Source organism: Lemur catta, chromosome 4 (assembly GCF_020740605.2).
Source record: "Lemur catta isolate mLemCat1 chromosome 4, mLemCat1.pri, whole genome shotgun sequence".
Classification (NCBI taxonomy): domain Eukaryota; kingdom Metazoa; phylum Chordata; class Mammalia; order Primates; family Lemuridae; genus Lemur; species Lemur catta.
The window spans coordinates 87,619,793-87,908,150 of record NC_059131.1 but is presented as its reverse complement, the minus strand read 5'-3'; positions in this window follow the sequence as shown (position 1 = coordinate 87,908,150).

The window sequence follows — 288,358 nt, the reverse complement described above, 5'->3', positions numbered from 1 at the left end:
GACAATGGGCCACCTCTAAGAAGCTGGGATGAGAAACAGTAGGAAAACAATGAAAACTCATCTGAAATGGAGACATACACAAGCAGATGGAGCATTCTATTCCCCAGAAATTCTCCATTAGAATTTCTTTTGCAAAAAGCAAGGTTTCACAAGCTCCTTTCTGTGAGGAGTGAGAGTGAGCTGGGCAGTGCGGAGGCACTGGATCTCCTGGCTGGAGGAAGCAGCCCTTCAGCAACGGCTTCTGCTTGCTGGGAACGTGGCAGGTGGGAGCAGGTGACAGCAGAAGGGCAGTGTGATGGAAGGGAAGGGCAAGAAAGGTCTCTGGGCCCCTGTGATGACTGGGAAACTCTGGGAAAAGCGAAGAAGAGCCCCTAAAGCTCAATATTAGTGGGGAGACTTTGGGAAATGTTTATAGCTGGAGAAGAAAATTTTTAGCAGTCACTGTCAGAGAATTTTTTTGGGTCTACTGCTGGATGAGGGAGAGAAATATAATAGTGTGGGGAGAGAGAATGACCCTAGGAAAACTGTCCTCAAAAGACATTTAAAATATTTTATGGTGCATTTAGAATGCAGTGTCATTCTTTGCCATTTTTCAAGAGTTTGAGTGACGATTTGAATTGGTTTAGAACATTTTTTTTTTTTTGGTTGCTGGACTCTGATTCTTTGAAACATAGAAATTACAACATGTACAGCCTTTAATTGTGGTCTAAATACTTATGCATAGTGATCTGAAGGTGATGGGAAGGTACCTAGGCCAGGGGCCTTGGCTATAACTCCACTGAAGGAATTAGCTCCTCTAACAAAGCAATGTGTTAATTGGAAGCAGCAGTGGTAGAAACCTATAAAAACAGAGTGTCAGAGAGGCCTGTGTCTCATTCATCTCACTATTCTCTGTCCCTTCTCACAGTCGGTGGCTGGATGAGTGAGGGAAGTCTCTTTGGAGGCTTCTCAATGTCAGTCTACTGGGGTTCTCTCAATCCCCAATCCTAAGCTCACTTTGGAATCTGAAGTCCTAGCTTTTCACCCACTCTGCCCTGAAGCTTATGTTCGAATGTGCAGTTGTTGATCACCAGCCTCTGTCCTGATCACTCAGTGCCCGTGAAGGTCCGGTTGATAAATATTTAGAATATCACCTCCAGCTTACCCTACTTTCCCCAAGCCTGCTAGCTAGGAGCCAAAAATCTATACCAAACATATGAGGCGATGAACATTCTCTTGCAAAAGCTATTTAAATCTGCATAGCTTTTGGAATGCTGGGTGCATATGTGAGGTGCAGTTGGGAGTTTGGGCTTGTTAAACTGGTGGACCAGATTCATATTTTGTATAAGAGATGAGACATATCATTAACTAGTAGTTGAGGAAAACCATTCATACAATATGCAGGGCACATTTCTATATCTAGGCCCTGTATTCTTGCCTAGCAGGTTTTCGTTGCAAGATCTAGGTTCCAAATGGAAATACGAGTATGTTAGAAGGCCCCTAAGTCTACAGTCCCCAATTCCCAGGCTGCACAGCAGTACCAGCCCATGGCCTGTTAGGAGCCGGGCCGCATAGCAGGAGGTGAGCAGCGGCAAGTAAGCAAAGCTCCATCTGCATTTACAGCCACTCCCCATCACTCGCATCACTGCCTGAGCTCCGCCTCCTGTCAGATCAGCAGCAGCATTAGATTCTCATAGGAGCGTGAACTCTACTATGAACTGTGCATGTGAGGGATCTAGGTTGTGGCTCCTTATGACAATCTAATGCCTGATGATCTGAGGTGGGGCTGAGGTGGTGATGCTAGCGCTGGGGAGTGGCTGCAAATACAGATTATCATGAGCAGAGAGGTTTGACTGCACAGAGACCATAATAAATCAATTGCTTGCAGACTCATATCAAAACCCAGTAAGTGGCAGGTGAGAATGTAATAATGATAGAAATAAAGTGCGCAATAAATGTCATGCGCTTAAATCATGCCAAAACCATCCCGTCCCCCCAATCCCGGTCCATGGAAAAATTGTCTCCCATGAAACTGGTCCCTGGTGCTCAAAAGGTTGGGGACCACTTTCCTAGGTGATAAATACTATGACCAAATTTTGCATTCATCACATTTTCCCCTTCATCTATTCTATTTTTGACATTATGCTATTGATAACAAAGATGTAACTGCACATAGTGAGTGCTCAGAAAAATTTGCCAGATTTGTGAATTGAGTTGTCCTCAAGGGGCTTAGTCAGGCTTCTTGATTGCAAGTGATGAAATTCTACTGGAACTAGTTAGGTGAAAGAGGGACTTTATTTTTATGGGTGGATGGGAAGGGAGGAGCATAACTTGGGAAGACCGAAGCCAGGGACCTTCTTTGGGCTTGACTTCATTCCAGATATCAGCTTCAGTGTCACTACAACATCCAGCCTTCTCAGGAGAGAGGGTGATGATTAGTAGCGTCCAGACTCACATCGTCCCAGTATAGCTTAAGAAGAAAGGACTCTTATCCCAACTCCAATTTGAGAAAATCTGTGTAAGAATTCTGATTGGCTAGGCCTAGGTCAAGCAACTAGTTCTTGGACCAATCACTATGCTCAACCAGGTTAAGGTACCAAGATCTGCTCAGGATAGATCCAACACCCACCTCTGTGGCCAGGGGATCAGGCTGTGATAACCCACTGATCCAAGGGGTTGCAACTGGGGGAGAGAACTGTTCACTAAAAGAAAAGTAGATTTCCCAAATGATAGCAGAATGTTGACAGGCAAAACTGTTGCTCACTATACATGAAAAAAGTTTAAAAATCCAACTGATCGAATCGATGGTATTGACTCTTAGTACATACATTAGTTATTTAAGTTGGCAAGATCAGATTGGATTGAGTAGTGAAATTCTGAGAAAATAAATTGAGCTGACTGCTGAAGGGGGCGGAATTTGGATGCAGAGAGGACAAGAAACAGGGTGAGGGAAGATAAATAGATCAAATTAAAAGCATAAGTAAAGAATGGTGTTTGGAGGAATAATAAAACACTAACAAAAACAAGAACAAAAACTCAGCAACTAACATTTACTAAGTACCGAGTATGTATCAATACTGCACTTTACATGCATCATCCCACAGAATCCTCACAACTCTGAGACAGTCATTATTCCAGCAAAGGAGGAGGGAAGGTGGGAGTCGGAGAGCAGAGGGACACATATCTTGTATAAGAGATGAGGCATATTACTAATTAGTAGTGGGGAAAAACCATTCATGCAATATTCAACAAGTATTTATTGAGCCCTGATTAGATTCCAGCCAGTGTGCAACTTTGCTTTATAAAATTTTAAAAATTTTCTTGTAATTTGGCTCTGGCAAGCTTTGCCTTTAATTTCCTATGTTAGTCAGGTTAAGATAAGTGATGCTGCATTAATAAAACATTCCTTTCCCCAAAATCTCAGTGGCTTTAAGAAAGCAAAGTTTATTTTTTGTTCACTGAAGTACAGGAACTGAGCTTTTGGGCACATTTCCAGGAGAAAACATCAAAATTGTGGCATCTCCATCTCATCGCAAGTCCTCTGATTCCTGTGTGATCACCTCAGCAGGGAAAGGGAACATGGAGGGTTCAAATCAAACTTGTCACATGACCCCACCTAACAACAAAGAAGGTAAGGAAGTGGAATCCTTTTGCATGCCTGGATGTCAGTGCACAGTACACACCTCCTTATTTCTGGAGCAAGATATTTGAGATACTTGGTTATTTCCTCCCTCCCTCCCTCCCTCCCTTCCTTCTCTCTCTCACTGTCATTTGTCTTCAAGATTGCCTCTAGAGTTAGGCTCTAAGTCTTGAACATGACTTCCAGAGACCTCTGGGTAGCTGACCTTTGTTTTAGTTCCATAGCTTTAAATTCAGAAAGTGTTAACAACTGGGCCAGGCTGCATTAGCCTGGGGAGACTGAGGGTGATTAATGATGATGCTTGTGTTTAGCTATACACGAACTATTGTACTGTATTTTCAATCATATTGTGCATTGTATAACTTTAAGATTGATCACATGCCATTCTCAGTGCAGTGATGTCCAGGAAACATCAAGAACTGCTCCAGGCTGGGGCAGGGGCAGCTTGCATGACCAGAAGTCAGACTTCCTTAGCAACAGATCGCTTAGCAACAGTGAGCTGGCTGGAAAGGCCTGGTTTCCAGGAAGTGAGCATCTTCCGCAGAAGTGCTGGTGATCCTCCTTCAGTGAGTCCTGATGGAGCTGCCTTTCTTCTGTATCTTTTAGATAAGAACTTTTGTTTGTTTTACCCAAGTGGTGTCTGTGTGCATTTGTTCTGTCACTCTAAGCTTACTCTACATCTGTTAATATAGTGCATTTCCGTGCCCTTTCTCTCTTTTTTCTCTCCCTTTCTTCCTCTCCCTTTTTTTTTTTTTTTTTGAGCCAGAGTCTCATTCTGTTGCCCTGGTTAGAGTGCCATGGCGTCAGCCTAGCTCACAGCAACCTCAAACTCCTGGGTCTAAGCAATCCTACTGCCTCGGCCTCCCGAGCAGCTGGGACTACAGGCAGGCGCCACCATGCCTGGCTAGTTTTTTCTATATATATTTTTAGTTGTCCAGATAATTTCTTTCTATGTTTAGTAGAGATGGGGTCTCTCTGTTGCTCAGGCTGGTCTCAAACTCCTGAGCTCAAAGGATCAACCGGCCTCGGCCTCCCAGAGTGCTAGGATTACAGACGTGAGCTACCACGCCCAGTCTCCTTTCTTCCTCTTTCTTGTCTTTTTTAAGAACTAAATTATAGCCATTGTGCTAGGTGCTGGGATCTTACAGATAAATGGGATATATTTACTTCCTTAGACAAGTTATGTGAGGTCAGGAGAACTCATATGGCTGCCTTTCTTCTGCAGACAGGTTTCTGATACCTTGGGATGCCACCCAGTGTTCAAAGGAAATATGTTATCTCATGGAATAATAGAGGCACAACAAGGGCTATAAAAAATGTCCCAGTGGCCAGAGGCCAAGACCACTTGCCTGGAGACAAAGCTAAGCTGGAATAATAGTCTACAGCGGGAAGATTGTCTGATGGAGGGCAAGCAGACTGATCCTAAGAAACACCAGTAGCAGGATCCCACACTGCATGAAGCCCAACAAAGGAGGCACCCAGGAATTATTGCATAGCATAGTATTTCAGTTGTACAGTTCTGGAATTCAAACAGTGTGCAAAGTTTCCCAGGAAATATAATTCCTTTTTAAGGCTTTTCTGCATGGTTGGCGTCTCCTGTATATGAACCTTAATCAATTACGCATTTTTTGTTGCTTTGAAGTGATAATTCCCCAGATCACCTTGGTGACTTCTTCATCTGATGGAAGAGGATCTGTGCATCACCCTGCTATTGCCTGAATTGTTTCAAACCCCGCTCCTGCGTGGTCCTTGGGGTCATCAAAGGAAGCGACGGAGACATGAAGCCACGTTATTCTGAACACCTTAAGGGAATTCATAGCCATGTTCGCCCACCACTAGGTGGCACAGATGCAAGAAACCATGAAATTTATTTTCCTTTGTTAGGAATACGTTGGCAGAATAAAATAATGGTTAAAAATTTGGCTTTTGAAATCAAAAGGTTAGAATCTTGGTTTGGCCACTCACCATCGGTGTGACTTTGGGGACACAGCTCTTTGAGCCTGGATTTTCTCATCTATAAATTGGGGGAAATAATGGTCCCAATCTCATAGAATTGTTGTGAGGATTGAATGAGTTAATGCATAGAAAGCACTTAGCGTAGAGTCTGCCATTTAATAAGTGCTCAATTCACACTGACTTTTGTTATCATTATTTTAATTGAAATATATTAGTTGTACATATTTTGGCTTTTATTATTAATAAGCTCTATCTTATGCTATTCATGGAGAGGACAGATGTTAATCTATGTCTTTGTTTAATAAAACTTTGGGAAGGGAATAATTACTTAATAAAAAGCATTTATTTATCAGTTTGAATCCATAGAAACCTGGGGTCTAAGTAGGAGAAATCATAATGGGGATTTTGGTGGCGAAAAAAAGGAATGACTATTCAGTACCATAATGTGGAGACTGCAGGCTTTGAACATAGCCTCCAGAGGAGTTTTATTTGACCTGGACAGTGTTTGTTTTGTTTTCAACTTGATTTAGCTGCTAACATTTAAGAGCCAGGAGATTTCACATAAAAATTAGCATCTCATTCTGGGCTTGCGTCTAGCCTGTTTTATTCTTTTATGTTACCTGCCTGTGGTAGGTCCCCTGAAGATGTCCCATATCCTAATTCCTGGAAGCTGGGAATATGTTGGGTTATATGGCAGAGGGAAAGTAAGTTTATAGATTGAATTAAGGTTGCTGACCTTGAAATAGAGAGATTATCCTGGATTTTCTGGATGAGCCCAATATAATCACAAAGGTCTTTATAATTGGAAGTAGGAGGCTGAAGAGTAGAGTCAGGGGGAAACTAGTTGGGGAAGAACGGTGGGAGAAATGCAGCATTGCTGGCCTCAAAGATGGAGGACGAGGCTGTGAGCCAAGGAGTGTATGTGGTCTCTAGAATCTAGGAAAGGCAAGGAAATAGATTCACCCCTAGAGCCCCTAGGGAGGAATGCGGCCCTGCCAACACCTTGATTTTAGCTCAGGGGGGACCTGTGTTGGACTTCTAACCTACAGAACTATAACATATTTAATAATAAATTCATGAAGTCATTACATTTGTGGTAATTTGTTATCAATAAAAACTAATACACTGCCTTATTCCTGCAGGGTAATACTATTTTTACTTCTTTTTAATCTTCATGTTTTGTATGTAATTCTTTTGAGGTTTTTAGTAATCCTGACAAAGTCAATAAGCCCAAAAGAGTTACAGAAGCTCCCTGGCTGCCCTACTAGAAAATGCAGAGGCAGAATGCTTGCTGCCTCCCACGGTAGGCTTGTGTGCTGGCATCTGTAAGGGACTTTCAGCTGCACAAGGGAATGGCCCTTTTGATATTTAAAAAAAGGATTAAGTGATAGTAATTACTGTGGAATGCTTGTGTTCCTGCTGTTGGATTTTAGCAACATATTTTCATACAGTTGGAGTAGTTCAGCATTTTCCTTAAAGAAAAATTGCCTGGTCTAGATGGATAATTTCACATAGGCGGGAAGGAACTTGTCTGAGAAAATATATTTTTGTTTGTGCACAAATGACCACAGGAACCCTCTGAAGGAACTAAGATCGAGAGTGGCAGGAAGAAATGGAATTCTTCCGGCCATGCGCTGTGGCTCATGCCTGTAATCCTAGCCCTCTGGGAGGCCGAGGTGGGTGGATCGCTCGAGGTCAAGAGTTCGAGACCAGCCTGAGGGAGACCCCGTCTCTACTAAAAAAATAGAAATAAAAATTATCTGGACAACTAAAAATATATATAGAAAAAATTAGCCGGGCATGGTGGCGCATGCCTGTAGTCCCAGCTACTCGGGAGGCTGAGGCAGGAGGATCGCTTAAGCCCAGGAGTTTGAGGTTGCTGTGAGCGAGGCTGACGCCACGGCACTCACTCTAGCCCGGGCAACAAAGTGAGACTCTGTCTCAAAAAAAAAAAAAAAGAAATAGAATTCTTCCAAAGGGACCCTGGAGTGAGGGGCAAAGGTCATTGGGAACAGACATGATGGGGCCCAGATGTGCATTAGAGACATGGGAGGACGTGAGTTCTACAGGCAGGGCTACAGCCAGGGCACTTTTGGGCCAGGTGCATGTTTTAGAGGAGGGAGCACGCGTAGTTTCAGTCCATCCACCTTCCACTGCAGGAGGCCTTTGGGCAGAGCCCACCTTGCAGAATTAGACATGGCAGCCCTGTCTGTTGGGGGTTTGTAGAGACATAAGTAACACTCTTCCCCAGTCCTGAGATTAGGACCGTTTGAAAGATGGATGTGGGACTCAGCAAGATGGAGTTAGCAATTCCACTTCAAGGTATACACCCCAAAGAATTGAAAATAGGGAGTCCAATAGACATTTGTACATAGCAGCATTATCTATAGCAGCCAAAAGGTGGAAGCTACCCAAGTGTCCACTGACGGATGAATGGATAAACATACAATAGAATATTATTCAGCCTTACAAAGGAAAGGAAGGAAATTCTGACGCATGGATGAACCTTGGAGACATTATGCTAAACGAAATAAGCCAGTCAGAAGAAAACAAATACCGTGTGATTCCACTTATATGAGGTACCCAGAGTAGTCAGAATCATAGAGACAGAAAGTAGGGTGGCGGTTGCCAGAGGGTGGGGAGAGGAAGGATGTAGAGTTATTGATAATGGGCACAGAGTTTCAGTTTGGGACGATGAAAAGAGTTCTGGAGATGGGTGGTGGGGATGGTTGTACAACGTGCAAAGCTACTTAGTGCCACTGAACTCTACAGTTAGAAATGGTTAAAATGGCAAATTTTATTTTATGTGTATTTTATCACAATTAAATAGAATAAAGAATAAAAAAAAAAGATGGCAAACCTTTCTGCTTTACTTCTAGTAAAAGTTGGATTAGATGATCAGACCTAGATGTGTGGCCACAGAGGACCAGCACTCAGTTTTGAACTCAGTGACCCTCCTATGGCCTCCTGCTTGCAGGAGAAGAGTGAATCTCGGAAGCTCAGCCTCAGGGATGAGCAGAGAAGGTGAGAGGCCCAAGGCTGGCTCTCAGGCATGGCCCTTCACAGAGGCCTGGTTAGACTGCTGAGTCCTGCCTCCGTCTCCACACTCTCCAATCAGATAGGTGCTTCTCCTCTTCTCTGGCAGCAGACAGGGAAGGAGGGGAGGAAGATCAAAACACCCCTCCTGCAATTTCCACATTGGGGGGGGGGACAGTGGAAATTCTCTCCCGTCTACAGAAACATAGGAGTGGAGAATAAATGTGCCCCTTCCCTCAGTATCTTAAGCTTGGGGTTGTGCTTGGCAAAGACATCTTTCAAAATAAATGCCTTGGGGCCCCTGGAGTAACAGCCCCTCTGATGGAGATGGAGCTCTTTATGGGATGGTGCTCTTGCTTCGTGTTTCTTTCTGGTCTTAATCTTGAACAAATTGTGATATTGACACCACCTCAGAATGAATGGAATTGTGACATGTACCACAATTTACTTAACTTGATTCACTCATTCTAGTCCATGTTCTCTCAAGCTTCTGAGTGTTTTCCTACTCCTGTGGGATGTTGGTGAGTTGCACGGGGTCTTTGAGAGGGGAAGACACTAAGATGGGGAGAGATGGGCCTGTCCCCCCAGGCCTCTTTTCCATCTGTCCCCCCATCCTTTCCCCGCACCCTCAGCCCCTGTCTGCTTACTGGCTCTCAACTTGGAAGATCAGATGTTGGTAATGTTCAGAGTGTTCCTTTGAGCACAGAAGGTCTCCCTTAACACTTTTTTTTCTTTTACTGTTAAGACTTGGGAACACTGAGACTCTTCAAATACAGAATCTTATATTCTAATTCTTTGATTGATACCAGCTCCAGAAGTTCAAAATGTACTCCAAAGTGTAAAATTTACCACTAAAAGGGATGTTTATAATTTGCCTTTGTATTTCAAACGCCGAGTGTGACTTTAAAATTCCTTCCTGCCTCTCCAGCAGTTGCACCATAAAACTGAGCTTTTTCCTGACACATCCAATCCTCTCCTTCAGCGTGACAAATTCTGAACGCATTTTTCTAGACACACGTATATACCAGCATGATCTCCTAGTGAAGCCTTAAAGCCAGCTTGACCGAGGACAGCAGCTTAGGAACTTCGAAACTGCTTGAGCAGGGGTTTTCAGAGGTTTATAACATAAGCCCAGGTTCAAGTCCAACTGGTCTGGGAGGTGGCTGGGAGAAGTCCCCCACACAGTGGCCCCTTGAAGCAGAGAGACTCTGACCCAAACACTCATCTGCCCTCCTCTTCCTGTGACAAGTAATTCACGAGGTAGAAATGAAAAGATTATGGGACTTTGTACTGCCTAAGCAAAAAACAAGTAAAGAAAGAGAAAGTCTAATAATAATTACTCTTTGCAGAGGCAGAATTTACCTGAGGTCTCTAGGCAGAAAGCGGGGATTTCAGTTCCCAGAAAGGATGCTGCCAAAATAAGATTTGGAAAGCAAATCCACGGGCAGGGCTTAATGCACCAGATTTATGCATGCTGTCAGCTTCTGAGCAATGTAATTATTGTCATTTTTCTGCCTTGAGCTACTGCCCCTGGTTTCTGGGAAGAGGGCTAGAATATTTCCCACCTGGTGACATTTATTACCACCACCCCCTCACAGCAAAGCTCACCCTAACTCTCCAATCCCCCAACCCCCACTAAATCTCACGTTTAAAAAGAGCTTCCAGCCCTGTTTCCAATTGTTAACACAAAAATGAATCAGGTGACAAAGATTCATTTTTACAATATTATATTGAGGTAGATTTCCATGTTTCAGGTATTAAGTGGTGAGAAATCGCTGACGGTTTCAGATCCCAATAAGCATCTGGGCTAAAACAAGGTGGGAGGCTGAGTACGCAGTGCCGATCTCTGTGGTGCAGGCAGGTCTGTGGAGTGGCCCCAGGACAGATGCTTGGACTGATGGATGCATCGTGCTGGGGAGCCATTGCCCCGAGAAGATGGATTTACTGGAGGTGAAGTTCTCATCTCTCTCTGTGTGTGTGTGTGTGTGTGTGTGTGTGTGTGTGTATGTGCATCAAATCCCTGCCTTTGGCCCTCTGTCCTAGTCTGTCTCTAGCCCAGAATTGGTGACTGTTAGACACTCAGGTATTGTTTTCTAACTCTACGAGTTGAGGGTGGTCAGTGGAGCGGGAGTCTGCAGATGAGTGCTATCTGGTCAGTGCTCAACTCTCAGAGATGGAAAGTAGCAGCTTATGGATATACAATGTTGGCCTTGGTCCCCTTCCATCAGCATCACCATCCTCATCTTCATCCTCATCATTATTGTCAGTGTCTTTGTTGTCATTAGCATGATGACCGTTATTCCTAATGTTGATCAAGAGTCTCCCCTGTCTAGTGCTGTGCCAGGCACTCCAGGAGTATGATTGTATTTAACTCTTACAACACTGCAGAGTAGATACCGTTATTCCCATTTGGCAGCAAGGCAACTGTGGCTCAGCATGACTGAGACTCTCACACCAGATTGCAAGGCCACAAGACTTCAATACAGAGCTGTTTGATTTCAAAGTCTATATCCTCAAAATCATACCATGTGGTCTCTCTTAAAGATTTAACTAACCATTGCCCTAAATGGAGATTTTGTTGTGCCCCAAATCAGTGGGATTGGTAAAGCTGGACTAAATAAAAAACTTTCTTAAAGCTGAATGCTAAAATGAAACAACGGGCTCCTTTCCCTAAGCTCATTACAGTTATCAAGTGTTTGGCAATTTAATTAGAGCACACTTTACCCTTCATTGCAGTCAGTGGAATACAAATATTTTAGAACTTGACCTTATTGTTTGGTTTTGTGTTGCTTTGACCCCTTGCAGATCCACCTGCAAGCCCCTTCAAATGACGTGTTTGCACTGAGTTTTCCTTCTTCATGATGGAGTATTCCCACACGTGACTGTTTTATTAATATTCATTTTCTTGACTTCGAAGAGGGGAGGAATTAGGGAGATTTTTAGCTCCTAAGACTTCATTAGAATCAATGACCAGGAAAGTAAAACAAAACAAAGCAAAACAACACAAAATGAAACACAGGAAAACTTCGAAAAAGGCCAGTGCTCACAGTTTCTGGATTTCAACTCTTCTGCTGGGAGAACGTGCATCGGAGGGTCTGCAGGGAAATAGAAGCACCTGGGAGTGGGCTGGAACCCTAGGGGGTTGAGGGAAGGCAGACCATATTATGGGGTAAAATATAACATTTGTGGCTCATAAAATTTTTCCGTGAGCTATTTTCCACTGAACTCTATCACTGCTGCTCGACATGCTCAGGAGCTTGGTCTGTTCCCATTCACTTGCTTTCTAACACGAACATTGGATTAAAGAATAAGGAAAAAAGTCCTTCTGGTGATAGGCTGAAAAGAGAAGGAGAGATTTGATTAGAAAAATGTTTGGGGGAAACATATGAATTGGTGTTTGCTCTGGTTTTAGTTCTTATTAAAAACATGGAAAATGTATATAACCTAAACTTATGTACCCCCATGATGAGCTGAAATAAAAAGGAAAAAAAAAAAAAAGAAAAAAACAAAAAAACAAAACATTGCTGCTGGGTGTGGTGGCTCATTCCTATAGTTCCAGCACTTTGGGAAGCCAAGGTTGGAGGATTATTTGAGGCCAGGAGTTCCAGACCAGCCTGGACAAGAGCAAGACCCTGTCTCTACAAAAAATAGAAAAATTAGCTGGGCATGGTGGTGCATGCCTGTAGTTGGGAGGCTGAGGCAGGAGGGTTGCTTGAGCCCAGGAGTTTGAGGTTGCAGTGAGCTATGATGATGCCACGACACTCTAGCCTGGGCAATAAAGTGAAACCCTGTCTCAAAACAAACAAAATGACAAAACATTGTATGGGAATACTACACCCCCTAGCACTCTGGGAGGCTGAGGTGGGAGGATTGCTTGAGGTCATGAGTTTGAGACCAGCCTGAGCAAGAATGAGACCCCATCTCTACTAAAAATAGAAAAAATTAGCTGGGATTGGTGGCATGTGCCTGTAGTCCCAGCTACTTGGGAGGCTGAGGCAGGAGGATTGTTTGAGCCCAGGAGTTTGAGGTTGCTGTGAGCTAGGCTGGTGCCATGGCACTCTAGTCTGGGCAACAGCGTGAGACTCTGTCTTAAAAAAAAAAGAAAAAAAAGGAATACTATGCCCTTAAAGGGTTGAGTCTTAAAGACAAGAATCATTTTAACAGAGAAGAGAAAATTATTTAAAATTGTAACTGAAACGTTAGCTAGTGAGTGTCTCTTGATTCTAATAAAGTCTGGGAAATATGTTTTCTAAGTTAAGAGAATGCTTACGTTCTCCTTACATATACCTGAAGTCCCTTTGGTGGTCTCAACTGTTCTGGGTGGGTGCAAGGAGGTAGGCATTTAATCAGCACAGAAAACTAGTAGCTCAAGCCAGTGTTTGAACACTCCAAGGGGGCAGGAAATCTCCTGTCCCTGGCTCCTGAGATTTCTTTCTTGTGGCGACAACAGTGGGGTGGAATGGAGGAGGCATGCAGGGTTGGCAGACATTTGCATTATTTACACTGACTGCTGCAACTTAGTGGATGAGGCGCTGCAGAACTTCAGAAATTCTCAAGCTTTTGGGTTTAGATACAATTCCTATTCTTTATGATCCAAGATGATCTCATGATCCCATCATGCCCTACACATCCCCTCCCAAACCTTTTCCAAGACCCTTTCCTTAAGTGAAGCTAAGTAAGCCGAATGTTGCCTTTATGTCCAGTTTCCTTCATTTTTCTGTTTTTTTTTTTTTTTTTATAATGATAGCATCATACACTGGGGAGGCGGCCTGGTTACCCAGGCAACTGGACTTGTGGCTTGTGTTCTTTCAGTGTCCACTGGACCCTCTGCTCAGTTTGCTCGATCCTTTGTGGCGGGTTGTTTCTATGCTGCACGACGCCTTTTAAGTTTTAAATCATCCAGAACATGATTAGTCACTGGGAGCCCAAGGACAAAGAAGCTGAAAAACACAGATCTGAGCTAGTTCTATTTGCCCCTGTGGTGCGGGGAAAATACAGCTTGAGACCATGTGTGCCTGTATCAAGCATCATGCCTCTGCCCCAGCAGCACAGGTTCCTGAGGTTCCCTGTATGACCAAATCTTCCCTCAGCTGGCGTCTCCCTCTTGCCCTGGGTCCCAGAAGTTTCACATTTCCTATTCACTCCATTTGGATAATTGCTGTCATCAGTTCATTGAGGTCATAGGGCTGCATCTTACTCATGTTTGTCACCCAGCACTTAGCCCAGGGCTTGGCGTAGGGCGGCAGTTGGTAAATATTTGTCAAATTGTGTATGAATAATCAATTCTTCTTTTTACCATCCTGTAGACCTAAGTAACCAATCCATCAATCAATAAGTATTTATTAAACACCTATTATATGTTGGGATCTATGCTAATCCCTGAGAGTATAAGCAGGAGTGATTTTTGAAATTTTTGACAACTAGTATGGGGTGGATAGTGACCATTCAGGACTGACCTGGACCAACTAGAAAGGATGCCTGTTGTAAATAAGGGCATACATGTATGTGCACGTACTGGTTTAGTCTTGGCCCCAGACACTGTATTGCACGGTCCCAGGCCTCATGAAATTTGTAGTTCAGTGGGAGAACTTACAATGTCTGAGTAATTCTAAGCGTGATGGGTGTTAGAAGGATTGAGTCAGATTGCTCTGGAGCTATAACGGGAAACTTAACCTAGTGAGTATTTGTGAGGGACAAGGTAGGGAACCATTCCTCAAGAAATTGCTTCTACTCTTGGCTAAAGTTTTCATCTCCAGGGGACTTTTACATGGACACAGATATCTCCCTCCAGTAGTGCCCTAAAGACTCTTAATTCTTGTATTGGTTTGCTAGGGCTGTCATAACAAAATACCATAGACTGGGAGGCTTCAACAACAGAAATTTATTTCACACAGTTCTGGAGGCTGGAAGTCCAAGATCAAGGTGTTGCCAGGTTTGATTTTGTCTGAGCCTCTCTCTGGGCTTGCAGATGGCTGTCTACTTGTAGCATTCTCACAAGGCTTCGTCTGCATGTGCACATCCTTGGTGTTTCTCCCTATCCCCTAAACTCCTTTTCTTATAAGAAAAACAGTAAGGTTAGATTAGAGTCCACCCTGAGGAACTTATTTTAACTTAATTACCTCTTTGAAGGCTCTATCTCCTAATACAGTCACATTCTGAGCTATCAGGGGTTAATGGGCTTCAAGATACAAATTTTTGGAGGGATACAATTCAGCCCATAGTATCGTTTTTATCTTTCAGCTGAAGAATGACCCATATTACCTGAGAAGTTAACATTATGGGCTTCTCTTATGTTTTGTAGAATGGCATGGGATTTTAGTAATTAAAGAAACAAATGGTGAGATAGCAAGGTAGAATAAGATAAGGCAATAGGAATGACAGGACCAAAGCAATGAGGGTTCCCAGACACCTTCCATTTGGAAGTATCAGGAAAGGCTTATTCATGATCATAGTAGCTAATGTTTATTAAGCATGTTCTCTTCATTTAACCAATATTTATTAAGCACATACTTTATGCTGGAAACTGTTCTAGACATTGGGACTAGGCACCAAATAGCAGGGAGGATGGTCACTTTTGTAGTTTTTACAATCTAACAAACTACTATTGCATATCATAGTGGATGCTGCCTTGCATCATCCAGACCCCCTTCTGGGACTAAGGCCCTGATTTGTCCAGCTGTTGGCCAGTGTTGGCAACTGGTGGCTCACATGAGTTGCTATTGGCTAAAGAGCTCTGCCTCGCCTAAGGTTGTTTTACCTTCCAGGGGCAGCCTGCATCCGAGGACTAGTAGATGGGGCTACAAAGGACCAACCCTTTGCCTCAATTCCAGACAATTATGAAGGGTCATCCTGGCTCCAGAGCCTCCTGTGGGATCTGTGACTGCATTGTGATGCAGCGTACCCTCCTACCCAATCCTGCACGCCTTACTACCCCAAAGGGGGTGTTTTGGGCAGCAATCTCCAAGGAACTTCTTGTGTACAATCTTCATCTCTGAGTCTATTTCCTGGGAAACTAGCCTGTGTTAGTCTGTTTTGTGCTGCTAGAACAGAATACCCAAACCTGGTAATTTATAATGAATACAAATTTATTGGCTCATGGTTCTGGCGGCTGAGAAGTCCTAGATCAAGGGATCAACAACTGGCGAGGTCCTTCCTGCTGTATCATCCCATAGCAGAAGGTGAGAAGGCAGGAGAGAGAGGGACAAGGAGCTGAACTTGTCCTTTTGTAAGAAACCCACTCCAGCAACAATGAACTCACTCCCATGATAATAACATCAGTTCATTTATAAAGATGGAGGCTTCATGGCCTGATCACCTTGCCTTAGGCCTCACCCCTCAACATTGTTGCATTTGAGATTAACTTTCTAATTTGTGCTTTTTGGGGGACACAGTCAAACCATAGCACTGACCTAAGACACATGAGGCTGAGTAACTTGCTCCAGATCACAGAGCCAATAAACAACGAAACTGGGATATAAACTCATCTCTAACTGACTCTAAGTAACATTCTCTTAAATATGACCCTACCTTACTCTGAGGTGGCAAGTAAGCTGGGGCTTGAGGAATGACCAAGTCTTGGGCAAGCCTGGATTTTGATGATGACTTCTCTCAGCTCTCAAGAGTTAATGCAGATGTGCTCATTGCCTGGGTAAGATTCAAGACATTCACTATTGATCTGAAACAGCCACTGTTCTTTTTTCACAAAGTGTCTCTGTAAGTGCAGCACATTGATTCCAGAAAGACAGTCTAAGCCAATTTTTTAAAACCATGAAATTATAGATTTTGTTAAAAACTCAAATCTATTTGAGTCATTTTGATTTCTCATGATTGTGCTCTAACTGCTCACTCTCATCAACAGGAAGATCAAATGTTAACAAAGTACAGGAAGGTTGATATTATTGAAATATTTTATCTACATGAGGCTGAATTCTTTTACCAAAGCACTGAGTTTTTCCCTCAAATTCTGTCTTATATATGTATTTAATAGCCAACAATGCATTTTTCTGTTCATTGTCTCACTTGAGAGTCACAGAAAACTGGCAGCTAGGTTTTGGCATCCCTGTTTTATAGATAAGGAAACTGGGCATCAAAAGGCTTAAAGTGCCCCAGGTTACACAGCCAGAGAGAGAGGAGCCCACCCGCAAAAACATGCATCTGTCTCCCACCTCCTCACTGCCGGGCAGTGGCATAGTCAGTCAGCTGAGTGTTCTTCATGAGTTACCCTCCACCATACTCCTGCAAGCCATTGTCATGACTTGACAAAGGCGTCTTCATCTAGAACTCATCAGCATGTCCAAAACCAAATCTGATGTTCCTTTCACATTTCTCATCTGAACAAATGATACAAATTTCCACTCAATCATCTAAGCTGGAAACCCCTGATGTTCTTGAATCTTTCACCATTCTATTCATGTCCTTGCTTCTGCCTCCTTCTGTCTAAAACTCCGTCTTTTCTTGTACCAAAATATTTATCAAACCTCATTGTTCCTATGTCCAGATCATCATCATCTATCATGTAGGCTGACATTAATTCAGTTGTCCCTATCCTATGTAGAGTTAGGTATCCTTGGTTTCTATTCTCTTTTAATTCAAAGGATGTAATGTCAAACTGTGGTGTCTAAGTCAGACTGCTTGAATTCAAATCATGTTTTCACCAGTAACTGACTCAGACTCCCTGAGCAAACTATTTTCCCCTAATAGGGGAAAATAACAGTAAAAACCTTATTGAATTGTTGAGAACATTAAATGAGTTTATAATGTGTAATGCCCTTAGAACAATGTCTAGGATACAGTAAACACTCATAATGTTAGCTATTATTATTACTCATCTTCCTCTTGGACATTGGATCAATCTTTCTAAAACATAAATCCAATCAAATTACTTTCCTGTTTAAAAACATTCAGCGACTCCTTGAACCTATAGAGTGTCATTGCAGACATTTTTTTTCAAGTTCAAAATAGCTAGCCACTATTTATTGCATTCTACTTTATGTTCCAGGTACTTCAGTTATGATATTCAATCCTTTAAAAGATAAATGGAATTATACTACAAATATTCTTCTACAACTTATTATTATTTTTTTACTTTAACAATTTGACTGGGAAAACTTTATATGTCAATATGTAAATTGACCTCATCCTGTTTAAGAACTGCATAATAGTCTATGGTATAGGTGCCAAAATTTAACTATTTTCCTAAATTTATTATTTCCCTATTGATGGATATGTAAGTAGTGCTGTAGACTGAAAAAATGGCCACAATTCTTTACCCTTCCCCATATGCATGTCCCTTTGCAATGTGATATTGGAGTTCCTTGCACGAAGAGGTGAAGTCTGTTTCTTTAAACCCTGATTCAGGGGTAGCCTTGTGACTTGCTTGGGCCAATGGACTGGCAGAAGCCATGTCTTCTAGATTAACCCTTGGCCTCTTGAGGCCTGTCTTTCACTCTCCTTCTTGGAAGGCTGCTGTCAACTGTACGAACAAACCCCGGATGTCCTGCTAGAGGAAGAATGACCATGTGGGCAGGAGCAAGCCTTGAGGCCAGCTAGCAGAGCAGCTGACCACAGAGCTAGGAGCCAGCACAGCCAAGACCAAGGAGGACTATCCAGTTGAGCATAGACAAAATTGCCAATCTCTAGAATGATGAATTAAAATAGCTACTGTTTCCAGTCATTAAGTTTTGGGCTTGCTAGGCATGCAGTGAAAGCTAACAGGTACAGGTAGTTTCCAAATTTTTTCCATTAAAATTGCACTTCAGGGGTCATCAATGTCCCTTTGTCTTTGTGCAAATATGTGAGCATTTCTTTATGCTATTTTATTTTATTTTATTTTATTTGAGACAGAATCTCACTCTGTTGCCCTGGCTAGAGTGCCGTGGTGTCAGACTAGCTCACAGCAACCCAAACTCCTGGGCTTAAGCAATCCTCCTGCCTCAGCCTCCCGAGTAGCTGGGACTACAGGCATGCACCACCATGCCCGCCTATTTTTTTTTTGTATATATGTTTTTAGTTGTCCAGCTAATTTCTTTCTATTTTTTTTAGTGGAGACGGGGTCTCGCTCTTGTTCAGGCTGGTCTCGAACTCTTGAGCTCAAACGATCCTCCTGCCTCGGCCTCCCAGAGAGCTAGGATTACAGGCGTGAGCCACCGCGCCTGGCCTGTGTTATTTTTTAATTGACAAAAATTGTATATACTTATCACATATAACATGTTGTTTGGAATATGTATATATTATGGAATGGCTAAATAAAGCTAATTAACATAAGCATTACCTCACATACTTATCATTTTTTGTGGTTATAACACTTAAAATCTTTCTTAGAAATCTACAACAATGCAATACATTATCATTAACTACAGTCACCATGTTATGCACTAGAGCTCTTGAACTTATTCCTCCTACCTAACTGAAATTGTGTATCCTTTTGTAAGCATTTCTATAGGATGGATACTGTGGCAAAATTTTGGCCCTAGGCTATAAACCTTAAAAATTTTATTTGGATACTGTCTTAGTCTGTTTAATGTTGCTATAGCAGAATACCTGAGGATGGGTAATTTATAAAGAAAAGAAGTTTATTTGACTCATGATTCTAGAGGCTGGAAGGTTCAAGATTGGGCAGTTGCATCTGGGGAGAGCTTCCACTCATGGCAGAAAGTAGAAGGGGAGCCGGCTTGTGCAAAGAGTTTGAGTGGCGAGAGAGGAAGCAGGAGAAAGAAACTGAGGAAGCCAGACTCTTTTTAACAACCTGCTTTCTTGGGAACTAATTCATTCCTACAAGAGCAGGAACTCACCCATGCAGGAGGGCACAAATCTATTCATGAGAGATCCACCCTCATGACCCAAACACCTCTCACTAGGCCCCACCTCCCAACACTGCCACACTGGGGATCAGATTTCAACATGAGTTTTCCTGGAGACAAACCACATCCAAACTGTAGCAGATACTGCCAAAATTCCATCAAAAAGGTTGTAGCGTTTATACTTTTACTGACAGTATATGTGTATCCACTTTGTCACATTGTTACAAATACTGGATCTTATAAACTTAAAAAATTTTCCATTCTAATGGTTATAAAATCAGCTGTTTTTTGTTTTTTATTTTCCTAATGGTTTATAAAGTAAAATATATTCAATATACTTATTTATTTTTTCTATGAATTGCCCATTTGTAGACATTGCCTTTTTTTCTGTTGGTACATATTGAAAGGGCAGCCTTGCTGAAATGAAAAGGCAGCCTTGCAAAAATAACAGGAAAATATCTAATCCTGCAATTTCCTAGTAACAGTTAAAGATCAATCCTATGAGTTCTCTTGCTAACAGGCATTCCACAGGAGTTCTGTTTTGCACAACTTCTGAAAAGAGCTGAACAGACGGAAAAGAGATATAAATTTTCTCTTTTAAAATTGCTTTTGAGAATCTGCTTTTACAGAGATCCTGAGTGAACAGCAGGGGTCCTTGCCCAAAACTATATCTTGAGGGCAGAGTCACATCTCCAGCGATAATCCTATCTCCAAGGAAAGGCAGGGGAGCCAACTCTTAGACTTTGACATTCTGCTGCCACTTCTGGCTTCTGTTATCAGCCTGCCGCCAAGAAGAAAGAAAGGAACGATGCAGCAATTTCTCAACTGCACCATGTTAATTTGCAACTCCCTTTTAAAAGGTCTGAATGGCTGGTTTTCAAGGCCAGCATATTCTTCCTTTTCCACCTTCATGCTGGTCATTTTTCCACTCAGGAAAAAGTAAATTAACTTCTTCTCTCTATCTTAATCTTTGGAGAAATCTTTCTCAAAACCTGTGTGCACTAGCTCACATTCTAACACATATTAATATCATTTAACAATTTATTTATTTGATTATTGTCTCTTAGTTCTTATGTTGCAAATATTTTCTTTCAGTTTACACATTGTCTTTGAACTTTCCAGGCGATGTCTTGGTGATATAAAAGATTACCAATTTTATGTGATAAAATGTGTCACTCTTTCATTATGGCTTCTGGATTTTGTTTTTACTTAGGAAAGCCTTCCCTACCTCAATATAAGTTTTTACAAAATCTTTCATATTTTCTTCTAATACTTTTTTTTTTTTTAGAGATGGGGTCTTGCTTTGTTACCAAGGCTGTAGTGCAGTAACTCCTCACAGATGCGATCACAGAACACTGTAACCTTAAACTCCTGGGCTCAAGCGATCCTCCTGCCTCAGCCACCTGAGCAGCTGGGACTACAGGTTCACGCCACTGTGCCCAGTTACTCGTCTAATATTTTAATTATTTTTCTAAATATTAACATCTTTCACCCATCTGGAACAGATTTTTGTTTACAACGTGAAGTGGGGACTTCATCCAATTGTCCCAAATAATATTTACTGTGTTCGTCTTCTCTGCATTGATTTAAATTGCCATTTCTATTACATTCCAAATGTCCCAGTGTCCCAAATGCAGTATTTCCTGTGCTCGCTATACTTTCCATTAACCTATGTATTTATTTATCCTCCAATTTTATAATTTCTACAACTTTATATGTAGGATAAGTCTCCCTTATTTATTTTTTCTTTTTTGAAAATTTCTTGTCTGACTAAAACTACTCTGTATGATACCATAATGGTGGATACATGTCATCATAAATTTGTCCAAACCCATAGAATGTACTACACTAAGATTGAACCCTAATGTAAACTACGGACTTTGGGTGATAATGATTTGTCAATGTAGGTTACAATCAACTGTAACAAATGCACCACTGTGGTGGTTGATAGGGGGGAAGGCTGTACATGTGGGAGGAAGGGGGTCTATGGAAATCTCTATGTCTTTTGCTCAATTTTGTTGTGAACCTAAAACTGCTCTAAAAAATAAAGTCTATTAAAATTTTCTGGCCAGGTGCGGTGGCTCATGCCTGTAGTCCTAGTACTCTGGTAGGCTGAGGTGGGAGGATTGCTTGAGCTCAGAAATTCAAGACCAGCCTGAGCAAGCATGAGACCCTGTCTCTACTAAAAATAGAAAGATTAGCCGGGGGTCATGGTACATGCCTATAGTCCCACCTACTCAGGAGGCTGAGGCAGGAGGATTGCTTGAGCCCAGGAATCTGAGGTTGCTGTGAGCTATGACAATGCCACTGCACTCTACCCAGGGTGACAAAGTGAGACTCTTTCTCAAAAAATAAAATAAAATAAAACAAAAAGGAAAACTTTCTCGTATATTTCTTTTCTCTTCAGATAACATTTAGGATTATTTTATCTAGTCTATAAGAAATCCTTTTATAATTTTGACTGGAATTTAATATATTGAATTTATAGGTAATTAGGGAGAACTGACATTCCTTTAATGTTGAAACTTCCCAACAAGGAACGTATGACTTTTTTCTTCTCAATTGCGGGCTTTTTTATGCCCTGTTCTCTTCACATAGATCTTGCACATTTCTTGTTAGGTTTCTTCAGTATTTAATAGTTTCTGTTGCTATTATGCATGGTATTTGTGCTGGATCAGAACATTAAAGACTAGGTTCCCCTGACTCCTTTGCTATTGTGTTACAGCAGTGATGTAGCTTCTGTCAATTAGATATGCTGGTGTTAGAAGGGAATTTGGAATGAGGTAGGCAGGAGGAAGGCAAAGCCTGAGGCTCTCATTTTGCTGGTGTGGATTGTGGCTGAAGTTGCTCCGTTTCTGGGGTCAGTGATTTCCTGCTTCTGAAAATTCCCTTTCTGATTGTGGCAGAGGCCACACGGTCCTGTGGTCAGCAGTTTCCCAAAGGGTGGTTGCCTAGAGTGGTGGCAGCGGCCCAGCGTTCTCCATCCTGTTAGAGAAATTATGACTCTGGAGAATATTCGTTCCTGGGAGTGCAGCCTGGGCGAGGCCTATTTCTCCAGCCATTCCAATAATTTTGTAATACATGGAAAGAGATTCCTTGCTGTGAAAATCATCTAAAGAGATTTCTGTTGTCTGCAATCGAGCCCTAAACTTGACAGAATCCTTTTTGACCATTTGTTGGTTATTGTGGGTATTTAGAAAGCTATTGTGTTTTACAGGTTGATCTTGTGCCTGGCCATGTTACCAAATCCTCTTGTTAGTTCCAGTAGTTTGGAAAATTGACTTTCTTGGAATTTATAAGTAGGGTATAGCATTATTTATAAATGTGGAATGTTTTGTCCCTTACTTTCCAAAAATACTTTATTTATGTTTTTGTCTCTTGTTATTGAGATTATTAGGACCTTTAGCATAACATTGAGTAACAGGAAGATAGCAGACTTTCCTGTTTTGTTCCTGATGAATCCCCATTATTAACCATTAAGTGTGATATTTTCTGTTGGTAGATATCCACTATTAGCTTAAGATTTTTGTTTGTTTGTTTGTTTTTTAATTAAGCTGAGTGTTGAATTTTAAAAAATACTTTTCAGCATCAATATGATAAATATATATTTATATTTCTTTTTTCTTAACTTCTTATGGTACTGAATTTAATTAATGCATTTTTTCTAATGTTAACCTACTTTTGAGAACTTTCCTAATACTTAAAAGAAAATATTGCCAGATTTGATTTGCTAACATTTTACTTAGGATTTTTCTGCTTATGTTCAGAAGTAAGTTTGGCCAAAGGGTGTGTGTTTGTGTGCATACGTATGCTATATTGTTTCATCTCGTTTTAGTACCAGGATTATGCTAGCCCAATAGAACAAACTGAAAATTTTCTCATGTTTTTCCATGCTCAGAAACATGTAGTTGATGTAAGGTTTAGTACTCTTCTTATAAAAAAACTTTATAAAATAGGCTTGATGCCTGTTTTAGTTCTAAATCTTTGACTATCTTTACAATTTCTTCCTTAAGTACTAACCTATTCAGTTTTTAAGTTCTCTTTGAGTCGGTTTTTTCATTTATATATTAATATTTTTAGGAAATTGTACATTTTATCTAGATGCAACTTGAGATTGTACTCTTACAATAATAGCCAACATGTAATACATTGCTTACTATGGTGCCAGGCATAGTGTTAAGTACTTTTCATTTATAAGGCAGTTAGTCCTCCGTGAGGTGGGTACTATTAATACACCCATTTAACAGAGACGGAAATAGAGGCACAGAGAGTGGGTTAGTCACTTTCCCAGCAAGTGGTGGGGCTGGGATTCAAACCCATGTAATTGGCTGTAGATGCTACTAAAATTATTTTAATCCCTCTCTATCTGTAGTTATGCCTGTCTTCCTTTTCTTAAGAGTCTGTTTCTTTCTTCTCTCTTTTCCTCATGATCAAACTTGCTAAAGAATTTTCAGCTTTAGTATAGCTGCTATTTCTCCATCCAAAGGACCAGTTTTCATTTGTCGATCAAGACTATTTGAAACATTTATTTTACATTTGCAGTTTATTCTGCATTCCATTAGTTTATATTTTTAAATATTAATGCCTTTCTTTATGCTTTCTTTATATTTGTTTTATTTTGTATTTTTTTGAAGTGAATACGTAGATAATTTAACCTAATAAACACATCAAAGACTTCTGAATACCACTGAAGCTGCATCTTAAAGATTTTATTGTATAATACTGTCATTGGTGTTAATTTTGAAAGAATCTAAATTTCAGTTTTAATTTCTGCTTTTACTCAGAAGTTATTTAAAAGAGCTCTTTAAAGTTTCCAAGTAGTTATTTTGAGGTGGAATGTTTCTGGTTATCTTTTGTTTTAAATTTCTAATGCTGTTGGATTGTGTAATAATTTCTACTTTTGTAGCTTCCTGAGATTTTCTGTGTAACCTCTATTTTTAAAGCTTTGATGAGTTTTTAAAAGTGTATATTCTCAGTTGTGTACAACTTCTTTACATAGCTATCTGATTCAGCTTGTTAATAGTGAAATTCAAGTCCCTACTTCCATATAGAAATATAATCATTTTCTTAAGAGATGCCTATTAATCCATTCCATTAACTTCTATGGATTAGTCAGTTTCTGCATGCTTTCTAACAATTTCACTTTATATATTTTGAAACTATGTTGTTAAGTGCTGGTGTAGGTTTTTAGCGGATTTTACATTTATTAACATAAAAATTTATTGTGTCTCATTTAATGTTTTACCCCTTTGAATTTCATTTCATCTAAAATTAATATTGAGACACTTTCTTTTGAGGAGGACAGATTGGGGAATGGAAGGCAGCATTTGCTTGACTTATCTTCCTCTGACACCTATGTTTAAATTTTCCAGGTCTTGATCTGAACGTGATTCCTACAAACATCATATAGATATTTTTTGTTTGGTTTGGTTTGGTTTTCATGACAAATCTGGGAGTTTCTGCATGGTAAATATAACCCAGATATATTTGTTGTGATTAATGATACATTTGGACATATTCTTGCTATCTTATTTCATGGTTTTTTTTCTTTTTTGTCTTTTTTTAAATTTATAATGCTTCTTGTTATGTTATTTCCCCCTCCAGTTGTTTGGAAAACATGCATACTATGTATATTCTTCTAGTGTTTTCCTTATAATTATTGGTATACATTTAAACATATTTAAAAATCAACATCTATAATTATGCTCATTGTGGGCTTATTCTGGTCCCTTGCTCAATTATGTAAACTTCTTCCCCTAAGGCTGTGGTTCCCAGTGTCTTTTACGTTATGGAGCAGTAATATTTTCTGAACAATAAATCATGGACCTATGTAAGAGTGTCAAATTTTATTTTGTGACTAAAGGACATAAAAATATTCTTCTGTTACCTGTCATCTATGATTGCCACCATTTCACAACAAATAGGATGTTTTAATAGCAACAAATTATGGAGGACATGGTCTTATAATAAATGATAATTTGAAAAAATTATATAAATACGTTATGTACTTTGCAGAAAATGCTGTCTTTGCTTTTCTCATTTCACTGTAGATCTATGAAAACTCCATCATGGCCTGATTCTGAGTTGAGGACTGGCTTTTCAGTGTCTTGCACCCAATATTTTCAGACTCATTTTCCTTCCCCTACATTCCACTGTTCTTGAACATGTTAAAGGCTCTTCCTTCCTTTCTATTTTGCTTTTCTTTCTCTTGCCCTCCCTTTAATTCTTTCTTGCCTCTATGTATTTGTAAATAGTGTTTACCTCTTCCTGAAATGCCTTTCCCTGCTCTTATGGATAGAAATTACAATTTATGTGAAGGATAGATTTTTTGAAGAATTTACATAATTCAAGACTAACATGATTGAAGATTAATTTTCTCACAGATCTGGCAAAAGTATTTCTGATGGTGGGCATTTCTGTTTACCAACTCAAGTGGTAGCAGTGTAAACACTACAATTCGCTTTGGATAACAGCACTGAAAATAAGCAGTTCCTGATGAATAAAATGATGTTTTGGAAACTGCATAATTTTGAATTTTGTGCATAAATGGGAACTTTATTAATATTTTATACTGATATGCTTTCAAATTAATTCAATGTTGCATAATATGTAATTGCCCTTCATTATACTACCTTCTCTGATTTCTCATTAGTGCTTGATTACATTTGTGACAATAATTGCTACAGTTGTAGCAGAACCCTTCACTCATTTTTTCTAAGAAAGGAGTGGCTGTTCTGATTGAGTGGAGCCTGAGCCATCGATTGGGCAAAGCGAATGTTTAACTAGTAAGTGTATATAGTGCCTTAAAAGAAGAGGTACCCTATGTCCACTTTTCATGGGACAGCCCTGGTTGATTACATTAACACCATGTGGTCACCCTTGGTCAGGACTCATTAGCAGCAGGGTCCCTTGCTGGTCTTGTCTCTTGGTGCATCCGGTCTCCAGGTGGCAAACTTACCTAGACAGGGCTTGCCTCCTCTTTTGGTTCTGCCTTCATTCTTGCACCTGAGAAGGTAAATTAGGAATATTCTGTCCCATAGATCCTGCCACCCTAGATTCAGGGCAAGGGATCAACTGGCTGCTTTAGACCCTGAGCTTTTCCATACATTCAACTTGGCATTGTCCTGAGCATGTGGCATTGGGTGTTTCTGGATGCTTTTCCTTCTCTTGATAATCTGGTGCTTCGCTTCCTCTTTGTGGCTTGTGTGGATGGCTTCCTCTGTAGGCAGGGGAGGGAGGAGTGAGTACAGAATTGCCAAAACCCCTGTTCCTAACAAGCATATCCCATGTTTGGTGGCTGGTTGGGAAGCAGTGGAGTTGTCCTTTTCCCACCTCCCTAGGTGAAGCTTCGGAAGCCCAGGGTCTGTGCCTTGTCTCTCTCTTTAGATTCAGTCCTGATAGTCAACATTTCTGCTTGATTAAATGAACCTCCTTCCCTCTTAAATCATTACCTCTGAATAGACGAGTCTTCCTTCGGGCTGAACGAAATATTTTCCTTACTGTATATTGAGTGTAATTTTCTTCTCTGTGTGTTTGGGGACTCTGTGGGAAATGTCACTCATTGTGTCTCTTCTGGTACCTGAAGGCAGATATTGTTACCCTCGAATATTATTTTTCTGGATTAAAAAACCACAACACATTTCAATATTTCCCCATTGTGATTCTGTGATTCCACAATTCGAATTGTTTTGTTCTTTCTTGGACCTTCCCCAACTCTTTCTCATCCCTCTTTAGATGTGGAGGCCAGAAACACAAGCCAAGTCTGGAGAAACGATTACTCAATGGCCATTTTTATATCCTTATCTCTCAGCTCAGCCGCTCTTGTCTTAATTCTAGACGAGCTTTTGACTCATTCTATGTATTGTCTGTTGTGGTCCCCATGGACTTTTATTCTTTTTCTATTTCTTAGCAGGTCATCAACATTCATGTATCTGTGGGTTCTGTTTGTTTGGGTTACAGCCTAATATTTTATACTTAAAGCCTATTAAACAGCATCCTTTGATTTTGTGGTTTGTTGAATTCAAAGTCAACTTGACAAATGATAGTGTGGATTTTTAGCAAGTCTGCCCAAATATTCATAAACTATATTGATTACTACTAGTAACTTATTGTTATATATTTGTTTGACGTTTTGTGCTAGAACTGCACTATCCAATATGGTGTCCACTAGCCAGGTGGAGTCATTTAAAATTAAATTAATTAAAATTAAATAAAATTTAAAATTCAGCTCCTCATTCACAGTAGCCACATTTCAAGTGCTCAATAGTCTCACAGGGCTAGGGGCTACCATATTCGATAGCACAGCTATGGAATATTTCCATCATTGCAGGAAGTTCTATTGGGCCATGTTGGTCTAGAAGCCTTTCCAGTTTGAAGAGTAGTTTTGGAGGAGGAGAAGGCAACATTGGTGACCTCAGATCACAGAATCAGAGATACTCTCATTTAGTAATTGCTAATATTTTCATTTCTGAGAACTTCTGTTTGTATTTTTCCCATTAAAAAAAGTTCTGTCTTACAAGGTTCTTATTAAATAATAGTGTGTTCTTCCACTTGTTCATTCAAGGCATAAACAAATGTAATGCCATCTATTAGGGGGTAGATATGACAACATTGATATAATTCTAACCAAAATTTTTAAAAATTGTTATTATTTTTTAGTTTTGATGGCCTTATCACACGTAAAGGTATATTTTCCATTATAAGTCTTGAATTTCTATAAAAGCTTTCTGATTCTCACTGCCTTTCATCTTTCTAATTCTTTAAACCAGCCTGATCATGTAGCCACAAACAAAAACTGAGCTCTCACTCTTGCTTGCACACATCTCCTTGGCCGGCTCCCTTCTCGAGGTGTCTCGTCTTTTCTTGCTCTGATCTGATCTCTGTATCGGTGGTCTCCAAGGTGGACTGCTTTTCACTGTAGGACTTATGCAGTATTAGCAGCTTTATATTTATTAATTTTTCTCATTGGTTAAAATTTTCTGTTTTTTTGCATGGATTTTATAATGTATATTATTTATCATTACTGTTCTAAGAATGTAAAATTTGTATAAAGTGCAGGTATATGCTGTACTCAAAAAATTTTAATGATGGGGTGCACAATCAAACAGTATTGGGAACCTGCTGCCTGTGGCTTTGTCTTGGTGCTGGAACCTTAGTTTCTATTCTGTCTTTGCTCTTCTGGTCTTAGAATTTGCATTTTTGCCTTTCCCTAAGCAATGCTAACTCCTTGCCCCAGCTGTAGCGTCATGGACTGCAACCCTAGGCAACAGCCTCTTGATCTCCATCCTGAGAAAGCAGCTGCAACAGTCCCACCTCTTTCAACAGGGGGTGATTGGACACTCTGTATGACTTGTGCAAGCCTTAGCAGCCCAGGGATTCTAGGCTGGAAAACTTTATTCTTATTCAACCATTTCATTTTAAATTTTTATTTATTGCATTGTAAGACAAATTTCATTCAAAATTTATTAAAAGCTCCAAAAAGCCAACTGAATATTGCAGAAAAGGTGACCCATAATTTTAATTTTTGTCCAATCTATCATGGCTTTTCTGTGTCCAGGCTACTCTTGCTCCCAGAATGTTGTGCGTCATGTACAAAGGGTGTCATTTTGCTAAGTCTCTGTTCTTGGTTGCATTCTTGAACCACTCACCTTGGGCTATTCCTTAGACCTCATTTCATCCTACATATGACTAGCTCTCCTTCTGCCCTCCTGGCTCAGTTTTTGTTTCTGTTTTATTCTTGTCTATTTGCTTTTGCAAGGTCTTGTCTTCCTGGGTCCAAACTGGATTTCTCTTGACAAGGATGCGGACTTGCTGCTGGGCCCACTGATTCAGGCCACTTGGGAATGTCTTTCTCGGGAATGAATTGCCCAGATTTTCATACCCTTTTACCTAGTGGCCATTACTCTCACCTCCTTTATCCAAGTCCTTCAGGTGGTGTCCAATATTTTCTTCAGCCTCCTACCTTCATTTTCATTAGATTTTCTCAGGATCATTTAGTTTATGAGCTGGAAGAGACCTCAGAACTCACCTAGCTCAAGCCTTTCATTTTCTAAAAGCAAAAACTAAAGAGAAATGACTTGCTCTGAGTTAATTAAAACAGAGCTAACTTTGGGTTTTAGGTCTCCTAATTTGTCTTCTGGTTGTCTTTTCATTTAACAACATTCTCAAAATCTTGTTGTTCAAAAAAGAGTTCCCTGGTCAAATAAATTTAGGCAACAATGAGTTAACCACATTTAAATAAGTTTCTGTGCTGCAAGAGTTCTTTGAACCTTTAAGGTAAGAGATCTATAATGCGAAACTGTAAGGTGGGTGGGGGTATACTATTAATATATCCAATAATTTCCAACTTATTTGAAAATAAAATTCTATATTCACCCAGAATTATGTAAATGTGACACTATCATTTCTTCAAGGCCAGAGGTCCTTGAATATTTTCATGGCTAATTAAATACTTCTTAAATATATATGTTTTTCCTTTACCCACCAATAATTCTTTTTAATAATTGACTACTTGATTCTTAGGTCATCTTTACTCAATGAGGTCAAAGTGAAAGTTGTTAAAAAAAGTGCTGTCATGCAGCTTCAAATTTTTCCCACTTAGGACTAGGTGTGTAGGATTTTTGGTGTTTCGATTATGTTTAAGTTGGGTCCCTATTTGTGAAACCTTTAGATTTGGTTTATACATGTTAAGGTTAAATGAAGGGGAAACCAAGTAGTTCTAGGAAAGCCAAGAGGCAAACGCTCATAGTTAATCCACGTCTGTTCTGGGGCATTTAGCTTTTCCTAGCCATTAGCATTCAGACACTGTTATTAGCACATAGACACCCTATCACCCCGCGTGCATTAGCCGGATTAGATGTGTTGATTAAAGATACAAATTATGTGATATGTGTTTATATATCAAAATAAGATGATTTTAGCTCGATATAAAAGTATTGCTTTCCTGTGTGTATGTGTGTGTGTGTGAATAAGTGAGAGAGAGAGAGAGAGAGAGACAAAAAGAGAGAGAGGTCGGCAAAAGTGGTGTGATAAATTACCAGAAAAATCTCTATTTTGCAGTTTTTAAAAAAGCAGTCTCTGGCAAAAATCTATTTTCTCCTATTTGTCATGGTATTACAAGGAGATAATTTAAAAAATTAGTGTGACTATAATTTGAGATTCCTAGTGAGTAGGAAATCAGTTAAGAAATCAAATAAATTAAACATTACAATAGCCAAGTGGGGCATTGTAGTGTACTGATGAGTATTATCACTCTTCCACTTCTATGTCACTCATCACAAAAAGTGTGTTCTAGCTGGAGCCATGTCACTTTAAGGAACAGTCTCATTTAGTAAGAAGTTGTCTTTAATGGAACTGATAAACTATCACCTTTCAAAACACAACCACACACAAGTGGTCTTCGGGCAGAGGAAGGAGTTAGTTAGAAAGGGCTTTGTAAGATAGCCAAATTATTTTTTTGTCTTTTATAAAATTCATAAAGCAGGGTGGAAGATTATCTGCTTTTAGAAGAACGTAAAAATGATAGTGAAGAATTATACTGAATGTTTCGGTGTCATTACTGCAGCCTGCACCCTTAATCTCTTAAACTATATCCTCTAGGCTGCCAAGATAAGGCTCCCTACACTCAGACTTCATCAGATATTCACCTTGGGCATTGAGAGGCAGGAGTTACCTTCTAGGATCCTTGCAGTCCTTTCTTTTTAATTACATGCCACAGAAAAGATTAGGAAAGTCTTCAGACATCTAGCCCTTAAATTCTCTGACATACCCTCTAAGGAAGAAATGCATACATAATAATTAATTTTCTTTGACCCTTCTACCTTATTTCATCAAACTTAGAACACCATGGATTATAAAATACAACATGGTTTTATGTACCAGTAAGAAAGAAAAAGGCTTCGGCTTAAACTATGACATGTCATTTATTTATATGATGCCTCATAAGATTGAGATGTTAAAATTTGAAAAAATGTACATCTTATCAGTAAAGTATGGATATATAATTTCTGGACGCATGTAAAGATTTAGCTTTCAGTAGTGTTCCCACTGCTATTTATTAGTTAGCTTGCCACCCAGACATCATAGTTGGTGACATGTGCAAGAAGGTTTAATTTTTTGGCAACTATCTATGTGTTTGAATCTTTTATAATTATTTGACTTTTCATCCACTTAGCATTTTTCTTCCTAATGGATTTGTAAGATACTTCTTTATTAGGTCTTCCAACCCAGCCCATAATAGTGACCCTTGCAAATAGCAGGTTTCAACAGCCTTTCATTTATTCATTTACTCATTTGTTCGTTCATTCAACAAATGAATGTGCATATTGAAAACCTACTATGTTCCAGGTAAAGGGAGGCCAGGGTACCTGGCACAGGCTGTCCTTTCAAGGATGTCACCCCACAATGGGAGAGGCAAACAAGCCATTGCTGCACAGAACGTGCAGCGATGGGATGCAGTGATTCTGGGACGCATGGGCACACGTGCAAGGCTGCCTGATTGAGAGTTGGGTCGGGGAAGGCTCCGTGGAGGCAGTGAGGTGAGCAATTTGAGAAGGGGAAGCAAGTCGGAGATGTAAGAAGGGACTAGATCATGGAGACGTTAGCTTTTTAGTTTAATAATTTACTCAGGCATGTATCTTGTCAGTCGGTCAGCAAGCATTTAGCCTCTTACACAGAGAAAAAAATAAAGAATCATGGTAGTACGTGATCACATAGGGCCAAACACTGTTCCAACTGCTTTGGATAAATTGAGCCATTTAATATATTCACGATAACCCATCAGGTGAGTATTACTGTCATCCCATCTTTCAGAAAGGACAGCTGAGTCACAGAGTGTCAGGAAGTTGTCCCAAATCCTACAGGTGCTAAGTGGGACTGAAACCTACACATCTGTCTCTACAGTCAGCTCACTTGGCACCGCTCTGCAGCTCCTTCCCTGGGTAAGCGATAGCGCCTGCACTTGTCACAGCTGTGCCCCTGTCACCCTATCGGTGTGCTGATGAATGAGACAGCCAGAGGTCTCTCTCTCACTCTGGTGGGGAGGCTAACCGGAGATGGAGGCTCACTGAGGCCGCTTCCAAATAGAAGCCGTGGGGAAACCAGCCTGCTTTTCAGTAAGACACCTGCCCAGGACGCCCCTCAACACTGGCCTTCGTATTAATACTGAAGAACCTGTAAAGTTTATAATGTGTGTATCTTGGTGTTGTCTGCTGCATCTTGATTTTTTTTTTTTTTTTTTGAGATGGGGTCTCTGGTCTCGAACTCCTGGTCTCTAGGGATCCTTCTGCCTCAGCCTCTCAAGCCGCTGGGATTACAGGCGTGCACCCCCACGTCCTGCATCTAGATCTTGATGTTGACAAAATGAACTTCCTTTCCTTCACCACAGCCTGTTTCATGAGGTCTGAATAGGAAATGCACCCGGGAGGCGAGGATCTTCTACTTAATTTACAAACAAAGGCACGTGGTTTTCTCTGGTGACATTTTTCTCTGTGGGGTTTTATTTGATCTTTTCTTTTTACTGAACAAGGGGGCATCTGTCCGCTCTTCTCTTCATTCCTGTTTTTTATATGTTCCAACAGAAAACATACCTTCGGAAGAATACTAATCTCTTTTATTTTAGCTGAGATATTCATGACTTTCAGTACCCTGGCAGCACTATTAAGCGAGAATAAACATGAAAAATAACTAAATAGGGAAATTCCTAGCATGGCAAGTGTGAGAAATAGATTTCCTTTTTCTATCACTTGACTATTGATCATGTGCCTAAGTTTATAATACCCCTAAGCATGTGGAACAAATGGTGCCTGGAAATTGCACTCCGAAGTGAAGTCCTCAACGAGAGTCCTCCGCTCAGCCTGCGCTGACGCTGTGTCCTCTGACATGCCACATAATCTTGCTAAGCACCAGTTGTCTCATCTGTAGCAAGGGGTCCACAACTGTGGCTGACACACCTTAACGTGACGCCCAAGGAGTGACAAGCTTGCGTAGAGCCTGAATTGCTTCTAACCAATTGAATAGAACAAAGGCGATGGATGGCATTCCCTTGGGGAGGTTACAGTCTGTAAGTCTTTCTCAGCAGCCCGTAGCCATGCTAGCCTTGCTGGCTTTGAGGAAGTGAACCGCATTGTAGAGTCCTATGGAGAGGGCTAGGTAGCAAGGAACTGCGCAGCCTCGAGGGACTGAAAGCAACTTCCAGCTGACAGCTGTTAATTAAGAAAACAGGGACCTCAGTTATAGAGCCTCAAGAAAACGAAGTCTGCTAACATCTGAATGAATGTGGAACTGGATTCTTCCCCAGTTGAGCCTCCAGGTGCAAAGGCAGCCTAACTGACACCTCAACTTCAGTCTTCTGAGACTCTGAACAGAAGACCTGGCTAAGCCAGGCCTGGAATCCTGACCCATGGAAACGGTGAGATAATAAATGTGTGAGGGGTTTTGTAATTACATTAAAAATTTAATTATGATAAAACATATAAAATTTTCCATCTTAACCATTTTTAAGTGTTCAGTAGAGTATTTCACATTATTGGGGAACCAATCTCCAAACATTTTCATCTTCCCAAACTGAAACTCTATGTTCATTAAACAACTCCCCATTTCTCCCTCACCCCAGCCCTTGACAACTACATCCTACTTTCTGCTTCTATGAATTTGTCTACTCTAAGTCCCTTATAAAAGTGGAGTCATACAATATTTGTCTTTTTGTGACTGGATTATTTAACTTAGTATAATGTCTTCAAGTTTCATTCAAGCTGTAGCATGTGTCAGAATTTCCTTCCTTTTGAAGGCTGAATAATATTCCATTGTGTGTATATACCATATTTGGTTTACCCATTCCTCTGTCTATGGACACTTGGGTTGCTTCCACCTCTTGGCTATTTTGAACAAATGTGTTTTTTAAACCTCTAAGTTTGTGTTAATTTGTTGTTCTGCAAAAGAAAACGAATACAACAATAATCTCACATGGGGTATAGTAAAGATTAAGAAATAAACCTCATAAAAAGTATAATTTTACAGTGAAGTCACATCATCTGAGTGTTTAACTTAAGAAAATTTAACCCTAAGGGCTTAAGAAAAAAAAATAATCAAAACAACATTTATAAAAGCATGAGCAACTGCGCCCATCATTCCGTGTGATGAGCTTCCCCACCCTGGAGAGAGCTGAAAAGGGAGGGTGAATCTGTGTCCTCGGATTCTTGAGCACCCCTGGCTGAGTGAAGTTCTAGTGTCTCTGGATACACTGTTTTTTTATGCTGCATAACAAATTACCACACACTTAGCAGCTTAAAAACAACACATAATTTTTATCCCACAGTGTCTACAGGTCAGGAGCTCAGGCTTGTTGAGCTGGGGTCTCAACTTCAAGGTCTCAGGAAGCTGCAATCAAGGAGTCAGCTGGGCTGTGTGCTCTTCCAGTGGCTCTGCCAGAGAGGAGTCTGCTTCCCAATGCACTCACCTTGTTGGTTGTGTTAATTTCTTTGTGGTTGCAGGATTGAGAACTCCAGCTTGGTGCTGGCTGTTGGCTGGAGGCTGCTCTCAGCCCCTAAGGCCTGCCACAGTCCGCTGCGCTGCTGTGTGGCCCTCCAGGGCTGTTTCCAGCATGGCAGCTGCTTCTCCATGGCCAGTGGGAGAGCGAGTCTCTAGAGCTAGTCTGCCTGCAAGATGGGGTCTTATGTAAAGTGCCAGAATCATGTCACCTCTGCCATAGTCTACCAGTGAGAAGTCACACTTCCTGCCCACCTCCAAGGAGAGATAACAGAAGGACCATTGTCACCTAAAGTCTGTCTGCTGCACTAGATTAAGCTTAGGTGGGACCTTAAAGCAGTTCAGCACTTCCTCTGCCTTATCTATACATAAGAATCACATATGGAATTAAAAGAAAGAAAAAAAGGAAGATCACTAGAGTTTCCTTCAAACCCAGAGTAATTCCCTCCGGGAGGTGGGGTCCAGATAGCTATAGTTAAAAAAAAAAAAAAAGCATGGTGATTGGGATGTGTAGCCATGATTGGAAACTAATCTAGTTCAAATCCTTCCCTTTAGACATGAGACACTTGGAGTGGGGAAAATGACTGACCCAAGATCACATCAGAAGCACAGCTAAGCCTAGAACTCAGGGATCTCTAAATTTCATTTTATTCTTTTTCTTTTACACTTTGTCTCCTTAATTTGGGGTGTGTGAACTAAGTTTTACCTCTTCACAAGCTGGGGGGGGGAACGAACTTCACTAGTAAATGACTTGTTTTCGGTGGTGTGCTGGAGCTGGTCATGGTGGCTCATGGGATCTGGGTGTGAGCACCTCATTTCAGCGGCTTCACACTGGGAACTCCAAACCGGCCGCGGTGGAAATATTTACACCATGGAAATTGGCAAGTGCTATACATCAGGCTTTCCAATCCCCACTCCTTCCTGGGAAGCTGGGAAACCTTCACCAGCACACTACTGCTTATTTTAATTTGAAAAGAGCCAGAATGTATTTTTACAATAAATATTATAAAATTGTGCTTACTTTTGGCCAAGTTGAAAACAGAATAAGTAAATTAACAGTGTCAACAATAATGCTGGGTGTGACGTCTTCCTTCTTATCCTGACACAATACTAACACTTAGTGAATGTTTGGTGAGTGACTGAATGAACCACTTGGGAGTTCATCCCTCAGCTTTTCTTGTCTCCAAAGTTACCACGGACTGCTTGTGTTCCTTACGCAGGTCGTTAATTTATTCTCATAACAGAGCTTGCTACTCTTTTTTCTTCCATTTTCAGTCAGAGTTTCTTGCCCCGGGGTCTCTGTTGCTGCTGGCTGTATAAGATATGCTATTGATTGAATTCCAGATGCATCTCCACATGCCAGATTCCAGAAATAGAGGCTTGTGGGGCCCTTTACCTGCTTATCTGGGCAGAGTCTGTGGGATGACAGGCAGGGAAACCAGAATGGTGTTTACACAAAATAAAATCTTCCGTTGGTTTCACAGAGTGAATTTTTCTACCTACTTTTACCCTGAGGGGACCTTGAGGAAGTGTTTCTGTTAGTTCTGTTTCACAGCTATGAATTGTCGCTTTGAGCTTTGATTTCATGGGAATCTCAGAGACTGGAAGCCCCAGGATGGAGCGGAAAGCAACATGGTCCCTGAAAACAGTTCTGAAGCATTTCCCCTTGATGTGAAGTGCTCGCTCATTCTGTGGCTTGCCAGTGCTTTTGACTCCAAATTGTGAACCATGAACTTCGTATGGATCTGTTCCTTCCCTCCTCCTGCTTATTGATCTTCAACTGCTGAGCTCTTCTCTCTTTGTCTTTGAGGGAAGTCAGTATGAAGAAAGTGGTAGCATGGTTCAACAGAAAAACACAGATTTGATGCCAGAGAGAGCTACATGGCTCCATCATTCACAAGCTGTGTGACCCCGGGCCCAGTTGTCATCTGAGCCTCAGTCTTGTAAAATGGAGCCAATGATACCTGTTCTCCAAGGTTGTTTTTGTTGGGAGGATTAAATGAAAATTTCAAGTGCCAAGTGCCTGACACAAGCAAGTACTCAATGAATAGTAGTTCCCTCTAGTGGACATTCCTTGCAATGGCAATAGTAAGTATTTATAGAGTATTTCCAATATTTATGAATATTCACTCTATTCAGCATTTTACACACATTTATTTTATTTTATCTTCACAACAACCTTCTGTAGTTTAGGAGATCAAATTTCATCCCCTCAATGATATTTTTCTTGATACTTATTTTCTAAGATTATCCCACCCAACGCCCTAGAGTATTTTCTTTGCAGCACTTAACCATTGTCTGGAATTATATTATTTATCTGTTACATATTTAGTGTCTGTCTTTATATGTTAAAATATAAGCTCAAATGAGGGAATAAAATGTTTTGATCTCAATTGGACCTTCTGTGCTCAAAACAATGCCTGGTATGTGCTAACTAATAATTTTTTTTTTTTTTGAGAGATAGGGTCTTGCTCTTTGACCCAGGCTGGAGTGCAGTGGCACAATCCTATTAATAGCTCACTGCAGCCCCAAACTCCTGGGCTCAAGTGATTCTCTTGTCTCAGCCTCCTGAATAGCTGGGACTATAGGCACATGCCACTGCACTCAGCTAATTTCTTTTGTAAAGGAGGGGTCTTGCTATGTTGCCCAGACTTGTCTCAAACTCCTGGCCTCAAGCAATCCTCCCCCATTGGCTTCCCAAAGTGTGGGGTTATAGGTGTAAGCCACCGTGCCTGGCTAATAAATTTTTTTTGAATCAAGCAAGTGCTATTACTTCCTTCATTTTACCTCATGAAGAAACACCAACAGATACAGTAAAAGCCAATAAAAAGTGGAAAGAACCTGGATTGGAGTCTAGAATTGGAATTTACATAAGTTTAATTACCATCCTACCCAGCTTTATGTTCTATGAGGGAAGTTTTCATAGAGAGTCAATGGGTTTTTCAGAGTCCATGTTAGGCTACATATGGGTTCAGCATTGTATTAAACGATACGAGATTTAGGAAAGAAACTTAAAACAAAGATTTTTGTTTTAAGAGATTTTACATCCTAACTGGGAAAATAAAGTACACACTATGAAACAGAGAGTAACAGAACAATGTTCTTGGTTAAGTGCTCGAAGTGGAGAGGAGAGCATGTGGCTGTATTTCATCAGAGATGGGGCAATGGTAGACACCAAAGCCAGAGTTGTTTTTGTTTCCAAGTCCTCTTCAATTCGTCTGTTCATTTATCCAACAAACATTAAATGCCTACTAATTGCCAGGAACTACACTTGTAATGCACTTTGAATATACAGAGGAATACGGATGGTCCTCCACACTCAAGGGGCTTAGGCTTCACAGGAAAAGCAGATACATGCAGAACTGATTATGATGCAGTATATTAGGTGCAATCATAAATATTTTTATAAGGCATCAGGCACGCCATAGGAGGGGGAAGAAAAGGGGTTGGCTAGTAGCCAGGGACCAGCAGATGAAGTACTATTTTTGCTACGTTAGCGAATTTTGTCTTTGTTCTCTGGGTCAGTGGTTCTAAAAAGGGGGTGATTTTGTGTCCTCCAGGGCTGTGGTCCCCAACCCCCTGGGCCACAGATACCAGTCTGTGGCCTGTTAGGAACCGGGCTGCACGGCAGGGGGTGAGCGGTGGTGGGGAGCGAGAGCAAGCAGAAGCTTCACCTGTATTTACAGCTGCTCCTCATCCATGGCACCACTGCATAGCTCCGCCTCCTGTCAGATCAGCTGTGGCATTAGATTCTCACAGGAGCATGAACCCTACTGTAAACTGTGCATTCGGGATCTAGGTTGTGCACCCTTATGAGAATCTCATACCTGATGATCTGAGGTGGAGCTGAAGGGGTGATGCTAGCACTGGGGAGTGGCTGCAAATACAGATTATCATTAGCAGAGAGATTCGACTGCACAATAAATGTAGTGTGCTTGAATCATCCTGAAACCATTGCCCCCTCTCCCTGGTCCATGGAAAAATTGTCTTCCATGAAACCAGTCCCTGGTGCCAAAAAGGTTGGGGACCACTGCTCTACTGGATACCTGGAAATGTCTGGAGACATTTGTGATTGTCACAATTCAGAGAGTGCTATTGGAATCTAGTGGGTGGAGGCCAGGGATGTGGCTAAACATCTTACAATGCAAGGACAGCCACACACAAAAAAGAATTTTCTGGCTCCAAATGTCAATAACGCTGAGATTGAGAGATCCTGCTCTCGGAAAGGGAGGTGGGTGCAAGGCTTTTGGTGGGTGAGCGGCATGGCCACATTCTCGTGTTAGGTATGGTGGTGATACGGAGGGCAGATTTGAGAGGGCAAAGACCTGAGGCAGGAGGAGAGACTCCTGCAGCAGCACCGAGTGAGAACTGAGTGCCTGAGCTAGAGCCTTTCTAGTGGGATGGAAGAAAAGAGTTGAACGTGAGGACTTATGGATTGTTTGCATGTGAGTGGGAAATGACAGGGAGTGGTTAAGTTTCTGCCTTGTGTGATGGGGCATCTGGTCCACCTGTCACCTGAGGTCAGCCCAAGAGGACGTATAGGCAGAAAGAAATGAGATCAATTTAAGCAAGTTGGTTTGAGCTACCCACAGGTCACTTGGGCAGAGACATCCAGCAGGCATTGGTCATGCAAATCTGAAGCTTAGAGAAACATGATTTTGGAGTCATCAGCTTAGAACAGTGGATGAAAACAAGAAGAGAAAATTAGCTCACGCAGGGAGAATGCGTAGAATGGAAGCAGCAGCGGGTTTAGGGTATTGCCCTCAGAAATATGCACAGGAAAGGGGCAGATAGAAAGAGAACCGTTGAAAGAGAATAAGGAGCGATATTCTGAGAGGTGGAAGATTAGGGGATAGGAGGGTCAGGGCAGCCAAGAAAAGAGGTGGTCGCATGAAGAAATGAATCTCAGCTGATTCCAATGTTGCTGCAGCTCCTAAGAAAAGGACTGAAGAACATCCATTAAGTTTGGCAATTTGAAAATCTGTGTGACCTTGAAAAGGGCATTTCATTTGTTTAATGGTGACTGAAACCAAATTTCAGTGGGTTGAGGAGTGATAGGATACAGCATAAGTGGAGAAAAGAGACTGTAGATTATTCTTTCTAGAAGTTTTGCTGAGAAGAGGAGAGGGAAGTGAGGGCAAAGGGTGTTGCAGACAACTCATGTCAATCTGGTCACGCTCAACTCCTTGGTATGTGTTTAGGTTAATAACAGTAGCCACCAAAAAGGGTGGGGTGTTTGGGGTGACAACTATTGTCTCACAATCTCATTGCCAGGCTATACTGAAAGCCAATCTTAGACCAAGTTCTGACACAAATACGCACACATATTCACACGTATATCATCCAGCAGGGAAATAACACATTCGAATGTTCTGAAAGCATTGTGAACTCCCAACTTTCTGACCTTTTTGGTGATCTGATCTTCACTTTGGTGACAGGTTCCTGTGAGGGTGACTCAACACTATTCCAGAGGTACAACTCTGTTACCATCTAGCCATTACTGGGCAACCAGAAATCCTCTGACCCAATGGCTGGACACTGTTAGGAAACAGATCTCATGCACTGTTTCTAAAATTAGGGGTTTTTTTTTTTTTTTTGAGTCTTATACCTTCTTCAGGTACAGCCAGTATACTGAATAGCATCCTCCCCCGCCCCCAAATTCATATCTGTTCAGAACCTCAGAACGTGATCTTATTTGGAAATAGGGTCTTTGCAGATATAATTAGGTAAGATGAGATCAGACTGCATTAGGGTGAGCCATAAACCTAATGATTGATGTACCTTCAAAAAGGCCACACGAATAGAGTGAGAAGCAAGAGAGAACACAGAGGCAGAGATTGCAATAATGCAGCCACATGCCAAAGAACACCAAGGATTGCCAGGAACTGCCAGACACTAGGAAGAAGTAAGGAAGTAGTATCATCCAGAGCCTTCAGAGGCAGCATGGCTCTGCCGACACCTGGATTTCAGACTTCTAGCCTCCAGACCTGTGAGAGAGTAAGTTTCTGCTGTTTTAAGCCACCCAAAGTACCAGTTTGTGGTGCTTTGTTATGACAGCCCTAGGAAACCAATATAGCAGAAGAACGTAAGCCAACTCACATATCTTCTTGAATACCATAAATTTCACCAATGAGAGTCTATTTCTAACATTCATGATGCTAATTAACAAACCATTTTATCACATGAAGCTCATTTCTGACCCTCATTGTGTTAATTATCAAAGCTTTTGGTGTTAACCTAGCTCTATGGCTGGAATGTATTAGCCATACATTGAGTCCTTTGTATGTCCAAGACACTGAATGTCCTTTAAAATTCATGTGTTGGCACTTACACCTCAAGGTGATGGTATTCAGAGGTAGAGGCTTTAGAAGGTGATTAGATCATGATGGCTCCACCCTCATGAATGGGATTGGTGTCCTTAAAAAAGAGATTGAATGGAGCCAGCTAGTCCCTTTTTCCCCTTCTACCATGCGTGAGGATGCAACAACAAGGCACTATCTTGGAAGCAGAGGGCAGCCCTTACCAGACACCAAATCTGCTGGTGCCTTGACCTTAATCTTCCAGAACTGTGAGAAATAATTTTCTACTGTTCATAAATTACCTAGTCTAAGGTATTTTGCTATGGTCACACAAATGGACTAAGATATTGAGATGGATATAACAGAAGTGCTGTAGGAGCCTCCTCGGGAATGTGGGCTTCCTGTTAGCAAGGCCCTAGCGTGCAGCTTAGCTGAACACGTGCATATAGCACACTTTTCGTGCTGAAGTATTTAAATTACAGACACCACTGGCAAGGGAGAATTGTATTTTAGCATGGGAAAGATGTGGGCTTTGGAAGAAAATTCTGGGGAGAAGAAGGCTTGAAAAATACAGGAGAAACAGGCAAAAGTATCTGATATTCATTGATAAAATTTTTCAGTCATTGGACCTACCAAGGAGCCTCTTTTTTTTTTTTTTTTGAGACAGAGTCTCACTTTGTTGCCCAGGCTAGAGTGCCATGGCGTCGTCAGCTTAGCTCACAGCAACCTCAAACTCCTGGGCTTAAGCGATCCCACTGCCTCAGCCTCCCGAGTAGCTGGGACTACAGGCATGTGCCACCATGCCCGGCTAATTTTTTGTCTCTATATATATTTTTTAGTTGTCCAGATAATTTTTATTTCTATTTTTAGTAGAGACGGGGTCTTGCTCAGGCTGGTCTCGAACTCCTGACCTCGAGTGATCCACCCACCTCGGCCTCCCAGAGGGCTAGGATTACAGGCATGAGCCACCGCGCCCGGCCAAGGAGCCTCTTAAGGTGCCTTTTTCTTTTTGCTTTTTCCAAAAATTATCTTCCTTTTCTTTTTCAACAGAGCTATGGAATTTTATAAAATTGTAGCCAAAATTAATATAATTTGTAGGGTTGCCAACTTATCCCAGTTTGCCTGGATCTCTCCTTGCATTAAAGTCTTGCATTTTGGGAACAACCCCACCCCAGTCCTGAGCAAACCAGGGAAGTTGGTCACTATTTCTTTATTTGCTTGAACAGAATTTCCTGTCCCTTTTTCTTTCCTACTTCCCATATTTTTTTAACTAATTAGTAAGATCTTGTTAGTTCCTGTCTCCTAAGTCAGGGCAATTCAGCTGTACTGGGCTGAGGGGAAGAGGGAGACAGAAGGGGGAGGTTTACCATCTGAGGACATTCTGGCACCTGGAGAGCCCTGATTTCTGGCCTGTGGGTTTCTTCTGCATATAACTGTGGAGCTTCTGGAAAAGTCACAGAGCTCTCGCAGGATGGAGTCATCGATTGGTTTCATCAATTTGCTGAATTCCTTGAACTTAGGTCTAAGTTACAGAACACTGATTAGAAATTCTTGTAATATGTAAGGTAAATACACTGATTTGCAAACATATATGTACAGAGTGAATATGCATAATTTGCATGCTAGAGTCTCATTTTTTCTTGGCGTGCATGCTCTATTGATCCTGAATATTTTGAGAGCAGAGTGGTAACTTGTAATTTATGTCAAACTCAGCTACCTGGAATGCAATTGACAACCAAGCAGTAGGACAAATAGCTTCCGAACAGTCGAAGGAGAATGCACCAATTGAGTACCCTACATTCATGTAATTAAGTATGATTTGTAGTAACCAAACCAGAGGGAAGTCCCCTGTCCAGCTCCCCCCCCAAAAACAAACAAACAACAACAACAACAAAAAAACCCAAACCAGCAGTACAATATGAATGCTTTCCAATCTAGAAAGTAATCATCTGTGGATTTTATGGCATTTGGAAGTGGGACGCAGTAGCGTCATCAAACTCATTTAGACATGAGCAGTACATGTGACATGATGTGGCCAAAAATCCTAGGCACACCGCAGGAACAGTTTAGAAATGTGGATTAAATTGTGCAATAATTTCCCCAAAACTTGATGTTCTGATCTGATGCCGTTCAACTGGGGCTTCAGAAACCCGTGGAGTTGTTGAATGATGGGCAGGATTCCAGCCTTTTGGGAGTTTCTACCCCTTTCTGATCACTGAAACCTGTCATATCTCCATGATCTCTCCACTTTCTGTCCCTCTCTTGTGAAATCCTCCCTCCTCTTTCCATCTGGAAAACTCTTCCTCAACATTAGGACCTAGCTCCCATGCCCATTCTGAGCTTTTTCCAGGCTGGCTTATAATTTATCTGTTTATATGTCTGCCCCTTCTACTAGAACAGAGGCCAGCACATTTTTTTTTTCCTGAAAAGGGCTAGATAGTAAATATCTTGGGCTTTGTGGTCCATGTGGTCTCTGTTACACCTACTAAACTGCATAGTTTTAGCACAGAAGCAGCCATACATAACACATAAATGAATGAATGTAGCTGCTTTTTTTTTTTTTTTTGAGACAGGGTCTTGCTCCGTCGCCTGGGCTAGAGTGTAGTGGCATCATCAGAGCTCACTACAACCTCAAACTCCTGGGCTCAAGTGATGCTGCTGTCTCAGTCTTCCAATAGCTGGGACTACAGGTACATACCACTATACCTGGATAATTTTTTTACTTTTTGTAGAGATGGGGTCTTCCTGTGTTGCTCAGGCTGGTTTTGAACTCCTGGGCTGAAGCGATCCTCCCACCTCGGTCTGCCAAAATGTTAGGATTACAGGCAGGGCCTATAGCTGCTTTTAAAATAAAACTTTATGGACACTGAAATTTGAATTTCATATAATTTTCATGCGTCACAAAATATTATTATTTTAATTTTGTTTACCCACTTAAAAATGTAAAAATCACTCTTTGCTTGTAGGCCATACAAGAACAGGCAGCAGGCCAAATTTGGGCTGTAGTTTGCTGACTATGTTAGTTTTCTATTGCTGCATACCAAAATTTACCATAAACTTAGCAGCTGTAAACAGTGCACATTTATTTTCTCACAGTTTCTGTGGGTCAGGAGTCCAGGTACGGCTTAGCTGGGTCCTCTGCTCAACGTCTTACAAGGCCGTAATGAGGAAGTTGGCCAGGCTTTGTTTTCATCTGGGGACCTGACTAGGGAAGAACCTGCATCCAGGCTCATTTGGGTTGTTGGCAGAAGGTCCTGATATTTTGGTGACTATCAGCTGGAGGTTGTCGGCAGCTCTTTGCCATGTGGGCTTCCTCAGCGTGGTGTCTGACTTCATCAAGCCAACAAGGAGGGGTCTTATACAGTGTAACCTAATCACAGAGAGTGACATCCTACCGCCTTTGCCATATTGTATTGATTAGGAACAAGTCACATATCCTGCTTGAACTCAAGGGGAGGAGATTCGCAAAAGGGCGTGAATACAAGAAGGTGGATTTACGGGGGGTCACTGAAGGGTCTATCTGTTACACTAACCCCTGAACCGGATGGTGAGTTCTAGAGACAGGAACTGTGGAAGGAGCTATGGGTCATTTTGGTATCTTCAGCATTTAGCAAAGGATCTGGCAGAGAATGGCTGCTCAGTAAATGCTGTTTGAAAGAATGTGTGGATGGTTGCTTATACCCAGTTAAACCAGTAGGCTGGAGTTCTTATAATTCTCTAGTTAAATAGTCACCATATTGCTGTTATTAATATTCCTGATTCAAGGCTATTGATAACACTGATATATATTTGTGGGAATAGGATGTTAAGCAGAAACCTAAATTTGGCTTACATCCTTGGATCTGAGTTCGTAGCTAGATTGAATTCATCAGGCACCAGGAGTGCTTTCCGTGTGGGGGATAATGAAGTTTTGAAATGCATTTCAGTCAATCAGCATAAAAACAAAATTGAAATAGGGGAATCTGTTTTAAAGCTCTAACCAGGTTGTTGGTTTGGTGAAAAATTTCCGGAAGCAATTTTTAAAGACATACCAAATGCAGCATTTCTGTTGTTTATTTGCCTGAATGAATGTAGCTGAAAACAAGGTGAATTTTTACTTATATAAAGGCTATGAACCTTTAAGCAGTAATTGGAAAGAACAGAGAATTAGAATGTCAATTCAGAAAGGCCAAAATTAATGATACTGAAGTAGGTGTCTATGGACTAAACATGACCGTGGGCAAAGCATCCGAAGTGCCAGACCCTCCCCAAAGCCTCAGTGACTGAGCATTTTCTGATTGAAACACACGGAACCACAGTCGTAACACCTGCTCCATCTGCCAGTCCCCATCAGACACCTCCATCTATTGCAATTTCTGTTGTGTGATCCATCTAACTACCTATCTATCTCTTCAACTTCTATTTTATGTTTCACCTGATTATTTCCTTTCCCATTCAGAGATGGGTTTGGGGTGAGAGTTCTCTTTTATGTGGTTTGTTTTGCATCCTGATTGGGACAGATGGTTTCTCTAAATGCACATCTGGTTGTGGACTATAAAAGAACTCAAACTGGGCTCTGTCAATGTAAAGCGAGACTCAGCTTTCCTTTTCTGTTTGGGAAATATCCTCTTTTATTGGGATTAAGAAAAATCTTCTTTTAATAAACAGATCATAAAAGTCAGAGCCTGGATTTTTAGATTTAAATAGATCAATGGCCTTTTGTCAGTTCTGAGGTGAGTTGCTTTGGGCCGCCATCTTGCCAACTTCTGCCTCAGCTCTTCCCACTCCAAGGAGGCAGAATGGACAGTGCCCAGGCTGGAAGCTTGGGTTATTGCTTGGGTTCTGATCTTGAATACTCAATTTCTCTAGGCCTGTTTCCACGTCTGTTCTTTGAGATGGTTGAACTAGACCCCCTTCAAACTCAAACTCTGTAACTCAAGGAATATCATTGGAATTTATTTAAAAAAATTTGGTGAGTTCTGGTGATGGTTAGATTTGTTTTTGTTCATTTTTTATAAATCAATTTATTATTTTTACCTTAATACCATGCGTACACAACTAAAATTCCACGTTTATTAATGAAATTCATACAGGAAAAGGAACCTTTGCTATTATACATCTCTAACTTTCCATTGTCCATTTTTTCCTCTCCTGAAATAATGCAAGCCTAAATGTCCATTTTCTAACCAAACACACCAAAATAATTGTTTTTTTAATGTGATTTTTGGTAAAATGGTGTTGCTTGGGAATCTCATCATGACACAATAGTAGAGCAGAATGTCCTATTTTAGACATGTTGAGGTTACAAAGGTGAATAAAACATGAACTTTGCCTCCTCACTTAAATTGGTCCTCCACACTGTTGTCATGGATGCAGATGAAACACGCAAGATGTTTTATGTCACTCTCCTGTTTAAATCTCTTCAGTGTTGTCCTCGATTTCCTCCACTTACTCAACAGATGTTTATTGAGCATTTACTATATCCCAGATATTGGGCTTGGCTGGGGCTATAGAGTCAACAAGACAAATGAGGTACGTGCCTCCTTGGTTGGTGCTTACTTTTCTAGAGGGAGAATTCAGGTAATAGCAGGTCACAGAGACAAGATCTTTTCAGATTGTAATAAATACTTGAAAGAAATCAAGTGATATGTGACGTAGTGAATCTCAGATGTTCCCAATTTACAGATGTGATCAGGACATTCTCTCTGAGAGGTGACATTTGAGCTGACACGTGAATGATGAGAAAGTGGAGAAAGAATGACAAGAATATAGGTGTAAAGGGCCTGAGGAGGGAAATATATAAATATGTTCAAAGAAAAAAAAAGTAAAGCAGTAGAAAACCATTTCCAAGACTTGGTAAGCAAAGATAAGAAGTAACATGAGAAAAGTCAGACAAGTAGGCAGGGGCTAGATCATGTGAGGATTTGTAGACTAAGGTCATTTCTTCCTACATGTAATGGGAAGCCATTGTAAGGTGGGTCAGTGGGTCCATGACATGACATGACTTATGTTCTAAGAGAACTATTCTTGCAGCTCTGAGTATAATCATTGTAGGCATCTGCTACATGGGGTGGGGGTCAGGAAGAATGGCAGTGAGGAGAGTTGTTGGGAGATGACAGAGGTGGAACAGGTCATGGATTTGGGTGGTAGAGGTGGGCAGGCATGGATAGAATTAAGATACATTAATATTTTGTAAATAGAGATGTTAGAATGTGTTGATGGACTGGATGAGAGAACTGAGGGAATGAAAAAACAATCAGGGATAATTCTAAGTTGTTGGCTTGGGGAATGGGTAGATACTGGTGTCAACTGAGATGTGGAAGATTGGGGGAGAAGAATGTTTGGGAGAGGAGGTGGAATCGCAGAATTCTGGCTGATATGGTACTTTTGAGATGTGTTTAGCTAATTTAAACAAAGGTGTGAAGTAGGATGTTGGATATATGAGGGAAGAAGACAAATTTGGGGCTAGAGAACCTAAGTGGCATTTTTAAACATGGGCGAGGTGATGGTCATTTAAGAAAGAGAAGATGAACAGAGAATGGAACCTTAGACAGAGCCTGGGGACACCTCAGCAGTGTCAGCTGTGGCAGCAAGTGGCAGCAAGTGACAGAAACCAAGTCAAGCCAATTTAAGCAAATAGGAAAAAAAGGGGATTTTTTTCAGAAAGATTCTGGGGTATTTCAGGCAACTGGATGCAAGAACTGGAAAGGAATTCCCGTGAGCTATAGATATCCCTGTCCTCTTTCTGGTTGTTTTTTTGCTGGACTCATTTGCTTTGTTCTTCTCATCCTGAGAGCAGCTTTTTCTGCTTCTCTCTGTGCATGGCCACCACATAGCTTTTCCATTTTCGTGTCTACTTATGAGAACAGCCTAGACTTATTGGTATGCTATCACTCCAATTCTGGATTCACCAGAGAGAATCTGATTGGTCCAGCTTGGGTCACATGGGCACCATGGTCTGATAGACTATGCCCAGAGGGTCATGTGGTAGCATCATGGCTGCTGGGAGCATGATCCTGTGGGTGAAGGCTGCCTCTCAGAGAAAGTGGGGTCCTGTGAGCTTAGCATTTACTGCCTTCATCACCTGGGCCACACCTTCTTGCCTGTCCCACCTTTGCACACTTGTCACGTGCAGTTCTGATGGATCCTCCATACTGTGTGCTGATTTGTGCTTCCATGCCTTCCCTTAAGCTGTTGCCTCTGCCCAAAATGCTGGGTCCACCTGTCTTTGCCCATCTGCCATATCAAGATACCATTGACTGGGTGGCTTAAACAACAGATATTCATTTCTAACATTTCTAGAGGCTGAAAGGCCGACATCAGGGTGCTAGCGTGGTTAGGTTCTGGTGAGGGCCCTCTTCCTGGCTTGCAGATAGCTACCTTTTTGTTGTGATTTCACATGGCAGGAGGACAGAGAGAGAAAACAAGCTCTCTCAAGTCTCTTTTTATAATGTCACTAATCCCATCATGATGGCCCCACCCTTATGACCTTATCTAACTCTAATTACTTCCCAAAGGCCCCGTTTCCAAATACCATCACATGGTGGGGTAGGGCTTCAACATGTGAGTTTGGTGGGGGACAGGGTTCAGTCCATGACACCATCCAACTGTTTCCAATTCTTCAGGGCTCAGACTCCCTGCTGCTTCCTCCAGGAAGCCTTTCCAGATTCTCTAAGAGCCTAAGGGCTCAGCTGCTGCCCTCTCAGGTTGAGAGCCCTTGGGATATGCACTGACTGCAGCATTTACAATACATTCACACTTCTTGTTTACATCCTGCCTCTTCTCTAGGCAGGGGCTGTGTCCAGTTCATTGCTGTGTTCCCGCCTTCACGTAGTATAATTTCAACATATGCTCGATAAACTCAAGTAACAACTGGTCGAGGTGACACCACCAGTGAATAGAATATAATGCAATCTGATTAGTGCAATGCTAGAAACAAGTTCAAGGAGCAGAGAAAAGAGATTATTAATGCCATCACCTAGAGATGGAAAAGATACTTCCTCAGGGCGCTGTGACTTCTGAGCTGGGATTTGTAGGGTGTTTAGGAACTGGTCCATCAGACTGTGTGCATGTGTGCGTGTGCATGCCTGTGTGCATGTGTGTGCACATTCGTGTGTGTGTGTGTGTGTGTGAGCGCCCATGCACACATGGGTGCATGTGTGTAGGGAAGGCAGAGGTGGTGGGATAACCATTCTAGCACCGTGTGTAGTATTGGGAATATAAAGAACAACGTGTCACAATCTCTGCCTGTAGGAGCTGCATTTTAATTAGGCAGAACTGAGTGAGCTGAATCAGAAAGCAGGGCTGCCAGAGCTAAGTACAGAATTATTTGCTATTGTCTGATAAGAGAGCCAGTCAGTAATGCCACAATAGTTTGCAACAGAGAAATAAATGTATTTGCAAAATGATTAGTAAGAGGGATTACCCAATTTCTTCCCCCTGCCTGCATAAAGAGGCCTAGGAAGGCCCAGCCAGAGAAAGGCATGGACCAGCCAGAGCAGGGAGGATTAAAAGGAACAGAATCTACAGACAGGAGATGCCCATTGTTAGAACAGCTACTACTTTTTACCATTGGATGTCATTCAGTACCAGCTCTTTATTCATAAAATACTGGTGGTGGTAACATCCTCACCATCCCTCATTGTAACCAGGCCTCTGATTTGCACCACACGTCACGTAAAGCACATCTCACGTCCTTGCTCACTTAGTCCTGGAGACAACTGCACGAGAGAGGCCCTACCTAGAGAAAATGCTCATTTTCCTTCTGAGGACTATGAGGCTCAGCTAAGGTTCAAAGGCTTGGAATCCTCTTCCCCCCACATTCCTGGCTGGTGCCATCTTCGCTCTCAGGTCTCTGCTTAAATGTGATTCCTCAGGGAAGCCTATTCTCACCACGTAGTCTCAAGTGGTCTCCCTCTGAGCTCTCTCACAGCAGCCTGTTCTTGTGCTTTGTACTAGTTATCTATTGCTGTGTAACTTACGGCCACAAACTTGCTTAAAGCAACACTCATCTATTATCTTGTAGTTTCTGTGGGTCAGGAATTTGAGTGTGGCTTTTCTGGGTCTACTCCTTGGTTTCTCACAAGGCTATATAATTGAGGTGTCGGCCAGGGCTGAGGTCTCATCTGAAGGCTTGACAGGGGAAGGATCTGCTTCCAAGCTCACGTGGGTATTAGTGGGCTTTAGTTAATTGTGAGTGGTTGGACGGAGAATCTCATTTCCTTGCTGGATGTTGGCTGGAGGCAGCCCTCGGTTTCTTGCCACATGGGCCCAACAGAGCAGCTTACTTTGTCAAGGATAGCAAGGGAGAGATCCTCCCAGCAAGATCAAGTCACAATTTTATATAGCCTAATCGTGGAAATAGTATCCCATCACCTTTGCCACATTCTGTTGGTTAGAAGCAAGTGGCTGGGTTCAGCTCACACATAGAGGAGGGGATTATACAGGATGTGAATACCAGGGGGCAGTGGTGATTTGGGGTCATCTTAGAGCCTGCTTGCCACATGCTTGTAGCATTTAACCTGAACTGCAGTTAGGTTTGCTTGAGTCTGGCTCCTTATATACACTGCCCTGAGGGCAGGGTTTGAGTACAGTTCTATGCACAGGTTGTATCACAGAGCCTGGTAATTAGTAGGTGCTCAGCAAGCTCGTCTTCAATGAGTGAATGGCTTGCTCGGGATCACACAGCTAGGAAACAGCAGAATTGGGATGACAAGTTAGGCCCCCCTGTCAGCAAAGCTCCTATATTTTTTTTTTTTTTTTTGAGACAGAGTCTCACTCTGTTGCCTGGGCTAGAGTGCCGTGGCGTCAGCCTAGCTCACAGCAACCTCAAACTCCTGGGCTCGAGCAATCCTCCTGCCTCAGCCTCCCGAGTAGCTGGCATGTGCCACCATGCCCGGCTAGTTTTTTCCCTCTCTATATATTTTTAGCTGTCCATATAATTTCTTTCTATTTTTAGTAGAGACGGGGTCTCGCTCTTGCTCAGGCTGGTCTCGAACTCCTGAGCTCAAACAATCTGCCTGCCTCGGCCTCCCAGAGAAAGCTGCTGTATTTTAACTCCAGCCACTCTCTCCCATGAGCGTAAGAGGAAAAGGTAAAGTGCTATTTTAGGAGGAGCCATTGTGTTGCCTGGTGAAAGCCACTGGAGACGCTGTTCTTACCAAGATTGTTAAGTTAAAATGTGAATTGTGTGGTAATACTTCCCCTTCCTGGAGCATGAAAAATTGACTTTGATGTCCACTAATTGATGTAATGAATTTTCAGCTTTATTTACTATATCTATCATGATAATAATTGAAAGAGCTCAAACATCCCCTTCTAGAATTTGGAAAAAAAAATATGGGGAAAAGTCTTTTGTTTTCATCCCCTCATAAACTTTTTAGCCTTGGAAGATATAAAGGCCGGTTAAAATTTAATGAAGAACATACCTATCACGGTGGAGTGGGAAATGTCAGATGGAGCAGCTCTGAACCCTAGCTCCAACTGTAGCCCTGTGACCCTAAGGACATTTCTTAACCTCTCTGGACCACTGTCCCCATTTTAAAATGCTTCCTACACTTCAGTGTCTTGGACACTTTTAAGAGAGATTATGTGCGTGAAGCTGCTGATGTTTACGAAGCTCTTAGAAAATGGTAGTTACTGTCATTTCTCATCAAAAACTATAGAAGATCAGATAACATTGAAATAATGAGAAAATGAAGTGGGTAGAGAAGAAGGCAGGATTTTAAACTACCTCTTCCTAGTCTAAGGTTAAGGAGAAATATACCCTAGAGCTCTGACTTGAGAAGAAAGACATGTTTCCATAAGGATGGAAGAATCTGGAAAATATCCTCCGAATGTCGGGGAGTAGGGGTTTCTGGTCGTGTCTGTGCTGAGACGGGAGAAGTTCTCAGCTTCGCCGAGTTTTTGTTCTGCTGTTTCTTGAGGCATCCCAGAAACAGGCGGCGACAGTGTTCTTTCTCAGAACCCATCAGATCACCGAGACTGAAAGAGGATGGACATTTTAACTATGCCTACTCTATACCAGCTGGGAGCACAGTGCCTGTGTGGCAGGATGAAGTTTGAAACATGACTTGGGCTTTATTCTCCTTGTTTTCCCTGATTCAGGAAGGTAAATAAGACCCCAGCTTCTGTTGCTTCCAGGGGAATGTGCTTCCCAGTGATGGAAGGCAGCCTGTTATTTTGGCTTTTGTCGTGGGTGGTCTGAGTGCCTCGGGACAGGGAACTGGAGATGCAAGTGAGCACCCTTGGGAGCAGGGGGTGTTCAAAGCTCTGAGTGGGGAGGGGACACAGATCCAAGAATAGAAAGCGACAGGGGCTGGTGGTTTTGTCAGTAGTGGGACCCATCTCCTCTGCCTTCCCATGCCTGGGACAGGAGGTGGCAGGACCCCAGAAGGGAGAACCTGTGCAGGGCTGAAAGATCAAGATTTGGGCTTCAGAGCTTCTAGGCCCAGCAGAGGTTTTCACATCTAAACCTGGTGTGAAGCGGATACTCTTGGGGCTCTGCCTACGTCTCTAGACCCCACCCCTTCCGTGTGTTTCTGCACATTTCCGGCTGCCAGTGGGTGCATCTCTTTGCCACAGGTATCTCTCTAAAGCTTTGGAGTGCATCACAGCCGGCCAAAAGTGCCAGAGAATTGTTGCCCTTGGGAGCAACTCTCTACAAATGACTCCAGGGACCTGGAGTATAAGTACCCCGGCTCCTTTGCCCTTTAGTTGGGATAACTTTATGGAGGGCTTTGCAATGTTTTCCATAATTTCTCTATGACAGTAATCCTTTCATTGCTGTCTTTCTGTCTTTCTGTCTCTGTCTCACTTTCTGCCCTACCTGTGATGCCTCTACCTCCTAAGTAAACTCCCTGCTCTCGAGTCCTTATCACAGTGCCTGCTTCTGGGGACCCTAAAATAAAGCATCAGGAAAGCAACAAAGGGCCCCTCCCTTCAGAGAACCATGACAAGGACATGGAACACCCCCAAAGACTGGAGGAGCCTTCCTGAATTTTTGTTGTGAGACAGATCTCGGGGCCTTCACATATCTCAGGGGTGGGTGGAGTGCAGTAGAGAGCTTAAGGATTCCATCTGAATGACTGTCGGGAACAACTGAGAAAGACCAGAATGGGCAAAGAAAAGATAATGGAGTATTCTGTCTAAACACATTTTTCCTGCTTATCTCTCTGCCTTTCATTATCTTTGAACTATTTTATAATTCTGTAAGTTGTAGAAAACTGATGCTAGTGAAGAGGATTATTGTCTATAGAAATGCAAATTAGTTATGTGAAGTGGGATGCAATTGATTATTGTCCTGTGGGCAGGCTTATATTGCATTTATTTGCAAATTCACTTTGGCGTCCTTACCTGCATAAATAGGTGTGGTTCTTTGAACTCTCCTTTAAACCAGTTCTAATACCTTACTGGTTCTCTCCTTATTTAATATGAGTTAAACAAAATTTGTGACATATATTCATTTTATATTTGTATGAAAGTCATGATTATACCTTTTAAAAACTTATCCTTTACCATAGTTAAGATTAAATTTTCCATAGCCTGGTGCAATGGGGACAGAGTCAGATTGGAGGGATACATAGGAGTTTGGTAACACTGGTTGTTGCTTTTAGGAAGGAAAACTGATGGCTGGAGACCGAGGTGGAAAGGGAAATTTTTATGTGTATTCTTTTCTTCTTAAATTTTGAATCATTACCTATTCAAACCAATTAAAATGACTACGGAAAAGCTGAATAAAAGTTCAATTTAAAAAAATTAGTAAAAATAAATAAAGAAAAATATGACTTTTAAAAATTTAGTAAAAAAAAATTTAGCATTTTCAGTGGCCCCTCTAGGCCATGACTTTTGAGTGCAAAAAGGGTAGACAAATTTTTATTGACTTTGGCTATTAGGATTCCTTTTGTGGAAAACTTTTAGAAGTATTACAAGTGTTTAGAGAGAGAAAGAAATGAACACACATGTTTCGGACAAGGAAAATCTTTGCAGCTGTATACACATATAGCAGATATGAATTCTCCACAAAGTCAGGTGTGCAAAAAATAATTTATTTTCTCCAAATCATTTTTCCCATCTTATAACTTTTAAAAAGCTTATTTTTCTAAGAGGTCATACATTAAAATGGTGCAAAATTCATAAGGCATAAAATTATAGAGTAGAAAGGAAGGTATTTAAGTAGACGACAGGTTCTTATTTCAAAAATTTATGCAATTTTATTTTAGTTCATAGCATAACTAAGCTTGTTTTAGAATAAATATAATTCTTATTTTCCCACATTGTGAGAAAAATTGATGCTCTAGGGAAGTCAATTGTGTCTATCTCGTCTGCTCACAGCACCTGGCACAGAGCACTGCAGTTCAGGAGTTTCCGCACTCCTGTAGGCCAAGGCATGGCCCCCTCTTCCTTGAGTGTTTATTATTTTACACCTTTGTTAGAAACTAAGTGAATTAGTAAAAGTCATGCAGGCCGTGTTAGCTGATTGGAAAGGGGGAAAAAAAGTTGTTTAAATTTTATTGCAGTTTAAACAATTAACAATAAATTTTTTTGGTCAAGGTTTAATAGTTGAATAACTTATTCAGCAGTAGGTTTACTTCCTCATTCTGACAATAAAAACAGATCTAATTCTAGGTTCAACTAATTACTTGTTGACTGCTTTAAAAATGTAATGTGTTTATATAAATGCTTAACAACTATAATGTGCTGTTGTTTTTGGTTTTGCTTTCTTATAGGCAGGAATTCCAATTTCCCTTTTGACTAACTGGGTAAAATAAAGTAATAACTTTGATTTTTATTATAGGATACTAACTACCTGACGAAATGGTGTGATACTTAAACTATTATAAAACAGTGTCTATATGTTGGATTTTCCCCAATTCTTATTGAAGTGTAAAGGCAATTAAAGTGTTTACCAGATTCTGGGACTGAGTTTTAATCTAGAATACTCATAATTCACCTTCATTTCTAAATTTTTATTCAAGTACCTTCACCTTAAATTGCATAGCTCTCTTCAGTTGTGTCTTATATAGTAGATCTTTCCTCTAGCTAACGACATCAGTTTTAAATGTTTTTGAAAAAGAATTTATTCATCAAAACAGATAGCTAAAGTTGTACTTTCAGTTAGAGCTTCACACATGCATATATATTTATTTAGTTTAAAATTTTGTAAAAGTACTCACAGATTCATAAATCCTAAGAAACTTCAAAGCATCTAAATCACAGTTTATCAGTAAAATTGGGGTATCAGTAGCTACCTCATAGAATTGTTGAAAAGATAAAATGACATATCTATGTAACATGCTTTGAACATTTTCTGGCATAAAGGAAGCACTAAATGTATGAGTTTAGTATTATTATTGTTAGCAGCAGTAGTAGTAGTAATGGTAGTAACGTAATTTGAGTTGTATTGGTGAAGAATCAGGGTTTTGGAAGACTTCTAGAAAAAGGTGATATTTAAGCTGAATTTTGAAGCTGGAGAAGGAAGAGAAAGGACCAGTGAAGTGGAGAAAAGGCATAGAAGGGCAAACGCAGCAGAAGGAACCAATGGTGTACACGGGGGAGTAAGGGAGGGAGGAGGATAAGACTAAGAGTGGCCTAAGCTAATTCATTTGGAATGTATCCTAAAAACCAAGGGAGAGCTGTTAAAGGACTCTCTGCGATGAATGAAATAATCAGATACTTGTTAGCATTTACCCTAAAGAGATAATTAAGCAAGTACCCAAAGATGTATGTCCAAAAATGCTCATAAAGTGCTACCAATATTGTCAGAAATTTGGAAACAACTTGTATTATGTATTCAGCAATAGAAAATTTCTGTTTTTTTCTTTTTTCTTTTGAGAATTTCTTAGTTTATGCTGAAGTCACAGTGATATTTATGTGCTTTTCTGTATTAACATGAAAAGTTGTGTGTGATATCTCGTTGAGTGAAAAAAACACAACAGCCAGGTTTTAAAATAATTATATTATAGTATCGTTTTACAAAAATATACATGTATAAAGGTGTTAGTATGCTAGGAAAAGTCTGAATGGATATAGACAAGCATGTTAACAGGAGTTATCTCTTGGTAGCAGAATTCTGGATGATTTTAATTCAATAAATTTTATTTTGCTTATCTATATTTATCAGTCATTTTATAATGAATATGAATTAGTGATTTGATTAAAATAACAAAACAAAAGGAAAGTGGTTATGCTCTCTTGTACTAACACTTCATAAATGAAAAAAACAAAAACATCTTTTGTACGAGACAGAACAATCTCAGTAGGGTGGTGCTGGGGAAGGCAGAGTGGAGTGCAGTGGAGCCGGCACTGGGTGGAGGGAAGATTTTCGGAAGATGGGAAGGAGGAGGCCTTGCAAGCCTAAATCCTACTGCATGTATTCCTCCTAGAACCCCTTTTGCCTTCTCCCTTTCTTGACACATCTCTGTACTGAGACAGAGGCTTTCAGTTGGCCTGCTGCTAGCATATTGTCATCCTTCTCAGGTATACTGCCAAATTTTGGTCCAAGTGTAAAAATTTATTTTTGCTGGAGCTACATGCCATGGCAAGGTCTATAACACTGGGAGGGTAACAATCTAGTCTAAATAAATCCCAGCTGCATGTTACTTCCAAACTTTTTATACTTACGTAACAGCATTATGCATACTAGCCTTCAGTGGAGAGATGGAGATATGGGTTCCATTTATTAACCTTGCTATCGTTTTGGGCAAATCCTTGAATCAATAAAAATATCAGTTTCACTAACTGTAAAATGAGTGAGTATGAGCAAAAATGACTGTTGTGGCATTCTGAGGTTTAAAAGCCATATAATGTATGTGAAGGTGCTTAGGAAACCCCAGCTCTAACAAATGTTTATGGAGCACCTAGTATGAGTTGGCTAACATTAGGTAATGTGCTAGGTGCTAACATTGAAGTGACCTACTGATGTGGTGATCACATGCAGTCCACTGAGTGCCTGGAAATGGTCCCAACTGGTATTTTCCGATATTGCATTAGACAATAAGATTGTTTGCATATGGCTTGAGTCTATTTGTGTTTTGAAGTTGAAGTCATTGACTTGTTGAGGTGGGTCACAATTTATAGATTGATTAGACATGAGTCCAGGGACTTAGTTCGGTGAGGGTTTGGGGGTGAATTCCACAGTGATTTTTCAGAAATCGTGATAATTTTTATCATGTACATGTGGCTTCTTATGACCTAGACTTTTGTATGTCTGCCTCCAAAGGAGGCAATAAAAGAAAATCTGTGAATTGGTTGTGAGGGTTGAAGGGTTAATGCTCACAAAGTGCTTCATACGCTGGAAAATGCTATTCAATTATAGCACGTGGTTCCAGTTGTCATGACCATCCCCAGGAAATGGCTTTCCTCTCTAGCTGAATTAATGCAGATCCTTTGGGGTGGCAGAAAGCAGAGTGGGGGCCTACAGGACTTCAGCAGTCCTTTAGGGTTCAGGAACTGTTGATGCCGCAGTTCTGACTTGGTGATTAGGCAGCGGATATTTTGAAGTGCTCTAAAAGTAAATGTCTAAGCACCTCATTGTTTGAAAAGTCACAGAAAGCTTGTGGATAAGGCTCTTTCCACCAGTATCTTTGGGTAACAGTTTTGGCTTTTAAAGTGCTTTCCCATAATGATAGCTACTACTTATGTAAGCATTAACTATATGGCAAACATTACTCTAAATCCTTTGCATATATTAGCCAATTTAATCCTCACAACAACCTTAAGAGGTAGGATCTTCACTTTTCCCTGTTTTACAGATAAGGGATCTGAGGCACAGGCAAATTAAAAGGATGCATGAATAGCTTGCCCAAGGGCATGCAGTTAGTGGGTACCAGAGATGGGATTTGAACCCAGGCAGTGTAGCTCTTGAATGTGACTTCTTAACCATGAGACTGAGCTGACTCCCAAATTCAATCTTCACACTGCCCCTTGAAAGAGTTAGGATAGATGTTATTACTGTCATGGTTTTGGATGATGTATTCAAGTTTTGGTGAACCTAAATGATTCAACTCAGTTAAGGTCAGTGGTCCAGGGCCTGGCAAACCTAGTGCAAATCTTTCTTGTCTGCGTTTTTTTTTTTTTGAGACAGAGTCTCGCTTTGTTGCCCGGGCTAGAGTGAGTGCCATGGCATCAGCCTAGCTCACAGCAACCTCAAACGATCCTACTGCCTCAGCCTCCCGAGTAGCTGGGACTACAGGCATGCACCACCATGCCCGGCTAATTTTTTCCATATATATATTTTAGTTGGCCAGATAATTTCTTTTTATTTTTAGTAGAGATGGGGTCTCGCTCTTGCTCAGGCTGGTCTCGAACTCCTGAGCTCAAGCAATCCGCCCACCTCGGCCTCCCAGAATGCTAGGATTACAGGCATGAACCACCGCGCCTGGCCTGCGTTAGGTCTTAATTAATCCTTTTCATTGCCATGGGACAGGGGAAGGTCAAAGGGTTTATGCATACAATGCCAGACAATATCCAGTTATTACCTCCTGCCTGGGGCAGGATATTATCTTCCTATATGAAATGGTCTTGAGCTCCAGTGTTGCTCTGTGGGGTCAGGCTGGGCAGGAATCTGGCCTAGAGCCTACAGCCAGGACCTTGAAGGGACTATTCGGTGACTTTTCCTACATGGGGCGGGGGTGGGGGGCGGTGGGGGAGAGTGGGGGATATATGGCTGCCTTTCAAAAATTTCCCCAGGATCATAAATTGTGAGTCCATGGTGACAACAGATTGGAACTTAAAATTTGGCTTTCTGAGGATATATGTAAGCAAGCTGGATTTCTAAACAAAGGGACTTTTTAGGCAGGAAATTGGCTGATGTTATTTACTTTTCTCTCTCACTGCAGATGTGTAGCCTGTCTTTCAGGAAGGGACACAGGGACCTTGGCATTCCCTACTTTCACGATCAATAGTCACCACCTAGCAGGCCCATCCGTTCCAAGGAGGAGGAAAAACACAGTCTTATATGCCGTTGTGGTCTGTGGAGGGTGTCCCACAACAGCCAGAAAACTGGTAATTGATGGAGCCAGGACAGGAGTCCAGGGCTTAGACTTCTCATCTATCGCTTTGTCACTTTCAACACCCGCCCCGCTCAGGTTTCATCTGTAAGTTAAAACCTATTTCTTGGGGTTGCTGTGAAGATTGAGGAGTTACTACATATAAATCACATAGTAAGTGCTCAGTATATACCAGCTCTTGCTTTTGTTAGAATGGGGAAGGAAATTCACATTGTGATGGTTAATTCTATGTGTCAACTTGACTGGACCAGGAGATGCCCAGATAGCTGTTTAAATATCATTCTGGGTGTGTCAGTGAGGGTGTTTCTGGAAGAGATCAGCAATTGAATTCATCGACTCAGTAAAGTAAATGGCTCTCTCAAATGTCAGTGGGCATAATCCAATCCTTGGAGGGCCTAAATAGAGCAAAGGGATGGAGGAAAGTTAACTTCTGTCTCTGATTTACTCACTATGCTGGGACATCGATTTCCTCCTGCCCTCAGTGCTCCTGGTTCTCAGGCCTTTAACCCAGACTAGAATCTGCACCATTGGCACTCCAGCTTTGAAGCCTTTGAACTACACCATCAGCTTTCCTGAGCTTCCAGCTTGCAGGTGGCGGATTATGGGACTCCTCAGCCTCTATAATCATGTGAAATAATACCTTATAATAAATCTCTTTCTTTTTCCCTCTCTCTATATCCTATTTCTCTCTCTGTTTCTCTGGAGAGCCCTGAAGAATACAGACATCTTTTGAGTATCTACTGTTACATACATGCATTGGGCTGGGTATTCTGCATTTATTACATCATTTACTACTTAGGACAGTATTTGGAGGTTGGCATAACTGCTGGCATTTAATTTGAGTTGAGGAACCTAAAGTTTAGAGAGATGACGGGTATTTGTAAAGGTAACATGCTCTTTGTTTTTTCTGCAGGGGCTAGTGGTTTCCATTTCTTCGTGCCATCCCTGAAGGTACTGGTTGGAAGGTGGCCACGAGAAGAGTTTAGTAGGAATCTAGATTATGCTCCAGTTCCCAAAACCTTACATTTGAAAGAAATAGTTTGAATGTGGAGGCAGACAATAGTTCTGTAGCAATGGAAGTTGATATACACATCAATATGTTTTACAAGAAGAAAGATATTATGGAATTTAGAAATGCTTTTTAAAGGTCAATTTAAGATCGAAAAGTGTTTTGAATTACACTTTTGTGTAATGTGTCAAGGTTCAACAACTGAGAAAAGATGTTATTACAGGGCACGGTAGGTGTGACAGGTGCAAAGATGGCGTGAAACAAAGCAGGTGAGCAAAGGGTCTGAGGTGAGATGGCTATAAAATCCCCCCCGGGGGACCCCAGCACCTTCTAGCGTTTCAGAGCTGCGAACATTCTTGGCCATGAATGCCCTGTTCTTTGTCACGGGTCTGTAGTAACATGTGGCCGGAACTTTGCTTGAGCACCTGCAAATCTGGTGGATCCACAGAGAAGAGAAGATGAGAATCCATCTCGTTGAGGGATGCACAGTGAATTGCCTGGGGTGCTTTAGGCAGAGGCCAGCACATCTGGACAAGTATGACAGAGAACAGCCCCATGACCTGTGCCCCCAGGCGATTTTCCTCAGCTAGTGGCATCAGCACACCCTGCACCAACAAAAGGCTCATTCCCCCGCTCTTTTTTTGCTGGGCTACTTCTCTGGACAAACTCAGTCTCTACAGCCCATTTCTCTAGCCTGCAATTTCCTGAATTCTCTATGTGAGCTCTTGTGGGCCCAGTTTCAGTTCACACTATCCCATTTTTTTCAGGTGTCTTAGTGGGTTAAAGAATATAGTTCTGTACAAAATAGACAGTATATTTTCACCCATTTCCTCGTTTCTTCGCTGATTCCCTCCAGGACAACATATTTGAACCCCGTTGTGTGCCTGGCTCTATCCTAGGCACCAGCAGCTCTCAGATTGCTTGAGGGAAGCTGACTGCACTCCAAGATGCAGTATTATAACTGCAGGAATGAAGAGTGTTATTACGAAGGAGGGAGAGATCAGATCGACCTGGGGGGAGCAAGTGTCAGATCAAGAAGATATTTGCAAGGGGGCCTCTGAGGCTGAGTGCGGGATTCCGGCAGAGGGAGCGTGCGTGCTATAGACACAAATGTGCCGTCGGGTGCAGAGCTTCTTCCAAAGCTAGCTCATTTAGGATCGATTTGCCCAGTGACAAGTTTACTTAAAATTCAACCCACTTTCCCCACTGTCCTCAACTTTTCATTTTGAAAAATTTCCACAGTGTTTCACTCTCTCATCCTCCCATTTTTTCTTTTAGCTGATCATTTGGGAATAAATCGCAGACACGGTGACAACCTCAGCCCTCTAGTCCATAAGGGTCTCTCGTATGCACAAAGACGTTCTGCTCCACAACCACGATACCATTAGTACACCTTTTGTTTTTTAAAGTGTTTTTGCATACTTTTGAGGAGTGTATTATTGTTTAGTCTTTTTAGGATTTTAGAAACAATAAAAATAAAACAAATTAAAGTAAGCAAATAGGTTAAATTATAGCAAAGCTTGAAGGGAAGGTGACTGCAGTGTTCAAAAGTAAATGAAATGGAGAGCTATAGGCATAAGGGACAACAAGAAAACCCCTTCATTTATGAAATGCTGTAAATTGGCTATGAGAGAAATGAACTGGAAATTTGAATTACTTTGCTGTGGTTTGAGCTCAGGTGCATCTTGCTGCCAGAGAGCGCATGAGGCAGAAATGACTTAGCATGACTGAGTCTGGGGGTTCAGATCTTATCCCCAAGGCAAGGGTGAGTGGAAAGTTTTCAACAGGGGAGTGACGTGAGTGACTCTGAGAAAGAGAGCTCTGCACCTCCAGGGGGATGGCCGGAGAGGCTTGGGCAGTCGTGGGAGGAGAGATAACAGGCCCTGAACCGGGACTCAGGGCCTGGCCAGGAAGGACGTTACCGTGGTGAATCGAAGGAAGCCCACCATCTGCTTCAAGCCCTCTGACCTTCTGGAAAATTCCTGAATTGTGTCAAAATGACAAAAATAAACCCTAGAGTTCTCAGCAGTGCCAGCTGCTAACGTTGCGTCTTGCCATGCACGTTGCTTTTACACAGGCATATTCCTGTAGTAATAAAAAGCTCCTGCAGTGGCCCAAGAATGTGGAATCTCTTCATTTGGTTTGCCTTCACTGCAGTCCAGAAATCTAATATTTTTTGGGGGGTGTGGCTGAGTTAAAAGAGTAGGAATGTTACCTACTTCAGCACAATTAGCAAACAAATTATGGTGAGAGAAGATATTGACACTTGCCTTAACCAGGCATCCAAAAGCATACCATCTGTGGAGGCTGGCATACCTTAATTTTTACTCAGATAACTCTCAAGTTTCTGATGGAGAAGCAAGTAAGAGAATGCCTTGAGGAACAGTGGCTTTGTTAAAGATAACATGCGTGATTTTGAACCTGAAAATATGTCGTAGGTAGACAAGAAAAGATCATCCTTCTTTAATTAATGCTACTCTAAAGTAGCAATCATCATCATTATCAGTGTATTGATTATGCATGGAAAATGTGAAAAATGTGTGTTCTCATTACACACTCACATATTCTGTGTGCTGGGAGACAGGCCCTGTGGAGGATCTACCTGGGAGGGCAGTCAGGCCAGGATGGGAGTCGGGGGGACCTCGAACTTGCAAGAGCTGCCCTTTGGGGGTTATGTGGCAGAGAGGAGGGGCCTGCAGGGAGGGAGGGAGGGAAGAGGCGTCACAGGAACAGAGGCTGTAGGAGATCACAGAATCCATCCGGACTCCACCCTGGGGAGTGGGATGTAACAGATTGGGGGACAGTGAAGTCAAGAGCACGAGCCTGCCTAATTCTAGCAGGATGTTTGCTGGCCCGCGCTGGGGATTTGCTCACCTGGGGGTGGGAGTGCAGAGAGAGGGCTCAAGTAGCGGGGTGAGGCAGCTTAGACATTTATGGGAATTTCTAAATGCAAACCATATCATGTATAGGAAATATATTTGCTCAGACATACAGGCATCATATGTGTGTTCATATCCCATTTCACGGTGATCTCCTTGTATCTGTTCCCTAGAGCTGCTGTAATTAATTACCACAAACGTGATGGCTTAAAAGAACAGAAATTGATTGTCTCACAGTTCTGGGGACGAGATGTCTGAAATCAAGGTGTCAGTGGGGTTGGCTCCTTCTGGAGGCTCTGGGAAGAATCTATTCCTTGCTACTCTCTTAGCTTCTGGCAGCTCTGATAATCCTTGGTGCTCTTTGCCTTATGGAAGCATCTGTGAACTAAAATAAAATCTTAAACCCCCAGCCGGCTGAACAGACTCCCTCTTGGCCGAGAGGACCTCAGAAAAACCTTAAAGCTGAGATGCCAGCCACGAGGAGGAGGGAGGTCAGGCACACCTTGTTATGTCCCCTTCCTTTTGGAGTTATGCTTTGTAACAATAAGATACTGAATCATTAACAGGCACAAGGCCATGCAAGACAAAGCTTAAACCACACTTACAGACCATCAATCTCTTAATACTTCAGAGATCGCTTGAGGATCAATAAATGTCCAGTGGCTTGTTTCTGATTAACAGACATCCTTATCTAACTTAAAACATTCCAAGCCTTTAGACAAATCTTCATTTCTTTAATCAATTACAAATCAAAGAATCTTTAAACCCACCTATAATCTGTAAGGCCCTCCCTTTCCAGATGTCCTGCCTTTTCAGGCCAAAGCAACGTACACCCTCCATGTATTGATTTTTGATCTTATATGTAATTCCTGTGTCCATGAATGTATGAAACCAAACTGTAAACCAGCTACCGCAAGAACATTTTCTTAGAACCTCTTGAAAACATGCGCTCCAGGCCATAGGTCACACACACTGGGCTCAGAATAAACCTCTTTAAATTATTTTAAAGAGTTTGGTGTTTTTTTTTTCCCATTAACATATTACTCTAATCTCTGCCTCTGTCGTCACATGGATTTGTCCCCTGTGTGTCTCAAAGCTTCCTCTCCTTTCTCTTATAAGGACACCAGTCATTGAATTTAGGGGCCACCCTAAATCCAGAATGATCTCGCCCTGAGATCCTTAACTTAATTTTTAATATATCTGCAAAGACCCTATTTCCAAATAAGGTCCATTCACAAATACTGGGGGCCAGGACTTGGACATAGCTTTTTAAGGCCTCTATTCACCCAGCTACCAAGAGTAAGAATGAGATACTATACTGTATGTCTATCTTGTGTGCTAGACTTTGCACAAAGTGAAAAAAAAAAAAAAGGATGAAAATGACACAGGATGTGCCCTCAAGTTTCTTGCAGTCTAGTGGCAGGGAGGCAGGTGGGCCCTGCAGTTCCATGTGGCCAGGCCTAGGAGAAGGGGTGTACAAGTGGCTGTGGGAACCCAAGGCAGGGGAGCACCAATCTAAGCCTTGGGTGGGGCTGGGCTGGGCTTGAAAGTGTTCCTGGGGAAGTGTGGGAGGAAAAGAAAAGAACAAGGTATGAAAGGTAGGAGGGGGCTTTCCAGGTGGCAGGTATAGCCCATGCAGAGGCACAGACAGAGGAGAGAGGGAGGGAGGAAGAGAGCGTGGTGTGGGCTGGAGCTGTGGGCCTCACTGCACAGCAGAGTCTGAGATCTTTAGAACAATGAGAAACCACGGAACTGCCCTGGAAGCTACAAGTGCTCTAGAAATGTGAAGAACGTTACTAATATTTTTTGCTATACGTTGGACATTGTACTTAGAAGAAATTACATTTGTTGGAAATATGATTTTGGCACTAGAAGGAAAATATGAGTGCTTTGGTAGTGTTAAAATTATTTTTTTGAGACAGTCTGACACTGAATTTGAGAAAAAAATATTTAAGAAGAATAGGTGGAAATGAGCCCCATTTCCTGGTAGGAGAGAGAATGTAGGATGGCAGGTGGGCAGCGTGGCAGTGCGGCTCTGCCCATGTAGGACAGGGGCACCAGGACAGGGGCTGCAAGGTGGGTTAAGCCCCAGGAGATCTCCAAGTCAAGGCAAGGGGTCAGGGTGAATCCCCATCCGGAGGCGCACAGAGCCCTAGACAGGGCAGTTGGCTGGTTATGGAGAGAGATTCAAGCTCAAGCCTCATCCTTGGGATCCACGTGACAGGGTTTGCTGTCCCCCGTGATTTCTCAGTCTCCTCTATGAGATAACATGGCTTCTCATTGTTTATGGTCACAGCTGTCCACACGCTTAGCCAAACTAGGACACCAGGAATGAACTGTTACTAAGACGTTCTCTCTTCTCCCTCACACCCACCTCTGGTCACTTACTATGTTTTGCTGATTTTACCTCTGTTCACTCATCCCCAGCCCCTCCACCCCTGTGTGGTCCAGGTGCCTCCGCTTTCAGGTGGGCATGGTTCTCTTTTCCTAACTGGTCCGCACACCACCAGTTGCTCTATGGCTCCAACACACCTTCCATGTAGCAGCCAAAGTGGTCTTTCTAAAACACCATGGTCCTCTTTCTTCAGTTTGTTCTCTGCCCATGGCCTCCGCCCCTCCTCCTGTGACCCGACAGCCCTACCTGCCTCTGCTCTCTGAGAAGCCTGCTCCCTTATGCACCTGTTCCTGTTGCCCCTCCTACTGCTTCTGCCACCATCTCAGCTTACCTTTGGGACCAGCTTGATTGTCCCCTCCTGCGGGAAGTCTGTGCTCCGTCAATGCTAGACCCTATTGGAATCATCTATTTATGGCGCACCTCTCCCACTGGACACTGGGCTACAAGGTGATGCAGCTCACTTTCCTTCACTGCATCATCTGCAGCTGCCAGCCAAGTGGCTGACCTATGATGACGATGGCTCAGTGAGCAGCAGGTGAATGAGCGGTGTATATTTACTCTCTAACAGGGGCCCGTACAGTCTCAGCTTTCAAAGATGACTATGTTAGAATGTCAAGGTCTAAAGCACACTAGGAGAGACCTTCACGCTCCTGGCATCATGCATTCCATGCCGATTCTTCTGACGCTAGCGTATAGAGTTGTGCTTTCCATTCCAGGAGCCACTAACCACGTGTGGCTATAGAACCCTTGAAGTGTAGCCAGTCTGAAATGCAGCTAGTTCTCTAAGTGTAAGATGCACCCCCCATTTTTAAGAGTTAGTACAAAACAGAAAATGGAAATATCTGGTTAATGATTTTTATATTGAGCTCACATGCAAATGATAATATTTTAGCATATTGGATTAAATAAAATACATTATTAAAATTAATTTTACCTGTTTCCTTGTACTTTAAAAAGTATGGCTACTAGAAAATTAAAAATTACATATGTGGCTTGCACCCTATCCCTGTGGAACATCACTCGTATAGAGCCTGCCCTGACAAGAACAAATACTTAAAGGGTTACAGTAACATTTTTCACTGGTTATGAATGTTTTTGTTCATTGTAAAGCATTTTAAAAGTATAATGATCAAAAATAGAAATCTTTAGCGGTGCCATCTCTCTGAGATAGGCAGACAGGCATTTCAGGGATATTTTCTTCCATTATTCTTTCATATATGAAACAAAATTGAAACCACACTACATCCTCTCTTGAGCTCGAAGCTTTTTTCCCTTGCAATTGTATTGTAAATATGTTGCCATGTTATTAAATACTGTTAGAAAAATGATTTTGATGGGTAGAGTATTCCAGTAGAGCTTCCTCTTCTCTGAGTTTCTGACCAGTGGAGTGTACACCTAGAGTTCAATAGCCAGTGACAAATGAAGAACAGTTTTATTAAGTGATGCTCGGGCAAGCTCCCAACAACCCATCTTTCATCACCTGGTGAAAGATGAATTGGAGAACATGGCTTAGACCTGAACCTGAATCTTGAGATGTGTGTGTGTGTGTGTCAGAGAGAGAGAGAGAAAGAGAAAGAGAAAGAGAAAGAAAAAGAAAGAGAGTACACTAGCTGATTGAGGCAGCTGGGTAGACTCTGAATCCTTTCCCAACTGATCACACAAATGGGCCCCATAGTTAAGGCCCAAACAGAGAAAACCAACGTGGGAGGAGAGTCTGCTTCAGCAGACAAATCCTAGGTCCCTCCCAGATGTGTCTACCACAGGGAAGCTGCAAAGCTCAAGAGGGCCTGTTGTACCCAAAGGAAGTAAAGAGGAAGTGGAAAGAGAGTAAGAGAGCATGTCAAGAATGACCGTTAGCTGTTATCACAGTGCGATGTGGCCCAGTGAATGGCCAAGCTCTGGCCAAGTGGTTCAGCCTCTCCCATATTAGGGCAGAGTCAGAAGGAAGATGAAGACAGAGAAAGGGCAGAAATATCTTCCCTAGAACTTCCCTGTACAAGGAGAGAAGGTGAGGTACCTTTCTCTGTGGGCTGCAATGCAGGTAGAAAAGCACAAACATTATTATCCCAACAAACTCCAGGTAGTATAAATTCTGAGGCTGAGCTGTTGCAAACTGTCCTAAACCAATCTGGTGGTTCAGAGTTGTCATGTTGTTTTGGTAGCTATTGGTTGTCTCCAAGGATTATAGGTAGGTGAGAGCCCTGGTTCCCTCTCTCCCCTATGATGTGCTATATGTACGATGAATTACAATGAAGTTAAAATGAATTCTGCTGTCAGTGCCAACATTTACTAGCAAGCAGGACCCACAGAAGTCCTAGGTCTGGTCTTGCAATCTTGGTGAAGCCCTAGCTCTCTGCCCATTGGCACTCTTAAAACTAATTTGAAAGAAAGGTTTACTGCAGGCAGATGTGGCAATATTCTGTCTAGATATAGGATTAGCCAGCTTTCCAGTTGGATCAGGGAATAGCATTCTCTGTTGAGTGGTGCCATATAGAATCAAAATGAGACCTAGGTTAGGGTGTCCCACTGAAGCAGACTGATTCTTATACTCCATTTATGTCATAGTAGGGATAGATGCATGTGTGATATATCTAGCCAACCCACATGTTTGAACACTACTTTCAACAGTGAGACATTATTTCAAATATCCTTTATGCTAAATTAATGAACTCTTTAGTATAGATTAAGAATCTGATATTTGAAGTGCTTGTCATGGGGTTTCTCAAGTTGGAAGTCCTGATCAGGATCTTTCAAATGCTGACTAACATTCCTAGGGTGTTTACTTATGATGAGGGTTCTTCGAATGTTAACTAACTTACCATATGTGGAAGATTAAAATTAATTTAGACAAACACACACACGCACACACAAACAGCACTTCCTACTGATGTACATTATAATAACACTCAAAAATCTGGAGGAATGTATAATCCCAAACTCGCTGTTCAAAGCCTTTAAAATTGAAAAATTGGTCTAGAAACATTGTAAAAACAGATTTATTCTTGAGTTTCTTGGTTCAAACTGTGGGTTTGTTGTCAAAATAAAAGAATTTGAGCTGGAATAGGTTAATACATGAAATATTTCTAGTTTTTCTTTCCCTAACCCATTTTAGTATTTTTTGTTTTTTAGTGTCAGATATTTGGGGGACAGGGGGCTCTGCTGTTAAAAGTTATGTTAGAACACAAAATAAAACCAGACAGCCCTACAAACTAAAACTGAGCTAACAATGGTAGAAATATGAAAAATGAGGTCTGTAGTTTCTCTTCCCGGATGAATTCACTATGCTCTTTATAGCCGCTGCTGTTCACACTCTATATGTCTTTTTTGAGGATGTGCAAGGCGAGCTTACTGCTGTTCGTTTCTGCTAACACAGCTCGATCTGGGATTCCTGGGGTTAGAGTGGGTATATTCTTTTATGAACTGAGTAATTAGTCCATCTGGTTATACTCTCAGAAAGGTGCTGGGACGGAAGAATTAACCTCAATCCTTATTTCACATGGCTGTTATGGGAGTTGAGATAAAGTTTATGAAAATGCTTTGTAAACTGTAAAGAGCTACTTATTTACTGTTATTGTGATTACCAATAGCTTCATAAACCCTTTCTCTACACAGCCTGGCTGCTCGAGCATTTTATTCACTGGTAATATGTATATACAGACCTTCGCATTGTGAAGGTTTATGTTTCAGTCATCCAATAGCTGTGTATTGACCACCTACAAGCTCAGTGCAGACACAAGCTCTGGCCTCTGCCCTCTCGAGACCCATTATATGGTTGAAGGAACAAAATATACACTGATACATTTAGAGAACAAGGTACCATATGCCTAAGTGCCAAATTTTCTATTTGCTTTCAAAAATTAGGGAAGGAAAATTCTGGAGTCCAGATTAGTGGGGAATATATCCCAAGGGGTTCATTTTCATTTGAGATTTTTTTTTTCTATTTTTGCCTTCCCATTTCTTGGGAGTCAGAAGTGGACATCTGGGATATATTTGGGGCTAGTTCCATTTTCATTTTCTTGAGTTCTCTCTAAAAATTTTCCATGGGCATGAGAGCAACTGGGTGTTTGCTGTTTCCTTGATTTATGTGTGTTCCTTCCCTTCCCCCCAACAACCACCTTAGGTCATTTGATTTCCTGTTCAAACAGCAATTCCTCGGGACAGAACCTTTTGCCTTAATCTTTTACAATCAGCTTCAAACCATTTTCCGCTCTATTGTTTGATGCTTGATGAATCTTTTGGTGATTTAGCGTCAGCTTTCAGCCCAATTGAAATCCCTAGTTATGTCCAGAAAGAAGTAAGTTACAGAAAGGTTGGAAAATTTTTGGAATGGGTGCTGAGGCAACACCATAAATTATCTGGGATGAGAGGATGGGTGTCAGAGCGTGCATGTGGGTGGAGGGCAGTGTGCTGTTGGGAAAACAGACTGAGTTTGAGGTTCTCTCTTCTCTTTGCATCCCTGTTACTCTCTGTCTTAGGTTGTACATTCCATTTCTGCTCCCAGGACTTTTAGATCCCAAGTTATTTACTGAGAAAGCTTAATAAAGATAAAGCCATTATGGCTTTTAAAGATTTTATTATTTTTTTGAAAAAACAAAAGACAAAAACCAACGGCAATCTACATGAGAGGTAAGCGACAGGCCCCCTAGAGCCCATTTTGAAGAGTTGTTTGAGTCTCAAAAATCCCATCGTGATCCTCTTCCAGTCTCTCCTAACCCACATCACTTGGCAGGGGATGGAGGGAATATTATGGAAAGAATGGATCACTGCCCATGTGAGCTTGTGAGCTTGTCTGTCGTTACAAGTCTCCTGCAACTCTCTTCTTGAGAGGTCTTGGGATCTTCTAGCCTGCACCAGCAATGCAGGAGCCCTGAAGAAGCTGGGCTTTCCTAAACATCTTGGCATCAAGGCACCTCCTGCGTATTCCCTCATGGCTTGGCTGTCACAGGTCTGGAGAATAACCATCTCAGGCAGTCACCAAGTCCCTCTGAGCACGACACTCATCACAGCTGAGATTCTTCTCACTTGTGTGATTATTTGTTCTTTATTGCCCCCACCAGAATGCCAGTTCCCTGAGGGTAGGGTACCTTGTCTTTCGTATTCTGTCCGAAGAGGGCCTGGCACATGGTGGACACTCAGTAAATATTATTTGAATGAATTCTAAATCCACATAGACCCTACCTTTCACCCAGGGGTGGGGAGGAGAAAAACATTCTAAGACAATTGGGTAATGTGGATTTTCACTGGATTACTCTATTTAGAGGTAAGGAATTCAGATGAGGCACTAGCATCCTGACAAATGTGACGTTGAGGGGTCCCTTGAAAGATCCACATCATGAATGTGGATGTCTGGGGTTGACAAGCAGAAAGCAGAAGCAGATGGAGGTGGGTGGAGCAGAAGTCACCAAGAAGGAGCATGGTGGGGCCAGAGCAAAGTAGGGAGGATGCAGACTGAGTAAATGTACCAGCCTCTTGGGCTACAGGGTAAATATTAAAAAAAAAAAAACACACAATTTATTTTATTTCCAGATTATAAATTAATGCAAGCTCATTGTAAAACCAAAGCTAATGCAAGTAGCAAAGAAAGTCAGCATTAATCTCACCACTCAGCCCTAACGACTGTGAACATTTTGATGGGTTTCTTCTCATTATTTTTTCTCTACACACTCACACTTCTCTTATCTTGGTTTAAAATACTTGACCACATAATGTGTACCAGTTTTGCACGCTGCTTTTTTTTCCACTTAATGTCATTAAAAATTCTTTTGTTTTCACTTAGTGTCGTTAAAAAATGCTTTGAAAACATCATTTTTAATGGCCACATAAACTTCCATTGTATGGCTACATTATAAACCCTGTTGTACAATTTGTTTTCATTTTTTTTTTGTAATTATAAATAAGTTAGTTATAAACATCTTTGGGTATGAATTACTGTCCCCACTCCACTGTTTGATTATTTCAGTCAGGTGTGTTGGTAGAAGTGGAATTAAGGGACTAAAGCGTAGAAATCTTTTATAGACGTTGAGGTATGGTGCTGGATTGTTTTTCAGAAAGGTTGTAACAATCTACATGGAGGGTTTCTATCTTGAGACCCCTGCTGCAACAGGGCAGTGTTTGCTGGTTCTAGAAAGAAGGACTTTTAGTAAGATTTGGTTCAGAATTTCATGCTTTGTACATCACACTGATTTTAGGTTTCTCCGGCTCTTTGTGTTTATTTACCTTCTATTCTCCAGCAGTAATTTTAGGAACAGCACTGGGAAAATTCCAGACCGTCTCCATGGTGCTCAGAGCAGACAGCAAAGGGAGTCCCGTCCGTGCCTGGGACAGAGCTGCCAAGAGTGGGGCAGTGTCCTGCCTCGGGTGGGGGGTGGGTGGGCAGGACGAGACCAGGCGGCACACGGGGTGGTGGTGGAGGAGGAGGGCGGGGGGAGTGGAGATCTGAGCTGGAGCTAAACCTAGGAGGTTCACGTTTTTGTTTTGAGAAGAGTGGAATTTCCTGATAGGCTAGAAATCAGTGATTTTCAAATTTTTTTTCCTCTTTCTGAAATTTTTGGATTTTATTATGGCGCTTAAGTTAAACAAATGATTGTAGGGTCATCTACACTTAATTTAAAGCTATGTTACTAGTAGTAATAAATAACAACAGACAAACGTGCGTGTGTATAGAATGTCATATTTTAACACTGTGGGGACCTTAGGGGAGACACTAACTCGTTTCTGAGCAGACTGTCAATGAGGCATCTCTTACCACCTTTCTTGAATCGAGGAGGGCCCTGAGGTTGGAAGGGCAGAGTGATTTAAACAGTAGCTGCAACACTGTCCATCAAACCAAAATAGACTTTCATCTTGGGTAAAGTGAATCAGAATCTTCATGTTACAGAGTAAACAAGACAGAATATAGAAATAACCTGGATACTCAAGCCAACCCAAAACCACAAATGCCCCGTATAACTCTCAGCTTCAAATCTGCTGTTGGTCACAACAACACATGTGTTCTCTTTGCTAGACTTTATCATATATACACAAATAGACACTAATTGTTTTTGTCTGTTTTATATATCGGGGGTCCAACTGGTTTGAAAGAGGGCTCCTCTGAGAACTCTTTCTAACACTAACAGTTTCGGATTCTACAGGCAAACTTTATTATCCCATTTGATGGATGGATAAATTGAGGCATTCATAACTAAAGTTTTACAAAGAGTTGGCTTTGCAAATTAGTCTCTGCCTAACCTTGGGCAAGTGAGTTCATTTCCCTGAGCTTCAATTTTCTCATTTCTAAAATGAGAATAATAATGCCCACTCTGCAGTGCTGCTATGAGAGTGGAAACCAAACCCAAACTTTTCCTTTACACAGCGCCAGGCTTTGGGAATAAGCATCTAATCCACATTTGCCAAATGCTGACTCCTCCCTCTCACCCATGCTGGCCTCACTCTTGCCATGACTCAATTTAATGTACCCTGGCAAGTTTTAGGCACAGAGGAGGAAAAAAAATGTGTGCATTGTTTCTGTACCTAGTGGAACTTTGGATCTTTCAAAACATGCAGTCTTTTATTACAGCAATTCTTCTGTAATAGCAATATTTCTTTTCTGTCTGGGGAAGAAAAAGCCTCTCCCCGCCCCCTTTCTTCGTTTAGGGAACTAAAATCTGGTAGCACAGAATCTCTTGGAAACATTCCTTGCATTGCTTCCTAACTGTGCACAAACATGCTGTGTGACCTTTGGAACCCCTCTTTACCTCTCTGAACCTCCGCTTCCTGCAAAATCAATAAGGTGATTGGGCCAGGTGACATTAGCGGTCCTTCCAGCTCTGCAGTTTTTAAATTCTACAAGGACTTGGGAGTAAAACCTTTAAGTGTATGCTTTTCAGCAACACACAAAAAACCCTTCAGAAACCAAAACCGTTATTTTAAGTTGGCCACTTGGGGTCGCTAGCGATCTAAGAGACTGGCTAGAGAAGGGCTGTACTGGAAACGTGAAGCAGGCACTTCAGCAAACAGATTCTGGGGGTGGTTTATGAAATTTTCTTTTTGTCTTCCCCTTTAGCTCCAAAATTCACCTGAAGACTTGATTGCATCATTAATGTTGAGAGGACCGTAGGCCGGTGCCTGAGACCGTGCTCAGAGCCAGGCCATGGCATGTCATGCCCACCCCAAAAGAAAAGTAAAAGAAAAAGAGAAGGAAAAAAATCTTGGGGCTCACTTGGCTTTCCGTTTTGACTTTAGCTCAAGTTGCCACATAATGTGGCCTTGCGATTTCTTGACTTGAAACGTAGGTTTTGCAAAGTTAAACTGGGTGGCACAAAACATGCCTTAGTGATGGAATAGAGCTTTGTTTCAAAGAATCTGGAGTTATCAAAGGCAGAAGCATGGAAAAATCCCCACTAAAGAGCGGATGAGTGTCTCTCCTGGCAATTTTCCTGGTGGGCTTTGCTGATGTTGAGCCTTGGAAGTCTCGGTAGAAACCCGGGAGGGATCACTGAACAAAAATAAAATAAAACAAAAGTCTAAAAAGCTCAATATCTTCCCACACCAGGGGCAGGGCCCCCAAGCACGCTCAGCACAGGCCGGAACCTGAACCTTGCCCTCGGGGCGCAGGGAAAAGCGTCTTTTCTGCCAGAAGCGTTGTATAAACATCCTTTTCCTACGATCCCGATCCCGTGGCTGGGAGACCCAGAGGAGCGTGGGGAAAGTATCTTAATGGAGACAGATTTCGAACTCCTGCTGTCCCTTTTCAGATCATAAATTACTGTTAATGCTGTTTATACACTCCCCCTTCCTCTCTTAATAGTTTTAGAAACCGTAATTGACAACAAAATAGAGCCGCAGAGGGTATAAGGGAACCCTGCTTGGCTGGCTGAGAAGCAGCCAAGTGAGTGTTTGTTCATCCTGCACTTTCCTGCAACAAAAGTTAAATATTTATGTAGCACAGGTGCCCTTCCTTGTCTCCTGTAATACCCTTTCCTAGTTTTGCTGTTTAAGGAGCAGCGCATGTGCTTCAGTTTCTATTTAACTGGAAAGGGAAAAGTTTTGAGTGTGTGGTTGCTTTTCCTCCACCCTGGTCCCTTCCTGGAAGCTGCAGGTTTTGGGGAGGAAGCTCAGGAGTAGACCCCGGGATCTCCGTGGCTGCTTCCTGCTCAGGCATCGAGCGCTTTGTAGCACACAGTCTCAGCAGCATATGCCTAAGACGATTCCACTGTGAGCAACATGCACAAGCTTGAAGTTGGTCAGGGCTGGGTCAACCCACTTACTTACCGTGAGTGTAAACTCTAGAGTCTCAGTGCTCTCCTCTGTAAAATGGGGATAACACAGGATGACTATCCCTAATCCCCAAATTCAAACTCCGAAATGCTCCAAAATCTAAAACTTTTTGAGCGCTCACATGATACTAAAAGGAAATGCTCATTGGACCATTTCGGATTTCAGAGTTTGGGATTAAGGGTGCTGAACCAGTAAGTATAATGCAAACATTCCCAAATCTGAAAAAATAAGAAATCCAAAACACTTATGGTCCCAAGCATTTCAGTTGAGGGATATTCAACTTGTAATAGTATTTCCCTAAGGGAGTGGTTGGGAAGATTAAATAAAGTAGCGTTTACATAAAAAGTGACTGAGGCCTGGTGAGACATCTACAAATGTCAGTTCTCTTTTCCCTCCTGACCTTCCCTGTCCACCTTGGTAGCCACACGGGGCTATTGAGTACTTAAGTCTGGCTACTTGGAACTGGTAAGTGCTGTGAGTGAAAAAGACATATCAGGTATCAAAGACTTAGTACAGGAAAAAGAATGTAAAATGTCTCATTAATAATTTTTATGCAGATTACATATTGGAATGATAATATATTACAAATATTGGGTGAAATAAAATACATTTAGAAATGAATTTTAGCTCTTTTTATTTAAAAAATATGGTTACTAGAAAATTCAAAATTATATATGTGGCTTATATTTGTGGCTCACAATTATATTTCTGCTGGGCTGTGCTTCTGTGGTTCCTCTTTTATCCTCTTTTACCCATCCATTTATTCAAATTCTTTCCTTCCTTTAAGGCCTAGTTCAAGTTTTACTGTCTTCCTGAGGACTTTTGGTGGATATCTCCCTTCTGTGAAGTTTCCTGGAGGTTTTGTTTTTGGAGGCCGTCATGGAATGTGCACTTGTAGGCTGAATTCAAGCAGGAAAAGCATGGAGGTGTTTAGCCCAGTGTCTGGTACATCATAAAAACAGATACTATGGTTTGTATTTTTCTTGTTATTGTCTTTGGAGTCTGGCTACCCAGCTCAGCACTGGGTATTTACTGTCTTGGATCCTTCTTACATGTTTAGTCTTTTTTGTGTGTTTAGTCTTGTTGAACATATCTTAGAGAATAGAGACCAAATCATCTATTTCTCCTGGGTCTGTGCTTAACCTATAGGGTGCCTCTGGGCACAATGAATCGTTCTCTCCCATGATCGTTCATGGACAAAGGCAGAGCCTGTTGGCTAACTTGGCATCTTGGAGTCATTTAACCTTCTTTCCTTCATTCCACAGGTATTTACTCTTCCTGGATGCTTTGTCCACCTCCCTTGTTCATTGAGCTAACTCTTGCATTCTGGAAAACAATAGTAGTGGTCAATATGTATAGCACTCATTATGTGCTCACCTTGTTCTATGTAGCTTATGTATATTGATGGATTTAATCTTCGCAACTACCCTGTATGGTTAGTGTTATCATAACCCTCATTTTACAGATGAGGAAACCGAGACACAGAAAGATTAAGTAACTCATCCGAGGTCATACAGCTAGTGAGTGGTGGGCGTAGGATTTAAACCCACATTGTTTGGTCCCAGAACCCTTGGTGCTGGAGTTACCAGGCTCAAAGTCACCTCCCCCAGAAGCCCTTCAGGATCACTTCTTGCAATTTTTTGACAGACTTACCATTTTGTCCCCTCCATCACACCCTAGTCCTATGTGAGTATCTGTCATAGTCCTTATCACCCATGACTGGAATCCCTGGTGCCCTCGTCAGTTCCCCTCACTGACCTCAGTGCCTGATGCCTAGTGAGCCCAAGGCATCACAGTGGTGAATGCCAAAGAAAGAAGGAGCATGGCTTTAGGCTACAGGTGACAGATTCTTCTGGGACCTAAGGAAGTGGGACTAGAGAAGATTTTCCTCTTCCATGTTATCATCCTGTTCATTTTGTTTTCATACCACTTTTAGCAATCAGCCATCTTGTTTGTTTTTGTTTGCTTGATTAATAAAAAAAAAAAATCTTTCCTGCCCCCCAGAATAAAGGCAGGGAATTTATCGGTCTTGTTTGCTGCTTTGCTTCAGTGCCTGGTGCAGAATATATATTCAGTAAATATGTGTCAGATGAATAAGTGAAGGAATGAATTTATTGAGTGTCTACTATGTGCCAGGCATTGTGTAGATGCATGGTTCTTGCCTTCACAAGGTTTATAAGTTTATGGAGGGTGGTGGTGGGGAAGATGGGGCAAGAGGCAATAACAATATAGAGGTAGAGAAAGAACAGGGAGTTTGGAGAGTGAAAGGAGAAAGACTTAGCATTTGGTGTGCGGGAAGTCCAGGAAGAATTTCTGCAGAAAGTGACAATTAAGAGGAGACAATTAGGGCTGGGTGTGGTGGCTCGCACCTATAATCCTAGAACTCTGGGAGGCTGAAGTGGGAGGATCACTTGAACTCAGGAGTTCAAGACCAGCCGGAGCAAGAGTGAGACCCGTCTCTACTGAAAATAGAAAAAATTAGCTGGGCGTGGTGGTTCACAGCTGTAGTCCCAGCTACTCGGGGAGCTGAGGAAGGAGGATTGCTTGAGCCCAGGAGTTTGAGGTTACTGTGAGCCAGGCTAACGCCAGGCACTCTAGCCCGGGCAACAGAGTGAGACTTTGTCTCAAAAAAAAAAAAAAAAAAAAAAGAGACAATTAATTAGATGGGAGATGGCCGAGCTGAAGGGCAGGGAAAGAGACCCATGACGGGGGAGAAGGGAGGGGTTCCAGGTAGAGGGAAGGAGACGTGGGAAAGGCCTGGTGATTCAGTTATTTTCAGGTCTGTTGGGTGCAAAGAGTGGGAGGGAGGAGCTTCATGAATTGGGCCACCTCCTGCTGCAAAGCCCTGCCCAAACGGGACCTTCCCTTCATGTACTCTCTTCTCCACCCTAGCCACCTTTGTTGTCCTCACTGTTCCCACAGCCTCCTTTTCACCCTTGTTTCTTCCTGGCTGGGAGAGGTTCAGTGGAATCATTTTCATTAGATAGGTTGCATGGATTCATTTGCCCAGGAACCTGCAGCACTGCCATTGGCCCCTGTGACTGTAATTCTTTACATTTATCTCATGATCTGTACTTTTCTGTGTACATTTGCATGTTATCACTTGATCCTCACAGCAACTGCCTGAGTTCTCTCAGTTCTTAGCCTAAACCTCAAACTTCCCTATTATCAGTCCCTTACTGCCATCGCCCAGAGATTCTTATAACTGTGCTACTCTTCTTTGCTCTTCCCTACACATTGCGTGAATTTGCCAAGGAATTTGCTTTTTTCTCTCTCTCATTATTTAAGAACCCCCAAGCCGAAAAGTACACCCTCTGATGAATATTTAGAGGGCAGTCGTGTTTAATAGTTACACTGAAATCTGTCCTGGGGGGTCAGTGATATTTGATCTTAGGTTTTATATTTTGTGAGTTCCCTTTGTTTCCTTTGTTTTTTAGACTGTCTAGATCTAGGCTTAGAATGGCCCACTTAAAATTGGGGCTCAAACTTTACAAAATGCTACATTTTACTCCCTTCCTGGCAAAAGGGAAGATATAATCTTAAGTCAAATGCACACCCCTCCCAAGTTATTTCTCTTAAGAGATTTGATAATATCACTCTGACAGTAAAGCTTTAATTTATGCAGCATAGTTTCTTCAAGAAGCTACAATCTTTCCCTATATTCTTAAGATAATATCACAATAGTGTTGGTAGATGTAAAAGATAGATGATGGTATCTCTTTTTAAATTTTTAATTGATACATAATGATTGTATGCATTTATGGGTACAGTGTGATATTTTGATACATGTATACAATGTGTAATAATCAAATTAGGGTAATTAGTATATCCATCACCTCCAATATTTATCATTTTTTTGTGTTGGGAATATTCAAAATCTGCTAGCTCTTTGAAAATATACAATAAATTGTTGTTACAATGCCATAGAACAGTAGAGCTTATTTCTCCTATCTAGCTATACTTTTGAATACACTAGTCAACCTTTGGCTACCCACCCCCAAGCCAGTGGTGGCTCTCTTTTTGCAGGCAAAAGGGGATACTAGCATGGATGGCATTATCTTTTGGGCATTTCCAGATGAGATCCAGGCTTCTCTCCAGATAATAGCCCTGGTCTGGAAGTAAGTGGGCCATTCTGAGCTCACTCTCCTCTTGTTCACAAGGAGTAGCCCTCTCCAGATAATGTCCTACGAGGCCAACAGCATATCTGCCAGTATCAAAGAATTATTCTTTGGGAAGCACACAGTGGTAAGACAAAGGAAGTGGGACCATTGCCACCAAGAGAATGGGGAAGGGGAATATATCCAAGTAACCTTCACACAGCTACCCAGATGCCTCAGTGCATGAATGGGGTGCCGTGTGAAAATATTTTTGAGATCTGAACTCATCACTACTTTATCCTAGCCATTATTGAATACAGGGGAAAAAAAAAGGAGGAATTGTAGTGAAAAAGAGAATGGAGTTTTCCTTCCTCTCTGGGTAGAGCTCTCAAAGCACCCAAATTGAGACAAATGAGTAAATTACATGTTCTTTAAACTACAGTATATTTATACTTGATGCATTCAGCATTTAAGCAATGTCATCTCCTAAGACCCCTTTGTTATGAAAGGAACCTGAATTCAAGATGACAACTGATCTGTGGGGCTTTAGCCAGAGGAAATTAAGCTGGACAAACAAACCTGGATACTGCCAGTCTATTTGTTCAAAAATTGTATTCTGATTCTGGTTTCTATTTGGCTGTTGGGCAAAACAAATGCATAATTAAGGACTTCACCTTTGACAGTTTAGCTCTTTTTTTTTTTTTTTAAACACAAATAGGAAATTTCCATTTTCATGTAGTAATATCAAGATACCCTGCCACATTGAATCCACCAGTAGGTTTTGAAAATAAGCATAACAAACCTTATAAAAAATAAGAAAATCCGCTTTTAGGGCTTTAGATTCATGCCGTTTAATTGTTCGTCTATTTCCATGATAAGGTGAGACTGGTCTTGTGTCACCGGAGGGACTGTATCCTGCTGTTTTTTTCCCATCCTCATTTACAATGATTATGTTATCAGGCTAGCCAGGCAAAAGGGTGGAGCAACTATAATTTCAAAGCAGGATTAGGTTGAAATAACGAGGTCACCAAGTTGTGGTTACCAAGGCAACGTCACATCTAAGAATATGGGATGCTTCTAGGAGATGAGGCAAAGCCTGGAGCTTTCCCCCCCCCTTACACAAAAATCACTCACTACCTAGATAAAAATTCCTTATTAATTGCTTTTAAAAACACACTTTATTCTTTATTTTTAGGAACAAGTTTATAAATTATAACCTGATTTAAAGTTTTTCTTTAAACTGGTAGCAAATACCAGAATAATCATTGTTTTCTCCTCTCTCTTTGAATTCACATTTACTTTTTTCAAGTTTCTTTCTCTCCGTCATCCTTTCCTCCCTCCCTCTGTCTCTCCCTTTCTTCCTCTCTTCCTCTGTTATTTCATTCCTTCTCTCCTTTTTTTCCTTCTTTCCTCTCTATTTTAATATTGCAGAAAAAAGACATGGAACAAAAAGGAGGAAATTGAGCGTTGTGTGCTCTGGTCAGATTTTGAGATGGCAAAATTGTGATAAGTGATGGAAGCTGTGACCTACACCCACAGTACTCATTAGTCTCCCTAAAAAATACTGAGCTCAAGAGAGAATAACCTTGGTCTTCATTGTTCTTTCTTAAAATTTCCACCCACCTTTACAATTGTGGATGCCGGTGGCAACACAGGGAAGAGGGAGAAGACCCCCACCGTCTGTGTTTCTGATCAGTATCAGCTATCAGTGCGCACAATTCCCACCTAGTTACCTCTTTTTTCCTCTGTATTCATTTTTGTGTCGGAGCTTTTCAGATAATGGCTTTAAATTTCTTCATGTTATAAAAAGCAGACTTCTTTTAATAGGGGCTTGTGTTTGTGAAGCACGGGTTTTACATAGGTCTCCTTTCAATAAGACTATCTCTGACCTAGTGTCGAATCACTGGACATGCACAGTGTGATCGGAACCCCCAGATTCCTCCGCGTTACCACACGCCTGCTCTCAGGCCGTGTTAACTACTCACCTTTGCCCTGGCTTTGCATAAGGAATATGAAGTGTGCTTACAACCATGCCAACGTGCAGTATTTTCCACCTCCCGGAAATCCGTGTCAAAGGATTCTCACTGCCTTCACAGTATCTTCAGTTTCCAGCTTGAGAGGGATGGAAACTACACAGGCTTTAGAGGTAGCCAGATCTGGGTTTGACGCACTGCGTGTGACCGTGGACAGGTAAAGTCACATCTCTGACTGTCTTCACAGGCCAGTGTGAAGACTGAATGAGATGTCACGGAAACAGCTCTTAGCTCAACCTCTGACATGCGGCTAGGACCTCAACATAAAACTCACTTTCCAAAAATAATACAGATGCATAGAAAGTTAATCGTCATCTTTCCAGTCCTGCTCCTTCCTTATCTTTCCCCCCATTATCCTTGGAATGATTTTTCTAAAATGCGTATCAGATTATATCAAGACCCTGCTGTACTTGGTTTAATTGTGTCCCCCCAAGCTTCAAGCCCATGTGGAACCTGTGAATATGACTTTATTTGGAAGTAGGGTCTTTTTAGATGTAATCAAGTTAATATAAAGGCATACCGGATCATGGAGGGTCCTAAATCCAATATTGCTGGTGTCCTTATAAAAGGAGAGAAATTTGGATGCATAGATACAAACATACAGAGAGAAGGAGGCGGTGTGATAACCAAGGTAGAGGGTGGGGTGATGTGTCTATAGAGACACCAAAGCTTGCCAGCAGCCATGGGAAGCTAGGAAGAGAGTAGGACAGATTCTCCCTTAGAGCTTTCAGAGAGAGCACAGCCCTGTGGACACCTTGGACTTCTAGCCTCCAGAACTGTGAGAGGGTAAGTTTCTGTTGTTTTAAGCCACCCAGTTCATGGTAATTTGTTACAGCAGCCGTAGGAAACTGACACACCTGCTTGACATCTTGCTGTGCTTCTCCTTGTCATGAGAGTGAGGTCCAGAATTTCTAACCTTGCTTCAGTCCCCTCAGATCTGCTCCCCGGTGGTCTCCCCATTCATTCATCTGAACTTGATGCTTCATCGGTCCAGATGCTTTTCAATCCCTCCAGGTAGAGTTCTCTCTTACCCCCAAGATGGTGCTATCTTGCCCATCTCTTCTTAGAACACACTTTCTCTCACCTGTCACATGGTGACTCCAGATATCAGCTACATGTCCTTTCCTTAGTGGTCTTTCTGATACATACACTGGTGTAGGCACACATGCAAGTGCTCTTATAACACCTTTCAACATTTCTCCAGTTACTCAGTTGGAAGGTTGGTCTTTCCTGCTAGACCTTGAGATCAAGGAGGTAACAACCTTCTTTTTTTGCTCACTGCTGTGTTCGTATGTTCTGGCTTGGGACCTGGCATTGTGCAAGCCCACAATTAATATGAATTGAATGATGCAAAGAATGAATGACTGATATGTAACTTCTTGGCATGTGGCTAAAACTCTTAGTTAGATTTGGTGAGATGTTGAAGAATTGATTACCATTAGCCAAAATTGATGGTGATTTTGATTGTGTTCATGAAATATAGATCCATAGTCCTCCCTTTCTCTTATTGTCTATTTTTTACTAAAAATTAAAACATGCCCGTGATAAAAAATTAAAACATTTCAATGAAAAGTAAGTTTTCCTTCCATCTCAGAACCATGCCTTCCCCAAAAGCAACAACTATGAGTTAACCATACAAAAAGCTTGTTATACAAGGTGTTCTGCAGTTTGCTTGGTTCATGTAAAATGTACCTTAGAATTCATTTCACATTGACTCATGAGGATGTATCTCATTATTTTTTTATTGGCTGCAAGATACTCTACCATGTGCATGCTCTTTAATTTAACTAGCCCACTAATGCTAGAGATTTACATGGCTTCCTGTCTTTTACTATTACAAACAATGTCATGACAAACTGTATCTTTGTGAGATTATAACTGTAGGATAAGTTTCTAAAGGTGGCATTGCTGTGCCCTTGAAAACATTACATGGTCAGACTAACTCAACCACAAATGGATTAGACCAAGTGACTGAGTGTAGAAAGAGAATATCTTTGATAGAAAAACTTTAGAGGTATAAATAGTGGATAAAATGGCTATTTAGTGGATTATTACAGGTTAATTATTTTTTTGGAGCTACCTATTTCTTTTCTCAACTTGGGTCAACAAAATTGTCTGAAGAAAATGGCTCCTGGGCAAGAAAACAAATAACCCAGTCAAAAATGGGCAAAGGACCTTAATAGACATTTTCCAAAAGAAGATTTGCAAATGGCCAATAGGCATATGAAAGAATGCTCACATCACTAACCATCAGGGAAATGCAAATTAAAACCACAATGAAACATCACCTCACACCTGTTAGAAGGGCCATTATCAAAAAACACAAAAGATAACAAGTGTTGGCAAGGATGTGGACAAAAGGGAATCTTTGTACCCTGTTGGTAGGAATGTAAATTAGTATAGCCTCTATGAAAAAGAGTATTGAGGTTCCTCAAAAAATTAAAAATAGAACTCCCATGTGAGCCAGCAATCCCACAACTCAGTATATATTCAAAGGAAATGAAATTAGGATGTTGAAGAGACATCTGCACTCTCATGTTCATTGCGGCATTATTCACAATGACAAGACACAGCAACAATCTAAGTGTCTGTTGATGGATGAATGGATAAAGGAAATGTGGTATATATACACAATGGAATACTATTCAGCCTTAAAAACAAAGGACATCCTGTCATTTGGGACAACATAGATAACGCTGGAGGACATTATGGCAGAGGAAACAAGCCAGGCACAGAAAGACAAATACTGCATGATCTCACTTGTATGTGGAATCTAAAAAAGTCAAACTCATAGAAGCAGAGAGTAGTAGAATGATGATTGCCAGGTGTTGAGGCATGAAATGGAAAGATGTTGGTCAAAGGGTACAAAGTTTCAGTTAGACAGGATGACTAAGTTCTGCAGATCTGTTGTACAGCATGGTGTACAACATAGTATTGTATTTATATGTGAAAATTGCTAAGAGAATAAGTAGATCTAAAAATGTTCTCACCACAAAAAAATAAGTATGCCAGGTGATGGATATGTTAACTTGATTTATTCATTTTACAATGTGTACAATATCAAGACATCATATTGTACACTGTAAACATATACAACTTTTGTTTGTCAGTTATACCTTAGTAAAGCTGGAAAAAAGAGAAAATGGCTTCTAGACAGATTCTGAAATTGTTATTCTAATTATTACTATGTCTTCTTTTGTCAGCCATATGGTTAATTCTGATATTGGCTAGATTTTTAATGAAGCATATTAAAGTGGAGGATCAAATTAATTTAAAAAAGAAGTACTGGCTCAAAATAATTTTGCATTTTTAAAAACAAAGCACAAGCAAAATCTTGCTTGAATTTCAGAAAGATTTAGATAATCATTGTGAGTTTAATAGGAATATGTGTATTAAGATCCTTTTAAAAACAAGACTTGGACAGAATTGGAAAATTCACATAACCAAGATTCATGATACCCAACATGATTCTGAAGACTCAATATATTTGTAAGTCAGAGGATAAAGGGACTTATGACTTAAAAAATTAAGACATATTGCAGTATTTTTAGAGACGGGGGAAAATGCCCATATAAAAATGGTTGGTTTTAAGTGCCAGGATTGCTAGGAATTTAATTCAATAATCATTTATTAAGCACTCATGGTGTGTACAGTTTTAAAGAGCGTAAGAAAAATGGCTTTTCACCAGATGGAGATAGAACTTGTAATTCAAGACAACTATTTGTAAGGACACAGGCTGAACTATTCTTTAGTATTTCCTACTGAAAATAAAGTAGAAATATGAATTGCTAGAAATAATTTTACCTTAAATGTGTGTCTAATCTTTTACCCAGTAATTCCCTATTTAGAAATTTATCCTGAAAGAGACAACCTTGAGTATACCCTCCCTACCTGACAAAAACGAAAAAGAGAGAGAGAGAGCGAGAGCCCCAAAGGTTTGCTTTTTGTTCATCCCCGCCTCCCCCCGCCCCCCCGGCCCTGCAACCGAGACTTGAGCTGACTTCTCCTTGCCTCACCCCTTGGAGATCTGAGTAAAATTGGGAGAGGTTCTGTTATACGCTTTCTGCTTCCTGTTTCTTTTCATGCAGCTCTGTTCTTGTATGGAATCCAGCCCCTTCACCGATTTGGGATTGAAAAAAACCCACCCAAAGCATTACTTAAGAGCCAAGATTCATGGGGACTGGTGCACTGCAGTGTTCTGTTCTCCAGGGTTTGTTTGGCTGCTCTGTCAATAGGAATCCTCTGATGACCTGTCGCCACCCACCACCCACCATCACATCATGCCCTGTCACCCCCACCCCTCATCTCTCTTCCATTCTCTCCCTTCCACTTCCTTCTAGAACAATGAGAACAAAAGAGTTAAAATCCCTGTTATTATCTGATGGAGAAGATGGATATTAAACAAATATTTTTATATTAACTAATGAAGTGCAGTTGTGATAAGTGCTTTAAATGAGCTGTACCAGGTGCTGGGAAACTGCAAAGGGGGAACCAGAATTGATCTGGAGGAAGTAAACTTTGGAGGTTGTGTCTGAAGCCTAGTTATACTGGCAAGCAGAGAGTAAGTGGTGGTGGGGGAGTTCTAGGGGAGGGAACAACATTGTGAATGCCCTGGGGTGACAAGGGACAGAAAGGGTCAATGAGGCTGGAGTATGGAGAGCAAAACAGGGATGGCACTAAATGTTCCTGGAGAGTACTCCAGGGTCAGAATGTGTAGAACCTTCCAGGTTGCATTAACAAATTTGGACCTTTGTCCTAAAAATAGGGGATAGCAGCAGGATGACATGAGATTTAGGTTTTAAATAATCATTCCGGCCACAGTATGGATTGATAAAGGCCAAGAGTAGATATAATGAAACTGATCACAGAGTTATCAAAGGTGTCTGGCAAGAGACAATGGTGGTTTAAGCTAATGGTTCTAAGCCAGAGATGATTTTAACCCTTGGGATACTTTTGGCAATGGATGGAGACATTTTCGTATGATATTAATTTAATGACTCCAGCTTTCTTTTGATTAGTGTTAACATGGTATATCTTTTCTTACCTCCTTTCTTTTAACATGTCTGTGTCTTTATGTTTAAAGAGTTTCCTGTAGACAACATATGGCTGAGTCTTTTTGAAAAATCTGCTCTGACAATCTCTGTGTTTTAATTGGTGTACTTGGACAATTTATATTTCAAGTGATTATTGCTATAAGTTGGATTAATTTCTACCACGTTTGTCATTGTTTTCTATTTGTTGCATTCTTTCTTTCTTTCTTCTTCTCCTCTTTTTCTGCCTTTCTGGTTTTAACTGAGCATTTTATATGATTCCACTTTCTTTCTAATTTTAGCATATCAATTATACTTCTTAAAATTTTTTTTAGTGGTTTGCAGTACACATTTTCCGCTCATCTAAGTCTATTTTTTAACATTCTCCTGCTTCATAGGTAGTTCAGGTATCTTATAACAGTACTCCTAATTTCTCCCTCCTGTTCCTTATAGCATTTGCTGCTGTTCATTTCATCTATCCATATCCTATAAGCACACAACATTTTGTTATTAGTTTGAACAAACAGTTCTATATTAGATCAGTTAAGAATAAGAAAGAATAAAAGACTTTATATTACCTTCATTTATTTCTTACCTGGCACCTTTCCTTTCTTTATGTAGATCTGAGTTTTTGACCTACATAATTTTTCCTTTTTCCTGAAGAACTTCTTCTAACATTTCTTCCAGGGTCAATTTGCTGAAAATGAATTACCTAGGTTTTTGTTTGTCTGACAAAGTTTTAATTTCTCTATTTTGAAGGATAATTTTGCTAGATATAGAATTCTAAGGTTTTGTCTCCCTAATATTTTAAGTATTTTAATCCACTCTGTTCTTGCTTGCATGGTTTCTGATAAGACATCTGCTGTAACTCTTGTCCTTTTCCTCTGTCTTCTTTCAAAATATTCTCGTTGTCTTTGGTTTCCATCAATTTGACTATCATATGCCCAGGTGTAGACTTTTTGATAAATTTTCTACTTTGTGTTCTCTGAGCTTCCTGAATCTGTGGTTTGATGTCTGTCATTAACTTTACAAAGTTCTTGGCCACTATTATTTCAAATATTTCTTTTTCTTTTCCTTCAAGCATACAACTACACGCATGTTAGACCTTTTGAACTTGCCAACAATTCTTGGATATTCTGGTCTTTTTAAAAAATTTCTTTTTTTCTCTTTGTATTTCAGTTTAGGAAGAAGTTTCTATTGACATATCTGCAAGCTCATTGTTTTTTTCTTGGCTATGGCCAGTTTATTGATGAGGCATCAAAGGCATGCTTTATTTCTGTTAGTGTTTTTGATTTCTGAGCTTTCTTTTTGATTATTTCGTAGAGATTTTCTTACTGAAAGTTCAGCACTTGTCCCTGAGGCCCTATCAGAAGAAAGAGTACTGGTAGTTTGAGGTGAAGGAAGGAGAAGTTTATTAATTTGCTGGCAAATGAGGAGGTTGGCAGACTCCCATCCTAGCATACCAATGTCCTGCCTCTGAGGAGAAGTACAGAGCTTTTAAAGGTTCTGATTAATCCCATAATCCCATCTTTGGCTAAGACATGTGACCTCTGCCCAGGCAAGTCCCCTGAGCCATCTCCTGTGGCCCAAAGAACAAAGGACACTCTCTTGCCCCTCCCAACCACTAGCCTGGTGGAGGGATGTAGGTTTTACTTCTCAAAAAGGAGAGGTGGGTTTTGAAGAGAAAGAAAATATTTTCACCTTTTTCCAGGCTATTCTCTCTGTTACAATTTCATTGCTCAGTTTACATTACCCATTTGTTCTTGCATGTTATCTACTTTTTCCATTAGAGTCCTTAATCATAGTTATCTTAAATTCCCTGTTGATAATTTCAAAATCTGTGTCATATCTGAGTCTGGTTCTGATGCTTGCTTTGCTTTTTCAGACAGTTTTTTTTTCTCATTTTTTCTCATGCTTTGCAGTTTTTTTATTGAAAACTGAACATGAGGTATCAGATAATAGGTACTGAGGCAAAGAGGATTTTAGTATGAAGTTTTATATTTACTTGGCTAGGAGCTTGGCTCTTTTTTTTTGTTTGTTTGGTTTTTGAGACAGGGTCTTGCTCTGTTGTCTGTTGTCTGGGCTAGAGTGCATTGGCGCCATCACAGATCACAGTGACCTCAAACTCTTGGGCTCTAGCAATCCTCCTGCCTCAGCCTCCTAAGTGGCTGGGACTACAGGCGTGTGCCACCATGCCCAGCTAATTTTTCTACTTTTTCATAGAGACAGGGTCTTGCTACATTGCCTAAGCTGGTCTTAAACTCTTTGGGTCAAGCAATCCTCCTCTCTTGGCCTCCCAAAGTGCTAGGATTACAGGTGTGGGGCAGTGTGCCCAGCCACTTGGCTATGTTTAATGTTTGCTGCAGCTGTAGTTGTAGGGGTTTCAAATTCCTCTAGTGACTTTGTTTTCTTTTTCCCTGTTGTCTCTGTATTTCCCTAAGAACTCTTCTTAAATAGAGTCTATACCTTGCATCAGTATTAGCCTTAATCCATTGTAACTATAGTGGCACCCTGTTGATATGGTGATGAAGAGTGAGGGAGCCGGAGGAAGCATTCTATAATTAGGATCAAATCTAAGTGTTTTAGTGGGTCTTTGTCTCTGGGCTATGACTGTCACAAATGTTTTTTAATTTTTTTTTCCCTTCCCTTAGGTGATATAGGAATGCTAGAGGGGGCTGGGGTTGAGTAATTTTTCTTTTCTCTGGATGAGATAAAGCTCTGATAAAGTCTTTAACTCTAAAAAAAAAAGGATTTTCTTATGTAGAATGCCCTGCATGTATTTTTAAATGGGTTCTGTTCCCCTCCTAAGGAAATATTTTTGATTGTCACTACATGAGGTGGGGCTGCTACGGGCTAGGACAGCCCCCTACAGTTAAGGATTATCTGGTTCAAAATATCAATGATGCCAAGGTTGAGAAGCCCTGGTCTAGGGGGATGGCACTGCAGAAGGAGAAGAGTAGGTGTGTTTGAGATAGATCTGGGAGGTAGAATTATTGTATTAAGACTTGGTGACAGGCTGGGCGTGGTGGCTCACGCCTGTAATCCCAGCCCTCTGGGAGGCCGGGGCGGGTGGATCGCTCGAGGTCAGGAGTTCGAGACCAGCCTGAGCGAGACCCTGTCTCTACTAAAAATAGAAATAAAAATTATCTGGACAACTAGAAATATATATAGAAAAAATTAGCCGGGCATGGTGGTGCATGCCTGTAGTCCCAGCTACTTGGGAGGCTGAGGCACTAGGATCGCTTAAGCCCAGGAGTCTGAGGTTGCTGTGAGCTAGGCTGATGCCACGGCACTCACTCTAGCCCGGGTAACAAAGTGAGACTCTGTCTCAAAAAAAAGACTTGGTGACAGACTGGATATTGGAGAAGGGGGAATGCATGACAAGGATGACTCCCAGGTGTCTGGCTTAACTAACTGGCAGATGTCATTACTAAAAAAAGGAATGCTAGAGGAAGAGCAGGTTTGGGGATGGACAGGAAAAACTTTTCAATAACACGGGGAAATGTCTAAATGAAAACATCTGGGTAAAAGTTACCTATATATTATATTATTGTATCAAACTTAAAGAAATAAAAACTCATGAATAGAAAAGAGACTGGAGGAAGATGTTAAAAATGTTTGCTTTTGAATGATGGAACCAATAACTTTTTAAAAGCCCGCTTTCTATTTTTTTATATCAAGCATGTATTAACTTTGACATTACTTATTCCAATTTGACTTGCAATATACAGGTTAGGTAAAAATGATCTCACCTTTGTGTGTGTATGTGAGTGTGTGCACATGCATACATGTGTACATGTGTTTTAATGTTTAGGCCTGAGTAAGTTTAAAAAAATTCTATTCATGTGAAATCTTTGCTGGTACTAATACTGCTCATATCTAACAGTTACCGAGTCTTTAGTATGAACCTGATCATATTCTAAGTAACTTACTGTAGCAACAACAAAATGACCACAGCATGACTATTATTTTGACAGTCATTAGAGATATTCAACTGAGATCTTCTTCTTTCCTTTTGGTCACATGGCAAGATTATACTTTCTCATTCCTGTGTGCTTGGATGAGGCCATCTGACTACTGTGGCCGATGAGTTTTGAGTGAAAGTGAAACTGAGACATGTCACTTCCATTCTGGAATATTTAATTGCTGTTGCAAGAACTTCCAGGCTCTCTTTCCCTCTGACATGGCAACCAGCAACATTCAAGTTGGTGGCTACTATTAGCCTGGTTCCCTGAGTGACTTGATGAACAGAAATCCCTTGTTGATCCATTCAGTCTGTAGCATAAAGAAGAAATACATTTTGATTGTTTTAAGCCACTGAAACACTGAAGTTGCTTGTTAATGTAGCCCATCCTGAGTTATCCCACTGGTACAAATATCTATTGAACTCTTGCTATGCCCTAGGGACTTAGAAAGTGCTTCACATTTGTTGTCTCACTTAGTTTTCATAGCACCTTTGTGAAGGGGGTATGGTTATTGCCTTCATTTTTAGGTGAGGAAACTGAGACACAGAGCAAATAACTTTCCCAAAGTAACAAGTTAGTGGCCAAGCTGGGATTCAAGGCCAGGAGATCCAATTCAACTAAGCTGCCACTTTCTACTGGACATGGTGCAAAATCTTCAGGGCTGAAAAAAAAAAACAAAAAAAAAAAGAAACATAGCTTTGCCTTTGAAAATATTCCAAATTCATTGGGGAAGAACAAGGCACATATAAAAAGATAACTGAAAACTAGTCACAAGGCATCGTACAAATGCCAAAGGAAAGATATTGTCAGCACGCACTTTGACAGAATTCAGAGGAAGTAACGATGGCTTTAAGCCTTGGGAACAGAAAAAAACTTCCTGCAGGTGAGAACTGAGCTTTGCCATGAAGAAAAAGGGGAGTTTGAAGAGGATTTAAACAAGCAAAAATTTTAGTTGAGATTTGTTAAGAAATATAAGTTCTAAGAGGACATAGAGTACATAGAGTATGCTTTCTGCTCTCTCTGCATGCTTGTCAAAATTTCTAAACATTGCAGGAATTAAATTAGTCATAAGAACCCACTACAAATAAAATTTCATAACCAGATTAATATTTGCCACTGTTGGTTGGACATCAGTGCTTGACTTTCCTTTGGCATCTGTCCAAACCTGATTCTTGCTGATTAATTATGCTAATTTCCACCAAACTCTTGGTGCAAGATGAAACTCTTGGCATCATTCATTTCTCCTCCCCTCCTTTATTCTCCCTATTTGATTGGCCAATATGTCCTATAATTCTACATCAGAATTGTAAATCAGAAATACCTTTGATTTACTTCTGATTTACTCCTTTCTGCTCACTCCGGATGCTGCTCCTTTAGTTCAGGCTGGCGTGTCTCCTACCTAGACAACTATAAAATCTTCCATAAATAAGCCCTTGAAAATATGTCCTCCTCCTTTCTCCCTGGTTTCATCTTCTATTTGCACTCCCGTGCTACACACCATTCAGAGACATAGATTGCACTCTCTACACTTGGATATCCCAGTGCCTCTGCCCTACCTGCCATTTCTTTAGTCCATGATACCCTTCTCCTGGCACCTCCAATTGACCAGTTCCTGCTTGTCATTTGTAGCCAAGGTCAAATGACACCTTTCCATAAAGCCTTCCAGGACTTCTGTATATGGGTTGTGGATCCCTTTTTCATGTCACACAGCAGTTTCCATTTATCTGAGTTCAGTGCTTCACCTGCTATATTTAATTACTTGCTTCTATATCTTCTTCCCCCATTAAGCTGTGTAAATGTTCTTATTCTTTTAAGAAGACGCTTGTTCCAGTGACTTTATGTAGGTCCTAAATACAATTCCTTTTTGTCATTATTGGTGAGGGATGAAGCTACTAGTTTGGTTTGATCTTATTGGGTGAGAAGAAAGGAGACGCCATGGATTTCCTTCAGGTTTTTCTAGTTACTGGGAAACATTTCAGGGCCACGGAAAAAAGAAATTCAGTACTTCAATGCTTTGATCTGCTCTTAGTGGAATCGGACTTTGTGTTCTTCACCAACAAGCATAAGATTACGAAAGGCTTGACCAGCTACAACACCTCTAGAATTACAAGGGTGCCTGGGTCAAGGCTTTAAAGGGAGACAAATCTTTGGCTTGCAGTTTCTTTCTGCTTGTTGAAACCTTTGGTAGAAGAACTGAGGTGATCAAAAAAGAAATAATGAGTTCTGGAGTTTTGTTTCCCCCTTGGTTTTTAGTTCTTTCTTAAATGAGGGTGTCCTATAATCATTTGATCATTCACCTTTTAGAAAAAAGGCCCATTTTATGTATAATATTTCTTGAGTGTTTACTATATGTGGACTATGCATAGCTTGGATAACTTAGACACGGAACAATACTTCAGTTGAAAAAGAAAGACAGACACACATACACACACACATACACACGCACAGGCCAAAAGATCATTTTGCCTAGATATGTCTAATCTAGGACTTTCTGAAATGTTAGGTGAGCACAATTCATTACCTGGACTAGTGGGTGAACATCAGTGTTGGTTCATAACAATTTTCCTTTCAAATCAGTTCACACATGAATATAATATAGATGATCCAACCTGAACTGGCATCCAAATTCCCTTGCTCAAATTAGTGGTGTAGACATAGCCTAAGGGTTCAGCCTACCTCCCACTTGGGGATTTGCTGGCAACTGCCGCCATCACTTCTCAGTATGCATCGCCGTCCCTTGCTTCTCCAATAAAATTGATGTTTGCTCAGGATGAATCTCTTCCTGTGCTTACTCACAGTCTTGTTGATGGAATATGGAGTTCTGAGGAAAAAACACATTTTATATTCCATGTGGGAAAAAAACCTCACTGGGATGATTATTTTTAACACTGTGAAGTTCCATGTGAACTTTCATTAGATCCTTTGCAACAGAATTTTGAGAGTGAAAGGTGCTATACTTTGTACCTGAGCCCCTGAAAGCATTCGGTCTGCTCCAATGGTTATCTGACCTAGAGGAAATGCATTGCCTTTGTGCCATTGCCTCCTTCTTCCACCGGCTCTTCAAGCGTTTGTGTCTCAGCTCTGAAGCAGAAGCAGGGAGAATGGGTCCTGGCTAAATCCAGATAGCATGAGCCTTCAGTTAAAGTCAGGTGGAAGAAATAAACTTCCACAGTTTATTGGAACAGATAAGCTCAGGAAAATGTAAGAAAGATATACACTTATTAATAGCTTTTTAAATACACAAATTATAGGCTATATAAATAGATATTCTTTATAGTATGTCTATAGTAGAAAAACAAAGTCTTATTTACTTGCAAGATATTTTTAGCAGTTGAGCTACACCTAATATTCATGGCCTTAAAAAATCAGATTATATGAGAAAAATTTAATAATTGTACAGTAATGGCTAGTCATTGGGCATTTTAAATAATCCTGCAGGTAAGTATAGACCCCTTCTTTATGAACTTTTGTGACATGGCATTATTATGCTACTGTGGAATAGATTAAAAACAGCATCTAATTTCTGTTCAGCCACAATTAGAGGTGAGGTTACAGCCTGGTTCATTAATCTTACAGATAAGAAATAAACTTGTTTTTCCTAAACTGTTATGAGATTGATACCCCCACTACCGTTGTGTTTTGTTTATTTGGCTTGTAAACTGTCTGGGCTTGTGGGCACTGTACTTGATTTGTCACCTCAGGATAAGATAATTTGGGATCTTTCACATTTCCAAATTATGTCGTGCCTGAGGAGTTGAACCAGCTGACAAACGAGATGTGCTTGTGTCGTCGCGGCTCCGAAGGGGGGGATGCCTCGAGGGGGCCGATGGTGTGAGCGGCATGTTGGTTTATTAACAGACACGTTTGATTCCAGAGGTTAATGTTTTTGTGCACAAGACAGATTACACAGCACATGATCTGCATCCTGAAAGGAGGCACGGAGCTGCAGCGAGGTGGGATGGGGACTCGGTTCCTGGGAGCTGCTATTGCTGTCACGTTGCTTCATGTGAAGTGCTGTGGTCACAGTTCTCAGAAGGCCAGGCTCCTGGGTTTCTGGAGTCGGACCATTTCTAGCAGCTGTGGGAGTTTTTTTTCTTCCATTTTCCCATTGCCTGTGTAAGCTAACTTTTTGTTTTTTATTAAATTTGGGGTAAGAATTTGGAACTGCTGCAGGCATAGGCAATCTGTTGCATGGTCACTAGTGCAGCACTGAGTCAAGCCACTGTGTCCCTCTGTGCAAAATTATTTGTCAGAGAATTCTAGTAAAAATATAACTAACGTTCACTGAGTGATTGCCATATGCCAGGTTCTCATGGAGTAACTTATTTTATTCTCACCTCAAGGGGACGTGTGTACTGTTACTCTCATTGTTTTATAGATGAGGAAACTGAGGCTCAGAGTCAGTAAGCAACTTGAGGAGAGAATCTCAACAAATGTCTTTTCAACTCAAAGGCAGCTGCAGCATGAGACGTTGCCGTCACTCTGAGTTATCGTGACATGTGGCTCCCCCAGGTGGGGAAAACCTCCTTTGGGGGCCATTCTGATTTCCTCATTTGTCCCACTGGCCCTAGGCCCTGGCATTCAGTTTGATCACCTTTGACCACATGTGAAAGGGTTCCTTGACCCACGTTTGTCCACAGCAGAAAGATGTCTGCCCTGACCCAAGTGGCACAGAATTCTTTGTCTCCTTCTGTGCAAGTATCCTCCAAGCATCCTCACTCACTGGGTTTCTATAGCTCTGGGTTTTCCTTATAGCTACTACACAGATTTGTGTAACTTGAGACAATAATGGCATCCCTGCCCCTCCCCACCCCCTTCCTCCTTCTGCTATGTGCTTTCTGGTTAAAGGGCCATTCACCTTGGGACAATGTCTCACGGATTCTGCTGTTCACTCAGTCTTTAAAGACAGGTGTCCACCTATGCATTTCCTGAGAAACAATGGCTGCCATCTTGACCACAATTGAGAAAGATTCCTACTTGCTTTGGCGTCATTGAATCTATGACACACTCTATGTTATACAGAAACATTTCCCTGCCTCCATTTGGCTTCCTCCCTACCTATGGTATCTTCAGCAGTCCTAATGTGTGGCCATTTAGCCATTTCATGTCTGTGGGTGTGTGGATGACTCCAGAGCAGAGCCCAGCTACTGCAGTTTCTCAACTTTAAGATTCACATTTCTTCTCACATTTTAACATCTCTGAAATTGGGATGTATCTTACAATTAATGCTGTACAAGATTTTAATGGAAGCATTATTTTTTTTCTTAAACATACATAAAATAATAGTATATCATATAATCAATGATAACTTAGATTCAATGAAATGGAATATTATGTATTTGTGGGTCTGGGGGGAAAAAAAACCTCTTTTCAAGCCAGTATTTGTCAAAGGTCTGCTAGATACCAGATCTTTGACAAATGTTACAGATGCAAACATGAACAGGGCATGGTCCCTGCCCTCAAGGAGTTCACAATCTCTGATTTGATAAGAGCAATAACAGGTTTAAGAAGTGAGGACTGAGATGCAGTAATGCATGCAAAAGGGTTTTGCAAAGCTTAAGACAATTTATCAGTACAATTTATTACTATTATTTCCTGAGTTCTATAATATTAAAACTGCCTTCAGAATTACAGTCAGGACTGTCACTCTTTAAGGCTGTCATTGTACTCCCTTGATGCAATATTCTTCTGACAGAAATCTGACAAAAGTCAACCTGTTCTTGGAATTTTTACTCTTAGCCTTTCTCTCAACTTAACGAGGGAAGCTTTATCTTAATTAGGTTTAAATATATCTTTGTTTGACCCTAATCAACCTCTAGTGTGGGGTTGTGAATTTCTTACGCTTTTTTCTTTGTCATCTTTTGATTGACTTTTCTTACCAAGTTCTTTGCATTAGCAGTCAGTCCCCTTTAGAAAACGAAGTGATGGGAAGCAGGAGAGAGAGAAGCAAACGTATATGGAGCCTGCTCCAGGTCAGCCATTTTTCTCAGCACTTTCAGTTCTTGATACTCAGTGTGGTCTGCAGACAGGAGAATCAGCATCACGTGGAAGCTTCTTAGAAATGCTGAATCTCAGGCTGCACCCCAGACCTACAGAACCAGAATCTACATTTTAACAAGGATCCCAAAGTAGTTTGCGTGCACACTGAAGTTTGAAAATCACAGCCCTACATCATTATCTTGTTTAATTTTAACAGCTAACGGATGAGGCAAGTTTTGGTATTCCAATTTTCAGCTCAGCAAACAGATACTTAGAAAGGTTAAGTCACTTGTTTAACACCACATAGTTGAAAAACAGAAGAGTGAGGATTGAAATCTAGATTTTTTCTGATGTAAATGATACTTTTCCACACTGATTCTTTTGTGTTCTAAAATGTCAATGAACAGCAAGTGAAATATTATCTGTATCTGTTTACATTTTTCATACAACCCTAGATATAACAAGGAGCTTACTAAAATCAAACAGTAAAAATAAGCATTCACAGCATGATGAGTTCCTCAAAACATACATACACCCCATGTGCTCGAAGGTCTATCCCAAGGATGGGAAAGAATGACTGGGATAAAGAAGATCTAGTCAAAGGGATGGAGCCTGGTTAAAGCCATGGTTGTCAGAACAGCCACGTTCAGAGGTTGGAATTTCACGTCCTAGCCTTTCAATTGCAGGAAGTGACAAGGAATGGAAAGGCCTCTATTTAGGAAGAAGGAGGAGGAGGAGGCAAGAAGAGGGTCATCCCCACGCTGGCTGGCTGGCTGACAAAAGCATCGCCAAGTATTGTGATAAATACAGAGAAATGAAGGGCATTCTTGGTTTAGCTCCATTTGTATTCAGTGCTATTCCAGAAGGAATAGCAACCTTTTCCTAGTCAATGTCTTTTAATCATCACAGAGAATAGTATGGACAAATATTCTTATCCCTATTTTATAGACAAAGACAAGGAGATTTATCCAAAACATTAAGTATGGAGGAACATGTTTACAGGAACACAGGGCTCCCAATTTAACTGTTTTCTCCAATGTACCATGTTCCTTAAACTTCAGTCATTCTTTTCAATATTTACAATTTTTGCTGTATTTGGACAGCATCTGTGCTGTTAGTTCTCTTTAAATTGACCCTTTTAAACTTAAGCCTCAATTGAGTACTAATATCTATAAAATTATGGGTTAGATGTGCATGTTACATATATTTTAAAAACATTAAAATAGATATATAATTATCTGAAAATTTTGTCTGGTTGAGTAAATCACCATTCATACTTGGACAAGTATCACACTTTGGGAACCTTGCTTTAGTGCCACATTGTCAATTTTTTAAAGTTTATATTTGGAAATAATTTTAAACTGGCAGAAAGGTTTCAAGAAGAGTACAAAGAATTTCCATACACTTATCACCACAAGTCACCACATTTGCTTTTTCATATTCTCCTATAAAATCAGAAAATTTAGTATTAGTATAATATTATTATCTAATCTATAGCCTTTACTCAAATTTTACCTGTTGTCCCCAAAATGTTCTTCATGTAGCATTTTTAAAAATTCTGATCAAGATCCAAGCTAGTATCATGCATTACAATTGGTTTTCCTGTCTCTTGGCACTGCTTTAATCTTCAGCCTTTCTTTGCTTTTCAGAACATTAACATTTTGAAGAATACAGGCTCATGGTTTGGTAGAACTCTCTTCAATTCTATAAGAGTTTGTCTGATGTTTCCTCATGGGTAGATTTAGGCTATGCATTTATTTTGGCAGGAATATCATAGAAATGATATTGGGTCTTCTCTCAGGGCAGCAATTTACTTTTAATTACCATTCTCCACTAAAAGGAACCAGAACACCTTAGAGAAATTTCTGATTCCAGGGTTGGGCAGAGGAAGTATAAGATAAACCCGGAACATCTTGTTGCTCAGAAAGTAAGAAAGTACTTAAAAGGTTATGTGAGCTAGCATGAAGGGGCTATCTGTGGTCAAACATGGGATAATAAGAACATTAGAAATGAATGACAGTAACAGATCAATCACCCATTGAATTAAGTGGTGCCTATTACTCAGTCAGTGAGACAGTATTTCCTAATAACAAAATCCCAGGTAATGAATGTAGAAAGGAACAAGGAAGAAATAATATATCCCAACTACTAAGTACAGAAGAAAGAAATAATAAATGACAAATAATAAATGTAGGAGTTAGAAAGTCAGCATTTGGTAACTGTGAGAGTCATAATTGGCTCATGTAAGGATTATCCATGGATGCTAAAACTAGGGAGAAAAAGTTTAATGAAGAGCAGGATATTTACATAGTATCAAAGTATCTCCCCTAATTGTCTGTTGTAACTAAATATGTTTTGACTAGAAATCACCTTAACACTGAGAGGTGCTAGCTAGAAATGAACATTTCAGGCCTCCCATGCTAGACTCAGCAAATCAAAATGTCTGGGATTGGAGCCCAAGAATCTACTTTTTAATAAGTGCTCCAAGATGATTCTTAAGCATGTTAAAATGTAGTGACCACTGACCTAGTGCTTCCAGTCTCTGAGCTGATGAGAACGTCACTCTTGTCCTCTGACTGTGTCCTGGGCGGGGCCCAGTGGGGCAAGTGCTGACAGGTATCAGGATCACCGATTTCATTTCCTTTGGATTCTGATTTTGATCTGATCATTTCAGACCAGAGTGAAATGCTCTTTATTAATTGGGGCTCCTGTGCTTGCTACCAAGCGTCTTCTTCCTTTTTTTGCCAATCTAGCAACAAAGACTTCAAGATACTAAACATACAGTGTTCTACTTGTTATCCATGTGGTTTTAATTAAGTTTTAACTAATTCCCTTTATCTTGTCATAGTTATTATGACTCGCCAAGTCATGTCACGTTAATATGTGAAAACAGCTCCCTGGCATGCCTGGCCAAGGAACAAAGCCATTATGACCTGTCGTGTTAAATTAAAGTGGGGAGGCCAATCAACTTGCATTTTGCTACCTTCTTTGATAATTTTTGCTAAAGGTAAGCAAACTGCAAAGGAGACAAGCATCATAGTCTTTTGCCCCTGCTGCAAATATAGCATACGGAAAGAAGTATTGCAGACCTTTAGAATTTATGTATATCACCACAGGGATGGAAAACAAGGTGGCCCATTTCAGGGAAGCTGTTGGTGGCAATTGAATCAATCCATTCCAAATCAAACTTTCAGGCGTGTTCAAGTCTTTAAAATGACTGTATTTTCCCTTATGTCAAATTGGCACATGTCATGGATGATGGATTTTTCTTTTTCTGCATCATGAATTTGTTTGAAAGAAAGGTTTTACAGAGGTAAACAAATTAAATCACATTTATCCTCTTGCTACTTACTGAAAAAAAATGAAATGGAAATTCACCTGGGATGATCTGGGAATGGATAGAATCATTGCAAGTGGGAACTACATTTTGGGTGAAACAAGACAAGGGAGGTTGCAAAGGATGGTACGTGTCCTCACGGCTGCTAGAAACAAACGCTGACTGTTCTGAATGTGTTTAATGCAAGCACTTTCAAAGCCTCTTGCTGCGCAAACTCTCAAGTTATCTTACAGGACAGGACCGCTAAGCCTCGTTATATATTTCTGCTGATAGTTATTTTGACACTTGCCAAGTGGTCAGTGTGTGCAGTTTAAGAGAGCCTTAATTTCTGGAATAAAATTTTCGTTAATTAATCTTTATATATAGCTATCATTTAATGAGCACCTGCTCTAGGTCATGCACCAGGCTGAGTCCTAAACCTGACACTAATTCAATTCAAATACTAAACCTGGAGGATAAGTGTTATTACTGTTCCTATATGTGATGAAGGCACTGAACTCAGTGAGGTTACATAACTTGCTAGCTTTTCACTGCTAGAGCCAGGATCTGAACCCAAGTCTTTGGCTTCCAAAGATATAGGGTCTGGCCCCTTCACTGCTCTACAAGACTGACGAGGCCAGCCATGCTGTTAACCGGCCTGTTAGGACTCCCTAGGCCCTTTGCCTTTTCACTTTGTGCCCCCTCTCTGGGGGGACTTTATTCTCTGGGGCCTGGACTAGATCAGCCACAACTCGCCCCTGTCACATTCCCATGGCTCCTTTATTTTCTTTATCATAACAAATATCAAACTCCATTAATACCAAATGTTTAATGTTTCTATTCTCCACTGGATTGCAATCTCTCCGAGGGCAGGAGCTATGTCATTATTGTTCATAACTATATCTAGTATTTCTCACGTCACATATAGGCACCCAGTGAATATTGAATGAGCAAGTGAATGTGCTAAAATCATCACTGTGTTGCTGTCATGGTGAAAAGTCTTTTCCTCAGCCTTCAGTTCTCTCCCTTACATTCATCACACCTTTTCTTTCTCTCCTTCTACCCCGCTCCCCCATCAGAGCATGGAGCAAGTGGTAGAGCCAAGGCCCAGATATTCACTTTGGTGTTCACATCTCTCCTCTACTCTGCACTGTTTTAAAGTGCAAAGGAGGCTTCTGGCTGTGGCTCCTATGAAATCATCCCATGGTTTCCCCTTTGCTTCTTATTTTCTATCCCTGACCCTAATTTTTAACTGGCTGCAGCACCATGGCCAGAAAGCACCACCCTTGAATGTCCTGCTTACTCAGCTGAAAGCAGCAGCTGTTCCAACAAGCAATTTGATGTTCAGCACCTGAGATCGGCTCCCTCCTTCTAGCAAGACTGCAAGCTCAACAGAATGTAGGAAAGCATGAAAAAGTTTCTAGCTTGTTTCCCTTAATGCACCAAGGAAAGCAGCACAGGTTGAGGAAGGACATTTGCATTTGGGCAAGGAGAACTGGTTCCTACATGTACAATTTTCACTGAACTTCTTTTGATGAGGTTCTGGGAATTAGGAATGGTTTGTTTATCAAGGGCTCTGAAGAAAAGACTATCGAAGACATGGTTTCATTATTATTCTATTGTCTGTCCCCAGTGGTGTGCTGGTAAATGTGGCTTTCCCCCTCAACATAGCCACTAGCGGTGTTTGCCAATTTCCATGGTGTAAATATTCCCAGCATGGTTGGTTTCAAGCTAGGAACATGATGTCACTGGATGTAGAGTAGAGAGGTAATGCACATGGCTGGCTCCTACAGACCGGTGTAAGCTGATCCAGCACATGCTGTGTGTCTGGATCCCGGTACTCTGTACAGGGAAACAGAGTGGCTGGGTTAGGGCCTGAGTTAGGCCTGAGATTTCTCATGGGGAACCATGGTAGGTGGTGAGAACAAAGGGGACAGGCCAAGCCACAGTGTATATGACAAGCAGTCGAGGCACATGAGCTAGGGAGGATGCAGGCAGACATCACCTCTGGTGGGCCGCGGGTAGAGGTGCTGTGGGTATCAAGGTGAGGGTCTCAAATCCAAAAGTTTACCACCAGAGGCAGATAGATTTAGAGTAGAAACATTAGTGACACCACTGACCGTCTAGGTGACCTTGGACATGTGACCGAAGCTCTCCATGCTTCAGTTGCTATAGCTATAAAATAGGGGTATATAATAATAGTTTTTGCCTTAAAGAGTTGTTGTGATGATGGATTATTATACTATATGTAAAGTGCTCAGCATGGTACCTGGCCCAGAACAAGAGCTCAAGGTGTAGGAGCTATTCAAATGAGGCTAGATTGCATAAACGTGGGTGGGGCTTCCCGGAAAATTGTCTCCAACAATGGGAGGTGTTTGCAGCCTACCTCCAGGGGTTGGCAGTAGGTCTAGCCGATTAGCTGTCCCAAAGGGTCAGGCCAGACGGGGATGGGTCAGTGTATCTGTTGGTGAGAAAAAGAATCCAAATACTTTTTAATAATTACCAGTACTTTTTTTTTTGTCTGTCTTCAAAACTGGTTAAAAAAAATCTCACTCTTCTCTTTGTGGCAGGTTGTGCAAAAGGTCTTTAAAATGGATATGAGGTGGCTCATAAACAACCAAAAAGTATATTTTCATGTTAAAATTCTGTTCAAGGGGAGATTAGAAAGTGTATACATAGAGAGGGAGAAGAAGTGAGAAAATGTCCATCCAGAACATGAAATTTAGCTCTGAGCTTCTTGGTGGCTCAGAAAGGAAATGTGTGTGTGTGTGTGTGTGTGTGTGTATTATATATATGCATGTGTACATAATGTATTGTGTAGCTCTCATGATGAATGCATGCCTGTTCTTCAATCAAGAGTGTCTTTTCTGCTTTTGTTTGTTTAAATTACAATAGATTGCGTCAGTCTGAAGTACCCATGGCCACCAGTCTTCCAGACTGTGTAACTTGAGAAAAGCAACCACTGAGAATTTGTTGTGTCTTTTCTAAGAAGTCCGTTGTGTCCTCCTAATGGGCTTCCACTCTTACTCCTCCTCCCAATTCACTCTTGAAACAACAGTAAAAGCAATCTTAAACAAATAAATCAGATGATGTTAATTTGTGGCTTAAACTCTGGAATGTGCTAGACTCAATCCAAACCCTTCACTGTGGACCACAGCTCCTGGTGCAGTCTGACTCTAACTTCACCTCCTAAGCTCTGCCCTGTTTCAGACCCTGCAGTTCCACCACTTCCTCTTTCCTGCCCCAGGACCTTTGCACCTACCTTCCCTCGGCCTTGAATGATCTTTCTCTCTCTTCACAGAGATGACTCCTGTCTCTCTACTGTTTGCCTTCTCAGCCTTCCCAGGTGGCAGTTTCAAAAGCAGATTTCATCTCTGCTTGTCTCCCTCTCAGCTTCTATTTTGCCTCTATCACTGGCATCTGAACAAGCTATATTTGGTAAGATACGATAAGGAAATAACTCTATTTTTCACCCAACACAGCTTCAAGCCTGCTTGGGAAGGATTTGCCAAAAATAATATCGCAAGCAAATCCCATGGCTTTTACAATAATTTTTGAGTATTAAAATCATCTTGTTTTTAGACATTAACTAGGTTAGCCCAGTTTAATGCCAAAACTTCAGTTCCTCGTCCGATTTAAGGTAGTCTTACTCCCTCCAGGCTCAAGCTTGACTTAGGTTTTATTGGCCAGAAGTAGTGCAAGCATTGAGGTCTCATCTTCCATTGTTCTACCTCCTTCCCTCCCCGGCCTCCCTGCTGGACTTCTGGCATTTTCAGAGTCGGGCTAAAGAGAAGGGATGAGGGAGGAATGAGAGGTAAGGGGGCAAGAAGATCTTTTTAGGTAGCTGGTGCTGTCTGCAGTTCTCTCTTGGCTGTCAAATGTCCTCTGTCAAAGTGGACACGGTGTCACTGACTCTTCCTTGGGAAGGAGACCCCCACAGGAGCCTCCATCCGGCCCTACTGGGTCCCGGTGTAAGCTCTCTGTCTCGTCTCCCATGAATCTTGGCCCTGCAATTCCTCCTCAGACATCCTGCCTCTGTCTGCGAGGGTGATCTCTCTCCCCTGAGCAGCCCCTTCAGGATGACTTGGGCCAGGCAGCTTTGCACAGTGTCCACTCTGCCCACTGGAAACACTGGGCATCTTGCCCTGTGTCTCTGGAGGGACAGGCCACTCCCCAGGCAGCCTCTCCCTTGACTCTGCCCTCAGTGGCAGCTGCAGCCAGCCTCTTGCCTTTGGGCTCTTTCTCTGGTCCCTGTGCACCGGGAGGCTGGAGAGCTCACCCAAGAAGTCTCTCGTCACCCTCTGCTCGGGTCCCATGGTGGCACTGGGGACACCTGCCTGCGGTTACTTCCTTCATCTTTGAGCTTCTCTCCTATATATAGGTGGGGAGCAGAGGGGGAATGGGGGTCACAGGCCCAGGGATTGACTTCGGCTGCTGCTGGAAGTCCTGGGTGGGTGGTTTACACCTTTACATCTTTTGTTACAATTTGCTGGGGGTGGGGTGGGAGGGTTTTATTTATCACCTCTTGTTCTCGGCTTTGGGCTTCAGCCAAAATTCTAAGACAGCACCAAAAATTCCATCTGATATCTTCTTACATTCTGTGTGACTATTTTTAGTCATTTTTTGTTAGGAGCTCTGCTGAGCTGGAGAGAAAGCGGAGCTACCAGGTGTAGGAGTAACTGATTAAAGCATCAAGGAGCCCAAATGGAAGCCCCAGCTCAGCCTTTGTTCACTTACTGCAACGGTATAAGCAAGAAGCTAAACTCAGAGAGGTGCGACTCCACCCTGTTGCACAGAGCGGACACTGTGCAAAGCTGCCTGGCTGGAGTTATCTGGGTGTGGGGCGGGGGGTGCTGCCGGGGGAGTGGGACCACCCTCGCATAGAGCGGGGCTGTGAGGCAGGATGCCTGAGGAGGAACACGGGGTAAGGCTCAGGGGAGGTGTGAACAGGGAACAGGTTGAGGTCAGGTGGGTCAGAGCAGATGTGGGGGGCGTCTCGTTATTGAGGGAGCAGTTTTCTGGACTCTGGGATTGGGGAGGGTAAGCGGGGAGGGCTGGGAGTGGAAAAGTACTGGGTACTGAGTCAGAGAGGGAAAAATTGTCTTCAAGGTTTTCGCTTTCTCTCCATCCATAAGTAGGACGTGGCAGCGATGCCTGCAGAGGGCCTGTGATAGAGAAACCTAGGAATGAAGACTCCAGGGCTAGGCCAGCCAGAGGGGTCTGAGGGACCTGAGTTCTTCGCAAGTCCCTGCAGAGACTGCAGTGCACAGCGCTGTGCCCCAGGTCCCCGTGGAGCCTGCCAAGTAGCGCCTTTGGGGTTGCCTATGGTCAGACCTGAGCAATCACACACAGGCCTTTAGCCAGGAGCTGTGCTGCTCATTTGCACTATGTCTTCGTTGTTTCTCTTTTCTGGAATGAAATTCCCATGAAGGTCGGGACCTTCTCATTGGTTCACTGCTGATCTCCCTGGTGCAAAGCACAGTGCCTGGCACGCAGCAGGTATGTGGCGAGCGTGCATTGAGTACATGGAGGAATGCCAGGACAGCTAGGGCAGAGAGAAGACCCTACTGTGGCCTTTAAGGAGTTCTTTGACAGATGGGGCCTAAGTCACAGCGTTTGACAGGACAGCATTCTTTATTATTAGAGGAAAGAAAGATTGGTGGGATCAAGGGGGCAGAAGAGGCTTCAAAGAGGGGCGTGGCTTGAGGGATCTGAGAGGTGGAACTCGGAAAACACCATTTGGCGCATGAACTTGACGTCAGGCTCACCCTCACTTCCTAGAGCCATCTGTTGTGATTTCTCCCACGTCCCTGGAGGAACACTCAGAGCATGCGAGTATCTGCCCAAGTGCTCTCAGCTCCCCATCAGCGCCAAACAGGGAGGCAAAAGGAGAGGGTGGTGTTTTGAATCTCATTTAGTCCACTCCTTTTTCTGGCATGGACATTCCATTCCCTCGGGCTGTAAATCGGTACTTGTATTTTTTTTTGTTTTCCCCCTCCAAATCATTTTTACTCCCTTTCATCCTCTGTCACTGCTTCATGCTTCGATTGGATTTTCAGCTCCTGTTTATTGAATGGGGATAGCGTATATTCAGGTTTGTACAACTGCACAAACGAAAAAGGAGACTTGCAAATGCATGACAGTCGTCACTGTTTTCTAGGAACTTTTGATCCGCACGACTTGTGAGCCTTAATTCCCCATCTGGGGCATTTGGAAGCTAGTCCTCATTGTTTCCTAAGCATGTAGCCATTTGAAAACGAATCAAGTAAAAACCTGCAATCATAGAATCTCAGCATTAGAGAAGACCTTTCAAATTCCACTGTATTAAAGGCAATATTTTTCTCTTGGGTCAATCAGTCTATATTTTAGGAAAATTCCATGGTAGGCCTTTCACTTGCCTAGAAGAAGCCCCCTCTTGCTCCTCCCTGCCCACCCTGGCATAAATTGGATGGTAAAGATGAGGTCAATAGAGACCACAATACATTGGTGCAGTAAAATAGGGCAGAATTTTGAATAGCCAATGGCAGGCAAGACAAGCCATTCCCAGGGCCCGGGAGCCTACGACAGGAGAGATGGAGGAACACAAGGGACTCTGTAGGCTGCTGAGACAAAGAAGCCACCAAGCTGATCAGACATTCTCTGTGGCAGGGTATGGAAACTATATTCCCAGGGGTCTGATGTCTGATTTTTAGTTTGAAGCTGTTTTCTGCTGTCTGCTCTAAATACCTTCTGCTGTCCCCAAAATTTCAGTAGAAATCAGCTACACACAATTGTCTTGTGTTAGTGGCACTTTGGGGAACAAATGCACAAAGGTCTTGTGTGTGGGGAAGTGAGCAGGAAAGAGAGGGCAGCAGCCTCAGGAACCAGAGGGTCCGCTGGGCACTGAAGCAGGCATTAGGGTGCACTGACTCAGGCTGACGTGAAGGAAAAAGAAAGCTACTGCAATAGTTCGAGTACAAGAGGGGGTGGCCCTTGCAGGAGAGTGGGCGGAAACGTGATTTAAAGTTCACCTTATCTTATCCCACTTTTGCAAAAACCCATGCATTTATTTCATGCATTTAATGAAATATTTCTCAACTGGTATCCAAATTATTAATACAGAGTGACAACAGGCCTGAAATAGGCTGCTGTTCATGGAGCCGTAACACCAGAGGCAGCCCTTATGCATCTATATCCACCTGCCAGTCGGAATTCTCTGGGTCTTGGGATCAACTAGTTACAAACTATCCACGCTGTCTGTTGCCCACACCTCTCTGTTTCTCCAGGACATTTTGTCAGATGTGTCTGGAAACCAGATATCCCACATCCGATGCATTTCCTCTATTTTCTCAACTAGAAACGCCACTCCGAATGGGAATAGGTCAATCAGGTATGACTGATTTTTCATAAACATGCTGCTTCCCTTTGGCTGCAGTGGGTGTTCTAAATGATCACAAACCTGTTTCCTGATAGACTTCTTGTCTGTCAGGGCTGGAAGTGATGGTGGTGATGGATCATCTAATCCCACAGTCTCATTTTGCAGAAGACCCTGAGCCTCGACTTGGCCAAGGTCATACAGCTTGTAAAAGGTAGGGGATTGAATTTAGCTTGTAATAAACATCTCCTTCTGCAGTTTTCTATTACATGCTTTTTATTTTTTTGAGGTATGTAAGTACTTTGTGGCTCAACTGAGGTCTTTTTATTTTGGCTTTTAAAATGTGCATGTTCTCATATACTAACTAGAGTGTAAACTCCTCTAAGGAAGGTACTTTTATTGTTGTACCAGAGGCCAGGGATGCTGCTAAGCATCCTACAATGCACAGAGCTATGCCCCACAACAAGGAATGATCCAGTCCAAACTCTTCTAAGAACAGGCCTATTGTTATTAATATTTGTAATTCGTTCCCTCTTTGCACCCTGCACCAAAGAACTCTGCAGAGAACATTCAGTCCTCTGTATGTATTCAACAGAATTTATTTAGATTTTGCTTCCAAATGATTGTCATTCTTGAATTCTGCAATGATGAGCTAGGTCATTTCAGATCAATGTTTCTGTTGAGAACTAGAAAAGCAAACGAACACGTGCTTGTGCAAAGGCACAGGCCAGGTTATCATGGCAGGGAGAATCTGTGGGTGCAAGACCTGGGAGAGAAGGGACGGAGGGAGAGAGGTGGGCTCCCCATGTGAGCAGCTTTCCACCTCATTCCAAAGTGCCAACAAAGGGGCTGAGAAGTGAGTGGAGCTTTGAAAGCGTCAGGGGCTGGACTTTTGGTTGGGATCCTAGAGGGCCACACCCTCGGACAGTAGTTCTCAATGGGGACACTTTTGCCCCCTTCAAGGGACATTTGATAAAGTCTGGAAACACAACCGAGGGTGTGCTACCGGCATCTAGTGGGTAGAAGCCAGGGAAGCTGCTAGACATCCTGCAATGCACAAGACAGCTCCCACACAAGAAGAAATTTCTGGACCAAAATGTCAATAGTGCTGAGGTTGAGAAACCCTAGTGAGAAACCTACATATAAGGAACGACTGAAATAAACCAGCCCTCACAAAGACTGAAGCCTGGCTCCAAATCATCTAAATCTCTGAAAATCTATGATTGGATTTTTAGCCTAGCTGCCTGACAGAAGCAAAAGCAAATTCTCCTTGGAACAGGATAATGTTATGGGGGCCTCAAATATACACTAACAATTGCACATGAGGTAGAATGGGGTAAAAGGAATCAAAAGTCAAAAGATTCTAAGTTCCTTACATGGCCCACTGGTAAAATGGTAATTTATATTAGACCTAAATTAAAGTTAAGGGTGTATATTGTAGTCTTTAACCATTGAAAGAAATGTCAATTTTATTTTATCTAATTATCTGTTTTTCTATCTATCTATCCATCTATCTGTTAGAAATGCTGAGGGAGGAACACATGAGGCTGACATGAAGGAATAGAAAGTTTATTTTAATGTCTGCAGACAGACGGGCAGAGTCCAAGATGGCAGCAGCCCGGAAATGGCTGGTGTCTGGGGCTTTTCCGAATGGGTTTGTGCCCGGCCGTGAAGGGGGTGGGGCCAGTTTAGAGGGAAAGTTCCCGTGGAACCTCCCACCAGCCTCTGGGTTCAGCCTAACACTCTCTGTATATCTACCTACTGAGGGAAGGAGATGGAACACTAAATGTATCCAAAAGAAGTCAGGTGTCCAGCAGAAATACAAAACAAGTAACAAGATGGTGAAATTAACTCCAACTATCTCAGTAATACATTAAATGAAACCTACTGTTCCCATGAAAAGGTAAAGTTGTCAAATTAAGTGAAAGAAACAAAACTCAACTAGAGAACTGTGATTTTCTTCAGTCATCTTGGTTTTGAAAAGCAAATTCTCACAGAAGGATAACACAGTGACTAGCATTATACTGAAGGATTTCTGTTTAAAGCCTTGTGTTTTGTCATTTGATTCCTGATTTTGACTCTATTATTTCCATATTCTTATAGATGAAGAAACTGTGGCATAGAGGGTTCAGCAACCTGCTTCAGTCACATGGCTAGCATGGGAAAAAACGAGGATTGAACCCAGGCCTGCTGGCTCCAGGACTCGTGTTCTTATCAGTACTGCTGAATCCAGTTGAGGTATTAGTTAGGACTATCCTGTGTTTTATGGCGTTTCTGGGAGAGTCTCAACTGATGATATTTTGTCTCACAAGTAATTAAACAATATTTTTCAGGAACATATTCCCTTATTATTTTGTTCAGAAAGTATAACACCTCGTGCCATCCCTGTGCTCATTTTAGCCACATTTTCATTCAGATTTCTTTGGTTGCAAGCAACAGAAACGGACTTTTCTTGCCTTAAGCAAAAAGGAAATTTACCAAAAGAGCAGGGAAAGAGCTCACAGAATTGCTGAAAGTTTGGAGAAGCTGGCTCAGGAACTAAGGCATTTCTGAAGGAGAGTGGGGTATAGAGACGGCAAGAACAATGCAATAAATAGTCTTACATGGAAATTGCATTGGGATGTATAAGCTTCAACTATTCATTTTCATTTCTTTTTATCACTTTATTCAGGGTTCAAATTCCAGCAAGGAAGCATCTGATTGGCCTGAGTCAGATGCCCTTTTCAGGGTTAGGGGAACACAAAACATTCCAAGTGCCATTCCCAATAAATGTATCAATGGAAAAGGAATACCCCAAAGATGGTATGGCCACAATTTACCAAAGGAAGGCAAAATAGATGCTGGGCAGTCAAGAATAGCCTATGTCCACCATGTCCCTTTAAAAAAATTCCAAGTAGCTCCACTGTTGTTACTAATTTTTCAGAAAGGAAATTTAATATGGAACAGTACATATATGGGGATGAAAAGGCTAGGAAGAATTACAATAAGATATAAGTAATTTTCTTTGAGTTGTAGGACTAGAGTTGGTTCCTTTCTTCTTCTGTTGTTTTTTCCGATAGTGTGCATTAAATATTACATTTTTGATAAAATATAAACCTCTTTTTCAAATGAATAGACTGAAGGATGACAGTCCCTTTTGATAGTCTGAGGATATAATCACTAGCTACTCTACATTAATAACAGGAACATATGTTTCTCTTGAAATGCAACAACTGTTTTATATCTTTATTCAACTCCAAATAGGAAGAAAAAAGGCAAAAAAAAAAAAAAATTCCAAAAAACCCAAACTTCCCCATTTGGAAGGGACTTGTGCTTATGGATTGGGTGCAGCAGGAAAAATTTCCCTCCATTTTTTTTTTTTTTGTCTGAGCAATGCTTTTGCACTTTGATATTTGTTTTACCAATAAGGTGTTTCATTATTTCTCCCACATAAAGAGCCTGTGCTCTTATGAGATACTGTTGAAGACTCTGGCTTGCCCAGCTACGTCTCAGTAAAAATAGCCTTTCTGTCTAGTGAATAGGGCTTGTGATGATGATGGGAATAGTGGTGATCCTTTTTCAGAGTCTGGAAAGAGAAAAAAATAAAGCTGTTTGCCCTGCAGGGATCACAGAACACATTTTTTCCTAATCAGTGGGTCACTTCACCTCCGTGCTATGTTTGGAAGAATCATCATCTAATTCCAAGCCTAAGGCGGGGGCACCAGATACACTGTCTTCTGCCGACCCTTCTCTTAGCTTCTTGTTCCAGTTTTCATGATCGAATTTCTTTGCTCCCTTGGACCAACTAAAAAAGAAGTTATGAGATCTCTCCATCATTTGCTGCTCTCCTAGGTCCTTCCTCCTTTGACACTTTTCCAGTTTGGGTCTTTTTTCTCTTCTTCTCAGTGTTTCTCCTCCTCTTTCCACAGCCTTTGGATCTCTGGGGATTTCTTTCTGTGCCTCTGGGCCTTTCTCTTTCTATTTAGTTCTCAGAACCCACTCAGGGACTCTATTTTAGTCCATCCATCTATCCAACTGACCACTGCTGAAACCAGGAAGTTTAATCAGTCCCGGTGGCTGGGGCTTAGGCTTCGGTTCTGTCCCGCGTTGTTTTGGTTGTGGGCTGATATTTGCTGTTTCCCATCATGCTCCAGGAGAACTGCCTGTTCAGAGCTTGGACTGTGCTTTCTCTGTTCCTGCCAGCAGCCTCTGCTTCCAAAACCCAGATTAGAAAAGATGGGACATTTGGGGAGGGGGGAAAAAGAGCTGGTGCTATCTTGGCATTTCCTGTTCCAATAGCAGATTTCTTATGCTTTCATGATTCCAGAGTGAGAACACAAATTATTAAGTGGGTTGGGGGGTTGGGGGGTTCTATTGAGACATAAATATCTTCATATTTGGGCCCTCTTGCTGCCCTAACCCCTTCTTAGCTGTTCTCACTCTGTTCCCTAATGGTCTGTTTACACGTCTGTGTTTCAATCTCCAGCCAGAGCTCTCCTGGAGTTCAGGGACTCTATCTCCCAGGCCTTAGTACCCAGTAGGTGTTCAACAAATATGTGAGTTAAAGATCTGTTTAATCTCTTGAAGGTTTGTTTTCAAGCCTGGTCACCCACTGAATACATCCTGCAATCTTATATGGTAACTCAAGGTGATTGCAGCTGAGAAGACCAATGAGCAGAAGGAGGCAGCAGCGAAGAAGGAGGCTGGAAGGAACAGCAGTAGCCTAGCAGGGAGAAGGAAGCACACGCCCCAGCAGTCAGGACTGGAATTCAGGCAGCCCTTTAGACCTCCCCTCTTGGAGGACCTGGTTGTTTCCTCAATTCTCTTTACTTCTATGGATTATAAAAATGATACCAATAATAATAGCTAATAATTGATACTAATACTACACTGCAAGAACTGCTCCAAATGCTTTTCGTGGACACACTAACTCATTTCATTCTCACAAGAACCCTGAAACGTGCATCCTGTTACGACCGTCCCCATGTCACAGCTGAGGAAATGCAAAGGTCACCAGCTAGTAATGGTACAACAGAAGTCGTGAGGCCAGTGATAAAAAAAAAACAAACCTCAAGACAACATAAGTTTAAAGAGTTTACTTGAGTAAAGAATGATTCATAAATCTAGGAACCCTCAGAACCAGAAGAGGTTCAGAGATCTCTTGTTTATAATGGGGGGCAGTGAATATTTATAGATAGGAAAAGTCTAAAGAAAGCAGAAACAAGGAATGAAAAGTGGATTGGTTGTTTTAAAGTACTTTCTTTGTGAAGGTTAAAGCAGAGGGGACTTCCTTATCATGCTGGCTAAAACTGGCCTGTTTGGGGATTTGGTTATTATGTTTTCTCTTGATTTCTCAGGTCATTCAAACAACTTTGTTTCAGCTTGGTAGATGTGGAACTTTGACATGAGTAACTCCATTTTGATTTGTTTTTGGGGGCCAAGTGCAGTAGCTCAGTCATATCAGTGCCTTCCTATAAATCGTATTTAACACCAGGCAGGCAGCTCCAGAGCTTGGTCTCTTAACCATTGTACCTACTGTTGATTCCCAAATGTTTATCTCCAGGACAGGCTTGTCTCTGAGGGTCGGCTGACTGAAGCCTGCCTGGGATGACTACACACCCTGACACTGGGGCCTGTCTATCTTCATGCTTCTTCATGGTCATCCAGAAACTGATTGAGGGCCTGGGGAGTGGGAGGGAGGAAGGAAAGGGGAGGACCCTTACATGTTACCCCCAACAAACCCACTCTCCTTCTGCCCCACCTTTGGTGTCTCCTCTCTTGGCAAATGATACCTCCTTCCAACCAGCCCAGGAAACTGGGAAATTTCTTGGAGCCTCTTCTTCCATTCTTGCTCCTCTGGTCTCCCAACGCTACTCACATCCTCCCCTTGCAGGAACCGCCACTGCACACATGCAGGTCTTCTTGGGACCCTCTAGGGTCACCACAGCAGTGCCCTAACTAGTGTGCCTACTAATTACACTGATGTCTAACTTGGTGCTTCTCAAACTCTTTAAAACACACTGATTTCTTACAAAAACAACAAAAACAAATGGGACTTAATTAAATTAAAAAATTTCTGCACAGCAAGGGAAAAAACCAACAAATAGACAACCTACAGAATGGGAGAAAATATTCACTAATCATACATATGACAAAGGGCTAATGTCCAGAATCTACAAGAAGCTCAAACAAATCAGCAAGAAAAAAACCAAACAATCCCATTAAAAAGTGGGCAAAAGACATGAACAGAGTTTTTCAAAAGAAGATAGACAAATGACCAATAGGCATGTGAAAAAGTGCTCAACATTACTAATCATCAGGGAAATGCAAATTAAAACCACAATGAGATACCACCTTACCCCTATCAGAATGGCCATTATGGAAAAATAAAAAAATAACAGATGCTGGCATGGATGCAGAGAGAAAGGTATGCTTATATACTGTTGGTGGGACTGCAAGTTAGTACAACTTCTGTGGAAAACAGTATAAAGATTTCTCAAAGAATTGAAAGACCTACCATTTGATTCAACAATCCCACTAGTGGGTATCTATGCAAAGGAAAAGAAGTCACGTCAAAAAGACACCTGCGCTTGAATGCTTATTTCAGCACAATTCACAATTGCAAAGATGTAGAAATGACCTAAATGCACATCAATTCACGAATGGATAAAGAAAATGTGGTATATCTATATCTATATCTATATCTATCTATCTATCTATCTATCTATCTATCTATATACTATGGAGTACTACTCAGCCATAAAAAGGAATGAAATAATGTCATTTGCAGCAACTTGGATGGAGCTGGAGGCCATTATCCCAAGTGAAATATCTCAGGAATGGAAAACCAAACACCACGTGTTCTCACTAATAAGTGGGGACTAAGCGATGGGTACACAGGGGCACAAAAGGATATAAAGGACATTGGAAACCAAGAAGGAAAGAGGGTGGGAGGGGGGAAGGGATAAAAACTTACCTACTGGTACAATGTACACTATTCTGGTGATGGGCACACCAAAAGCCCCGACTTAAGCATCATACAATTAACCTATGTAACAAGAACACTTGTACCCGCTACTAATTTGAAATAAAAATTATATTAAAAAAACCAAAATGCAGATTTCTGGGCTCCCATCAGATTCTGATTCATTAGGTCTGAGGTGGGGCCCGAGAATGTGCACATCTAACAAGTCCTTAGGTGTCACTGAAGCCTCTCATTGGGGACTGACTGCACTTGGAGAACCTCTTTGTTAACTTGTTCTCTACACAGCACCTGGAGATATCATCTGAAACTGTTAGGTAGACAGCTAGGGACCTCTGGCCTCTCCTGGAGACAAAGCCGGGTGCCCGAGCAATTCCTACATCTGGGAAGGGAGGGAATGCCCTACAAATCTGCCAATCAGAACTTAATGCCAACTGCAAAAGAATGCAGAGGATTCCCTAGCCTGCAGGCTAAACAGCATAGGTAAAATGGGGTCTGGAAGATGACATAGGACAACTTAAGGTTAATTATCATGTCATTAGCTTAAATCTACATTGCAGTTCACCCCCCACAATGGGCTTTCAGAGAGGCTCGTGGAAGAGATCTGCATGCACAGTGAGACTCAGGTTATGTGACTTCCAACTGTCCGTCAAAGTGGTTCCATGGTGACATCTAAACCACGAGGAAGACCCCATCCAGACACTATAAAACAAGACCCCACACCATGACCAACACCTTTTTGTTACAAGTTCATTGTCTGTGGCGAATGCCTCTTGCTCTATAAACATATATCTTGCTCTTGCTCTATAATCCTATCTTTCTCTCTTCAATAAACCTCGTTTCCTGCTTACCTTGCTTTCAATGTGTCTGGTTATTCTTCGGCCAAGAGCACACCAAGAACCGACATTTCAGACTGCTGATGTGACAAAACCAGAGAACTCGCAGGCTTTAAATCCAGTCACGGCTCTCCTTTGTCTCAGGAGAAAGTTCCAGCTACTTAGCGTGGAAAACAGCTAACCTCTTCAGTCTTGTACTGTCCCGCGGGTGACACTGCTGGACCACACAGCTGCTCCTAGCACCACCCCTACACCCTTCATGACTATGATGGTTCTTACCTTCTCCACAATACTGGGGACATGACACATGCTAGCACTTGTTGTAGGGTTAGAGCCGATGTCCACAGAGGCAGCATTGGAGGCAGGGTCTGGGCTCTTCCTTTGGCATTGAGAGTCCCTTTGCATGGCCTGGCTGCAGTTACTGACTCCCACATGCAGTAAGATGGCAGCTCTTCGGCCCTACGCCCCTTATAGCCCAGGCTAGTAGCCCTCCTCCCCTTTTCCTAGACCGGTACCCTCCTGATCTGATGTGGGGCCATCTGAGACAGGTGAAGGGTAGGCTTAATGGCGGGCAGCTGGCTTCAGGGCATGCCTGCTAATGATGCCATCGATCCAACAGGTAATCTTGGCTGGGTAGGGGCGGCTTCTCTGCCACCCATGTCCTAGCACCTTCCAGGGGGAGATGGCTGTGTTGATTGCTCAAGTGATTATTGTCAATGTCTTGTGTGTTCTTTTGCTGCCAAACCCATAGGTGAAGAGAATGAAGAACTGGGAGACAGGATGCGGGAGACATTTGATTCAGAAACTTCAGTTGCAGTGTTGCTTCCTGATTTGCTCTTATTTTAAAGTCCAGGTAAATATTCTACACTTTCAAAAGAAACTGTAGTTCCCAAAGAAACCTGGGTGTCCTCACTGATTAGATTTCTTTCCCTCCCTACCCAGCTCTGCCTGAGACATTGTGCAAGTGTCTGGGTTTCCTCAGAGGCTCCTGTTCCTTCTTCCATGGAACTTTGGAGTATATGAACTCTAAGGATTTGTCCTTAAAAGTCCCAAATCCTGTCATTATGGGAATGTTGGCTGTTCCTAATTAACCTTGACCTTGTTCTCTCTGCAGCCTCAAGCAAAGCCTAAGCCTTGAACTCAAAAAACACAGGACATATTAATATTACAGCAGGATAAGAGGGCGAGGAGTGGGCTCTTATGAAAATCAATTTGGATTCAGCAAGTATTTGTTGGGCTCCTACCATACACCATTCCCTGTGCTAGATTCACTTACAGATACCCAGATGCTGCCTTAAAGCCTGTATTTCACCAAAATGGCTATGTAAATCAGTAAATAAATAAATTAATTAAATATATAATTAGGCTTCATTGTCTTCATGTCCCTCTGTAACCAGTGGCTTTCTTTGTTGTATTTTAATTGAATTTGTAGGTTTGATTTCATTTCTTGGGACTTCGGTTTTCTCTGACCCACAATGAAAAGAATTTGCTCTTTGATTAAAGATATTTCGTAAGGAGGACTCTTATTTAAAAATCTTAATAAGAATCAAGGAAGAGCCCAAATAACAGAGATTCTACATCTACCCACAGAGGCTCAACTCAAGCCCATCATAAGCCAGCTGTATGAAAAACATTCTGACACAGAATTAGGGCTCTCTGGGGACATAGACAAAGCCATGCACTCTTTGGTGGCCCTCCATCAGTTTCCTCCCTGGGGAGTTCTTTTTTCTAAACAACTTTATTGGTATGATTTATTGGTATAATTGATATGCAATGAACTGCACATATTTAACATGAACAATTTGATGAGTTTGGACCCTGAGAAGTTTTTTTTTCTTTTTTTTTTTTTTGAGACAGAGTCTCACTCTGTTGCCCAGGCTAGAGTGCCGTGGCATCAGCCAAGCTCACAGCAACTCCAAACTCTTGGGCTCAAGCAATCCTGTCTCAGCCTCCTGAGTAGCTGGGACTATAAGCATGTGCCACCATGCCTGGCTAATTTTTTCTATATATTTTTAGTTGTCTGGTTAATTTCTTTCTATTTTTTAGTAGAGACGGGGTCTCGCTCTTGCTCAGGCTGGTCTCGAGCTCCTGACCTTGAGCGATCCTCCCACCTCGGCCTCCCAGAGTGCTAGGATTACAGGCGTGAGCCACCACACCCAGCTGACCCTGAGAAGTTTTGATGACCATGGGGAAGCCCAAAGATAGGACCCAAGTGTCAAGGTGTGTCATCATCCCAGGGAGGCTGCCGACAACTGACCTCAGGAGCCTGTCCTAGAGAGAAACATTTGGAAATCATCAGACTGCAGTGGTTGAAAGAACAAACTCTGGAATTGTCTGCCTAGATTCATGATTCTGCAGTAGCACTTGCCACACCACATGTGGCAATACAAAAATGTATTGTCATTTTTTACCTAAGTGTCTCTCTTCCTCCATCAGACTCTGAGGACTAGTGTGTCTCATTCATCTATCTCTAGCACTCAGCACAGTACCTGGCACATAATAGATACTCAATAAATGAATGAATAATGCTGCAAAGCAGCGACATAGCTTGCAACCTGACAGAAGAGTGAAGTTGTACACAGACAGTATGATACTACTGTGAGTAGAGGAGACTTAGCTGGTACATGGGACATCTGACAAAGGAGAAGGTGATTAGAGCTGTAGGAAGAGTTCAGAGAAGTCTTCTGGAGGAGGCAGTATTTGAGCTGAGCCTTAAATGGCATTTGCATATCAACTGAGCTATATAGACAAATAGGTAAAAGGTTTGCATATATTTTCATAGGAGCCTCAAAATGCATTGAAATTCAATGTGTGTGGTATGTAACGTGCATTGCTTTGCCTGGCCAAATAAGTCCCAAGAGAGCACTGTTAGAATTGCTATATTCCATTAAGAGACAATACACATTCTGGAAGCTCTTTCCTATTTCACAAATCCAGTCATTGAAAACCCAGCTCTACACCTTTGACGGGAAAAAAAGCTCCTCTATTAATGTGGGCAAAGGCTAACCTGCTATGATGAAGATACCCCAAAATACCATGACCGAGGGAAGACAGAAGTTTATTGTACTCTCACCTAACATTCCCAAGGGCAGCAATCAAGGCCAGGGTGCTGGCTCAGCTTCCTTTGGCCATTCTTGGGCTAAGGTTCCTTTCTTTCATCTTACTAGTTTACCATTTCTTAGGGCTTTGTCCTTGTCTGTATGGTCCCTCTGTGATGCAGCTCATGTGAAGGAAAATAGAGGACGTCCAGGGCAAGTGGCTTGGAGGTGACACAGAAGATCCAAGTGTCATTGCCAACAACATTCCATTGGTGTAAACTTAACTGTGCACTTAGTATGCACATCTGCTTGCAAGGGAGCCTGGGAAACACACCCAGCTCCAATTCTCTTCCTAAGGAAGAAGGAAGAGATGGATTTCGGTGGGTAGCCACAAGTGTTTGCCGCAGGAGGACTGCACACAAAACCAGCAGCCATTTACAAGCATGTACAGGGGATTTTGGCCAACATCGATCAATCCTTTATTTCAGGCTTAAGTAATAAATGTTTCAAATTATCCAGAATCCACAAAGTGGTAGAAGTTCAGATGATGTATCTTGTCCAATTTTAGGTGGGAAGGTTTGTTTAGTCTCAGTCTCTCAGGATCTGTTTATAATTTCTCCCTTTCTCTTTCCTCTCTCGCACAACCTCTCAGCCATTTTTTCTTCTGTTCCTCCTTTCTTCAACTTTCTCCTTCAGATTTCGGTAGGCAGTCGTTCTCTGCTCCACCTGACCCTGCTACTGGGCAGGGGTGTAGGACAGAGTGAGGGGCTTCGTATCCCCCGGGCTTCAGGACAGAGGATCTAAAGAACGCCTAACCTCTTAGCTGCAAAAATCAACTCTGGAAATGCGTTATGCTCAAAGAGTTTGTGAGTCTTGTTCCTCTGAGAGTTGCAAAGCACAGTCTTCTTCTTGATTAATCTCTGGTGGTAACAGAAAAAAGGTAACGAAAAAGGGAGATAAATGCACACCCACCACAATGGAAAGAGTTGAACAATGAATGAGTAAATGAATGGCATTTTTGGCTTGCCTCTGATTCCCCTCTGATTTCCTACTGTGTAGGGATGTAGGGAGAGGCAAGTCAGATGTGGTCCCTCTCCTGCGGGGCTTACAGTCTGGAGGTGAAGGGGTCCCCTCCACCAGTCACTTTGAGTGGACTGAATTTTACAAGGGTAGAAGCAGAAGGGGCTTTGACACCTGCCTGTAAATGGGTGACTGAGGTTGGCATGTGCCCTAAGTACAGGCTTATCTCCTAAAGTGAGGTTCAGGCTAAGATGTAAGTGACAAGAAAGAGTTAACTAGGTGAGGGGTGGGTGAGTGAGTGGGATGGGGGGTGGGCAGGGGAGTAGAACATTCTAGGAACAGAGAAAAGCATCATGAGAGCCCAGAGGCAGGAGATAATGTGGCCCCTTAATGGAACCAAGAGAAGTCCACTGTGGCGGGAGAGTAAGAAATGATGGGGAGAGGGCAGGGCAGCCCCTGGCCATGTAATTCTCTCCCAGGAGGAGTTTGAACTTGATTCTGAGGGCAAGAGGAAGCAGCTATGGAATTTCAAGTAGGCAAGTGATATGAATAGATTTGCACTTTAAAAGAAATCCATCTGGAATCAGAGTGAGAATAAATTGGTAGAAGGAAGGGGAAGGGGCAAAACGAGAGAGGCTACTGCTTTGAACTGAGGAGTGAGGGGTGGCAGTGGGTGTGGGGCATGGAAAAGTCGAGGTGTGTTGGAGGGTCCCAGGTTCTGCCGGGATGATGCTTAGGAGGCTTAGGGGGATGCAATAGGGGTTTGCCCAAACGATCCAGTTTACGGGGAGGAGAGGTGGAGTTTCCATTGGGACACGTAAGACCCCCAGCTTACACATGAGACATAAGTCCTGCTCAACCAGCAACTGTGAGGATGTCTTTTTGTGACAATCGGTGGCAATGGGTGGTTCCAGATGAAGAAACTGAGGCTGTGAGGGGTTAAATGATTAGTCCAACATCATGTAGTTGGAGGTGGCTGACCTAGACTCAGACCCAGATGGGCAGACTCAGAAAGCCCACGTCCTTCTCCACGGCAGCAGTCTCGGGGAGAAGCCACAGAGCACGCACTACCTCTGAGTTGCTGTGCACGACCCTCCCTTGCACCACGATCACCTCCTGCTACATATTATGCTCAAAGAGGTTGAAACTCCTTCTTTCTGAGTTACAAAACACAGCCCTCTCTCACAGACTTAGTTTTGGAAGTAGCAGTGGCAAAGTGATGGAAAGAGGAGGGAAATGCCACCTGCCACAACAGAAACTGGGGCCTTTCTGGGGTTTGGAGAGGGGACAAGACCCAGAAAAGAAAAATTAGGAATTGAGGAAACGTAATGAGCGAGGTAAGAGAGAGAGAAATCTGACCCTGAGCCCAGAGAACAGTGACCTTCCTGGTTCCCAAAGGAACAGGACTTTGAATTCAGGCTGTCCTGAATGTAGATCTAGCCTCTATTTATTAATGGCTTTGAGGTTTTCAGCCATTCATATAAACTTCTTGAGCCTCAATTTCTTTATCTGTAAAGTAAGGATAATAATACCAATATTTAGGGCTTTGGGGTGACTTAATGAAGATTTGTATGTGCAAAGAGCTGATTGAGGCATCTGGTACATGGTCAGTACTCAAAGCAGGGAGTTCCCTCATTTCCATGGTGATCATTTGATTTATCATCTGAAGGGGACACTTGTGAGGGTGAAAGGGGATGCTGTAATAATTACACTGGGACAGCAGGTGGAAAACTGGAATTGTCCCAGGCAGACTAGGACATATGGCCATCCTGTTTACACCCCATTGTGTCACTAGAAGCCACTAAAATCACAGCTACCCCCGCTCTGCCTGGACACAGAGTTTTGCTCTGAGGTTTTCAGAACTCTCCATTCCTTCAGGCCATTCATTCATTCATTCAGCAAAACAGTGCCAGGTCCCAGGCTCAGTGCAAGGGAGGCAGTAGGCAAGGAGACGCAGTGCAGGGTACTTCTGGAGGAGCTCAGAGTTTGATGGAGGAAGCAGGCAGTGACACCATAGTGTGGTCATTGCAGTCTTAGTGGTGACGGCAAGGTGTCTGGAGAGGGGGCATGGATGCACGGAATTTAGGGTGGGAAGACCCCTTGAGATTTAGTGTACTTCCTTCATTTTATAGGCAAGGAGGCCCAGAGAGGTAAACCAGCTTGATTAAAGTCACCCAGCTAATTAAGGTCCATGTGGGAAACTAGAACCTGAAAGGTTCATCCTGATGCATGATGCCCGGGTGACCCTCCCTGGCCCCTGCCCAGACACTCTCCCTGCTTATCTTCCACTGGGCTCAGCTGTCGACTACCCCTTTCTCTACTCACCACCCCTCTTCCCTTTCCTCTTTTCCACGTTTGGGTAGATGCTATGGGGGATGCAGATATGAGTCAAAGAGGTTCTAACCCTTAAGGGAGATGGATGAATAAATAAATAATAAAAATCCATAAAGAATAAATTGTTCACTAGAGGTAAAAGAAATGTGCACAGGTAGTTTAAGATGATTGATTCTGGTGGAGGGATTGGAAGAGATTTCTTCTGGAAGTTGACACTGCAGCTGAGCCTACTGCAATTAGATGGATAAATGCAAAAGGCAGCCCAAGATCAGCATAAACAAAGGCAGAGAGAATGAAAATGTATCTTATATTTATGAGATTAGTGAGGGGTAAGGGTAGGTAGACATGTTAGGTGACAACATTAGAGGACAATGAGGTTAGTAGATTGCAGAGGGTCTTAAATGTCTTTTGGAGGGGCTTTTCTTTAATAACAACAAATCAATAGCAATAATTAATAATTATTGTTTAAATATAGTAATAATAATAATTCAGTGCCTGTTACAAGCCAGGTTCTCTGGTAACCACAGTTATTTAGATATAGACCTCATGACAGATATTTGAGTTGGATCTTATGGGCCCATTTTACAGATGAGAAAAACTAGGCTCATAGAGATCATTAGTTATCAGAGGGACTATTTGAATCCAGGCCTGGACAAATAGGCCTCAGAGACAGGCCTGGACACAGGCCTCAGAGAAGTGTGGAGTGAGGTGGGGATGGGCTTTGTCACCAAAGTGACCTGGGTTAGAATCTTGTAGATGCTACTTCCCAACCCTGTGACGTTGGATGTGTCACCTCACCTCTCACCTCTCTAAGCTTCAGTTTCCTCATCTCTTAGCCAGGCATAATCATAGAGTATATTCCATAAACAATATTAAAAGTGTCTACCAACTGATTGGCATGGCACTGACCAGTCAGGATGCAGGCAGTCTATAAATGTCAGGGTGGCCCTTCTGAGTACCAGCTCTGCCCATTCATCAGGCTGTTGTGAAAATCAAGTGACATCATGCTTATAAATCACTGAGATCTGGGCGTGGCACATTGTAAACACTCAATAATTAATTATTGGTGATATTGGAGATTTTAGGGCAGAGCAAGTATAAAGTTTAAAAAGGAGAAATGGATGGGAGAGACAATCCTAAGGGACTGGCACTAGGGAGGTGGCTCCATAAAGGGACAAGAAGTTAGGATTTAGAGTCCAGCAGGTCCAAGTTTGAATGTCTGCTTCCTGCTTGGCTGCTAATTTGTGATGTGACCTTACGCACATTACTCAACCTCCTTGAGCTGAGACTTCTTACATGTAAGCAAGATGAACAAAACCTTCCTTGCAGAGCTGTTATAAAGAGCATGTTAATGATGTCTAGGAAGGGCCAGCCCCCGTGGATTCACACATATCTGTAGGTGACTTTCTTCACATGGAGTGGCTTATGGCTCATTTGCAAGGGGATGTGATTTGATTGGGATCTTCATTTTCTCCTCCCCAACAGGGCTGGAAAGGTATTTCCCAAATGGAGCTTGAAAATATCTCGATGTATTATAGTAAAGTAAATTATTGTAATATTAAATATCTTTTTTTCCTTAGTTTATTGTGCCCAAGATATTGGGTGTTCAGTTAGCATTTTCTGTGCATTATTATAAACTGACACAAGTGATAGGTATAGACCCAGGCAATGCCTATGGTGGCTACGAATTTGTTTGTTACTTAAAATGGTGCTTAGAGGTAATAAGAACAAAGGTCAATTTGGTGGAATTGAGCTTGTGCTTCTTCTTCTTTCCAGTGTTGCTGGTTGCCCAGCAAGGTGTGGGTGGGATGCGTGTACGCTGGGCTCCCAGGATGGTTAAAACTAGAGGAGACAGATTCTAGTGGGGGAGGTGAAGGGTGTAGGCAGCTGATCTTGGCTGAGTGGGGACACTGAAATGAGCGAGATTGCAGTTTAAATCCGGGCTCTGAAACACATGTGCTCTTGAGCAGGTGGCTTAATCTATCTGAGTAACTAAGTATAAACATAGTATGAAATAGGTGGTGGAGGGGGGGAAAGAATGGGGCAGTGTGGGGCAAAATGTGCTGCCTCAGCGTAGCAAAGTCATGTGTCATGTCTGTATCTCAACGTCGTGTTTCACCGTTGCAGAGAAAAGAGTATTTTGTGACTTCCAAGGCATTTGAACTGGCATAATCAGATAGGATTTGAAACTGTGTCTTTCAGTATCTAAAGGCCAAGATCTAGGCTTCATTTTCTGAACTGTTTTGTACTTTATCATTTTGGTATATTTATTCATGTGTTCCTTTACTAGGGGATGCTGTAGCAGACTGAGTGTTTGTTTCCTCTGCCCCCCAAATTCATATGTTGAAACCTAAATCCCCAATGTGATGGTATATGAAGGTGGGGCCTTTGGGAAGTGGATTAAGCTTCACCCTCATGAATGGAATTAGTGACCCCATAAAAGAGACTCCAGAGAGCTCCCTTGTCCCTTGTTGAGGATGTAACAAGAGGATGGCCTTCCATGAACCAGGAAGTGGGCACTTGCTGGACACAATATCTGCCAGCCCCCTGATCCTGGACTTCCTGGCCTCCAGAACTGTGAGAAACAGTGTTTTATTGTTTAAGCCACCCAGTCTATGGTCTCTTGTTATAGCAGCCTGAACAGACTAAGACAGATGTCTTTGTCTTTGCATGTCTGAATCTTACCAAGCCTTCGAAATCAGCTCAGATGTTACCTTTTCCAAAAAAACCTTGGGAAGATTTTTTCCCCCCAAGGTTTTCTCTTTTCAAGCATTTATATATTTTTACTTTTTGTCAGAATACATGAATTAGTTCTCCTGCCAAGCTACAAACTCATAGGTAAGCTCAACTGCATATCTTTCATAGCACTCAGGACAGTGTATTGCTCATGCTAGGTGTTTTATGCTTGTTTGTTGAATTGCTAAATGTTTGCAGAAAGAAAGGATATCCATTGAAAGGATTTAGAAAACAAAGAAATTCACCAAGACAGTTACTAGCAAGACAGTGAAAATCTGCAAAAGGATGTTTAAGACACTGCCCATCAAAATACTTGCCCATTAGGGTTTCTTAAATTTCTCATTCTTGTAGTGTTTGAAGGGGAAGATTAGTCCTCCGCATAGTGACTTTATTTGCTTTAATATTAATTTTTGTCACTGCCAAGGTCGAGGATCTCCATTACATTTATTTCCTAATATCAAGGCCCTGCCTGCCTTTTTAGCGGTTTGTTATTGTGATGACCAGAAACTCTCTGAACTTCAAATGCTCTGAAATGAAGGAGACAGGAAAAGAGCAGGACCAGGCTAAGAAATATTTGCCATGGTTTCCCTAAGCTGCTTCTCTTGATTTGTTAGAACTTGAGCAAAATGATTAGAATCCTTAGTGAAAGCAAAGGCCGGAATTAGGAACAAAAGAAAGCAGATTTGGATTGAAGGTAAATCTAGGTAAGATGGATATAGAACATGAAAGTGAAACCAAAATAAATGAAAATGTTGTATGCTGCATATGTTGAGAATAAGATATTCAAGGTGCACACCACACAGGGGACAGTCATTAGCTCATGACTTGACTTCACGAAAACATTTTTGTAGGCATTCTCCTATTTTTGCATACACACATTCCAAAAAACATGCATGTGCTAACCTCAAATGTGTGAAAGATATAGATATTCATGCGATGAGGAGGGCTCCATTCCAGAGAGCTTAAAATGTTATAAAATCCCTATAATTACATCTTCATTTTTAGTCACAATCTTCAACCAGATATCATTAATGATATTTCGTACATGTTTATCCTCCATTTCTTTTCCTTGACAATCACATGTCTGGCTGACCCATGCTAAGTTCATTAAACATTGAATTGAAACAAAGTTTTACCGCTTTGGGTGTGCTTAAAGATAGCTATCATAATTTTGATTGTAATGTTTTTATACTTAGTGTCCTATCACTGTACCGAGAGTTCTATTTTTCCAGTATCTCCTCATTTTTATAAAAAAAGAAAAAAATATAATAAAACTGGTTTATTATACACTGTTTTATTAAACAGTGGAATTCTCTTCAAATATGATCTTCCCCAATCCTAGTCTGTAAAACATATAGATGTAGAGCAACCATGATTCAAATGGAGAGAGGTGCACAAGGGTCTAAGAGGTACCTCTGTGGGCCCCCCAGAACCCTATTTAAAGATTTTTGCAATATTATATTCATATTTATGCATTAGACATGGTGGGATAGCTCAAGGTGGTGGTGTTATCAGAAAGGAACTTGCTGGGTACTACTATTAAATACTTAAAATGTTCATTTGTTAGCTCATAGAGGAAAGTCTTTCTTGGGCATATGAAAAGCAGTTTATGGTGTCAGTATGGAATGTATGAAAATGCAGGTTGTCTGAAAGTAGCAACTTTGGAAGAAGATGACTGTCCATTTCACTGGTCCAGAACCACTTGTCTGGGTGAAGCCATCGGATATCTCTGTCTTCTTCCTCTCCAACCCTTGTCCTGAACTCCCATCCTTCTACTCACCCATTCTTGGCTCTGAGACCAGAGTCCTCTGTTCCATCCTCTCTGGCCACCTCAGCTGCTTCTTAGGTATGGAATGAAGAGACTGATTTTTGAAGCATTCAGATTTTTAAGGCCTGTGCAATATGTGACCATACGCTAGTTTTTATGTTGGGATTGCGGTGATATCAGCTGTTTTCCACAAGTCTTTATTCTATTCTTTGGAAAATTAGTTCTTTGTTCACATTCTTTAGCTTTTTATTCAATGCACATTTGCTGAATGCCTGATATAGGTACAACACTGTATAAATGTTGCAGGGCCTCCTCCTCCTCCTTCTCCTCTTTCAAAAGTATATGCAAATGGAATCTCCTCCATGAACTTTTTCTGCTTTTATCACACAAAATTAGGGCTCCTGGTTCTGAGCTGCGGCTTGTATATAAAAATATGACAGCATTTATTATAAGCTACAACTTAAATGTTTACAGGACGGTCTCTTCCACTAGTGTATGAACTTTTGGAAGACAGGGGTACTGTGAACTGAATGTTTGTGTCTCCCCCAAATTCATATGTTGAAACCCTAACTCCCAATGTGATGGTATTAGGAGGTGGGGCCTTTGGGACGGGATTAGGTTATGAGGGTGGAGTCCTCATGAATGGGATTAGTGCCCTTAGAAGAAGAGACGTGAGAGCTTGATGGCTCTCTCTGCTTTCCACAGTGAGAAGGTGGCTGTCTGAAAACCAGGGAGTGGGCCTCACCTGAACCTGACCATGCTGGAACCCTGTCCTCAGACTTCCAGCCTCCAGAATTGTGAGAAATACATGTCTGTTATTTAAGCCACCCAGTCTACGATATTCTGTTATAGCAACCTGCACTCACCAAGGCAAGAGGCTTGCCTTAATCATTTTTGTCTCACTTAGTGTAGTGTGATTTGCACATGGCAGGTCACCTATGTGTGGAAGAAAAGAAGAAAGAAGGCAGAGAGGGGGGAAAGAAGGAAACCCATGTGCGGTGGACACACCCTAAGGTTGCCCCAATGAGCCACACTCTTGTATGCTGAGTGTGGATGGAACCTGTGACTTGCTTCTAGCCAATAAAATATAGCAAAGGAGTTGTGATAGTCACTCCTCTTGTAGCACTATATTATTTAAGACTCTGCCTTAGCAGACAGGAGCAAGAGATACTCTTGCTGGATTTGGAGAAGTCATGTGCCAATTTGTGGGAGGGCTTCTGGAGGGGACCACATGGCAAGGAACTGAGGGTGGCTTTAGGAACTAAGAGTGGTCCTTGGCTGGCAGCAAGCAAGAAAACTTCAGTCATACGTCTGCAGGGAGATGAATTCTGCCAATAACCTGAGTGGCCTTGGAAGCAGATTCTTCCCAGTCAAGCCTCCAGGTAGGAACACACCTCAGCTGACACCTCAGTTACAGCCTTAGGAGAGACCCTGTGTAAAGGACTATGCTGAGCTGTACCTGGACTCCCGACTCATGAAAACTGGGAGATGACGAATGTTTGCTGTTTCAAGCTCTATGTTTGTGGCGATTTTCCTGTGTCTGCAGAATAGGCAACTAGAGTCCAGAGTAGGAGGCCAAGAAGCAGTGATTTCTCCCCATCTAAGAGGGCTGCTGACATTCCCCAAAAGGGGCAGGAGAGAGCTTTGCCATATCACTTCTAGCCCCCTCGCCCAGTCTATTAAGGCAGGGACTAGGGAGGAAGAAAGGAGAGAACCTTTGGGGTTGGTGATGATGGGAATTGTTCAGGTGAGAAGTGATCACCTCACCCCTTGTCCCCTCAGAGTCAAATGATAGGGACTTTTCAAGAATCCCTTACAAGATTGGGGCCAGCCATAAGAAGCAGTCATGGTTACCTTAGTCCTCAATTATACCTGTACTTAGGTGGTAGACCTGCCTATTGAGTAGAAAAAAGGGAATGGCAGGGATCGGGCAGTCATCATTCTACATGCCCAAAATTGTGATTTTCCTAGAGGTTCAGAGAATGTCACAAGGTCAACTCAGGCTGTTAACCAGGTGGGGAGACCACAACACCAGTGGGAGGGGAGAGAGAGACTGCAGAGTTCAATCCAGATTTCCCATGGGAGGGACCTGTTCCCTGTGGAGACCACACAGGACCCTGGGAGAAGCTGCTCAGGAGAGGCCGTGTTCAGATGCCTGCCCTGCAGAGGGAGGGCATCAGTGGTCCAAAGCAGCAAATGTAAAGGGAGGATTCAACCATGTCTAGTTGTGTAAGGGGACCTTTGCCCATTCTCTGCTCCCCGATCCAGCCTCTCTATTCCCAATTATTGAGGAGCTAACAGCCTGTCCTGAGGGAGAAGGGGAAGTAAGTGAAAAATTAGTCCAAACACCCTCCCACTCAAATTTTCTCTATGTGTGCCTAGGCAGAGGAGGTTAACTTTGTATCAGAGATGAAACTGAAGTTTTAAAATAGAAAGGACTTTTAATACCTGAAAGTAACTGTGAATTATGCATTATGCCCAAATGCCATCAAGTGATTGAAGAGGGAAATTCAACAGAGTATGGTCAAAAGCATTTTGATTGGAAATGAGAATGATCATTTCATATATATGACCCCAATGAGTTAAGACTCCCTAATACACTTAGGTTTTGCCATCAATGAGCTCATAGGTGAGTAGGGGAGATATAATAAGGTCAGAAATGACTTAACACATGTTAGAAAGGATAGAGGATGAGAATAAGTGTACCATAAAAAGTGCTCTGGGAATTCAGAGAAGAGATGGACTTTTCCATTTGGGGGACTAAGGGAAGTATCACATGTTGTCTATAAATTTTCTTTAACATCATCTCAACAATTATGATATGTGTTTGAAAGCAAAAAGTTCTCCATGGCTAACATCCCAGAATCATAAAAGTTGTTGGACTATCTTTGTTTCATTTATTTTATATATTGATGGATTTTTACAAGATTGGACTCTGCACAATTGGCTGAGTCCCAAGCTAGAAATCCTGAGCTAAGCTCGAGTATTTCTTCCACTGTTAAGAAATGGTCATTTAAAGTAACAGCTTGAACTGCCTTTTCTCCCTCCCTTTCCTCTCAAATGAAACCTCACTGAGGAAGAAAAAAACAGAAATATTCTTGATATAAATGTTGGTAATACAAAATAACAGTGCACTCCATCCTTTCCTGATAGCTGTGTTTTAATGTGGGGTCCTGGAATATAAGGCAATGTGAGTCAAAGTATCACATAAAATTGGAGGGGGCAAGGATATTAGAGTTAATTTAACACAACCTAATTAAATAGTGACAGGGAAAATCGAGAGGAAGGAATGGATTTTTGAGTTCTTCAGGACTGGACGGTTGGATGTGCAGGTGGATAAGGAAGAAGGAAAAGTGGAGAAGATACCTGAGGTTCTGTCTTGGGCAACTGGATGGGTAATGATGTCATCAAGAGATCAGAAAACCCTGGAGAAGGAGAAAAATTTTGGAGACAAGTTTTGCATTCTGTTTTGAGTTCCCTATAAAGGTTTGCTGAAATCATGAGTGATATGTTCGTGAGCCCAGGGCCATCTTCCAAGGTAATGGTCATTGAAATGATGGTTTAGTCTTGGTGGATTTTCCTGCTTGTCACATTCAATATGTGGTTACCATTAAGGGATCAGTGGCAGAACAGGCATGCACGTGGGCTCATTCCTGCATGTATTCATTCAAAAACCTTCACTATATGCCTACTATGTGCTAGTCACTATTCTGTTGCTGGGGAATACCCTGCTGAAACAATCAACAGGGACCCTGCCCTTATGAGGCTTATATTTGTACGGGGGCACCAGGTAATAAATGAATAAATGAAAGACAGACATACGAGGCTAAACAGTTCTATGGAGAGATTTAAAGATCCATTGTGGTAGAGAGTGGCTGGGGCAATTTTGGATTGAATATTGTGGTCATTGCTTCTGCTTGTCTTTGTTAGTCATTCCTTCCCCAACCCTGGCCTTCCTCCTTGCACTGCCTGGCATGGCTTCAATTTTTTTTTTTTGGAGTGTTTACCCTCTGGTCACCTTAGGGAATGTGACCCTTTTCCAGATCTCACCAACATCAATCATGGTGGTCTCCTCCTTCTTGCCAGTGATTAGTTTAGGGACATCAGGTATTGGCCAGTGGGATGAAGGGTTTCCAGTGGGGGGACCTCTAGTAAATGTTTTTCCTGCTAATAGAAAGAGCTGCATGGGAGGAAATGCCTATCATCTTCTTGGATCCCCACTGTGTTCTCGTGTGAGTTCTGGAACAGTTTCAGCCACTGAGCAGGAAGGGAGCTTTTGCTGAGCTGCTGAAGATGGCAGAATGGAATATTGGAAAGGACCTGGCTCTTTGATGAAATCCTAATGGTGCTGAATCATCCCACCTCAGAACTACCCTGCCTCCATGTTTTATGTTGTGTGAATTACTGAAGCCTTGCTTCATCTACTTCTGGTTGGGTCTTTTCTGTTACTTGTTGCAGGAAACATCCTAACTGATACATGTGGGTCAGGGAAGGACATGTAGAGAAGGTGACTTTCAAGCTGATATATGAATGTCAAGAAAGAGCCAATGTATATAAAGCCTGGGGGGAAGAACATTCCACACAGTGGGGACACCAAATATAGAGGACCTGGGGTGGGAGCAAGCATGACATGTTGGAGGAAAAGAGAAGAGGTGTTAAGGTGGTGCCGGGAGTGATGGGAACATAAATAGAGGTGGGGTCAGACAGATGGGGCGTTGCCAACCCAGGTAAGGAGCCTGGAGTTTAATCTACATGCAGCGGAAGTCATCGGAGGGGCAGTTCTGTTTCTTTCATTTCCCGACCCCCTACCGCCGCTGCACAATTGAACTACATTTTAGCTCAGAGGTTTTTAGTTTGATCAAAATAATTCCAATACTAAAAAGATCACTTGAAAGTGAATATTTTTCTCCAGTGCTTCAGTGTAAAGAGATAAGACCTTCTCTTTGGCAACAAGCAAAGAGGTTTCTCACAATTCTTTTATCAGGCACAACTTCAGAAACTAAGTTTATAGGTAAAGAAAGTCGGGAACACGTGCAAAACTGCAGAGATGACGACTCTTAATTAGCTGCATCAAATGACTCTTGGCATTCCTAATTTTCACCTTTTTGTAACAATTCAATTCATTCCAAGGTTTTACCAGAGTAGACAGGCATGAAATGAATTCTCCATGGTAGGTTACCAGTGGCAGAGAAATTGCGAGCTTTGAAATGACTGGAAGAAATCACGTGCGCTCTGGCTCTTGCTTTTCCCCAAACTCTGTGAATTCTGTCAACATTAATTCTGTGAAATATGTAGACTGCATTTATTTGGGAGAAATGAGCAGTTTTATTTTCTCTAAGACTTGTCTGTATTCCATCTTTTCCCTAAGCCCCGTTCTCACAAGGAGGGGATTTCCTAGGGGGCATGGAGTATAGCAGGGAGTACGAGGGTAATCTGGTCGGGCTGTGTGAAAAAGATGATGTGGGGGTTCTAGCTGACTCTAAGTTCTTTGTAAGCCGGTGATGTGGAGGTTCTGCCATAATGAAGCCAGATAAGCTTTCTCCTCTGTCCTACTGTAGGATGCCCCCACACGCTAGCCACGTGTTGCTGTTTGCTCTCTGCTGAAAAAGGCATGCTATTTCCTTCCATTGAGTCTTTTTTTAAAGCTTTATTGAGGTATAAAAGATATGCTAAAATTCTCACACAGTTAATGTATACATTTTGATGAGCTTGGATATATTCATAACCCTATGATACTGTCACTACAATCAAGGTATTAAACACATCTATTACGTCCCAAAACTTCCTTGTGTTCTTTTATGTATTTTGGTGTTGTTGTCGTGTTTTTTGTGGTAGGAACACTTAACATAAGCTCTATCCTCTTAACATATTTTAAAGTGCAAAATACCATATTATTAACTATAGGTACTGTGTCGTACAGCAGATCTCTAGTACTTATTCATCTTGTATCGCTGAAACTTTGTACCAATTGAGCAACAATTCCCCATTTCCCCTTCCCCTGAGGCTTTGGCAAATGCCATTCTATTCTTTGCTTCCATGAGTTTGACTATTTTAGATACCTCATATAAGTGGAATTGTGCAGTATTTGTCTTTTTTGGTCTGGCTTATTCACTTAGCATAATGTCCTCAAGGTTCATCTATGTTGTTGCAACTGGCAGGATTTTCTTATTTTTTTAAGGCTGAATAATATTTCATTGTATATGTACATCACATTTCTTTATCTATTTTGTTTGCTAATGGGTATCTAGGTTGTTTCCGTACCTTGGCTATTGTGAACAATGCTGCAGTGAACATGGGGGTGCAGATATCTCCCATTGAGTCTTCTGAAATGGGCCTTCCTTCTTCCGGGAATGTCCTTACTCCATGTCTCTGTCCTTTAAAACCCAAAGCTTTCTCTTTTAATCTTTGTGTGTTGGCATCAACCCTGTGCACCTTGTCAGATTCTCTCAACCCCCTTCTTCTTTCTAATGCTGCTGCACACCTTCTGGGTAGTGCCATTGCCACCTTCCCTGGCATCCTTACGACCTCCCTGAGCTGGCTGGTGCTCATATTGGACCTCTAAGCTTGCACTGTTCCCATGCCTTACATGAAAAGTCCTTCTGCTTCCAGACTTTTAAGACTGGGACTTAAAAGTCCCACTGTGAGATGTGGTATCAGAATCCTTGATTGGATGCTGGGAGGCTAGAAGATGCAACCTAAAGTATGGGGCGATCACTTGCTGTGGGGTGACCCTTCACTAATAGGAATCCGGAGATGGGATGAGGGAGCTAGGTCCATAAATTTCAACGCCTTTTGCCTCTTCTTGGATTGTGCTGAGATGTAGTTTCTCTTTGCAAACTTTCCAGAGAAATCTTGTGTGGTGAGTAAACATGCCTCTTGAGTTGCCAGCTGTATCTCTTTGTTGCTCATTGTGAAGCGGCAGCTGTTGCACTGCATTGTGCTGCTTAGTATCTGTCCTTACCTCATTTTACCTTTTTCTTTAACCCTCAGCATCCTGGGCTTGCACCTCCTAAAGTGACAGAATTTTAATTCTTGGCGTGGGCTCTGCTTTCTAGATATTTTCCTAACTGCTGCCCACTAGGCTTGTCCATAACTTCTGCTTTGGGACAGTAGAAGCTCCCTTAACCTATTTCCTTTTAACCTACCCCTGAATTGTCCAATAATCTCCATTTCTTCCATAAACCACACTCTGAATGCTCATAGCCAGCTGCCTTGCTGTAGTCTCATGTGCATTTATGTTTCCATCTGAGTTGTGTGCTTATCAAGAGTCAGTTATATTTTTTCTAATTTTGCTTATACAGTTTTCACTCATTATAATCATGTAATGTAATTAAATGTTGCATAGGCCAATAAATCATGGACATAAAGATAAAGAGGGTTGTTTCTATGAAAACTTTGTTGAATAATTTGGATTTAAAGGAATGCTGCTAAAAAAAGAAAGAACTACAGTAAGATAATTATAAAAGTTTTGGGGAAAACTATAATCATCTAGAAAGGTTCTGTAATCATATGGCTTTTCAAGTGTTTTTAAATTCTTGTTTTACTTTAAAGAAACTGAAATTAATGATCAGGGTTGATATATTTTTGATGCAGCTTATGCAAGAAAGAATACGCAGAATGTTTATCAGTGGACCAATAGTTACAGAAAAGGCCTTGGTCCTCTATTAAAAGATTGGCAATGCTGTCAGCTTTGCAGCAATCAAAAGATGGCTTAAATGTAAGAGAATGCCATGGTGCCCAGGTTTTGGGTCTCGAAGGGCAGAAATTTGCTGCCTAAAAATTTGCAGAAAAAGTTCGGCATGGTAGCTCATGCCTATAATCCCAGCACTTTGGGAGGCTGAGGCTGGAGGATCACTTGAGGTCAGAAGTTCAAGACCAGCCTGAGCAATGTAGCAAGACCTGTCTCTTAAAATATAGAAACATTAGCCTAGCGTGGTGGCATGTGCCTGTAGTCCCAGCTACCCAGAAGGCTGAGGTACGATGATCACTTAAGCCCAGGAGTTTGAGGTTGCAGTGAGCTATAAGGATACCACGACACTCTAGCATGGGCAAAAGAGTGAAAAAAAAATTTACAGAGGAGTTAAAATTACTTATCAATATGGAAAATTTGATTAGGGAATAACTCTCCAATAGAGCTGAAGCAGTTCTAAATTATAAGATGTTTTCCAGAAAAACATGATAGAAAAGGTAAAGCAAGTGTTACCAGTATACACAAAATCCAAACAAAGATTTGCAGCAGTTACCTGTAGTAATGCAGGTAGAATTCCAATTTTGACTTTTTATGATTGGCAAAGAAAAAAATCTCCAAGATTTAAGTGCTATGAATTGTATGTTTTTTACAAGATAAGTATTCTTCACAAATATCAGCATGGACAGACATTGAATTATTTTATAAATTGATTTTTTCCCCATGAATTTATACATTCTGTGAAGAAACACTTGAAGAAAATAGACATCAGAAAAGTCTATGCTTTCTTTATCAATGTTTTTCAAATCGTGGTTTTTGACTCTTGATGGGTCATGAAATAAATTTACTGAGTTGGGGAAAAAGATTTTCAAAAATGAAATGAAATAGAATAAAAAAGAACAGAAAATATCAGTGTGCATTGTATGTTAAGGCTGTGGTCCCCATACCCCCGGACATGGACTGGTACCAGTCCATGGTCTGTTAGGGACCGGGCCATGGAGCTCCACCACTGCTGCCCTCCCAACCCCCCACATATGTGGAAAAACTGTCTTCCATGAAACCTGTCTCTGGTGCCAAAAAGGTTAGGGACTGCTGTTAAAGTATTTCATAAAAATCGTTTTGTTATGGATATATGTGTGTGTGTGTGGCATGTATGTTACGTATGTGATATAAAATTTCTAGTTATGGTGTAAAATTTCTCTTGCCCTGTATTTCTGGCAAAAACTTTGAAGGCCTTTGGTCTAAAATGATGCTCCTTCATCTTTTGGTTATGAATAATGTAAAGAAAGTAATTTAAATAAATGCCAGGTTTTCATAACAGAATGCAACTTCCTTGTTCCAAGTTATGGATCAAAAGGCTATCAAATGTTTTAAAAATAATTTTAGTGTTTTATTTTAGGAAAAGTAGAAGATAAGAATATACAGGTTCCATACAATCATTAAAAATTATTAACATTAAAGGTTTTTTTTTTTTCATGTAGCATTTAGTGGGGAATGAAATTCCCAGCTTAATATTTACTAAGTCTTAGAGAAAAGAAAATGTTGCCTGAGGTTGATGACATTGGAAAAATTTTGAACTACGAGAGAATAATTAAGAGCACGGTTTAGTAACTGATCCCAGACAAATTGGAGTTTCCAACGATTTACAGAAAAATGATACATAACAATAAACAGTTCTTATTTATTGCAATATATACTCCCTGAGGGTCAGGGAAAAATCATTCAATCATTCAGGCCACGGCAAAAATAGGTAAATCATAAAATTAAGAAGATGACAAGAAGCATGATAAGGAGTCCAGAGCCCATATCTTTTCATTCAGAAGCCAAACCTGCCCCGGGAAGACTTTTGCTTTGTTGAATCAGCAGCTAACTATATTACAATGTATAAAAATAGGTATATCTTCAAAAGTATGCTTTAAAAACTGTGTTTCTTTTTCTAAACAGCTTTCAAATTTTGGTTCTATTAAATGAATGAATATTTATATATTTTAAATTAAAGTAAAATATTTAAAGTTTACATGTATTATTTTTATGATTCTCTGCTTTAAGCGACTTTCCGTTTACGTGATCAATACTGGCCTTGATGGTTTGCACAAGAGGGTTTCTAACCGTGCTGATCACCTTCTGTTGCTATTGCTTCTCATTTTGTTTTTCGTGCTAGAGCCCAGTGCAGTGAGGTGGACAATTTCTGGTTTCAGATCTCCTGGGTTGGACCCTTGTTCTTCTACTTTCCACTAAGGAGATCTTGAGCGTGTGATTCAGCCTCTCTGAGCCTGAGTTCTCCCTTCAGAAGAGTGGGGCTGAGATATCACCTGACTTCGTTGGATTAAAATGCAGGTAATACATGTAAAGCCCTGAGCACAAGGTCAGGCACCTAATAAACACTCAATAAATAACAGCTTCTCCCACTGAGATGTCCTAAATTTACCATAAATGTAATTACTATGATCTTTTATAATTTCAAAGTATTTTTCCAGCATAAGTTTCAGATTGCCTGGCAGGGGCTAAAAATCATTGTCAATGCTTCCAGAATCTTTAGGAATTTTCTCAGGATAGTAGCAGTTCAAAACAATAACATTAGCTTATAGGTTGATGCATTTTTTTTTTTTTTAGCTTTTCAGTTCATTGAGAGTGGCATAATAAGCCTCATTTTCCCAGTTTTATACATAGTTCAGGAATATGAGGCTCAGAGAGGTTAATTTACTCACCCAAGATCACCCAGCTCATAATGGAGAGAGGGGACTGAGCCCCACTCTGTTGACACCAAGCCTAGTTCTTTCCAACCACTGTTTTTATGCGCACAGTTTTCATGGACCCCTGTGTGAGCCAGCATCACACCTCCTGGTGAAGCAGCTGTCCGCAAGAACTAGGAAACTGGTCCAACTTGGAGGCATCTCATTATCACTTTCTGAAGCATTACCCTGACTGCATTTTAAGTTGTATAATTTTTCTGGATCTGGATCTTAGATTGATGCTGGTTATTGGCAAGTACTATATTTCATTCGTGTGGAATTTTCCTTATAACATAATTCAATTTGTATTAAAAGACTAGAGGAAAAGAAAAAAAAAACCCTTCCAATAAAAGGCATTTAGGGACTCTCTTGCTATTTGACTTATAAAAATAATGGCAGTGATTCAGTAAGTTCATTACCTAATTCCTCAGGATCCAAGGATTTATGCCATCTGGACCTCCTGATTGGTCTCCATTCAGTTTCTCCATCAAACCCTTGCTTCTTTTTAGCCACAGCTGAAATAAATTAGTAGGCTTCTCTCATTGTCCACACACATTACAATTCATCTTTTTATATACATAAGAAAGGATTTCAGTAGCTTGGACTAGTCAAAATTAGTGGAAAATTTGCAACTTTAGTAATGTTTGGTACTTTTGTCTAAATATATATATTTGAATCCTGTTTACGTTTTCTACACTGTTGGCCCCAGCCCCCCCCAATCATTCTGCTTTTTTGCTGTGTTATTTGCTTTCCTCAGCCTTCCTAGATTTAAAAAGCTTAACTTTATCCCTTTCCCCATTTTAGTAGGCTCATTTTCACCCTTAAAAGAATCAAAATTTCATCCAGAAACAATTTGCTAGCATCTTCCTAGAATTTATGATTTTAGGAGATTCAGTGAAACTTAAGTTCCTTTTTGGAAGTTTTTTTTTTTTCTATTGTTCATTTCTGTTCCCATTTTCCATTGTCCAAGATAGAAGTAGGTTCTTTCTCTGACTATAGCATGAAGCCAGGAAGACCTGGGTTGAAATCCTCAGCTCCTTTTCATCTTGTGCATTTTTAGGGTCCTTGAAGAACAGATCTTTCCAGGAAGAAATTTCTCATGCCCTTCCCTTGGTTTTGGGGTGGCCTGCATTCCTTACTCATGTTCTAGAATAATCCCTCACATATGGCTGTGTTGGGGAGTGGTGAGGGGAAGGCGAGGTCAAGATAAACATTAGGAGGAAGAAGTGGGAGGGTTTGGAAAAGATTATTTCTCTCAACAGCACATAATCATGTTATACAAAAAGGCCACTGAGTAGGATTTCCATATGCCTGAAGTCCAGAATGGAGGTAGATAGAGTTTAAAGTTAAAAGTGTTGATCTTCTAGAATTAAACGCCCCCACATTTTACGTACTTAGGTAGTTTAGAGAACCTAAACCACTGGAGGTTCACTTATCTTTGCTGTAACTTACGAATTAATGCCTGTCTTAAAAACGCATCTTTTCTGGAAGATGAACTATTTAGAGGAGCAAGGGTAGACATTAGCTACTCTTTTTGGACATACAGTGCCTTTGAACACCCTTCATATATGGGGAGAATTCCACTCCGAAGAGTCCACTCCTCCTAAGGTAGAAACCAGACGTTTCTTTTCCAGTCTCCCCGACAGCTTCGGTAAAGGCATGTGAGCAAGAGTCTGTTGATAGACTGGCTCTCAATTTGAAGCTAGTGATGCCAAAAAAGTGGGGTCCCAAAGAATCCAAACTGTGAGCATGGCACAGATATACCTAGCATCCAGCAGCTGTGGGACAGAGGTCCTTGTGGCGTCTGGGGCTAGAGGTCAGTGTTGCAAACTGCAGAGCTCTCTCAGCCAGGCCACGACAGCATCTTTGCTGCAGCAGTTTTATAAAGAGATCTGGGATTATTCCTGGCTGAGTGGCCTTTACTCTTGGTTTTCACGTCCATTAAAAATAGAGCCGCTAACACCAACCTCGTAGAAACACCATCCTCACCATGAGGATGAAATGATAATGTATGTCCCTCCAATTACAATGAATACCAGTTTCCTTCCTTCCTTCCTTCCTTTCCTTATAGTCTCTGTTTCATTTTTTCCTCCAGGGTCATGTGCTAGTTGTTTCAGGAATTTGAGGGCGCTGCACTGACTGAACAAGATTATACCAGATATAAATCCCCAATTCCATGGCAACACAAAGGAGGGCCGTTACATCCAGCCTAAGCAGTGGGGAGAAAAGGGCAGGGATGGAACTTCTAGGCAGAGGCAACTATTAATACAAGAGCAAAGGAAAGGGTTTCAAACCATTTGGCCATGAGAAGCAAGAGAAATGACAATCAGTTGTCCTAGACAGCTTGGGGTGGGCTTGCCTTTCTGCTCTTGCAGTCTGTTTGATGTTGCATAAATGTAATTATTGACATGGAAAGTTGCTTACAATATATTATTAAATGATAAAAGCAGGTTACAGAGCGGTAAATGCAATATGAAACTGTTTTGGTGTATATATGTGCATATACATGTATGTATGTATGCATATGTGCATCACGCATATATATATACACACACATTACACACACAGAAATCTGGAAGAGCATGCATCAATTTTAACCATAGTTTAGGTTGTGAGAACACAAGTGATGTATTTTTAAAAAACTTTTTAATTACCTATTTTTTAGTTACTCATTTTAAAAATCTTTTAAATTACTTATATATATATTTTCTTAAGCACATATTATTTGTGTAATAGAAATATAAGTTAAAGAAGAGAAAAACATGGTGTCACTAGTCCTCAAACATGTGACAGTTTTATTTCACCTATGGTCTATTGTCGGCTATTAGGTGGTTTCCAGTTTTCCCCCATTATGAAAAATACTGGCATTAATCAAGTAAGGTTTTGTTTGTTTTCTCTCAGAAAGATATCTTTGATCACTTAAGTGGCTTAGTTTGGTTGTTTTTCATGTTGTTTGTCTTTCCTTTTCAATATATTTTTAAAAAAGGAATTTTTGACATTTTCCCTTTCATACCTCTTTTATAAAATGTCCTTGAATTTCCAGAATAGAGTGAGCTCTAAGGTAAATTGGAACTCTGATTTTTCAGACATTCATGAAAACAGATAACACCTGCCCAATTGGCAAATGGAATGCAATGTTTCCATCCTTAAGGAAAGAGAACACTTAACAAAAACTAAAGGTGAAATGCCCAAACTGAAAAGACTCTTTAAAATATCAGACCTGTCACGTTTTCTCACTTGATCATCAAAACTAAACCAAACTAAACCAGAAAGAATATTTCTTTTCTACATGGTCATTTTGCCAACAGATTCCTTTATATTAAAAATGAAAAGACCTTAAAATACCCTAACAGATAGCAAAGCCTTAGAGTGCAAGTTTACATGCAGGGCTGGAGATATTCATTAAAATTGTAATTAGACTCACGATTAAATTCATTCACAGTAGAAACTTTGCTTGTAAGTGTTGCTACAGGAAGAAACCTCCAGTCTGAAAATTAGTTCAGCAGTCTGAGCGATTTTAATTATGCAGAGTTGATTATCGCTAGAGAAGGAAACCTTTATTGCAGCAACAGAATGAAGATTTTCTTCCCCCTTTTTTTGGTTTCTTGAGTTAATATAAGGTACATATTTTCATACCCAAATGTTTCTCTAGGCAAAGAAAATGTGAGGAAATCTGCACAAACCCTCCCAGCAGGAGAGCAGAAGTTATTAAATGGTTGCACTACAGTGTGGTGGTCTGCGTGTTTTTTCATTGTAAGTTGATCATTATCATTTGGTTAAGGGAGAGGCAAAGGGACAGAAATGGAAAATTTTAAACGTCTGCTATACCTATATGCCATCTTTTGTGACAGGCAGGTTCTTTTTCCTGAACCTCTCTTGTACTACTGTTTCCATTTTGTAGGTGAAGAAGCCGGGTATTCATCAGGTCAGTTAAGTGACTCTCAGTTTATAAGTGTTAGGATGGGGATAGAACGCTTGAGTCTGATCTCCAAAGCCTGCTTCTTTTCACTCTACCATTAGGAAATCCAAGTAGGGACTTTTGGCATTTCTTTTCCTCATTCTAGTGTGTGCTCGAACGTGTTGTGTGTTTCCTGTTGTGCGGTTACACACCATCTTAGTGAATGCTTGCACCCGGCCCTGCCTTGAAACACTGAGTCTAAGTGAGGCTGAGGAACACATTCTGGGCCATTGACCTTGGATTTCTGAGAGCAATTAAAGTGTCTGCAGATCTGGTTCCACTTCCCCTTTTGGTCAAAAGCTCAGAGGCTTCAGGACTGGCTATGCAGTCAAGAAATCTGACTTCTGCTCCTAGACCACCTTCCCGTTAGCTGTGTGGTTTGGGGAAAGTCACTTTGTCTCTCCGGAGTTCCCTTTCTCCTCTGTTAAATAAAGGGGAGGTGGACTTGATGTTGGAGGCTTTTACAGCAGCAATAGTCCAGGGGTCCCTGATGGTCTCATCAGACTTTCAAAGCGACTGCAAGTGGAGCAACTCTCCTTGGAACCCTCATGCCCTCTTCCCTCCATAGCCCAAAGTCACGCTGACTGCTCCAAAAGTCACACAGTACAGAGAACAGTATATGGTATAATGAGCTCTCATAAACCCATCATGCAGATATAACAGTTGTTTGTATTTTTCCATATTAGTTTTATGTATTTTTTTGTGTGTTGAAATTTAAAGCAATTTATCAACATAATGATGTCTCACCCCTAAATACTTCAGCATACATCTCTAAAAAGTAAAGGCCATTTTCCTACATAAAAGTCATACAACTTTCATGCCTAATACAATTAATAATGATTTATTCAAATCACCAAATAGCCAGTTCATACTCAAATGTCCCCAATTACCTGCCAAAATATTATAGCTGGCTTCTTTAATCACGTTTGGCTCTTAAGTCTTTTTTATTATTACTCTTAAGTCTTTTTTAATCTACTACAGTTTCCCTCTATTTTTTTTTTTTATGACAATGATTTGTTGAAGATTTTTAAGAAACTGGGCTAATTCTCCTGTAGAAAGTCCCTTTTTCTAAATTGTCTGATTGCTTCCTCGTGGTGCTACTTTTTTTTGTTCCTCCCTAATTCCTACATCAACTGAAAAATAGATCTAAACATTTGATTAGATCCCGGGTAAACATTTTGGTAAGAACTCTTCATGATGATGCTGTATCCTTTTTGTCTAATCATTCCAGGAGGCAGTAAGGTAGTGGCAGCTTGACTCCAGCCCTGTGATGTTACACTTTCCCTCGTGACCAGTGTTTGGCTATGGGGGACACTTTGTTATCAATCATGTAAATATCCCTATTAACTTTTCGTCTAAGAGTCTTAGTATTGTTGCTAATCCCTGCCTTAATCAATTATTTTATTAGTAGCTGCAAAATGGTGATTTTCTAGTTCCATATTTCCTTCTCCATTTATTAGCTGATGTTGTTCTATATAGAAGAATTTTCTGAGGGTCCATCTTGACAAAGGCATGGTCTAAGTCCCTAAGCTTTGGTGCTATGCTTTCTTGCATTTAGTCTCTTACCAGGGTTTATTGTTATACAGGCCTTAATTTGGCCTAGAGAAAAGTGTTTCTCAGCATTGTTAGATTCAAGATTCTCTTTTCAATAAGCCGTGGCTTCTGAGGAAAACAAAAGCAAGCTAGCTCATAAAATTTGAAAGATTTCCTTTTTCTCTTGAAAACCAAAGAATCTCAATAGGGAATAGGCAATGAGACGCCTCCAGAATATCTTGAAAGTATACATTTTTCAACAGGGCTTACATATCTGATAAAAAATCATCTTTCCTTAGAACAACTTTCTTCTCCAAATTGAATCCTAACTTTCATATATCATTGCAGGTGTGTTTAGCAATGTTGTTGGGAGACGTGTGCTAAGTCAGGTTACTGCTGCTGCTGTTTGTTTACTTTGTTGTTTACTGGGAGCTGTCTTCTGCTTATGAGTTACAGTTATTTTGCTATACTCTGCAGACAAGCTCCAAAGGATGTAAAAAATTAGGCAACCGGGGCTCAGGTCTATGGTCCGTGGTGATGTGAATTCCAACACTGCAGAACTTCCATATAACAACTAAGAGAGAAGGTAAAAAGCCCTCCAAGATGGTGGGTGTTCAGGATATCAATTCAGGGGATGGCTCCACTTAATTGATAATATGCAGTAAGAAATCAGTAAGAACACTTATTTCTGGAATATTTGGACTTCAGATATTCAAATCTTAAATGGAGACCCTCAATTAAACCCTGAGATGGAACAGATGCACCCTAACCATCAGAAGTCAAATAAGAAGTCTCACACTTTGATAAAATTAAAGTGCTTTGCATGGTTGCCACATAAGCTGTGTTTAGCCAGTTCTTGAGGTGGTGCTACTTGGAGTTAGGGGCAGACTTGGGCTTTCAATTCCAGCTCCTTCCTTTAACAACTGGTCAATTTGTTAACTTTTCTAATGCTCAGTTGTTTCCTTTGTTTTGTAGCTGGAGTCACATCAGAGCAAAAGTTAGATATCTTTGTATATCTGATGAATTTACAGGCCTCTTCTGCTAGAAATCACTTGGCATGAAGGATTTGGGCTCAAGGAGAATGAAGGTATAGCTTTTTGCAGATGCCTGAGTGTGGGGAGGGAAAGGTGAGGCTTACCTGAATGTGTCTGATGATGGTCTTTAAGCTGAGCCTTAAGGCTCTGTCTGATCTGAAGGTGGTGGTGGCCAGTAGGTAAGGGGAATGATTTCATAATGGTCCCGTGCCCAAAATTTACAGTGAGATACATAGTGGGTAGACACTTCTGTACTGAACTCAGCATGGTTGTGGTGCAGCAAGGATGGCAGAAAACAAGGCTTATTTTGACAATTTAAGAGTTGATAATGTTGGCATCTCCACAGGTGACGTGCTTGGCGGAAATACCAATTTTCTCCCAGAGGAAGTCAGTATAGGCATGCTCAAGTGAGGTGCCAACTTCAAGGGCTTTCATTTGCAACTCCTCATGGAGTGCCCAGCTTGAGAAGATGGCTGTGAGCTCAGACAAAATACCTCCTGCACCTGTAAGGGCCCATGGGGGCCGACAGGATTTACATTACAAGTGTTAATATCGGTTTGAGTCCATTTGCATTTAGCGACTTGTATTACGGTCTCTCTAGGGATTGATTTATAAGAGTTTAGCCTAATGCAAAGAATTGCCTTGAAGATTAAATAAAGTAAGGAAAGTGTCTAACACAATACTTGGCACAAAGCAGCAGTTTAACAATTGTTAGCTCCCTCATGTTTTATTTTTATTCTCATCTCCATGGAGATACATGAGGTCTTCTTTTGAGGTCTAACTCATTGGGTAAGTATTACCATTATTATTTTCATTGGTTTATTTATTTTGCTGAGTTTTCTATGCAACAAAACATTTTCCTATTGCCCTTTTGATTTCTTTCCACTGTTCTTAGCAACAATGGCAATAACAACTGAACATGGGTGGCCTTCCATTAAAATTCCACAACTCTAAGTGGAACGGGTAAAAAAATATGTCCAAGTTAAAACGATAAATGCATTCCTGTGTTCTTATTAATGCACAGATATCCAACCTGTGTGACTTTCTCTCCTAGTCATGTAAAAGGCAACGGTAATTTAGAAACACTCATGCTCTCTTTGTCACGCTGTTGACAAAAGGCTCAGAGAAAAAATATAATACACCTTTGTTGAAAGTAAACATGAAAAAGCCCGTAAGACATGCAAAGCAAGGTCTGTAATTTGGTGTAAGTTTTTTAGCTTGAATAAATCACATCTGTTATTTCCTTAGTGCCAAAGCAAGGCGAGGCTGTTACTGGAATGGGGGAAAAGTCTTTCAACCTGTCTACCAAAAGACCTTGAGGATGTTAGGAAGTAGCGTCCTTGGGGATACAGTCAGGCAGAAAATGTCCAGTGGATTAATTATGGGAAAAGATAATTTCTTATGTTCTAGTCATTTGTTGTTGCTATTTTAATTTTATTTCTATTGGTATATAATAGATATACACATTTTTGGGATACATGTGATAATTTAATAAATTCATATATTTATAAAGATCAATCAAATCAGTGTAATTGGGATACTCATCACCTTAAATATTTGTCCTTTCTCTATGCTAGAAATATTTGAATTATTCTCTTCTAGCTATTGGCTTGAATGATTGAATAGAGTTTACTGAAAGCATCTTGCCAAAGCAGTTTCTGAATGACAGTAAGAATTCTCTTATTTAGATTCTTCCATCTTTGGCCCATATTTGGAAGTGAGTACTTGGACACCCTTCTCCCTTCTTGCACTTAAACAGGTGGACTCCTGCTGTCCTTCAAATGCAAACCACCCGCCCACCACCTCCGATGGAGCTCCCCACCCACTCTCCATGCCGCTTCTGCACTCTGTATTTACTTCTGTTAGAGTGTTGACTGGACATGTTATGGACTTCTGTTTTCAGACCTGTGTTTGTTAATGGAGAATTTGATCCTTGAGAAGAGAGAGGGTCTGGTCTTTTTATCTTTTTATCCTCAGAATCTAGCTCAGTTCCTGCCTGTAAAGTAACGTTTGCTGAAGTGATTTATATACTAGTTTCTCAGGTTTAAAAAGAAATTTCTTGGTCTGTTTGGGAAACATAGAATACTAAGGCAGGTAAGATCCATGCTACATGCTCCCCGCATTTAGTAGAGGGGATTTTGGGGCTGGCTCAGGGTCACACAGAGAGCTAGAGCCAAAAAGAAGTCAGAATTCAAGTCCTGTACCAATTCCAGGACATATTGCTCTGCAGGACACCAGTTGCTTGGATATTAACAGTTGCTTTAAGAAAAATAATGCAATGTGAAGTTCTAAAACTGAGATGTAGGATGCAGCATTTCCCAAACACATTTCCCCATGGACCTCTTTCCTCGTATAGCGTCTCATTGAACTGATATTCACCAAAACACACTTTGGAAAACACAGTTGTGGTAGGCAGAATAATGCCTCTCCACACTTCCCCACAAAGTGGAACCTATGGATATGCTTCGATGGATGGCAAAGGGGAACTAGGTTGCACATGGAATTAAGGCTGCTAGTCGGCTGACCTTAAAATAAAGACATTATCCTCGCTTATCTGGGTGGATTCAAGGTAATAGGTCCTTAAAAGTGGAAAGGGGAGGCAGAAGAGGAGGTCAGAATGATGCAGCCTGCTGTTGTTGGCTCAGAAGGTGGAGGAAGGGACCACAAACCAAGGAATACATGCAGCCGTTAGAAGCTGGGAAGAACCAGGAAATGGATTCTCCCCTAGGTCCTTGAGGAAGGCATGTAGCCCTGCCAACCCCTTGATTTTAACCCAGTGAAAATGGGGTCAGACTTCTGACCTCCAGAAATGTAAGATAATAAATTTGTGTTGTTTCATGCCACAAAGTTTGTGGTAATTTGTTACAGCAGCAATAGAAAATTAACACAACAGTTCTAATGTCACAAGCTGCACATTTACTATGCTCCCACTTAAGCCTGGGAATAATTTATATTCATGATTACACTATTTATATTCCTATCTTTATGGTGAGGTGAAATAGTTCTAATTGGCTGCAAACTGATCCCTAAAAACCATATTTTCTTACATTTTTATAGGCATGAGGAAAAGTTCCATAAAATTTCATTTTTATGTATATAGGACTAATTAGTAACTATGAGTTATGAAGGGTTACAAAAATTTGTTTTTCATAAACTAGAAATGGCAACATTTTTAGTTTACTGAAAACTTGAACTCATTATTCTACCACACCGTCTGGGTACAAAACTTAAAAGTTTTTTCAGTGAAAGAATTTATGCTGATAATTGCAATTCTTATAATTTGGAAGGAGCAAAATTTTTCATCTATGGGGTATCAGCATTGTCTTAAATTGGCTATGGTTTTCGGTTGTTGCTATGATGGACTGTTAAAATAATAAATTACTATAAGTTTTGGGTTTCTAATTTATTTTTTGAGGATTCCTTGGTAAACCCCAGATTGTATAGTGATATACATTTCTATCCAGAATATTTTTGGACTATAGCTTTCCAGGAATTATATATTGGCACATAGTAAATGCTCAAATATTTGTTGATGTGTTGAATAAATGTGCTAAGTGCTTTCTGCATATTGTCTCATTCAATCAAATACCATTTTTAAGTGTGTATGCTGGGGTTTAGAGGGGTCAGGTTATTTGCCCACGGTCTTGCACCTACTAAGTCTCAGAGCTAGGATTGGAGCTCAGGACTCAGCAATGACAGGGGCTGAGCGAGTTCTTCATCATAGCACCACATGGCCTGGGACTGATGAGATCGAATGCTAAAGCCAATGGCTATATAATTCAACTCACCTTTCTGTTGGGATTTATTCCTAGAGTGAGATCTCCATGTTGTTACAGATTTATTTTCTGATTGAAAAGTAGTATTAGATGAGATGGGTTTTTAGCCTCCCTAATTAGACTCTGATGGAAGATGCTTAGAGCCACCATAGTCTGCCAATGCCTGAGTGGCCCAATTACCTTTGTGAGTCTTGGAATCATTTTGCCATTCAATAAGCAGGCTATATTAAATACTTATATGTTGATATTGTGCTAGTGGCTGAGGAAGACACCCAGAAATATGACCTTTGACTGGAATGAACGTGCATCTGGGTTTGCCAGGGAAAGTTCTATTTATACTTGTTGCCCTAGTGTAGTTATTTATAGCACCTCCCATGTCATTATCTCAAAAAAGTACTAATTGGATGATAAATTATATGGTCACCTTAACTGTGGTAGACCTTCAAGGTGCTTGCAAATTTACTGATGAGAGAAGAAATGTAAACATTAGAAGATATTTACTATCTCCTTCTGTCTTTGGTACACAGCTTCTACAATGGTTCCCACTGGTCCTTGTCTCCTCATATTCATGTCCTTGTGTAAGCTTCTCTGTTAGAGTGAGCTGGACCTAGTCACTTGCTTCCAATTAGTGGAATTCAGCAAAGTAATGACATTTTACTTCTGAGGTTAGGCTATAAATAGAATTGCCAACTAAAATATAGGATGCCCACTTGAATTTAAATTTCAGATAAACAGTGGATAATTTTTTAGTGTTAAGTATGTCCCACACAATATTTAGGACATACTTATACTGAAAATTTATTTACTGTTTATCTGAAATTCAAATTTAACTGGGTGTCCTATATTTTTTAAAGTTTTATTTTTAATTGTGGTAAAAAAAACCCTCATAACACAAAATTTACCATCTTAGCCATTTTTAAGTGTGCAGTTCAGTAGTACGAAGTATGCTCATATTGTTATGCAAACAATCTCCAAACTTTTTCATCTTGAATAACTGAAACTCCATACCCATTAGCCAATAACTCATCATCTTCTGCTTTGTCCTGACAACCACCATTCTACTTTTTGTTTCTATGAATTAGACTATTCTAATACTTCATAAAAGTAGAATTATACAGCATTTTTTTGTGTGAATGGCTTATTTCACTTAGAATAATGTCCTCAAGGTTCATCCATGTTGTAATGTGTCAGAATTTCCTTCCCTTTTGAGACTGAGGAATATTTCATTGTATCTGTATACCACATTTTGTTTACCCATTAATCTGTTGATAGACACTTGGGTTGCTTCTACCTCTTGGCTATTGTGAATAGTGCTGCTATGAACATGGGTATACAATTATATCCTCACTAGTGATTGTTCTGATTTTTAATTTCTTTATGATTCAGTCTTAATAGACTGTATGTTTCTAAGACGTAGCAATTTCATCTAGGTTATTGACTTATTGGCCTACAATTGTTTGCAGTATTCTTATAATCTTTTTTATTTCTGTAAAATTGGTTCAGATGTCTCCTTCTTCATTTGATTTGAATCATCTCTCTTTTTTTGGTTAATCTAGCTAAAGGTTTGTTAATTTTGTTAATTTCTTTGAGGAGCCAACTCTTGGCTTCATTGATTTTCTCTATTGCTTTTCTATTCTCTAATCCAGTTATCTCTGCTCTAATCTTTATTATTTCCTTCCTTCTATTAGCTTTGGGTTAAGTTTGTTCTAATTTTTCTAGTTTCTCAAAGTATAAAGTTAGGTTGTTGACTTGAAATCTCTCTTCTTTTCTGACATTCACTTGATCTTAGCCAAAAGGCTGAGAAGCAATTCTTTTTTGACATACACATTTAGAGCTATAAATTTCCCTCTTGGCACTGCTTTGGGTGTCCTGTATTTTTATTAGTTAAATATGGCAACCCTAGCTATAAAAGATTCGAACTTCTGACTTGTTTGTATTCACTCTCTTGCCTTCTCCCATTCTCACTCTGGTGAAGACAGCTGTCATGCTGGCAGCTGCCCTTTTGATGTCAGATAAGGACCAATGGAGGTTTCAGACTTACAACCTGTGAGGCTGACTCCTGTCAACAACCACTTGAGGGAGCTTAAAAGTGGATTTTCTCCCAGCTGGGCTTTAAGATGAAGCTCTGGCCTTCCTCGACTGCAGCCTCAAAAGAGATCAGAGCCAGAGGACCCACCTGAGTCCTGGCTGCTCAGAAACTATGAGATAATAAGTGTTTGATGCTTTACACCACTAAATTTTGGGGTAATTTGTTATGCGGCAATAGATAAGTGATACACTCTCAACATTTTCTTTACGTGCAATTCTACTATACTTCACAAAATTTTACTTCTGAATATATTTTTCACAACCTTGAAAATAGTAACTTGAGCATGTATCTGTGGGTTACTCAGGGACATGAATTAGAGAATCTGGCATAACATCGGATCCTTTGAATGACAAACTAGATACAATAAAAAATGTCTTGGAAGTAGGCATTTTATTGGTAACAAAACAAATAAATTTGTATGAATCTTGTTGAAACTGCTGGAAAGGATACTCCCGGGAGGTTCTGCAAGCAGTAAATAAAACTTTATGGTGTCTATTTAGTGAGTTTTTTTTAGTTTGGTGGACACAATAAAGGGTTTATATAATATCATTCTTAAACTCTTATATATATATGTAGATTAAATTACGACATAGTCATCAATGGAAGAGTCTTCAGTCATTCATGATGACAGTCCACAATACATATACAGACATGGGAATTTGTTCCCAGGAAAATGTTAAGTGAAAAGGGCAGACTAGCTGCAAGGTTTTGCTGTCATAAGCAATGCTGTGCTGAACATCTTTGTGGCAAAACCTTTGTACATATTCATGATTATTTACTTAGAATGAATTTCTGAAAGTAAAATTGCTGGGTCCAAGTTTATCCCACTTGTTAAGGGTTATGTCTTGGTTTAATTCTGGCCATTCCAGGAGACCATGGCAATGGATTTTATGCCTGCACCTGCTCGAACCTTTGCACATTTCTGATGCAGGACTCACAGAAGGGACTCATTAAACCTCTTGCCTCCAATTTCCCTACTCTCTTCTCTAAGAAAAATGGAATGGCTTACTGGCTAAATCTCCATCATTTTACTTCTCTCCTGAATCTATGGCTAGGTTGTACATTTTTTTTTAAAAGACACTGTATTATTAATACTGACAGGTCCTGGATTGAATATATGTTTACCAGACACTGCTCTTTGGTTAAAAATCCACTGATTTTTTTCCTTGAGTGTGTGTTCAACAGAACCCAGTTGTTTATATTCAGAGGAAAACTAACCTGGCTTTATCTGTAACTTAATTACCACGAAGTCCCATGTGTGGTCTCCGGTGCTGTATAAATTAATAATGCCGTAACTGTGGAGTTCACATATGGGGAATTCCTACTCCCTTTCTCTAGAGAACCAGGATAGCAAACAGCCTTTGCATTAACATGTATGCTTTGAGTGGACTTTTTCCCCCCTCAAGCATTTCCACCCCTTTTCCATCTCCCTCCCCACTTTTTTATGTCCCTTTTACTCTCTGTGGAAGCAGTAGGTGGCATTCTTATAGCTACTGTTTCTCCTCTGGGTGGCTATTGAAATATCCCCCTAATATTTCTCCATTATAATGTGAGCCGTCAATAGCACAATGCCTTGTTGGTCTGCCTTTCCAGCACATAGTACAGAGCTATTCCATTACTCTGCCATCCGTCAGGACAATAAGCCACAAATCTTTTTCAGTGTACTGCCAGCCCTGGCCACCTTTGGGCTGGAAGGCAGAGAAAGGCAGGAATGTTTCCCCAGTGTGGAGAGAAATCAAACGCACGTATTCTGGTTTCTTCTGCATGTGCTTTTTTGAATGAGTCACCGCATACCTTTAGGGAGACATTGTGATTGGAAGGAAGGCAAGTTTTCTTTGCTTAAATGATTCAGTCAGAGAAATCGCACAAGTCTACTAGGGACAAGGCTCCCTGCAATATGTGCTTGGTTTTCTTTGGAGGATTTGCTAATGATTGGTGGGAGCCCTGGTTCTTATTTATTCCTTACTTTTCTTAATAATGAAAAAGAGACCATATATTGGGTGTGTGGCTTGCTGATAAACTCACTTGGAGCAGTGACTGGCAAGTATGTGCATTTTGTACCCTGGGTTATTAGAAGGGAAATACTAAACACTATTAAGAAATTTGCAGCATTTAATGTGGGTACTGCTTGGCCTTTACAGTTTATGCCAATATCAGCTAAATATGTGAGGTATTAAGTATTTTGTTATTTTTAAAAGAATTTTGGACATTTCTTACCTCACTCATACCATTGAAATAAATTCCAGATGGATTAAAAAGTTAAATATTTAAAAATCTAAACTGTTAGAAATTCTAGAAGAAAATAGATGTGAATATTTATCAAACCTCCTGAGGGGGAGGGTTTCCTTAGCTTAGAGTTGATGGAATAAATCATTAAAGATGTGACTGATAGATCTGACTACATACAAATCCAAAACTTTCATACATCATAAAAAATCACCAAGATTAAAAAGCAATCAACAAAACTCAAGATAATGTTGTAGAAAGTTCAGCAAAGGGTACCATTTTTTAATAAATACAAAACACATATAAACTGAATACTGCAAATACCAGGACCTCAGTAAATACATGGAGAAGGGACATAAATAGGCAAAAGATAAATATAAGATATACTGGTAAATAGCTACAGAAAAAATTTAACTTTCCTAAGTAACCAAATAAATGGAAATTAAAACAATAGTGAGATACTATGCCCCCCCCCGCCCCTTTCAAAATCTCCCTGTCAAATTACCTGACATTTAAAATGCAATGATAATATTGAATGTTGACAAGGATGCAGTAAAATGTTCTCTCTCATTCATTGATTAGAATGAAGGTTGCAGGTCAGAATATATCCACGTTTAAAACAAGTCCCTTAAAATAAAAACGTGTATAGCAAATTACTGGAAGGCTGATTTATATAACGGGACTTTATTTATTTATTTATTTAGAGACAGAGTCTCACTCTGTCACCTGGGCTAGAAAGCTGTGGCGTCAGCCTAGCTCACAGCAACCTCAAACTCTTGGGCTCAAGCGATTCTCCAGCCTCAGCCTCCCGAGTAGCTGGGACTACAGGTATGTGCCACCACGCCCAGCTAATTTTTCTATTTTTAGTAGAGATGGGGTCTTGCTCTTGCTCAGGCTGGTCTCGAACTCCTGAGCTCAAGCAATCCGCCCGCCTCGGCCTCCCAGAGTGCCATGCTAGGATCACAGGCTTGAGCCACTGTGCCTAACCTATAAGGGACTTTAGAATGTTTTAAGAAATGTTCCTAAGGAAAATTTTTTCTTTCAATTTTTTTTCTAGTTTTTGAAAATGCTCTATTATAATGATATTTTGCCTTTCATCTGTGGTAGATCCCAAGTTCCACCAATTTCAGCTGTGTGGTACCACTGACCCCTTAACCAGCAAGTTTTTTGTTTTCTTTTTTGCTAATGCCAGCTCTCATGTAGCCATACTGTTTTCCTCTTCATCCTGGTTTCAAAGCCCTGGACCCTTCTGCACATAGAACCATAACCTCCTTTCCCGCCTTTCTTACTATCAGTATGCCAGTCTATTCTGTCAAATTTATGTCCTGTCTTTTGTCTGAGGCTTTGGCCAATACTCTCCCTTTCAAATCTGACTGTTCTCATCAATTGACTTTTTTAACCCCAGGTTCTTTTTATTAACTTTTGAGCCTTTATTGCTAATGCTTAATCTCTCTGAGCCTTGGTTTTCTCATCTATTAATTGGGCACAATATTTGCTGTACAAGGTTATTATGAGAAGGCAATTACATGAGAAAATGTATGTCTTGAAGCTTGAATTTCTTTGTCCATATCATTATTGCTCTGGTTACTCTGGTTTGTTTATCCCATCTGTATTTGAATCTCAGGATGGTGGCCCCCAAGGTCACTGATTTTTCTCTGTCCATGCTTCCTGATGAACTGTCTCATTGGTATACTCAGCCACCATTGGTAGGAGGAAAACTTGGGCTTTGTCCTTATTTGGAGGGCCCAGAAAGGAGAATGTTCAAGCTCTGCAGCTTTGGGGGGAACATGGTTGAGCGCTCTGTGTTCTGGAGTTGCTCCTGTTGGTGTGAGCTGGGAGGGAGAGGGTGCGGGACTACAGCACACGTAGGAGAGAATGATGATTCCTATGCTCCAGGGGAGGAGGTTGGAGCGCTCTGCCTTTGCTTCTCAGTCTCTTTATTTGTTTTGGGCCAGTAATGACCTTGATGCAGGTATCTAGGTCATTTCTTCTTGGAGGCATGGATCACTCTTTGCTGAGTTCCTACCATGACTGACCAAGCATTCCTTCCTATCAAAAGCTCTTCCAGATGCAGTGACATGTAGGGCAGGCTCTGCCTGTCAGGAGCCTACAAACCAGAGGAGGAAGCCAGTCCTGTACATAGAATGCTGTGACAGACGTGGCCCATGCTATCGTGTGTATATGGTTAAGTGCACAGAGGAGCAAGGAGCCAATGCTGTCCAGACCACAGGAGAGGGCCGGGGACAGGGGCAGGCTGGGAATGGCTTTGTAGAGAAAGCAGCCTTTGGAATGGGCTTTGAAAGGTGCAGGGTATTTTTCCAGGTGAAGAGGTGGGGTAGAGATATTCCATGCAGCGGGGAAAGCTTGTGCAAAGCCATAGTGGGGTGCAAAATTGTAGCATAAGGCAATGAGGAATCAAACGCCTGGAACATAGCGTGGTGGAGATAAACAAGTGTGAGGTAGTCTAGGGTGAGGCTCGGCCACTGGGGACCTTGCGCCTTATGATAAGAGAGTACAAATCCCAATCCCTGATCCAAAACCTTTGGAGACAGATGTGGCTTGGGAGTTAGAATTTTTCAGATTTGAGAAATGTAATGTTTTGATTGTACTGTATATATATCATATAATATCCTTAATATTTCTGACACCAAATAGTCACACCTGAGAAAGGAAGAACATAATGAGCCTCAAGTCAGTTTAGATCAAGTTTTGCTGCCAACTGTGTGCAAAGAAACTGGATCTCAGAGCTTATTGAATTTTCAAAGTAAAATAAGGAGTTACGGGAGTGTAGTCATTGTTTTTTTTTAAATCCTGAGGGCAGTAGGTGGTCATCAAAAGATTCTGCACAGGAAAGGGATGTAATTTTAATTGGGTGGTGGGAAAATGTACCTGCAGCCTCTATAGAGAGTGAATTAGAGGAGGGGGTTCCTGCCTTTCTCCTGCTCTCTCCTCCTGATCCTTTTCTCTTCTTTTGACACTTCCTTTTCATTACTTCTTAGTGCTCTCCCTCCAGATCCCCCTTTTCAGACAAGACTTTGTGCCTCACACTGTGTAGGTAGGTGCACTCCTCACGCCTGGCCTTCCTCCCTGGGGTGATTGAGCTCCCATTCTTCCCAAATCCCATCTCCCCCAGAGAGCTCCCCTGCTTGTGCTGAAAAGCCCCCTTCTTTCCTCCTCAGCTCCCAGCTTCCCTTTCATGCTGCCAATCATCTTCCCCTCAGCATTAGAACTTTGGCCTTGCCTAAGTGATGGAAGACATCATTGCTGGTGAGTCAACGGGCCCAGAGAGGGCATGACAGAGCAAGTTGGCATCGAAGGTGGTTCTAGATGCAGCGCCCCTTGACCATGGTTTAGAGTTCTCACATCAGCATGGCGGTACTGGTGAGTTTCGGCATATTTGGCAAGGAAATGATGCTTTAGGTTCTAGGTTTGACTTTTATACTTGGTCTTTCTAGCATTTATGAGCTTGAATCACTATTTCATTCTTAACCAATGAGACCCTTGGATAAACAATAGTATAGGTATTGTTATTTTGGGACAATTATTTTACAACTTTCAGTTACATTTTACTAGCTAAAGAGAAGAGTGTTTGACATGATAGGAACTAACTGTTGAGGAAATGCTACCAAGTTATTTATTATGTTTCAAGCTGCAATGCTGAATCAACCATGAAAAGGAGAGGGTAGGAAGGAAACTTGCATAATGTTTATAAAATAGAACTTTACCTAAAGACCGTTATTTAAATAAGAGATTGCCTTTTGCCAAATGTTTGTAATGCACATTCAGCTAATAGAAATTAATGTTAAGAAGAGAAAAGAGAAAAATACTTATCTATAAATATACTTGAAGTGCCCTAAAACCTGTGTTTTTTTCTCGGCTGTTTTTTTCTTTGCTGCCCCCCGCCCTTGAATTTTCCCAAGCCACCAGAAAAGGAATTGCTCCTACAATACTGTGCAACAGGCACATATGAACTATCCTGAAACGTATTTCAGGTGATCTATAAATAGCTCACCAGAGCAGTGCAGCGCTGCTGCTGGGAGACCGAGAAGCAAGACAAAGTCCTGAAATTGACAAAGCTGTCAGAATATTTCAGGAGCCGATCGATCTGCTTGGGCCCGGTGGTCTCTCACATTGGATCTATCTGTTGGCACTTGCTGGGTACCTGATTCATAATCACAGATAGTTTCCTTTGTAGAAAGGGGACAGCTGGACCCTGGTTCTGCCCTCTGCTTGCCATGTGACCCTGGGCATGGAACTTTACTTCTCTGAGCCATAGTTTTTTAGACACATGTGCCTCAAAAGATTGTTGCAGAGTCTAAACAACCCAGTGGGTACCATGAACACTATTTGGGTGACGGGCACACTTATAGCTGTGACTCAAGCATTACAAAAACAATCCATGTAACCAGAAACATTTGTACCCCCTTCATATTTTGAAATAATAATAAAAAAAGACAATATGGAAGTACGCAGCACTGCACCTAGCACGTAGAAGATGCTCAGCAGATGCTGGTCTAGTGAGGCGTCATGGTGTGGTGGGAAGAACAGGGTTTTGGGACTCACGAGTCCTGGGTGCAAATCCTGCTCTCTCATTTACCCAAGGGGTAAACTAGAGCCAGTTATTTAACTTTTCCAAGCCTCAGTTTCTTTGTCTATAAAATGGTGATAAGTTGATGAGGTAATCATGTGAAGGAGTCAACATTGTTTATGAAACACGCATTTGTTAAGTTCGTTTTGTTAGCTAAGCACTGTTCTGGGTACTGGGAGTAAAATAGCACATAAAACTTAACTCCGTGCCTTTAAGGTACTCAGATACTAATCTCGGAGATGGATAATTGAAAAACAATTATGCTAGAGTGTGAACTGCGCTATGATGGGCGATGACAGGGTTCAAACGGAAACACTTGAAATACCAATATTTCAAGGAAATATTGGGAAACTTATCCAGAGTTTGGGAGCTGCAGAGAGATTTTTAAAAGAAGTGATGACTCAGATGGAACCTGAAAGAGGTGCAGGCGAGGGCTGGTTGAAGTGGGACTGGGGAGAAGACTTTGTTCTGCGTGGGCATTGTCTAAAATGCTTCACATTTCTCATTTACTCCTCATGGTGACCCGTAAGAAGGAAATCCTACGATTACACTGATTTTACAGATCAGGAAGCTAAGGATTAGACAGCCATGTCCAGACTCATTCTAGAGGGTGTATTTTGGAGTTTTTGTAGCTTCACCACAATTCTCTTTCATCTAGGATTGCCTTCCGCTTGCTCCCCCAGCACACAGTGGGGTCTCTAACAATGGGTTTCTGCCACGTGTGCCTAACCACAGTTTATTAGACCAGGAACAAACACTGACCTAGGCTTGGCTAAAGACATTCTCTCCTGGTAACATAGAAATCAAATCGGACGTACAGAGAGCAGAAGGCTTGGAGTTTACTTGTGTCAGCATGCTTGAGAGAAGGACCATAAACAGCAAAGCTCTTTCTTGTATTTGTTTGGATTAGGTTTAGCTGTGAATAAAAGATAAATCAAAATAGCAGAGCTTATTTAAAGACATTTCTTTCTCAAGTAAAGGAATCTGGCATTTGGTGTCCAGGGCTGGTTCGGTGTGTCCTTGATCCTCAGGGGCCTTTCCTTCCACCATTATTCCTTTTATTTCTTTTTCTTGCTTTATTTCATGCAGACCTCTAGTACAACTTTGAATAAGTTAGGGAGCAAATATTCTTGGCTTGTTCCCATTCTTAGGAGGAAAATATTATTTCACCAGTAAATATTTTGTTAACTGTAGTTTTTTTTGTTGAGGTTCTTTATCAAATTGAGAAAATCTCCTTCTATTCCCAGTTTGTCAGGGGTTTTTATCACAACTGTTTGCTGCATTTTGTTAAATGCTTTTACTGCATCTATTCAGATGATCATATTAATCACATAACTTTTGCCCTTTATTTGGTTAATATGGTGTAAGGGAAAATGCATTTGTATAGGCAACAGGTTTCTTAGGCCAAACTAAGATGACTGCCACTGTGTTTTTTCTGTCCCAGCCCCTCTGACGGGCTGACCTTCTGGGAAGGTGTGAGTCCTCATACTTAGGTAACCAAGGTGTTATCTTGTATGTTAACCCATGTGATCGTACTTTCCCATGGCATGTTGCCACTATTGTTCAGAGCCATAAATAAGCGCTCCCGTGTTCTCGCCCATGCTTTTTGCCATTGCTGTATCCCCTGACAATCAAGAGCATGTCTCACCTGCCCGCTGCCACTCACCTTTTCTTCCAATTTCCAAAACCTGCGCCAGAGCATGTGCTAGCCACAGAGCATCCTCTTCACATATGGTACGTTACATGGACTGATTTTCAAATGTTGAAGCAAAGTTCCATTCCTGGGAAAAGGCCCATTTGGTCCTAATTTTTATTATTTTTATATATTGCAGGATCTCATTTGCTGCTTTTAAAATGATATTTGTGTCTGTGTATATGAGATATTTTGGTCTGTTATTTTCTTTCCTTGTAATGCTTTTGTCTGTTTTTGCTATCAGGATTACGCTGGCCTCCTGAAGTGAGTTGGGAAGCATTCCTTTCCCTATTTTCTGAAAGAGTTTGTGTAATATTGGTAGTTGTTTCTTTTAAAATGTCTAATAGAATTTTCTAGTAAAATCATCTGTGCCTGTGGTTTTCTATGTGGCTATTTGTGTTTGAATTTGATTTCTTTAACAGATATAGGACTATTCAGATTTTCTCTTTCTTCTTGCGTCTGCTTTAGTTTTAGTAAATCATGGTTTCAAGCAATTTGTTCATTTTATCTATTTTAGGATTTATTGATACAAAGTTGTTTATAGTATTTTCTTATTCTAATTTTTGCAAGATTCATAGTGATATTCCCTCCCCCTTGTTGATACCAGTCACTTGTGACTCATGTCTTCTTTATTTCATGATTACTCTTTCTGATTATCAATTTTTTTAATCTTCAAAGACCCAATTTTTGGCTTTGTTAATTTTCCTAATGTTTGTCATTTTACTATTTCATTGACTTCTATTCTTATTCCATTTTAATTTTCAATTTATTTTTATCTTAATATTTAAAGTGTATGTCTTGTAGCATATATTTGTCTTTTGCTTTTTAAAAATCTAGCTTGACACCTCTGCCTTTTAATTAGAGTTTAGTTAATTTATATTTAATTTATTACTGAGGTCTTTGAGTCTAAGTCTACCACATTGCTCTTTATTATCCATTTGTTCCTTCTGTTCTTTTTTCCTCATGCTAATTTCCTGCCTTCTTTTGGGTTATATAGTTATTTTTTAAAATAAAAATTCTATTAATATTTTGTTTCCTGTGTTGACTTCATATATATTTTAAATTATATTTTAGTGTTTGGTCTAGGGCCAGAAGTATGTATTCTTAATTTTTCAAAGTCTATATAGAGTCCATATTGTACCATTTCCCTTTTTAAAACTTCTCACTTTGCACTTTCCATTTCCTACTTCAAACCTGTAATAACTTTACAACATTTACTCTCCATCCCTTTGTGCTATTGTTGCCATATCTTTTGCTTCTACATGTTTTAAATAATATTTTTGATAATAATAACATGTAATATTAATTAGACATATTTAAAACAATATTTTGCTTTAATAATTTGTTTTAAAAGTGGTCTTTTAATGAAATAATAAAAAGATAAAGCATATTTTTTATTTTTAACACTTATTTATCAGTTCTCATGCTCTTTAACACTTTTTGCAGATCTAAGCTTCCATCTGGTATCATTTTCCTTCAACCTAAAGAACATCCTTTTGCTTTTCTTGTGAAGCATGTCTGCTGGTGACAAATTCTCTCAGCTGTTGTTTATCTTAAATTATCTATATTTCACCCTTGATTTTGAATGATAATTTTACTAGATATTGATATTCTAGGTTGACATATTTACCCTTCTAACACCTTAAGGAAAGAGTTCCATTATCCGCTGGTCTTTGATGTTTAAGATGAGAAGTAATAACTGCATCATGGTTCCCCTGAATGCGATGTGTCTTTTTATTCTGGCAGCTTTCAAATTTTCCCTTTATCTTTGATTTTTAATAGTTTTATTATGATTCTTAGGCATCATTTTCTTTATATTTATTCAGCTTGAGGTTCACTAAGCTTCTTGGATCTGTAAGTTAATCTTTTTTCATCAAATTTGGGGAAAAATGACCATTATGTCTTCAACTAATTTGCATTGTTCTCGCTTTGCTACCCTTCTGGGACTTATTATGTTTATGTTAGACTGTTTGATATTGTCCCACAGGTTCCTCTTTATGTAATAATAACTACCAATTATGAACACCCACCATGTGCAGGCATCATGTTAAATGCTTTATATATGTTGTTTCATTTAATCATTCCAATAAACTTTATGAGGTATGTCTAATTTAAGTCAGAAGTGTGTAATATGTTCATTGTACAGATGATCTAATGGTGTAGATTTTTCTTTCCTCCATGGCCTCCAGCTAGACTACATTTCCCAGCCTCCCTTGCATTTGGGTGTGCCTATGTATCTGGGTCCTAGCCAATAGAATATGGGTGGAAATGATATATACCACCTTAGGTTTGGCCAACAAAAATTTTTCAAAGGATCTTTCATGCTCTCTCTTCTAATCTGCCAGCTGGGTGTCCATACTTAAAATGAGCTTGTAATCCCTATGTCAAAAACTGTGGAGCATCTATCAACCTGGATTCCTGAATCACTGTGTGGAGTAGTTCCCCAACACTCTCCATGTATTTGCTTTGCTGCTGCTTACACGAATAACAAATAAACTTTTTTTCCTAAGCTAATGAAATTTTAGGATTCTTTTGTCACAGAGTCAGCATTACCTTAGCTAATACAATATTGAAGCTTAGAGAGGTTTCAAATTTTATAGATAAAATAAATTAGGGTCAGAGAAGTTAAAGAATATATCCAAGGTCACAGAGCTAGTAGGTGGTGATGTCTGGATTTTTAAAACCAGACTTTTCTTACTCAAAAGCATATGCTTTTTGAGTAAGAAAAACTACTGTCTAGTTTTCCTTCCTCTCAAAGCTATGCCTTTAAAGTATGTTTTGTTACTTGATTTAGAGCAAAAATGTTATCATTCATCCTTGTAAGTATTGGTTAAAAACAGCAGAGAGTCTGGAGTCAGGAGATCTGGTCTGAATGCAGGGTTTGTTGCTTTATGACTGTTTAATCAAGTGCAAGTCATGCAGTACCCACCTCATAGTATTATTGTGAGGATTAACTCCATCATTACTTGCAGCCGCCACAGAAACGGTAGCTAACATTTTTTGAGCTTTGACATACATTATGTCACCACTCTATGATGCAAGTGCTACTATTATGCTCAATTGTGTAAGTGAGGAAACACAGAGGTTAACTTTAAGGATAAGCACAAATAAAATAATGTATTCAAAGTACCATGCACAGTGCCTGGCATATAATTATATACAAATGCATGCTAGTTCTTTTTTCCTTATATTTTTATATCTTGTTCGGTAGAGTCACTAACAACATGCTGAATTTAACCAAATACCAACACAGATAACGTTCTAGGATCATGTTTTTCCTCACTCAGGTTCCCAGTTCAGATATAAACTCTTTACATTCCAAAATATCTCCCCCAAAGACAATTCCTCCTTTATTCAATAATCCATTCACTTGGAACTAAACTATTTCATTAGTTGATACCTTCTAGAATTTCCCATTGATGGAAATGGAAGTTCTAGATGACTGCATTTTATTCATTTCTCTGTATAGCCAGGGAAGGGTAAGAAATTTATTTTACTAAAAACACACACAAAAAACAAACAACGCCCCCCAAAACAAAAAACTCATTTAGAATGCAAATTCAGAAAAACTAAATTATATTTCAACTAAATTAATCTGTATGAATTAGACTCATATTTAAATTGTTTTCTTTATATAAATTCATTATAGTTACTCAAAACATCCTGGTATGTGGGGTGTTAAGTGGCTCATGAATAAAGCTTAAATGCCAAAATTAATAGCACAGCTGTGCACAGACCAAAATTTAAGCTTTAACTACGATATGATTTTCCTTTTTGGAGACTATTTCACATATATTTTTTTGGGAAAAGGATTGGAGAGGAGGATGGACCTTCAGACATACAGCAAATGATGAATTAGGTATCAAGTTAAGTACAGGTGAGGGCAAGTGACCAGCTTCCAGACTGAATGGAAACCATCTTTCCTTCACAGCTCACATAGCCCTGCTGCTCTGAGCATGCTCTGTTGCATCTTATTAGTGACAAAAGCTGCTTGTTAACGTCAAGCTCCCAGAGGCAGCCATGGAGCTGGCTCTGCAGTCTCCACTCTAGATTCTTTGGCAGTCCTGAGACTTCTGGGCCAGTCTACTTCAGGGTGATCCCAGCCCAAATGCTGCAGGTTAAATGGTCACAGGTCTGAGTGATTCCCAGATAATGAACCTGTAAATATGAGCGTTATTTTGATCGTCATCAGCTGGAACAGGGACACAACGGAATGCCTCTGGGTGAACAGGTTGTGATACCAATGACTACATCAACGACATCCCACAGGGCTGTGGCAAAAATCCATTCAGAGAAATTGCTGGAATTGCATCCTCTCAGACCCATTCTGTCTCTTTAGGGCCCACTATCTGCTTTCTCCATGGCATCTCCTCCTGTCATCTGTAAGCCCAAGATATCAAGTCCCTGTGATCACATTCTTAGGTAGGAACCCCTTCCTTCCAGATACTGCTGTTGATTGAACCCTGAACGCCTTCCCGAGCATCCAGGGATTGCTAGGCACTGGCCCACTGTAGACTCTTAGATAATGCTTGTTATGTGGACAGAGATGGATATTTAACAGACGTGTTCATCACAGCAACTGCCAATTCACCACCCTCTTCAAAGGGTAATAGCCCCATCCACAACAAGTGACTCTATATAGTTTCCTGAATGCAGACTTGCTGCTTACTAGATTCGTTGTGAATATTTGCCTTGAAGGCAGCCAATTTGTAGGCTGCTACTGGGCCATAAGGAAGACAAATCTCACCTGAAAAGCAAGGCCAAGGGAAATTAGCCAGACCAACCGAGCTTTCACCCTGGGGAACCTCACCTAGAAAATACGTAAAATAAACCAGTTTTTAGGAGATGAGGAACAAAAAAGACACAAATAGAAGGGAAGAACAGACAGTAAATTCCCAGGATTGGTGATGCCTTGGATTTAGACAACAAAATGGCTTCTTTTGTGATCCTGTCTCTTTTGTTGAATGTTCATCCCGACAACAAATCTATATTATTCAAGGGAGCTTCACAGACTTTCTGTTTCTAGCAAACCCAAAAGACCCCTTTCTGAGGTGAGTAAGGCCGTGGCCCCACTTTGGGGGTGCTGGTTTCTCTCTTCCAGACAACCCCTCCCTTCTTGCCCAAGCCTGGCCTGGCTCTGTGCTTGGTTCTGGGTCAAGTTGGAACCTTTTCTTCCTGGATCCCCTGCTGCTCTTCTTGGCTTTCCTCCTCCAAGTCAGGTAGCTTCATGAACTTCCTTAACGTGGAGGCCAGCCAGATCCTAACATGGGGAACCAAGCTCCAGGGGCGGGCGCTGCTTCAGTGCATGGTGGGGAATGTTCATAAGAGCCACGTTTCCACTACTTCTCCACTGTCTTATGGTTCTGTCCTCACGTGGCCTCTTCTGACAACGTCCTCCATGGGCAGCAGCTCTGCACAAGAAGGAACCAGTCTCTCTTGAGTCTGGCTTGTTCTTACTTGTTTAGGTGCCTCTCTGAATCTCACCTGGCTTCAGATTTCTTGTTTCATCTTTTGGTTTATCCAAGCGCTCCCCAGGGAGACCAGTCACACCAGCAAAAGGAGAGCTAAGTGAGCAATGAGATTGACTTCCCAAACTTCGTATTAAAGGAGATTTGCACATCTAGTGTATTGTGAAAGACTGCATTCCTAGAGAATAGTTTAATGTCCTAGTTAATTTAAAAACTCAATGGGAGAAAAAGACTATATCCTAGTTTCATTTCTAAAGCAATAGAAGAATTCTGGATTCTAGGACATGGCATCTTAGCAATCTGTTCTTCATGGACGAAGAAATGAAAGATCAAAAAAGCTAAGCCCCTTGCCTCCCTGAAATCCTGATCCTTGTTGCTTGTCTTTCCCACTAAAGACCCTCCCTGAAGTACGTTTTTGGTGGTATAAGCCATACAAGTAGTAAGTGTGCTAGTGAAGATGTATGAAAACACCCTCACTCCCTCCTTGGCAACCTGCCACATGTGTTATATACATATATTCTATCTCATTTAATCCTTAAATCACCCCAGAGATGGTTACTGTGCCCCCACTTTATAAATAATAAAACTGAAGCTCAAGAAAATTAAGTAATTATGATAATGATGACAGCTATCTCATATTAAGTGCTCGTTGCATGCCAATGTTTAGTTATTTGCATGCAGCAACTCAATCCTGCTCGCAACCCTATTAGGTAAGCACTATTACTAAGAGAATTGCCTAAGGACACACAACCTAGATTTGAATCGGGTCCCACCACCCTCACAGCTGCGTTTGAGCTAAAGCAGATGTTCCTAGAGCAAATCAAATTTCTGTGTAAAAGTGTGTGGGAAATCTCACTGAACCAGCATCAAGCATGCAAACACATTTATTGCATTTGTGTCCTAGATAAACAAACAAGAATCTCTGCAAGGTGGATGGACAAGGTCTATTTCATGTTGGTTTCCCCAGTACACTTAGCATGCTGGGGCTTAGTGAGTGTTATTGGATAGATAAATGAATGAATGAATATAAAATATTTTCATTGCTCTGCCATTAACTGATTTTGTGACCTTGGGCAATGAGTTGGTCTCTCGGAGCCTTTGCTTCCTGCATGGAAAATGCTGAGGAGAAAAGGAAGGAAGCATGCAGTCCTAATCACTTAGGTTACCCTCTGTGCTGGTTTTTAGGGGACCTTTGAACAACTGCTCTGGGCCTTCCACAGGGCTGGGAGAACAATGGAAGGTCTGAGCCTACATCATCAGAGTAATTTTCCCTTTCACACCAGACCTTGTCAGGAATCACTCCTTATGGGTCAAGCCATGCTCCACAGGTGAAAGCCACAAGTTTCTAGGCCTAACACAGTGCCTGTGGTCAGCAGAATTTTGTCTTCCATAATCTTTGTCCAACAATATTAGGCCTGGGAATATGTTATGTTGCAGGACAAAAGGGACTTTCCAGTTGGAATTAATGTCGCTAATCGGCTGGCATTAAATCAGGATATTATTCTGGATTATTTGAGGAGCCCCAATATAACTGCATGGAAACTTAAAATCAGACAAGGAAAGCCAAAGAGTCAATGAGAGAAATATGGCAAAAGAGAAGGAGGCAGAAGAGATGGAAAAAAATGTGTGCTTTGTGAGGACTTGACTTGCTGTTGCTGCCTTTGCAGATGAAGGACGGGGCTGTAAACCAAGCCATGCAGCCTCTAGACGTTGAGAGCAGGCCCTGGATGACAGCCAGCAAGGGGACCTCACTGCTACAACTACATGGAACTAAATCCTGCTGGTAACCTGAATGTCACTGGACGTGAATTCCTGTATCCAGAAAGGAATGCTGGCCAGCTGACATCCTGATTTTGGCCTTGTGAGACTTGAAGCAGAGAAACCAGCCAAGCCCAACAGATTTTTTTTTTTTTTTTTAGACAGAGTCTTGGTCTGTTGCCCAGGCTAGAGTGAGTGCCGTGGCATCAGCCTAGCTCACAGCAACCTCAAACTCCTGGGCTCAAGAAATCCTCCTGCCTCAGCCTCCCAAGTAGCTGGGACTACAGGCATGTGCCACCATGCCCGGCTAATTTTTTCTATATATTTTTAGGTGTCCAGCTAATTTATTTCTATTTTTTAGTAGAGATGGGATCTCGATCTTGCTCAGGCTGGTCTCGAACTCCTGACCTTGAGTGATCCTACCTCCTAGGCCTCCCAGAGTGCTAGGATTACAGGCGTGAGCCACCACACCCAGCTGCAATAGACTTTTGACCTGCACACCTGTGAGATAATAAATCTGTGTTGTCTTACACCACTAAATGTGTGGTAATTTGTTACAGAAACTATGGAAGACTAATATAGGTTTCAATTAGGAGAACAGAAGCCATTGTTAGTACTTGAAACAAAAGAAGTATAATGCCTACACTTGGTTACCATGGTAGTGGCTGAAAAGCCAAAGAGAAAACAGGGAGGAAAGCCTAGAGATTGACACCAGCAGGGAGTGAGGACCACCTGTAGGCTCCAGGAACAAAGGGAGGAGGCTGGGTTCCCTGGAAACCAAGGGAGGATTAGCAGGTGGAATCTGGAACAAGCATGGAGAGGCTGCTATTGCTGGAGATGCAGCATTACGTATGGAAAGAGAAAAATGCCTTCCAATTGGCCAAACCCAGCAGAAAGGCAGCTGACCCGGGCACCCTGGAGACACAGCCTGCAGCAGAAAGCAGGGCAAGGGTAGGGAGTTATGGGATGAAGCAGGGGAGGAAGATACATGTCAAGTGAATGGCTCTAGGATTGAAATTACATCTTTCTGGAGGCTAGGTGGGAGGCAGCTTAGTTCCTGATCATAGATTTTTCTTTCCCTTGGTATATTTTGAGGCTATGATGTCATAGTAGTTTATAATTATTATATTTTCTAGGTAAACATTGCTATCATATAGCGATCCTCTTTAGTGCTTTTGGCCTAAAAGTCTATTTTTTTCTGATATAATAAAATCAGCTTTCTTTTGTTTACTATATTCCTGATATATAGTTTTCTATCCTTTTACTTTTTCCCTGTATTCCTTTAAGTTGTGTTGTATATACAACATTTGGATAGATTTCTAAAAATTCCTATCTGACCATCTCTATCTTTTAATTGGTGAATACAGTCCATTTATATTCATTGTAGTTGCTGATGTATTTAACTTTATTTTTACCTTTTACTTGGTATTTTTTATTTGTTCTGCTCTTTCAATGTTTTTTTTTCTTTCCTGACTTTTCTTCTGGTTTGAAAGTTCTTTAGCCAGTTTCTTTCCTTCTTAATGGCTACCCTTAAAATCTTAACATGCCCATCTAGCTTCAAGACCCAAATTAATCATTATTTCTACGCTCATTCAGAACATTACAAGAATCCTAGAAACACCTTAATTCTGATAATCTGCCTTTGACCTTACAGCTACTATTTTCTAGTATTTTATACCTATCTTGATTTTTCCTTTTTGTAATCTATTCAAAATATTTGATACAGATAAAATAATATATGCGAGTTGTAAAACATAACAATTTAATGAACACCCATGAGCACACCATCAAATGCATGGTGTAAGCATTACCTGTGACTTGTTACATGTTTTTCCTCTATCGTGTCTCCCTTCTTTCCCTCCTCAAAGGGAAACGCTATTCTGAATTTTTTGTTTATTACTTAATTGGTTTTTCAAACAATTTGTTTAATCATAGCAACAGTTGAAAAACTTTTACATAAGTTAAACTTGTTAAATAAGTTTGTTGGAAGTGTTTAATAATGTTATATTCTCTTCCAGGACTTTTTTTTTTTTTTTTAATTCTACATTGTATTTCCAAGAAAACACATTGTTTTGTGTAGTTGCATTTCATTCTTGTTAACTGCCATATTATATTTAAATGAGTGAGAAAAATCACGGTTTTTATTCATTGTCTTGCTGATGGATATTTTCTCCCAGTTTTTCCTGTTATGAACAATGTTTCTATTAGCATTCATGTCATCTAGGATGTAGACTTAAGAACAGAAGAACTGGATCATCGTGAAACCTATTTGGCTTGTATTTTATCCTTACATTTTAAATCTACCACTTGCTTATCATTCTTTCTTACATCTTAGCCCTCCCTTCTGGAATCATTTTCCTTTCCCTGAATCATCCTTTAGAAGTTACTGCATGAGGATCATCATGCTTTCCCATCTCAGCTCTGAGAATGTTGGCAGCCATCACCTTCCCTGGATTAAACTTTGAAAAATTCTTCTTTGAGGGAAATTGATGACTTAAGAGAAAATGCTTTTGAATAATGACATTGCGAGTCTCCTTATCAAAGGTCTGGGTCTCTGCTCCATGCCTTTATGTGCATCCTTCAATACCCACAGAGCTGACAATCAGCATTTCTTAAACATGAAAGACAGCCAAGGACATATAGGTACCCATCAAAAAGAGAAAGTAAGCTGAGGAAAAGGAAGACATGGGATTCTGGAAACAGGTGAGTGTCAGGACATTTCCTTGGCAAGTAAGAGAAAATGCAGGGTGATGAGTGTGCAGTAGGACAGCAGCTGCTGGATTGGAACAGGAGAATCCAGCCTTCTTGGTGTGATAGATTAAATGATTTATCCCAAACTCTATACCCCTTTTCATAGCTACATATTTGGCACACTGGGAAAGGTTGATTTTGAGCTTGCTCTTGTGACTTGCTTGGGCAAGTGGGCATATGGATCAAAGTGAGAGTTGCCATTTCTCATTCTAGGCCTTAAGAGGTTTGTATGTTTCTGCATTCCCTCTGCTGCTGCTAAGGTCACCACGTAAAACATATATTCTTGTGAGCTGGCTAGTCCTGGGAGGAGAATGAGATACAGGTGGAGCAGAATTGATCCTGCAAATCTATGAAATTAATGGTTGCCTTTTAAGGCAATTGAGCCTTATTGAGGAAAGGGCTAACCAATACAAGTAGAGACATTGCCAAGATGCTATACATTTCCTTATGTGCAAGGAGGAGGTACATTATAAGATTCACGTGTAAATAATATTTCATAAGGTAAACATTAAACACTGATTTAACCAAAACTAACACATAATAATTATGTTAGGAAGATGAGGATGCAAAGTGTGAGTTGACCTGTATTTGTATGTATGTGTGTGTGTGTGTGTGTGTGTATGTACTCAGGAGGATTATTTATAAGGGCAAAATATCATTCTTTCAAAATAGGAAACTGTGGAAGAAACTGATAGTTGCTCAGCAATATATGTTTTTTTCTTCCATGGCAAGATAATTTTAGCTGACAATGTGGCCACCCAGAATAAAGACTAGAGTTCCCAGCATCTCCTATAGCTAGGTGGGGCCAATAGGATATAAATAGAATTGACATGTACATTTTCTGGGTTGTGTGTCCTTAAAGGGAAGCAACAAGCTCTTCCCATTGCCATCTTCCTACCCCACTGGATGAAATATGGTCACGGTGACAAGACGTCTTGGATTAGGTGATTAAATGTCCTAAGTTGAGGCTCTCCCATTTATAAGAGAAAAATAAGCTTTTATTTTATTCTTTGGCATTTTATTCTTTGTTACAGTATCCAAATCTATGTCCTAACTCAGAAACCAAAAGGTAGTGTCTGAAGTTGAATAATCGAGAATGAGGGTATAGGATGTTATTTAGAAAATATTTAATTAAATACTAGAAGAAATAGTTAAAAGACTTGAAAAATGTTGCCACTGAGAGTCTTGAATTTATGGAGAGGGATGTAATGGAGAGCCACTGTTTATCCTTTTAAACTGTGTACATGCATTATTTCTGTTAAAATTACATTAAAATAAGTATTTCTTGCACAGATGCACACACAGTTTTATAATTTGTGATTGCTGTCACCTTGAACAAAATATGACCTCACACAGGAAACTGTGATTTAAGGTATTAGCAAAAACACTGAGATATCAAGACTTTTATCTCAAACCATACAACTGCTGACAAAAGTTTGATCAACAACATCACTTGCATATTTGTAATCCCAAAGCATAAATGTATCATAAGATTAGGAGGTGGTTTCAAAACAACCAAACTATTACATGACAGTCAAGAAATTTGAAAAGAAAAAAAAAATGTTTAGATGCACCATGGGCCACTATTTCAGAGGTAAGTGAAACACTTACTGCCAAGGACATTGTAAGGCTGTAAACCTACTTACCTGAAGTGTGATTATGATTTAAGAAAAATATATATGACCCGCTTGTGACATGGAATGAAAAATGCTGCATTAGCCTCAGCCATACTGAAAGAGATGAAAATGTTAATAAGACACTTCTCTGATATTACTCTTTGGAAATGCAAGTCTAGGGCCACAGCCTTTTCATATCTTGCTTTTACTTAAAAACATGCCTAATGGATCCAGTTTTTTTTTTTTTATGAGCTTGTAGATAAACAGGAAATTTAGGAGTTCAAAAATCATCAAGGCAATGCGGACAAATAAATTGGTATTTGTCAGAGAAAGAGAACATGAGAATCTTGCAATATTAGATTTGGAAGGGTCCTTAGATGTCATTTCCTGCAACTGTCTCATTTTTGTGAGGAAAGTGAGGCCAAGTGATGGCAGTTAATGGCCCAGAGTCACTCTGTGACTTAAAGGCACATCTCCCACATGAAGGGAGTGAAACACAGAAGCCACAGAACAGGAGGGAGATAAAGTGAAGAAAGAAGAAAAGATTATCCCTTTTCTGTCTCTCTGGGTATAGATCCTCGGCCCATAGGTTAGGCCTGACCTATGGCATAGTTGGGGGTGGGGAGAAGATTTAAATTGGGTGAGAAGTTGAAGTCTTGATTTTAAAAAGACTGGACTTTTAAATACATAAAAGTGAGCCACAGAGAGCTCAGTGTGATTGCTCTTGTAACCGGAAAGTGGTCCAAAAGACACGCAGTGTGCTCGAAATGTCCAAGGGCAAGGAAGGGGGGGGGGTCTCACCAGGAGTGGTTGATGGCAGTGACATAGGAAAAATAAAACTATTTTCTGATGGTAGCTTGATGAGTTTTACTTGTTCAGCAAATCAGTTCCATGCGTCTACAACTCATCACACCTGTAAGCCTCTTGGAGCATGCTGGGGGGCTGATCTTGATCTTGGCATTCATGGAGATAAGAAGGACAGGAGGAGAAGCAGATAAAGCGGAGGGGAGTTTGCCTGTGTTGGGTTTGAGGGACTCGTGGAATGTCCATGAGCACTTTCTCTTTTAAGTCGAAAGCTTAGGAGAAAGATTTGGGAGGGAGATAGAATTTGAGACACATTACATTTTAGGTGGTAATCACAATTACGAAAGGGGATGACAGTTTCCAGCGAGAATATACGGAGTGAGAAGAGAAGAGGTTGAAGGTACGGGCCTGAGGGGGCGGACACTGGAAGGATGAGGTGAGAAACTGGGGCCCACACAGGAAAATGGGAAGGAGTGGCCAGAGAGAGAAGAAAAACCGAAAAGAGAAATGTCACAGAAGCTAGGGAAAAAATGCTTTAAGGAGGAGTTGTTAATTGTGTTGTGTGGAGCGATGAAGTGAAACTGAAGGCCAGGTTGTCTTTGGATTTAGTAAAACTTGGATTTAGTCACCTTGGTAAGACAGTGTGAGAGAAGTGGTGAGGGTGGACACCTAATATTGAAGATTTATATGCGTATTTGAAGATGAGAGGAACTTGAGCTTGTTTGAAGCTACTGGGAAGGAATTGTAAACAGGTAGAGGTTGCCTTGAAATCAAGAGGGGTTGAAGGTGACGGTGTAAGATCCTTGGAAAGGCAGAATGAGATGGGGTTAGGGACCTAAGGGGGAGGGATTGACCCTAAATAGTAGCAGGAACATGTATTCTTAAAACAAGGAACAGGGAAAGAGTGGGTGTGGAGGCATCATGATTATAGTTTAGTAGTTATTAGAAAAGCTGATGCACTTGGGCCTTATTAACAAAGGTATGACATCAATATCAAAGGATGTGACAACTCCCCTGAACTGTGATCTGGCCGGGTGTTCTGGGAAATGCCGTGTACAGTCTCAGTGGCACATCTTGAGTGGGAGATTGACCCCTAGGAGGGTGTGCTTAGAGGAGTTAAGCCCCGATGATAGTGTCTGAAAATGATTGAAGAACAGGAAAATGTTAGCCTGGAGAAATACAGATTTGGCAGAGAAACATCACAATCAAACATCTGGAGAAGAGGTCAGGGTTCTGTTTTGTTGTTAGAGGAAAGATGTAGGCAACGAGTGGAGTGTATTGGAGGCAAATCTTTTTAGTAATATACAGTATGACTTGAATTTAAGTGTGGACTGACTCTTGTTAAGGAATATTAGGAAAAGTGGTGAAACCTAGCCAAGGTTCCACCGAGAACTGAGGACTCCATAAATGTTTCATTCAAAAAGTATTGAGTTTTTATCATGTGCCAGATACTATGCTGGGTTCTGGCCACACAATCTGAATCAGGCAATTAGCTGAAATCAAATGTGGGAAACAGACATATAAAAAGATACTTAAAATACAACCAGCTGCTCTTGGCATTGCACACATCATTCTAGAAGATAGCCGTCGCTATTAATAAAATATTAATGCGTTCTATTTATTTATTCATATATTTCATCACAAACACAATTAAGAATTTCATTCTCAGATACAGCATTTTTATGAGCCCAACGATAGAACTCTTTAAAGAAAAACACATGGTTGTCCATAACCAATATCAGGTTTTGAAAGGCAGAAGCAGAATTATGTCAAAAGTTTCTGTTCTGATCCTGTGAGAGGATCAGAACAGGTGCACTGTATTCAAAATAATTCATTGAGCTAAAAAAGAGGTGGAGCAATTGATGCCTAGAAATGCAAGAAGGTTGTGTAAACACTCCCTAATTACCTGCCACCTATTCATGTCAATATTTATAAGCCAACACATGTTTTCCATGTGATGTCTGAATGATCATTGGATAAAGTGATTGGGAGAAACCAGGACCAAGTGAATGATGTAAGGTATCGAGTTCGGTGCAGGAATGCCAGTGGGTACCTGGGAACGTGAGATCAGAGAGGAGAGCCTCCTGGGTGTGCTAGGCTCATCTGTGGAAGTTGGAAGAGCTGGCATGGGAGGTAACACTGGCATGGAATGGGACCGGCCAGGTGGATGAGAGGGAGAGTCCAGCCAAGGGAGACCACAAAAATAAAGTCATGGATGGGTGAACCGACACAGGATGTGTGTGTGTGTGTGCACGTGTGTGTGTGCTCACGCAGGTGTGTACATCTTTACATTGTAGCAGTTCAGCAATGCTGTAGAGCAAAAATGTGAGGTGGGGTGCTGGTGAGAAAATGGAGAAAAAGGCCTTTAGAGCACCCTTGCAGTTGGGAGTCATGTGAAAACATCGGAGTGGGCAAGAATGGGAACAGAGAGACAAGCAGCAGCCTGTGGCCAGGGTCCAAAAAGAGGTGACAAGGACCTGGACCACTGCAGTGGGCCCAAGGTTGGGGAGGGAAATAACTTTGAGAAACGTCCGAGACTTGGTTTTGAAGGTGATGTAGGATTTTGTAGTTTGCACTGGAGAAAAGAGTCTCGATCAGAGTTTTAGGAAACGAACACGGTACCATTCTGGCTCTGCCCTATGTGACCATGTGTGTTCTTTTGGTAGACTCATTCATTCCCCCAGCATGTCTCAGTTTCCACTGCAAATTGGGGCAGCTTAAGGAGAAGACAGCAAAATTTCCTTCAAACATAACAGTTTATAATTCTATTGTTTTTAGCTGTGCATGAGCAAAGCACAATAATATCTTCATTCATATTCAACAAATATTTGAGACAGATGAGGTGGCAGACACTGTGCTATGATGGCCATTTTCCTTCCTTCAGAGGGGCAGATTAAGTCTTGGTCCCCAGAACGGGTTTATTCTCCTCCCTGCTGGAAAGGAGATTTTCACCTTGATGCTTATTCCCCTAGGAACCAGACCCATTAGGCATGATTAAAAACAGGTCTTATCTGGAGTTGAGGCTGGCGCTCTGAGATGAGAATACTAGGTACAGTGAACTAAATTTATTGCAAGGATAAAAGAACCCACAGAATGCCGGCCCTGCCCCAGCAACTGGTCTGTGCTCAAAGTGCGGCATTAAGAATCATCATTTATCTTCATTGTGGTAATTTGTCCTTTTATGAAAGAATTTCTGGATGTGCACTTTTACCACTCTTAGAAAGCTGGTAGTTTTGACAAATTCACAAAATAGGTTTCTAATTCCATTCTGTTCCTATCGCATCCCAGTAATTCTCACATTATTTCTGGAAGATTAGCAGACACACAGTTGTGGTGACACAATTAGTATTCATAGGAGATAATAACGTCAAGGGGTTTTGTTGCTCTTAGAATCTAAATGAAAATATAAGGACAGCAAAAGTTGGATTTATGATAATTTCTTGGCATAAATTGGGTGCTTGTTTCAATAAATTTTGATGCCATAAATGAGATTTTGTAACGCAAACGTGGAATAAATCACTTGGAAAAAATAGATTTTGTTTACTTTATCTGTAGCTTCCTACCTGTAAGAAAAAAAAGCGTTGCTCTTTCTGCAGATTCCCTTTCTGCTATTAAATAGTTAATCCCAAGAACTGTTTCAGGCAATAAAACAGTGACTGGAATCTTTCCGACAATACTTTACTTCTTGATCTTTTTTTTTTTTTGTGACTAATTGAAATGAAAGCCTGGGGAAGCTTAATGTTAAAGAAACACTATGCGCTCTGTGCTGTGATTCTGCAAAGGGGGTGTCTGTGTGGTGGGGAGCTCTATGCTCTGGAATTTTAAGTTAGAGATCTAACTGAAGAATCAATATTTCAATTAGATGCTGTAGTGGGGTTTGGGATTACTGTTACTGTAGCTAGAAGATTGCTGGGTCTTTCTTTGGGAGGGGTGGTTACTGTGAGCTGTTTTTAATTTTCTTTTTAATCGTAGCTTCCAGAGTCTGTTTACTTTGTCTGCATTTGAACCACTGAAGTGACCAACTAGAAAAGAACCAGAAATGTAAATTATTAAGTACTTCCCTTAAGGCTACTAATGGGGTGCTCTGCAATGGCCATTTATGGGAAAAATAACCATTGTCTATTATTTTGTAAAGTCCTAGGATTGCCCTTTCAGTTGGCAAGACTAGTTCCCCCATTTTCCAAATAGGTCTTCAATGATCCGTCTGGTGGACGTGTGCTCAGCAAGGAGGGGACCGGGACACAGTGTGGTAGACCACTTCCCTGGATTCAGTCAACCAGAGTAGCCCCCTTTTCATCTGTTTTATATATTAAGTTTCAGTGAGATTTGATTTCAAAAATGATTTTGTTATTTAGATAAACCAGGATTGAAAAATGACCTATGCCAAGTCAAACTTCCTAGGCTTCCTCCCAGATGGTCGTCTGGGTCCTACTGAACCACCTCCAGGGTAGAGCACCCACGACTTTGTCATTTTAAGTAAAATCACCACCGGCACCACCACCAACAAAATGGTTTACTTCTGAGGATTTAAAATATTTGGACCAAGATATTCCCTCTGCCTTTGAAAACATTTCATCATCAGAGCTGTATTGTGTCACCAAATGCTATTTCTCAGCATGGCCAAGAATAACCATACCAATTAATTATCATCATCCTGGGAATAAATGGAATGTTTTTCCCTCTTTTTTTCTGATTTTTCTAAAAGATGCTCAGCAAATACAGGAAATGGTCCCTCCTCCAGTCCTTTCTATCTGTTTTTCTCTCAATATTTGCAGGGTTTTTAGCAAAAGTGTATATCATACAATTTCAAATATGATCTGGGAGACATGTCCAGAAATATTTATTGTTATCAAACAATTTTATATTCCCAAACTGTCTACTCCACAAGTACTGGTTTTGTATCAGTATGGTGAAAGCAAAGAGCATTGGCTGAGTTACATAAAATGATATCTTTGTGTATCTGTTTGAGGAAGGCATTATATCTCATTCAACCGTCTGTCCCCAGCCCCTTCAGCACTGCCGAACATACAATAGGCACTTCATAACACGAATACTTTGTTAACCTGGAATCACAACACCTATGTTTGAGTCTCTTCCAACTAATTTACTGACTGTTTGACCCTCAACAAAGCACCTCACTCAGCTCTGACCTTCTACTTCCTTAGATGTAACTTAGTAGGAAGAAGAATAAGATATCAGGCTGTTGAAAGAATTGAATGAAAGATCATGAAATACTGTCAAAAGCCTGAGTGAAGAAATAAACAGATTATTTGAAGAATGCACAGTCCAAGGATTTATCAAGATATTTAAAACTGTGCCCTAGGTTCAAATTAAATCCTATGAGGGCCACACAAGTGCAATATATTATTTGGCCCCTCACAGAATCTCCTTCATTGAATTATTTTTAATCATACACTGTCAATTATTTCAGTGTATGTTGAAATATTCTATAAGAAACATTTATAAGGATCTTACAATTGTATTTCCAGAAGGAATGTCGACAAGGAGGATATTCTACTATGGTGTTTGAAACTCCCTTACCTACTAATTTAACATTTAGTACCATGAAAAAATTATCTTTTTAAAGGTATAGTTTGATATTTGAGAATGATGTAACTATGTTTCCATTTTTCCTTTGGATGCAGGGAAGCTCAGAGTCAAATTGGAGGCTGAATTAGAGAAAATACAATTCCCCACCAAAAACAATAAGGGTAACTGATCTGGTCACTCTTTTTGGTTTGCCTTATTTGTATTTTTATATTACATAATTTTGATTTATTTTTTAAGCTATATTTTTATTTATGCAGAAGTTTTGCATTTATGCATTGTTTCATTGAATGTTTCTTAAAGTGCTTATGGAATAAAAAATAATTAACTAGACAGATAAATAAGACAGCTGGATATAAAATAACATTTTGAGAAATTTAAATATTTATGGCTGACATAACTAGCACCTGGCTCAGCTTCTAAAGAAATGCAGAACAAAATTGAAACTGACCCTAACAGATATCTTATGTTACAATCTGAGAAGAAATTACTGCTAGCTATAAGACTGATTGTGTTGGATTAAGGAAAAAAATTAGAGATATATTCATGCTTCATTACATGAAAGCAAAAGGTCTCTGCCTGCCTGATAAATTTCAATCCCCTCTCACATTCTTAGAAATTAGTCTCCACAAATAAGGTGCCAAATGTGGGAGCAATGGCTGGAAGAACATGTATTCCATTGACTCAGGCTGCCAGAGGTCCAGATGTGGATAACTTCCTTGGAGTGGGCATTGTGTGTGTGTGCGTGTATGTGAGATATTCAATATCTAACCTCTTTAGGGATCTCTCCCACTATATGTGTAGATTTGGTGGGATGTAGACTCTACTTACTACTGCGTGAAAAATGAAATCTGGAAGATTCTTGTGACAGCCCCTGGTAGCCTAGATCTCAGGTACACAACTTAGGTTGATCCAACATGAAGGCAACCTGGGACTTTGGCTTGATGATGCTGAGAAAGAATCAATCTCAGAGTTTTTCTGGATAGTGAAGTGTATAGAACTTCCACAGCTACAAACAAAATCCAGCTGAAGACATAGTGGACACAGAGAGGTGGGAAGTGCTGAAAGAAAAACAGAAAGTGGCTCTAGAGCCCTCATACTACTAGGTTTAAAACCAGACTAATCTTTGGTATTATGTTACATGCAACCAGAGCACCCTAACTGGTATAACCCTCATCCCCCAAGTCCAATAGATTTATGTATCCATATGTATGAAAAGCTAGTAGACACTGGCAATGGTTTAGAGACTATGTCATATCAACTGTGCTCTCTATATTGGGAAAATCAGGAATATTAATTCCACAAAATTCATCATCATTTGAGAGGGAAAAAAGCATAAAGTGACAACAATATGGGGCCTATGAATATTATTCTAAACTTAATAGCACCTCAAACTTCAGAGGAAGCACAGTTGTTGAAAAGACTTATCACCAGATCCAAAAGAACCACAGATTTTTTTTAGAAACCTCAATAATGTCAGGAGAACATGGCCTCCATGGGAGAACAAAAACTGATAAGAGAAATAACATGACAGTCTAACTTCAAAAGGCAACAGAATAAAAAATGTAAAGGCAACAAAATGGAATGAAGAAGGCTCAGGATGAGGAAAAGCATGATTAAAAGGAAGCTCTTAATAACATTGCAATCAGAGAATTAAAATCCGTGTTTGAGGAAATAAAGAGTAGACCTTAGAAAAGCAAATTAATTATGTGGAAATTAAACTTCAGATGCATTCTGAGAGAGAGGTTATATAATGGAGGAAAATAATCAACTGTATATAGTTAGGTTATAGGTGCTTTTATTTTCTTCTCTTTTGTCTATTAGTTTTTAAAAGATATTTCTTCTACAATGAGTAGGTATTAATTCTGAAAGAAATTTTTTCCATAAAATTGTGTTTTTAATGTATATTTCGCTCCTGGCTATCTATCCAATCAAAAATTCCTCAGCATACAGAGATCAAGGAAAATCTTAACTTGCACAGAAAAGAACAATCAAAAGACCTCAGTACTGTGGTGACACAAATGTTGGTATTATCAGGCAAAGTCTTGAATGCAGCTATTATAAAAATGCTTCAAGAATAATTGCAAACACAGCTAAAGTCCATGGAAGAATAGAAAGTCTCAGTAGAAAATGTGAGATAAAAAAAGAAACAAACAGAAATTTTAGAACTGTAAAGTACATAACAAAAATAAAACATTAACTGGATGGGCTCAATAACAGAATGGGTATGACAGAGGAGAAAGCAAATGAATTTACAAATAGATCATTAGATTTTTACTTCCATATGTGCATGAAGTGTTGATTGATTAGTTCTAGTTTAATAGCGAGTTCATGTGTTTTTTTTTTTTCTCATTCTTGTGATACTTCACTTAGAAGAATGGTATATGGAAGTAAAACTCAACAGAAATCAAACAGGTGGGAGGAGGGAGCAGGGGTTGGGTACATTCACACCTAATAGGTACAATGCACACTATCTGGATGATGGACACACTTATAACATTGACTCAAACTGTACAAAAGCAATGCATGTAACCAAAATGTTTGTTCCCTTGTAATATTCTGGGTAAAAAAAGGTTGGGAATAAAACAATGCCATCAGTTATTATTAATTATTTGGTATCAGTTTTAAAGTTGTACTGTATGTAATAAGATAGGAAAAATATCAATGAGCTGTAAATATTACAATGAAGGAGATGCAATTATTATTATTTGAAGATCATATAGAAAACTAAAGAGACTCAACTTGAAAGTTGTTAGAACTAGCAGGAGAATGAAATAAGGTAGTCTGTTAAAACTTAAGTATATATGTATTAGTGGGTTTCCTACATGCTCATATTTTAAAAATGTGAAAATATAATAGAAAATAATTTATTTATTAATAACACAATTTGAAAATGTTTATGAATAAGATTATCAAGAAATGTATATAATCTACATAAAGAAAATTTATAATCTTTACTAAGGGACTAAAAGGAAACTAATGAAAAGCTATTCCATTTTTTACAGAAGGATGAAGTTCTATGGAAATTGTTTATATTTACCTAAAATTGACAAAATTCAGACCTTTATGTACAGTATGACTTCAAATGTGAATTCACTTAATAAAAAGACTGGAGAAAAACAACTAAAAGTTAACAGTGGTTATCTCTGTATTATAGAATGCTGGGTTATTTATTATTTGCATGATTTTTTCTCAACATAAATAAAAATTCCAAAAATTCAGAAAAAAATAGATCACCGGAAATTATCTAGTCTGAAAAGTAGAGTAGGACAATACTAAAAAGTCTCATATTTGTGTCTTTAGAGTTAAAGAAGGAGAAGAGAAAGAGTATAGTGTCAAAAACGTAGTTGAAGGAATAATGACTGAAAATTTCCCAAAGTTGATAAAAGAAATTAAATTTGTTATTAAACATCTTTTGAAATAAAATCCACATACCTTAATGGTTTCACTGGCAAATTCTACCAAACATTTAAAGAAGAAATAACAACAATTCTACACTATCTCTTCAAAAAATAAAAGAGGAGGGAATACTTTTTACAAGGCCAACATTACCCTAATATCAAAACCAGACAAACACAGTACAAGAAAAGAAAACTATAGACCAATTGCCTCATGAACATATCACAAAAATCCTCTACAAAAATATTATACAATGGAATCCATGACCAAGTAGGGTTTACCCTGAGAATGGAAAGGTGTTTTAATATTTAAAAATCAATCACTATAGTTGTGATGGCTAATTTTATGTGACAACTTGACCGGGCAATGGGTTGGCCAGACATTTAGTTAAAAATTATTATGGGTGTTTCTGTGAGGGTGTTTTTGGGTGAGATTGACATTTAAATCAGCACACTGAGTAAAGTAGATTGCCCTCCCTAATGTGGGTGGGTTTCATCCCATCAGTTGAAGGCCTGAATGGAACAAAAGAGTGATCCCCACCCTGGAAAGAGAGAATTCCCCAGCTTGATGGTTTTTAGACTAGAACACAGGCTCCTGTTGCCTGATGGCCTTCAGACTGGGGCATAGGATCTTTCTGGTTCTACTCAGCCTGCCAGGTTTCAGACTCAAACTAGGATGTCAGCTCTTCAGATTTTGGATTTGCCATCCTCCATAATCACATGAACCAATTCCTTATAATAAATCTCTCTGTATATTCACATATGTTTGGTTCTGTTTTTATGGAGAACTTTGAGTCATACAGTAGTCCACCATATTAGCAGTCTATGGGAGAAAAAAACACATGATTATATCAATTGATGCAGAAAAATCATTTGACAAAGAGTAACATCCACCCAAGATAAAAGCTCAGTGAAGACGGAACTTCTTTAACCTAGTAATAAGCATCTACAGAAAACCTACAGTTAGCATTATTACTAGTGGTGAAAGACTGAATGCTTTCTCTCTAAAATGGGGAACACATATGAATGTCCACATGAACCACTCATGTTGAACATCCAGATTGAAAATTCTAGCCAGAGCAATAAGACAAGGAAAAGACACACAAGTCATATAGACTAAGAAGAAGAAATAAGACTACTTTTATTTGTAGATGATATGATCATCTACATAGAAAATCTCAAGGAATATACAAAAACAGTCTTAGAATTAATAAGTGAGTTCAGCAAGGTCACGAGATATAAGATCAACACAAAAATCAATCTATTTCTGAACACTAACAGTAAACACAAGGAAAACAAAATTTAAAAGATAATATCATTTGTAGTTGCCCCAGAGAAAACTAAATATTTAGGAATATATTTAATAAAATATTTATAGAATATATATGCTAACTACAAAATTCTGATAGAAGCAATGAAAAAAAAATCTAAATAAATGGACAGACATAACATGTTCATGAATTGGAAGACTCAACTTAGCAAAGGTGTCAATTCTCCCTGAAGTGACTTAATGTAATTTCAATCAAAATCCAAATAGGCTCTGTATGTATTTTTTATTTATATATAAATTTTAAAATTTATATGAAAAGGCAAATAACCTATAATAGCCAAAACGATTTTAAGACTTATGTAAAGCTATAGTAATCATTGGGTGTCATGGGGTGGAGAGAAATGAGCACCAGTAGGAAATGAGATGCAAAACAAGTTAAAAATTCTGAAGAAATAGGAAACCTAAGTTAAAGATGTGATGAACTAAAAGATAAACCTTCTGTTCAGATTTTGAACAATTAAAATAATATGTTTTGGTAGTGCAAGCCAGAGGACTGGGGCACTCTCAGGTGGCTGACATTGAGTTACTACAATATTTCTTTATTTAAACTTAAAACATTATCTAATACAAACATTTAATATTTGACACATAAGTTTCAAACGGTTATTAAAGCATACATGGCAACTTTTGTGCACCTCCTAATCTTACTGAAATAACAGAAGAAATATAAGAATAAGGAGGATCCAAAGCAGCCCTGGTAAGCCAGAACAGTGACTTCAGTAGATCAGCAACACTGAGGAATTTCTGGGACATAAACAGAAAATGGGATCAAATCAGTGATGAAGCATATATTCACTTTTACATGTGGATTCACACAGAGAGAGTCCACAACATGATTCAGGCTAAAAGGCAGAGCTCTGAAAAAAGAAAGTTTCCCAAAAGAACCCTGGAAAAAACACATTATCTGGCAATGGCTGCAAAACGGGAAGGGGCCTAGTGAGAGTTGGCCATTACTAATCAAAAGGCTGCCCAGCAGCTGAGTCTGCCCGGAGTCTTCAGAGTGGTTGGCTTTAGGGTTTGTCCTCTGCATGAATCCAGTAGAACATACTCCTGGTTGATTTGCCTTAGAGATGGAGACAAGCACAGGCTCAAGACCCAAGTAAGGTCTGGTTGTTGCCAGGTGGCCAGAGTCCCTGTACCACAGAGGCACACAAGCTATCTGCAAATCCTGAAAAGTGGCCTATGCCTCTTCTGTGTGGGTCCCTGTAATTACAATCCAATGTGCTGGGAACAACCTCCTACCACTACCAGGGCCAACTTCTCCATTAGGCATAATGAGCACAGTGCCTGGGGCCCATGACACTGTTAGGAGCTCAAGAAAATGTTCTAATTTCTTTTTAAATCAGAATGTTAAAAAATGGATATAATCCATCCTGAATCCATCTTTATATACCATAGTCATAAAATATAATTTTTAATATGTAAATATATTTTTTGAGACAGGGTCTCGCTCTGTTGCCTGGACTAGAGTGCAGTGGCATCATCATAGCTCACTGCAACCTTAAACTCCTGGGCTCAAGAGATCTTCCTGCTTCAGCCTCCCAAGTAGCTGGGACTACGGGTACATGCCACCATGCCCGGCTAATCTTATTTTTTGTAGAGATGAGGTCTCCCTCTTGCCCAAGTTGGTCTCAAACTCCTGGCCTCAAGCGATCCTCCCATGTTGGCCTTTCTAAGTGTTAGGATTATAGGCCTGAGCCACCATACCTGGCCAATATTTGATGTTTTTAATGGAGGAAGGGGCCCATGAAAGTTACAACGGTGCCATGCTGGCTACTAATATTAATCATTCTATTTCTCTTTCTAAGTATAAACAGGTATCCAGGAATCACCAAATATTTGAAGAAAACAAATAACATGAAATAGTAAATCAATCTGAAAAAATTCCAAGCAAACAGAATTAATGGAGGAAAAAAATATAAAATTTTGAAAATTTGAATTAGTATTTTCAGAGATTCAAGATCACTTCACATATAAAAAATAAAAAGTGGATTATCTGAAAGCTAGTAATTATTTGAGCATTTCACTTAAACCCTTTTCCACATACGGTCATACTGTAGTCCTCCCTTATCTATAGGGGATACATTCCAAGTCCTCCAGTGGATGCCTGAAGCTGTAGATGGTACCAAACCTTATATATACTGTTTTTTTTCCTATGCATACGTACATAACTATGATAAAGTTTAATTTGTAGATTAGGACCAGTAAGAGATAAAAAATAATAATGAATTACAAAATAAAACAATTATTACAACATACTATAATAAAAGTTATGTGACTGTGGTCTCTCTTTCTCTCCCAAAATATTTTATTGTACTGTACTTCTTGTGATCTGACCCTCTGTCTTTCCACCACGAGGCACTGAGGTGTGGTTCTCACGCTGTGATGAGAGGCAGCCATTGACAGTCAACATCACCACGCATTACTCCCTCAGGGCTGTAAAGTGGTGATGCTCCACCTGGATCATTTTTTCTTCATTCACTAGCTGAAATGTTTCTACAAACAGAAACTTCTCATCAATGTTTTGGTTACCTGAGGAACAGTTTTTACCAAAAAGATAAAATAAATGCTTGTTTCTTTTTTGATTATTAATTTTTAGACTCAATGGTCTATACGTTAGCTGCTTCCAAGGATTAACCAAAGTTTTCATTTTTACTGATTTTTATTTTGTTTTAAAGTATTGCACATGGATAGATTTTAATATATTGACATGTTGCCATCCCTTGTACTAAATACTCTTATTCCTGTTCACATGATTCCATATTTGAGTGGTAGGAACCTCTTCAAGTTATCCTTTAGGCTTAACTCTTCCATTTCTGTCCCAGACCAGAAGAGAGCTATTCCTCCAGGCATCTTTGGTTCCTGGTAGTGGGAAATGGCAGTTACACGCCACGACATACACTGTTTTTTTTTTCTCCTCTATTTTAAAAAATTATCTGTATATTCAGGAAACTAGCCTTTAGCCTCTGAGTTGCAACTTTCTTCCCTGCTTTGTCATTTGTCTTTCATATTTCTTATAAAATTTTTAATCCATACATAATTTTGTTTTCATGTAGACTTTTAAACTCATTTTAAAACTCATTTCAAACTCATTTTAAAGACTCTGGCTAAACTGGATCAATGATTAAAAATATATTGTGAGAAAGTATTTGTAGGACTGACATACTATGCAAACTATCATTCGAGTTTGAGGGTTAAGACATGTCCTAAAATAAAAAACCCTAGTAAATTTCTCACCTATGCATCTTTTTAGAGAAAACACAACAATTTTAAACATTTTTAAATGTATTATAGCAAAACATCATAAATTTAACAGCCCCTTCTTTCTTACTAATAGAATTCAGAGTTTTGCCTAAGTACCAGATGAACCTGTGTGCAGGCAAGGCCACAGGGATGGATCCTGGTTAGCCTAAGCCAGCCATAGTTTATCTCATTCTCCTTGCCAGTGATGGGAGAGAAGAATCCATCTCTAGGTCTGGAAAACCCTGGGTACTTTTGGGAAAAGTTTCCTTGAGTCCTATGGGAGGAGACATCTTTTTCTGCCCCAGATGCTAATTGTTTATAAGTACCACTGGGAAATCCTATCACCATTTTAAAACCATAGGAGTTTTAAAACTCCCTGCTATACTGAAGCTGGAAGAACAGAAAGATGAACACCTGGTACCTTGATGACATGGTAGAGCTGCTATGTTAACCAACCCAATAGGGCCTATGGTCAGGCTTCTAGTTGTGAGATACTAATGCCCCTACTCTACAAATCATGGCTGGAGCAGGGTGAGGCGGTGGGTTCTGTTCCTTGTGGCTGAAAGCGTTGTGATTGACACATAAACTCTACAGAAGGGGAGGCTGAATACAAGACACACGGATGAACAAAGGAACCAGCTGAACCCATAATTAGGCCTAAATAATTGTTATTAATGAGGCTGAAATTAAATGGAAAGGATTCCCAGAACATAAGAAGCGTAATGTAGAAAAAAAAAAGGACAAATCTGGAAGAAGTAAAATTCCAGGTGTTTTCAACAAAACCTGGGGGATATGGTAGAGCAGAGAAGTAAATCTGTGCTAAAGATTCTGTCCATTGGGCCAGATAAATAGGAGAAATCTCTAGATCAGCAGCTCTAAACCCCAACTGTACATTAACATTACATGGTTCATTAAGTGCTGAGATTCTGGTCCCACCATAGGCCTAATTCTGGTGATGATGCCTGGTTTTCATGTATTTTTGAATACATATTGCATTTTTTTAAACAAGGTTAACAAATTTATATCAGGCAAATGATAACCAAAGAAAGGCAGAGTAATAATCTTAATGTTACTCAAAATAGAGTCAAGACCAACAGTATTAAATGAAACACAGAGGGCTCCTTTATTTTGATGTTTACGATTTTTGAGGTGTGAGCATTTCTATTAATCCAAATTACTTTGAAACTTTCTTTAGTTCCATCCATCTGGTTGACAAGGAGGCCAGTGGGCTCCCTCAGAAAACTGGGGCCCTCGTTACCCTTCCTGAAAATGTTGGGAGCAGCCTACAGAGGATGTCCATCCCATTTCAACTCCAAAGCAAGAAGAGCCCACTTCCTGTACTTCCTCTCTGCGGTGACTTGTCACAGTAAGCACAGGCCATTGTCTGTCCTGCCACTACTGCTGGACCACACTGGAGCAAAGTCTCTTTCCTGTCAGCTGCTACCCTGTCTCACTGGCCTGGCTACCAGAATAAGCCATGTGGCCATTTGAAGAAAAATATCTCTACTTTCTCAGGGCTACACTTCATTCTTTCTGATTTAGCCCAGATTCTTCTGAGGTTCAATGCCCCAAATCCATCCATTTGCCTGATGTGAAACTCAAACAGTCAATGACACTTGTTATAGCTTTGAATTCTTCACAGGATATAACAGATTTTGCTGCATAAACAACCACCCCAAATGTTTTTAGCTTAAAACAACAACCTTTAGTTATTGCTCATGAGTTGGCAGGCTGGGCAGTTCTGCTGAACCAGGCTGGGATAGGCTGATGGTGGCTGGGCTCTGTCACGTATCTGTGGGCAGCTGGAAGATCAGCTGGGGGCTGGATGGTCCACAATGGCCTCGGTTGGATTGGCTCTGCTATCCTCCCTGTGGTTCCTCATCCTCCAGCAGGCTGGTTTGAGCTTATTCATGTCAAGGCTGCAGGGTTCCAGGAGCAAGAGGAAGAGTATGCAAGGGCTCTTGAGGCTTAGGCTTGGGACTGGCACAGAGTCACTCTGAGACTTTTAGAGCAAGTCAAAAGGTCAGTCCAGGTTCAAGGGTTGAGGAAATAAATCCCCCCTCTTGGTGGGAAAATCTTCAAATTCTTATTGCAAAGGATCATGGATATGGGGAGGGTGATCAGTTTCCACCTGTGGAAACATCAAGCCTTCATTCCTTTTCATTTCTTGGACTAAGGTCACCACACTTAATTGTATAGGCTGCATAGAACACAATTCCAGGGAGCATGATTCACATTCTAAGTCTGCTCCACAAGGAACAAATCCCATCATTCTTTCTTAAGACACTCCTCAGATTCTCAAAGAAAGTTATTCCCACATACGCACGCATGCACGCACACACACACACACACACACACACACACCCTGTTCCCAAGGGCAGCTTAGTGTATACAAAATTAGTTTTTGGGACACAAAAACAAAGTCTGCTACTCTAAAATTTGGCTAAGGATCCTCACTTATTACAGGTTTAAATATACTGAATCTCTTTAACTTCAGCTATTTTACCTGGTGGTATTAAACTTGCTTAAACAACAAAAAACTTACACTGTTGACCCTGTAAAATAAATATTTACAAGTTTCATTTTTAGAAAAAAATTTAAATGTCTATTGGTTTGCATTATCTACAGCTAAATGTATTCTGCAGGTAGCTTAACATTAATATTTCCAAAAAATAATCCCCAGGCTTAAGTATACATTTCTGGTGAGGCTATGAGATCATTCATGTAAATGAAGAGCCTTGACTTTGTTGTATCACATTCTTATTTCAGTGAAAAAGGGGACTTTCATTAGGGTAGAGTTTTCATTTTGAAAATATTATTCCATTAAGATTGTTACATTGCTGGGAGAGTAGATGAATATCTATTTCTGTATATTAAGATCCAAATTCCATGTAAACTGCCTCCTTGAAACTAACGATGCTATTAATAGGTTCCTCCAGTGTTCTGTTTAGCATGGAGAGTAGGAGTGAGGCAGCGTCTTTAATTTACTGGGGAATGGAATACCTTTATACAACTATTATTTCTGGAAGCAATCTTTACCTCTCTGAATGATCTATTTGTGCAATAGGATGGATGCTACAGATTTGTGTTACCAGAGGTTAGAAATCACTCATTTTTGTAATATCTCCAGCAAGCTGATTGCTAGTGCATTTTTTTCTTTATTGGACTGAACTTGAGCGTTTGTTAATAATCTTAATTTTTAAAAATACTGCATTTACATCAACCAAATCTTTCTGAATATATTTGTAACAAAAACTTGCTAATCTGTCCATATTTGTTAGGAATCTGTGATTATTTAGACAAGGCCTGGGTTGAAGTTCATCCTTTAGTGATTTCTAAAAGATGGATTAATAAACAATAAAACAGGTTGAACCCAATTTTAAGGAGAATGTACATCTCCTAAACAATACAATCTACTCTTAGGTTTTTAGAAAGGCCTATTTGACTCTAAACAATGTAATTGAAGGTCATATACACTGAAGCTGATGTTTGGGTGTGCTAATTATGAAGCATTCTTGACTTTCTACTGAAGAAAGCCTTGAGATATTCTTGAAAGAAATAAACTCACAGTTCTGTAAAAAAATGTTACATAATTTAGGCCACGGTGAACAATAGTTTATACATGAGAGTCAATTCAGGAAAAATAAAATATTTGCAAGCTAGGTTTAATTTTTTTTTCTTTTTGTTCAAACCAGGATAAGGTCAATGAGAAAAGAGATATTGCTTTTCAGCCACTAAAATATTAATAACAGGGGATTTTGAGAAGTAGCAATAGAGTATGGTTTTCTATTTTTTATACTTTACTTTTTGAGACCTTTTAGGGTTTATTGAGGTATGTTTGTGTGTGGTACTTCACTTTGTGCCAAGTGATATCCTGAATTAGGTCCTGTCTTTGTTGGTGGTGGCAGGCATGCTCACACTGGTGACGTCAAACAGAGAGATGGCCACGGTGCTGGAATAAAAATTGGCCATGTGCCATCTGCACCATTTTGGCCATGGTCATCATCCATCGATATCTTTAGCTTTATATTTCTCTAATTCCATGGACTTTGCCTTCCTAAATTTATTTCTTTAAGAGGAAATTTTCTATTGCTACCTTCAATGGAAAACCAGCATAAAACCAACCATAAAAATAAATACCATGAAACAAAACAATGACAATCAGTCATCACACAGGCTGCTGCCTGCTTAATACTATGCAGCTAAGGCCTCCTCTCTTTCTGTTATAAGGGAGATTAGCAAGTGCTAGAGGGTTGAGAAAGACAGCACCTCAGGGACATTTTCTCCTTGACACACCTGAGTAATGAAAGGGAATTGAAAAAGGAATACTCTTCCCCTTCGCGATCCAAAGGCACTTCACTCTGTGTCTAGGCAGCACCCAACCATCTTCTCTATCAGCACTGGCCTGAGTCCTGCACTTGGAGAAATACTGACAGGCAGAGGGGTCTTTTAACGTTCTAAGAGGCTATCATTTATCTGATTTTAAAGATCTGAAAGCTAGGACTCCCCATGGCAATCAATGCCTGCCTTTCACAGCTGTCAGGTATCGGAGTTCTTTTACTACTTCACCCCCTCCTGCTGTTCTGGAAGCTCAGGTTATATTAGCCAAACCTCAGTGGAAACAGAACAGCTGTTCGCCATCTTCCCCCAAATTCCCCTCTGGTGCTGGAAGACTGGTAGTGAGTCACCACTTGGTCTTTGCTTCTCTAAGCCAAATTATGTCAGGTCCTTACCCCTCTCCTCTTCCATCCCATTTTGCTATTATGTTTGTGGCTGTCTGATTTCCAACAAATTCTCCATTTTGGCTTCTTAAGTTCTTCCTAGTCTGAGCTCAGGGCGTAAGAACTTTTTTGGAGGTCTGATACCTTATTACTGTCTTATTTTGAAGCACATTCCCTAAGAGAAGTACCGAAGTGTATATAAGACAATAGCTTCCATCCCTGGACCAGGGGATGCTTGGCTGTCTCCTGCTCCCAGTTTTTTCCTTTAAATCTCTAGATCAGAGGTGCCAAACAGGCTGCCTGAATCCAGGAGCTGGTACTATTTGTGTCTAGCCCAGTGCTATTCCAAGTGTGATCCCTGGGCTGGAAGCATCAGTTCACCTGGGAGCTTGTTAAAAATGCACATTTTCAGGCCATACCAAGACCTCCTGAATCAGAATCTCTTGGAGTGGGGCCCAATAACCTGTGTTTTAATAAGTTCTGGTGTTGGTGCTTAGGCCCAATAAAGTTGGAGACCTAGCTGGGTTCCACATAATATTTTAAACATTTTTGCATATGGCTCTGACTTTTAAAAATTGGAAGATCTTACATAATAAAAAAATTCCATCATCTGGAAATGATTTTCCAGACTTCACCTCCCTCTTGGAATCAAGCCTGTGTGTGATAATCTCTGCATGGTGGTCCAGTATCAGCTGCCATTTTCCATATGCATGCATTGTTGTTTTTCCTGTAGTGGAGGGAAGGTGAATGTAAAATACTTCTCCTATATAGATCACTATCAAACGTGGTCAAATGAAAGTTAGAGCCAGACGGCCATGTAATTCACTAGAAATGAGAGAGATTTCTAAGTGAAAGTGATGTGGCTTGCTGTAGTCCTCTACATTGCTTTCCTAACCCTGGAAACCTCTGGATATGGTACTCTGACTTTGGACTCTGGGTTTTTTAGATTTGTTTGACTTTTCCAGCTATAGCTCCCTCCTCTGACCCTACCATATTGCCTCTGATTCCTGCTCAAACCCTCCTGCCTATAGAACCCTGGACCCTGGCCTCCCTCAGCCCACTCTGACCCTTTGCTAGTCAATGCTCTTTAGCATGGATGCCTCAAGTTACTCTTCAATTGATTAACAAGCCCTCTGCTTTTAGTTTAGTACCTTGATTTGTTTGGAATATGCTATACCATGTAGTGCAGAGGAAAAGCCTGGATTTGGCAGGAGAGCTGAGTTTGATTTCGGGCTCTGAACTTACTGGGCTATTATGAGAACTAAGTGAGAAATGCTTGGAAAGTTCCTGTCATCATGTCTGACACATAGTAAACACCAAGTCAATGATATTTTTGAATACAAGTTGAGTACTTGTTTATTTGGTAATAATGTTAACTATGTATTTAGCATGTACATCAGACCAGGGCTGTGCTAACTAGTCATTAGAATACAAAGACAGGGTGAGAGGGTCAGGCACATGAGTACCTGTAATCAAGTTACCTGCACAAAGTGCTCTGGGATTGTGGTGGAAAAGAACTTTTGAAAGATTTTGAGTAGGCTTCATGTAGGAGGCGATTGTCTAGCTGCATAGTCAAGGCTGGGTAAGAATTTTCCAAGCAAAGAAGGGAATGGAGGAATGCCTTGTGTATAAATACTCAGACACATGAAGAGCGTGGTGAATGTTCCAAAAATAATGATTAATTCCACATTCCTGGAGTATAGGGTATGAATTCCCTCCTCTGAGACTGAGAACATAGGAGATTGGAAAGGTAGCTTGGGGTGAAAGACACATTCCCAAACTAGAAGAGTTTAGACTTTATCTTAGGGCCATATTTGTGTTTTGGAAAGGCCACTCTGACACCTGAGTCACCTCAAAAATCTGCCATTAAATTATATTCCACTAATTATGCAAGGAAGATGAAGATATGAGAGAAGAATTTTAGAGAAAGATCCATCCAAAAGGGTGGACAAAAATTTTTCAAGGACTAAAGTCTCCAATTTGTTGAAAACTTGGGGAACTTATTCTTCTTCATGTATGCCAATGAGTAAAAGTTTCACTCTATCAGACTTTTAGCTAAGTCAACACAAAGTTTGTGATTGAAACTAAAAATTACCATGGTGGCGAGAGTGCTGTTGCCTTGGTAACACTGACAAAGGTCCCACGAAGGATTTGCCTACAGCAAGGCTGTAGGTAAATGACTATTTGGTCCACTTCAGGCCAGTAAGTTAACACCATAGAAAAGCCTAGCTTGGCATTTCCTGACTTGGAAGTGCTTTAATTCGCTCCTTTCGGCGAAGTATACCCATGGGCTTTGGTCTAGGTTGGCCCTTTGTGAGGCAAATGTGTGATTCCATGGGCTTTGACAGGCCTGCCAGGCCAAAAAAATATCTTGCCAGGCCCAGCGTTCCCACTTTGAGGTTTTTTCTGTTGGTTAATGCGTTATTTCCAAAAAGCACTGTCAAAATTAGAAGCGTTTCTGGAGAACTACAACACGCAAAGCAAACAGCAGAGAAAAATGCAGGTCATGTGAAAGAGAGAGCACTGGATCAGCGAGCAGATGGTCTAGGTTCTAGCCCTGAACTAACTCAAACGTAGCCCTCTGACCTCGGGCAAGTCTATGACTATTATCATTGTTATTTCAATCTTGGTTTCATCATATAAATGGATGTAATGATATTTGTTCCCCTCCACTGGGCAGCTGTGAGTGTCAAATGATGTAGTACGAGTATTTTCTAAACTATGAAGTGCTATGCAAAATATAATATAAGGGGCTGTTATTTTAAATGTGTCTGGGACCGAGACCTAGGACTACAGTGTTTTGATTGGCAAGAGGAGGGCAGCACAATTACCGCAGGGTGGGAAACAAGGCTATGACAGGCGGCGAGAGGAGTGGGATGGGCTCCCATGAGGACACGGCTTGCCTTTGGAGTCCCGTCTCCAAGATGCCCCAGCCCACTCTCTTTATCTCAGCCATCCCCAGCGACTTACTATCTACCCAACAGACCATGTTGTTTCATGTTTGTGTTTTACAAAAACTCTTCTATTTGCCTGGATTTCCCTACTCTATCTAATCCACCTGAATAACCCTTCTTTTAAGATCTATCTGGACAGGTTAGATGCTGCACCCCAGAATTACACAATACTTTTATGGTATTTGTTCTACCGTATGGCAACTATCTGTACATATTTGCCTGTTCCGCTTAGATGGGGTTCAGGCCTGAATTGCATTTTCCCCACGCTCCCCAAACTCATATGTTGAAGTCCTAATCTCCAATGTGACTATTTGGAGGTACAGCCTTTGAGGAGGTACTTAAGGTCAAATGAGGTCAGAATGGCTCTAATCCTTAGGACTGGTGTCCTTGTAAGAAGAGGAAGGGAAGCAGGAGTGCATGTGAAGCGAAGAGGCCATGTGAGGATGCAGTGAGAAGGCAGCCGTCTCCAACCCAAGGCCTCACCAGACACCAGTTCTGCTGGCACCTTGGTCTTAGACTTCAAACTTCCAGAATTATGGGAAAATAAATTTCTATTGTTTAAGCCACCAAGTTGGTGTTGTTTTGCGATGGCAGCCTGAGGGGCTAATACAGGTAGGTGGTAAGTATCTTAAGGGTAAAGATGTATTTTACTCATTTTTGTACAACAAGAGATTGGAAAATAGTAAATGCTAAGTAAATAATTCTTGAATGAATGAATAAACTAATTAATATAGCATACCTGGGCTCAATTGGTAGCATAGACCAGGCCAGGAGCTAACACTAGCTGTCTACTCAGGGGCAGTGACCATGACCATGGGGGCTGGAGAAAGAATAATAGAAGGATCTTAGCATGGGTCATAGAAGAAGTCAGGGCAGGCAGATGGAGAACCAGGAGAGTCCCAAAGTGGGCTACAGGCAGGTGTCCAGTCTGATTCTAGGGTAGATATCAGAGAAGTACAGTATCAGAGGAGCCTAGGGGTGTGGATAATTGTTGTTTGAAAGCCTCCAATAGCTCCATCATCTACAGGAAAAAGTGCAAGCTTTTAACTGGGAGTGAAATACTCTATGATATGGTTACAACCAACTCCCTCTGCCTAGAATTGCCCTGTAGATAACACAGTAGGTGTTTATTTAATGTTTGTCACTCAAAGGTAAGGACTATGTCTTGTTTGCTTTCATTTCCACCCAGCACTAGAAGAAGGCCTGCTATACCATAGGTGCCTAATGAATGGGGATAAGTCTAAGTAGGTGGACCACCAGCTACCATGACACTTGCCTATAAAGAGTATTTCTCAGTTACTGAGAAACACTCAGAATAGGATTCCTTTGTAGCATCCTGAATTAATTTCATAGGCTACAGTAATTACCACAAATTTGGTGGCTTAAACCAACCGAAATTTCCTCTTCCAGATTCTGGTAGCTCCAGGTGACTCCAGGTGTTCCTTAGCTTTCTCTGTCTTCTCCTGGCCTCTGTCTGTGTGTTCTCTTCTTTCATCTGCGTCTTCTCTCCTACTTTTCTCTTATTAGGATACTTGTCATAGACTTAGGGCCCACCCTAATCCCAGGATGATCTCATCTTAACTTCATTATATCTGCAAAGAGCTTTTTTCCAAATAAGGTCACATTCATAGGTTCGACATGAACGTATCTCTTGAGGGACCACTATTCAACCCTCACAGGTTCCCTAGACAGAGAATTTGTCACCAGGGAATAAATTAAGGGAGCGCTGGTGAAACTTGGGTCTAAGATGAAAGCTTAGGCTCGTGGCTCAATCCCAGAGAGTGGTAGGAGGCAAAATCAGAAGCACAAATGGATTTGCTGCTAAATCCTTGAGCCACTGATCTAGTGTTTCTTAAATTGCTCCAGACTAGGAAAGGAGGAGAGAACCCAAAGACAAAACAAGACTAATATAGCCCTGCTACGGAATTTGGAAGTCTACAAAGCAGGAGAAATATTTCCTTCCCATGATATTAACACCTGGTTTAAAAAATAAAGAGAGCAATTATATCCAGTTTTCAATATTGTAAAAGGAAATATATGCTCTCCTACTGATGGTGAGGGTAAAATTGGTACAACATTTTGGGCTCTGTGTACTAAAATTTTTAAAGACATTTGCAATTAAAGACCCAGTAATTCCTTATGTAAGGCAAAGATTTAGCTGCAAGCATATTCATAGCAATAGGAAAAACACTGGAAATTACCAATATTTCCAATAATAGGTGATTATTTTGAATATATGACAGTTATACATTTAATAGATGGGAAATCATATTCCTATAAAAAGACAAACAATCGTGTTGCTACAATGTACTCTTTGACCTGAAGTTGATGATCATAAATTGCTGAGTTAAAAAAGGAGATTAAAAAGTACATATACAATATTGTTCTATTTGAGTTAAAAAGTTTATATTTTATAAAAAGACAAGGATAATGCATTCATATGTGACTGGCAATTATCTCTGGGTGGTGCAATTAGTAATTTTTTTTTTTTTGCTAATTTTTATCTTTGGTCTCTCCCATCCAAGTACTAACCAGGGTCGACCCTGTTTAGCTTCTGAGATCAGCAGAGATTGGGCGTGTTCGGGGTGGTACAGCCATAGACTATCTTTGGTCTCTCTATCATGAACCTATATTACTTATATGAAAAAAGAAAGTTATTTTAAAATATGAAAAATGTGTTCTCATAGAGTAAACTTTTCCTAGAGTGTGTGTATTAGCTGTTACCATTATATTTATCTGGCCATATTGATCTCTGATCTAATTTGCATGGTGACGTTAAAAAATAGCATTTATTCTTACATTAGTAGGAAACAAGAACAGACAAGTGAGTATATTTAAACATTTGTAAAGCGCCAGCACCCAGGCTGGCCTGAGGATTCTAAAACTCATCTAACTCTTTCAAAACATCTTGGCCGCTGAACCTCCTGTGCTGTCCCCACTCCGTGGCATTAAAAGCCGGAAATGTAACTGCCTCTCACTTTTGATCTCTTATTTAAAATGATTGGATGTTAGATTAAGTGAGAGGGGACTTGGAAAGCACTTTGTAAATGGTGTGCAGCTGTCCAAGCAAGGGGCCTATTATTAAGAGTGTGCCCGAAGGCATGCTGGAACGCTGTGGCTCTCTAGGGGACTCCAACTCCCTCCCGTGGGGCCCCAGGTTATCTTGGCAGTGAGGAGGCAGCTCACTGGGGGAAGGATTAGGAACCCATCAATTCAAGACTCTGCTTGTGTCAATGGTATATATCAAGGATTCTACTGCTCAGGGAGAAATTTGTAAACGTTTGATTGAGTTCAATCCTCTCATTCTAGAGAAGCACAAACCAAGGCCCACGGCCAGGACAGGGATTGGGAGGGGTGGGAATGTCTTTCCCAGCATTGCTTAATGGCATAACTGGAGCAAGTCTTTGGCTTTCTGATACTACCTCCGGTTGTCTCTGGACTCCATTGGTGTCCTCAAATTAAAACCTAAACCTGGAACTTCTCATATGCAGGCATTCTGAGAAATGTTGTCGAGCAATATTTTTCAGTGTGGGAACATCATGGAGTCTACTACACAAAATTAGATGGTATAGCCCGCTATACACCCGGACTATATGCTGCAGCCTGTTTCTTCTAGGTTGCAAACCTGGACAGCCTGTTACGGTACCGAATGCTGCGGGCAATTGGAACACGAGGGTAAGTTTTTGTGTAGCTAAATATATAAATATAGAACAGGTACAGTAAAAATACTGTATAAAAGATAAAAAAAACACTACATTTTTATAGGGTACTTACCATGACTGGAGCTTGCAGGACTGGGAGTTTTTCTGGGAGACGATGAGTGAGTGGTGAGTGAATGTAATGGCCTGGACCACTGCTGTGCACTACTGTAGACTTCATATTAATAAACACTGTACACTTAGGACAGAGTACATTGATTTTAAAAAGTCTTTCTTCAATAACAAATCAACTTTAGCTTACTATAATTTTTTACTGTATAAACTTTTAATTTTTTAAGATCTTTTTGACTCTTTTGTAATAAGACTTAGCTTAAAACACAAACACATTGTACAGCTATACAAAAATATTTTCCTTCTTTAAATCCTTTTTCTATAAGCTTTTTGCTACTTTTAACATTTTTAATTTATTTTTACTTTTTAAACTGTTTTGTTAAAAACTAAGACACAAACACACATTAGCCTAGGCCTACACAGGGTCAGGATCGTCAATGTCACTGTCTTCCGCCTCCACATCTTGTCCCACTGGAAGGTCTTCAGGGGCAGTAACATACATGGAGCCAACCTCTCCTGTGACAACAATACCCTCTTCTGGATACCTCCTGAAGGACCTGCCTCGGGCTCTTTCACAGTTTACTTTTTTTATAAGTAGAAGGAGTACATACACTCTAAAATAACAATAGAAAGTGTAGCATAGTAAATACATAAACCAGTAACACAGTTGTTTACTATCATTATCAAATATTCTGTACTGTAAATAGTTGTATGTGCTAGACTTTCATGCGATTGGCATTGCAGTAGATTTGTTTACACCAGCATCACCACAAACACATGAGTAATGCACTGCGCTGTGACATTAGGATGCCTATGACATCAGGAGGTGATAGGAATTTTCAGCTCCATTATAATCTCCTGGGACCATTGATTGTGGTTTACCTTTGACCCAAACGTTATGTGGTGCATACTCTACAACAATGGCTGCCCCTGATCTGACCAAAGATCCACAGTGATAAGGGCAACAGCACTCCCCCCTTTGCCTGTTTCCCCCAAGAATAAGCAAATATGGAAGTTTGGTCAGCAGTGATCCCAAGCTCTAGTCCTCTTCTGAGACCTCAGACCCTACGAGGAGTGTTCTCACATTAAAATGTGATTACTGCTCCAGTCACATTACGCTTTTATTTTTTGTACCACTGATCACTATTTACAGACACCATGTTTATTGATAGAAGCTGAAGATGAAGGATTATTTTTCCTTCCAAACTTTGTGCAAGTTATTTGTTGTTAGCTATAAGGAACTCACTCATCTCTCTCAGCACTCTGTCCTCCTCTTCTAACTCCAGGGAATTCTTATTGTTTTTGGGTCCACATTTGGATGGTCTTTATTTTGAATCCTCTTCATACCAGGGGTGGAGGCAATACAGAGGGACCAGGATTATTCCTGCCCAGGGGAAGGCCTGATGGCCATCTCGCTTCCTTTGGCTGTGACTCTCATTTCCTTTTCCAGCTATCTGGGGAGGTGACATGGTGGTGGCTAGAAGCCTCTTTCCGCCTGGGAAGAGGAGCCCTTTCCTCCTGTGTAAGGAAATCAGGGAGAGGCTTAGAGAAGGAAGGCCTTTTGATCTGTCTTGTCTAGGCTGAAGAAATTCCCTTCTCTGCACAGTCTGTCTCAGCTTCCAGAGCTAGCTGTTCTACCTAAAGCTTTGACATCAATGCCTCTGTTATAAATATGAATCTTTCCAGAATCTCAAAAGATGATACTTGGCAATTGAGAGAAAGATCGTATCTCCTATATGTCCCCTCTCTCTCATCTATCCACATCTATCTCTCTCTATTAATATATTGTCACTCACTTTTCTGTGATTTTCATAATGCTTGGCAACTGGCAGGATCACCTATTTTGTCAATCAAATGATAAAGCTTGGAGATAATCATTCATTCATTCATTCAAAAATAGGTTTATGTGCAGAGCCAGTGAGATGCCTTGCAAATCCAGTTGCAGGTTAAGTCCACTGATTCTCTTCCATTAACATCTCTTTGCTCTATTTCCATCTCTCTGCCCTGACTGCTACTGCCTTATTTTTGACTTACATTCTCTTCTTTTCTTTACCCCTTCTTACAATTGTCCCCATTCAAATCCACCATAGACTGCCAAGGATAATCTTTCTAAACATGATTCCTTTCCCTAACTCCCAGTGTACCCAGTAAGCCCGACAGGATGGAGTGCACACTCCTTCATGGGGTATTCAAGACCCTCCCAGATCTGACCCGTGTCCACCTCTCCAGCAGGACCTTGCATCACGTTTTCCAAGTAGCTTGTGTCTCAACTACACTCATCAAGTGCAGTTCCCAACTCAATGGGTGGGTTGACACCTCCATTTCCCTGCTCCCTCTGCAGACTTCTGATGAGAATTTCCATTTCCACCTATTTGCATTTCAGGGTTCACCTCTAGTGTCACATCCTATCTGAAGCCTTTCTTGACCTTATCTGCCTCAGGCAAATTTGAGCATTTTCAGTAGAGAATCCTGTTGGGACTACATTGACAGGACTTGTAAAACTATTTATTATGCTTTCTTGCCAGTGTCCTCACCAGATCTAAGCCCTTTTAGTGCAGGGACCTATGTTATTTATCTTTGTATGTTTCCCACTGCTGTCATTGGAATGTTTGTGTCTCCCACAAAATTTACACATTAAAATCCTAACCCAGAAAGTGATGGTATTAGGAGGTGGCGGCCTTTGGAGGTGATTAAATCATGAGGGTGGAACTCTCATGATTGGGGTTAGTGCCCTAACAAAAGAGACCCCAGAGAGCTGCCTTGCCCCTTTCACCATGTGAGGACACAGTGAACAGGTGTCATTCTTTGAGAAATGGGCCCTCACAAGACACCAAATCTGCTGGCACCTTGATTTTGGACTTTGAAGCCTCCAGAACCAAGAAATAAATGGTTATTGTTTAAAAGCCACTCTGCACCTAGTATTCTGCTATAGCAACTCAAATGGACTAAGACGTCCTCCCAGCACAGGCCCTCACATGCAGTAGGCACTCGGCACATGTAAGTTCAATTAGATGAGGTACCATGGATTGAATTGGCCAGTATCACATAATCCACAAGTTTGGACAGGTCAGACCAATACCGTTTCTCCTTCCTTCTCCAACCCTCCTCTCACTCAATTTATTCTCCTCATAGCCCCTGGAATCAGCTTTAAAACACACAGAACTGATTTTTCAGACATCTCCCCTTCTCCCTATTATGATGATTTTTATTGTATTTAGAATAAAATCCAAGCTCCTTCTTAGTTAAGAATGTTCATATCCAAGCTTTTGCCAGTCACATTGTTGCATATGCATGGCTAGACATATTCATAAAGGTATTATAGAAATTACACATGATAATTTGTACATGACCAAATTTCCCTCCTTAGTTTAATCTACTCTGCCCTATACGACTTGGCTTCTGACACTTCTGCAACTTCATCTGGGCCACTCCTGGCTTTCTCACCATATTCAAGCACCCAGTTCTTCTTTTATCTCAAATACACTATCCTCAATCCCCTTTCATGGCCTTTTGCCTTAGGTATACCCTTTCTCTAGAATGTTTCTGCCCTAGGTTGCGTCAGGAGAGACCCTAGTAATTCAGGGCTAAGCACAAATGTCACGTCTCAGAGAAGAATTTCCTGATAAATCTGCCCCCCCACTCTAATTAAGTTACATTGCTTTATTTTTTGGTACCACTTATCCCTGCTTATAAACATCTTGTTTATTGATTTGTTCCCTTGCAAATTGTCTTGTTTCTGTGTACAAAAAAGTAATAAAGATAGCTAACACTGACACAGTTTATACTATATGCTGGGCATGGTTCTAAGTACATTCAGGTGAATTTGTCCACCTAATCTTTACAAGAGCCTATGAGAAAAGAATTGTTGTAACCCCATTTTAAAGATGAAGAGACTGAGTCATAGAGAGGTGAAGTAATTTGCCCAAGACCTCAGTCCTCTTAATCAGTGTGTGATGCTGTGGATGTAGATCTGGCAGATTCTGTTAGCTGCTATATCCTTGGTCCTAAAAATATTGTTTATATCCTTATGACCTAGAAAAAGACTGGATGAATAAATACAGTACTGAACATGCTACCCCTCCTTATTTTACTACATGTTGGTCCTACATTTTACAGGAATGGATCGTAAAAAGGCAAAGTCAAATGCCTTTTGTTTTAAGTAAATTATCTTCTATCTAATTCTTCTGGCTACACTTTTCTAGACATGAATCTAAAATCTCCCCACCCCAAAACGACAACCACCACCACCTTTGTTTAAGCTAGAGTGCTGGTGGAAAGGTTCATTGTATTCTTGGGAAGACATAAAACCTCACTTGTTATGGTCCATAAAATATCCAGAATAATTCTGTGCATAGTCATTAAAGAACTCTATAAAAGGCACTGAATATTGAGACCACTCAAGCAATCTGATTGCTTAATTAAATCTCTAGAAATACTCAATTTGTGCCAATTGAAACTGTATCACGCATAAAAAAGAGCTATGTGCTTTCTTTTTTTCTTTTAATTTTTAGTTTATAATAGCAATGATGACCTTGGCTCTGGGCATTTCCTGCAGATTAATGACTGACTAGGCTTTATGGCCCTCGACTGTCCCTCCAGTGGACTATCAACTCCTCCCAACTTGTCGTTTGTCCCTTGAAAATCACCCTGCATCTCACTCTGGTTTGCTAAGGAATGTCAGCGTTTGTCAAAGCTGGTGGGGACTGGTTTGTGAATAGTGATTGTGGATTCTTGGAAACTCTGCGGCAATATTGACATCTCTGAAGAAGACAGGTTCCTAACTAACCTCAGAGGTGGCCTTTGATGCACTTCAGTGTAAACACAAGCGTTTGTCTTCCTCTACTCAACGTTTCAGTGTGATGGTTTAAAGGGGCTTACAATGAATTTCTCTGCTATCAAAGCTTTGTTCTCTTGTCTTCTGCTATGTGATTTTCTTAAACCCATGTGTGGACATAAAATACTTTGAAATCACAGGAAAAAAAATCTTCTTTTGGAGTCAAAGATAGTTGCATCTGTGGAAATAATTCTGAATACATATAATACAATGCAAGCAATTTAAGTTTCCTCCACCCCGTCTCAGTGAGGCAGCTAGGACTACTGGAAGAATCTACAACTGGTTGCAATTCTAATTGTGCCTTCTTTGCTTTCTGATTGCCAAAAGAGAGACTTAACTTTAAAAATGCTTACTCTCTCTCCTATTACAGAATGTCAACGTGGCAGATCCTTAGTTACTGTTTCCCATCAGTCCGTAACCATGTCATAGCTTTGTAAGCCTGCATTGTTAGTGTGTCTTGGGACTACTTTGTCTACTGTAATGATGATTTAGCACCCATCATTTGAATAGTGCTTTAGAATTTAGCGTGCTTCCTAGGGCCACATGATTAATCTTGTTTCACAAAAGAGGAAGTTAGGTCCTGAGAAATAAAATGACTTGCCCAAGATCATATATTCTCTAAGTAGAGGAGATATTCCAGATTTTCTGACTCTAAATCCAGTCTCTTCTCAGGTCTTTCCATTTCTATCTTCCAAAGAAAGCTCATCATCTACTTTTTATTCTTTAAATAATTTCTTTTTTCCTATGTCAGAGCAAGTGAAAGGGCCTTAGACAATAAAGTTTCTCCTGTTTATTGTTAACTATGGACATACATTTTTACATACATTCTTTCATTTTATCTTCACAACTCAACGAGACAGGAACTGTTACCATATGACAGAGGAAGAGACCATAGTTTAACAAGGTCAAGTATCCTACTGGAGCTCAGGCTCTGTAGCTATGACTCCAAAACCTATACTCTTCTGGCAGCACTGCCATGCCACTCAATGGACACTATTGTCAGTGGGGATTTTATGGTTTGGTAATTTTTTTCCTGTTGTCTAATATCAAATATGGCTGTTTAGTGATCTGGGAATAAAATCTTTGAGAGCTCAAGGTAAATAATGCTGTTGACTACAGCAAGATGAAAATATCCTCGGCTGGATGGTAGCCAGAATGGAACTCTCTTTAGACGTAGTAAGGAGTGGGCTTTGATACTGATCTTGAATATGACAAGAATACTTAATCTGTACAATATATTCATATTTTTTCTTTTTCTCAACTGTGATATCAAGTGATGTATATAAAGAACCGGTGGTTGGTTGTCATATCATGGGACAGATGTCTGCAACTTTTGTGATTGCCTGGCTTTAACCTTAGGGGGTGTATTTTATAGATTCACAGTGCTGCAAAGGACTAGAGAAATCCTTTACTTCAATCCCTTACATTCTTTGGAGTAAGGAAACTAAAACCCAGGAAGCCTAGACAACTCGCTTAAAGTCTTGAAGCGATTGTTGATTTTGTTTTGTTTTCCTGTGGTAAGTGGTTGATGGGTTTTGTAGCTGCTCTGGGAACTATATTTCCACTGTGGGGAGACGGACAGACCCAGCCCTGCCCTCAGAGAGCTTACTGTTTAACAGGCAGAAATTAGAATCTTTGTTTTTGCATCATTCTATAATCAACTGAACATGTGACTCATTTTGGAGCTATGCTTATGTCCTGGTTCACCCTGAGTCCTTACATATGTATCACCATATTCTTGTAATACAGCACCTGGAATGTCAGCTACACACACACCATTCTGAGCCAGGGCTTTCTCCTTTTAACCTGATGAATTGGAGTGGGATAAGAGACAGCTTGAAGGTGGCCTTCACATAATTCTAGGCTAAAATCAGTCCTGGGCAAACTGCAGTCTCCCTGATGCTTTCTTTTTCCTTAAAGCTTGACTCTGTTGCTACTCTTCTGCAGAGGGATGAGGAAGTGAAGGGGTCACTACTCCCTTTGAAGTCTTCCGTTCTTTGTCCTCCCTCCTCTGCATCCCTTTCATGCGACTTCCATTCTGTGGTGGTCCCATTGCGCCATTTTGTTCCTCAGGTGTCCTGACAGACATCAGAGCTCCCCCTTAAGGTTAAAGCAAGGAAGGAGGGGATATGGGCAAAAGTACATACCAGCAGGGATTGAAGAAAATCTTGAGAAATAAGATTGTTTTGTCAGTTTTTCAAGTTGTTCATTTATATGATGTTATTACATAGCCTCAGGAGAAAACAAAAATAAAAGCAAACAAAAACAAAATAAAAATAACAGCACCTTGAAACTCTAGAGTCCCTGGTAATTTATTTTCTTAGGAGAGCTTTCTCCTACGGTTCCTCACTCTGGAGGACTTGATTAGCCATCAATATTTAAAACGAAAATAAAGTAGTTCTTAAAAAATGAAGATCACTTAAAACATAGTGCTACTTGAATGTCAAGAAGCCATTATGTTTAATAGCATTTTTTAAACTATTAAAGTTGAGTGGTTACTTTTTATTTTGCATTTAGTCACTCATGGGAGACATTTATTTAGTCTTATATGCTACAAATAGTGATGATGTTAGTAGAGAAGATTCTCATTTTGAATAATGGTCTCATTTATATAATATCGCTTAGTATAATATATTCATATCTTACAGAGGAATGAAAATGCACAAACTGTTAAGAGAGTGAAAATACTGTAAAACTTATGACCTTAAAGCTATAGAATTGTGAAGTCAAGAAATGTGACAATTATTTTGAGTTGGTGAAATGGTATATACTATATATATTTTAACCACCTTTGGGGGCTGGGCAACATTAAAAATGAAGAAAAAGATCTTTAACTTTTCTTTTCAATAAGTTTAGAATACAATAGCATCCAGTCTCCTTCCATGATATAATCAAAAACACAAAAGCTGAAAAGAAAAATATGGAATATAAATGAGATGTTTCTTTTACTCCTAGATGTTTATTTATGAAGCAATTTTTAAATAGCCATTCTGGTTTACATGGACAGACTGGTAGTCACTTTTAAAAGAAAGACTTAGTGAGTTTGTGGAAAACTTGCACCTTTTTTTTTTTTTTAATTTTTCAGTCTCCTATGAGATGTATGAATTTCTTGATAATAGGAGCTCTAAACCAGAGAAAATCGCAAATTCTGGACAAAAACGGCGTCATCTTTTCAATCTATGTTTTTTTCTAAGTACAAATCAGAAATGTAGAGTGCATTGAGAAAGCAGTAAAAGGCATAGGAGTGTGCTGCAGGGAGATAAAACCTGAAATTCATATGTAGATAACATCTGATCCATTAACATTTGTGGTTCTGGAGTCCCCTGATCTTGGTTCTCATGTGAGTGATAACCTTTAATGAAAAGAGTCACTGCTTATTGGGTGCCTATTGTATGTCAGACTTTATGTCGCATACTTACCAATTTTATCAGCTAAGATTCTTTTGGGTATAAGTCTGCATTCCCCAACCCCTGGACTGTGGACAAAACCGGGGCCACACAACAGGAGGTGAGTGGTGGGCCAGCCAGCCAAGTTTCATCTCTATTTACAGCCACTCCCCATTGCTCACATCACCGTCCGAGCTCCACCTCCTGTCAAAACAGTGGCAGCATTAGATTCTCATAGGAGAGTGAATCTCCTATAAACTGCTCGTGAAGGGATCTAGGTTGTGCGCTCCTTACGAGAATCTAATGCCTGACGATCTGAGGTGGAGCTGAGGTGGTGGTGCTAGCGCTGGGGAGCAGCTGCAAATACAGATGATCATTAGCAGAGAGGTCTGACTGCACAGAGACAATAATAAATCAACTGGTCACAGACTCACATCAAACCTTTATCAGTGAGTGACAAGTGGCAATTAAGCTGCATCTGGTGGCAGGCTTATAGAATATATTACAATGTAATAATAGAAATAAAGTACACTATTGCAATGCTCTTGAATCATCTGGAAACCCATTCCCCCAACGCCCAAACCAGGTCTGTGGAAAAATTGTCTTCTATGAAACCGGTCCCTGGTGCCAAAAAGGCTGGGGACTGCTGGTATAAGTGACAGAAAAATCAGGTAAGTTGTGAATTGATCCAGGATTAAAACAATATTACCAGGAGTCAATTTTTCTCCGTTTCTCAGCCCTGCTTCTTTATGTTGTTAGATATAACCATGTAGTTAGAGCAGGGTTTCTGAACCTCAGCATTCTTGACATTTTGGAATGAAAAATTCTTTGCTGTAGGGGGTGGGATGTTTAGCAGCATCCCCCGCCTCTATCCATTAGGTGAGAATAGCAGCTTCCCCAGAGTCATGACAACCAAATATATTTTCAGATATTGCCAAATGTCCCGTGCAGGTCATTGAGAACGACTAGAACCACTGGTATAAATTAGGATGGTTGCCAGGCACTCTTGAAGATACGTCTTTCCAGATTCAGACCCAGCAGAGAAAGGCACTTCTGTCCTAAATTCTCAGGGAAACACATTGTGAGATTCACTCTTATTGGACCTGTTCAGGTAGGTGGCCCCCCTTGAAGCAGTGCCCCTGAAGCCAGCTCTGATTGGCAGGTCCAGGTTATGTGCTGTACTCGAGGGATGGGAATGGAACGCCACCCAGACCACGTAGTGAGGGTTGGGTGGAGACAGAATGTCACCCAGTGAAAACTGGAGAAGCTGGGTGAGGCACAAAGCAAATGTCCACTGAAAATTACCTCATTTATTTTCACAACAACCCTCTGAGGCACAGAGAGAGTAAGTAAAGTGCCAAGGTCACACAACTAACGAGTGGACAGATATACAACTGTTTTATTATCTGATTCAAAATAATGGGTAGTGAATCACATGGGGAAAAATGCCTTTCCTTCTGCCATCACAGAGTTGTCAGGAGTAAACCAATTCTTAATGTCCAGGTGCATTTGCTGTGCCTTTCCGGGATATCTGCTCTCAGTCGTCTGACTTAAAAATTAAAATATATTTCTCCTTAATTACAGTCTCAAAGTGGTCAAACGATGTATTTACAACAATGCTATATTAGGATTAACACCTACTTCTGGTGCATTATGAGTTAAATAGGCTTTTTTGCTAATTTAGGAAAGCAGTCATAACGTATGAAGTTGTTTCTATCAAAAAATGCATTGTGAATACTAAGCCACCAGCTTACCAATGTGGCATGCGGTACAGTTCTAAGTTAGGGGTTGCCTGTTATGAAAATGACACTACACTTTTAGGTGATTCATTTCTTCCAGGAGACTTGAAGTATTTGTTCAAAGTTTCAACCTGCTGGTTGAATTTCCAATGATAATGAAATTTACACAAATTCCTGTGTTACAGACCAGAAAATGACCCAAATCTAAGAATATATGAAAAATGAGAAGTTGCACAATGAACTTGAGGGATTTATCTGTTACAAGCCATCTATATTCCCATTTTGAATCAGGGGTCTTTGTTAATCATATCTGGACAGGTTATACATCACTCATTGAGCTCAAAGTTGATTTACTTATATTTGGCAGATAGGAAACATGATTGGTTTTACCTGTGAAATGCACTGTCTTCCTTTTAAAGCTGTCCAAAGCCATGAAAACAGAGAAGAGAGAGAGAGACTGAGAGGGAGAGAAAGGGAGAGAAACTCCTATTCTTTCTGAGGACAGAATCTTAGACATGTCTTTGGAAGTGTGGTACTTGTTGAAAAATTTTCTTACCTGCCTTCCATCAACGTCTTTAACAATTTAACAAAATTGCCTTGTTGGCACCTACTTCTCAACTTTTAAGCTACTCTTTTGCCATAAGGTGATGTTAATGAGTGTGGGAAATGCCTGTTACTTTAGTGAAAGTTTAGCTCACTCAAAGGGCCTCTTTGGTGAGGTATTCTCTTTAAGATATAATGTGAAAATATCTTTTAAAATAAGGTTAAATTACTACAGAATTTTTACTTTTAAAAACGGGTATCTTTGGAAACACATTTATATCAAGAATGTTCAGGAATTGAAGAAAACAGCTGCACATAATCTTGAGAAAAATAGCTTTAGCTTTCTATAATTTTTGCACTGTTTAAGAACTGCACTGGAGGAATTTGAAATCAAGATGATTGACATTACTAAGCTTTTTTTTATGCTGCACACATGGGTTTTTTTTTTTTAAAAAAGAGTACTCTGCACGCAAAACATAATTGCTCTCTGCTTCTGCAAAGGGTTCCCTTCAATAGAATTGCATTTTCCTGATATAACTGATTAAAATAAATTAAATGAGCCACTCACTTATTCTTCCAGTTTGCAAACTTTGAAATTTTTAACAGGGTTTTTATATAGGCATACATTGTGCAACTCTACATACTATTTAGTAACGTGTATTATAAGAGCACTTTTGAAAACCTAGATAACAATGTTCTCAGTAAAGAGAAAAGACGACACAATGTCTAGCCCAGGGGCCATCAGGCTCCTCCTTGGCCATCAAGCAAATCTCTTTTGATGTCTCTTCAAGTCAGTGGGTTCTTGCCAGCTTTGTCTAGGCCCTAAGATGGGAGCTGCCTTGGGTGAAATGTTATATTCCTTCCAACTTTTTGCATCACCATTTGGTAACTGTTGATGAGGGAGAAGCAAAAAGTCCTGGGGCTGGGCTTCTATTTCTATGTCTTCCAAGATCATTAGTGTTACTACTAAAAAAAAAAATATATATATGTGTGTATATATGTATGTGCATATATTACATTATTAATTACATTATATTATGTATATGTATACATATTACAAAGATGAGCTTGTTTCAAGACTTTTTATAAAGAAGTCTCAACTAAGCTTTCTTGTGATTTATGCCACTTATGAACACATGTATTATTTTAGTGGCAAATTGATGTCTCTTGCACTACAGAAAATACATCTGAGTTTATAAAAATGTTGCAAAATAATAGCTACTTGGTTTAATGTAACTTATTGAGTGTGTGGCAGTTGTTTAAAAAAAAAAACTTCGTGCATTGATCAATCGAATGACTGCAGAGTGACTATAAACCAAAATGGAAAGGGAGAGTAGAGAGAATAGAAATCATCGTAGAAGATAGAGTAGCAGAGGAAATATCGGAAATAATCTACTCATTTTCAGTTTTCTTCCTAAATTAGATCATATCTCACTGTGTCTGTTGTCACCAGGTGTGATAAACCTTAAATATGTGGTTTATTTTTGTTTTCTTTGAGAAATTTTGGGGGAGGTAAGGAGAACGAGCCAGTCAAGTCTTTAAACATTCTGATCAGGTTTCCGCCAGGGTCTTGCTGCTGGAAGAATGTCTTATGGGTAAATTTCCACTCTCTCAGCGGGCAGTGTTTTGCATGAACTGACTCCCAGGAGAACATGCTATTCCATACAACAAAGCCCAGGCAGTGACTCATATTAAACTGACCAGGATGGGGGAGGGGAAACACTGACCTGGAGGGAGTGGGGGGTGGGGAGGGTAGAGGACACGATCTACTTTCTAAAAACTGACTACAGCTCTCTAGGAAATGAAAAAACCTCTGAGGTTTCTGTGTGGCTTTGTGATGCTTTTGTATAAAAAGTATTTGCAATGTGTCATAAGGATTTTCTAAGATGAAATGAAGATTCTCAGTCAAGGGAAGAAAAACCAAGAGTCTTTTACAGAAGAAGTAACGAAACTGTCTGTCTCACCTACAGCTGTTAGTTATAATATCAACCATAATTGATAGGATGGACATGGCTAATTTAATAAAGCCGTTTACTGCTCACCACCAGAAACAAGACTTACCAAGATCCTGGTTTTAAAGGAAAGCCATTTCTTGCCTGGATTTGCATGTTTCAATGAGACACAGCCTACAAATGGATTCTTCTCACATTAGCTAAGACAACTTGAATCTCAAACATCTTTTCCTTTTCAGAAAGGTTAGAGATTCACAGGCCACCACTGCCCTGATGTTTTCTATTGTTATAGAGCTGCTTCTTGATAAAATGATACAGTTCTGCAATTCGATCTTTTTAATTACCTTTTTTATTATTACAACATGCACCAGGGTCCTAAACTTCCGAGGATTTATTGATAAGGGCGTCTTCCACTTGTACTGCCTCATTTTATTGCTGTTTTTATAATGGTTTCTAACTAATAAAATGTTATCTTATTCATTTTGTTTATGTGTAATAAATCAGAAGCCTTTCCCCTTCTTCTGCTAGGCAGATATGGGTGTGCGCGGGTGGGGGAGATTGTCTCAACGTGTTAAACCAATGATGTCTTCTGCATACAAATAGAAATTAGTACAAGAGCATTTCATTAAGGCAAGTATCGCTGTTTCTGCATGACCTAGGGAAAATTAATATTCTAAATACAAAATCATGTGACTTGGGGTTTTGCCTCTTTCCAGCAACCAAAGCTGTGAAAAGATGTCTGGAATAAAGCCTAGGTTTCTTCTCTGTTCCTATAAGCAGTATTATTTCCTCTATGAAGAAAATAGATAGGATGGAAAAAATAGTGTGTGCAGTTTTCAGGCAGCTTTAAATCCTGGATGTTATATTCATTCAACAGATATTTATTAAACCCTTGGGGTGTGTCAGACACTGAGGTAGGTGTGGGGGTGAACGAGAGACAGGGTCCCTTCTCCAGAGAGCTTATATTTTTATGGGGGGGGGAAGAGACACCAAATAAAGGATTACATCAACGAATATGCAATTTTAATTGTGATAAGGGCTGGGAAGGAAAAGCTCAGGAAGTTGAAAGAGTGTATCACATTAGGATTACCTCATTCACTCATTTTCTTCCTTTACTCAAAGAAAGGGAAGGCACCGCCATAGCCTGGTGAGGAAGGCTGGCGCTGGTGACAGTCTCACAGGGGCGCTGTGACAGACACGCTGGGCCGCAATGCCGCCCGGGGAGTGGGCGGGCGGGCCGTGCTGAGAGAAGGAGCCACAAGGCTAACTGTGAGCTGAAAAGCTTTCCAGGCACAGGACAGCAGCGGCCAAGGCAAGGGGAAGGGCAGGGCCACGGTTTTAGAATAGAGTGAACATTTCTAGGAGACCAGGAGAGGGGACATGCAGGGGTTGGACGTGAGCCTGGAAAAGCAGGTTGAAGGCAAATAGTGAAGGGTGTTGTGTGCCTCGCTGCGGCATTTGGACTTTGTTCTGAGAGTCGTGGGAAGCCTTTGTGGGAATTTAAAGAGAGGGTTCATGGTGGACATAGCTACCTATAGAGCATCCACCTGCCAATTTGCCCGTCCTAAGAGCGCCTCTGTTTATTGTCAGGTATCTACCCATCTCCAGCAGCCTGGGAAGTTGAACCAACCTCCAGCCGCAGGGCTTGTCCCTATTAAGGGTCATTCTCCCTCCTTCTTAATACTTCTCTGGACCTGGCTGGACGGGCCACTTTGGACAAAGCCAATGAGCTCATGACTTCACTTTGGCTACAGGAACCAGTTTAGGAAAGAGCTTACGACCAATTCCTGACAGGTAGATGCAAAGCGGGGATCTGTGGGAAAAGACTGGGGACGAAGCTCCTTCTCTCTCCACAGAGCCATCGAGAAAGATGCCTTTTCTTCCTGTGGGAGTTGAGGGGTACAAATGTGAAGCCCGGATTGCTGTAGCCAGCATGCTCTCTGGCTGGCAACCCCAATCTGAAGCTCTCATCCCAAGTAAGGTGCAGTCTGCACGGGTGTGTGTCCTAACTACGCCCCTTACTCACGTGTGGCCCTAGGCAAAGTTCACAATGGGCACAATAATAGTATATACGTCACAGGAGGCTTGGCAGAGTGCTTGGCTCATGGCACGTGTCCAATAAACATTAGTTACTTTTATCCTTTTGTTAAGTATCTACTGAGAGCTTGCTATGTCCAGGCACTGTGCTAAGTACTGAGTGTATAGGGTAAACTAAGCAAGAAAGAGACCATCTTTGCCCTTGAGGGATGTCACGGTGTGACTTATCTTGTATTTGTCTCTTGCACATATTTCCTATTGTAGTTAGTGACTGACATGTGCTTTACTCGTGTTTATATCTGCCCTGTGATGCCTACAGTGATGGCTTATATGTGATAAGTATTCCCTGAATGTCTGCTGAAAGGAAATGCCAAAATAAACATTCATCACACACCTGGTAAGTGCAAACCCTGAGCCGGGCCACAGTAGCAGTGCTCGTGGAGAGACCATGCTGCTTAGTGGTTAGGGGAACTAGTGCTGGTTTCAGAAAGGCTCTCCTTTGAATTCTGGTTCTGGTGTTTACTGTGTGATCCTGAGTGAGTTACTCTTTCCTCGCCCCTAACATGATAACACCTGTTTCATTAGGGGTATTATGAAGGATTAAATGAGATGAAAGAGATTATATATACTATGTATTATACATAGTGCATTGCCTGGAACTGCATTTATATATATATATATATACATATATATTTATAATATATAGTGCATTGCCAGGAAGAAAGTGACTTCAATAAATTACATTTATTTGTTATTGGGGCATTTCACTGACATGAAATATTCACTTTGTATTCATCTGGGCATTTTACTTTAACAGGCTTTAGTCACTTTGGTTGCCCAGCACCTGAACACTTTCCTATCTGAGCAGAAGCCCAAGGAAAGGTTTATTCCTGTTAATATAATATCTGCCTTATGATGATCTGCAGGTATTTCTTATCTCTAGTGGCTAACAGCTAGACTTGGAGCCAAATCAGAAACTTCTGGCTAGGACTTTGATTAATGAGAGAATAATGCAAAGAGATAGGGACAGTTAGACATTATTCATGGCAGTTATGCTGGACTCAGGAGTTCGCTGGTGCAGGGTTGTCTAGGGAAACTGAGTCTAGCAGTGTGCACAGGGGTGGGAGAGAGGACATGGCCAGTGGTGATGGGGCAGGATCCTGGCTGTACTCAGACTCCTGAGCCTGAGTCTCCAGCCTTTGGATCTATTCCTTGAACGTTCCAATACCCTCTACATATTTCCCTTCGTATGTAAATCAACTGGAGTTGATTTCTGTTGTTTACAACCAATGAGCCTGGGTAGAACAACAGATGTTAGACTTTCTAAACCAGAAATTCAAATTTTATATTTTTATGGCATTGGCGGAATACCTTGTGAGATACTGAAGGTTATTTGTGTTATTAAAAAGTAAACTTGAAAAAAATCAATATGAAATCGTCTCTCTTACTCTTCCTAAACCATTAAAAGCCAGATACACAGCTGGGAGGCTACCGTAAAAAATAACCTTATTTTCTATTCCTTGAGCTTGGCCAAAATCCAGACATGATGCTGCTCAGATAATGTTATTTTTAATGTGCCATCTTATTTCATGGCAATCTTCACTGTATGTGTAACTCAAGAAAATGTTGACTACAAGCTAATCCATGGGCCAATAATTTATATCTAAACTCTGTCCCAACTTTTTACTTTACCTTGTGTTTGGAATGTAGCCTTTTTAATAGACACTGTCTTAGTCCTAGAAAAAGGGGATCTTTTTGTGAACAATATTTAGATTAGTTGCAATTCAAACATTTGTTTGTCTGTCTAGAAGGTAGTTTCAATGGAGGATTCTATTAGCATAAGCTCAGAGTCTAGGAGCTACCTGGATTTTATGCTACTGCTCTCAGAGAAGATTGGAGGCTTCTATTGCTCATGGGGTCTTGTCTGTTAAACAATATACAGAGCAAGATAGAAACAGTGCTGAATTTATGGTCAAAAATGAATTTGAAGGACATTAGAGATGACCTAGTCTAGAGAAGTCAAAGAGCCTTTATCACACACACCATTTTTAAGCAGTGGGTGGGGTTGTATGGAGTGTTGTTGAGAATGTTTATGAAGTTGCACCCAAGTACAATGAGAAAGAGTAAAATGATCAGCTGGAATTGATTTCTAAATTTTATTCCACTGTGGTCTGAGAAGATACATGGTATAACTTGTTTTTTTTTAAATTTGTTGAAATCTGTCTTGTGGCCTAGGTTGTGATCAATTTTAAAGAAAGTTCCATGAGCCGAAGAGAAGAATGTATATTCAGTGTTATTTGGGTAGAATGTTCTGTAAATGTCTGTCAGGCCCATTTGTTCTAGAGTTCTGTTTAAGCCCATTGTTTCTTTGCTTATTTTCTGTTTGAAGGATCTGTCCAGTTTTGTCAGTGGGGTGTTGAAGTCCTGGCTATTATGGTGTTGCTGTGTATCATTTTGTTTAGATCAAGTGGGATTTGCTTTATGTATCTGGGTGCTCCTGTGTTAGGTGCATAAATATTTAGGATTAAGTCTTCTTGTTGAATTTTTCCCTTCACCGTATGTAGCGATGGTCTTTGTCTTTCTTTACTTCTGTTGATTTAAAGTCTATGTTATCTGATATGAGGATGGCTAAACTAGCTTTCTTTTGGTTTCCATTTGCATGGAATGTTGTTTTACATCCCTTCACTTTGAGTCTGAATGAGTCCTTATGGGTTAGATGTATTTCCTGGAGAAAACAAGATACTTGGCTTGTATTGTTTTATCCATTCAGCCAGCCTACATCTCTTCAGTGGGCAGTTCAAGCCATTCAATGAGTAATGTCTATCATAGGAGCTGAAGTGCAGAGTAGTGGTGCAAGTGTCAATTACTTGCCCTCTGGTCTAGTCCAATTCCTTCATCTCACTGGTGAAGAACAGAATGACAGAAAAGGGAAGGGGCTCTTCATAGCTTGTCAGCTTATGATGTTCTTTTTTGTGGATAAATGCTTCAGTTCCTCAATGAATCTTTACAGAATGTGACTTCAAGTCCCTGTCCACACTTTCCATTGCATACATCCTGATTTGTTATGTGAGGACAGCATGGTGTCCTGAAAGGCTGTGGCTATGGAGTCAAGACACACCTGGGTTTGAATCCCAGCTCGTCTACTCCTTAACATCTCTGAAACTTAGCTGCCTCACCTTAAAACAAGATTGATAATTATTTCACACCCAAAGAGTGATGAAGATTCATTCATTCACTTCATAAATATTTTTGCAGACTTGCCATATGTCAATTCACTAAGACTAGAACAGTGGACAAAACAGGCAAAATCCTTTGCCTTCCTGGAACTAACTTTCTAGTGGGTTAAATGGGATTTTATGTGTCTGTGCATGTGTGTGTGTCTGTGAGTATTAACAAGTGTCTGACACATAATAAATACACAATAATCACTGGTTTCCATCCACCCCTTGCTGGCCCTCAACTCTGTACTCTGCTGTAGAGTGGTCAGATGAGGGCAAAGCCCTGGGCTGACAATAACCTTCCTCATTAGGGACATGTCCTAAATTTGGCTAAGAGCAGCTGAAATTCACAAGAGGTCTTGGGACACAGTTCTTTTGCTCTGGGGTCCTTTCCTGGCTGGAGTAGGGTAAAACTGGCATCCAGGGGTGGCCACAGACCACTGGTACCCTGTCCTCAAATGATGAGTTCAGCCAGGGTCCTGTCCTGAACACCCACTGGACATTGATTTCTTTCTCTCTTCCTAGTATTCTCCTAGTTCCTTGCTGTCTCCTTTCCAGACACGCTCTCAGAATCAAGCTAGTGTGTGCTCTGGGTCTCTCTCTCTCTCTCTTTCTCTCTCTCTCTCTCTGCAAAGGGAGGAAGGACTCTAAAATCTAACTGCTCACATTTCCTTCTTAACTTTAAGGAGATTCTATAGGAACAGAAGAAAGGGCAACAGCCTCCCCCACTCACCTGCCCATCTTGTAATTGTGAGCTGTACCTCTCCTTCCAGTTCCCATCCTGTAAACTTCAGGAAAATCAAAGTGGCTATTCATCAAGAAAAGACTAGGTAGTTAGTTAACAAACAGATTCGATTCTTGGGAGGAAAGAAAAGAAACCTAAATATAATGAATTAAAAATGTCAAAAGATTTCAGTGGATGCTTCCTAGAATCTCAAGAAATATACATTTATAGAAACAGTTCTGCTGATGTGAACCAGAATTGGATTAATCTCCATCCCTCCTAAATGTGATTATTTTCCCCAGGTGGCTCACACTATTACAACATAACAAGGAGCTAAATGCCCAGGGAAGTTTTCGGTTCCCTCTCTTTCCTGCTTGGTTTTGGGCGTGCCGTGGAAAATAGTGCTTGTGGAAAATTCTGCTGTGTTCTGTTCCCTAAGTTTCACAGTCTTGGAGAAGCCAGTTGGAAATTGGTCTTCTGTTTGGAGGTAAGTACAGAATTTTGTTTGATGTTCTGGGTATCAGGGAAAATTAGAGGCCATTTCCTGGGTAGAAGACTTTGGGGGCTGGCACAAAGTTTGGGGATGGCTTACACATCTGATTTTAACTTCCCAGTTGTGTAAGTAAAGAAAGTGGTAGCAGAGACATCTTTTACATGTGCCATATCTTGCCTATGTGGAAAACTCTGTAAACTTTCAAAATGTTGTACTACCACCAGCATCCTTTGAAACTTGTATTGAGTGGCCTTGTGAAGAAAGCTGGGCAGAAATTATTTTCCCTAATTCATATTAGAGAAAACAAGGACTGGTTAGGGCAAAGCACCTTGCTTATGCTCACTGTGTAAGCTAGAGGCAGGACCAGGACTAGGACCCACATCTCCTGCACTTTGGCCAGGTCTTGTCCCACCTCTTCCTCTCTAGGCTGGCTTCATTTGTTCAGTAGGCTGATGGCCTTGAAGCTCTTCTCGACAGTTGACTGAGCTGCCAGTTCCAGTCTTGGGTCATTTGCCATCTAGTCAAGGACCTCAACATCTGCTGCCAGTGCCTAAAGCTGAGTGCAACATGGACTTCTCTGTCTTTGGCCACACAAGCCCCCCAAACACAAGAGATCGTTTGGGCTTCAAGCCATGCACTGATCACAGAATCGTAAGATCTATCTCTTCCATTCACTAATTTAAGTTGAGTTCTTGGCCTTTCAGTTTTATCATGGAAAAAGTAGGGATGAGAATTGTTTGCCTCATGAGGTTGTCATGATAACTAAGGGAGAAAATTAATGTGAAGATGCCTCGTAAAGGATAAAATACTTCGTTAAGTGTAATTTATTCATGTATTATATAGCAGTTACTGTGTGCCAAGCCTTGTTTTGGAAGTGTTACAAATACTAGCTGAAGTAATCTTCACACTAACCTATGAGGTAAGTTTTATTGTAATAACAATCCTCATTTTACGGATGTGGAAACTGCTTGTCCATGTCACACAGTTGGCAAAAGTATAGCTAGGATATGAACTCAGGCAATAGTTAACAGACTAGAGTCTACATTTTTGGCCATGACCCCATGTTGCCTGTGATATATGATTATTATGATTATGATTAGAGATGCAGCTAGAAAGACACAAACATCTCTCACTTTTTCTCTTTTAAAAGCATGTGAAAAATAAAATTAACTTATTCAGAGAATGAATCAAGAAATGCTAAAGATAAAAGCAGAAATTAATAAATTAGAAAAGAGAAAGATGCAGAAATGATAGATACTTTCATGAGCTGATTCTTTGAAAAAACCCATAAAAGAAGGAAACTTCTTGAAGTCTAATAAAAAAAAAGAACAAATAAAAGCACAGCCACAAATACTAGGAATGATAAAGGATATGATCACATATTAGAGAGAAGGCAGAAAATGTGTAAGAGTACATTCTCTACAGTTCTGTAGCAAGACATGTGAAAAATGTTCCTAGGTCAATTTCCTAAGTTAATTTTGGCAATTTAGGTTTCTTAGGAAACTGATCTAAGGATATTCATGTTTTTCACGTCTGGGCATAGAACATCCAGCATAATCCTTAAGGGTAAAACTTAAAGGGATTCCCAGGAATATGATCATCTCCGCAATCATCACTATATTTCAACCTTGATTTGGCAAAAAGATAAGGAAAAGAAATGAGACAGAATTATCCAAAAAGAGGAGACAAAATCATGTGGATGACATTCTTAACAATATATAAAAGTATCAACCAAAGGAGTAAATAAATTAATAAGAATTCAACAAATGGCAGGTTAGAAAATAAATATCCAGGCCGGGCGTGGTGGCTCATGCCTGTAATCCTAGCATTCTGGGAGGCTGAGGCATTGAGCTCAGGAGTTCGAGACCAGCCTGAGCAAGAGCGAAACCCCCGTCTCTACTGAAAAAAAAAAAAAAAAAATAGAAAGAAATTATATGGACAACTAAAAATATATATATAAAAAATTAGCCGGGCATGGTGGCACATGCCTGTAGTCCCAACTACTCGGGAAGCTGAGGCAGGAGGATTGCTTGAGCCCAGGAGTCTGAGGTTGCTGTGAGCTAGGCTGACGCCACGGCACTCTAGCCTGGGCAACACAGTGAGCCTCTGTCTCAAAAAAAAAAAAAGAAAGAAAGAAAGAAAATAAATATCCAAAGTGTAAGTTTTCTGCATACCAGCAATAATTATTAACAATTTTCAAGGGACACTGGAAAAAATTCACCCCATTCATAATATCAGCCAACACTATAGAATAATTATAAATGAATAAAAAATTTACAAGTTATATGTACTAAACTTCAAAATCAACCTATTAAAATTATAGTACTTGACCCCATTATAGTGGTCATGGAGGGTCACCATTCAGCTCCTCCTTAAATAGAGCCAGCAGCTTCTAGCTGCCTCTGCACCTTTGGTTCCAATAGCACCCACCACGCAAAGGCCACGCCCTCCCAGATGCTCCCAGCCAATGAGGGAGCGTGATTGGGTACCAACCCGTGGCTATTTTGCCAGAGGCAGAAATCCTCTACTGTACGATCTTTTCCCTGCGACTCTCCATCAGCTGGGTGATACTTTTTCAGCTGCATAGCGCTGTGAGGCTCTTTTTACCCATTCCTTCCTCCCCTCCATTTCTCCTCTTTTAGCTTTCTCCCCCTATTTTTCAATAAGCGGTAATGTTTACCCCTCTCCTTTTTTGTATCGGTGTCAGATCTCCATCAGTGGCTGAGGATGTTCATGCCTTTTCCTGCGTTCTCTTCCCATATTCTTTGCAGATTTCCCCCTGTCAACCTGACAACACACTGGAGAAAATTATCTCTAAATATGTTCAGTTTACTCGGGAAGAAGAAATTAGGATTATAATCCGGAATGCCTGGAATGGCATGCCACCCAGGAAGGGTAAAGGGAAAATTCTATTAGCAAAAAGAGATTTACATAAGCTGCTTAGAAATAGAGTTCATTGGTTTATTCACAGCCAGAGTTGTCAGTTCATTGGCAGAGAGGTCATTATTGGGCAAGTGTTTTTCTGAGAGCATCAGAATTACTGCAGTCCTAGAGAATGTCTAGTGATAAACCTTATCAAGGCAGGAGATGCTTGAAGGATGCTAAGGTTTTTTTTTTTTTTGAATTTCAGGATATTATGAGGGTACAAACATTTTGGTTACATTTTATGACTTTGCCTCACCCAAGCGAGGATTAGAGGCATGCCCTTCCCCTCTACAAAGCTCACTGTGTCCATTAGTTGTGAGTTTACACCCCAGCCAATCCTCTAATCCCTGGAAAATATTACTAGCATGTGAGCACCATAGTGTTGATCAGTCATTGCCAATCTCATGGCAAGTACATATGGAGCCTGTTCTTCCATTCTTGTGATACCTCACTTCGGAGGATGGGCTCAAGCTCTATCCGGGAAAACATAAGAGGTGCTAGATCACCATTGTTTCTTATAATTGAGTAATATTCCATTGTATACATATACCAAATTTTAATAATCTACTCATGGATGGACGGGCACTTGGGTTGTTTCCACATCCTTGGAATAGTGAATTGTGCTGCCATAAACATTTGGGTGCAGATGTCTTTATTCTAGAATGTCTTTTGCTCCTTTGGGTAGATGCCTAATAGTGCTATTGCTGGATCGAATGGTATTTCTGTTTTTAGCTCTTTGAGTTAACTCCAAATTCTTTTCCACAGAGGTTGCACTAATTCGCAATCCCACCAGCAGTGTAAGAGTGCTCCTGTCTCTCCACATCCTCACCAGCATTTGTTGTTTTAGGATTTTTTGATAGAGGCCAATCTCACTGGGGTTAGGTGATATCTCATTGTGGTTTTGATTTGCATTTTTCTAATGATCAGAGAGGTTGAGCATTTTTTTTATATGTTTGCTGGCCATTATTCTGTCTTCTTCCAAGGGGTTTCTTGTGGGGCTTTTAGGAAGTCTTTGGACACATTTCTTATTTCAGGTATGTAATTATAAGCTTCCTCTCCTTTGTGCCTTCCCAGCCCTATTTTGTCTGGGTCTGGCAAAAGCGATTTCATCCTGGTATTTACAACTTTCACAGTCCCCAATAAATCTCTTACATATCTGATTATTTTTTAACATCAACTTCTTCTAGAATCTGAATTGAAACGCACCAACATTGCCATTTTATAACCTCCTTCCCAGCTTTATTTTTTCTGTTTAGCTCTTGCTACTATTTTACATACTCTGTGCTACTTACTTATCTTGTTTATTGTCCTTATCTCTGTCTCACTAGATTATAAACTCCATGAGGGCAAGGAATTCTGTTTGTTCTCTACTTCATCCCCAGTACCTAGAATGATTCCTGGCTCTTATTAAGTGCTCAGTAAATATTTTTTGGATGAATTAATGAATGGACATTAAATAAGACTTGAATAATGTTTCTGGAAAAGATGAAAATACCACTAGAATTTTTTAAAGTTCAATTTGAAAAACAAATATTTAAAAATAGACAAGAAAATGTCAAACAAGAATAGCAAGATATGATATGAGACATTGAAGAGTATGGATATACAACAATTAAAGCAACTTGGTAAGGATTTGAGCATAGATGGATTGGTCAGTAGGATAGTACTGAAGTCCAATCTCAAGCATGTTTGAGAAGTTGGTATACCAATAAGCATAGTATTTAAAATTTATATAAAAAGAAAAAAATTTATACAAAAAGAAAAGATTATTCAAGAAATAATGTTAGGAAATCAGCTATTTGAGGAAAAATTAGATCTGTATTTTATTCCATATAAAACGTATATACCATCTATATCAAAGATTTTAATATAAAAGCATAATAATAAAGTACTAGAAAACATATGTGAGTATATATTTTTGGGATGAAGACGATATTTATAATATAATTTATAAAGAAGATACCAAAGGCAAAAAGGAAAAAGAAAAATATTAGTAGACTTGATAATCTGCAAAACAAAACAACCAACACATTTGTACATTAAACATACAAATAACAGTGGAAAGTGTCCAATGAAATTTTTGGTTGGAGAAAATATGTGCATTGCATATCACAAAGGTCAATTTTTAATGAATGTATTATTTCACTAATATCAGTAATTATATAATTAGGAAATGGAAGAATCTTAAAAAAATCAATGAGAATGGTGAAAAGACAATTCACAAAAGAGGAAATACAAATAACTTATATAAATATGAAAAAATATTTAACCCATGGAATTATAATTCAAAACCATAAGGCACCATTTTTACCTTTAAATTTGGCAAAAGTAGGTAGGTAGCATATTTATATCAAATAGATAAATCATATATTCTCTATGCCATCGAAGATGCTGTCAACACTCTTCGTGTAGTGTGATTTATTGGATGCTGTACATTAGAAAAGTTACGGTTTTGTGTGTCTTTTGAACTCTGGCAGTCCCTTCCATGATTGTGCCTTAAGGAAATAACCATAAATATGAGCAAAAAATTAACTAAAAATATGTTCCTTACCATGTTGTTTATAACAGTTTATAAACTGGAAACAATTTAAATATGTAACACTAAAAGATTGGCTGATATCCACGTAATAAGATGTAATGCAGCCATTTAAATGATTTTGTGGAATATTAAATGTCAGAACAATGCTAACGATTGTACTGGTCAGAAGAAACTAGATAAATAGAGATAGGCATAATCTAGTGTGCGAACAAGCCCAAAGTTCTCAGTCTAACACGACGACCCCCGTAGAGCTGCATGACTCTCAAGAGCAGCTCTCTTCCTCCAGGTATTTGTTTAGCATTTCAAGATATTGCCATCTTATGACTTCTCCATGTCCTAGCGAGAAAAGAGCGGATCAGATAGTCACTACTGAGCATGAAAATGCTTCAACTTCAAAGTGACATATGTCACTTCAGCTTACATTTTATTTGCCAAAGTCAATGGCCACACTGAACCTCAAAGAACAGACAAGTCAGTCATCTCGTGGGCTTGCAAGTAAAGGAGAAGTGGATATTGATAAATATCCATGAACATGTATTGTTAAGAGTTTAAAATGACAACATAACTCTTAAAAATGATGTGTTTGTCTGTATGTGTTTGTACGTGTGTCTGTGCATGTTTGTCAGCGTGGACAGAGATATAGATAGTTATAGACAGACACATATGTGCATGCAGTGTCAATAGAGACTCTCTCGGGGTAGCAGGACAATAGATGATTTTTATTTTCTTATCTTTATTTTCTAATTTTTCTACAATGAGCAAATGTTATTATAATAAGTCAAGTTATATTAACATTGAGAAAAAAACAGCAACAAAGAAACTTGTTGGATATATTTTCTTTTCCATGATAAATGTACATAATATGTCTATCCCTGTTTGAAATCCAAATTATATGCGTCTTTTAAGAAAGTAAAGTTCTTTCAATTTTACCATTTGCCTTTTTTGATTATTCCTATCTGTTTCTCTACTAGTTTGCTCTGGTCCTTAAGCAGAAGAAATTGTTGTCAAACTTCTGTTTGAGATGATTGTCTTTAATTTCCATCCCATTCCAGTAAGATGGTGCTCAACTCCTGTGATTGCATTATGATTAAAATAGCATTACTCCGGTGAAAGGACAGATGGAGTTAAGAATATTCTGATGGCATGCGAGCAATTGTCACTAAAGAGATTTAAGTTATGACCTTTTCTCTTTTATTCTCAACCACAAGTGTTCTGAAAAAAAAGAAAAAAATCCAACCTTGTGCATTTTGAATATTACAGCACTTGACCCTATTTTGCTGAGCAAAGAATTTTGAAGGTTGAAATGTAACCCTGTTCCCTACTTCATTCTTGCCCCTTAGAATTCACTTGTCTGTGTTAGTGCAGGCAGAAGTCCTGCTTGCTGAGGCCTCCATACCCTGCAACTGCATCTGAGCAGGGCTCTTCCAGAAGCTGCTTAACTGTTTTCCTGAGCTCAGAGAATTTTACTGCACTCTGTAGGCAAGGTGTCTACTGTATGATATTGAGATTAATGAGTCGAATCTGCCTTACATGAGTCTCTGGAAAGCCTCCACACACACCCAGGACTGCTTATGCGACAAAGCTGAGTCTTCAGAGAGATGTATTTGAACTTCCACAAGTTCTAATGAACTCACTCTTGTTCAGAGTTGGGGACCCAGAAGAAGGACTTTATGGTCTGGAAGCCAGTTTGCACTTCAGTCTCTCCTGGAGAATGTTGCTAATCTGTCTGCTGTGAATTCTGACTTTATCAACTTTCTTCTGAATCTTTAAAATACACAAACCCTATTTAGTTTACCTAAAGAATGCCTATGTCTGGCTTCATTCTCAGCCAATCATTTACATTTATCAATATGTAGGCCAAGAAGGAATAGAAATAAATTTGAGTTCATTTAAGCAGAAAAAGTAATATCCTCAAATTTAAGGACACGTGCAGACACACAAAATCTGTGCTCCAATTCTGGGAGAGAGAATCACAATGCTGTTTCTCGGGTTAGGAGACTTAAGACCCCAAGTCACATAAGCTACAGCCTTGGGACAGTGTAAGGAATAAAATTGTATCATTGGATGACCCTCCCCCCACCCAGTGGATGGTATGAGGCAGTTACCAGTGAAGGGTGCTTGTGGATTTCTAGTCAATCACTGTCCAGAGATGTATGCTACTGGGAACTCTCAGGAGGCTCTGTGGTGGATATACCAGTGTCTGTCAATGTCCAGTTCTCTTCCTCACAGTGCAGGGAGTACTGCAGTCTTCAGCTCCCTTGCAGTTAAGTGAGGCCATGTGACTTATTCTGGCCACTGAAGAATGAACAGAAGTGAAAGATGTCACTTCTAGGCTGAGATAGTAAAAGGACCGTATGGCATTATCCCATCTTGCTCTTCCCTGCTGAATCAACCAACGGGAATGTGTAGGATGGTGGTGTCCCCAGAAGCTTGGAGTTTGAGGTTACCCCATGGAGAGTGGTTACTCTGAAGAGACACTTGGACCAGTAGCTGACTTTGCATCACTGAGAAATACATCTTTGTGGTGGTAAACTACTCATATTTGGGGTTATTTGTTACCATGGCAAAACCAGTCTATCCTGACTAATTTACTCTGTACACTACTGCTAACCCACCTCCAGGCTGGACCCAAGTCTGGGTTTATGTTCTTCTCTGATCTGGTCCCAACTCAGGCCATTGATAAATGCCAACCACGGCTATAGTTAGTTGCTCCAAGCTGTCCATTCAGCACTGGGTCTTCCAAACCACTCTTAGCAGCAACAGGACTAGATTCTATCTTTAAGACCCTTGAACCAAAGAGCTGCTCTGAGGGAGCAGCTACCAGGTCATACTCTTCAGATGTGCCCTTCTTTCCCTTCAACCTTTGTATTGTGAAGTGGTTAAGAGAATAGGCTTTGGATTCAGAAGAACTTAGGTGCAAATCTGTCTCAATCATTTCTAGCCAAGAAAATAGAAGAAATAAGGAAGTTGCTTAATCTCTCTGAAACCTTGGCTTCCCTATCTACAGAACGAAGCTGGCAATAGTGCTTTCTCCTAGGATTGCTGAGAAGGTAAAATGAGACAGGTGAGTGAAATGCCTGGCAGGAAGTGCTGTCACAGCACGTGCTCAGTAAAGTTGGTTGCTATTGTTCTCACCACCATTTCCCCAGCTCAGGTCAGTTTCCTATTTCCCAAGTCCTTTCCTTATGAGTCACTCTTTAGCCATTACCACCCAATTCTGGCAAATGTGGGGTGACCGGAAAAGGTGCTCCAAGGTCTTCATCTAACAACATTTTCCTTGGAGATTAGAGACTAGGGATTTTACCTTCTAAAATGGAAGCTCAGCAAAAGGGACAAGTGCCAGGAACTCAGTTCCCTGTTTTGGTACATGTGTCCCATACAATCTTCTGTTGCCCAAACAGCTGAGAAGTAAAGAATGAGCAACATCCCTCCTCCCTGCCCTCTCTTTGCTGCCTGGTTTGGCTGACGCGGGTGGGCTATGCTCCTAAGAGTGAATCCCCTTTACTCTCTGCTCCTCTTCCTTCTTTAGGATTCTCCACTGACCTTTTGCCAGCCTGAACATCCTTCTGTTCCTTCAGAGCCATGCTTTGCCCACCTCCTGGCATTCATGCATATTCTTCCCTTGGTCAGAAAAATCCCCAGTCCCACCCCGCCACCCTCACTTGGCTACCTCGTATTCAAAGTGAGGTTTTCTAATACACCTCCCTTTTCTGAGAAGTCTTTCCTGACTTTGCAGACTTGGTCAGCTGCTCCTACTGTGAACTCCATAGCATCATGCTTCCTCCACCACCTGCCCCATAATGACCAGTCCTAATTGACCATTTTTACTTGTTTCCTCCTTAAGCCACCCAAAAGGCTATACCTTCAGCATCTCACACAGGACCTGGCACATAGCAGATGCTCAGTAAATATTTCTCGACAGACTGAATGAGTGTCTTCTACTCAGGATTTTCATATTCATCTTACATTTTCATATCTACTCTCTTATCTCTATATCCAAAAATGAGCTTCTAAAGATTTCTGCATAATTCTTTATCACCCTTGCCTTCAATATCCCCTGCCCACCTGCCCCTCCTCAACACCCATGTGCCAGCTAGCTCCAGTACATTCTGGAATGGCACAGTAAGGGGCTTGACAGTGTAGAATCTGACTACTCACAGAACAATCTGGGCCACAGTAGCTTTGGCATCCCCTGGGGAGCTTATTAGAAACAAAGAATATCAGGCTCTAGTCCAGACTTACTGAATTGGATCTATCATTTCACAAGATCCACAGGTGTTTAATTCTGAAGCACATTTAGGTTTGAGAAGTGCTGATGTTTCATCGTGCACTTTACCCTCTAAACATCAGTTTCCTTTTATTCCAAATGAGAAAAATAATATTTCTAGCACTGAGTTAAGATAAGGATCAAATAAGGCAATTCATATACAACACTTAGAATATTAAAGGGGGGTATTATTAAAATACCCTTCCCATTCCTGGGTCATTAGTGAGAGATCACAGTATGCTTTTGCACATGAATGACTATCTCCATTTTGCCCTAGATAGTCCTTGTTGGGGTTTATTTCCATTGTTGAAATTGTAGAGACCCCATCTTTGAATTGTAACTTCTAGAAGGAAGTTCTCTTCTTCCAATGAACTCTGAGTGGACACTACTCTTATGGGATATACCAGTTTTTAGTGCACATATTAACATTTTAGAAATGTCCTTGTTATCAACTGACTTGTTAGCTCCTTAAAATGAGGCCACATCTTAAAGCACCTGGAACAACACAATACCCTAAAGGGGCAAGAGCTCAAATATATTCTAATTTTGATGATGATGACGCCAATTGCTTTCCCTTGACTATCACCTTCTGGAGACAGAGCATTTTGTTACTCTCATCTTCCCAGCCCAATGAAGTGCTATGGCTGCCAAACTTTGATTTTGGCAGTGGTTCCCTTTTGACAATATAGTATTACAGAACCTCAGTTGGTGTTGCCCATCAGGGCTGTGCTGCTCTGGCTGAAATAGGGGAGGGAACGCAGAATGCCTCACTTTCAGTCTCTCTGCCCCATATTCACACAGCTCCAGGAGTCTGGGAGCCAAGAGAACTGGCATTGAGTCCTCCTCAGAACCTTAGTAAAGATCTTGGTCATGTCACTTTAATGCCAGTGACCCTCAACTAGCTCATCTACAAAACAGAAATGTGCTTGCCAAATAAAGGTACAGAGACAATACAGAAAAATCGGCATGATGCTATTGCTTTATGTTGTTTTATGTTTCCACTGCTTTGCACTTTTTGTCCTCAATTGTTGTGAGACATCAGAGCGGTCCAGGATCCAGGACCCAGGGTCCTCTGAGAAAAATTGACAAAGGGGATCCAGATATTAAAAAAAAAAAATTATCCTTTGGGAGGACGCATAGGCCCAAAAGAGTTTATTTGGCCTTATGTGTAATAAAGAGAAGAGGAATGGATCAGGGAAGTCATTTTTGGAAGTCTGGGATCTGGCCTTGCTGGGACTGTGACACCCCACAATATGGCCCCTTGGTATACTATTTTAAACTGAAGGAAACTGAGAAAACTGCAGAATTAGGAAGTTAACTCTCTGAACTTAACCCTCCCTTCTCTTCGGAGGACCCTCATGTGACAGGTGTCCTGCCCTGTACCCAGAGGGAAGAAATGCCACACAGAGAGGCCAAGACAAATCTGAACAAATAGGTCTTGCTAAGTTCCCACCAGGTTATTACTGTCAGATCACACCTTTGTTCTCTAATCATACTTCTGCATGACTGCTCGTAAAAAAAAAAAAAAAACCATAAAACCTAATTTTCTGAGTCTTCGAGTCTTCATTTCTGAAGCCTCCTGTGTCATGTAAAACTTATATTAAATAAATTTGTTAAGCCTTCCTTTTGTTAATCTGCCTTTTGTTATAGTGGTATCAGCCATGAATCTTTTTTTTTTTTTTTTTTGAGACAGAGTGTCACTTTGTTGCCCGGGCTAGAGTGAGTGCCATGGCGTCTGCCTAGCTCACAGCAACCTCAAACTCCTGGGCTTAAGCGATCCTACTGCCTCAGCCTCCCTAGTAGCTGGGACTACAGGCATGCGCCACCATGCCCGGCTAATTTTTTTTTTCTATATATATTTTTAGTTGTCCAGATAATTCCTTTCTATTTTTAGTAGAGACGGGGTCTCGCTCAGGCTGGTCTCGAACTCCTGACCTCGAGCGATCCACCCGCCTCAGCCTCCCAGAGGGCTGGGATTACAGGCGTGAGCCACCGCGCCCGGCTAGCCATGAATCTTTTGATCGTTGAGGAAAGAAATTTTTTCTCTCCTACATCCTGGAAACCTTCCTTCTCTTCCCCTCTCCTCCCCTAATCTTTTACCACACCTTTCTTCTCTTCTTCTTACCATTCCCTTACACTCCCATTCTGAAAAGACCCCATACTGACCTTAGGGGAAGCATAAATGTGGCTAACAAATGTAAGGAATAATGCTCTACCTCAATATAGTCAAGCAAAAGGCAACTAATGCTACTATAAGTTACCTTGGAAGGTGTTAAAAATCAGACCATCAAATAAACAAGAGCACCTTTTTTGATTAGCTGGTTTAACAGTATATAATTCCCTGAATATTTCTCAAGTTTCTGATATATACAGAAATACCAAAAACAGGTGTTGCCTCACCAACATGGGGGCAGGATTGCCGTGAGCAACCAATGGGAACATGACAGGGCTTTGTGAATAGTAATGTCCTGCATGGGTGTAAGGTATCAGCAAGGAATCTTTTTGGATTTGATTTTTCCATCCCATCTGATTCACCAGGCTTTTCTAGGTTGGGCCCTGAGGAATCAGCAAATATCTCTGGCAATTCTTCTGGCTTGGGCTTGGTGGGTGGGTAGGTGGGGGTGTCCGAAAAGGGGCTCATGGATGGTGGCCTAGAGCATTCTTCTCCTCCACTTGCTTTCTTTTGCTTTCACAGAACAGGAAAAGCATGTTCTGTCTTATTAGATTTCAGAGATGTGGACACAGTACAATATTCCTGATTCAAAACTGTCAGCTAGAACAAGAGGACTTAAGTCGTGGGTGAGTAATTTGAAAAGATATTAAGTGAAAGGGAAGAAAATAGTTGCAAGGCCTAAAGACAGAGTCTTTGATCAGAAAGACCTCTGTACTTCTCACCCATTATCCTTATTAAAAAATGAATGGGTTATGCCTCTTAATATACTCAGTGAGATGCTGAAATAAAAAATATATATATACTCAATGAGAAGATCATTAACATAACTGGTTTGAATGGAACCATTTCTCACAGTCTTGGAAAGAGAAAAGGGCAGAAAAGGAAGGTGGGAAGAATGACCTACAATTACATTTGGATGGAAAATCACTTAAAACCTTGATACATAAATTGATAAAGGAAATGAATGAAAATTCACACACCGGAGGAGATTTAAATAATAAACACAATTAGACAGTGTTCATCTTGCCTTATGTTGCCCACATGGCACAGTGAGTATGAAATGGTTAAACTAGAAGCTCCTAGGCAGGTAGGATATTTAATTATGTTTCTGGGGAAGTGCCCCTAGGATCCACATTTCTTTCCAGTTCAGGTCCTTGTCTACTCTTTTCCTTTGCAGCTGGAATTAAACTTCTCTAGCACCTCTCACTGCTTGGAAAACAATTTGTCACTTGAAACTCTCCTATTGCAAATAAACACTGCAATAATAACTGCTCTCATCTGGGGGGCACATGTCCTATACCAGGTATTTTTCTAGTCATTCCTACACTAATTAATTTAATCTTTACCCTCACCCTATGATATATCTTCTTGTCTTTCTTCTTCTACAGATAAGTAAAGTAAGGCATAGAGAGGAGCAGTAGTTTACCAAGATTGTAGAGCTGGGAAGTGCCTGAGATTCAAAGCCAGCCAGGTTGACTCTAGATCCCACACCACACCTCTCTATCTTCCCCCTCTTCACCTTTTTACTGAAGCCTCTTCCTTTTTTCTTATCTTAACTCAGCTTTTCCCACTCACTGTAGGATACCTATTTTGTGGTGTTACCTGGTATCCCTCCAGAGCAATGATTCACTGGTCAAATATGTACCAAAAAATTAGGGTAAAACATATTTCTACTGCCCAGGATTTCCCTAATTTTTCAGTCTGTAAGATGATATTCCTAGAGGAATGTCTATCACGAGTACTTCTCAAACTTTACATGATCATGAAACCTTTATTTTACATTATTTGGTTGTTCATCTCTAACATCTGGGGGAGCTACTACTGTTGTGTAGGACACAACTGGGGAACATCACATTACCTAAATAGCAGCCGGACCCGAGAGCCATTTACTTCTCCTTTGGCTGGAGGCTGCATTTTCCCCCAGACTTCATGTCTCATGGGGACCCAAGCATGGGAGAATTCTCCTAGATGCTTCCAGACCATGACTCTTCCATCTCTGTGGGCATAAAAGCCCTCTTCCTTTGAGGCTAATGGCATTCATCCATACCACTCTTTGCTACTTCTCACTGGCTTTATTTGCTCAATTCCTGACCTCTTCCTCATCTACACTGAAGACTTTGACAATTGCATAGCTATTTTCCTCTCCACCCCAGTTCCTTCAATTATCATGGGCAGCATCTATGTAGATGAATCACCCAACAGCCAGGCCTCCACGCTCCTTTTCCTTTGTGACTCCCATGATTTTCACACTTCCTCTCCTTCAACCACCTACACCCGTAGTTATTGCCAGGAATCCTACACCTATAAAAATGTAAATTTCATATCCCTCAATGACCTAAATTTCCCTCCTTCCAGCTTACTCTCTTCCTTACAAAGCTTCTGATTTTTAACCACGTCAAGACTGCCATCCTCCCAAATGTCCCTGTGCCACATGGCCTACTGCCCCCTTTCCAATACTTTACTTTCTTCTTTAGTCAATCTAAATCCCGTGGTACACAACGTTAACAACTCTACTGATGGCATCCTCAAATATTTCGCCCTCTTATCCTTTTGCTATGCCTGTCCAGTTCTATTTGGTCATTCTTTCATTCCTGCTATCAAAAGTCCTCTTTTCAGTCTGGAAAATTCTACTGATTGAAAGAAAGAAGGAAGATTGATATTTGTCACTGTCTGTGTCCAAATGGGAATACACTTCCATTTCTTCTTCCAGTCTACACAAGTAACAGTGTTTTATACCCATCTTTCCATCCTCATCTTCCTCTCTTATTTCATTTGAGTGTTATCAGGGATCAATTTCCAATACTGGTTATACCTTCAGATGGAATTAGCTTCAGGAGTGGATATTTATAATAAATTTCCTCTGTAAGTAGAATATCACAGATTAGCATTTTCAGGCTTTCTAGGATCTTCAGTAGGCTTCATAGTTTCAACATCACGTTTTATTTCAATTGCCAATGGACTGAGCCCATCCCTTCCACAAACATCCATATTGCAGAACAATTTCTGGTCCTCTTAACACCTTTTGTTGCAAGCCAATTTAGGCCAAAATTAGATTTCTCCTGATTTAATTAAAATTCCTGCTGTTCAGGAGACATTTTGTATGTTCAGCCAGCATGCCCAGCAGAAACCCACGTGTGTGTGTGTGTGTGTGTGTGTGTATTTAAAGGGTGCTTTCATAGTTTGTACCTTATGGATGCTAGACTCTTGACCTAGCAAAAATCACATAGAGTCCTCGCAGGCCTGATATCTGAATGCAGCAGTACCTGGATAGGTTCTTTACTCTAGGATTTTATAAAATGGTAAAAGGATTAGTTGAGCAAAACTAATCCTTCACTGTGGAGAAAGAACCAATACAGGTGATTAGGCAGAAATACTTACAACAGCCATGAGTACAGTGATGTCCTAATATCAATATCCAGGTCCCCCTCTGTAAGGAACTAAAGATAACTCTGGTCCAGTTGGACCAGGAAGCCATCTCTTATCCATGCCTGGCCCGGGTTCCTTTTTCTGGCTTTTTCTCTCCTTACAGTTAATTTCCAGGTATATGTCCTATAGCAGCTTGTCGCAGTGATTTTTTTTTCTCAGCCATCACTTCTGTGATTAATTGCTGCTCACTTTAAGCAGAGTCTTTATCAATTTATTTTTCTTTCAGCTTTGCTTGCCCTTGATATGTTCTGTAAAATTATGGTGTCTGCTTTTTTCCCTCTGACTCTGGGAAAGCTTTTGTTTGTTTGGTGTTGTAGCCCTCTCCATAGCCTGAGTTCTGGGGTCTATCTGAGTTCACTGTCAAGTAGGGCTGAAGGGAGTGGTTATTCATTCTTATTTTTGGGGGAGGAGAGCTCATTAACATGTGAGCTTAAAATACACTTCCATGTTATTGACAGCCAGGGAAGATACTGTCAGCATCTCACCCATATGTATCATCTTGCCTGCCAGTATCTGCATCTCTGTGCCTGGGACCTTCTCTCTTCCTCTACCAGTTGCATCTGTTACAGCAAAAGGTAAGCATGGAGTATTTGGAAATTAAAAACCCCTAAGCAACCTCAAATCAATGACTCAACTGTAGCTGCAAACACATGCTAGGTCCTTTACTTCTTGAGTGGGATATTTGTGAAGAGTGTGTTTTTCATTATTTCCCAGAGTTTCCCCTAGGATGAAGCTCCAATTGCCAGCTGGGTAACTAGCTAACTAGCACACCCTTTATCGACTGCCTTCTCTTCCCTATATTATTTTCCTTCATTCCCTACTGGGGTTCCCAGCACATTCCAAATAAATGTCTCACTCAAATCATTGTCTCAGGGTCTGTTTCCAAGAAGACTCAAACTAAAACAAACATTGTTTGAGCAGCAGTAACTCAGGGGCATTCTATTTAACTATTTAACATACTCTGCTGTGAGCTATACTTGCCAAGGACTTTGAGTTTCATTTTGAACAGTTTTAAAGACATTAAAAATTTGAGTTCTCTGTAAAGTAACCAAGAACAATTATACCTAAAGAAGAGTTATATTTCTCTAGCGGTTTCAGGGTCTGCTAATCCCTCTTAAGTGGGTTTTTCAGACCATTAAATACAAAATCATTCTTGGGATCACAAATAGTTCAATTCTTCAGAGGAAAAGGGAGCCAACAAGATTATTTCCAGTGATACTGAGCTTATTAGAGAATAGTAGCAGTGTGAACTTTTTGAAATGTGATTGATTAATGCAGATTAATGTAGATTTAAACAATTTGTTGAATTATATTTGGAGCAACCTAAATGTAACTGTTTTCAATATTGTTAGAGAAGCTTCTATAGTGGCCCAGAGGGATGTATTCAAATGCTTACTGCTAATAGATAAAGAATTTATACATAGGGTATTCATACATTCATTCATTAATTCATTCTGCCATAAATATTATTAGGCAATTGGAGCTCTCTATGGAATTTTTCAGTTCAGTCACTGTGTTCTTCAACTCCAGAATTTATGTTTGGTTCTTTTTTATGGTTTCTATGGTATATCTTTGTTGAACTTCCTATTTTATTCATGTATTGTTTTTCTGATTTCATTTAGTTCTATATCTGTGTTCTTTATAGCTCACTGAGGTTCGTTAAGATGATTAAATCTAATTCTTTGTCAGGCATTTCTTTGATCTCCATTTCTTTAGAGTTGGTTACTGGTGCTTTGTTTTGTGCAAGTTTTCCTTATTATTTGTGGTCCCTGTGGTCTTGTGTTGGTGTGTGCACATTTGAAAAAGTAGGTACCTCTTCCCATATTTATAGACTGGCTTTGGCATGGAAAGTCCTTCACCAGTTAGCCCATCCAGAGGCTCTGGGCAGGCTGGCTGGCAGAGTCTGTAGGTGGGCTTGCTGCTGTAGTCCTTAAGGTGAGCTGAACTGGGGCCTGGGTCTATGATGGTGGGCATAGAGCCTGGCTACACAGGAGCCAGCCTAGTGCTAGGGTCCACTGGGGTGGGCCTGGAGACTGGGTCCATGTGTGCCAGCCTAGCACTTGGGACTTCAAGGGCTGGCCTGGTACAAGAATAGGTCTGGAACCTGAGTCCACAGAGGCTGGCCTAGAAGCTGGGTATGCAGATTCCAGTCTGTTGTCTGGGTCTGTGGGGGGGTTGACTTAGAGCTAGAGTCTGTAGAAGCTGGCCTGGCATTGAGATGGGCCTGGAGCCTGGCACTGTGATGGCTGGCCTATGCTGGAGTTGGCCTAGAGCTTGAATCTGCAGGGATCTACCTGATACCTAGGTCTGCAGGGGTTGGCTTAGAGCCTGGGGCCATAGGGGCTGGCTTGGTACTGGGGTGGACCTGGAGTCTGGGGCCACGGGGACTGGCCTGATATTGAGGCAGTCCCGAAGCTTGGGGTCATGAAGGCCACCCTAGAACCTGGCCCATATGGAATGGCCTGGCACTGGCAAGGGCTTGGAGTCTGGGTTTGTGGGAGCCAGCTTGGTGATGCAGATCACTGGGGCAGGCCTGGTTCTGGGGTCCACAGTGAAGTCAGGTACTCACTTTGATCTCCTTCCCCTACTTAGAGGATATCTCTGCATTGTGCTGTGTGGGCTTGGGGAAGGACAGGGGTGAAGTGGGTAATGGACAGCTCTCCTTTCCACCATCTTCAATGTTTCTTTTCTTTTTTCTATGCTATGCTCTCAGCTGGGTTCCTTCATTTTTGTGAAGGTGTTTTGGTGCATGGACAGTTGTTCAAATCAATGCTTCTGCAGTGGAACAAGTACTGGAAACTTCTTTCTGTCATCTTGCTGACATCACTCTCTAGACTCATTCTACCTGATATTATTTGCCTGTGTATTTACCTGCTTGTTTTATGTCTCCCACACTAGAATGTAAGCTCCATGTGGGTGGTCAGGGACTTTGTCTTTTTCATTGCTCTATCTTTAGCACCTCTATGATTGCCTCACACGGTTCAATATCTATTTGTTGCATGAATAAATGAATAAAACCCAAGTTCTTAAATCCAGAGACATATAACTGACCAAATGGTCTTGGAAATTATGGTAAAAACTGTTGTCATAATTTCATGACTGTTCTGCCTAGGATTAAGCTGGCTGTATGCTCTTATATTCACAAAAATTCACTAGCAATTTCCATAACAAATCCATTTTTTTCATGGACATATGCCCTTTGTTTGATCTTGTGGGCTGGATGTAATAAGCATAATTAAAGCAATAAATAAAAATGTCACAAACCACATGGGACATAGAATTCATTCCCAAGGGGATTCCATGGGTTCTGACCCCTGTTTTACTAAATACACATTTAAATAGAGGAAGGAAAGTACTCATAAATAATGAATGAGTGGATATGTGTCCACTGTCTGTGGTCCTCTATAAGTCAAGGCCATAGCTTTCTGAGGTATAGGTCGGTCTGCTCCATGAACCTGAAGATGATACTCACACCGTTGTTTCCAGAGACCAGAGCTGTTTCCAGTTTGTCTCTTTTGCATGGTCAGTTTACAGCCATAAAACTATTTCATCTCCTGAATGCAGGTGGCTATAGTAGGTACTGGAAGATTATTTGCCACGGAGTTCTCACATTTTTATACATCTTGCAAATAGAAGCATTGACAACCTTTTCTGAACTATCTTTTTGAGCAAGTGTGTATAACAAACAGTCTTTCTAGATAAAGATAACATCTCCCTTCAGAGAAAAGGTTGGGTAGGCTTGCTTGCAGCCTATTTTAAGAGATGGAGTTTCTTAAGCTCATGATTCCTCTTCTATAATGCAACCCACTATGTATGCAAGTGTTATCTGGTACTATTCACATCTCTCCATGGGAACTGGGGCTTAGGGAGCTGGCACAAAAAATGATGATATTTCAGCTATTGATTTTGCTGTATTGACCTTGTTTCTGACCCAGGAGTCTTGTGGCTTTTGCCAGCATCCATGAAACTTTGGCAGGTTCACTTGTTAATTAACTTACAGAGAGTGTAAAATCTCAGACCTTTGCAGTCTTGACAGTTAGAATTTGATAATTTCTTGTTGACAAGGCAGGATGTATATGATAAAAAATACAAAGCCTGGTGACCAGAATGAAGACGTATCTGAAAACCACATCTCATGAAGAACAATTGAAGGGGCCCAAAGAGTTCAGCACAGAGAACAAAAGGCCAGGTGAGAGCATGAAAGTAGTCTCCTAATATTTGAAGAGTAGTATAGGAGAAAGAACACTCTGCCTATGCTGTTACAAAGGACAAAGTCCAAACCAGTATGTAGAAGACATATGGAAGCAGATTTCAGAAATTGTCAAGGAGATATGCTCCTTACCTGCAAATAGCTGCAACTGATGCACACAAACTAGCTGGATTTTATAATTTAGATGGAAATTGTTTGGTTCAGGCTATAATTAGGCATGTTCAATAATAGACTGGGTTCCCTCAATAGGTCTATGCTCAAAGCTATGGAAAGTATTTAAATACATCTCTGGAATCGTTTATAAAGAACCCACTCTTCTACTAAGAAATTATTTCAGATAATATCTTGTGTTTCTTGAACAATCTCAGATTCTAGACATTTTTTGTTATTATCCTGTTGGTATATCCCTTCTAGACCACAGGTCCAGGGAGATTAGAATGCAGGTTTCTGTGTGGACCTGCCTAGAGCTTTAAGCCACTACATATACTTATTTCCATACTATTCAGCTGGCATCTCATAAAAGCAGAACTCTAGTCTAGAGAGGAACCAGAAACTTATATGGGAGCCAGGTCATACTGACTACTTCACTATCTACTCATTCATTCAATGCACAGTTACTCAGCATCTACTTTGTGGCAGGCCCTCTGCTGGATATGGAGAATACGGGAAAAAGTGAAAAAGCTTCTTGTCCTTAAAGGATTCATATCTAGTTGGGGGCACAGGTAAGTAAGTCAACACTTACAGCATATTTTTCGAAGTGCTAAGACAGATGTATGTAAACCCAGAGTCCTGTTGGAGCAGAGAGGAGGAGTGTACAAAGCAGACCAGGCATAGAAAGAGAGTTAGGAAATTGGAAAGAGGAATTGGGCAATTTTAGAAGCGAGGTTAGGATGTAATCTGCAGAAGGAAAAGCATGTCCTAGGGCACAGAGGTGTGATATAGCCTGGTGCATTCAAAGAGCTACAGATAGTAGGGTCTGTCCTAAGCGAAGGTAGCATATGCAAGAATGAAAGGGTTGGAAGGTTAAGCAAGAGCGAGATCAGAAAGGTCTTGTTGGCTCAGAAATCAGTAGAATTTCCTTTTGCAAAGATGATTCCAACTGCATGAGCAGGATTTGTTGGCTATGGGAAAGACTTGAGGGCAGGAGATCAATTAGGGGATGGTCGCAATAATCTAGGAGAGGACAGTGAAGGTTGAACAAGTGTGATTAGCGTACACTCTGAAACATGGGCATAGAAGTATCCTGGATTTGCCTTAGAAACCCTTTACATGTCAAGAGCAATTTCAGAGTTCTAAATCTTGGACTCTGTAGCCTGTCCAGGCCAGGACTCATGACAAAATGTGCAGGGGCTGGTCCCATGGGGTGCATCAGTGGCACCAAGTAAGCCAGGTTGGGAAGGAAGGGTCCACCCCTCCTATCCTTATTGGTCTTAGCTTTTCCAATTCTTCTGGAAGGCATTATGGGTGCTGGGTGCATCTTCCAGTGTTGATGGAAATCATTTAAAGATAGAATACTGAAATATTTCTGAAAGGGAAAGGGCATGGTTGCTAGGAAACCAATGGCCACTATTAACCACACCTACAGGACAGCTCCAGATCAAGTCCTTTCTCTTTAGAAAGGAATTTCTAATTCCCCCTTTCGACTGCCATTGCCTACATATTTAATTTCCTTTTTGGGAACAGCAGCGATCTGGCCTGCTAACAAAGGGTTTCCAGCTGATTATGCAAAGTGTTCATAGTTAAAACTTGGCCAGATGTGAGTCTTTCATTTCTTCACCCCTTCTTTGAAATCAGGGGAGAATTGGGCAGGTTTTTTCTTTCTTTCTTTGGGGCTAAGAACGAATAACATGGTGACAGTAATTTTTTAGAGTTCTCACATCCATTTCATTGTCTAAATGACTTTTATTAAACACCCACAACCTCAGGCAAAGAACTGGGCTAGGCACCAAGGCATGTGAGAGGGCAGGTTGGAGAGAGAAGATGACAGGCATGAAATGTGGGAATAGGGGGTCGGATGTGCTGGTCTTCATGCTGTTGCCCAGCACCTGGCACAACAGCACAGTGCCTGGTCCTTTGGGTGTGCTCCATACAGATTTGTAGCAGAAAACAAATCTCTGTTGAATCAGAACTCACAACGCCCAGTCTCCCTCTGCACTCACCATAGGTTCCCAACAAAATGAATCAATAGTTAAAGAAATTCAACCATAGCCCAGTGACACAAGTCCAGGGGGGGAAAAAAAAACTCAGGAGCACAGCCCAGCCAAGTGGAGGGAGGAGCCTGGGGAGGCTCTTAGCTAGGCTTTGACCTCAGGAGCTGTAACCAGGAAATCAACTACATTTGGAAAATTGTTATGGGCTAAATTGTTACCCTCTGCATTCGTATGTTGAAACCTTAATCCCCAGGACCTTAGCATGTGACTGTTTTTGGAGATAGGTCTTTAAAGAGATGATTAGGTTAAAATGAGGCCATTAGGGTGGGATCCCTAATGCAATAGGACTGGTGTCCTTAGAAGAGAAGGAAGCGAGACCTGAAATGTGAGCACAGAAGAAGGGCATGTGAGGACACCATGAGAGAGGCCAAGGAGAGAGGCCTCAGGAGAAACCACCTTGCTGGCATCTTGATCTCAGACCTCCAGCCCCCGAAATGTTAGCAACTATGTTTCTGTTGTTTAAGCTGCCAGTCTACAGTATTTTGTTATGGCATCCCTAGGAACTTATATAAGAATTTTCACACAGACCATCCAAATCTGGGGAGGAACAACTTAATCTTCTCTTTTCCTTCTTATAATTGAAAATTAGTGGCAAAAGCTTCTAGGGTGAGACTAATGACACGTGGAAAGGAAAGAAGTCCAGAAGAGTGATGTGCTCTGAAGCCATGAAGATCCCAGGGCACCATGCTGAATCAGAGCAATGAAGCCTGAGGTATCCCTCTTCCCCTGCAATAGCTTAATTTCTCCAGCTCTCAAATAAGTAATACTGGAACAGGACATTTAACACAACCTCAGAAGAGTGAGCACCCACCGGGAATTCTAACAGTGTCACACGTAGTAGAAGTTTTCACATTGGTCAGCTGAGCTTCCCTGGCCCTTTCCACTGCCCATCACCGTCTAAGACCTCAGCTTCCTGAAAAGGTATACCCAAAGGAGCACACAATAGGTGTCCTCAAAGGACGTGTTTTGGGAAAAAGCTAGTCTTAACAGTCACGTCAGAGCAAAGAGAAGTTCTATCGGGAGCTAGTCAGCAAGCACATGATGAAAAAAAGAAAAAAAGTATGGCAATTACATAAATAAATTATAGTAGAAAATGAAGAAACAGAAAAATTCATGCAAACTATAGATAGAGAATCCAGTCTAGAAGAAAACATAACCCAAGGAACAGAAGGCAATTCCTCACAAGTGTTTCTAGTTATTGAGCAACCTAATAAGAGCATGGATTCAATAAAAACAAGTGCTCAAAGATGAGATAATAAAGCAAGAGAATATGATACAAAGGGACATTGTAGCCCGAAGGAAGAAAATTGTAGAATAAACATACTTTCACTGCAGAACTAAAAAATAAAATTAAAGAAAGTAAAGAAGGGAACAGACATCATTGAAAATTCAATTACTGAAAATGTGAAAAGGCTTAAAACAGCACAATGAAGGCAGATCAAAAAGTGTAAAAACATAATCAGATAGATGCTAATAGATAGGGAGGGCAGGAAAAGATAAATCTAACAATCATTCAATTCATTTAACAAATATTATGGAGCACATCTGTGTAACATAATCTTCAATGAGTTTACAGACAATAAATAAACAGGCCAATATGTCAGATGGTGGTAAGTTCTAAGGAGAAACATACAGCAAAAGAGAAGCAAAAAAAAAAAAAAAAAAAAAAAACGGGATGGTGAAGATAGCGGTGGAGCTGTTGCTATTTTATAGGGGATGCTCAGAGAAAGCCTCACAGGGCAACTCTGGAAGTAAGAACTGAAGGAAGCGAGGGAGCCAGTGCTGAGGACACTTAGGGGAGTCTCAGGAGAAGGGACAGGTGTAAAGGCCCTGGGGTGAGAATATGCCTGATAGGATTGGGAACTTCATGGTTGGGAACTTCATGGGGGCCGTGTGACTAGGACAAAGTCAGCAATGAGGAGGGTGCTAGGAGATGTGTTTAAAGAAGTGGAAGGAACCAGATTTGCACCACCCTATATGCCACTGTGGGGATTTGGGTATGAATTCCACAGAATGCTTTGAACAGAAGAGGGACAGGGTCACTGTGGCTGAGTTGTTGAGATTAGGCTGTTGTGGAGTAGGTAGCAGCAAAGAGACTAGTTTGGAGTCTATTGCAGTCATTAAAGCAAGAGATAATGGTGGGGTAGAGCAGGGTGGAAGGGGAGGTTGGTGAGAAGTGGCCAGATTCTGGACAGATTGAAGGGAGAGGTCATAGGATTTGCTGAAGGATCAAATAAGGGGTATGGAAGCAAGGGAAAAGCCAAGGATAACTGCAAGGGTTTTGGCTTGAGCATCTGGAAGGGTAAAGTTCCCACTTATGAGATTAGGAAAAGACTGTGGTAGAAGCAGGTTGGTGATGGGAACCAGAGTGTGGAATTGGGCATGTTAAATATGCTTGTAATTCAAGTGGAGTTACAGGGGTGATTGGATGCACAATTCTGGAATTTTGAGGAGAGGTCTGGCTTAAAGATATAAATTTTTCTGAGTTATCAGTGCATAATTGAAGTCCTTCAAGTGGAGAACACAATAAATAGAACAGAAAAATTATACAAAGATAAAATGAAATTTAAAAAAATCCATGACTCTGCAGATGAAGAGAATTTGCTCTGCTGCAGAACAGTTTGATACAGAGCACCTACACAGAGAAAGCAAGTAATGCAGAGACATATCCTGGCTCAGTTGCTGGGCTTCCAGGAAAAAGAATGAGCTCTTCAGGCATCCAGGAAGCATAAGTAAGTCACAGAGGCAGGAGACAAGAAGACTAACCACAGCATTATTCAACAGTCAAAGGTAACAGACCAATGTCTACATTTTTTGGAGGAAGTTGTGATTCAAGAATATCAGATATAACCAAGATGTTGTTCAAGAACAGGACAATAGGGAGATATTCTTAAATAACTCATATAACTGAGGAAATATTGAGCTCTTACTGGAAAAAAAATTACTTGAAAATGAATTCGGGTCACTTAAAAGATGAATCAAAGCATGGAACTCGGGAATGGAGGATGTGGTAAAGGTGGGCATTGCATCCGTTTACATGTAGACCTAATACCAAATAATTGTGAGAATTAGTCTTACAAAGCAGAATGCAAATATTACAAACCTTGACAGGGTAAAATGATGCTCTAACAAAAATCAGGAGGTGGTGGGAGGATTGGTGGGAGGAAGCGCAAGAGTGCCAATGGCTTCATGGCTTACAGGAGTCAATCAATCAAAATAGAAACTTGTTAGTTTAAAAACACCTAATATCTTTAATGATGATTTTCATAATTTTATTTCCTAACATCAGAAGTATTTAAAAATAATCTGTTATAGTAAAGAAACATTTCAAGAGTAGCAATTCCTTCCATTTCATTTTAATTCCTTTGTTTTGGTAAATTCAAATAACATTAAACAATTTTAATAAAAATAACTGCTTATAGCAAGATTCTGTTTTTTAAAAAATCTATTAATCTCTTGTCTATCTATGTTTCTATATATAAAAACGTGAAACAATATTCATCTAAAACATTGATGATTAGGTTTGGGTGGGATAATTTGAGATGGTTTTAATTTGTTGTGTGGTTTTTTTGTGTGTCTGCTTTTTCTGCATTGCTTGAGTTTGCAATAAGCATACATTATTTTTAGAAAAATAATATTTTATATATATATATATATATATATATATATATTTTAAAAATAACCATGAGAGGCTGCTTTTGAGTGGCTTCCCGAATGAGTGAGAAAAGATATTATTGCTGGGTTGGTCTGTGGAGAAGGCTTGGAGGAAGGGCTTTAAATGGAACATTTACATGGGCCTACGGAAGGGAAAAATACATGAAGCTGTAGAACCACGTAGGAAAGGCTTTGCAAAGGTATTTCATATTCAAGGAATACAAAAATCTTCCTTATGTTCATCACCTACTATGTGCCAGAATACACATATCTGTCTCCTACAAGGTAAAGGTTGTTGTCTCCATTATGTAGTAAAAGGTTAATTCAGAAGACTCAGTGTGTCCAAACCCTGCACATTATAAAGAAAGGACTAGCCTTTGACTGGCTCCTGAGACAGAACCTCTGAACCCTTGGAATATCTTGCCTGGTGGGAGTGTCTTTGTGTAACTGAAACTTTAGCTCATACCAGATTACCAGTGTGATTTAAAGTGAACATGTTTTTGCTCTCCTGGGGCCTGGCGTTTTTGACCTCTGGAGATGCTGAAGACTGAGCAGTTAGGGACAGTCGTGTGGGTACTCCATTCCGAAGTCACTGACCTCCAATAAAAACCCTGGACACCAAGGCTTGGGTGAGCCTCTCTGGTTTTGCAATGCTCTACACGTGTTGTCACATATCATTTCTCGGACAATTAAGCACTGTCCATGTGATTCTGCTGGGAGAGGACAACAGGAACACTGCACTTCTCTCTCCTGGACTGTGCCCTGTGTACCTGTGGTGCTTTTAATCTGTGTCCTTTCACTGTAATAAACCATAACCATGAGTATATCCACTTTTCTGAGTTTTGTGAGTCATTCTAGTAAATCATTGAATCTGAGGGTGGTCTTGGAGACCTCCCACATGACCCCGCCTTACAGAGGAACTGAAGCTCAGAGGACTTATGTGACCTGCTTGTGATCCCACAGCCAGCAAACAAAAGAGCCAGAATTTAAACTGAATGTCTTCCTGGCTATAAAGCTTTACTCTTCTTTTACAACAGAGGTTTTCAAACTATTTTTCTTTTTAACAGCATACTACACAAACTATGTGTACTTTCTTGTACACATGGTATGTGTACAAGAAAACTCAACAGGATGCCTAATATACAAATTAAGAACTAGAATAATACACTATTCTTGTTGAAGTGTGTTGGAAGGTTTTGAGTCAAATCATTTGATCCCCCTCACGCATCCCCCTGACTGGCACTGAAGCATCATCATGCTAAGCTAGACCACTGGGAAAAAGGTTGTAAACCTACACTAGCCACATTGGCTACCTCCAGAGTGACCTTCTTTCTCAGTCTTTTCCATCTGCCTAACTCCTCCTTGGTAATCTCAGGCTTCATGTGTTCCTGGACGTTGCTTCCTGCCACTTAAGTCATAGCTCAGTGACCCATCTGTTTGGGATCACTAACTGTTCTCATGTGCCTGAGGCTGTCCCTGTTTACCACTGTGAACTCCGTGTTCCAGGAACCCCCTTAGTCTCACATAAACTGGGGTGATTTGTGACCCTACTTCAGTCTTCTACAGCAGTGCCCCTCAAACTTGAGTGTGGACATGAGGCACATAGGATCTTCTTAAAACACAGACTACTTCGATTTGGTAGGGTGGATGGGGCCTGATATTTTGCATTTTTAAGACACTCCTCTGGGGATGTTGCTATTGCTGGTTCAACAGAGGAGGGGAAAGGCTCTGAGAAGTTAAGCAACTTGTCCAAGATCACACAGAGTAAGCAGAGCTGGATACAACTTTCTAATTCTTAATTTAAATTTCTTTTGACTACATCACACCAAATCCCAGAGTGGAAAACTAGTGTGCCAGCCAGGGGAATGTACAGTTTTGTCCCCAGCTGTGGCATTTTCAGGGCATTGTTCTCCTTATAAACAAAACTATCAAAAGTTGAAAAAATTCAACTTCACAGAATCCTAAAAGAAATGGCCATTTGGCCAACGACTCATGGGAATCGAGCTAATTGAATCTGTGCTGGGCGTTGCTTGGAGCAGGCAGGCTGGTAGCCTGACATAATTCCTCATCTGCTGTAGGGATAAAGGGGAAAGCAAAGTTGCCTCTTATCTGGGAATCCTCCTTATTTGGAGGGTTTTGACTAGACCTTGATGTTAATTAAATTGTTTTTAGGGCCTAATGTATTATATGTAATGTTTGCTTTCTAATGGCCACCAGATGGTTTTTCAATGCTAATGAGGGGTGTATAATGACTCCCAGATACATAGTAGAAGCTGTAGAAGTCAGCGTGCTGTCAACCAAATGGATTCTCTGGGCAGAGTTAGCACTCCCCAAGGCCGGCCACCAGGCCAGGACTGTGGCAGCAGTGGAGTGGGGGATTTGCCACACTGGGTGGTATTCACTGGTAGGCTCTTGGCAATGAGGGCATGCTCAGATGACACCAGCCTCCAGCACTAGCACACAGTAGGTGCCAGCAGAGCTTGTCTGTTGAATGCATCAAAGGATGTCACAGCTGGAATGGATCTTAGAGTCTAGATTTTCCCACCTTTAATGAGTGTGAGAATCTCTTTTTAGTATTTAAAAAATAACTTTCATTTTTTCACTTTATTGTAAAAGTGATATCTCTGCAGAAAATTAGAAGGTATAGATAAAGAGAAAGAAGAAAATAAAAGAAACAAAGAAACAGTAACGGTAAGAGTAGAATAAAGAATTAAAAAAGGAAAAAAAAAAAGTCATCCGTAGGTTTGCTGTACCTACATCGATATTCCTAAATCTGGTTTGACTGAAACAAGTTTGTCCGTGAGTCATTTGCTAATTCACGTTTGCCTAAAATTCAATCCTCTTTTGCATCTTTTTGGCCCTTAGGCTTTGTCATTTCATCTTTTGGGCATGCAAGTATTTCTTAACAAAAAGGTACTTCTAACTTAAAAGCAATTCTAACTTATTTTTGTATATCTAGTTAGGATTTATCAAAATTGCAATGTTTTATAAATAATGAGAATCATCTGAAAAAGGGATAATTTTAGCAAACTACTAGTAGATATTTAGAGACCCTGTCTTTAGGAAAACTGGTTGTTTTAGGTGAAGTGGCTATTACCATATTCATTACCTGTGAGTGAACAATCTCCATATTTGGCCTCTGTGCAGTCTTTTTGACATGGGTCTACTCTTGTCAGTGCAGACAGAGGAGATTAGCTATCTAGCTATCTACCTACACATATACACACTACATATATACATATATGTATGTTCACATATGTATATCTATGTATATGTATATTATGTTAGGTACAGTATATTAAATGTATCTTACATGTATATTCTATACAGCAATAAACAAAAAAGAGATTTTAATTTAAAACCTACTCAGTTAATATAAACTATATGTTATTGGAAATTTTATAACATATTAAATACTTGAATAGCATTTGATTCCATTGATAGGTTACTGTTGGATATTGCAGTTCTTCCTAATGTTCTGCTATTACAAATAATATACTATATGGCTTATTTTTCTTTTTGCTTCTAACACTATATATCTCAAACATCTTTCATGACAGTATATATAGATGATTCTCTTGGACAGTTACATAGTATTTTACAGAATGGATATGCCATGATCTTTTAAAACTATTCTTTCTTCTTTGGGGATAAACTTGGTGTGTACATGCATAATATTTTTCAGATTAAATTCCTAGAAGTGGTATGCATGCTTTTAAAATTTTTGATACCTACATTCCCAAATTTCCCTCCAGAAAAGTTGTACCAATTTATACGTCCACCAGTGGGGTATGATAGCATCAGTTTCTCTACAGTGTTCTCAACTCTGGGCTGTTCTTTCTTTTTTTTCCCCTTTAATTCCAAAAACAATAATGCTCATATTAAAAATAATAAACCAATAATATAGAATTATTGAGAGTAAAAAGGATAAAGCCTCCTTCCTTCTCTGCATCTCTTCCCCTAATCTTCCCATCCAATTTCCCCACTCAGAGGGACCTCTGCTGAAATTTGGTGAGCATCTTTCTAGAACGTGCTCTTACACATTTACATTGCATGTACTTGACCATAAATTGGATCAGACTCTCTATGTGCTCTATTGCTTGCTTTCCTTTTTTTATGCATCAAAATATCTCAAATGTCTCTCCATGACAATATGTATAGAGAACTCTTCTGAACAATTAAATAGTATTTGAAGAACTGATGTGCCACAATCTTTTAAAACTATTCCTTATTAATGGACATTTAGCTCCTGTATATTCACTGTTTCTAATATTCAAAAAAATGGCCAATTTTTTAAAGGAGAAAATTTTTACTTCTATCTTCATGATTTCTAATTTTGTTAAACATTTCTCATATACTCACTGGCCATTTGTATTTCTTTTGCAAATTGCCTGGCTACATGTTGAGGCAGAGAGTGCTCGTGCTCTCTAATACCTGGATTTGATCTTTTGCTTCTAAGTGGGGCCAAGTGGCTGTTTCTTATCAGCTGAATGTGAGTGGAGAAAATGTACATCACTTCCAGGCAGAGGTGGTTAAGAATGGGTGTGTCCTAGAGTATGGCAGTGCCATATGCTGGAAGGACCCTGGGCTCCTGAACGACTGCGTGGAGCACAGGTCTCCTACCCACTCATACTGGGCTGTGATAGAAGCAAGAAATAAACTCACCATTAAGCTACTGAGATTTGGAGCTTGTTTATTATAGAAAACTAGAATTATTTACCCCCCAAAATATATGCATGGATTTCTTTTTATCTTAAAAAATTTTCCCTGACCCTCAAATAATAGTAGTTTAATTTTTAGTGTTTAGGGATAAACTTGTTTAAATTCAATAGCCTCAGAATATGTTTTCCCTGCTGGGAATCTTTCTCCCATGCAGTTGGCTGGCTCCTTTTCATCTTTCAGGTTTCAGTTTAATCATCAACTCAGAGAGGCCTTCCCTGACCACCAAGCTAATGAAGTGCCTCCCCACGCCTTAGTCTGCTCATAGAGAGATGACTTTCTTCATAGCACTTTTAGCAATTTTTATTTCAACATTTACCTATGTGTTCATGTTTGTCTCCTGCTCTGTCAAAGTAAGGGATGGTGACAGGGTTCCTCCCACTGTATCTAGCACTTAGTAAAGGGTCTAGCTTAGTGTAGGCACTCAGTAAACTTCTGTTGAGGAATGAATGATTCATAATTCTCTAAATACATTTTAAAAAAACAGTACTGTGTATAGGTATAAGCTGCAGATAATGCTTGATATGCAGATGGATTTGCCTATTTTTTATAGTAATTCCATGACTCCCAGGAATTTGGGGCCCCTGATATGGTCCCCATTGGTATGGTCAGACAAACTCACTGAGAAAATAGCAAAACTGAGACCCAGAGAGAAGTGACTCATCCAAGGTCACCAAGACAATGATTGTTTAGCCAGGACTAGAATCTGATTCTTCTAATCCCTCCAGCAGTACAGTGCAATGGTTAAGACAGGCAGTATAGACACTTGACTCCAAACCCCCAGCTCTGCTGCTTACTGTCATGTGGACTTTAGTAACTTGTCTAAGTCTCTGTCTTTCCCCTTTGTAAAAAGGGAACAATAACACCTCAGTGTGGTTGGGAAGTCTATACAGGTAATACAATCAGCCTTCCATATCTGTGGGTTCCGTATCATGGATTCAACCAACTGTGGATCAAAAGTATGGGGGAAAAATTTTTTTATAAAGTTCCAAAAAGTAAAACTTGAATTTGCTGTGTGCTGAGTACTACATTGAATCCACGTGAATGAAGTGAAGTGTCAGCATAATATTAAGTATTAGAAGTAATCTAGAGATGCTTTGAAGTATAGAGAAGGATGTGTATAGGCTACATGCAAATACTACATCATTTTATCTAAGGGACTTGAGCACAAATTTTGGTATCCAAGGGTGGTACTGGAATCTAAAGATACCAAGGGATGACTGTGTATATAAGGTTATTATGGTTAAAGTTTTCCTCTCTGAGAAGGTGGTCAATAAACAATTATTAATATCATGATTATCATAGTTTATAATAGATGAATTTGCTCATCATCATTCACTTACTTCCATGTTCATTTGCTGGTTGCCCTTTGTTTTATGCCAGATCCTTGCAGAGTCCTGGGACAATGAAGCTGTGTAAGGATTGTCTCTACCCTTGAGAGATCCTGTGGCCTGAGAAAGACTCGTGAACAGATGGTTATACCAAAGCAGGATGATGATGTGCTCAGGTATTTTTTGCCAAATCTTTCAGATTTTCTACATAAACAATAAGAAAGATAGTTTTATTTTTTCCTTCTTAATCAGTATGTCTTTTATTACTTTCTCTTATCTTATTGCATTAGCTAGAAATTCTGGTATAATGTTAAAAAGTGGTGAGAGAGAACATCCTTGCCTTGTTTCTGATCTTAGTGGGACAGTTTCAAGTTTCTCACCATTAAGTATGATATTAGCTGTAGGTTTGTTGTAGACCATTCTTTATCAAGTTGGTAACGTTCTTCTCTATTCCTAGTTTATTGAGAGGTGGTTTTTTTTTTTTTATCATGAATGGGTGTTGAATTTTGTCAAAAGCTCTTTCTGCATCTATTGATATAATCATGTAATTTTTCTGATTTAGTCTGTTGATGTGATGGATTGCATTATGTAATTTTCAAATGTTGATCTGGTCTTGTATACCTGGGATAGATCCCACTTGGTTGTAGTGGGATTTATATACATTTTGCTGGATTTGGTTCGCTAATATTTTGTTGAGGATTTTTGCATGTATGTTCAGGAGAGATATCAGTCTATAGTTTTACTTTCTTGTAATGACTTTGCTAGTTTTGGTATTAAGATGATTCTGATGTCACAGAATGAGGTAGAAAGTATATATTTTATATATATAACATATATAAATATATCAATATATATAATTGAATATATATAATTCAATATACAATTGAATACAGTGTTGCTATTCTTTTGAACAAATTACCATCTGTTAGATAAATTAAGAATAAGAAAAATAGCCAGGTGTAGTTGCTCACACCTATAGTCCCAGCTACTTAGGAGGCTGAGGAGGGAGGATCACTTAAACCCAGGAATTTGATGCTGCAGTGAGCTATGGTCATGCCACTGAACTCTAGCCTGGATAACAGAGTGAGATCTTATCTTTAAGAAAAAAAAAAAAAGAAAAAGAAAAGTTTTTATTTTACATTCACTTATTCTTTCTCTTTTGGTATTCCCCCCCCTTTTTTTTTTAATGTAAACATGAGTCTTTGACCTATATACTTTTTTTCTCTCTGAAGAACTTTTTGAACATTTCTTGTAGGGCTGGTTTGTTGGCAATAAATTCCGTTTTTGTTTGTCTGAGAATGTCCTTATTTTTCCTTCATGCTTGAAGGATAATTTTGCAAGGTCCAGAATTCTAGATTGGTGGGTTTTTTTTCTCTCAACACTTTAAATATTTTACTCCATTCTCTTCTTGCTTGCATGATTTCTGAGGAGAAGTCAGATATAATTCTTAACTTTGCTTCTCTATAGGTAAGTTGTTTTTTCCCTCTCACTTCTTTTAAGACTTTTTCTTTATAATTGATTTTTTTGCAGTTTAAATATGATATACCTAGGTGTAGTGTTTTTGTTTGTTTGTTTGTTTGTTTTGCATTTATCTTGCTTGGTGTTCCTTGAGCTTCATGGATATGTGGGGTTTTATCCGACATTAATTTGGGGAAATTCTCAGTCATTATTGTTTCAAACATTTCTTCTTTTCCTTTCTCTTTATTTTCTCCTGGTATTCCCATTATGCATATTTACATCTTTAGTAGTTGTACCACAGCTCTTATATATTCTATTCTGTTTTTTTTTTTTTATTTTCAGTTTGGAGGTTTCTATTGAGACATACTCAAGCTCAGAGATTCTGTTCTCAACCATATTCATCAAAGATACCCTGCATTTCTGTTCAGTGTTTCTGATCTCTAGCAGTCCTTTTGGTTCTTTCTTAGGACTTCCATCTCTCTGCTTACATTACCCATCCATTCTTTAATGCTGTGTACTTTATCCACTAGGGCCCTTAGTATATTAATCATAATTTTGAATCCTGGTCTGATAATTTCAATATTCCTGACATATTTGAGCCTGGTTCTGATACTCACTTTGTCTCTTGAAACTGTTTTTTTTTTGTCTTTTAATGTCTTATAATTTTTTCCTTATAGGTGGACATGATGCACTATGTTAAAGGAACTATTGTAAATAGGCTTTCAGTAATGTTGTGGTAAGTTGGGGGTGGGGGGTAAGGAAAGCATTCCATAGTCCTATGATTAGGGGTCTTTTACTGACCCTGTGCCTCTGGACTGTGAACTTCACAAGTGCTTCTTAGTTTTCCCCTCCTCAGGTGGACAGGATGGCTGGTATAAGTCCTGGTGTCCAAAGGCCCTAAAACCAAGAGCATCGATGTTGGAGAGCAGGAGAAGATGGATGTTTCCAATCAAGAAGAAAGAGTGACAATCTGCCCTTCCTCCAAGCTTTTGTTCTATTTGAATATGCAGTGGATTGGAGGATGCCCACCCACATTGATGAGGGTGGATCTTCTCTATTTAGCTACTTATTCAAATGTTAATCTCTTCCAGAAACACTTTCACAGACACACTCAGAAATAATGTCTTACCAGCTATCTGGGCATCTCTTATCCCAGCCAAGTTGACATATAAAATTAACCATCACTCTATTCACTTCACATCACTCGATTAGTTTGCCCAAACTTCTCTATCTCTCCACTGGCCAACATGAGCAAAACATACTGCATTTTCACAAAACCAAGCTCTGTAATCTCAGGCAAATTATATCTCTGTGTCACAACTCATGAGATGAAAATGTTAAGAGCACTTGGATGAATCTGGTAGGGCTTCGACCTCATTGCATTTTAGAACTCTGGGTGAAGTTTTTTAAATTCCACCTAATCATAAACATGGCTATTAGTTTTTGAGCTCCACTGATGTTCTGATCCCATATTAGGGCTTGTTCTTATATTCTTTCATCAAACCTTGCAACTCAAATAAGACATCATCACTCTTTTTTCACAGTTGAAAACCCAATGCTCAGATAAATTAAGCATTTTCTAAAGAGTAGCAGTTGCCAAGCAGAGATTCCATCATGCTGCTGGTCAAGTGCCTCTACCTTGATTTTGCCCCAACATTCCCTTATGAACCCCCCATGCCTCAGCTCAGCTAACAAAGTTGCTGTCATGAAGGACATTGCTAGCACCATCTCATTTAATCCTCACTCAATCCTAAATGAAAAGTGCTATTATTATTTTCATATTATATATGGGGAAATTGAGGCACCGGGAGGCGGAGTAATTGCCTAAAGTCATACAGCTGATGATGGAATCAGGATTCAGGCCTGAGCAGTCTGACCCCAGAGCCCTAAATCATTGAAAATGTGGTTGTTGGAAAATGTGCTACAGACTCCCCTTGGGCTCAGGCAGGTTTCAGAAAAACAGGAAAGAAATAAACTTGAAACAGCTTCTTCCAGTCCCTGTAATTTAGCATCACTCCCAAACCACTACCCAGAGAATCACAGCTGTAGGCATGGAGGATTCAAGAATGGATAACGTGGTCCCTGACTTCAAAAGGAGCTTACAGTCTACTGGGGGAGAGAGGAAGAGATACAAACCTGATTCGATATAATAGCTCCCCTTACTGAGTGACTGTTAGCCGGGCACTCTAAGTGACGTGCAAGAGCTGTATGAGGTGGATATTACTATAGTCCCCGCATTACAGATGAAAAAACTGAGGCATGGAGAGATTAAAACATTCACCTAAAGTCAACTATCTCTAAATGGCAGAGGCAGGATTTGAACGGCAGCTGCACAGTTTAGGGTCCCTCCTCTTGTTTCACTGCACTGAAGCGCTTTGGGCCAGACGTGGTGGTCAATGTGTAAGGGCCATTTATTTATTTATTTTCTTACTAAGTTACTGCAGACGGCTGTGGCTACGCAGAGCAGAACCCTTATATTGCCACTGGGTGGATTGCTCTGTGTGCCCCTGTCCTCTGGCCCGAGTGTGGTTAATCCGTCGCCACTCTTCCCACTCCAGTGCGACTCAGGCAGAGGAGGGGGAGGAGCAATTGAGCTTGTTCTTATGACTTCAAAGGCTGAAAGTTTAGAGCTGATTCTCAAAAGCCCAAGTACCTGTGAGATAATAAATTTCTGTTGTTTAAGCCAAAAACAAGGAAGAAAAAAAAAACCCCAAACAAAACAATATTTAAAAAAAAAAACCCTCAACTGCCTATGATGGCTAGGCTGGCAAGACAGTTGGGGGGGGGTCTTTGGAAACTGGAGGGCTCACACTGTCCACGGTTCAAGTCCTGCCTCAGCTGCAGGCTCCAACTGACACAGAAGAGCTGTGGTTCCGTGGTTACCCCGTCGTGTGTGTGTGTGTGTGTGTGTGTGTGTGTGTGTGTGTGTGTGTGTTTAAAAAGAGAGATACAGGTTTTTGTGCAAAAATCTCCCAATTTCAAAAACTAATTTATTCATTCAAGAAACTTCATGAGGCGGATACGATGTGTAGGGTGTGCCAGACACTGTTTGATGTGTGCTGAATATAGCAGTGGAGAAAAAAGTCCTTGCTGTCATGGAACTTACCTTTTAGTGGTAAAAGATAGTCAATACATGAATAAACAGTAAACAAAATGTCCCAGTGGTGATCTGTGCCATGAAGCAGGGAAATAGGGACTACAGTAAGTACTCAATCCAAGGGGCTTGCTGTGTATTCAGGTGGTCAGAGAAGACCTCAGTGCTGTGGTGACAGTGGAGCAGAGTTGAAAGGGGAAGGAGGAGGTCGCGGACACCAAGACGAGAGCGTGGCTGGAGTGTTCCAGGAGGAGCAAGGCTCAGAGCGGCAGGAGTGGAGGTGGGAGAAGGAGGGTGAGAGGCAGAGTCCGAGAGGAAGAGAAGGCCAGTCACACAGAGCCTTGTAGGAAATTTGTCTTCTGCATGGAGTGAGATGAGGAGCCAATGGAAAGTTCTGAGCAGAGAGTTGACATGACCAGTCTTCCTGCTTCGAAACTGATCACTTGGCCTGCTACTGGGGGCAGGGGCAGGACAAAGGCAGAAACAAGGTAAGTATTTAGAAAGCTCTTGTAAAATGACCCAGGTGAGAGATGTTGGTGTCATGGACTAATATCATAGTGATAGAAGTGGGATGAAGTTGTCAGATTCAGAATATATTTTAAGGTTGACGCTGACAGGACTTTCTGATGTGGAGTTTGAGAATAGAAAGGAACGAGGGATAATCTACAGGTTGTTAGCTTGAACAATTACAAGCCTGGAACTGCCACTTCCCATGGAGGAGGAGCCTGGCAGTGGGAGCAGGTTGGGAAAAGAGGTGGAATCAGGGGCTTTGGAGACATGAAGCTGGAGATCCTCAGTAAGTATACAAGTGAAGACTTTGGATTTTGAATGATTCTGGAGCTTGAGGAAGGGTTCTGGAGTGGAGATATAAATTTGGGAATGGTTGGTCTATAGAGAGTATTAAAAGCCAGGGGAATGAATGAGATTATCTAGGGAATGATTATAGACACAAAAGAGCTATGGTTCCAGGTCTGAGTTCAATATGAAGCCTGTCAGCGTGGCTCTATTTTTCTCTTGGTGTTCCACTACGTGGGAACAAGCTCAGAACAGGCAGAGCATTGGATGTAACCAGCACTGGGAATTTGACAGGAGTAACACAATAAAAGGATAGAAGTAAGGAAATTGGGGGTATAAACAAGAAGTTAAAACTAATTATGGACCAAAGTATCTAGTTAGGGGGACCAATATGTGTGGGTAAAGAGAATGAAAAGGAGACAGAATCAGTGGATTGGAGGTTCCCATGGAGTTGAAGAGTTGTTGGATGTAAAGTACTAGAGAGAATGATCTGGAAAGGTAGAAAGTGGTGGTTGCAGAATAGGGTAGAGAAATAGTATGGAGAGGGTGCAGTTATCAGTAAGGAGAGAGTGTCAAAGGGTATAAACAATAGGTTGTGAGATGAGATAGGTGGGAGAGTTGGCCATTCAAATAAAGTAGGTCAAGGAGTGAAAAGATAGTTACTAGAAGACTCATCTAGAACTGCAGCTCTCAACATTTAGTTTGCACCAGTATCATCCGGGGGCCCCTCCGTTTACCTCCCCCATATCTGTTGCAGTCCAAGAATTTGCACTCCTAGCATGTTCCCATGGGGTCCTGAGGCTGCTCTTCCAGGACCATACTTTGAGAACTACTTCAATTGATATCTATAAAGATACTGAAATCGCTAAGAATCATGTCAGGGGTAGTATGTCAATCATCAGGGAATCAATTAAAGGACTTTTGCTAGAATACATTTTTATTACCAATTAGAGAGACATATGCTGCTGGACAATGAGTCTCCAACTTCATTGTGCAAGACAATTCTCTGGGGAGCTGGTGCAAAATACAAAGTCCTGGAGAATTCCAGGGATTCTGAATCCATAGACTTAGGGCAAAATTCAGAAATATGCATATTAACAGATGTCAGAGGTATTTCTGAGTCAAGTGGTGAAAGGACCACATTTCAGAAACACTGCTACAGCATTAAGTATGTATTTCCGCTGCTTGAGCTTAGTTCAGTTTGACCTTGGGCCAGTTTACCAACTTTTCTGAGCTGTAGATTTCTTGTTTGTAAACTGGGAATAAATATTTTGCCTGTAAGGTTATTGAGAAAATTAAATGAGATAAATAGATGTGAAAACCTTTTGTAAACATTCACTCTCTATCAACTATTTAATTTTTATTAATATGTATAATTATTTCATTTGGAGAAATGTCTTTCTCTATCCATTCTACCAGTTGTACAACGGATAAGGGGTGAAAAGAAGAAGAGATATTGTATTTGTTGATTTTCTACTTTATGCAAGGAACTGTATTAGGCATTGTATTAGGTTATTAAGTAAGAAATGTCCAATTTCCTTAAGTACTAAGTTTGACAGTTGATATCTCTGATATTCACTTTGACACTTGTTTTATTTTTATTACGAAGGTGCATCCTCATTCTTTTAAATGCCTGGTTTGGCTTGTGATTATCTTTCAAAGTTTTTTTTTTTTTTTGAGCAATTTTCATGAAACCACGGATAAATCAAAAATTCTTATTATTTTTTGATATGAGTTCCGTCATGGAACCAATGCAGCTCAGACAGCTTGAAATATCAACAAAGTGTTTGGGAAGGATGTGGCTAATGAACGCACAGTACATTGATGGTTTGAGAAGTTCCATTCCGGTGATTTTAATCTTGAAAATGAGCCATTTGGGCAACCTGAGACCAAGGTGGATAATGATGAGCTGAAAGCTGTAGTGGAAGCGAATCCATCTCAATCTACTCTAGAATTATCAACAAGGTTTGATGTTACTATTCCAACAATATTGGATCATTTGAAACAAATGGGCAAGGTAAAGAAGCTGGAGAGATGGGTACTGCATGAATTAAACAAGAGTCAGAAGAGAAACTGTCTTGAAACTTGTCTTTCTTTGGGGTCACGACATAAAGGCGAAACATTTCTTCACCATATTGTTACGTGTGATGAGAAATGGACTCTTTTTGACGATTGCAAGTGTTCGGCAGAATGGTTGGATAAAGATGAAGTGCTAAAATACAGTCCAAAACTGAATATTCGTCAGAAAAAGCTAATGGTATCTGTTTGGTGGTCCAGCGCTGGTATTATCCACTACAGCTTCATGAAACCTGGTCAGCTGATGACAGCGGATGTCTACAGCAGCCAACCAGACCAAATGATGAGGATGCTTGTGATTAAGCAGCCGAGATTTGTCACTAGAGACAGGCCAATCCTCTTGCAAGATCACGTTACAAAAAACGACGCTGCTCAAACTACAGCAGCTGGACTTGGAAACTCTTTCATCCACTGTATTCATCAGACTTTGTACCAACTGACTACCACTTCTTCCAGGCTTTGGACCACTTCTTTCAATGAAAAATATTCAATTCTCAACAAACTGTGGAAAATGCCTTTCGTGATTTCATCGCCATTCGCTGCCTAGGCTTCTTCGCTGCTGGCATAAACAAGCAACTGTTAAGATGACAAACTGTAGATAGTTTAGGTGCACACTTTTATTAATTGCACTGCTTCTTGTTTGAGACATAATAAACTACACTTTTGATTTGAAATCGGACCTTTCATATTTAATGGACCTAAATACTTATGTTTTTAAATTTTATTCTTATATCATCAGTTTCCAGCTAAGAAAACACTTGGGGTTGGTGATGGGAATAATGAAACACAGTGTTCTTCCTTTTGTGTTTTTAACCAATTGAAAAATAAACACAGTAGTCACATAAGAAGCAAACGCCTTAATATTGGTAAAGTTGGAGTAGAAGTGGAGGTGAACTTTCTTCCTCCCACTCCTATTTCACACACACGCCGCCCACCAGCACCACAGGGATGGACACACACACGCACACACAAACACACTCCTTGTGCCAGTTATTATACTGTTGTTTCTTGGCTTAAAATCCCTTTTATACTCAGCTCTGAGATGCCAGGGCTGGGACTGCATTTTGGCTGTGTCAGTGGCTCCCTTGTTAGGATCTGCCAACAGGGTCCTGGAGAGAGTGGGATGCCAGAGGGAAAGGAGGAAACTATTGGCTTCCCATCTACTTCTTGTTCCTGTGAGCATCACTCAGGCTTGCTCTGTCACCCTGGCAGTGCTGGTTCCTTCCTGTAGAAGCAGCTGAATCTAGTTTGCAGTGCTTTTTTAACACTTGTGGAACGCTCTCATGACAGTCCCCCTGACCCCGCCACAGCAGCACCCGCACCCCAGCAGCACGCCCTTCCTCATGGGCTGTCCTCCAAATTCTGAGTTATAATCCAGCCTTTTCTTCCTGTTCTACCAGCCGTAGGCGTGGTAGCTGCTTCTTGCAGTTACTACCTCTGCGATACTCCTGAGTTCTCTTTCATCCTTTCAGTTACCTAGGTAACAACTTCATATTTAGTTAATAATTCTTCCTATTAAATTCTCTTTTCAGATAACTGTTGCAATTTCTGTCCCTTGGATGCAGTTTGGCTGATACACACTCACTCACGCACACACACATAAGCATATACACACAACATGCATGCACATACCAGGGAGAGCATAAACAACTGCAGATCTCCCCTTTCACTCCCTCAATTCCAGGGCCAAGGCTAGCAGATTGCTTACCACAGGGAGGAAGGAGAATGTGTGTGTGTGTGTGTGTGTGTGTGTGTCTGTGTGGACAGGTTTATCTCTTATCCCAAAGGAAAAGAGGGAGCCACAAAGAAACAGATGTACACATACCCAGTTTCCTGATGAGGACACCACTGATGGGTCAAGTCACTCCTTCACTGGTGGATAATCTTCTCAAACCTTGAAGTCTTAATATCCTCACCCCAAGCTTTCACTGCCCTCTCCTCTGTGGAAATTAATGCAGAAGGATAAATCACTCTTAGCAAAGAGTGATAACATCAATGACATCACTGCCCCAAAACACGTGGGTAAATGGCCAGCTCAGGCTCAGGTCTGTCCGATGATGCAGAGTCCCTATTTTTCCTGCTATACTACTTTTCCTTTCTCACTAGCCTAGGTCCCATTAATGGGGCTAGATTTTAGCCCACAACTCCAGAGTATAATTCTATCTTTTAGGAAGAGAAGACTTTTTTTGTGGCGTGGAAAACAACTTATTTGTCATGTCCACCATCTATCCGAGACAGCAGTACCTACTTTTTCCAATATTTTCATTTTTAGCAATAACCAAGCTTTTGAAAAACACAGCTCCTTCTGATTCTTCAGTGGCAGGGATGGGGAAAGAGACTACACAGGTCACTGAGGTCATCTTTTTCTCCCTTCACCTTCCCTCCACCCCTATTACTCATATGTAACTATTCTTTCCTATGTGACCACAGAACTTAATATGTTCCTCCAGGGCTGACTAAAATTTTTTCCATCTTTGTAAACTCTTTGCCATTCTGTTTCAGCCCATTCAACAAAATCTGGCATCTTGTAGACCCAAAGTCCCCAACCTTTTTGGCACCAGGGACTGGTTTCATGGAAGACAATTTTTCCACAGACCGGGGTTGGAGAGATGGTTTCAGGATGATTCAAATGGATTATATTTATTGTTTACTTTATTTCTATTATTATTATATTGTAATATATAATGAAATAATTATACAACTCACCGGAATGCAGAATCTAATGCTGCCATGGATCTGACAGGAGGTGGAACTCAGGTGGTGATGCGAGCGATGGGGAGTGGCTGTAAATACAGATGAAGCTTTGCTCTCTGGCCCACAGCTCACCTCCTGCTGTGTGGCCCAGTTCCTAACCGGACATGGACCAGTACTGGTTTGAGATCCAATGGTTAGGGACTGCAGTTGTAGACTCTCTTGCTCGTGTTTCTTTTGTTTCTCACTGTAATGTAATTTCTTGGGGAGCAGGGACCACATTTTATTCATCTGTGCATCTCTCCAACTCAACAGTTCTTCAATGGAGTTGGAATTCATGGGGCTGGTAATTTGAATAGAAAAAAGAATGCACTTTTTTTCACTAACCTGTAACAGAAATTCAGCATGTCCTTCAAACATGAATATAGACAACAAGCCACAATAGAGCCAGCAAGACCTGTGACTTTGCCACCCATAGAAATCCTAGATGTTTTTATATCACATTACAGGTTGTTGCAGACATTTTAAAATATCTTAAGCTCATCACTGCTCTGACACTATGGTAGTCATTATACTTGCTGTTAGATTGTGTTATGATGCTTAGGTAAAGAAACACATATATTACTCTGTCACAATTTTTTAAAAGTATTTTGAAAACTATTTCAATATAATCTGCTTCTTTTGTAATCCTGTATATTTATTTTATGCATTTAAATACATTATTCTGAGAAAGAAATCCACAGGCTTCACCAAACTGACAAAAGAATTCCTGTCTTAGTGTCTAACTCAGTACCTGGTTCAAAGTTTGGTAAATAAAATATATAGTGAATGAAATAATTAGATTGAATAATTTCTGTTTTAAGGAAGAATATTTGGTCTAAATTTGTCCACTCCAAACTCCATAAAGCTGGCATAACAGAAATAATTTGGCAACTAAATCCTTTTGAATTCATAGTTCTCATAGTATAGCAAACAATTTCTAGATGAATTAAAGAGTTAAGTAATATTTAAAACCAAATTAATGAGATTCATTCATTTCTCAAATATTTATTGGATGCCTGCCACATGCCACAGCCCTACTCAATAGAATATAAATAGAAGCAAATTCCCACTCCTCTCGAGAATTCGTTCTGGAATGATTAGACATCCATGCCATGAACTCCAACCCTTATCTTGCTTGCATCATATGTAAAAATTTATCCAAAGTGGATCATACTCTTAAAATTAAATCCTGAATCTATAAAAATTTTAGGAGGAAACATGATAGAGAATCTTTGTAACTTTGGGATAGGCAAAGATTCATTAGATACAAAATTGATAAATTAGATTTCATCAAAATTAAGAACATCTGCTCTTCAATAGATACCATTAAGAGAATAAAAGACAAAACATAGACTGGAATAAAATATTTATAAATTATGTATCTGTTAGAGACTTATATCCAGAATATATAAAGAACTTTCAAAATTCAGAATAATACTATAAAGAAATAAACTCCCCAATTAAAAATTGGCAAGGAATTTAAACAGATACCTCACTAAAGGACATAAATGGATGGCAAATAAACACATAAAAAAGATGCTTAGCAGAATGTGTCATTGGGAAAAATGGAAGTTAAAACTGCAACAAGATACCATCATTTGCCTGCTGGAATGGCAAACAAAGCAAACAAACAAAAAAAATGGACAACTGACAACTAATAATACCAAGTGCTGGCAAGGCACTTGGAAAAACTGAAACTCTTATATACTGCTGGTGAGAATACAAAATATACAGCAATGTTGGAAAACAGCTTGACACTTTCTTATGAAATTGAACATACACTTTATCTATGAATTAGCAATCCTATTCCCAGGTATTTGCCCTAGAAATGAAAATTTATGTTTACAAAAGCATGTATGCAAATATTTATAATGGTTTTGTTTGCAATAGCCAAAAACTCAAAAGAACGAAAATGTCTTTAAACTTATAAATGGTTGTGGCACAATTTATGCGGTGGCATTTTCTTAGCATTAAAAAAGGAAGAAAATGATGGATACATGCAACAGCAGGGATGCATCTCAAATGTATTATGATAAGCCATAATGGCTACATAATATATGGTTCCATTTTTATGACATTCTGGAGAAGGTAGAGCTAGACATGTAGAATAGATCGGTAGCTCCCAGGGAATGCGGTGAGGGGAAGGGCTGGCTACAAAGGGCCATGAGGAATTTTTTCAGGTGATGAAATTGTCCTATATCTTGATTGTAGTGTGGTTACATCATTGGATATATTTGTCAAAACTCATAGAACTCTACGCTAAAAAAGGTATATTTTACTGTATGTAAATTGTGTTTTAATAAAAAATGAAAAAAAAAATAGACAAACAAAACAAAACAAATTCCCACCTCTGGTGATGGAAAATAGATTAAAAAGCACATGTACATAAATACAGACAGGTCACCTGATGCTGAGAACTATGCAGAAGTATGGAGGAATGAAAGGGGACCAAGAATGAGAAGTCATATGTGTGAGTTTATATAGAATGGTCAGGGAAGTCCCCTCTGATAATGTGAGTTTAGAACATGGGGTTGAATAAAGTTCATTCTATTTTAAAAATTGCAGAAAGCCTGCGTATGGTGACTCATACCTGAAATGCCAGCGCTTTGGGAGGGCAAGGCAGGAGGACTGCTTGAGGCCAGGAGTTGGAGACCAGCCTGGGCAACAAAATGAGACCTTGTTTCTACAAAAAATAATAAAAACAAAATTAGCTGAGGGTAATGGCACACTCTTGTAGGCCCAGCTACTTGGGAGGCTGAGCCAGGAGGATCGCTTGGGCCCAGGAGTTTGAGGTTGCAGTGGACTGTGATGAAACCAATGCATTCCAACCTGCGAGACAGAGTGAGACCCTCTCTTTAAAAAAAAAAAAAATTGCAAAAAGAGGAACATGAATATTTATCAAACCCTCTACAAGGATGATGATTTTTAAAACTCTATGATGGCATAAAGAATGAAAAAGATAAATAGATTTTCGTTTTCTAGTATTTAATAATCTGTTAAAGCAACCCCTTAAAATATTGTAGAAGACAGTATATGGTGCAGTCAGACAGAGGTGTATACATTAGTGAATGATTCAGATCCTGGCCTGAGAGTGGGTTTTAAGGGGAAAATGAGTGACCATGGGGAAAAGGAGGGGGGCTGCAGGGAAAGACAAGTACCAAGACGGGATCTTTGCAACGTCCCCCCTGCACCCTAACCACAGGACCTGACCCCCTGCCACAGGGCCCTCCATCAGAGCTTCCACACCCTCCTCTCTCTGATTGGAGTTCGGGAGGTTAAATGAGTAATTTCTCTTTGCAGGTGCTGTGATCAGGTGTTCTGGTTCTATATATAAAACTCCGGTGCTCATGTGCAGATATCCAAAAAGCTCAATTAATCCCAAACATTCCTTCCCACAGAGATATCCCAAAATAAAATCTTCAGCACATGTAAAGTGGCTTAACTGTTTCCTTCACTTAATGATTGAATTTAAATTTATGAAGGGTTTTTATGAGGCGGATGCTGTGCTTTATTCCCCAGGTTCATGGGCAGCTGAACAAGAACACTGAAGCTGAAGCTGGAATTTGAGGCTGGACAGAAGGAAGAACTTCTTAACTACGGGGAGATTAAACAGAGGAATTAGCTCTATGGAGTAGTTAGGGAAGTTCTCTCTCTAGAGTTGTTCAAGGAGAAAAGAAACATGTCAATTGTCTCATTGACATTTATGGATGAGGCACAAAATACATTGTATCAATTTTTAAGCTTAGAAGAGTGTCAGGTACATAGTAGACAAAGCTGCTTGAATGAGAAATAAATGAATAAGTGAATAAATAGATCCATGAGTGGAATAATGCCAATGATGTGGCAGATATAAGGAGTAATAAAATTTGATGATTCCATAAGGCATTTGCATCAGTGTTCTAGGGCTACAATAATGCTGTGTAACAGATAATCACAAACCTTCAGGGCAATAAACATTTAATTCTGCTCATGGAGGGGCTTAGCTGAGTGGCTTTACTAATTCTGCCTTGGGCCCTTGCCTTGCAAGGACTGCTGGACTACCTTTAACCCCCTTGCATTCTCTCACCCACCAGCCAGCTAGCCCATGCTTGTTCTCACAGCTGACATGAGGTCCAAGAGAGCAGAAGTGAGCAAGAACCCCAACTCTTCTGCCATATTCTACTGACCAAAGCTAGTATAATGCTAGACCAGACTCACAGTGTAGGGAAATAGACTCTACCTCTTGATGAGAAGGGGCTGCTAAATCATTTTGCAAAAATTGGAATGGGGGTGTATTAGTCAGGGTTCTCAGAGAAACAGAGCCAATAGAATATATAGATGATTGGACATATGAAGGGTATTTATTAGGAGAATTGGCTCACATGATTATGGAGGTTGAGAAGTCCAACGTTGGAGAACCCAGGAAGCGGGTAGTGTGGCTCTGTCCAAAGCCAAAGATCTCAAAACAAGGGGAGCCGACAGCACAACTCTCAGTCAAGGACAGAGGCCTGAGCATCTTGAGGGCTGCTGGTGCAAGCCCCAGAATGCAAAGGCCAGAGAACCTGGAGGTCTCGTGTCCAAGGGCAGGAGAAGAAGGACACCCCAGCTCCAGAATAGAAACAGATAATTTTCCTTCCTTTCTCTGCCTTTTTTTCCCTAGGCCCCCCGCTGATTGGCTGGTGCCCACCCACGTTGGGTCAGGGTGGACCTTTTCTACTCAGTCCACTATCTCAAATGCCAGTCTCTTCCAGAAACAGCCTCACAGACATCCCCAGAAATAACGCTTTACCAGCTCTCTGGGTATCCTGCAATCCAGTCAAGCTGACATCTAAAATCACAGGGGGGAAGGATAGGAAAAACAAGGGACATTTTTTGTAACCAATCTACTGCACCTCCTTTGTAGTCATTTTCTATACTAAAATAAAGGACAAAATAATAAAAGGATTATCCTTACAGAAATTTCACATGTAACAAGGCATAGATGAGAACGTAACTACATGGAGTTAAGAAGTAAAAGCATCACATAACTGGTGATGTGAACTGTGTCTTAAAAGATAAATATGTTTTGCAAAGTAGAGGAGAGTCAAGGACATTCCAGACAGAGGAATCCTCAAGGACATAGGCTCAAAGGTAGGAAAGGACATGAGGTAGAGGGAGGTGTAAAGAAATGGGGTGCAAGTATGCAGTGCATGGGCAGAAATGGTGGGAGGGGAAGGTGGGGTAAGACTGTACTATGACAATAGCTGGTTTAGTTACATTTACTTTCTTGTTAATCCATCTTCCCTACTGGAATGTAAACTCCATGAAAGCAGGAACTTTGATTTCCCCAGCACGTAGAACTCTGTCCAGCACGTAGTAGGGCTCAATAAATATTTGTTGATTGAATGAATGAAGCACAGCCTATAGTTCTTGTGAGGGGAGTTGGACTTGATCCCAGAGCTGTTGTTGAGAGGGGATTTAGTTTGCTGATACGCGGGGGAAGATTATGGTAAGATTTGGGTTTCAGGAAGATAATTTTGATGCCAGAAAAAAATGATGAAAAGAAGCATGGAGCATTGAATCCTGGCCATGGAGGCTGGAGGTAGGGAAAATAGGGCGCTAGCTGAGTTTCATAGACAAAGAGGCGCAGTTCCATGCTTTCTGGAGCAGAAGTGACTCTGAGAGCTGAAGCGGTCACATTCAAATTGCTGGGGGATGAGGAATTGATGATCTGCTGAAGATTTTACAGAGAAATTTAGCAAGACTAAGAACTGTTGATTGAGGTTTTCCCTTTGTTGAGTATTATTCAACACTTATTATTCATCTGACATGATCTACAAACTGCTGCAATGCACAATTTTTATTCATTGATCTGCATAAATTTTTATGTGTGTATGTATTCTCACAGTGTCTGTGGTGTGCCTGAGAAACTGAGTGTGCATAGTAACAACGTTGAAGTCAGAGTTCTAAATTCAAGTTCTGGCTTTTCTATTCATTGGCCGTGTGTCCCCTAGAAGGTACTTTACCTCCGAGCTTCATCTTACTCATTTATAAAACAGGGTTAACTGATCATTTCCTGTCAACTTCAGAGGCTTATTGGAATAATCACGAAACTTATGATCTCATAAGGAAAAGACCTAGCATTTATTAAATGCCAGGTATGCTGCTAAGCACTTGACATGCATATTCTCATTTAATCCTTATAATATTCTATGAGGTACTACAGTACTATTCCGAATTATAATATTATCCTTAATTTATGGATTTCATAACTGAGGCTAAGAGATTAATTAAGTCCAGCACTATTTTATAAATTGTAAAGTACTATTAAAAACAAAGTATCAGTAAGATTATGGGGAAATTATGAAGAATTTGCAATATATGGACCCTGCCTTCTGAGATTTCAGTGACTTATGCAGATAACTGAAGAAAAGATAAGAAAACCAAACTGAAAAAAACCACCCCCCCAAAAAAAAAAACCCCAAAACAGGCAAAGCAGCATTCTGGGCAGGGTCAGGCTGGTATCACGTCCTGGAGCAAGAAAGAATGAAAGAGGAAGTTCAGACAAGCTTTCTATAAACAAATGCTGTAATGGAGACATTTGCAGAAAGATACATTATATCACCAGATTGTCCAGGCCTGTCTGGAATCTGCTCTGTAGCTTTTCTCCATTCCTCTTCTAAATTGGCTTCCAGGGGAACCTGAAGGTCCCTGGGGCACGATGGGGAAATCCCTGCTCTGGATGTTCTTCCTACAGTAAGGAGCATTTCCATCAGGATCTTGGGAATACTTCTAGACCCAGACAGAACAGCTAAGGACTCATACTATCTTCCTTGGTGGGTTAGTCAGGGTTCTCTGGAGAAACAGAACCAATAAGTTGAGCACATATGTACAGAGAGATTTAAGGTACTGGCTCAAGCAATTATGGAGGCTGGTAAATTCAAATCTGCAGGGTGGTCCAGAAGGCTGGAGACCCCGGAAGAGCTAGTGTTGCAGTTCAAGTCCAAAGGCAGTTTGTTGGCAGAATTACTTCTAACTTGAGGGAGGTCAGTCTTTTGCTCTAGTTAGACTTCAACTGATTGGATGAGGCCCACCCATGTTAATGAGGGCAATCCGCTTTATTCAAAGTCCACTGATTTAAACGTTAATCTTATTGAAAACCACCCTCATGGAAACATCCAGAATAATGTTCCACCAAATGTCTGGACACTGTGGCCCAGCCAAGTTGACACATAAAATTAATCATCACACCTGGCTTCGGACTCTGATTTTTCAGTTGCCATAGCTCAGTTGCTCAAAGACCATTCAATGCTAGGCTTAGTGCTGAATTAAAGCAAGACCAGGAACAATCAGCTTAAGAACTGGACAAGTCAACAATGGTCAAGAGACCCTACTTGGATTTTTAATGGATTCTCACTTTAGTGTCTAGTATGGACTATGTAAAGAGTGGTGGCCTGGGAGACAAGGCTCCATGCCAACTGGCTCTATGACTTGGGTCTCTCTGGCCAAACTCCTTTATTTCTTGCTTCATACCCTGCTAGAAAAGTTGTGCTAAAATGCACATCTGCCTTGGCATACCTTAGATTACAACCCTTTAAGATGACCCTGTTATACCTTACAAGGCCTGCCACAATCCTGTCTCTATCCCCAGCCTCCTTGCTGCACCTTGCACCTGTACCATAAAACTCAACAATGCATGCTACATCCAGGCCATCCCTCTCACTGTTTCCTCTGCCTTGTCTTTGGTCACTTGGCAGGAACCTACCCTTAGTTCAAGGCTCACCCTTAGATTTCCTTCTTCTACAATCTTTCCAGATTTCCTCTGTCATCCTCCTCTACTAAACATACAATGGACTAGCCTCCCCTTTATAGAATCTATGACACTTTATTGTATTTATTCATTTGTTTTTGTGTCTGTTTCACCTACTGACTGAGAATTATGCTCAGCACATAAAAGATGCTCAATGGTTTTAAGCTTTAATGCTTTAAATGCTTATTTACTAAATGGTGAATAAATGAGGGGGTGGGTGAGCATAAGCAGGAATGAATGGTGTCTGAGGCTGTATCACTTGCAGTGACAGAGCTGGGATTTGAACCTACCATTCTCTGAGTACAAAGCCACTGATATTTGTCTTAAAACAATGACTCTGCAATGACAGTCTGGAGATGGTGCCAGGCTAGCTATATCTGAATCTCTGGGGCAGGTGCTTGGTAAAAATACAGGGTCCTGGGCTCCACCCAAATCCAATAAATTAAACTTTTGCTGGACGGAGGAAGAAGAGAAAGAATGTTAGGACACATGGTTTTTAAAAAAGTTCCCATCTGGAGTTGCCCCCTAGGGGTCTGTCTTCCAGGAATAATACACAGATGCATATGGATGCAATACACAAATGTTATTGCTACATTATTTAAGATAAAAATAACAAAAAAATGGGAACAATTTACATTTTCATCAAAATGGGGAAGGGTGTCTAAATGAATTATGCTATATTTATACTCTGGAATCCTAGGGAGACATTACAAGAGAATGAGAAAAGTGAACATGAAAAGATCTCTCAGACACATTTTTAATAGAAAAAGTTCATAAAAGAGAATATATGCTATTGTTTCACTTATTTTAGAACCAAAAAATCTGACATATGGGTAGCTAGTATTTCCTTGTGTATGTGCTATGGTCTAAATGTTTGCGTCCTCCTCAAATTCCTATGTTGAAATCCTAACCCCAAAGGTGATGGTATTGGGAGGTGGGGTGCGTGGGAGGTGATGAAGTCATAAGGGCTGAGCCCTCTGATGGAGATTAGTGCCTTTATAACAAAAAACTCCAGCGAGCTCCCTTGCCCCTTCTATCACACGAGGAGGACACAGCGAGAAGGCACTGTCTGTGAGGAATGGACAATACCGTGAATCTGCCAACACCCTGCTCTTGGACTTTCCATCCTCCAGAACTGTGAGAAATGAATATTTGTTGTCTATGAGCCACCCAGTCTATGATATTTTCTTATAGTAGCCTGAATGGACTAAGACAATATGTAAGGGCATAAATGTATGGATAAAAGTGTGGGGAAAACATCAAACTTAACATTGGTTTTCTTTGTAATTTGAGAATAAAGTGATTTAAAACCAAAACCAAAATTAAAAACTTTCCAGGCATGAGGGAGTATTTTGGGGTAACAGAAATATTACGACTGGATTGTAGTAATAGGTGCACAACTACATAAATTTACTAAAAATTATTGAATTGTACACTTAAGTAAGTGAATTTTATGGTACGTCAATAACCCCTCAATAGAGCTGTTTTTAAAACAAGCTTCCCAGGTGATTTCGATGTGCACCTAATTTGGGAAACCTCAGCTGTAAATTGCTTTTTCCACTCCGTTTCTTTTTTCCTAAATTCCATCTTCCTTTCTGAAGTAAATATGTGTTGATCCTTCATTAGGAAAGGTGATAATAAAATCAAGAACACGTGGTAAAATGCCATAAACCTTTCAACAGAGTATTTATAACTTTGCACGTTTAAGGATTAGTGAGATGAAAACACAATCAGAATTAGAATCTCTTAAGAGAATTCTAACTTTTCTCAAGTTTAAATTCAACAAAATGTCTGACCTTTGGCCTTACTTCTAGAGTGTAGGAGTTAATATCGTTCTGGACAAAACCATGCCTAGATGGATGCATTTTGAAACATGGGGTTTAATAATACCTACCCCACAGGGCCGTGTAAGACAATGTGAAGTAACTGTAATTAGATGGCGCATGAGACTGGGGACAGTGCATTATCCATTCAGGCATGAAACGGATGGCTCAGGACAGCGTCTCCCATGTGCTGAACAACATTCCAGTGTCCCTGGGGTCTGGCTGAGCACCTGTTCCTTGTTCTTCTTCATTTTTTGTACATTTTATGGGAAACTCCTCTTTCTTGCTGCAACCTGAATGAGGCTCTGCATCTTGCAGGCAAAGCGGCCGAACTCACCCAGCATAGGGAGTGCCCCAAGTGCACCCAGGAAGGGTGCTCACTAATGACGTCTCTGTCATCCACGCTGCATTTAATACGCGTGCCAGGACCTGCGGGAAACAGGCTGTGCACACCAACTCTTCAGCACCTCCCTGCCCATTTGAGGTGGGTAATATTTTTATTATTGTTCCCTTTTTAGAGAGGAAGAAACTGAGACAGTCAGAAAGCGGGCTGGGAACTGAACGCAGCCAGTCTAGGGCCAGAACAGGGGCCCCAACCACTGTGCAATTCTGCTCTCAGTCAACATTCCTTACCTTTCCTTCCAAGTTTTTCTTCATGACACAATTTCTTAAGAGTCTTCCATCTGCATGTGGGGTCAAACTGGGTCACTGCTTAATCTTTCTATTTACCTTAAAGCTCAGTAATTCAAAAACCTCCACCTGAGAAGATTCTGCCTTTTCTTGGGCTTACTCTTTCCTTCTGTGATTTGCATAACAATGTCTCACATGTCTGGAGCCTTAACTCAAGGGAGTCAAATGTGCTCTGCAGTAGAAAGAGGCATAGAGCAGAGGGGAATGTAGTAGAAGGAAGATAACTTCAATATCTGACCTATTTTCTTTTTTGGTGTTAGAAACAGGAATGACTTAGAAGTACAAAGTATAACTGGAGGGAGCGTGAAAACTTTAATCATTCTGGTACAATTTTTCAGACAATTCTTCCAACTAGAGATATTTTCTTGACCTTGAAAGGGAATTTTTCTCCCTTTTAAAAATGGACATGTTCATGAAAAAGAAATGCACATGACTTTAATAACATCAGAATATGAATGATTTTATTTCTGATACCAAAGAAAGACTCAGAGTTAGAGGACTTTAGCTTTTCGTCCCTATTCTGCCATTTGCTGGCTCAGTGGCTTTAAGTAGTAGGTCACTGGGGTCCCCTGAGCTCCAGAGTCTTCGTTTGTAACATACCTTCCTTGCGGGACTATGAGAATGATGCACTATGTGCATAAAGTGCCTCTCGTGGACATACTGCAGTGTGACACCAAATGGCATCCACTATTGTGAGCGGGAATAGTAGGATGTCCCTGGGCCTTATTCCTGTACTTGTAACCTCGCCTTCCTAATCTGTGAAATTCCTTCATCTGGGGGAAATCTCACATTCTTTACGGGATTCTTATGAGGACTAGATAACAATGATGTACAATGCTGTCGAGGATGTAAGTTCATTCCAGAGGTATTTTCTCAAGTGGAAAATGTGCCGTGTGCTGGAGAGGACATCATTCTTATCATCCTTGTTACTCTGTTGAGGGGGCAGGTATGAAGGTGGTGATGCCAGAGCCACAAAAAAGACAAGGGTAGTGAGGGAGGGATGAGGATTGTTGGGAAAGATAAGGCCAGAAGAGTGGAGGACTCATCTGGGTCGTCGAGGGTAGAGGAGGTGGCTGAAGATGAATGAGGCTGAAGAGTGTCGTCAGTGGTGGATGAGGATAGTTGGGACTAGGGCACGCGTTACCAAGGGTTGGTGAGGGAGCTTTGGAACTGCAGGCAGAGGAGCCTCAGCTGGAGAGGGGAGGACACAGGAGCACTGCGTTAGGGTACTGAAGCCAGATCACTGCAGGAGGTACCTTAGTGACCTGAAGATGGAGTTCATTGCTATTGGAGATGCCAAGGGCTCAGGCACTAAGGGCTTGGGAGTCGATCAGGGTCCTGAGCCTGAGAGCGAGGGAGGCTACAAAAGCTAGAATCTGTTCCTAAGCAACGTTGTAGCCTGTTGTTATGCTACAAGCACCAAAAAAACAGGCAATTTTTCATTTTTCCTTTAATCTAAATTTTTCATGGTATTATTGATTGACCTAACTCTTGTCTGGGCTGTGCAAAGAAGGAAGGAATGATTTCTCTGTAAATGGTTGTCTCTACTTCTGGTGTGATGAGCTGACAGCTCTCCCCAGAGTGGTTCCATTTAGACTGTGCGGGCTGCAGGGCCCGGCTGCGGTTGCTTCCAAAGGTGGGTCTGAAACAGAAGACCCCTCCCCTCTCCCGCCTAGCCTAATGCAGTGCAAAGACCAGAGACAAATGAGGTTACTGTGGTGCTTCTGCCATACCCAGATTCACCAATATCCCGTAAAAGTTTAGAACACATGATCATAGAAAGATTAATCTCCTGAAGTGCTCTGGGTTTTATGCTAAGATTAAGTTCCAAAAGTGACTTTTCAAAAAGCATCAATCTGATTGCCCTAAAACCTTCCATGGCACCTCACTGCCTATGAATAAAGTTCAAATTCCCTAAAATAGTCTTTCCTGACCCCAGACTAGCTCTTTGGTTTTCCCTGACATCTTTCCTATCTCATACTCCTGATACGGTTCCTGGATCACTCACCTTGTCGGAAACAGATCCTGTGTTGTCCCAGCCCCATGCCTTTACCTCCCCCTGAAATGATCACTTTCCCAGCCCCCAGGGACCGCATCGCTGTCCTTTTGCTACCCAGATGGTCTTGACGAAGCAAATGGAAAATTTTAACAGTTTTTCCCCCTTTTCTTTTCTTTCATTCTCTTAACAATTTTTCTTTAGTCTCTTTATCTAGAGGCACAGCTACTCAGGGATGTCAGATCGCCCGAATGCTACAAATAGTCACATGACCCCCTTGCTGGATGCCAGAGGAAGTCCAGACCTGCATAAAGTTGTTGCAGACCAGAGCAGGCGACCTCCAGTTACCTTTAAATCATCAACATACCATTGTAATACCAAAAATCACTCCCCCAGGTGAGAATCGCCACCATTTTCCATACATCGATGCATGAAGTAGCATGTATGTGAACTGCATCTGTGCGTCTGAAGCTCCATCCTGTACATGCTTACACACCTCCTCCATCCCGTATCTAACTCTTTAAAACTCCCACACCTCCCTTTGCTTGAGGAGAAGTTGCCTTTAGAGCATTAGCCTCCCCTTCTCCATCCTTTGGCCACTGAATGAAAACCTAAATCCCATACCAATTGGATGTTCTTTCTCTGTAGCTGATAGAAAACAAAGAAAGAACAGTTTTTTGGTGACACTTTGATACATCCTATAAAGGACAGACAATGCACTCTATTCCCACGGGTTGCCAGAATCTATGGGGATCTGATGCCTTAATTTGTCTAGGCTTACATGTTAGTTTTGCTGAAGGGTCTTTCTAAAGGCAGGTGGGAATTTGAATTTAATATTAATTTAAAGCGTATATATTCCTGCTTCTTAAAAAAAGCATTTGAGGTGGCAATTGCATATCTCTATTTATAAAAACTCAGGGCTGGGTGTGGTGGCTCACTCCTGTAATCCTAGCACTGTGGGAGGCTGAGGCAGGAGGATCGCTCCAGGTCAGGAGTTCGAGACCAGCCTGAGCAAGAGTGAGACCCCGTCTCTACTAAAAATAGAAAGAAATGATTTGGGCAGCTAAAAATCTATATAGAAAAAATTAGCCGAACATGGTGGTGCATGCCTGTAGTCCCAGCTACTCAGGAGGCTGAGGCAGTAGGATTGCTTGAGCCCAGGAGTTTGATGTTGCTGTGAGCTAGGCTGACGCCACGGCACTCTAGTCTGTGCAACAGAGTGAGACTCTGTCTCAAACAAACAAACAAACAAACAAACAAAAAACTCAGATGTACACACATCCCCTTCATCCTGCTGCAAGTGTGGGGTTGCCCATGTTGGATTCTTGGGGTGGTCATCATTTTGATAAGTATTGCAAGCATCACCATTTTATTAATATTTCCTGGCTTTTGTTTTTCATAGACATTTCTGACTATTCCCCTCAACCAGCCTGCTTGCTGACTCACTCAGCAGCACATTCAAGATTGAAGGATGCTTCCTTTCCCCACGTGCGTTACCTATCCTGGATTTTAATTGCAGAGGAAGAGCCATAAATATGTGTCCTTCAGTTTGAAAAGACACACTGAGAATTCAGCAGCTGGGCAACGGAGGTTAAAGATAAGGTTTCCTAAGGCAGGAAGAAGGAGGTGCACAGCTATAAAAGCAAGAAGGGATCCATGGTGTTGATGATTTTGCATGCTGAATTCTGGCTGTGCTTACAGACCCAGTGGTTCCATTTAGGAGGAGGGAGGGAGAAGAGTCCTCCGCACGTGCAGAAATAACAAATGGCCATACATCTCTTATTCCAAGAGAGAAGGGCAGGCAAGATCTGCAAATGACCAGATTTCTGCTGGCTAAGCAGGAGGAGAGAAACAACAGCAGCCTCCTCCAGCTCTGCAGAGACTTCAACTTCCAGCCTGGATACTTCCCTGTGAATTTCCAGTGTATATCTGTCCAACTTTTTATCCAGGCTTCCCTTCAGCTTGCATTTCTTTGGTAGTCCTTTGTGATCTCTACCTAGTGGTTATTTTGTGAGATTGATACATAGTAGCATTGCAATTTGTACTAGAGTCTTTGTTCAGAGAAATGTTTCCATGCCAACAAACTCTAAGAGGCAGCCAATATTTATTTCCTTCTTCCCTCTCTCCCTGCCTCCCTCCTTCCCTTCCTTCCTTCCTTCTTTCCTTCCTTCCTTCCTTCCTTCCTTCCTTCCTTCCTTCCTTCCTTCCTTCCTTCCTTCCTTCCTTCCTTCTTTCTATCCTTCCTTCCTTTCTCACTCCCTCCTTTCTTCTTCCTTCTTTTTACCTCCTTGCCTTTTCTTTGTTCCTTCCAAATGTTTCATGCCACACTCAACTTTATGCATCTATGTAAGGTACAGTAGGCAGAGGAACAAAATCAATAGAGAAGACGACGCAAGAAGAGGAAAAGTCATGGGGGAGGTTGTTATAGTTCATCATTCAGTCTGCATGTGACCTTTTAGTTTAGTTTATGGTTTTTTTTTTTTAATGTATACTTAAATTTCTTGAGGGCTAATTTTGCCCAGACATTGAGCATATGACAAGGACATTTGGGAGCTTTTGGCTGATGTGTCGACTTTCTCATTGGGATTGGAGAAAGCATCACATGTACAGAATAAGAAAGAACATGGCAACGAGTTGGCTTTGGCAGAGGCCAAGTCCAGAGGTGACACTACCTTGCTCTGACCTGAATGGATTATAATCATTTTAAGGACTCAGATCATTTTCTTAGGTCTTTATAATCCTACCCACTCTCCTCACCAGCCTCGTCTAACACAATTGCTTTCATGTGGCAAGTTCTCGCTAGCTGTTCACACAGCTGAATTAAAAATGAGAGCTGAGATGCTCGCCCACCTGTCCCCAGCAGTACCTGACTCCTTTCCGCTGTTGCTCCCTGATTCCATCCCAGTTGCAGGTGGACTTATGGAGCTGGGTAGTTGTAGGTGACAGTCAATTCAAATTGCCCCAAGAGGAAAATATGGGGGCATATCTTCTCATAAAACTAGAAAGCCCAGAGAGAGAAACTGTGTCCACAGGGCCAGTCGGTGCCATTAGGATATAGAGTCTTTGTCTCCCAAAGGTCCATTTCTGTCTGAGTGAGGCTCATTCTCCCTCCAGGTCGTGGCGCCCTCCTGAACTTCAGGTTTGAATCTGAACAGTAGGGAAAATGTTTCTTTTCTTTTTTTTTTTATTTCAAAATATTATGGGGTTATAAATGTTTTTGGTTACATGTATCATTTTTGTAATGCTTGAGTCACCCAGATAGTGTTCATTATACCTGTTAGGTAAGTTTTCACCCTTCCCCTCTTCCTCGTTCCCGCCTGCTTGATTTCCATTGAGCTTTACTTCCCTCTATGTTTCTTTATCAGATAGTCCCAGGGAAACATGCCGGGCTGTTTCCTTGACTGGGCTTGTACCATGTGCCTATTTGGGAGCCTGTCACTTGGGCCAGGGCATGGGATGCTCTGATTGGCCAAACCTGAGATTTGTATCTGACTGGAAGGCAAGGGGTGGGGTTAGGCCCATCAAAACGCAAGGACTAAAGTGGGGGAAGGGCGGCTTTTAGAGGAAAATCAGGCAAATCAGAGTGGTGATAGGAGAAGAAATGAAGATGAATGCCAAGCAGGAAAAATTGAGGACTAAAAGAACTATTAACCCACCTGGTATAAATTGGCTTCTTTTTTGTATTTGGTGCCAACTATGAACTTCAAAGAGGCATTTCTTTGCATGCGGCCAGTTGTAAGTGGCTGACAGTTAAGCTCAGATGCTGTAATGACTAACGCAGAAAGTCCATTTTCATACTCTCTGGTTCATCCATCCCCAAATATGTTTATGAGCACTTAGAGTTGCAGCTTCCGGGCACTGGGAGAAAACATCACCATCACACAATATTGTGATTCTAATGCCAGTTATTGGGAGAGGAAGCATAAATGATAATAATCTGGGATAAAGCCATCTCTCCTCATTTCCTGCCTGCTTGCCAGGCTGGGTTCTGCTTTGATAGGAAGCAGGGGAAGCATATTTGAATCTGTCCCTTGGTCTCTATCGACACTGTCACTGCTGCCGTTTCAGTCTGTGAGGTCTCTTTCTTGGCTTGCTTTGTGGTCTCCCAAACCAGAGTTCCAACCTTGTCCTCCACTTGCCTTGGCACATCCTCCATTCTGATGCTTGTGTGATCTTTGGAAAGCGAAGTACATCCCATCAGTCTAGTCCTCTTGCTCCTGTGGCTCCCCCGTCTAACTCCAGAAGGGTGTTTCTCCAACTTTCCTGATTTGCCTCCCAATTTTACCCTCTGTTTTGCTGTATTGTGTACCATCTTTATAATGCTTTAATATTTTCTTTAAATCCCCTTACTCTTTTGTTAAGCTTGTCCATGTCCTGAGCAATAATTTTCATTAAATTTCAATTTCCATGTGTTATTTTTTTCATTGAACATGAAGGAAAATTAAAATAAGTAAATAATGATTTTAAAAAATGTTTCTAAAATGACCCAGTGTGCCAACAAGGGTGTGCGTGCTCTTCTTTGGGAACACTAGCCCTCAGCATTAAACATAACACAACATGGCATTAGGCCCTACCCATCTGGCCCCAGCTTACCTGTTTGGCTTTGTGTTCTCATTGCAATTGGTTCTGCAGACTCACCTTGATTCTTCATGCTTTGCATGGCATGACTTTCCAGGCTCTGTGCTGTTGCACATGCTGTTCCTTCTGCCTAGAATGATGCTCTCTCATTTCCTCCTTTGTTGGCCAGACTATCCTTACCCTACAATGGTCACCCCCGTGGTGAAACTCTGCAAACTGATTATTGTTCCTTAACAGTTGATCTAACTGTGAGCTAGACATACCGTACTGTGTCTGTGGCTTACTCAGCCCACCTTCTTCTTTACCCCAACTACAAGTTCCCACTGTATCCCAGTGCCCAGCACAGAGAGATCCTCGGCAAATGTTTGCTGTGCTTGTTACAATCACACCTGTTTAATTTTTCCTTTCTCATACCAGTGAGGATCATTTTTCTTTCAGGAACTGCAACAGTAGGTATTTGCAGAAGGTACCGTGTCTGCCCACAGAGCCACCCATTACGATGAATTCCACAAAGCAGTGCTCCTTGCTTTTTTTTCCCCGGTCGGTTATAACAGAGAGTATGACAGAGAATGCTCATATATATGATATTCTACCTTGGAAAGGCATGGGGTTATTATCTACAATTTCCTAAGTGCTAACCATAACTCCATCTCCTCCTTTCGCACTCAAGGCAGCAAATTGAAAGTGGCAGCGAGAGTCATATTACCAAAGAAATAAAGTTGTATCCACTCTAATTCATTTCTTTAAAAAGTGAATCATTTGCAAATATTTTAAATTGGTTTTTTAGCAAAAATCACATGTGAAACACCTCACAACTGAGTCAGTTTCCCCCTAGTAGAATAAAAGAACACAGGTATTATGCTTAGATTTTCTTTTTTCCCCGTATGCACATGCCCAGTACCTGGGCACAGTGCCTTAAACGTAGTACATGCATGGTAAGTATTTTTACTCAGTGATTTCAGCTATGTATTCCTGCCACAGCACTGGGTTGTGTGAGTGGAATGTCCAACTGTGTGTAGGGTGGGAAAGGGAGGAGGACTATGGCAAGGTGAGAAGATCTGCACAAAACTTCATCTACAGTCTGAATAAGTCTCCTACAGCCACACACTGTTACATTCCAAATGTGCATCGATGCTAAATTCACACTGGCTGTTTATCACTTTGATTTTTCACAATCAATAGACACTAACAAAACAACTTTCCTTTTGAGGTGGAGTATGACAGCCCATTGGTATGCACGGTCTTTTAATAAGAGGTCCACACAGGGATTATCTTTGAGTGGGATAGATTATGGGTATATTTTATGGGCTTTAAATTTTTTATCTACATTTCTGTAATGAACAGAAATTGCTTTAATAATTTTTTCTTTTTGGTAGAAGGGTCCCCTCAACCCCCTTACCAAGGGAGGGATCTTCATCCTGGAGAGCAAGGGGCCACTGCTCCCAACACACCTCCTTCTTTACCTGTTGCACCCCCTAACCCCTGTCTGACGCCCCCTGCCCCAAATCCTAATGCTTCCATCACCCCTTCATTTCTCTCAGCCTCTCCCCAAGCTCCTCTCTTCCTGCTCCAACACAGCGTTGACAGGGACAGTAGCAGGGAAGCGGCTCTGAGACACAGAGCAGCAGAGGAGCTGGGTGAGTTGCTCTTGGTGACCCCTTTGCCTTGAGATTATGTATTTTTAACTGTGAGCTACCTAAGGCGAGAGAGCGAGGAAGGCATGCTTTGAGCTGCTCATTTCTCTTTTGTTTGGCATTTTCTTTTCTTTTAACAATATTTATTGATATTATAAGCTGCCATAGGCCTGTGGCAATTACCATATGTGATAGTGTTAGCCATTTTTTTTTCTTTTTTGAGATAGGGTCTAGATCTGTTGGGCAGGCTGGAGTGCAGTGGAATGATCACAGCTCACTGCAGCCTTGAATTCCTGGGCTCAAGCGATCCTCCCGCCTCAGCCTCCCAAGTAGCTGGGACTACAGGTGCATGCCACCATGCACGGGTAGTTTAATTTTTTTTTTTTTTGTAAAGACAAGGTCTTGTTATGTTGCTCAGGCTGGTCTTGAACTCCAGAGCTCCAGTGATCCTCCTGCCTCAGCCTCCTAAAGTGCTGGGATTATAGGAGTGAGCCACTGTACCTGGCCCTGTGTTAGACATTTTTAAGGGTGGAAGGAGAACTGAGGCAGACAGAAAGGTTAAAACCTCCAGGTCCACATCTCCAGACTCGTGCCCTACCCTATCACTCCCCCAGAGCTGCAAATCGCCACAGAGCACTAGTCATCTCTAATGTTTTCGGCTTGCCCTGCCTGGATCCTCAGTGCCTCTGGAGCCAAACATTGAGAATTCTCTCTGCCCTCCTCTGCTGCTCCCCAAAAAAGCACATCTTAAAGTCAAGCCTATGCTAAACCAGAGAGATTTTAGATGCTGCTAGAAAGCAAACCAAGCAGGTAAAGGACTTGGAATTTGGGCTGGGATGTTTAGGGTCTTGCCTGGCTAAACAAGGTCTGTGTCTAAGATGTCCTTTTGGTGAATGAAACACTAGCCAGAAATGACCCCCAAAAAGGTCTTGTTGATTTTCCAAATTAAAAATACCGTGGGCTTTAATACCTAACTGAAGCTTCCATCAGCTGAACCTCTTTCCTAAGCTGTAATTAAGACTATTATTTTTACACAGTCATTAAAATCTGAAGGCCACTCAAAAAGAGAAGATCAAATTTGAAAGAGAATATCAAGCAAAAAAAAAAAATCAAGATTTCAAAACTTAATCATAATAACGTCAGGGCCATTCTATCCTTGTTTCTGATTTATGCTTCCTACGAATAAAGATTGGTAAATTGAAAGTTTTTATTTGGCATTTATTGTGCATTTTGGAGGATTTGTAAATCTGGCGCTTGATTTGTTGGCATTAGGGCTGCTGTGTAGGACTTGTAAATCAGCTTTCTGGTGTGGCAAATCAGTTTTGTTTCAGAGGGGAAGCTCAGTGGCCAAAGGAAGCATAGGGACGTAGACACTGTGGGGCTTTCGTCGGAAGAGTGTCCCGAACAGGTTCAAGGCAAGTCCTCCCCACAATGCATCCTGGGAGGACAGAGGTCTCCCTGATTACAGATCTTAGATTATGGGTTGCAAACAGATTTTGAAGAGCCAAAATATAGTCCATAAACATGTTTTGGATATGTTTTGCTCCCTGTTTCTGAAGCATTTTTGCACCAGGCCACATGACAATGTCCAAGAAGTGTAGCCTGAGAGAGCAGAAGGTCTGGTTATCCACTGCAGTGTAACAAACCACCCCAAAATGCATTCATGAGTCTGCAGTTAGGGCAGCACTCAGTGGGTCAACTTTGCTTCAGGTGGTATCAGCTGAGATGGTTCATATAAGGCCGGAGGATCCACTTCCAAGGTGACTCACTTATATACCTGGAAAGGTGGTATTGCTGTTGGCTGGGAGCTCCACGGAGGCTGCTGGCCGGGAGCCTCAGTTCCTTTCCACATGGGCCTCTCCACATGGCTACTTGGGCTTCCCCACGGCATGGTGACTGGTGTTCCAAAAGATAGGAAGTAGAGTTTGCCGACCTCACAAGGCCTAGCTTTGGAGATTGGCACAGCACCACTTCCACTATATCCTTTTGGATAAGCAATCACAGATTCAAGGGGAGGGGATGTAAAAGACCCTCATTCCCTTTATGAGTGGGTGCCAAAAAGTTTTCTGCCTTGTTTTTCTACCAACGTGTCTGAATCATAAACCTATTATTTCACTGTCCTTGGGTCAGGTGAACATTTCTAATCACATTATGGGTGAGCGGTGATTGTGAGATACTGAACAGGGCCCCTATTATAAAGGAAAAAACAAGGGCAGCATTGTGGAATCCCTTAGGAAGGGATGTGGCTGAAGCAATTTTCCTTAGAAGGGGTCTCAGTTCATTTTGTGCTGCTGTTACAGGGTGCCTGAGCCTGGGTTGTTTATAATGAAAAGATATTTATTGGCTCACAGTTCTGGAGGGTAGGAAGTCCAGTATCAAGGGCCTACTTGTTACATCATCCATCACATGGCAGGAGGGTAAAGAGAGGATGAGAGAGAGGGAGAGAGAGAGGGAATAAACACAAGGGGGTCAAAATCGCCCTTTTATAATGGCACAAACTCCATCCATGAAAGTGGAGCCCACATGTTCTAATCAAAGTTCCTATCACTTAACACTGTTACAATGGCAATGAAATTTCAGTGTGAATTTTTGAAGAGACAAACATTCAAACCACAGCAGAAGGGTTCACAGGGTGTGGTAGGCAGGGCCTTCCTTTGGGAGTGCAGTGCCCAGGGCAAATTATTTTTGTGGGGGCTCCTGTGTATGTAAACAATCTGTTTCAAAATGTGTTGTTTCATTTAAAACCAGGCCCATGGAAGTACAGATTTATTGTTGAAGACTTAGAATAATGGATAAAGAAGAGGTCCTCATGTATTTGTTTGTTGTCCAGTGAGTACATGGGAGAGTCACACAAACCAGTAGGTTGGCGCCATTCTGGGGGTGACCGGAATCCTGTGGAAGGAACACCATGCCCACAGGCAGGCGCAATCCCCACCCTACGTGTTCTCCTTGAGCTGGAAGCTGGGTGCAGGACCCCAGGAAATCCTTACAGGGTTTCTAGTGCTCCTCAGAGCATCTGGTCAACCACATGTGTGCAGAGGGTCAGGGTGTGCCCTGAAAGGGAGACAAGGACACCAGGAATGAAGGGGGACTTGGAGAATTTCAGGGACGGGAATTCTGGTGACTACCCCCAGGCTTGGGTGCCCAGCCACATGGCACTGCCAACCCCAGCTGGTCCCAGCTGCTGCAAGAGGACTTAGGAAATCTCCAGGAAGCATTCCTAAGTGCACGATCTCTGAAGGGTGGGAATTTGGGCAAAAAGTGCTCTTGCCTGGGTTCAAGTGTGGTAATGGTGGCAGGCAACATAAAGGAAGTATCTAGAACATTTTTTTAAAAAGTAGTGAGCAAATGACCCAATAAAATGGGTTTTTCAACAATCAGGCTTATTGTGTATGATGACAGGTAGATGTTGCTCTCATTTGTCTCTGACCCCATACTCCTTTCTTCAAGCAGACACAAGCACTGCTGAGAGGACTGCATTTCATGTGTTTCGGATAGGACTTCCCTGACCTGGCCCTGGGCCATAGCAGTGTGCACGTGGCCTGAACTTGTTTGCAGGTGTCAGCAGGCCATGTTGACTCATTTAGAGAAGGACATTTAGTTAGACAGAATATTCTTTGAGATTTTACATATGGCTACTTAACAAAAGAGAGAGTTTGTTCCCACTGGGCTCACTTGAGGTAAAAATGCAGTAATCTGAAGCTGTCTACAGCCCCTTTCTGTGACCAGTGAAGGAGACTACGTGTAATAGAAGAAAACGGACCAATATGCAAAGGAAAAGAGAAACCAGCAGAGAGGAAGGACAAAAGGAAAGATGATACCATCTGAGTCCCTGGATCCAGCTGTGCCTGAAACTATTCTTAACTCTGGTTCCTTGGGTGGCGCTTGGACTTTTCAGTTATACGGATAAATAAGTTGTCTTTTGTGCTTAAGCTCTTCAGAGATGGAATCTGTCTTTAACACTCAAGAGTCCTCTTCAATACATTTATCTATCCTAGAAAAAGAACAGTAAATTGTTTCTCCCAGATACATGTACCCATGTCATTCCAGTAAAGTTTAGCACAGTTAAATTCAACAAAATCGTACCGATATTTTATTATATACCGTCCATTGTGCTCAACACTTTAGATGATACAAATTTTAGTAAATAACTGTGTTAGGTCAGGTGTCCTAGAATCAGAGCTTGAGCGGCGAACTCACGTGTGAGTGATTTATTTATTGAGGGAGTGCTCCCAGGAGGCTCCTGTAAAGGAGCGAGGAAAGGATAGATGCCGAGCAAGGTCAAATTCAGCCTCAGTCTTATCCTGGGATGAGCTCAGGGGTGTAATTTGTACCATAGAGGTTGTCCAGCTTCAAGGCAAGAGATTTAAGGCTTTTTCATACCCTCATGTCAGTGAGTCCTTGGCTACTGGCTGCTCCATGGGAGATGAACTCCAAGGCAGTTCCGATTGCCTAAGGCCCTCTAGGGAAGATAGCGGCTGTGAGCCTAGAACAGCAGTGCCCATGGCAGCTGGGGTGGGACACACACCCAGCTGTAAAAAGGTCCAGGGGTATCTGTTGAGGTGGCAACAGCGTCTGCTACAAGTAAAGTCCTGCCTTCTAGTTACTTGCAGTTTGGGAGCTGTTAGTAAAGGTAATAGAAATAGCTTAGACAAATAAAATACAGAGAGAATGAGAATTTAATAGCAATTGTTTGTGGGAATGCAAAAGGAAGGAAGAAATGGGGAAGGAAGGACTAGCATGTTCAGTGAAAGTATGTGTGACACACTGGGGAATACATATCAACCAAATCTCATGTTTCTTGGATTCCTCTGCTCTTTATAGTGTATCTCTGTGTCTCCTACTTCTGTTACATTGATGCACCTGTTCTAGGAAAAGTAGACTTTGACTGGAAAAGTTTTAACTTACATGTTGAGTTGGGACTTTAAGAAGGACTTTGATAGGGAAAGAGGGAGTAGAGGGGAGTAGACATTTAGGCCAAAGAGCTTGGGATGACTGGATTGTGGAGCAAAGTGGGAGGTGAAGCTGGGCTAGAATGTGAAAGTCTTGGATGTCATACCTGGAATGGGGAGTGAGCAGGGATCAGGGTAAGGGTCTGGCCGGATCAGTGTTAGAAAATAAATGCAGAGGAGAAAGGGAGGAGTGTGGGGGGTGCAGCTGAAAGTAGGAGGGAATCGATGTCATGTCAGAACCCAGAGAGGCTGGCCACGCAAAGCCGGGGAAAACAATCTACAAAGCAATTCCTATTTTCTATAATAAATAGTGAGAAGCAAATAATTGTATGTGTAGTCATTATAAGATATATTTAGTGTGTGCATATGCATACAAATGCACTGTATATATAGTATTTATGTGGATGTCATACAGTCAGCCCTCCATATCTGCAGGTTCTGCATCCTCAGATTCAGCCAACCTTGGATCAAAAATATGTGGGAAAAAACAACAAAAAGTAAGAGTACAACAGTAAAACCTAACACAAATTAAAAAATCAATACAGTATAACATCTATTTACATAGCATTTACAGCATATTAGGTATTATGAATAATTTGGAGATGATTTAAAGTACACAGGAGGATACAAGTAGGTTATATGCAAATACTACACCATTTTATGTAAGGGACTTGAGCATCCAAGGATTCTGATATTCTTGGGGTCCTGGAACCAATCCACTGTGGATACTGAGGGGCTACTCTGCATGCATTATATATGTTATATATTTTTATAATATCTGTGTATATATATGATCTTAAAATCTATGTGTGAAGCAAAGTTACATTTTCTTACTTTTCAAAGAAATATAATAAGGTAATTTATCTTTTAAAATTTATTCCCAGTGTACATGAACATGAATCGATCATAATCCTTGGTTTACGTAATGCTATTATTCTTGGTCCATCCCTGGCCTGCTGTTTGTTTATTTCTTTACTTATTTATTATTTATGTTATTGCCTCAGTTCCCTTTTCCTCATCCTGGTTTGCACATCCCAGGTATGGTGTGGTACTGGGGTACTCAGGGCAATATATAGACATAGTTCATTCATTTTCGCTGCTGCGTGAAAGTGCATTTTGTGACTAAAACCAGAGTTTATCCCTTTTCTTGGCAATGAACATTTGAATCATTTCCAACTTTTTGCTACTTTCAATTGTATTGCTGAGAACATTCTTGTACACATCTCCTGGTACACATGTGAAAGAGTTTCTCTTGGGTAGATGCCAAGAAGGGAAATTGCTAGTTGGTGGGGCATGCAAATATTTGTCCTTACTGGAGAATTCCAAATTACTTTCTAAAGTTGTACCAGTTTTCACCTGTACAGCTATGTGTAAGAGTTCCTTTTGATTCACATCTCTAAAACTTGGTATGGTTTAAACTTTTCTTTTTTTGTCTATCACAAATTTGTCCAAAACATTGGTTGTTTCTCAATCCATTGGCTATAAAGTTATATTTTTATCTTCATTTGCATTTTCCTAATTACTATGGAGGTTGGACATCTCTTTGTACTTTTTGGCCAGTGATATTTCTGCTTCTATTTCATCCTTGTTCATACTTTTAAAATCCATTTTTAATTAGGGTGCTTTGTCTTTTTGTTATGCATGTAAATGAGCTCTTCATATACTCTTGATTATAGTTATTTGTTAATTAATTGTGTTACAAATGAATTCTTTCAGTTGGTAATTGGTTGTTTTACTTTCTTTACGTTGTTTTCAATGACTAAAAACATTTTAAGTTTCTTCCCAAATTTTCTATGACAAATACACATTTGTTTTAAAGTAGAGAGAAATTTTTTAAAATATCCCAGGTGAAAGATTTAATATCAATTTCAGTTTAAAAATATGTGTGTTTATTTGAAAGAATACATACAAAAAGTTTTAATATTTAGCATAAAAATAAGATTATAAATATTAAGTATTTTCATACTTTTATATATAGTTACGCAATTAATATTTACTTTCTGGAAATCAACAAAGATATTACTGAAACTTCAGGAAGAAATTAAAATCTAACAAAAAAATAAAAAAAGAATGCTTTCTATGCCAAAATAAGGTGATTCCAACACAGGCAACAGATCTAATGTCTTATATAATGGACCATGGGGCCATCATTTGAAATGTAAACCATGTAAATTGCTTTAATTTCTTAAAATATGTAGCTCCAAAAAGGCTTTAAAAATAAGATAATTGGGCCAGGCATTGTAACTCACACTCGTAGTCCTAGCTACTTAGGAGGTGAAGGACAGTGGATCACTTGAGCCCAGAAGTTTGATATTACAGTGAGCTCTGATGACAACACTGCACTTTAGCCTGAGGACAAAGCAAGACCCCTCTCAAAAAACAAACAGACAACCCCCCCCCCCAAAAAACCAAACCAAAACAAAAACACAAACTATAATCATTGCCATTAATTAGTATTATCATTACTGAATCAAAGAAGCTGAAGTTCAATGCAAGGGCTTTATGATGAAAACTAACACAAAATAAAGCATATCCACTTCCTGGGCACCACAGTGAAAAGACTGAGTTTTCCAGGGCCAGATACACAGCTTCTTACAGGCCACAGCTGGGAAGAAAATACTAAATTCGTGTTTGAAGAAGCAAATAAGTAGAGGTAGGCTTAGAATTTCTGTCTTACCACTTAGGAGTGTGGTATGGAAATTTATGAAACTGATCACAACCCTTAAATCACACTTTGTGGTATTGGGAGAGGGTGTATCAAAAAGCTAATTCAGCAAAAATGAGGACATATTGAGTTCAGAATTTATTAGAACTTTGAATAGTAGCCTTCATCGATTTTTTTTGCTAGCAAGATAATGGTTATATTGTATATATTTTTTAAAATGTAATTATTGAAAAGATCAGGTAGGAGTTACAGATTTGACTTGAAATTTCCTATGTGATAACAACTATTGTTTGTATAATCTGCCAAAGTTTTAAAATGGCTCTCACTTTCGTAAATGCACTTGATACCGTGATAATTTTCTGAAGCACAAAGGAATCATTAGTTCCAACGAGGCAATCGGATCTCAGAAGGTGCACATTCTCAAAGAAGCACGATGAGCAAGTGATAAAGCCAGGATCAGCCCCAGATCATTTTTCTCTAAATTCAGGGCTTTTTTTTTTCCTATCCCATAATGGAACCTAGAAAATATGGCCACTCAGTAATTGACTGAACTGCCAGGAATATCTGTTTTTTTCACGTCCTAGATGTAGTTGAGAAATTAATCAGTTTTACAAGAGAAAATGCACTCCATTATGAAATAATTAAATCAGCTCCCCTCTTCCAGGGAAGAAAGGAAGGCAGCAGTTTAGCTACTCGAGGAAACCAAATGAGATATGGAGGCAAATTAAAACCAAGGAGTCAGTTGGAGAAGCCCTGAAGAGTAACACAGGTGTCAAAATACAGACACATCAGGGGGAAAGAATGCAAGTCTCCTGCCAAGGCTCTATCTTAATTAAGCATGCAACTATACACATGGGTCTTTTGGTTGCAGGATAAGTGGAGTCAGGGGAAAGGCAATGCCATCAGATTAAATCTGGGATGTCTGGTTTCATGGAGCAAGTTGGGGATGGGGCAAGGGAGTGAATGCAAACTGCATGAGCAGAGACTTATGGTTGCTTGGGTCAGAGGCTCCATATAGGGGAGTATGAATGATAAACTTTCACACAGAAAGCAAAAGCCCTGAAAGATAAGCAGTGGGTCCTTGTTGAAATATATTTTATGTGGTTATAACAAAAAATAGACGAAGAAGGATCATTCTTTCATTGAGTCATTCATTGAATAAACATAAATCCAGTGTTAGATGTTGGGAAATTAGAGATTATAAAAACATTTATTTTGTCCTGAGAAAGTTGAAAGTTTATCTGCAGTTGAGGAGCCACATAAGCAAATACATTAGAATGCATTGTGGTGAGTGCAACCCTAGAAGGCTCGGGAAGTACCCAGGAATTCTTCTAAAAAGAGTCCGTGTGTAAGCTGATCCTTGAAGGCTGTCAAGGAGTTAGCAGTGGGAAGAGACTGGAAGGATGCTCTCTGGAAAGGGAATAGCAACAGAAAGACCTGCACCTGAGCCAGCAGACAGAGCCTGAGGTGGCCAAACAAAAAGCCAGTGCCATGGAGGGGGTGATATGTGCAAATCATTGGGATGGTAAAGTTGCAGTGAACAGAAATCAAATTTGCTGTGAGCTTCTCGTCAGCCACGGAAGAAAGAGAAGCATGGCAAAGTCATGTCATTCTCTTTACCACAAAGCATTCAGCTTCATATGGACCTCAAATCTATAGAGGACTTTAATCAGTAAATACTGAGTTAAACATGGGAAATTGCTAAAAAGGCACCGAATTACTACTAAATACCCGACTATGTTACCCCAAATCAGTTGATATCATTAGAAAGGGGTACTTTTGGTTTGAACCCAGATTAGAGAATATTAGAACGAAAAAAATCAAAGAGCATCGGGTTTCAATCCACCTACAGATGGAGTGATCAATTTAGGGGATTGAATTTCTGGGATTCTGGAAATTCCATGGACCAGAATATATTTCCTCTAAATAACATCAGAAATCCCAATATCAAAACATAAGGATGACAATATCTTCAAGCAAATAAAATGAGACCTATTAATTTTATACCCAAATTACTCATAAGCTACATGCACTGACAGTGATAAATATGTATGGTTTTGTCACTAGAATACTTGTTTATTCAGGCTCGTTCTGTTTCTGGTTGTAATTTGACATGCCATTTGTCTGAAATCTCTCAACCTTCCTAAGGTGCAATTCGATAGATAAGGGTACAAAAACACACAAAAAACATGTGACTTCATATACAAATGTATCCAATGTTTTCAATACTGCTGCAGATTTGTGCCCTACAAGAATTTTAAGTTCAATTTTGTACAGTTTTTTTTTTAAGTGTGGTACTTTTATAAGTGAATATGCTACATTATTGAGTATTTTCCTTTTGGGAGAAATCTTCCGTTTTGACTGAGTATTGATTGGAAACAAGTTCTTTGCTTATGCATTCACATGTGTGACAATTGCAAGACTTTACAGAGTAGCTTCTGGCTCCATACACTTCAAACTTTGTTTCTCCTTCACCCCAGGTACTTCTAGAACTGGGCACCATTTGTGTTGCAATGGCAGATAAGGAAATAAACTGGGAAGTAGTAGTACTGTGGAAGCCATTACTACACACCAAATCAGCTAACAATAACATAACCAAACACAGAAGTGACTGAAAACCATTGTATGTGTGTGTGTATGTGTATGTTTGTGGTGTGTTGTATTCCATTAAAACAAAATTAAATCGATATCAAACTCAGCTTTCCTACTGCATGCTAGGTTCTTCAGAAGCAGAAGCTGGGAGTCTATTTGGGGTGGAAAATGTTTTATCAGGAATCTGCAGCTGGGAGGGGAAGGAGAGGAAGCAGGACCACACCAAGGAAGATGTCCGGCAGTGCTGCAGAGAGCCCTAGACACGATGTCATGTGGCAGAGTGATCTGCATTGGGCCAAAATGTCTGGGCCGTTATAGCCCTCTCATGCCATCACCAGGTGAGAGGGCTGCCCTGGGAAGCGTGTGACCTCAGCAAGGTGGCTCTCTACAGCTAAGGTAGACCCCAAAGGAGCTGACACCTGGAGACTGCCGGCTACATGCCCTTCAGGTGAGATGCAAGTAGTTCCCTGAAGGGGGATTTGGGTGGCCTGTCTCCAAGTCTGCCATGTTCCCCTTAGCCAGATTCCAAAAAATATCTGCAGCCATTCCAATGCCACCTGACAAAAATAGGAGAGTGACATAGAAATTATCCTGGAAAGAGTTAGTGGCCTAAGCCAATTGTAACTAAAAACATCTTATTCACAGATTTCAGAGAAATATATGACCATGTGGACAAATTGCTAGGGCCCTTCCAGGGACTTACTGGAGCCCATGCAAGGGGCTCTGAATCTTAACCTTCATTATCATCCATTAAACCTGTGAGTGTGGTCAAAGTGTTATATCCCCAAAAATCAATCACCCCAGTTGATTTCACAGAGTAATCACACCAAACTTTTAAGGAAGAGGTTAATCCAGTGCAACTTAAACTGTTCCAGAATACAGAAGTTTAAAGCAGTTTTTGAAATGCTCTTTTTAAGAAGTTAGCATAATATTGAAACCTAAACCATACACATACAGAAAAAAAGTAAATTGCAGAATAAACTAATTTAGCTATATGGATAACAAACAGAATCCAGAAGTGCATTAAAAGAATAACACTATAACCAAGTGGAACTTAATTCCAGAGTGTTGAAATGTTGGAAAATTCATGCATGTAATTCATTGTAGAAATAGATCAAAAGAGAAAAATGGTATGATTATCTCTAAAGATGCTGAAAAGATATTGAATGAAATTCAATAGCTCATCTTAACAAAACTTTAAAAATAAAGAAAGATGAATGCTTCTTTATATGACTATATGAATGTATATTTTAAATATATCTTAGCCTCAAAATCAAAATCATGCTTAATGAAGAAACAATCGACTCATTAAATTCAATTCCAACAAGATTTTGGGGGATCTAGATAAATGGAGTATAAAAATGATATGAAAATTAAACAAGCAGGTAGAACCAAGAAAATGCTGGAAAAGAGTGATAAAGGGAACGTAGTTTTTCTAGGTAATAAAACATATTACACATCTACACTAATTAAAACAGTATTGCCATTGTACATGCATACACAGACAGGTCAGTGAAATATACCAGAAATCCCAGAATATAAATGCAAATACATAAGAGAGCTTAATGTATGAAAAAGGAGTAAAACTGACTTCAAAAATGGAGCTGGGAAATAGGGTAACCATCTGAAAAAAATATATGTAGCTGGCTCCTGACCTCACCCACACTTGAAAATGAGCTCCATATTTTTAAAGGACTCGATACAAATTGAAATCATAAAATGCTAGAAGAAAATATGTAAGAATTCTTTAAAAATAATCTTGGCTAGAGGAAGTCATTTCTTATAACACAAAACCAACATGAAAAACTTATGAATTTAACCACATAAATGTAAAAATAGAATTCTGCAAAGAAAAAAAGTCAAGTAAAAGACAAACCACAAAGTAGGAGCAAATATTTTCAACTCATATTGCAAATATAGAGATCATCTATTTTATAGAGAGCTTCTACAAATCAGTACAAAAAAGACAAAAACCTACAAGAAAAATAGGCAAATGACTTCAATAGACAGTTCACAAAATAGGAAATACAAATGGTGCTTATATATGTAAGTAGATGCTCAGCCTAATAATGAAAGAAATACCAATTAAAACTACAATGAGGTATCATTTTCTACCTATCAAATTGGTAAAGTTAAGAACATTTAATAACATTCTGTGCCAGCAGGGTGTGTGAAGAAATGGGAATGTATTCTGCACATCCTCCTTGAAGGGCAATTGGACGATATTGATTCACTTTACAAAAATGACCATCTCCTTTAATCCAGGAATTCTACTTCTAGAAATTTATCCTCTTAATGCAAAAGTGGTTGAATATCTGCAATTTCATATGGTCCAACATAGTACATGAAAATTATCAAAATGAGTGTACAAAGAAAACATACAATAGGAACAACCTAAAGTGTCCATGAATAGGAGACTAGTTAAATAAATTATGGTGCATCCTTTCAGTGAAAAACCATCTAAATATTTCTTTTTAAATGAGGTATTTCCATTTATACTGGTCTGAAATAATTCCATATAATTCCATATATTCCAAATTAGTACATTTGGTGTGCCTCTGTTTGAGTAAAAAATATGAAAAAGAATATATTCAAGTATATTTTCCTGCATATGCAAACAGTTTCTCTGGCAAGATACATAAGAAAATCATTATTCTGGTTGCCTTTGAGAAAGAAAACTAGGTGGTTGGGAGCAGAGAAGCAGGGACACTCTTGTATCAATAACTTTTCCAAAGAATATTCCAAATAAAGAAATAACCTATGATATGAGCCTTAGTAATATGTAAATTTAGTTTTTCATTAAATAGATGTTTATTGAGTAGTGACACTCGATGCTAGACGTAGTTCTAAGTGTCAGGTGGCAGCAGAAAGCAAAGAAGACAAATTCCCTGCCCTCCTAGTGATTATATTCTAGTAGGGGGAGAAAGACAACTCACAAAGAAGTTTATAAACACCAAGAGATAACAAATGCCAAGAGATGATAAATGTCATGAAGTAAAATAGAGACGGTGGTTGGAGAAGGTTTCTCTAGTAAGGAAATGAGCAAAAGTCTTAACACTCAAGGAGGTTACGGAGCCACGAGAATCCAGGCAGGAAGACCCTCCCAGACAGAGAGAAAGCAAACACAAAAGCCCTGAAGTATGAGCCCCTTGGTGTGTTTGAGGAACAGCAGACACCAGCGTGGCTGGATGGGGGAATGGGAGGGATGGTGGAAGCTAAGAGCAGAACGTTTGGGGGCTGCAAATCATGTTGGCCTTTCTGCCAGATTAAAGACATTGATTTGATAGTCATTTCCATGCCAGTTTCAGCCCTCGATAACAAAAAGAGTTTGATGGAAAACAAGATGCAAAAATCAAGAGGTCCTGAGTCCAGAAAGAAATAGAGGGGGAACCTCTGGGGAGAGAAGAGGACACAGCACTGGGAGGTGGGGGCTGAAAGCAGTGAGCCTCACTGTGTCTTTTGAAAAATGACAGGAGCACCTGAAGATGGGCAGAGAGCCTCAGGCCAGGGCACAAATGTCTAATGGACGGTTACATGAACATAGAATTAGACCCGTTATGTGTATTCACACCCAAATCAGCTCCCACATAATCAATTAGTTTTCACGGTATCTTTTCTAGGAGTAAAAATTTTCAACTAACAAAGAGAACCTTGATGCTTACCTCTTCCTGATAAGCACTGAGGCTCTTTATAGATTTTGAAAGTCTCACTCAGCTGAACAAATATTGCAAACCATTTTACAGAGCCTAAGTGTTTTATGGCATAAGGACTGTGAACTTTTCAAATATGTGATCAGCACTCTTACAAGCAGCCTTTTTGAAGTTTGCTAACTTATGGCCACAGATCTCTCCTGTGCTAAGCATTGAAATGTCTTATCCTCCCTACCTATGTGTCGTGAAGTCTTCCACTGCTGCTGAAAACAGAGCAAATATCAGAGGAATATTGGATTAAACTTAACTATATATATATATGTACATAAAACCTTCTAAAATTTGCATTAAGGACTTATGCTGTGCTGGGCTTGAGCCCCTGAAATCATTCTTTTCCTTCAATTTAATTCTTATAAACAGCACACTTCTGTTTTCAAATGGATGAAGTTTATTGGGGAACAGGTTGACTCTTTGTTAGATTAAAGTTTCTGACATAACTATTCAACAATGGGACATGATGCCTCAAAAAGTAGAGACTATTCAAAAAGAATCCAGTGACCAGTTTTCAGTGACATTAAAGAAGGGATTCACAAGTAGGTAGAATTTTGGATGAAATACTTTTAGGTTTCTTCCAACTCCGAGCAGCTATGAATGTTTCATTCTAAAATTCTACCTCTGCTTTTTGCATTGTATTTAGTATTTTGTCAGATCCACCTGGATCCTACGCAGGGGGCCAGAACTAACTAAAAATTTCACTGTTCATGGGCATGTCTGCTGAATTTGAGGCAGGTTCCCTCTCTGGGCTCTCCCAAGCTAGCATAGCTAGAATGAGAATCTGGATCACAGACAAAGGAGTTGATAAAGGGTGCCTTAGGCAGAGCTTGCCAGAAGCAAGCCCTGAGATGAGGGAGAAGGACAGGGAATTGGACGGAAGCCAAGCAAGAGTGCTGTTTCAGGCAGAGTTCCAGCCTCATTCTTCTCCCACAGGCGATCTCTGGAGTGCACGTTATTGTGTTAATCCGCTTTGCATTGCTATAAATACCTGAGGCTGGGTAATTTATACATAAAAGAGGTTTATTTGGTTCACGGGTCTGCAGACTGTATAAACATCGCACCAGCATCTGCTTCTGGTGAGGGCTTCAGGGAGCTTCCAATCGAGGCAGAAGGTGAAGGTGGAGCAGATGTGTCACATGGGGAGAGAAGCAGCAAGAGAGGGAGGAGACGGCGCCAGGCTCTTTTAAACAGCCAGCTCTCCGTGTGAACTGCCAAAGCGAGTGCTCACTCATCGTGGGGAGGGCACCAAGCCATTCATGAGGGATCCGCTTCATGAAGCAAACGTGAGTTTTGGAGGGGACAAGTGTCCAAACCATGTCAATTACTTTTCAGAGTTTGCCCCAACTTAAGGAGAGGCAGCTGGGCTCATATTTCCATGCCGGCAGTCACTGGCTGAGGTATTAACTCCTAGGCTGTCCGTGCTCATGAGGAAGCAGGCCAAAGGAACTTGAGGGAAGACCCCCTAAAGAGAACTGCAGATGTGGATCTTTAGAAGCAAAAACACACGACATCCCTGGGAAGGACGCACAGTAAAGTCAAAGGGGATTGGAGTGAATCTGG